Source organism: Chaetodon auriga, chromosome 5 (genome assembly GCF_051107435.1).
Source record: "Chaetodon auriga isolate fChaAug3 chromosome 5, fChaAug3.hap1, whole genome shotgun sequence".
Taxonomy (NCBI): domain Eukaryota; kingdom Metazoa; phylum Chordata; class Actinopteri; order Chaetodontiformes; family Chaetodontidae; genus Chaetodon; species Chaetodon auriga.
Window position 1 is genome coordinate 18,160,960 of NC_135078.1, and position 237,386 is coordinate 18,398,345.

Genomic DNA, 237,386 nt, shown 5'->3' on the forward strand with positions numbered 1-237,386 from the left:
GATCTGTAGTATAGAGATGGGTTAACAGCCGGCTCTGTCTCATAAATCGGTCAAACAAATGATGAAGTTATACGGTTGCAGGGCTTTGAACAGTGAGTTGTACTGAATATAATTTAATGGATACATGAGATGCATTATTTTACTTAACATACATACTGTATGAACTGTGTACTTTGCTGCATACTGAGGTCATCTGTTATGGAGTTATTGAAGTTTGTGCTGGAATGAGCTTTTGTGAAGTTTAGTGCTGTACACCGTTGCCTTGTTGACTAAATGCAGGGTAAACAGAGGGTTGTCTTTACATTACATGCACCAATTCCATAAAATAACTGAGGGGAATCAAGAGCTTGTGATGAATCTATTCAGCCCTAGTTAATAAGAAATGTGTTCTTTGGATGAACGAGTTGGGTAAGCATATCTGCTGAAAATCGTTGGTTTTATGGTTGTCTGGTATTACGTAAACAGCAGCCAGCTTTTCTCTGTGTTTTGATGCTGTTTCAAGCTGGCAAATCTGGCCCATCGCTGGGGTTCACTGGAGAAATGGGCCCTGCCCTCCTTGTATTTCTGCCACTGGAAATGTTTTTATAAAAATAAGATTACAGATATTTAATCAGCTTTCTGGCTCTCCTCATGTAATCCAAGGCCAAACTAAGCCTCAGAGGGTGGGTCTTCTTTACATAACATGATGAGAAATGAGAAACGACATATCACCTCAGAGCAGCAGAGTTTTGGCAGTCCTTTCCTCACTTGATTGCTTTGTCTGATTTGCTTACCTTAGACCTCTTTTTTAACTTAACCCTCTGTAACATTCACACAACCTGAACAGAGGAGGGAGCTCCTCCACTGGCAAAAGCATTCACTACATGCGCCAGCATTTCTTTCAACCATATGTTTCAGGACAGCTCGACTGATATCAGAGGAACAAGGCTTGGGTTGAATGGTTTCTGCACTGATTACAGTTTGGTGGTCAGAATCAGACACCTGGTTGAAAGTGAAACATCCCTGTATTATATAAATGAAAATACAAAAGGGCAGTTTATTGATGTTATATTTGAAGGATGACTGACACATGAGACGTTTGGCTTGAGGGGGTGATTATGAAAACGGATGAGATAGTATAAATGCAATCATTGGTGGAGCATGTTTCTGCGCCTCTTGGCCATGTTTGGTAGATTTGTCGCTTTTCTCTCTGTGTGGTACAGGAAAATATTTAAACGGGAGGACTGTGGGAGAGAAGGGTCAAATACGGGAGAATCCCGGGAAAAATGGGAGGGTTGACAGACATTATCATAATGGATGTAAATGACGGGAACAGCAAATTCCCCCAAAACACAGCAAACCAGATGATTAGCTGTCCAACAGAATGTAGCAGCCATGATGTCACTTTTCAGGCCCTTCAACTCCCTCAGTTCTCGCCATCATTGAAAAGTGTGACTGATGTTGACTGTGGTTTGACCCCTTTCTTTATCCAGCCTCTTTTTGGTCAGTGCTTTTTCTACACGTCTTTCTTTTCTTGCTTTGCGCAGCAGCACAAGCTTTGGTAGGCCAGTGGTAGTTAGTACTGAAAATCTTTACTCAAGTAAAAGTACATTTTCTCCCAAAAAGTAAAACTATCTTTGCTCTAGTAAAACTAAATGTGCATGTTACTTTATGTTTTCATGTGGCAAGAACACAGGAGCAGCCCATTGGTGAATGGTAGGGGAAGCCTGTATATAGACCTGTGCGTCGCATGTAAAGCCCAACAGGACTGTTTGATCCACCCATATTGTGCCTCTCAAAAATGATTGTTTTCTGAATAAATAACAACTGGAAGCCTACTGAGTGAATATCAAGATCAGTCTCACCAGTGACATTATATTTAATGAATTCACCATCGGGCATTGCAATAAAACAAGGAGCAACCAATGAGAATTAGAGAAACAAAATGGGTTAATTTCCATCAAAAGAAAGCCATGTTCTGCACAACAAGAGGATTCTGTGAATATATCAGAATCAATACAGTCATCATCTCACTTTGATGTTTGTACAGTGTGTAGCCTATGTTTGTTCTGCATAGACCAAATAGGCTTTTAATGCACCACCAGTGCAAAGTGAAAGTATTTCCACCAGCTTGTGACAGGATGGCAAGGGCTGTTTATGAACATGGCCACCAGCGGCATAGTGGGCAGTTGCTGGATTTTAGTTACCTCAGATGGTGTCAATATATGTCAATATTTGCTTGATAACAGCTCTGGCAAAATGTTGCATGTACACTATGCTAACAATATCGCTTAAACTGCTAATAAAGAACTGTGAACTTAAAACCAGTGGTTGAGGGCGGCAGAATACTTAAAATGGTTATAGTTATATACAGTACATTGTTTTCAATATTTAAAATGAATACATAATACTTTGTTTAAGTCTGGTTGCTCTACAATATTGTGTGCGTGTTTCATAGAAGAAATATTGTGAGTGGAAAAAGGTGCAACAGCGACAGAGCAGACACATTCGCAGGAGCTGAAGCTATTGTGCCAGGGGAAAAGTCGTGTTGTGCCTTGGGTAAAGATTTTTTAATGCGCCTGGGTGCAGCGTCAGGGTTTTTATTCAGTTTGTGTGTGCGTGTGCGTACAGCAAACCTCTGAGAGTAGGACTGTGTACTGTGAGCTTCACAATCAGCAAACAATAAACTGGAAAGTAAATCAAACTTTGATTATTATATGATGACACTGCAGTGCAATCATTACATTTTCATTTGAATTACAGCATATGAAATAAGCAAGCTTGATAAATAATGCCACCCCCCAACATGAATCTGTCTGCGTTAAGTTTGGTATACTTTCCCAATCCTATGTTAACGTATGGAACAGGACTGGCGAGGCACTCAGCATTAATTACACTGCCAGTCATTCTCTAACGAGCTGGGTCATTAGACAGGAAGAAACCGCTAAGAGTGGCTTTGCGACCTTGAGATTAAGAGGCATTGCTGTCTCCAGTCAGTCATCAGCGCCCGGCTCACCACTGCGTGCCTGCTGTTTTGTGCTGTGCTATATGGATAGGAGTGACTCATCCCCAGCTCTGCAGGGGCGACTTCTGCCTTGGGTCAGTGATGTCATTTGGCCGTAGTGGGCCATGTGCATGAGAGAAGAAGGATGGTAGACAAAGCCTTGTGTGTGTGTGAGAGGGACAGAAAAAGAGGCTCTCAGTTCACAATAAAGGGAGAAACACACCAGAAATGCTTAAAATTGTTCACTTTCTTATCAGCCGAGCTAGTGGATGTACAGCGTAGCGTCATCTGCTTTGTATGCACAGTATGGATTTAGATTTATTTAGGATTCACAAACAACTTCTTCTGCAGCGTGTTTTTGTTTTATCACAGTAGAGGACAGAAAGGGTATCTGGGAGAAAACTTGTGTGCGAGACAGACTGGCAACTATAGCTCTCTGGGGACCTCTGCTGGCAGGACAGAGCAGAGCAGCACACTGTTTTCATGTGTCCATATTAATCCTTGAATTTACTGTAATTGTAGGTATGTTTACAATGTAGAAAGATTTACATCTGCATTCTACCGTTTGCACACAACAAACCGATGTAGACTGTAGCTACTGCTGACTGTGACACATCAGTGCAGGCTTTTCACGACTCTTTCTTTGGTTTAACTGGCCCACAGTGCCCTATAAACTGGTGCTGACACAAAGGCTTCCTTAATCATCAGTCAGCCATAAGAAGAAAGAAGTTTTACAGAATACAGTTTGAAAGGCCACAAACAGCAGCCTCAGTTGAGGCATTTTGAACATGACAGAGCTTTCATCAGATGATAGGTAATGTTTTAACTGAAGTCTTTATTAAAATAATTTTTAAAAAGTGGAAAATTTCCCTCACAGCAGACATTAACCTGCGTAAATTGTATCTCAGTTTGAGGAGATAGAGAGCTTTCCTGTGTTGCGGCTCCCATCAGGCTAATGATGCAGACACATTTTTACATTAAATCCTCCCAGGTGCAGCATCACCGCATTTCCAAGGGTTGAGTTAAACAGCATGCGCAACAGACCTAGATGTAGTCAAACTTACCTGGCCGTTATTCTCTCTAGCAAAACAATCCTTTTTGTTTTTATGGCATTGGCTTCCTCATTGAATTATTTCTAGATTATTTTTAGTGCCATTAAAAAGATATTAGTAGTTCGAAAATGGAGGTTCAGGAGAACCAAGATGTGCTTATGGCAAAAAGAGTATATCCTTATGGGTTTTCAGCTTTTAGTGATTTTAGAGAGGCAATCCATCTTTAAGTGGTGAGTGATCCAGCAAATTGCCCAAGGAGCCTGGAATAGAAGTAATTTCAATCAGATTGAGCTTCATTGCCGATACACAGTTGAATATCAAGCTGTTTTTAAAAATACTCCCACATCTCATGACCCCAATTTCACTGCACAAAAAGCAAACAATAAAATGTGTGACTCATACTTGGGTCCGCAGGACCAATAGGTGGGATATAAGACAATTATTTTTGAGGAGCTTGAGGTGTGAGAGCTCATTTACATTTGAAGTAAATGTTATTGTATTTTCATCCCTGGTCCACTTGCTGTGAAATTGTTTCGAGCTGCTACAAAGGCCTCATCACTGTCAACAAAGTGCCGTGAGAATGAATGGAAAGGAAATTGAGCTGTTTTGCCAGATATGGCCTAATAACAGCCACTTTCAATTTGTCCATACTTGAGAGTGAATTGGAGCTTCTGCAGACAGTACATACGATCAAGTGGATGGTTTTGAAGTATAGAACGAGGACTGTCATAGACTCTGGAACTGAGATTCTGAACCAAATGACAGCACACATCAGTCACTTGCTTATGTTTCAAGGGTGTGTGTGTTTGTGTGTGTGCGCGCACACGTATGTTGGCATGCCTTTGAGTTTTAGTGCGTCAATATGTGTGAGTGTGATTGTATTACGGGAGGTGACAGGCCTCCAGTGGTTTGATCGTAGCTGATTTATGTGATGTGTGGATTGAAGGTTTGCTGTGGTAGTTAATGGTGGTCCTCAGTGTAAAGGACAGGACAAGGTGAGACAACAACGGCAGTGACTGCTGAGATGATCTGGTCCTCAGTAGTGTTTCTCCGCATGAGACAGTATCAAATAAAGCTGAGACTCATCTTTGCCATTATTAAGACCGTGTCTAGTAAGTGTGGCACCACTTGGAGGAGCCACTGCCATGTTTCAGCTCAGCCAGTCTGCTGCTCAGCACTGAGAGCTGAGGCTTCTTTTTTATTCATTTATTCTTCTCTACGAGAGCCCATCTTACTTCAAAAGTGGTTCAGCGGTCGTCTTAAAACTGCAATCAGTGCCCAAAATGCAATTACTAAATCAATAGGATGATAATTTTCGCTGCCATCCTTAGATAAGTGAAGGAACCTCGTGAGGTGGAAAAATCTACTTCAGCCAATGGTTGAGAAATGAGACTGATTGGATGGTACACGGGGAGCTTTTAGTGAGCATCAAACAAGTGTGACTGCTTGTTCACTCCGAAAGCACTGTGATGTGCAGCATAATGGGTTGTAATTCATTTCAATTGAAAGAGTCCAAGACGGACCTTTTCAACAGCTTTGACTGATTTGTTTATTGATTGCTTCATTTTAGTATTTACCATCAAACCTTGACTATTAATGTCAGTGATGTATAATCCCTTCCAGTGGCTTCTCTCCAAAATATTAGCTTGGCAAATTGAACGAAAAGCATACTTGATTAATACGGTCTATGCAGATCTGTCGACAGAGAGAATAAAAGTGACTGGCTATTTCACCAGAGCCACAGCGCCTGCTCATCTCGGCTGATTGAATGGCTACAATAAAAGGCTGAGAATACTTTTGAGCGATTATTCAATAAGCAGCTGTGGGAGCTCAACAAGAGAAAAGAGACGTTTCACACAGCAGCTGAAATTTAGAGCACATTAGACAGCCGTGACCTTCTGCTGCGGGGTGAGGAGAAGTCATAGCTCAGCTCCGTTTTTGCTCACTCGCTTAATGTGATCACACAGGATAAACTGTCATCGCTCTCCTAAAGATGGCAGGAAGTTAATTGAAAAAGCCAACAGGGGATGTATCAAAGAGACAGGGGAAGAAATAGCATCTGCAGAGGGAAGTTTTCATACATGCTGTATCTGGATCTCTCTGGTGGGGGGTTCTGGAGGTCTAATCGCACCTCACGCAACTAATGCTTAAACCCAGACAGAAATCATCCCCCCTGTGGTTGTACTGTTGGCACATGCCCTGCCACACTGATCCATCACACACACACCCCAGACACACAAACAATAAGAGCTTCCTGCCTGGAAAACATTAGAAAGACGAGATCTGTTTGTTTTAGAGCACAGACGCCGGTGCTGCTGACTGGCAGGTCTTGCAAGCAAAGACAAGTAAATTGCCACTGAAGTGTTGCTGTGTCTGAAAGAGAAGACTGTCATGTGACTGCTTATTCAGTCTAAAAATGTATTTGTGTCACAGAGAGTGCGCACACGCATGAGCAATCTTTACAACCCCGTTCAGATCACTGCGGTGGCGGAGATTTAGAAAGCTTGAGCAGTCATTGGCTTCAGTTTTAATTGAGAATTTGCACGTCAGAATACTTTTATGCAGTTTTCAGGAGCAACAACTTGTGTAACAAGGTGAATAATAATGGCTGTGCGAGATCAAGAGTGTGATGTTGTTTATCCCTCTATTTCTCCCTCTGTGTACTTTGTATCTGCGCCATGTCTCCTGCTGATTCAGTTTTTGCTAAATTAGCCTTGTGCTTTCAAGGCCGAAATCCACATTATTTTGGAGACTCATCATATTTGGGCTCCAGGCCCTCCCCGAAGAGAGAGCGAGCGATGGAAAGAGGGAGAGTTTATTTCAGTCATTTGAACAGCTCAGCTTCTGTTTAATTCAAGCCCTGATGGACCGTGAGCTGACTTTGAGGCTGACCAGGAATAATTTGAAGAGTTGATCATGACACTGTGCGTTTTTTGTAAGTGGCTGTTAATGACATAACAGTGTGTGGTAAGAAACTGAGCTCCTGACAGATGCAAAATGTCAACTGCACCGCCACGATTTGGAAAGTTTATATCACTCTGCCTGTTAATTAGAGTTTTCTCTGAATTGCCATGCTGTGCTGAGCACTGTATACAACCAGGGAAGAGCAGCATTGACCGAAATAGCTGTTTGCTGCTTTGAGACTGCAGTCTAGACAAATACAAAATAATTGACTGGGTTTTCCAAACAGACAGCAGTACAATAGAAGTGCAAATGTGTAGGATGTGTCAAGAACAACATAGCAGGAAGGCTTTGCAGACAGCACAATCACGAGGACTTGCTTTATTAAAACACTTAGTGACTGACTGCAGAGAGGTAGTGACATGTGAGACGAGTCATGTTTATGCCATGAAACATTAGATGTGTTAATTTTCTCAGATTACACTCCCGCTGCACCACCCAGCTGTAGTCCACTGCCAGTAGGAAAGGACCACATCTACATTTTCACATTATCTTGCTGCAATTATTTGGTGCACCTCACAGTCTGAATAGAACTGTTCTCACCAGCCCAAATAAACGAAACTCAGCAGCACCAGCGTCTGTGCTCTGAAACTACTTGTAAATACTTTCAAATAAACCGCTGCAAACATGATTGATATGCAAGAAGAAAAAAAAACCATTGTAAATTGTCTCTGTGGGATGCCACTCTCACAAACAGTGGGAAGGAGTTTATGATAAGTATGCTGAGAAACTCAACAACGAATGCAGGTGTTATTTATTGTGCATGTGCGTGCTTGGTGCACTGCATATGTTCTGGCCTCTTTAATACAAAATATTTTTTACGAACAGTTTATTTATCCCAAAGGCAACATCATGCAAAGCCTCCGCACCATGTCACGACCAATCCCTCTCCTCCCCTTCCCTCTCCTCTCCTTCCCTCTCCTCTCCTCTCCTTCCCTCTCCTCTCCTCTCCTCTCCTCTCCTCTCCTCTCCTCTCCTCTCCTCTCCTCTCCTCTCCTCAGAGTCCAATTGATGGAGACTGTCCAACCAGCTCTATCTGTTTTTCTGTCTGTGGTAATTACCTGGCCATCCTGTCACTCCACATCTATTTAGTGGAGATGGGCCTGAGCTAAAGGACCGGAGTGGAGGATAATGTGTGACCCGTTTGACTGATCTTTCATTCAAAGTGCATCCAGTGTTGTTGATGAGTCCTGGTAGACGGGGATTGAGTGGAGTTGGTGTTGTTTCTGAGCTCACGCACCATGAAAATGAAGGATTATGTAGAAAATGGCAAGTGACATGCAGGTTTCTGTGACGCTTTGCATGGGATAGGCTGATAAAAACGTATTTTTATTAGCTTGGATATCACTATTGTGGACCACAGTAACTTTTAAGAAAGCTACTGTTGTAGGCAAAATCTATTATTTAGGGACTGCATCTATGCATTCACGCAAAACTGGATGGAAATATACAGAGAGGACAGCGGGAGTTGTTATGAAAGAGCAGACCAAAATGGGGATTGCTGAATTGTCTGCTGGCTTTCTTGGTACTTCTAACATGTTGATCATAACAAGAGAGTCTTGGACGTGTCAGGAATGCTCAAACACAAGTAGACGGTCTGTATATGCTCCAATCAGACCACAACAAAATTAGATTTTTTTATTTCTTTGAAGTTTGACAGGATTTTCTGCATGTGTCACAACACTTTATACTGTGAGCGGTTGTGGGCATCTAGTTCAGCACAGCTGGTCTTGGCCAAGTGTGTGTGTGCGTGCGCGTGTGTGTCGGAGAGAGAGGGAAGGAGAGTGGAGAAGGAGAGACAGGTGTAGGCTCGGGGTTATTAGGCCAGGTAAACATAACAGGGTTGTGTAACTCTGGCTGATAATTCACTGACCTTTACTTTTTACACTCTAATGCATTCTAATAGGCTAGTGGATCCCAGCATGGCTCCTTTCTCATCAGCACACACACACATTATGTTCCCTGGTTAACACACACACACACATACACACATACGTACACACAAATACCTGGTTGTCCTGGAGATCAAAGCTTTTATATTCTGAAAAGCCCTGGGAGGTGGTGTAAACTTACCTCTGCCTGCCAAGATAGTGATCTCTGATTTGAAAATAATAAAATAAATTTCAAAAACTGCAAATACACAGATTAACACTATGTGTGTATGTGTTTTTTTTTTTTTTCATTTAAGTAACCTTAAGCTATTTTTTTTAATCCAGCCAAACTTTTGAATTACTTTTTGAAGTTAGGATGACTCATTTGAAAAGTGTTGAGATGGTCTGCCTCCTCACAAATGTTTTTCATGTTTTTTTTTTTCTAGCCCTATTTCTGATTTACTCTGCCTGAAGCCTGCCTGTTTTCAGAGGTGGCACGCACCATGCAAAAGAATGACCGGTCCGGGGACGACAACCAGCGGGAAGGTGTAAGTGAGCACCAGCTTTGTCTTTTGGCATTCGTAGCCTTTTTTACTTTACATTCTTTTATCTTTAGTCTCTACATCTGATAGTCTTCATCCTTCTGGAACAACCACTCTCACGGGGAAAATATTGGGTATCTGTAGATTAAAAAGTATGGTCTGACCTTATATCAATAAAATTGAGAAACGTATGGGCTCCATAAACATGTTAACATGCAACATGGTTAATTACAGAGCTATTTGAAGTTTACAACAGTTTTGTCCATTAGTGGTGATGCAGTATGGACAGTGTAGTATTCTTCTCAGCAAGAAATGCACACTTGGCAACAACCAATAATTTGAATGATTTATGTTTTATTTGGGTGCCCTTACTTAGAGTGTTCAACACTGTCAACTGTAGTATTCATAGCACTATTTTACACAAACTCCACACGAGTTCAAAGCTGATATGTTAATTTCATTGCATCTCTCCATCTTCACCCATCCCCCACAACAGCTACGCTACCATCAACATCTAATCCACTGTATCTGGGCTCTCACGTGGTGTCGTCACAGTTCTGTGCAAGCTGTCCGTCACCCACCACTATCCATCTGGGTTTGATAGGCAGGTTCCTGGAAATCCTAACAAACAACTAGAGAGGTCAGAGCTGCTGTGTTCAGCGGGAGATGGAGCTCGGATAGAGCAGCAGCAGACACTATCAGGCTTATCCTGCCCGGCATGAATAAGATATTCAATCACACTCTATGGCTGTTGACCTTGAGTTGAAGTTCAAACGTCGGGCCAAGTGTGCGAGTCTTTCAAATGGGCTGACATCAGGCAGGAAGTACACTGAGTATGCAGATGGAGAATTTCCCTTGAAAAGACACTTGTGGGAATATCTTCCGAAAAGAAAATCAATCTATTTCCATCTTGCTGTATGTTTGCCACATGGTCCACTTTTCTATGTGAGTCATAATGAAAGATGAGACAGAGATATGAAAATGGCCATAACAGCCTGATGCTTTCCACACATTTTCACTTGTGTATAGAAAAAATATTATCTGTTCTGCACTTCAAACACACTTTGCTGTAGCTGAATGGGATGTAAGCATACTGTACTCAATAGTGCTGTACTGTAAACTGTAATTTTTACTAAATTGGTGCTAATGCTGATGAGCTCCTGTGGGGAAACATTTAAGCCAGAGGTCACCATTGAAAAAACATCCAAAGACACGCCTGCCTGCAAGATAGGTCCCTGAAACTGATGCAAAACATTACATTAGAACAAAAGGCATGCAGTCCCACTGGCACAATATTAAAAAGAGCTGCATGAATGTAAATGGTTATTATAAAAACAGACAACGACAGGAACTAATGACCTTTAAAATGGAATAAAGCCACAACTAATGGAACAAAAAGTGATTGATGATTCACATTTTGTGTCTCTGAGGAGGCAATGGATTTTAAAATTACACACTGTACATTACTAAAAACATGTCCTGGGGAAAAATAATAATTTGTCATTTTTTTTCTTCCTTCATTAGTAGTGGGAAAAAGACTCCGAAGTGAGTGCTGCAATTGAATTTCCCTTGAAATCGTAACTGTAAAGTATGAGGAAGATTTGTAACCGAGCAGAGATTTGGCGAGATGAGAAAAAGTTCATGTCAGATGGGCCTGTGATTAATGCCTTCACCAATTAAGAAGAGAGCAGGTAAAGGGGCTAGGGAAGAGGGACAAGTGTGAAAGAAGCTAGTGGGACATCAAGAGAGGACAGGTAATTAGAGAGAAGAGAGGAGAGGTGGAGGGTGAGGTTAAGACAAGAAGTGAGTGTGAAAAACAAACTGAGAGCAGCAGAGATGCTCCCTCGTCATCCTGAAGGGCATATTGAGGTAGAGCAGGGACACAGGCTGCGCTGATGAATACGTTTCGCAAGGCTCTCGGGGGCTGTCCAATCAGGCAGCACCATTGATGAATAGTCATGAGTCACCTTATCAGCATCACCATGGTTACGCAGATGTGACTGTGGCCCTGTGAATGTGATGAGGGAATAGAAATGGGCCAAACGCTGCTCTGTCTTCTTCCCGCGCACATCTTGATCACCAATTAGAGCTCAGCGGGGGAGCGTCCAGGCCATGTGTTTGGGCCTCTGTGGCCTCGAGGATGAGCAGGAAGGTTTTGAGTCAGGTAAACAGACAAGGGGGTGTTGTGAAGATGATGGTAAGGGATTTAATTCATGGAAAGGGTGCAAAGGAGGATTCGAATTCATTCGAATCCTTGAGTTATTTGCCAAGTCAAAATCATATTCAGTAAAGCCAGTTGACACGCAGCTCATACAGGTGTGGGCTGGAGAGGGGAGGTGGAGGACAACATATCAAATGAAAAGAGCAGGGAAATTCAATTGAACAGGATCAGAGGAGGGGCAACATTATCAGAGAAACGGAAAAGTGACTGAAGGATGAGCAGGACAAGAGACAGCTGCAGGAGATGAAATACAGAAAATGGACATGGGATAATGGAATAAAGAGCATGCTACAACAAGTAATGATTTATGCAACTCCGTAACCTCTCAAACAGACATCTTCCAAAGACTAACAACACTCTGAAGTGCCATTTTATGATGATCAGTTCCCAAAAAGCCAGCGCTCTAGCTCTTAACACTTGTTGGAATCCCCTTTAGGATTTGAGAGACCCATTAAAGACGGGTACCACTTATATAAAACAAATTCGAAAAAATATATATCTTAATATCTTAGCTTGGGGAAGAAGGGCTCTTTATCTTTCCTCTTACTAATTTTTTATCCAAATTAACACATTACTGCATCATACACAACAGAGGCCATTGTTCCGATAAACCTGGGAACTGCAGCCTCCTTATCACTGATTTGACAGACCCAGTGCAAACAGTGTTAATTGTTTTGGAACCACTGCTTATCTACCTGCTTATGTATTTAGGAGAGAGCAGAGCAATCTACTACATATTTGAAACATGTAATTAAATTAGCACGCAGCTCCATGCAAAGAGGATATACTCCAGCACTCAGGGAAACAATGTGTTTTTCCCCCCTCAAGCGTGCTCTCTTGTCTGTGTGAAGCCTGCACTTACAGGCTGCCCTGTGCACAATCACCCATGCACATAGGTAGCGAGGTAGGCAGGCTTGATATTTGTTTATTTTTCTGCGCTTCGTGTAAAGAAACATTACCAGCCGCTCACTGTTCTCATTTCACAGCCTGCTGACTGCGTTTAAAGTGTGATTAATCTTGCATAAAGTGTTTGGCAGCATATCTCAGCACGGATGTGGAGCTGATGCATGAAGAATGGTGTGTGAACTCAGCCTGGGAAGGTCAACATGGAGGATTCATGGAGTCATTAATCTGCCACCCTGTTAGCGTCACACTTTACCCAGATTCAGTTCATAGATAGCACATGCAGAATGTTTCCTTCTCACTTTCCTATTACAAAACAATTCACACGCTAAGGCTTTATCTTTTCAGAGCAGGTCTATTGTATGTCGACAGAAAACCAAGCAAGTGGGCTCAGCTTTATCTTTCTATTACAGTGAAGTGACCTTGACCCTGTGCTTAGATGAGGAAAATCGAGAAAATGTGCAGTGAGTCTTAAGTAGCTTCAGCCTGTCAGACACCTGTCAGCGTTATCTAGCATTTCCTTCTGTATCTGCTGCAAAAGTTTTCCCCTCCCTGAATGTTTGAGGCACCTCAAGGGTGTTTCATCTTATTTCGTTGTGCACGGACCAATGCAACACAGAGCCATGCCTGAAGCAGAGGAAGACTCTGGGTCATGTCCCTGCCAGACGTTTCTTCTCCTGCCTACTAAGCTACTAGAGGGGGGCTCTTTGAAACAAACTGATTCATCTCCCTTGCCACCCCCAGAATGAAACTTCAGTAAACCACTGTTACTTCGTTGTCACCTGTCCTACTAGTTTCCTTGCACTTAATCTTTTTCTCATAGCTGATTTTTCTCACTTTTGCTGAGACAACCAGGAAACAAGGATGCAAGCAGCTATAGTGTCCTTTGGATGTGTTTTGCGTTGACAGCCTTTACTATATCCTAACACTTTTCATAGCCTCCTTAGAAGCGTAAATATTTTATTGAAGGCATTCTGTGTCGCATCAGAATGAAAGTAAATACAAATATGAATGAAAATGTAAGATACTGTTACTTGAGATAAAAAAAAGGGGGGGGGGGGGGGGAATTGCTTCATGTAAGCCATGAACGTCTAAGAATAGAAAGCCAATTTGCATACGACGGGAACAGTAACAGCGGATAACTAGCAGAGACAAGGAGGTGTTTGATATTCACACAACTGAAGGTAAATCACAGGAAGAATGTTTGAATTCACCATTACCGCCACATGTGGTGCAGCTGCATGCACGCTATATTTAACTCTGTATTTCACACAGTATGTGTTAAAACTGAGGTATTTTGATGATGAATGGAGAATTAAGTGAAAACCAGTAAAAACAACCCCAACTGGTTGGAACTGGTTGTAAGTATATTCTTATTCTGAATTTGATGCAACACTTTTTAAACAAGTTGGACAGGAGTAACAAAAGCAGGCATCCTGGAAAGTTTCAGTCGTTCACAAGCGAGGATGGAGTGAGGTTCACCACTTTGTGAATACATGATTGTATAAAGGATAGAACTGCATGGGCTCAGGAACACCTCAGAAAATTGTTGTTGGTACACACAGTGTCCCAGCATGGTATATAGACTTACAGGCATTAAAAATTAAGTTTATCTATACAGTATACTGTGCAGTATGTCTCTAATGCAAAACACTGTTCCCATGTAAGGACACCATGAACCATAATTTTAACTGCTGTTTGTGGAGTTTAAGTGTATCAGAGGAGTGAAACAGGAGAATATTCCCAGTCCCAACTCCACACCCCTCTTTTCTCCAGTGAAGCTGTGAGCATTATGTGCTGTAGGAGATGAGCTGAGTTAATTTTTATTACCACAGGAGACTGTGTTTTACAGCTATGTGATCTACCAGATCAATCAATAAAGAGCACACACCCTGGTTGTAAATACCAATTACTCTCACCATGAAGCGACCGATAAGCCAGTGTTGTTGAGGCAACCCTTTCACTGAGCCAGCATGCGCCAAGCGAAGCCATGACTGTTGGAGACGTTTAGCTTGTAGAGTAACATGAGCCATGAATATCAAGTTTGCCTAAATAAATTATCCTGCATACACTATGAGTTCTCTTCAGATCCCCAGGAAGCCATCAGTATCAGACCTCCTTCTCTCCTTTGTTCCAGATGTAGTGTTTCAAATGTAGTGTTGTAATGTTCCAGAAAGCCGAGAGCTGCCAATGTACCGGCAGATAAATGGAAGGACCAAATTGTTTTTTCGAACCGGTGATTTACTGCATCTCCTCCAATAGCAATCTTTCTTTTTCATCTCCTCTCTCTCTCCCTCTCCGTCCTGCTCCCTTTGTCTGTCTTAACTTCTTTCCCAGCCACTTCTCTTGTTGCTCCCGGGCTTTACCCAGAATCCATTTAAGATTCATTCTCTGATAAAAATCAATTGCTAAATTCAGAGCACAGACATGAATGATGCCGCTGACGGTGAAGGGTTACACATGCAGAGGACAGTGCAGGTTGCCCCCTGGCTTGAAGTGATGATGGTGCATTCCTGTCTTTTAATCTAACCCTTGAATCATTTCATGATCACAGCTGTTTTGTAAAGCAGTTCAGAGCAGAATACACCTTGAACATCTTACCAGTCTCTCTAGTCTGCCAGTGTAAAATAATGTAACATACACTGATATAAGGTCATCATGAACATAAACAGTGACATTTTTTTCTGAGAGAGGAAGTGCAGGAATGCCTTTCAGCGCACTCAGGTAATGCTCCGACACTCTCAGCAGATGGTGTCGGAAGGAGAAGCTGCAGAAAGATAAAGAAAGAGGCATCAAGGAAGAGCATTCTTCCAGACGACCACACATGTACCGCATACTGATTATTTCACACCATTATTTTTCCATCAAATTATTTCTACATGAGCATAATTATCATAAAACAAAAACAGCTGACAGGACTGAGGTCTTGTCCAGATGCTGTTTCCACTGTGAAATCGTACAAAAACTGAAAGGCCAAGCAACACCCAGGCGATGTTTGGTGCCATCTTAATCTCTCGAAAGGTCAACCGGGGAAAAAAGGTGCTAATGAAAAATTCAGTTTATGAAAAAGGGATGGCTTCCTCTTTGCTGACTAAATGGTCTAATTGATAGGAATTAATGCATAAATCATGCAGGGGGCAGCTTCAAACACCTTTAATAGCAGATCCCCATGTGATACAGTTTGATCCCTAGTAATGTAGATTGGAAATGGAGACGGATGGTAAACAGAGATGTCTGATGTGCAGCAGAGCCATTAGAAGGAGTCCACGTCGCTCGGCTTAATCACAAAGTCAGAGGTGAAGACGAGAGGAGGACTCAATTAGGATCAAGGGAATGTAATAAAAGGAAAGAAGATGTTGCCACCCTCAGTCTATATCAGTCTATCAGTGGATAAATGAGATTTGCGTGTATGAAAAATCTGAAGAGAATCCTCATCAAAGTGGACTTTTTTGTTGTTAAATTAATTACATTGACAGCTACATACATTGTTAACCATTTCCATAATAAATGCACAAATCAATGCAGAGTATACGTTGTACTGCTTGGCCCTCAAAACTGTTTTATTTTATAATGGGTGCAATCACTCGGTAATTCATATTGATGTGCTGTCATGGTCAAAGTATCCTCAGGCTGTTTAAACAAACTTTGTTTCTACATTGTTTTCTACCTCTCAGTCCTCATAGTAACTCTTTTCTCTCAGATTTTCTCTCAGGCCTTGCAAACACATGCAAGCTAAGGGCTTAAGCCAGGACAAGACCCATTTTGCATTGATTTATTCACGCCCTCACCCGCCCAAACCATATTAAATGCACATTGAAACCACTTATTTCTGAAGTGAATGGAGCATTTCTTCACCGCGGCATAAAAGGATGTCTCAAGGTGATTTACAGAAAGTGTTGCTTGATCTATGCGATAAACAGTTATAAATCCAGCTGCTCCAGCTGGAGTTAGGCCTCGTGCTCAAAGCCTTTTCTGCTGTAAAACTGGGACACACCGTTTGAAAACACAAACAGTAAAGCATAAATCTATATCCCCTGTGCTGTGCTGTTTCCAACCAACTCACAGAGCTAATGTTAATTAGCTCAATAGCAGCTACAGCTTGTAAAGTCTGCCATTGAAAGCTGTCATTTCAGCCAAAGGTGATGCCGCTTTTGTCAGTCTTTGATTTAAATCCCCCAAAATGCTATAAATGATGTGGAGCAAATCTTCCATCAGCGTTCTTTTAAACTGCATATGTGACAACTGAACGCTCGGCAGGCCAATCAAACGGAGACAGGGTGATGAAAAATATCTCTTTCAGTTTGTTCGGCTAACTACTGCACAAAACGATCTCCTGTCTTTATATCTTTCCACAAAACAGAACAGTATTTAAAAAGTTCACAACATGTTAATTGTTTAGCAGAGGGCTTTCTGCTGATTTAATGAATTTTGTCCCACGGCCCACCCTGCACGGACAGTTTGAACGGACCACCAATGGATTGGCACATGAAGTACACAGAGAGCACAGAAGAGTCACAGCAGACCAATTAACCTTTCACTGATCCCACTTATCATAAAGTGCCACTTCAGGCATTAGGAGAGACAGCACAAGTGTGTGAAAACGGACTCTACACACACACACACACACACACACACACACACACACACACACACACTCTCTCAGTTGGATGTCCTAACCTTTGTACTCTGCAGTCTCTTGTGTCATACTTCTCACCCCTGGTCTTTGACGTGACTAAAAGTATTTTCTTTTAGTTTTCTTTGGGAGATATGTTTATGATTTGTATATTATTCTTTTATTACATTTCACATTCCTCAGATGTCAAGGATGGGTTAAGGAAGAAACACCACGACACAAACTGACAAACTAAAGTCTGAAACCTTTATTTTTGAATCTGTCTGTGAAGAAGAACAGTAAGAAGAACAGTCATAAGTTTTAAAGTTCAAGATGAGGATGAACGCTCTTTTTGCTACTTCCTCTGAACATGCTGGTCTTTTCACTTTTACTGACAACTGCATGGAAGTAAAATACAGAAAGGCAAGCAGTAATGAAGTCCATAGATCATTCATAGTGTGATTTAATAGGCTAAAGTGTAGTGCATAAAAGCTGTACCCTGTATCATTGTAAGAGTGACATAAAGAGCAAGGGACTATTACATAAATTGTTTAGCAGTGGCTGAATACACTGTCAAAAGAGTTCATGAGTAATACTGCCTTAACTTCACTGAGTCATTAGATCCATCATCCATCTGCTTTACCTTGAGCCAGCTGAAAAGTGAGGGTTAACAATGTTGACTCCTTCGTTCCATTCTGTAAACCACCGTCTGTGGCAATGAGTCTTACGCAGGTAATTATGTAGGAATGAAAAGCTCAATTTCTTCCCGGATGAAGATTGGCATCTTGATGGATGCAGGGGTGGATGGGCAGGGGGGCTGGAGGTGCACTGAGGTATACAATGGAGGGGAGGGTGAGGCAGAACAGTCACGACAAAGAGGAGAGAGGAGAGACAAATGCACACGGATGCACATACACACAAGTCAGTGCTCTGGGACGCCCTTCCGGCCAAATAGAGACATATAATGCTGTATAGTGCTAACTGCCAGGATAATTCATTTATTTGCACTTGGAGGGTGAATAGGAGTTTTTACTCAGCAGGTTGCCCCAAGGCACACATGCGCCATTGAGCACCTCTGCTTGGCACAGCCAATCAGTCTTGTGTATGAAAACCTGCGACACACGAAACAGGCCAAAATAAGACAACCAGGGAATTAATTTCATCATCCTGTTGTTCCTGGGTTGCTGTAAGTAAGGCTAATTTAAAGGCTGGTGAAGTGAGCAACTGCCACAGGGCCTCACACCCCATGGACCCACAAAAAAGCTCCTGGTCAATTGCATGTTAAATGGTTTTGGTAATTTGACAAATTGAAAATGAACTTATTATTCATTTATTAAGATTATTATAAAATAGATTTATTTTTCACCATTTAGGTATTTAAGTAGCTAATGAGAGTCCTCCATTATTAGCTTTTTTGTGGACTTTTAGAGGAACCTTGTGACAAAACTTAATTTTAAGAGCTAACAAACTAACAACAAAATTAGTATTATTCCAGTTTAGGGGTGCTGTTTGCACTGGACTTGATGGGACCTTGCAGGCAACAGAGTATACATATAGTGCATGCATTGCTATAGGTGGGCGTCAATAAAAAAGGTCACAACAGCGATTTAAGAACTGTATGGAAGGGAAATGTTAATGGTTGACCCTTACTTAATGGGGAAGCCTTGTTATTCATGCAGAGCAAATGAAAACTCCTCATTGTTAGTGGCAAGATTAATGGCGCAGAATCTGCCGCAATTTATCATGTTGTTTCACCATCTTAGTCCATATGTGTGTTTGTGTATTCTAGTCCTGAAACAAAGATAGTCCTGGAACCACTCAATACACAAATAACTGATTACCTCTTTGCTGTCCATAAGGATAGTGTAAAAAAAAAACAACAACATAAAACTGAGCTTCTCCTATCCGAGTCTTGAGGTGCATTGTGTGTTTAATTAAAGGACTCTTGTGCTGGAGGCCAACACGAAGCAAACAAAATACCAATTTCCCTTTGTAAAAAAAAGAATTTGCATTAAGTAATTTGTTTGGTCTTAGTCAAAATGAGATTGATATCTGCTAATGGATTTCCAGGTGCATATATTCAGTGAAAAAGTGTGCCTGTAATGAAGGAGACCTTGCTTTGGAGCATACGTGTCTTTAAAGGAGAGCCACTGCTGCTGCCGTCAACCACTTAAGGACATATTGACCACCTGATGGCTTTCCTCCAGGTTAACGTGCCACTGTTGAATGAGTTTCTCTCCCGACACACTGGTCCTCAGATGTACACAGTCTGAGCTTTCAGATGGCTCTTGCCTCCCACTGAAATTCTTTTCATTTGATTTTTTTCCCCCCTCTCCTCTCTTGACCCAGTCTGATATGTAATTTTCACTTTGAGCTTCCAATTCTTTTCTGGGTTCCTTTATAGGACTTTCTGTTTGAACCTTTGTTAAGTCCTCAACAGTTACAGTAATGTCTAGTCATTGTATGTTTGTCTCTCTTGATTTGTTTTTATTTTGTTACCTCTGGACATCACTTTTAGATTCTCACCTGAGTCATCTCTAATTATTTTCTTATTATTAATCATTAATGTTGTTGTGCATGCTGAAATTTGAATTACATAAATTATTCATAGATCCAATAGGTAAACTATTTCTGTGCAAATATCTCCTCTTAAATGAACAAAGTACAAATAAAGTCTTTCTGTCGCGAAGGAATTGACCAAGGAGACAGAGAAATGGAAAAAGTGCTAAATTAAATGTCAGTATGAGAGCAACAGTAACCGAAGTATGTGAATAAGAAAACAAGCTGTGTTGTGAAATATGTGTGTTCTCTATGGAAATGTCATTAAGCACATTTGTGTGTAAGTGCTAATTGTGACTCATTGTAAAGTTATGCTACGAAGAAAAAAAACACTGATAGCTGCTTTTTGCAGAGGTTATAACAGTAACACCCAGTGCAAAGCGACGCACAGCACACTCCATGTTGTGTAAGTAGCACATGTACCTGCACCCATCTGTCTGCTCATGGCTGTGTTGCTCTTAAAATGAGGTGTGGTCAGGCGCATTGTTAGCGCTTTGCAGCTCGTCTTAAGGCAGCAGATGAATGATCAAGCTGTTGGCCACCAAAAATCTGATATAAAGTCAATGCAGTTTTTTCCTGCTATTTAAAGGGCAGAAATGCATGACAAGCTTAGATATTAAAGTAACCTGTGGTCCACCTATAGTACACAGGTGTTTCCTCATATTTGCTTGGTTAGACCTCTATGGACCTCTATGAATATGGACCACCTAGTCGCAGTTTGGTAGGAGTGAGAAGGGTATCGAAGTCTTCATAAACTGCTACTCTGAGTTTGGAGAATGTCATGTCCATAGACATAACTGTGCTTGATTAACATCAGTGTCGCTCTCTGATTAGTTTTGCTGCACCTGTTAGGGTGGAAGAGGTTACACCTTCATGGTCAAATCAGCAGAATAATTGAAAACATTTGTGGGTACGCAGGCCATTAAAGATGTTACTGTATGTATGTTAGCTAACAGCTAACTATTTACACATTGAGCAGACACAGAGTAACATTAGCAGTAATTTGGAGTCCTATTTCTGACCACTTAGCAAATGTTAGCCCACTATCCATTCTTCTTGCTATGTTTCAGTATCAAGCCTTGAGAAATACTATATATCAGGGTTTTTAGCTGCTAAATGCTCTGCTATGCTCACCAGCTGGCTGCCAACTTTGTCTGTGAGCCCTTTGGTGCTGCGAAGGTAAAGGTCTTCTGAAATTTTAATGGGCTTTTCATAATTAGAGAAACCTTTGATTTTTAGCAGATAGGTGCACAAAAGTGTGCATGAAGGTGCGTCGTGTAAGATATGGCCAGAATTTTAGTCTTAAATGTTCAACATGGGAAAAATGTGAAGAAGCAACAGTTCTGACCGTAAGGCGTCTTTGTATTGTGCTGCAGAAATATCTACTGAAGTTAGCATGCTAATGAGCTAGCCCTGGCCCATCCTGTCTCGCAATACCACTTTGAGGCGACAGTGTCATTTTGTATCTTCTGTGAAATCTCTGATAGGACAATTTCTGATGTCCGTGAAAAATTGCAACCTTCGTTATTCTGTCTTTTCCTTGAATTCACTGGATTCACCTATCCTTCTTTCCTCCTCATCCAGGTGTCCGATGATTCATCCGACTCCCCAGAGCCGGGGCCGGTCACTTGCATGGAGCCCTTCCTGGTGCGGAGGCTGTCTTGCCGGACGGTCCAGTTGCCCCCTTTGGCCTTTAGACAGGCAGAACAGTACTACTGTGATCGCAAGCCGGAGTCAGACACAGTCACAGTTCCTCCACGGCCCACAACACTGCCACTACGCACCCCACCACTCATCGCCATCACCTCCGCTGACGCTAGCAGGTAGGATGATGTGGGTGCTTGTGTGTCCTTTCACAAACAAAATGTCTTTCAGTAGAATGGCCATTAGAGTCGGGGGTGAATAGAGCGTAGTGGTTTGGTGGATCAATACAGAACCTGTTTGAAGTGATTGAACACATGTCACTCGCTAAGTGCCTGACACTGCTTTGAGGTTGAAATGCATTTCAGAAACATTTAGCGGTTTAAAGGACCCAGATCGTGTGCGGGTTACATGCTTACAATCTCCTCATAGCTGAATTCTTCCATAGGAGAAACATTTTCTGATGGAGTGAAGGTTGCTGAGTAGTTGTTTGTCGGTCATCCATTTTTCTAATTTGGAAAAGTTAATGTGATTTACCCAGAATTTGCAGCAATTTAGTCCCACTTAAGATAGTCAGTAACTAGACAGCTGGGTGCAAGGGATGAATTTAGACGTCTAAACCAGAGTTAAAGTCTGTCCCTGTGAAACTGGCCCTGTATGTTGTGCGAAGACAACAATGAGCAAACATGGCTCGCATCAGAAGTTGGAGCAGCTGTAGCTCAGAACGCAGAGAGGGTTCAGGATATTGGTAGTTCAATATGTTTGTAAAGTGAAATTCAAATGAATGTAATGTGAAAAAAGGTTGTTAATCAACAGCCAGAGTGTACTTAATGTAACACAAAGACAGCTTTTAAATCAGCCCTTGTTTTCAGCAACCATATGATCATAGCCTCACCGAAAAAAAATGAAAACACATACATAGCTGACAGGATGCTCATCGTGATGGATTACTTATCCCACACAGCTGTCGGGGCTCTGCAAATTGTGTTTCATCTGAAGTGAAATTAACAGAAACCAATGGCTGCCTGAAAGGTGGGATATGAGATGGCAGTAATACAATATATGCCTGAAAAACACGCAAACCACTGGTATTTAAAGTATCCAAGACTGACTACATGCTCCAAGGAGAATGACTCATCAAATAACTGGGCCTAATAGATTTATTTTTGTCACCGCTGTCACTTACTAATCTCAAAACAAGGAATGTAATTCACCATTTGAGACATAATAAACAAGATAAAAGCAACCTCTCACAGAATATTACAGTCAAGATCTGTCCCCTTTCTTGTTATGGTTTTGATTAATCTGCAACACAGTCCTCTGATACATGTCAGTTATTTATTTTCAACTAGAATTATCCACGATTTTGTGGGACATTTTGTGTAACATATCATACAGCCTGTTGACCTGAAAGTCTCAGAGGTTATGACAACTGGGTTTCATCAGTTGTACGACACAGAGTACAAACATATGTATGAGAAATGTTCGGCATTCCTTCTCTCACGCTTGGAAAACATGACCATACAACTACTGAGAGAAGAATCACACCCTCTGTGGAGAATGTATCAGAGTGGTTTTCGATGAAATGAGGCTTGGCAGAGAGAGACACCGAGTCTGCAACCAGATTGATTCTGAGGGAGGACAGAAAAACAAAACAAACATACAAACAGCATTCTTTATTAAAGACTGTTGTTGAGTGGGGACGCCATAATTTAACTTGGCGAACAGTCCAGAAATATATCCCTCACAGCTGGAAATGGCATATGAATTCAGTGGTCGAGCCTATCTGTCAGTGGAAAATCCCCTTTGTCCTGGGTTAGTGTTGTACATGGAAACAGGTGTCAGAGTCAACTTGTCAATCAAAGAGAAAGTGAAGCACTGCTGACTTGTCTTTGATCCTGATAACATGCTTCAAAGGGCTCTGCATCTCGCTCACTGGCATCGTGCTACCTGCATAACACTGTTCAGTGGCTCAACATGTGCCAGATGAGAAAGCTTACTCTTCTCCCAGTCTTGTCCTTCACTCCCTCTCTCTTTGTCAAGGATGATGGGAGCCGCAGTGTCTCAGAGCGAATAAACAATAGAGAAATGAGTAGCGAGGTACAGCTTATTAATAAGGCCTAAGCTTGTTAAAACGGCTTTAATTAGAGAATGTTGTTAGTAGACAAGCGCCAAACAAGAGGAAAGTGTTATTGACTTGTAGACTTCTTTATTGGGAAACAAGAAAAGCTGATGTCTCTTAGGTCTAAATTACATTTTCAGGCAGGAAGAGCAATTTGCGTGGCATCTCTGATGCACAGCAGTGGGGATAGTTTCCTCTGCTTGAAAATTGCTGCTTAGATATCAAGATCATGTTGATTACAGGAAATACTGTGTATTTCTGTCTGTAGCTTGGTGCATCACACATCCACAATACTGTATCACCAACACAAACTGTCTCTCATATTGAAGAATCATAGTCAATAATGAATAATTTACTTGCAGTCATTGTGACAGTGCCAAGAAAATGTCAGGTATTTGATGTAGAGGCAGTCCATCCTCTCTGAATAATTGTCAGCAAACTTTCATGTGAAGTTCAGAAAATGGCAAACTTTTCCCAAGTGGGTTCGACTGACCACTCTTTGAAAATCCTGTCACGTCGGCTGGATGAGGATTGGGTAATTTGAAAGGAGGTTCTGTGATTTTTTTTTGCAGGAAGACAAATGCAGGACAGGCCTGTCAGCGTCTCCTCCACTTCAGACGGTTGTATTGACTATTTTCAATTATGTCATTGCCTTTTCTTGTCTTCTCTTTTTCTTGGAGGAGGACTTCAGAAGTTTTGTTTTCTTTTGTCTTCTTATGTTTCAAAAGTATTGCCTGCACCCCCCAAAAAACAAACAAACAAAAAAAACCAATTTGACATGAAATCAACGTATTTTGTTGTGTAATATAGTCTATGCTTGAAACATGTTTGACTTTGAATGTATATCCGGTCTGATTTATCGTAATCAACCCTTTCTGACAGCGGAAGCAGACCTATTAAAGCATCAGTCATATCCCACCATGTTAGAACCACATGAAGCAAATGTGACTTCTTTCAAAACAGAACATGCTGAGTATGAGCAATTTAAGAAAAAGGGAGAAATATGGTTGATGGGGAGAATTTTAACAAAGGCCATACATCTTAACTTTGCTTCAAGCTTGATTCATCTATAATTCAGCACAGCGGTGAGGAAGAAATATACAGTTCTGAAGCATTAAGGATGGAAGACATGCCACGCTAAATGCCCCGACCGCAACTTTTGAGTGAATTTAGAGTCATTAACTTTGTATGCGGCTAAATGAGGCTGTCTGCACCATGAATGCACAGAGGTAGAACAAAACAGTACACTACATTTCCATTAGATGCGCATAATGTGAATGCAAAACAATGATTCCGTCCATTGAACAATACCAGTACAGCAGTGCTTGTCTCTGCTTTTCCTCGCTGACTAGCAAACATTTAACATCTACCTTGAATATGACAGCTTTTGTTTAATTTATTGCAAGAGCAGAGATTTTTTTTTACATAATTAATTCCCTCAGTGCCTCAAAATACTTAAACATACATTGATTTTGCTGGTCAATTCAAGTCCCAAGAGAGCCGAATTTGCTGGTACCAGAAATAATGTAACAGTGCTAAATAGATTGATGTCTATTAAGTACAAAGACTATAACTTTATAATTGTCTTGCAGACAAGGCTCACAGGTGACCATAACTCATTACCAGGAATACTAATGAACAGAAGTTCATTGTGTTGTGTGATGAAAGTGTTGCAATGTATAAATGTCTACTGAAGGCTGCACCAATAATCAGTAATAATATTAGATATTGGTTCAGTGCTGGATCAAAACAGGTTCACTGATTTCCCAAACACTAAAATGTCATCCCAGGAGTGATATGTATTATCTCCCAGACACACAGACACACACAGAGTACATGCAGATAATAGATTCAGATGCACAGATCCCACTTTTTCTCTCCTGATACTATTAACCAACTAAATTCAGTGTATTGGTAGATATTTACTGCTCTGATACCAGTGCTGTTTTTTTCTGTTTAATTAAAAGTCTGTACAGCTCATTGTGTGGAACTGATTGGGTTCATTCTTCTATGCGTAAGGTAGGATGAGGCTGCAACTAAACATTACTTCTTAACTATAAGTAGAGACATTTATACGGCAACATTTGTGATAACGATCGGATCTGGCTGATAACCAGCTAAATAACGTCAGATGTCAGATACAGATACCAATCAGATGGAATCACTGATTACCAGCTGTGCTAATATTTCTCTCTGTCATTTTCTCATTATCCCAAAATGACTAATTCAGCGTAAGCATAAAAGAAAACAAACAGCAGGATAAAATTAAGATGGCATATAAATTAAATTGAAGATAATGTATATTAGAACATATTAATGACACAGTATTTTAATCATGCGGACTGACAGCACATTATGGCTTGAAGAGCTCATGTTATATTTACTACTGGCAGATACAAATTAAAAGAGATGCTTGTTTATGTACTTATTAAATCCAAGTGACATTTATGCAAGCTGTGCCAGCATAAAAAGTTGCACATCCAGTATATTGCATGCTGCAATATGGTCTTCCCCATGACACAGTTGCATGTGCTGTATCAGTGCACCCCTGCAGGGAATATGGAAAACTTCAGTAGGCAAAGGGGGACCAACACAAGTCCACACCTGAGCTGCAATGCATGCATGTGCTCCTATTATCTCTCCTCTGCGTGCTGTCTCGCCACTATTAGACTGCCACTTCTGCTCTAAGTCATCTTGTTTTGGACAAGATTACATTTCTGCTGGTGCAGCAGGAGATTGCGTTCCCCACACTGCTGCAAGAGAAGTGCAAGGAGAGGAAAGAAAGAAAGAAAGCAGTCCTCCCTGAAAGCAACCTTTCCCTGGAAATGATGACAAACACAACAGTGGAGGAGAGATTTAACAAGGTGGCTGCATGTTTGCACTCCTCTGCACCCTGTAGACATCACAGTCAAGGACACACACATCCTCCTATAACCCACAGTTTAATGAATTACTGTGAAGGTGAGCTTATTGTACCTGCAGTGTGTTTTATTGCCTGCTGTTACAAATAAGTTCCTACTTTGGTCCACTTCCATAACACGACAAAAACTGACCAAAAAAAATAAATGTTTGTTATATGATTTGGCCACCTGGCCCTCTCTGCCCACTCCCACCTCCTGCTTTTCACTCGTGGAGGCTTTCAGGGGAGGTGCTTTGGGGTGGCTCCCTCATGTTTAATGTATTATCCTGTTCCCTATATCCCGTCGCCGCTTGTTCCTGCAGGGGACTTGAGAAGGGAAGAACAGTGTTGCCATGTCTGGCTGGTTTTGCGCATGCCGCACGTCAAGTGAACTACAGCCGCGGGGGTTCGCAGAAGTTTGCATGTTATTGTGGAGAGACCTTCCGCCCGTGTGGACCGTCCTGGACTGAACTACACATCTCGCACTGCCGCTGCAACAACAAGCACCTTGCTGAAATGGGCGTGTGCGGAGAAAGCGGGGAGCACTTGGACACCACAATCTGTTGAGAGTTTCTCCTCGTAGCCTCACTCAGCGTCACTTCCCCGCTTCCAAACCGCAGTTATCGAGGTTTACCTCGTGATGCGTAAATGGATTCATTTTTGGCTCTGCCCAATGTGTTTCTGCAGGGCAGTGTGGACAAAGTTGACAAGTCATTACGGGACCTCCAAAAAACAAAGTGGACGTGAAGCCCTGAGAGTAACTAAAAAGTTGTCTCAAATACTAAGAGATTTGTAATTTAGCCGTCTGGACGCCCCTTTTTTAAATCTCTAAAACACCTAAACAAGCAGTGTTATCAAGCCTCCCTCCTCCCATCACCTTCCCTCGGGCCATTCCATCTGAATGCTCCTGAAGTGTTTATTTCTTTAAAAAAGAACAACAACAAATAAATACCCAACTTGACGAGGAGGATGGACCCTGCCTGCGGGAAAGTGGGGACCTTGGTCACGGGCGGCGGAACCAGCGTGAGTGCGAAGGCGCCCAAACATCTGTGGAGGCAGCAGAACCAGGCTGCGCTCTCTCCGCTCCACCACGCGCTGGTAGTGCGCAAGAACGACCGCGTGAGACAAAGAGGCTTTTCGGACACCGAGAGATACCTCAACCCGAGGAACATGGACCGGACTTACGCAGTGGACACGGGGCACCGACCCGGGCTGAAGAAATCCAGGATGTCGTGGCCGTCGTCGTTTCAAGGTCTTCGACGGTAAGGGCAGAATGGAAACTGCTTTTCTTCCTCTTGTGTCTCTTTCTAATTTCCCTCGATGGAGATGGGCGTTGTGTGGCTGACTGACGCGCGAGAGCGGATAAGATAACTTTGAGGACGTTTATACTAAAATTTTGTTTGGGCTCAGCCTGCGTGCTCGACCTCTGTTTTCCATCACTTTTTGTGCCACGCTGTCGAAAGCATTCGCCACGAGCACTACTGTAACGGCGAAGAAAGGATGGATAAAGTAAAGGCTTGTTCGGTCGATAGCGAAAAGGTGAAAAAAGAGAAAGAAGTAGATTGAAAATGATCGTCAGAAGAGCATTGCGGTCATGAATCCAACCCCACAACTTATATGTGTTTCTTGTTAGAATAACAGATCTTACAGGCGCTGATAGGTGGCTGTTTAATTTAGGTCAGAAAGATGCGTGCGCCTCTACATGATGGGTTAATTTCTCGGTAAAGACAATGAAATGAGGAAAGTCAAAAGGGGTAAGTGAGTGGTAGCTGTATACACAGTCACCACAGGCTCTTATGTGTATTCCCCTATCTGTTAGTGAGGCTATATCTGGCACATTAGGCAGACAGAGATGCACTTAGTGTAGAATGAGAGAAGAGACAGATGGAAATGAAAGGTAGGCGTTGACCACAGGCAGGTCACAGGAAACACTCTGCCCTGAACACAACTCATACAGGCAGCCTCTTGTATCTTTAAGATGGTGTTTATCTCCAGGGATTCCAGATCACTGGGCAGCCTAATGTTCATGTTTGCAAGTGAAATTACACTCTGGTCTCAGTGAGAGGAAAGAGATACAGAAGGGGGGCTTCACATCATCACTAATACATGGTGACCACATTCTCTGAGATGACACTCACAATAATCTGACTCACTGCACATGACAACATGGATAATATTACTGCATGTATGATGAGTGGGTCGTTAGACGTCGCTTGCACCAGAAGTATTTAACCGGAGCAGCTACTGTAAAATGACGGCAGTGATGTTTGCAGTAACAGCAGTTTCAGTGAAGCCTGCCTGCGTGCAGACAGACACAAAAGCAGCTCTGCACTCAGACAGACCGGGTGTGTGGGGAAATGTTTCTGCTCTAATTACTCACTTGTTCTGGGAATGAGGGAGGAAAAAAAGAGCAACTGAAATGAAATCTGAGAAGGTCACCACAGCTCCCTGGCTTAAGTGACTGTGGCGGATCTAAGTTTCTCTCAAACAGATCACTCTTTTCCTTTCTTTCTTCCTTTATATTTATGTATATATATATATATGTACTCGTATAAATGTTTAGACATGAGTGATGCGTGCCTGCAGGCCCAGTCAGCAGTCAACTATAGGAAGCACACAGGCTTGTCTGGCCGACAGACAGAATGGTCCCTGTCACAGTGGCAGAACAGTCACATGGAGGAGAAGTCAGAGGGAGAGGGAGAGGGAGGGAGCGATGAGAGCACAGATGGAAGTGACATTGCGAAGTGGTGTGCTGGCCTGAAACACCCATGTGATGTTAAAACCTTGGCATTGAACTTAGACGTGATCCTAACAGTGAAATTTAACAGGAGATATTCATGCCATGCAGCTGCATGAGAGATCATTCAAGCACATGTCACATCTGCTTCAGGAGGGTAATTACACGTAGATTAACCCAAACTAATCAAATTTTAGACAGGAGGTGAATTACGCAAGAGGCACAGTGCGATCTATCACATATACAGGAACCCTAATGGCAGGCTAAATCAAAATTTGCCCCTTGTACACCACAGCCCAGCATGATCATTAGTTACTGGTCAATAAGGTCATTTGATTGGTTGTGTTTTTTATGTGCATCCATTAGGTTGCATGTCTTTCGTCATTATGTCTCACAAGGGCCTTCATCTGGTGTGGATGTCATAAAGTGAGCACATCTTGTGTTGGAGATGGGAATCATATCTTGACCCATTGATCACAATAACAATGTGATTATGTGCTGCACAGCATATTGCAAGCCAATCAGAGAAAAAACAGCAGCTGTTGCATGAAAGCAAAACAGCTGCAGTTAGTTTTTTCATTCTGTGTCAATTACAATTAACTGAAACCCCCAAATAGCACATTAGTGCCAAAAAAGAAACATCTGAATCAACATCTGATATTTAAAATTCATAATCCATTGTTTCATGAAAACAGCATTACTTGGCATATTGCCTTATTGATCGTATCATCCAAATACCAGAGAGTTTGCCCTCCTGGCATTTATTGGATTGTTTTCAAAGGCCTTTCGGCAGCCTTTGAGAACATGCAGCTAAGCTCCTCCTCCTGGCTGTAAAGCTTTTCAGCAGATATAGTCAGATACTCTTCAGCCTACACAGGTGGTGTGTGGTGTTGGGCTGCTTTGTTATGGCAAAAATCATACTCGCGGTCATTTTGAAACATCATGCATTAAATTGAAATGTAATACCTCTAAAATGTGTGGCGACACACTGTCAGCTCTGAGCATGTTACACATACACAGTCGATACCTGTGCTTCACGGTGTCATATGCACAGGGTTTTGGGACGACCACCGTGTGGAACGACCATCCCTGCCTGCTCTCCCAGCACAAGTTCACTGTGTATGAGTGTGCGTGTATGTGCTTGGTGTGCGCACCTGCACCGCATGTGATATGTTCCTGTCTAACAGCTGAATTGGTTTTACCTTTCTTGTTGACCAAAGGATGTCTTTCCGTCATCATGGCTTGAGCTGAGCTAAATGTGCCACAGCCTGGCTGAGAGAGAGAGTGGGCTGGACAGAACGACATCATCGTTACAAAATGGAATGCAGCACAATGATCGTTTTGTCTTGATCAGTTTTTTTTTTCATAATCAGTGGAAGCCAAAATCCTAATTGAAAATATAATTCAATTAATCGGCCAGCCCTAGCATGACGCATGTGTTATTTACATTTAAGCCATGTGCTTTATTGACTTTTCCAATTAACAAGGCAGCAGCAGGTCACATATCGTCAAATGAAAAACTCAGCAATCAAGTTGTTGCTTTAAGTCAGATAAACGACATATTTCCTGATTATAACAGACAGATATTAACGTCTGAGGAAGTGTCCCTGGAGACAACTAATAAGAAGAGCCAGCTACTTGCTCAACGCATACAGTTGATACCAATGTTGCATATGTAGAGAGACAGCAAATCTTTCCCTCAGATGACTGTGAATGTTGTTGTGTGTGTTCAAGCGGCTTGTTTGGTGCAAGGTCCAGCAGCCCCAAGGTAAAACACATCACCCGAATGTGTCACAATTTAGGCTGAGGCTGGACGCTGCTCAAGGCCTCTGCGAGAACTCAGAAAGAATCTGGAGCATCCTTTGATGAGGATGTGGCATTTCTCCCATTTCACCCCTACTGTTTGTCTCTGCGTGCCATGGGGATGTTGCGAGGGGGGGTTCATTTATTTGAGGAGATGTCAGTGAAGAGGAGCATCATGATTTCTCTTCTCTTTGTCAAATGGCAGTCAAAATTTGGTGATTCTGCGGGTGGAAAGGGAAATGTCAAAACAAAAAAGGGTGAAACATCTAAGGAGGGAAGGGATAGAGGGTGCTCCATCTGGACATTCTGTCCCTTCAGCGGCAGCAGATTGGAAAACGTACTCCCTGCCCTCTCACTCTACGCTGTATTTAACAGTCGTTGATTTTTCTCCAACCAGTCCTCTCCTCCTACTGTGACTGTCAGTGCCAGAGTGAGGTTTTTAGCCAGTATAAAGCATAACCCCCTGGCTATGTCATTAGATCCCAGGGGTGTTTGTGAGTGAGGCAGGAACTGCTATTGGCTACGTGGCTATATATAACCCGAGTCATGGCCATAATCATACTGCTTAGGCTGCTACAGAACTGGCAGAATACACATCTACTGTATGGCTGTACTCCAGGCGTGTGAAAGATGTGCCGGACGTGCTAATGAACATGCTGCAGACATGGTACTAAACTTTACATTAGCAGAGATCAGCATCAAACGTCATGTAGCTGGGGTAATGAAATGTGGTTACTGACAATTTTTAACCCTGAGATTTTCTAATGATAGCGTCACAGTATGAAAGGCAGGCAGGGCTGATAGTTACGTGAATGCCAGCCCCTTGTCTTATTGACCCGGTCATTCAGGCAGAAAAGGAAGGTGTATTGAGTATGTTCTCCAGACCAGTCGTGTGACTGACCCAGTGTTTGAAAGATGAGCATGTGCATTAGGAAATTGCTGGTGCAGACACATCGAGGTGGGCAGTCAATTTTATTCTGTCAAACGTGGAGTAAAGCCACAGTGTCTAAGGAGAAAGCCAAAAGCATCATGGTACAGTAAATTTCAATAATGAGGTACTTAAGACTTTAATTAATCCAGGAACTTTATTATCTTATAAAACAGCTGTAGTGTGACCCTGGTCATACAACATATGCATGCATAGAAGTGGGTGGAATATGGTTATATTCCATTCATTGAGAGGATGGACAATAACCAAAAACTCTAATGGGAAGCCATAAAAGTCCATGCCACTCTAAAGCTACCCAGAATCCATTAGCAAGCCTATAGTATTAACAGTCACCAGTCTGCCTGTCAGCCTTGTCTGTAATACAATTATGAGGTGACATTCTTCATCAGTAATTCATGTAGAAAGTTACCTAACCTCCATCTAAAACACCAGGGTACACTCCTCAAGAACACTGGCCTCTACACATGTCTATTGTTTAGCTTTGATTTTTTTTTTGTGTGTGTGTGTGAAATCGTTAATGTAGCCATTACCGATTTCACATTACCGCGTTAAATGAGGGTTTGGGATTATGAAAGGTTTCTGGAGTAGCTTTAACGTACTGTCCTATTTCAGAAGGACATCTTACAGTAATGTGAGGGGCAGTACAGTCTGTGAAGGTGGTTAGTGTTACCTTAACAAGTCCTCTAAATTCTCATACCATTTCCTGTTGGGACTGAAGTGTAAGGTACAAGTCTAGTGGCTATCAACAGGATATATACATATATATAGATTTTTTTTGAGCCAAAATATGTTGGTACATGTGATGATGAAGCATACTGTATATTGATGTATTGCAGTACAGCATGTACTGTAGGGTAGAGCTCATTTTCGAGCTGGCACATTTAGAAATATAAATGCAGTGACAGTTTAACAGTCTCTGCTGCTCTTTTGTGGAGCGTGAAGTGACAGAGCGAATCTATTTCATTGATTGCCATCAATTTTAGTGTCACAACAAAGAAAGTGGTAGCAGGAGAGGCTTTCTTGTTCACAGGTCAGGTAGTTCTCTGTGATCATTACATAATCCAGCTCCTTCCCATCAAAACTGCATAAAAAGGAGATAATGCAATTTTGTAGGACAGTGGAATTGTGCACAGATCAAGTCGTGTCCAATACCAAAGCAAATACACATTGAAAAGAAAGTTCTCAACTTGGAAAATTGTTCAGTGCACACATCTGTTGTCGTACAGCACGGCAGTTAGACAGGCGAAGTGGGATCCTGCTGAGGGAACATATCGTCCAATGTGAAAACTGGACAGTGTCCAGCAGGAACCACAGGCCAGTGTGTTCGACTGCCGGTAGGAAAACATTACTGCTTCATAAAAGAGAGGAGCTATGCTGAAATGGTGATATCCTCAATAGAAACGGAGCTCAGACGGCATATGTGAAGCGGAGAAGACTGGTCATCGAATTTTTTTACCAGCAGGAAGGCTCATTTATTTTTCGGAGCTCCCCACTGCTTCCCTTTTCCTAACTGGTCATCTGCTAGACTAATAAAATGCATGAAAACCACTTTTGAAGGACAGCCTTGTCACGGGCTCCAGGCCAAAACCTCTCTAGACTGCCTGCTTGATGCTGGGTGATTCCCTGAGCTCTTGGCTGGCTGTGCTGTACTGATCATATTACACTCCTCACAGGGTGATAAAGACACTAGCTGGTCTACCGACCGGTCTGGTCGATGGTCTGCGGTGCTGATAGCTTTGTACAGACGTACAGTATGAATTATTGATCATGGCTAATTTTCTGTTTTGTAGGGCCTCAACAACTAAATGATTAAATTGAATAAAGTCAATTAGAAAAATAGTTGGCAACAAATTTCATCATTGATTAGTTGGCAGTGTCTTATCAGGTGGGGATAGTAAGCCATCCAGTGCTGTGGCTTGTGTAGCTCACGTGATGAATTACAGGAAATGACACCGTCTGCTTTATCTCTGGGGAAAGCTTACGAAAACTGGTGGAGGCAGATACTACCGATACAGAGGAGCAAGACATCATTACAGGCTCTAGTTTAAAAACAAATGTAACTCACAGGCATACCTTTTGTGTGTTTTCTCTCCTTTCTCGGCCCCTGATATAGCTATTTTAGTTGATAAAGCTGACGCCCCTCTTCACAAGACCTGTGCAGGTTGCCTTTGCAGGTAGGTTAGTACGACCCATATTTCTTTTTATCGTTAGGTGGTGACCATTAGTGGCCATAGTAGGGAGGAGTAAAGGAGGAGGTCAGGTAACATAGCATAAAGAAGTCTGTATTTGAAGGAAGGTGGTGTGGATGGATTGGTCAACAAACATAGGGCTTTACTCAGGAGAGCGCTCTTCTTGTCCTTTGCGACAGTATCATGAAGGCCCACAAAGCACCAGCTTGCCACTGGTAATCGCCAACGGTGATATATCGCTTTGGAAGTCATTGGCAATTGACCTATTCAGTCACTTAGGTATGAGGATGCTGGGTGATCAGATTCTCTCTAAAAGTGGGCACTTGTGGGATGGCTTATCAGTGGGAGTGGTGAGGAATGAGTTTGAAAAAAACATGTGCAGACCTCTAATGTACACAACTCGCATCCAGTGATGTCACAATGGAAACATCTGATCTCACTCAGTGCCTTTGATAGAGCAGCGAGGTTGCAACAGATAGTAGGGCAGCAGCAGCAGCAGCTGGGAATGAAAAGCAATGAGCTTCTCAGGGCATGAAAACGCGCAATTGTGGATACTTTGGTACTTTGGAATATTTTGTACCACCTGCTGCAAGAAATGGACTAACAGTTAGCAACCTGACAGCTCGTTGCAAGGCTCCCTAAACATTATCAGGGGTCTTATACTGCATTTTAATGAAGGTAGCTGTTGTGGGAAGTGTCCGTCATGCTAGGCATTAATACGCCATGCATGTTTCTCAGATTGCTTCCCTTAAGATTATGATTATTGGGTTTTTTTTCCCCCTTTGCCATTTGTCTTTCTTTCTGTCAATCACTGTGTTGTTTTGACACACGTATCGTCTCCATCTCCCGATTCACTGACACAAACACAGGCATGCTCGTAAATAACATTGTCTGTGGGCATAGGCTCATATTGACATACATTTACAACCCCGTTTTTTTTTTTTTTTTTATGAAATCTTTCCTTTTGTCTCTTCTGTCTCTGTCTTGCTCTCACACTTGCTGTTTACATCTATTGATTTCCCTTTCCTCTTTCAGCTTCTTGGTGCTGAATGATTTGCCTCTAAGGCCCACATGTCTCCTGCCAAATGTGTCAGCTCTCATCTGAAGACCTGCCACACACACACACACACACACACGCACACACACACACACACACAGACAGACAGACAGACAGACAGACAGACATCTGAACCAGCCTGCTCTGGTCAAGAAACATGAAAGAAACCTTTTGGCTGGTTGAATCTCCACCACTTCACTCTAGCTCCATATCACTGTGAAAGGAAGCTAAATGAATAATTAGCTTGAGTAATTGTCCATACATATTACTGCAAACAAGTCCTATCTGCATTAAATCACTGAACCAAATTAATGGAAAGCTTTGAGGCTGCTTTCAGCTCATCTCTTTGGTTTGTTAGTACCATTAAGCAAAACAACATTTGTTCAGGCAGCCAGTCTCAGGCCATAAGCTTAGACAAGCCAATGATATATATGAGAGGCCCAGATGTTCAGCCAAAGCCAGAATTAAAAGGCCAGTGAATATTTGACTGACAATGAGTATTTTTGGGGTGTTTTTATTTTAGGGGAGAGAAAAATCAGAATGACAAAGGTCCCCTGCTGGACTCAAACTGGGAATATTCCAGTTCTTGGTTCATGCCTTAAGCCCTAAGCCCCTGGGATGCCCAGATATTACACTTATACTTATTGACAAGTAGAGTCAATGGGATACTCATGTTTCTACTATGTGTGTAAGTTGTTGTGTAAGCAGTTTGAGACGAACGCAGGCTCAGATAGTGATGTTTCTCACATGTTTCTTGGCAGAATATGATTGAATCATAAACGGACCACGTGGTCATAAATCTTAGGCTGCGTGCAGACTCTCATGGACATGAACAGATGACCACATTTACACATACTTTGATTTGTCTTGAAGTTTTTATACCCTTTTGTGGTTTACGTATGAGTGAAGTGTCTGTGTTATGATGGTCATAAAGCGAATTAAATCAAATTTGTAATTAAATGAAAACGGTTGAACTTGAAGGTGATTGTGGTGAGACAGCATTAACAAATTACTGAATGCTGAGGCTTGCCAGCAGTTATGCCATGACTTTTGTGGTGTACAGCACAGCTTCCCTGCAGAAACACAAGGTCATTTGTAATTTGCATTTTTGTTTCCTTGAGACAGATTGGAAAAAAAAAAAGAAGCAACCCATCTGAAAACACACATGAATAATTCATAGTTCATCAGTTCTGTTGTGGACTTACTGGGTGGGCTAGGACTGAATTCCCACACGCTTCATATTATCTAGTTATCAACCTGAAATGGCCATTTTTCTTGTTGTTGTTGATATCAGTCATGAAGAAATCAGCAGACCTTGCACTGAAATGCTCTATTGTTACACAAAAGTAATGTTTGCTTATTTACCTGCTTTGTTCCAAAATTGATGATTTCATCTTTTGACGTAGGCTTGAAAGGTTGAGAGCAGAAATAGTCTGTTCATCTCTATCGTCAGTACAGTCATTGTTTTGCCAAATCATGGCTAAATATACTGTGTCTATTTGTGGCTTGAATGGGGAACTGCTGTGACAAACATGCAAAAGTAGAACAACTGTAAACAACCTAGTATGCTGGCTACAAAGGAAAGCAGTTAGCATATTTTGGTAAAACTGTGTTGGAATATAGTGAGCACAGTGATGGACAGTTGTAAAGTAGAACGGGTTGCATTAGTTGTTTGGGAAGTTTTTATGGACATTGTGATCCTTTTTCTGCTCTAATCCACTGTAACTGACATGAATTCAAGATGACCACGGCGAGCGCTCTATGAAGGCTGCAGCCATCTTTTGAACTTATAAGCCGACAGGGTGTGTGTATTTGATATTGAAGAGTTTTTCGGTGGAGTAGCAGTTTTAGACTGTGACGTGTGTGTGTTGATTTCAATGAATCATCCCAGGACCATTTGCTAATTAACAGGAGATGGATTTCATGGCAGACCCGTGGAGAGGAATGGACAGGCGGGTCTTGATGGCTCCTATTACAGAGCCATTAGCAGAACTCTTCAGATTGCCTACCAATTTTGTAATTACATCATCACGAGAGACCGTTCTGTTGTACACAAGTTAGATCAGGCCCACTAGGATTATCCAGCTTTGCTTGGTTTAATACCTTTATAATGACAGGGAGCTTCCTGACAGGATTTTTATGAAACTATCTCTTGTTGATGAAGTTAATGTCATCTACAGTGATTTTCAGTTTATCACTTTCTTTGTCTTTGCAGATCCCAAATTTAAAGGGCATTTTTTTAAAATGTTTCCTAAATCTTGACCGTCACCTGAATTTATTGAGGCAAACCTGTTTCAAATACCCACTTTTTTTTCTTCACATTCGTTGCACAATGCATATTGAGATCAAGTCTGTCCTTCTGTGCTAACTGCCTGACAATACTCAACAACTGAAAAATCCAATCCCAAAAATTTTTTCTTCTTGTTCCTACAGTTGCATGTTCATCACTCAAACACAGTGATTTAAGTTCCAAAGATCATCCAAAAAAAAGGCAGCGTCACTCCCACTGAAAGTAGTGGCTAAAACCATAAAGCACAGACTATAGCTTTCACTTTTGACCAATAGTGACACCTGACAGCACACATTCAGCAGCTTTTCAGAGATGTACAAAAGACTTATCCCTATCTGTCAATCTTACAGACATTACATTAGAGATAATGTTGACAGTGGCTTCCCTTTAACAATCCCCCCCACACCTTGATTTGTACTGTAAATTTCCCTGGCTCAACATTATGGCCAGTTGTACGATAAATTCAATTTATTAAGTATGAAATAGATCCACCCCGTTTTAGGTGAATCATAATCCGCTTGCATTTTCCCTGAATGCATTTTGCAGAAGGTCACCTTGCTCATTTGGGAAATAGTCACCATGGCTACATTAGTTAGAGGGGTGCACTGATTTCATTAGTGATGAGATCTCATGAGGATGCTTTGAGGACAGTGAGCAGAGTGCAGGAAAGAGGAGTGTAGGGAGCTTATTTGTGGAAAGTAGGAGAAGATGGGAAGTTTTTGTCTAAAGCACTTTTCATCACACTGCTGTGTAGATGCTCACTTTAAACTTTGTGACCTAGTTGGAGATGTTGACGGCTGTCTTTACAATCTCGCTCTCTCTTTTTTCTTTTCTTTTTTTTTTTTAAATGTGTGACCTACTGGTGTCTGGTCTGCATTGGGTTTAATGATTTTTCTGATGCAACCTTGGTACTTCCACCATCAAAGGGTTTTATAATCATGGGATTTATATTTTTCTCCAACAGCAAGACCACACAGAAAAAAAGAGCCAAACCTGTCCAATGCAAAAAATGGCAAAATGTGGAGTCACACTGTGGAGATTTTGAGCACTAGTTGTGATATGGAGCAAGCTTTTTACCAGTGGGTCCTCATTTTGTTTGCACTGTGTATGCAAGTGCGTGCTTACAGAACCCTTTCCTGCCACGAGTTTCATGCTATTCCACTGATCAACAGTTGGTGCTGGTTAAGTGCAAAGAGGTGTAGTAATGCATCCACAAAGGCAAGGACTGCAAGCTGATGTAAACATTGCATGATTAGAAATATTGCGAAAATCATCTGTGCAAGTGTTATACTGAGGAAGAAGATACATTCCACATGTTTGTCAGGTCTCAAGGGTATGCACAATGCAGTCAGAAGAGAAACACTGAATGTAAACATAACTGTTTGTTTACAAGAAAACTCTTAAGGACACTTTTAATTTGCTGAGTGAATGCACAAAGTACATTCGTATAAAGGTGGAAAGAAGTGTTTGAAAATGTCTCCATTATGTTGCATCTAACTCAACTCAACTTCAGATGGAGCCATTTTTGTCACCAGCAGGCTGCAAAGAAAGGCTGCATGATTTCCAGTGTCTCTATTAGACAAACCAAGACTTAATCACCTCGTTAACTCATCATAAAACACTTCATTCAAACTTGATAAACAAAACAAAGCTTACCAAAACTGCCTTTGTCAGTCTTTCCATTGTTCCAGCAATCACCAACTAAACCCTTAATTTGCAGAGTTAGATGTGAAAATATTCTGGCTCTACAAGCTGTTTTTCCCCTGCTGCCTCTCTCTGCCTGGCCTCTTTGTGCTGCTGGGTTAGCTCACTGAACAGCAGTCTGTCGCTGAGCTGTGGCTCTCACACGTCAGTGGCAGACCATTAAATTAGCAACAAGAATCGTACAAAAAAACTCCAACTGGCAATGGACTCGATGTATTTGTCCAATTGCCCAATCCCACTAGAAGGATTGCAAATAAAGTTTTGCTGGAATGGCAGCTAATTTGATTGCAAAATGTTTCAAGCTCGGCGATCTTCCATGGCAGCATGCTGAGGAGGGCTGGCGTGTCACTGGAAATGAGGAGATGGAGGAAGTGACATGACCATTGCATCATGATGACAAAGCAACACTTCTGAAAAATTGTTGATAGTGTTCTCCTTCCACGTTAGGATCGCTGATAACACACTCGGTTGCCTGATATTTGCCACACTTGACATCTGTCCAGATCATATCAAGGAAAGTTTGCCTGGCACTGGGTTTTGGAGTCAAGGACACCGTTCACAGCTTCACGGTGCGCATACAGGAGTTGTAGAGGCCCTGCTGTTTCTGTGATACTTCTCATTTGGCTACATATGCACACAGTCAGGCAGGGCTAAGGAAAATGTGGTAGTCTGATACACTTGATCTGTTTTTTCTAGATGCAGGAGCGATAAAAAAAAAAGTCATGTGTCTGCAGGGCATGTTGGAGCGCTGAATGGCTGTGCCCTATTTCCATCCTTTCCCTCAGGAATGCCCTACCTGCCTGTGTTCATCTACATCATTTAGCCCAAGATGACTCAAGGCTCAGCTGTAACATATCAGAAAGTCATATTTCAAAGACTGCAGGGTTTGGGGATGAAAAAAAAAAAAAAACAAGTTGGAAACTCTAAGTGTATCTTGACTATTTGTGACACATTTTTTCCTGCTGCTTGTGTAGGTAATATGCTGTGAAGCCACACGTGAAAAAAGTCAAGATCAATGGAATATCTATCAGGAAGTCAGTAATGACAACATGCTTTTGCTTGTGGTCTTAGATGAGTTTTATAGAATTGCCAGTCTTCATTGTATTTGCTCTCAGGAAGGCTTCACAACCAGCGGACACTCTGAAACCATGCCACCCCATACAGTGTGTACACCATCAGCGACTGAAATCTCATCGGCATCTTAACCCATTTGTCTTCCGTTGTCTTGCTCCATTTATCATACACACCCACTGTCAGGACTTGCACTAGCTACAAATGGGCAGTGTTGATGTTAAAGTGGAAGCCTTGGAGAGAGAGAGAGAAAGGAAATTTGTATGATTTGGGTCTACTACTATCAAGTCTTTTTACATAATTCCTCAAATATATATCTAAGCCCAGGAGAGCTTGACTGTATTTGATATGTAATGTGGTGCACGTACCCACAACAGCTTTCAATGCTGCACGTACCCACTGTGCACTGTAATTTGAGTGAGTGGCTTTAAAGTTGTGAGCTGCACAGTACACAAATATGACACAGTGCGTGTGTGCCACAATAAGTCAGGTATGCCCTCTTGCATATTTCCCCTGAGTCAGTATGCAATGAGACTGCAGGTCTGTCCATCATATTGAATCATTGTTTGTCTTTTGGTCTTAAGCCAGTCCCATCTCTCATGCTCCATGCACTTCAAACTGGGTCATTCTCCTGTACCAAAGGACTTTCTTATTTTGTCTAGATTCCTAACAAATGTTAAAAACTGTACTGTGACTGAGACCAGCTCATCTTCAGTGTTTATATTGTGTGTAGGAACAAAAAGAAAGCTGATACTTTTCACAGAGAAAGAGTGGTCTTCTCTCCCAGTTTGTTCTTGCCTGCTTAAGGTTGGTGTCCTCATCACATGATTTTTTTTTTTTTTTTGTAAAGCATTGTAAACACTTCAGAAAAGTGCTACATAAATGGAGTTTTTAAGAGTGCACTCTGAGAATGTGTGTGCCATTTAACCAAGCGTACACAGACCTTTATGAGTCAGCTTGGCTGAAAGTGACATATAGAGAAGAGACTGGTAACATCACAGAAGGGATTTCATTTCATTACATGCTGTTCAGAGTGTAAATCTTTTCAGTGCACCATAGATGGTAACTCTAGTCTCTCTATTTACTACAGACTTTTTATTTATGGATATATGTGTGGGCAGTTAGACAGTGATTCATACACCTATAAATCACAATTATAAACATGAACTGTTAACCACCTTTATCAGAATGAGTAGCTATGACCATGAGAAGAACACCTCTTAATTTCTACCTGGATTTAAGGCTGTACATTGAGATGTAAGACATAACACTAATCGACTTACTTTGCTGCCAGGGGCATGCTACCCATTTATACTGTGGAGAAATCTGGTCTTATTATACTCCATGTTTGCTCATAGTAGTGGCTATGATAGTTACTAGTAGTTAATGAGCCAGAAGGTAATCATACTATAAAATGCTTGTTTGTTGTGTGTGTGTGTCTGTTTTTTTCTACAAATCTATTTTTTTACTGTTGCAGAAGTAAATGTTATTGTGATCCAAATCAAATGTTGACATGGCAGCAAAAATGATGTAATGTTTATTGTTAATTGCTGAACAATTACTGGACGTGAGGCTGTTGTGTACACAGTTTGATGATGACTGAGACTTATTGAGGTCGGCAAAGCGTGAATGTCACCTGAGAACGGTCTCATTAATGCGTGTTTGTCGAGCTTTAATCGTGACTTTGCGTTGGGATTAATGTCCAGATTTTGTCACGTTTGTATTTCCGTTGATCGTCTTTCTTTGTTCAGAAAGTGCAGCGTGCTCAGCGTCGTGCCTTTTTGGAATTGCATGCCAAGAGTTATTGCAAGCCAACGCAGTCTGGCAATGACAACCCTTTTCTTGCGCCCAAGCTAATTTAAGTGATTATAATGGTAGTGCATACCTCTTCTGCAGATCATACTCACTGTTTCACTCGCTGATATTTACTGACTCTTTAATGCTCTTGCCTTCTCACTAAGTGCCCGACTTCTCTTCCTCCACTTTCTCTCTCTTTCTTGCTCTGTCTGAGTGTCTCACATCCTCCCCATAGAGGAGTTGTATATACAGTACATAATTTTCCCCAGTATACTTGTGTCTCTGCTCCCTGGTGTATTCTCTGGTGATGAATAGAGCTCCATAGATCTGAAAGAAGTCAAGATTTAAACTGCACCAAATACACAGTGGCTATAAACCACTGTCCCTATGCTGCCACATAAACAAGATCCATTGTAGCTGAACTGAAGACAAGAATTTGTCTTCTGCTGCTGTATTGAATAGCAATGTGGGCCTGACTAAATGGGAAGAGTTTACTTGGCTTGGCTACACATATGGCATGAGTATGATGCTATACTTGATGCAGACTTTAAAGAAATAGATTAAACCTTTTGGCGGTTTGGTCATTTTTGCCTTCAAATGAATTTGCGTTGAGGTGGGTGGAGTCGCACAGTCGAGTTTGTGTTGATGCAAATCAGTCGATGCAGTGCAGTTTTGCCCGCTTCAGCTTGAAATTGTGTTTCCAAGAGCTTAATATTATACATCTGATTGCAAAACTAACTGCAAAGTGCTATTTTTTGTAGCTATTGTTATCAAAGGCATATACACAGACTTCACCCTAAACCCCCCAAAAGCCTTTCATGTTCATCTTTGATTTTGATGTACATTCTTTCATCTAGTTTTTCCAGTTAAGAATCTGAACAAATTCAGGTTAGAGCTGAAACAATAAGTCGATTAACTGTAATAATGCCCAACAGTCAATAATTTCCAGCTTCCAACTTGTCTTCGTCTTACGCTATAGTACAGTGAATCTCGAATTTTAGGGTTTTGGCTGCAATTTGAAGACATTATCTTGGGGTCCCAGAAATTGTGGTAGTTTTCACTATTTTCTGTCAGATCATAGACCACACAATTGATTGTCAGATTAATCAAACAATGAAAACAATCATTCGTTGCAGCCGTGGTTTAGATTAATGGGTGATTCTTTACAATAATATCCTTCACAGCTGCCTATAGGATGTGCAGTATGAGGTCTTCTGCAGTTTAGACTAAATCCTGTTCACATCACACAGCAGCAGGAGAGATACACGTGTCCCGTCTGCAGTCAGAATGTTCTGTGAATAATTCAACATTGGTCAACAGTGTGGGTATCGTAAGTAATTAAATCATCCCCAGTATCTCGTAAAGTACAACCTTTTGTGCTTTCCGACATTTCAGTTTGAGCAGAGGAGGCGTTTTTTTTTCCTTCAAGCAGAATTTCAAACAAACAAACTTTCCTGTGATCTATTCATCTTTATATCATTTAAACAGGATTAATATGTCAGCAATTCTTGCCACCGATTTTCTTACCTTATCTGCAGGATTGATGTTATTTTGCCAATGTAAACAATACGGTGCGATTAACTGAATGCAAACTCTTTAATCACTTTGGTAAACAACAAGAATAGTTGGAGTTCTGCTGTTGCTCTTTTATCCCACAGTGGGAACGACACAGAGAAGAACGAGGCAAAGCTGTCCAATGTCAAAAATCGTTAAATTAAACTTGCTGAGTAAATGCTCTCAATACAAACACAGGCAGAAAAAATGTGTGTACAAGACTCAGAGTCTGCAGCCCAGTCTGTCCTGAGAGTGATTGTCAATTAGCTTTCCAACCTCTGGCAACACGCCAAAAAGTCTGTTTCATTCAAAATTCATAAGTCACCGGTTATTCAGAATCGGATTATTCTCCAGCTCCGTCCTCTCCACCCCGTGGACCCAGCACCAGACCTCCCAGGCTGTCCATTCCCTGCAGCCAGCTGAGTGCACTGGCTGGACTATTGGAGGGAACCCCAGAGTTGTTTTTAGAATCACGAAGCTTGTCTGTTAGATGCAAGAGGCATCACTTGGGTTTATATTCGTTGTCCAACTGTTGTAGAGTCTCAAACTGTGTATTTTTGTTGGCCTCCTGGATCCTGAAGAGGATTTTTATGTCGCGATAAGGACTCATTCATTAAGTTATCATGGATTTTCCATGTTTTTTAGGAGTCTGTTCACACCTATGTACGTTAATAAAAATAACATTCATTTTTAGAAAGTGAAAATATTAAATAAATAAGTATTTGTTGATACTTTGAAAGTCTGCCCCCCACAGTGTCTGCTTAGAAAAATGGCTCTTGGTGTAGTTGAGAGCTCCTGTTCTACAGACATATTAGTGAATTTGTGAGTCTGTGAAGAGGCACAGCTGTGAGCTAGATGGTAACATAAGCATGCAATCTACCAAAAATGCAAGCATGTCGATTTTAAGAAAGGTAATATTTACCAGGTTTACCATCTTAGTTTAGTCTGCTGCAAGTGAACACTGAAGACAGAGTACAGCTGAGGCTGATGGGAATGTCATTAGTTTTACAGGTATTTTGTCATATACCAAAGTATTCGGATTGGGATTTCACTCAAAACCAAAAATGATTTGGTTTTGGTTTAGTGGTAATGCTGGAGGACAAGTCAGTAGGATTCATCCTCTGGTGACCACGAATACCTACACAAAATGTCGTGTCAGTCCATCAAATCGCTGTTTAAATTCAGCCTGGACCAAAGTAGTTGACCACAAACAACCAATCAAATGACAAATTCAAACACAGGAAGTTCTCTGTATAAAACAGATGGGATTATCTTGAAGGTTGAGGCCACAGAGGCTGTACAGTTTGATTGAATTTGTCAGAGAAAAGTTGAATGGCCGCATGTCTGAGCTGCAGTGGATGCTTTCAAGCTCAGAGAGCCAAACTATTCCAGAAATGAAGAAAGAGAAATGAAGTAGAGAAGAGGAGTTAAAGTTGACACCAATGAATGTCTTGCTGCATAGTGGCGAAGTGAAGGTGCCACTGGAGGGGTCCAGGGAACAGTGAAACTTGCTCCTCTTGATGAGTGTCTGGCTTCTATAATAGGAAACAGCCTTGTCAGTGGGAGTGTTGTTCCACAGAGGGAAACACACACAGACCTGGCAATAGATAAAGCTGCTGTAGGGGAATTGTTGCTTTCTTTTGCATTAATAGCTTTTTGAATTGCATACTTCATAATGCCAATGGTACATGGCTTCTGAGACAAAGGAAAGACGTTGATGTTTCTTATGACAAGGTATGTAAGATGATTAAACAGCAGGGGAATTACATGATTCTCCATTATCTTTATATGAATGACTCATTGTTTCTGTGGATGTGTAATCATTCTCTTCTTCTCAGTTTTGCTTTTAGTGGCACACACGTCTTCACGTCCCTTTTGTGTGTCACTCTCCTTTTGATGGAAGTAGTGTTGAAAACTAATACATGTATTAACTTGTGGTTCTGATTGTGTTTTGTCTGCCACACATTTGCTGTTGTTGTTTTGAGCTCTGTGTAACGCGGCCGCTAGCCTCACCTACACAGTCACAACTCAGTCCGCTGCTGTCCAGTGGAAATAGTGTATGCCTGAAATCACTCCAAATGCCATTTTAACAAGGAGGTACCAAGTTGAGATGAATTATAATGTTAGAACAATGAGACACAAAGGTTTTGGCATTTAGACAGCTTTAAAGTGTAACATCTTCCAGGTCCATGTAGATAGAAGTTAAATAGACAGCAGCAGTGAACCTGGTCTTGGCTGAATGGTGGGACAGTCTAAGGAAGATGATGGTGAGGGGAGGAGGTACAATATACCCTTTAATTGGCGTGGGTGGCATATTTAGGGCTAATGCCAAAGATCAGTCTGTCTTCCAATATCGATATAGATAAGATATTTGATTGCTCACAGGGGAAGGGGTATGGGGTTTGAGAAATGGAGGCAATTAGTTTTGACACTGTGGGAAAAAAAAGACCAAGGAGCTGGAGGTGCATGAATAGCATTTGACAGTGTTGGAAAAAAAAGTGCAGGATTTCTTAAGCAAGAGATTCTTTAAGCAAATCACTGTGTTCATATTTAAACTACTATGTTAAAATGGGAGGAACAGCAGCCAAAAGCTTATAATAAAACATACAACTACTAATAGAAAAAATAATTGGCACTTTGACAGAACTGCATGCGCACACACACACACACACACACACACACACACACACACACACACAGAACAGCAACAAGCAGCCTCTCGATATGAACTGCCTCTTCAAATACAGAAACAGAGAATGCTGAAGTCCAACTATCTCACCTCAGTGATCAAAGAGCCCCAGAAGTAGTCCAGCCTGATTGGTTGTTGCTAATATGCAGTTATTAAGACTGACAGAGGCCAGTGTGTGTCCATTCTCCACAGTCTTTGTGTTTCTGTTTGGATCAAACCACTGTTAGGATTTGTTTTCCTTACAAGGTTCATTTTAGATTCAGTCCCCGGACTAAAAGGCTGAAAACTATAAATTTACACTTGTCATTTTTAGGTGGATGCAAGGACGAACTGCTTCATGGCATTTAAAATGTCACAAAAACCTCCTGGCACATTATTCACAAATGTCCTCGTGGCTTTAAAATAGACTGTAGAGTACAGGGCAGAGAGCAGGGTGAAATTATTATTCTTTTATGTTTCCATGTAATTTAATGCTAATGTGTTTAGTTGAAAACCTTCTTAAATACATTTGGTATTCTAATGTAATTTACAGTTTCCTTTTTTTATTCGTACCTTCAGTTTTCCGCAGTGTGGTTTGTGTGGCAGGAGTGCCTTTTACTGTTCATATCATGAAAAAACACTTTTGGAATTTTGGATATTGTCCCGCTGAACACTTTTTTTTTGAAGCTCACCGTGGGACGAGTGAATCTTGACAGTTTTGTCTCTTAATGTGTGACACATTTTGATGTTTAAGTGGTCTCTGTGGGGTTCATCCTGTCTGAGCCATCTGGCTTGAGTAGTTGAAGTGTTACGAGGTTCACTCTTCTGCAGATGTCTGTCACCTGGTTTGTGCTGCACCAGAGAGAGAGACCTGCCTAAATTAGCAGCCTCTCTGGATCTTTTCAGACGTGGTTGACGAAAGCACCAAGGACCTACTTTGTCTTGTAACTACTAACGCCTGTGATACCCTGCCTACCTGAGCAGCGAGTGTGCATCACAGAACCTCTTGCTTTTCTTTTCGCCGCCCATGTTAAAGTGTGATTATCGTGGCTCAGGCGCTGCAGTGACGTGTTGTGTTTCTCAGTGAAAACAGACCGTGAAACTGATGTGTTGATCGTCAAATTGACATCGTACCAGCGACATCGCACCTTTCACTGCAGTTTCAATGTCTATGGACAGTTTAGAATTACACAGCGCTTGTGTAATGTTAGATGAATTTGTTTACAGTACAGCACAGATCCAAACGCAGTTCCTGATTTGATTGTAGGCCCACATAAACAGCCGGCCAATCACATGCCAGCTCTCTCTCGCCTGGTGTCTCAGCTGTCCGTCTTTGCTTTGTAACAGACTGTTATTGTTGATTTTGTTGTGAGCCTGATAGATACCTTGGGGGCTGCAGCTATAGATTCGATTCCCTATGGGTTAGAATTGTTAAATGCTGTCCTCAGAAGCAGCTGTGCAGCTGAAAGCTTGTCGGGTTGTCTGAAAGCCAGTATTTTACTAACAAACACAGCAGAGTAATTAGTCCTCTCCATTTCCATCGGCCACTATTGAGGAAAGAAGTGCATTAAAATCAGTAATTTAATTTGATGCATCCCAGTGAAAGATGTTACGCAACTGCATCAAACTTTCTTCTGAAAAGTTGATATTTTATCTGAATGACTAAGTGTTTAAAGAATGAAAACCTCTGCCAGCAATTACCCAATTTGCTGAGTCTCTCTTTGTTTTGTACACTGCGAAATGTTAATAGATGCTGTTCTGCTAAAGGGGCAAATCATATCAGGATCACTGCCACACTGTGATCAGCTTCTCCTTATACCTGGTTTATTTCACTTTGAATACTTCATATTTTTCAAATGTCCTGCTTATAGTCAGATCCACTCACAAACAGGGATGAAAATGAAGTCTCGTACTTGCGCATTCCAGCATGGCTTTACTTTGTATTAGCACTTATCTCGGGGACAAGGTGACATTCTCCAATGTGAAAAGAGGAATCAAGGGATGTAGACTAACATGGGGAGAGAATGGCATTGTCGAGGTTGTCCTATGAGGGTTGACTGAGAGGTGAAGCTGTGCATGTCATCTCTATACAAAGGAGATATTGAGTAGAGATGGCATGCGGCATTGAGGTCAGCTGAGGTCGTTTCATAGAGGTCATGCAGCTTTGTGCTTACAGATGATGTGTATCAAAGCTGTGTGAGATGTAAGAGTGTTTTTCTAACCAACACAGATCAATTGTAGCCAGTGATTGTGTGAGGCCTGCTTGGACACGTAGATTTCTCTGTTGATTACAGCTAAATTAATGGCTCTCTATCATGGCTGACCATGGCCAGATTGTTGTGTACGCAGGAACGTAAACACAAACATGTATCACACCTGTAGCATAGATTTAGATTGTTCTTCATCGGATATAATCAAAGCAAAAAATATCAGGGAAAGCGTTGACATTGGTGCATAAGCGTGTATGATCCTGTGAGTGCATGTATCTACTGCAAGATCTCTCTAGGGCACTCATTAATAACAACATCCTGGGGAGCTGATGTATACACAGAGTGTAGAAAAGGAGAGAGAAGGTTAAACGTGTACGTCACTGCATCTGTGTGTGTGTGTGTGTGTGTGTGTGTGTGTGTGAGAGAGAGAGTGTGTGTGTGTTCTGTGGCTCTGTCCTCTTGGAAACAGAAGGTGGGCCAGTCAGCCAGTCAGCCAGTCAGCCAGTCAGCCAGTCAGCCATACAATCAATTCCCCAGCCGAGAAGAGAGCAGAAGCAGCAGTCAGCCACCCAACCAAACATGCATTCAGTAAGCAAGCTGCAAGTCAGGTGATTCACCATCTGCCAAGCACCTAGACATTCAGTCAGTCAGCCCGCCAAGCGGTGTTCTTCCTCACCCTTTCAGTGGATAATGAAATAAACATTTCTTTCTGTCAATCTTGGGTTGGATACAGTAAACACCTCAAATGAGGAGCCGCTGTTGTGCTCTTTTCCTCAGCTCAGCAGCCCCTGCCATGTCCATGCATGCTAAAATCCTGTTTCCCTTCCTCTCAAGGCCACACACATATAGGTACTGCAGCTTTTGTGCTTCTGCTTCTGTTCTTGTTTTTATTGCTTTTGATGTCTTAGCATGACCGGGGGCACAGCCCAGGTTCTAGCCGTGAGATTGAACAAATATATGTGTGGGTGGATTAAATTCCAGACACGTCTGCGCAATCTGAATGGAGAACAATGAATGGACAGCGTCTTGTGTTTTCTCAACAGATATGGCTTTTGAGCAAGGCACTTTAGAGAGAAAGCAGAAAAGTTGCTCAGTGGCCAAGAAAAGGAGCCTTAGGCTGTTCAAGTCTATCCAGTGTGAAGCAAATTAGACAAATAATTATTGCAGATGCATTTGCTGAAATATGGAAATTGCCTTGCTGGAGCTTTTTCTGTGATCTGAAACTCAAGCAGCATTTTGTACTTTCACGTGAACCATGCAAATTTGATTTGCTGTGTTTAAAATTATCACCGAAGGCTAAAAGAAATTAAATTATGAAAGAATCAGTCAGAAACAACATTAGTATATGTGTGGGAGATGTCTGCTAGCGTAGAATATTCACAGAGGGGTCTAAGAGCAAATCAGATGAATAAGTTATGACCCAGCCAAAACTTGCATACTGTACATGGATGTACTAATAGGCCATACATCAGAGAGGCAGCGAGAGGCCCATTGAGAGACGCGGTTGTTATTTGAAGTGGTGAGAGACAGCTAAATGCCTGATACACCAGAAGAGATGAAAGTGGAGCAGAGCTCAGAGCCTTAAGTGACTCTTCAGTAACAAGCACAGAAAAAGAGCAGCGGGGTGAATTTGAGCACACAGAAAGGGGCTGTGGTGTTTCTCTATGCAACATGAGTGTGAGCACTCGACTTCCCCCGTCTGTGATCTTACAATATCTGACTTTCTTCCTTACTCTCACTGCTTTAATTTTGTTGGTAACTTCTAAAAGAGTTGGAGAAGTACTTTCTGTTTGAATCTCAAATGAAATCTGCAGTCATTCAGGGCATAGCTCCCAACATTTTTCTTTGGCATTTGTGTCTCTGGGTGACCACTTAAACTTCTCTAGAGAAGGAGTAGAGGGCTTTTCATACTAAGTAGTGCTATACAGCCACTCAGAGGTCAAATGAGACAGCTGTTATTAGTGTGTTTGGGAGTCCGTGAGAGGGTCCTTGGTTTGACAAGGGAGCCTCAGATCAACAGGGGCTATATGTATAGTAAAGACCCCTGCATGCTTCGGCTTGTGCCTTTGCAACAAGATAGCTGTGCCCACGGAGACTGTGCACATTTAAGTCCAACTGATGCTGGATAACCCAAATCAATATATGAGACCTTAAAGGAATAGTTTCATATTTTGGAATCAAGCTTATTTGCTCTCTCGTCTTGAAGATTGATACCACTCTCAATAAGTACAGACAGCAGTCAGTTAGCTTAGCCTTGTATAAAGATTAGACGCAGGGGAAACAGCTAGCCTGGTGTCATGCCCAGAAGAGAAAAAATTGCACATGCAGCAGCAACACGTAGTGGCGGAAGATTGACAGATTTTACACTGATTTTCCAGCTGTCAGTCATCGCACTGCCCTTTTCACAGATTACCAGATGCCCCTGAATAGTGAGCTTCACAGTCCCACCTGCGAAACAGCCTCCACGGCGCAGGAGTTCCCTTTGCTCCTTGGAGATGCTGTACAACAGCGTGGTGACAACACCAGGCTGCTGGGCGTTTAAAGGTGACGGTAGGATAAGTGAGGCTGATGAAGCGAAGGCTGTGGCAGGGGAGTCGCTGAGGTATCCACATTGATGGCTGGGCACAGACTGTGTAGCGATTGCTGTCTGGATGATGGACTCCTTGTGTTTAGAACGAAGGTGGTGAGAGCTAAAGAGGTCCACCAACTTTCAGTACCCTCCAATTCCTCCATGTTTAGTTCACAGGGCACAAAGCTCAGAGACAAGTAGGTGGCCTTTGACGCAGTCTTGTAGTTAGTGGGATCCACCCTTCTCATTGTTTGTTACAAATTGCTGGTATAGCAACAAAGCTCTCACCGTAGGCTTCGCCAGGGGAAGGGGTTTCTTTCCTTTCACAAATTACGTCAGTCTGAATACTTATGCAACAGGCAAGTTTAATTAGACTAATCTAACCTGACAATTTAATACCTGACTAAGGCCAAGACTAGTCTTTAACTAAGTTTATGCAACTGGCCCCAGGAGACTTGTCGAGTCTTGACAGGCAACCAGCAGAAACAGCAGGAAGTCAGTGCGCCCCGCCAAAACACAGTCAGCCACATAACTCTCTGTAAAACCATGACTTATCATTTTAACATTTGTACTTTAGTTTTAATGGAGCTCCCGGTTTAAAAATTAGTGCTCATGTGGTAGTTATTTGTACATAGGTCTTACCCCGTTGTTGTTTTTGCCAGAACCTTCCGAGCTTCTGTATCTGATGATGTTGTGGAGGAGTGTCCTCAGTCATTAACACAGTGGATCCATTTGAGATGACTTTATCCAAAAACATTCAGCCAAAAATAATACATCCATTTCATCAAATGTCTTTTTTTCCATCAGCAGCAGCAGCAGCACTCACAGGCTGCAGACTGGACTGTGCTATAAATCTACCTGTAGCTGTCATTAAGACCAGCACGCATCACATGCCTGGCACTTTCCCACCACCACAGTATGAAAGGATTGTGAACAGTGATGTCGACCCACTAATCTCCAGCGTGTTTTTATTTTCTGAATCCGGTTAATGCAATGTTATCTGCCTGCAGGCTTCTGGATAACGTCCCTGAAATGAACTGAAAGCTTTGCTGATGGTAAACAATAGTCAATAACAGACAATAGCAGTCCTCTTGCCTTACAGGTGGATCATAATCACTGTCCAAGGTGCTGATCCTGGGACCCCTTAGGGATGGGGAAATTGCTTGCCATTGAAATAACTTGAAATACAGCTCTAAATCATCTAATTGGTTTTAATTTATATGGCACATATCTGAGATTATCTGATCTTACATATTGTTATTGTTAGGCTATTATTTGTAATTGCAGGGGCAGTGAAAAATGTTGCTTTGGTGAAGCCCTTCAGCAGCCATGGAGCTGAAACACAGTGACAGTTTATTTAGAAGCCATATTAATGTTACAAAGCTTTATCGACATATAGCAGAGGTAGTCTAGTTAATGATACATTTTCATTAATAAGTAACTTTGTTTGGGTGGCGCGAGAGGGAGAGACAGCACACGTTGCCCTTGGGCCTCACGCCAAAAACATTAGGCTATTAAATCAAGAGCTTGAACTGAGTAATTAGAAAGCAACAGTAAGTAATTTGAGAACATGAATGTTTGATTATTATTATTTTTCTCCCTGAGAGCTCTTGAACTCTCGAAGTTTTTGAATGGATTGAACCAAGTAAAACATGTTTCTTACTGGTATTTTGAAGTGTTGGCATGTTTTTTTTTTTTTTTTGACCAAGACATGTACTGTGAGAGTACTTGTCATATACATACCTGCACAATTTGCTCATTGACTGACATATAAATACCGCTTTCTGTTTCAAGCTCAAAATCATTAAGGTCTTTGATACGCTGACCAGGTTCGAGAGCATGTTATCTCTGATAAGCTAATATTGACCGATATACCTGCCTGGCCGGTTTATCTGTCCGTCACACTCTAGTGCGCATGAGCTGTTGCTTACAACTTAAAACACTGCAGTCCACGTACATGCCAAACACATGCAGCAAACTGTTGGTAATTGTTTTAATTCCTTTTGTTAATAATGTTAATACTTTTAGCATTTATCTACGATGTGTGCAGTTTCTATTTATGTTCAGTATCTCTAAGGGAACACAAGGCAAAAAGAGGATTTTTCCAAATCATTGTTGCTTATCAACTGTGAAAAACATCACAGAACTGCAAACACTAGTCCAGCTCAAAAGCAAAAGGACAGGAGCCCGGCAGGTATGTACAGTAATTATCCGCTGCCCGCGGATGGCTCGTGAACATCTGAGAGAGGAGATAGCACATGCATGGAGGCACTGAACATGTGTCCTCCCAAAGGGAGCACAGGGGAGTGGACAGAGGAGAGGACAAAGAGCCCCACCCCCCAATCCCTCTCTTCCTCCACCACCATCAGGCTTAGACAGGGTCACACCAGCCATGTCCACTGGGGCCACAGAGATGACAGAGGGCATGATGGGAGGAAAACAAGGATGGAGGAACAGTGGGAGGCAGAGTGGATGATGCTGCTCTCTGAGGCTCCACAGAGTCAGGGGCGAGAGCAGATACTGTGGTGCTCTGTGGAAAAGCAAACAGCTGGATAGTTAGTGTCTAGAAAACTAACATGATGGTAAGAATAAATGATGCAGCGTTGTCACAGCAGTGAGCATGTGTGTGATTAGAATTAGATTAAAACGTCGACGCTGACTCTAAGATGTTATTATATATAGAATCCAGTTTGGCGTATCCGAGTGGAGTTGAGGATGTTTGATCTCGCAGTAGATAAACATTACGTACTTCCTCATATTTCTGCCTCAGGAGAAATATGAGCTTAAGTTGGTGGAAGAAAACTCGTTTTCTTCTTGGCATTCCAGCCAACCCATTCATTTCATGGATTATCTTCCAATGACAGCAGACATAACGCCCGCTCTCAGCTATCATGTAACCCCCTCATGGCTGAAATGATAATACCGAGCATAGGTAGTCTTGTGTTTATTCACAGATTCTAAAAATAAACACATTTCTTAGCATATGTCATAAACAAGTCAGAAATGTAATAAGCTGAAGATGTGATAATGGCTTTGAACTTTCAAACACATCACAAATTGCTCTCCATTAAATTGCACATTGCCATCCTGTTTACATCCAGACTCATCTGACGCCGAATCTTTCATTTTTGCAGTTTACCATTTTATGATACACAAATACACAATTCTAACAGTTCTTCATTGAAACACCTTTGCAGTGCTGTTCATTATGGTATGCTAGTGCCTCACCACCTCGACACACGTCTCTCTCTTCAAAAAACATATCAATTAATATGCAGCCACTAGACATGTGGACCGTTAATTACATAGCTGAAAACACTCTATGCCTAATTTTGTGCTTTTATCAGCACATGCCACCCGCATTAGCTCCCTCGTGGTTTTTAATAGTATATAAACTCCTGTCTCTACCAGACAACATACGTTACCATTCAAAAGTTTGCATTCATCACCCACAGAAGCCTCGTTCGGTACAATCAGATGGCTGAGAGGACTATTTTTGGATTGTTTTTCATGTTTTTAGGTTGTACAAAGTCTTTACAAATAGATAGTAATTTGTATGAAAGGTTTGCAAAAAAGTGACGTTTTGTACAAGGAGAACAAAACTCTGTATAATAGGCAGAGACAAAGAAAAAGACAAAGAAACCTCTGAGCAACAGTTAAGTCAGAATATAAGAAATCAGCAGTCATTGATAAAAGAAATTAGAAGCTTAGCATCAAACTCTGTGCTGATTTAAATGGGAGCAGGTTTCTCTTTCAATGTCAATTACACAATAATGCCTCTAACAAGCGGGAATTAGCAGGCATGTTGCTTTAGCGAAACTGTCAAAATAGAAATAGAGGGTTTGCCTTGAGCTGGAAAATAATGTCAAAATCAAAGGGCATATGATAAAAAAAAGGATACTATGATGAAATATAGTGTGTTTGTCACCACCCAAGACGAGACGACAACTGTGTCTGCACTAACGTGCAATATTGTTGATGAAAAAGACTAAAATGTAGTTTAAAAGAATTTCAACTTTACCAAAATCTCTCTTTATTTTCATTAACAAAAAAGAAGAGGCAAAGTCGCCTTGTGTGTACTGTTTTTTCTCGTCAGTGTGATAGCTCAGTGTCCTGAGCTGCGTGTACTGGTTTCATGTCCTGTGCTGACCAATCAACAGTGACCACCCATGACATGAAAATACTGTTTATTTGTCCTTAAGATTAGCATCAAATCTTATGTGAAATGATGTTTTTGACTAGACTAGATTGACTGAAATGTACAATCTAATGACTTAAAAAACCCTGAAATGTCAACAGTTTTCATTGACTAAAACTAGACTAAAATAATGAGGTTTTTCAATAGAACAGGTGATTCCAAACGGACAGTAATGTATATGTATATGTTGATATTTAAACGCTGATAATAAACATTAAATCGTGACAAGTGAATAGAATTTTTCCATAAATTGCTTGTCTCATGTATGTAATATCACCCCTCCAAGCATAGTTGTCTCTGTAGAAACACTTCAGCATCATACATGTTGCACTGCAGAAGTATTTGTATTTAATAACTTTTTTCATTTCTGTTATTGGGTTAGACCGTGTGCGCAGCGCCATACGTTGCCCTTGGGCTTAATATGATGCCAGATTTTGAAATCTACATGCTCTTAAGTGTTGCCAGAATACCACATCTGTGTGTCACTCGGGACCCCTAAGTACACTGTCTGCTGTTGAAATTTCAGTCCTGTTTTTCACAGCAGCTCCTCTCCAGGTGATTCGTTGTTTGCTGAGACGACGGTCCCATGTGAGACTTCTTGATCTCAGTGCAGTTTTTGTGGAAAATAATTAAAAGACAAAACAAAACAAAACAAAATACCACCGCAATGTTGCAAAAGTTTATTTTTATTTGCCCACTGAAGGTCTATTATGGGCTATTCCTGTCATTCGTATGCTATTTTTTAGCCCTTGAATGTGCTAATCGAGTCACGCCCGCATACCACGTCTAATCCGCAACCTCAGCCGTCCTATCTGTCTGTACATTCTGCATGGGTGATTTTCATACAGTAAGAGCTGGATCCCCCCTCCAGAAATATTCATATGGAGAAAAATATTTTTTTTAATATTTGGAACAAAAGAGAACAAAAGATGAAATTGTCAAGCGGCTAATCAACATTTTTGTTCCTCTCTTGTGCATTACTAGAAATATATGTTTCTGCATCTGACTTCCTCAATGGACCTCGCGTCATTACTTTGTAGAATTTAATTTGGTATAATTACAGTGCCAGAGGATTTACTCTCGCAAAAAGCCTTAATGAACATAATCTAAATTAAAATGGCTTAAACTTCCACCCAAACCAGTCAGTGACGACATACACTCTCACACAAATTCCCGTTCTTTGACAGGTCATGAAAGTAGTTAATTTTTACATTTTTATAGCTTAAAACACTGCAGGGTTTCAGTTTATTTCCGCTTCCCCAACAATCATGAGATGTTTCATCTTTCAAGTCTGTTGTCTGTTGCAGGAAATTAGTTCCATTAATAACAAATTATATGCAAAAAAAATAGAAACACTTCATGTTTTTCTCCACGTGATATTGTTGAATATCTTAAAAATATGAAGCGGTCTGAGAGGAAGTAAGAACTGATAACATTTTCATATCTGGTGATCATCATTTGATAATTATGTTCCCAATAAAAAAAAAAAATCAACATATTACAGAAATAGAGACTTGAATCCAAATCAAATGGGTGTCTTTGCATTTTTAAACAGACAGTCTGAACTCAAGATTTAAGCAATGAAAGTGGTGAATTCGAATAATAAGAAGAACGTCTCCTGGTGAATAACATTAAATTGGTGTTGGTCTCTTTGACTGCCTTCATTTTCTCCGCTGTGATGAGATCAGCAGAAATAAAATATCTTTGAACTTTCATTTTCCCGTTTGCCTCACTTTTATTCCCATCACTTAGCAGTTCCTGCGGTCTTCCACAGTGCTCTTTGTTATGCCAGTGTGGCTTGGAAACTGTTGATGGAAGTGCTTTGCTTTGGCTGGTGTCAAAACATGTGCCACACCATTGCGTGGGTGTGTGAAAGATTAATATGTTTGCTTGAGATTCAAGGCTTTCTCTCTGTCAGTGTACAGGAGAAGTAAGAGCCACTTAGGAGCTGAAGGCTGAACTGGGCAGTAAAACTGTGTGAGGTTTGAAACTGTACCAAGCCGGCCTGATGTCTCATCAGTTTAGCCTGACTGCAAACATGAATATTGTGAAAGTAATAGTCTACTTGTTGAGTCAGTGTACTTTATTTCCAGACCTGTAGTCCGTGGAAGGAAAAGATCAGATTGTCTGTAGATGATTGGGATTGTCCATTTAAGAATCTCCGATATATTGAATTCAGCACTGACTAATTTAGGCATCTGTTATTTTGAAAGGACTCATTTTATTAAAATAAGCTATGCTAGACTGTTTAGATTTGACTGTAGGCATTGTTTCGTTAAGCCTTCACTGTGGATAGTTAATGATATTCTTGTCTTGTGACATTTCTTGATAACCTCTTCCCCCATTGCTCCTTTCCTGTCTCAACTCCCTGCATTTCTGCTCCTTAGAAAACATGTTAATTGGTTAAAAAACCTAATTATCTTTTGTGGTGTGCCATGAGATATCACGTTTTTCAAGGTTGTTCATCTTCACCACTTTTTCTTCTTAGCAGTTTTGCATAAAATTGCTCATACTGTGAAATCACAGCATGGAAACAACCAATGTTCTTGGAAAATAGTAATACTACTCTGCATCTGTTGTTGTTACTGATGAATAATATTAATTCCTCTTTCTATTGTATGTGAAATTGCTGCGTGTGATTGTGCTGTGTCTGTGTCTCTGGGAAATGTCAGAGCTGTTCTCTCATAGTTCACTCCACAAGCTCAAACAGCAGACTTCTGTGGAAATTTTCATTTTAATTCATGGGATAATGAGACCGAACTCAACACTGATTGGCTTCGAGTTTGGAAACGGCACTTCTGGTTTATTTTCCTGCCTGGAACAAGTTTCCATTATTAGGTAGAAAACTCGCCAGTGGGATCGACAAAGTTTACTTCATAAATTAACTTAATATACACAAAGACATCCTGTTCAGTCGTTTAGGGAGAAAATGATTGCAGTTCTTAAACCAGGACATCGAGTTGATCCACTTTGTCTTACACTAGCTGCTTGTTCAAGACCCTGAATGTAACAGGCCTTTTTCACAGCAGTCATAAGAGGAAAAACGCAGGTGTTACAGTAATAACATTAATGATGGCGCTCCTGTTCAAGTGTCCCAGTAAGTTATGACAGTGTGACAATGAGCCAGCATGCACTATACCAGGACCCTGAAACCGAAGCAGCTAAGTGGATTTCATAAGTCAGAATATTCTGTGAAAAAGGCCTATTAGAAATTTTGATCAACTAATGACCAAGACAGTTCTGTTTGCAGGTCATGGGGAGTACAACTGCATGTCTAAAAAGAGTTGTGCAAAGCTTTTTGTAACTCCTTTAGCCGCTACTTACATAACACACCTGAACCTCTGACCAAGCTCTGCATTGTGGGTAGTGTAGGCACCAGGTGTTGTCAGAGAAGAAGAAGGCGTGGAATAAAAACAATATTTCTGATTCTGCTGCATCAATTTTGATGGTCCATCGTGTGTCTGACAATGTTTTCGAAGTGCAGTGCTAAATCGGTGGAGGTCCTGGTCCAGCAAAATGTTCATAGACTATGAAGGAATTGCGAGTTTTTTCTGCCTCTTGCACTGAGGTTTCTGAAGTGGATTCCATTGTTTCTAAGTTCCAGACAGTCGTGCCCATATCACTTAAAAAGTTTACTTTGAAGTCAACAACTTGAGAAAATCACCCAGGTGTTTTATTGAAAAGTGGAGCCTGTTTTTTCTTATGAATTATTCAGTGTCAATTTTGAGGAGTAATTCCCCTTCATCATGCATCAGTGGCCACCCCACACCCATGTCTGCAAATCCCAGCATCACCCTCCTATTATTCCCCTCCTAAATGAGCCATATTGTAATTCACCCTTACCTCACTGAACAGATTATTTGTAATGAGCATGGTCATTCCTTTGTGTTGACCTGTAATGCTTTCTCATGTATGTATGTGTGTGGGTTGGATATAAACAGTGTATAGCCTGTATACCATGAGCAGTACTTAAATCTTTTATGGAGTGCAGGAATGAGGTGTAAAACACATTATCATTTTATTCAATTGAGATCCACATCAGGTGTAAAAAAGCACTGTTAGTGTAGCCCACCATCCTGAAATCACTGATCTGAATTTATAATACATGATCTAAATCTCTGGAGAACCTTTGTCTCTTTGTCTGGCTCCCCCCCCCCCCCCACACACACACACAAACACACTAACAAAACCTCCAGTTCCCCATCCGCTGCATAAAACTATGAAACAAAGAAGCACACGAGCACTTAACCTGACCTGCACATTTAAACATGCACCATACACAGCCATGCTTAAATGGAAGTATGTCCCAACAGGAAACACATACAATTAGAGATGTGCACAAGCATACACACACAGAGACACACAAGACCGGGTTCAGCTTCCTGGGCCCACCATGTTCATAACCATGGGCTATTGCTTGAGCTACCCCGATCTTCGTGCCCCCCCCCCCATCATCCCCTCTCAACCCCTCTTCCTTATCCCTGTGGTCATTTGTATTCATCCACTTTCATTTACTGTCAACCTGCGTCAGTTGCAGCCTGCTCTGAGCTTCTCGCTCGTTGGCAAGCAGCTCCGTTCTCCTTCCTCGCTCGCTCTCCTCTGTCCCTCTGTTCTGCCTCTCCCCCGCCCATTTCCTCTCATCGTGCACACGCCAGAGTGCGGCTCAATAAATAACAACCATTGGCGTGCTCCGAAAGAAATGCAACCGTACATAAGGCAGATACACAAAAGCTGCCATTCAAGGGCGCGCACGTTCGCATGCAGGCATTTAATGAAACGTTCCAGCGGAGTATTGTAATGGATCCTGGCCACGCTCTATATTACTTCTTTCCTTGTAAGTGAGCACAGTAATAACTGAAGACTCCCTGAAGTTTTAGCTCGCTGGGTCATTCAGTCTTGATGCACATTGGCTTTGACTTATAATGCGGTGCTGCTCAGGACAGTGTTAAATTAATTGTAACAGCAATAGATGCTCTTTGATTTTTATTTCTTTATTTTTTTCGGTGCCATTATTTTCTCCTGACTCTCTTATGTGTAGGTCTTGAAGTGTGTTGTTGCTGCCTTTCAAAGCACCGATTTCTTTAATGATGAATATGAAACACAACCCATGTCTTATTTAATGCCCACAGGCAGAAGAAGTCTAATTAGTGGTCTGATTTTTAGATCCGCACATCTCAAACTGTAACACTGGCTGCCTATTATTTACTGCTCTACCGCAGCCACACTGTCAGCTGTGATTCATCTTTGTGTATGTGCCAGAATGTGCGAGCATGTGTGCATCCTTCTAAGCCAGGAGGAGAGAGGGTGTGACCTTTGACCATCAGTGGGAGGAAGGGAGGTAGACCTCAGTCCCTGTCAGGGTCACTGTGACAGCTGTGCTAGGCAACTAACTGTCCATGAGATAACCTCGCAGCGGCTGAGAGACAAGCCGTACGGGTCGGCAGGAAGATGTGCTTGGATAATGGGGAGAGGAGGCGTAGCAGGTAGAAATATGAGGAGTGAAATGAACAGGAAAAGTAGGTTAAAGAATCTGTGTTGTACTCGAGTAGAGGGAGAATCAGAAAGGGAGACAGGGGGATAGATGATGTGCTTGCGGTCCAGAGTTTCAGACTAAAGAAAACAAAACCAGATCCCTCAAGTTCATGAATAAAAATAAGAATAGAGCAGTTCACCGTATCTCCCAATTCAGCACTGTTCATGTGTTTTTCAAAGGGTTTTGTTTTGATGATATACTTACATGCAGGTTTTGTTTTGCTCCCGTCAGTATTCAGCTCTCTCTTGTGAGGCAGCGCTGGGATATTTGTGATGTTCACTGGAGTTGAGCACTGATGGAGAGCCAGTCTCACTTGAGGTCTGCTGCTACGTCTTGTCATTTTGTTGCACTGCCCCTTCTAAAAAAGCTGTGAGAGGCACAGATAATTCACACTCATTCTGCAGTTTGTTTCCCACTTTTTTTTTTTTTTTTTGTCAAAAGAGTGGACTGGCTCCATTTTGCATTCACAAGGCCGACTGCTTTCATCGCGGGCAGTGAGTCATCCGAAGCGAGAGCCTTAAATGTTAAAACTATAAAGAAAAATGTCACTGCTCTAAGGGAGGAAGACATGGCGCTTCTTAACAGCGCTGCGTGGTCATGTTGAAAATGACAGCTAATATAACTGAGACTGTCAGGAAATTATACTGTAGCCGCAGTGACCCCACATGGCCTGAGATGGAGATGAGCCCTGAACAAAGTGGATGCCATATAAAGACTTAAGAAAGGTGCAACTGCATAAGCAGTCACATCACTGTTGGCCCTTGCACTTTGGGGACACACTAACTTGCCTCTACATGATTTATATCAACCATAATGTAGTCATGGTTTGCATCTGTCTAATAACTTTTTTTTACCTCAATGTGTTTCTAGTCAAATGCTGCCATCTATTGGTCAACTGTATAAAATTAACTCATCAGGAAGGTGTTTTTTGTGTCTGACTTTTCTGATGTGTGTTTTTGCCTCATAGTCGCTGCAGCAGCTGTAGCAAAGATAATGTCTGCAGCAAATTTTGTTCTGTATGAGAGCTAATCAAATCTATGAAAAGGTGATTGCTAAGTTCATGAAAGAAACACAAATCTAAAAGATTCCCAGTTCTTTTAATATATATGTATGAATACTCTATTTGTACAGCACCTTTCATACAAGAAATGCATCTTGAGGTACTTTAGAGCAAACAAATAACGTGCTTCACTTAAAAAATGAACATGAAAACAAGGATAGAAAAATAATGGAAAATAAGATGGAAAATAAAACCACTTGATGATAATAATAGCAGTAAAGTTAAATGTGAGACTCAGCACAAACAGGAGTTTCAGGTCTGTATAGCCAGTTCAAGGCTAAATTGAAGAGATATGCTTTTTTTAAAAAAAAACAAAACAAAACAAAAAAACACTTATTGTTGCTCCCTTGATATCTCTAGGTAGTGAGTCTGAATATATTTTTGTGTTCACTTGCTAAATATAAGGCACAAAAAGTGCAGTGCAAGAACAAAATACTGGCATACTGGCTCACACTGCAGACTCCTGGCGACTGCTCATACTGGCAGAAGATGTCCACATGAGGGAGCCAGAGCTGCATTAAGGTTTTGAATGCATCGTGTCTGTTAGTAGTATTATTGGCTTTCGAAGGCTTGGGTGTACATTGACCTGAAGAGAAAGCCTTGTTTTAGTCACCCTTTCACCTCCTCTTCTTAGCTCTTTAACTGCTTTCCACCTCACCTCTTTCCTCTTAATACTATTTCAGCACTGTCCCATCACTATTCACCAACACCATTGAATTTATGTAAATGGTAACTATAGCAACAGGTACATACAATAAATCTTGGTCATCTTACTCACCTTTAGACATAATATGAAATTAAGTGCACGGGTTTGATAGTCAAGTGTCACACACAGAACCCTTTGCCAGTAACAACCCAGGCTCCAGACTGCGCTCTGCGAGGTGACGGCATGCTGCGTGCCTCCAGAAGAAAGGCACCCAATCTGTCAGGATTAAACGATATTTTGCCAGGATTTTGTGGGCAATGAGCTCAGATTTACACACAGATTTGGTGTATTGTTTGAGTGGACAGTGTGCCCCTCTCATTTCCCATTAAGGGTTTTGTTTTACAAAGAAGAGAAATGGGAAATTAAAGCGTTTAGACAAAACATTTGTCAAAACTGAGTCAGAGCTGAATTATGTATGAAGATGAATACAAACAAAGCTAAACACTGTGATATTCAGCTTCCTTCTGTGTATGGTGAAGTTACAGCATCTGCTCTATTATCTTACTGTCTGCTGATCTGGTATGAATCAGACAGCTATTATATATCCTGTAGGCTACTGCATAATGCACAAGCCTTGAGACTATATCATCAACACCTACACAAAATGCTACATTTGTGAAGCCTATAATCAGTTTTTGTTGAGACTCTCAGAGAGATGTCGTTTCACTTCTATGTTTCTATAATTTCACTTCTGTTTTTCTGAGGTCTTGGGGGGTTAGGGTGGGTGATATGGCCCTAAAACACTTAGCACAATATCTCAGTCTATTTCTGTGATAATGATATACTTGACAATATGACAAAATACTGAAAAACATTTTCTGGTTTAAAACTCACATCGTCTTTTGAGCTCTTCTCGTACTGAAACTGGTGCTTCTGCTTGAGGTGGTGAAATATGTTTGTTGTATTGCCCCCTTTTCTGTTTACAGTCTTATTGCACTTCTTATGTATTAATGTGTTCGAACTGTAATCTCCCATTTTTGGAACTAACTCCTCTACTGTGGAGCTAGTGGCAATGTTGCTTGCTGTTGCTGTGCGTCAAGAAGTCTGGATATTTTTTACATTATCAAGAAATTAATTTGAAATGATACCCATATTATCTTGAGCAATTTGATATAGCAGTATTGTTTGGAAGACCATTGGATTACATTTTCCTGTTCCAGTATTCATGCTTTTTTGTCCACTCCCTAAGCACGAAAGATAGTCAGGGAAGTCTGGGGATTGTTGCTTTGATTGTTTTTGATTGCAGTGATGAAGTATAGTGGTCAGGCCTTTTCTAGGTGCACATCGTGCCTTATTTTCACATCAGCCCATTGTGTTGTCAGTGCAGGCCAGCGTCGTGTGCCGGTATGTTTGTTCTGTAGGTGTTTGTGTGCTGTGGGTCTCTATCTGCATATACTACAGTTTTGCCCTGCAGATCTGCTTCCCTTTTCTTACTTTTGTTTCTCCAGGCTCTCGTTCTTGACAAATCCACTTGTCCCTCTCCATCCACGTTGCCCCTGGTAACCAGGGGAAAATGCGCGTCGTACGTCATGCACAGCAAAGGGGAGGGGTTAAGAAAAAAAATGCTTTACAAAGAAAAGGAGAAAAAGGGACAAGCAGTAAGACAGGTAAGAGAAGAAGAAACGATGAAGAGAAAAGGAGTGTGAGAGAGGCCAAGGAGTGAGAAAGAATGACATGTGAGAGAAAAACAAGCAAAGTGTTTGCTCAAAGAGTGGCATTCATCTCCTTTGACTATTGTAAGGTGATGATGAATTGCAAGCTGTCAAATGAAAACCAGCAGCTCCACACTGCTGTCATGGCTGAAAGATTCTGACTGACTGCCACAGCTTGTCTTTGACTGAGGGTTGCATTTTGATGATGCTGACACGCCCAAAGCACCGACCATTACAGCTTCAAAACGTGACAGATTTTTAGCAAGAGGTTTTCTAATTCATCAAAAATGATTTTATAAACTCAAGTTCAACAGAAATCTCGAGACTATAGAGGAACATGCAAGCATTCAGTGGAGATTAAGCACCAACATCGGCAAGACTGGAGAGCCAAGGGAGTGCACCGATATTCTGCTTCACTGTGAGGGGAAGGAGCCTCAATCAGCCACATAGTGTTTATTTGAAAGCACAACCAAACTGAACGTAGTGCTACCAGCATTTAAACCCTGTTTTTGCAGTTTTTGTGGTGGTGGAAAATAACTTTACCCAATACGCTGGTGTGCAACAGTGTTTACTGCCCATGATTTTCCTTTTGTTATCCTTTTCACCTATACTATTTTTGTCTAGCACACACAGTATGTGACTGGTGTATATGCCATTGGAACTGAATCATTTAAAGTGTGTAGGTCAGACACAATACAACCAGTAATAGTACAGTTTTGATGTGCATTCAGTGGAAATTTGTTGGTTAACAAACTCAGTCTGTCCTGAAGAAAATACATGTGCTTGTTGTAAGCTGTCATGCTTCTGAGCCCTAACTATATTACACTTATTATGAAGTTTTCAAAGTGGTGTGGTGGTTCATAGGTGCTACAGTGGATTTGAAAAGAAGTTTTTGTTGAGTGCTACCTGGCTGCTAACCTATGTGGTTGGTGTTTGTTGGGGTATTGGTGCATGGTTGCTCGGGTGTTACAAAGTGTTGCTCAGAGTTTGCGCTGGTGTTATGAGTGGTTGGAAGTGTGTTGCTTATGTGGCTGTCAGGGTGTTGTCATGTTATGAGGACGCATTCCATTTGGTTGGTATGTTTTGGAATGTGACTAAGTGGTTTTTAGGACATTGTAAGTGGTTTGTAGTTGGGCTGGTATAATCATGACATTTTAGTTGGATTGCCATACAAATAATTTTGATTAAAGATTTATCTTTTTCTTTCATTTCATGCCACCATTATAGTATAAGCCTAATAATAGTTTGATACACATACACCTTATGAAGAAGAAAAAACATTTATTGCCATTGAACATTGTAACAAAGAAAGTAAGATTATATTTCTGTTTGCCTGTTGGGCTTTGTGATGTTTGCTTGCCTCAACCAACTGTTGAAATTCACTTTCTACTTGTTGCAATATTTCTAACATTTGCCAGGTTTCTGTCCACATGGAAGTTAAAGAAAATTGGCAAATGAAATTTCAAATTTCCATCCACTACGGTTATGCGAATATTAGAAATTAAGCACCTTGAAATAAACAGTTGGTTGGAGCTAATTCTCCACTCAGGTGCCGTTAAACCACAGTAGAAGAAGGGGGTGCAACAAGATGACATCATCAAAACAGCGCCAGATGTTTTTGTTAGTTATCCAGCTGTTTTTATACAGGTGAATTGAAACGATTGTAATGATTGTGCAAAATGATTGTGATCAGCTCAGCAATCAGGCGATTGTGTTATAATTGTGACAGCCTTAGTTTCCAGGGCGTCAGTCGGTGATTGAGTTATGCAGTATGGCTACTAGTGTCGCCTGATGGTAAACAAAAATACTACGGTTGGTTTCTATTGTATTGGTGAGTAACTGCTATAATGGCTGATAATATTTTAGCATTTTCTTTTCAACATAACTTATTACTTGGATTGCCATAAACTGTTTTACAGACATTCATGGCCCCCAGAGGAAGAATCCTAATGATTCTGGTGATTGCAGAGCTTTTCATGTAGCGCTACCTACAGGTCAAAGTTCTGAGTTATCCAGTAAAATGTCTTCACATTGATGACATGAATTGGCACAAAGTTGGACCAAACTTTCATGGTTTCTAGACAGTGCATCATCATAACAGATTTTTCTTATTGTGCCACCAACAGGTTGATATTTTTTGTTGAGAGCGAATCGTTTCAAAACCCTCAAAGCTAAAGACATTCCCACCAGCCTCAGCTGCGTTTGCCAAGAACAAGTGTTAGCATTCTGCTGTAACATGCTAACCTAAAACGGTCGCCATAAACCTTATTACATATGTTTTTGTGAGGATGTTGCAATGCTGACGTTAGCATTTAGGTCACCACACCAACGTGCCACTGCTGTGTAGAGCAGTTAGCGTGGCAGTTAGTCTCATTTTCCTAAATCTCAGGAATGTGAACTGTAGCCAGAGAGGGATCCCCAGATTATGTTTTGATCTGTGTTTTCCCTTTTTTGTTCCTGCTTGTGTGGAATGCCTTGATGGGGAGCAGCTTACTGTATGTTAAGCTAGAGCTTAATAGGCAGCGCTAGTTTGAGTGTATGTTAAAGAACAGCTTAACACAAATAATTCATTTGATTGTGCATTTTTACATTTGTATTGGCATTATTAAGCCATCAGTAGTCTTGATAAGAAATGCTTGAAACATGACACTTGTGTGGCTTAAGGCCTGCTGCTGGGCCAGGTTAAAGCTACCCCTGTTGACGGCTGAAGAATTTGGTGATGTGTGTGCTGCGGGGCGCTTGTAGAAGCTGGATATATAAGAATAGAACAGTAAAATTGTTGACACCTAAAGGTACATTTTTGTGGTTGAAAGTAGAATGACTAAAAGCTGGTTGGAGGCAGGTGTGTGCTGGATTTCAGATAAGCTGATGGTCGGTAGGCTGAGGAGGGAAAAGACTAGGGGGTAGCGTGTTACGTGGAGCAGATGTGTTTTCAGCATATCTGCCCTCATTTGAAAAACTAATACAGCGAAAGGGAGTGGCAGAGGCTGGAGGCAAGATGATAGCATGCATCCCTCTCCTAGATTTTCTTGCATATATGCAAACGTTAGTAAAATGCACATGCTAATTTGTGCACATGCGCATATACAGGTGTACACATGGCATCATTTGCTGTTCCTAGGGACATCCTCTCAAGCTGAGTGCGGATTGAGGGTTACTCAGTAACTAACGGGTGCTTTTAGTGCGGTCTGCTGCATCGAGAAATGCACCCTCACAGATGCATGTGCTGCCACTGTCAGGCTCATGCATGCACACAACATTTTTGGGCATTGTTACTCAAGCTTACCATATCTCTCTTCATACCTCCCTGTTTTTATCCTCTCTATTGTGTGTACACACACACACACACACACACACACACACACACACACACACACACACACTCTCCCCCTCTCTCTCTCTCTATCTCTCTCGCTCTCTCTCTCTCACACATGCTCACGCTCTACTCAGCTCCAAAGGATCAGTAGCTTATAAACTGGCTGCAGTCAGCAGTCAGTCTCGCTGTGTAGGGAGAGGAGGGAAGGATAAATTGCTTCGACTGGATAGAACAGAACTCAACCAAGCCTTACTGGATTGAGTCATACTGGTCTATGGCTTTTTACTGGTGAACCAACACGCTTTTTGTGTTGGATTTTACCAGACAGAGCTGGGCTGTTCTGGGCTCAAATAGACTGAATTAGTTCAGCTAAACTCTTGCTGGGTTTGCTTTCACTGGACTGTGTTGCATTTGCCTGCAGGCCTGGCGGAGAAAGGGCAGGAATAGACGGAATTCCCTCTTTTTTATTTTTTTGCAACCCACCCTCCCTCTCTCCCTCCATCCTCCCCTCATCCTCTCTCTTGCACTTTCACAGCAGACATCCAGTGTTGCAGAGCAGACAAAGGCAGCAGCCCTCAGTGCTTCTGTTCATCTGCTGGCTCCTTTAAAGACGGAAAAGGATTTTTCTTCTTTTTTATATCCCCTGCTTTTGTACAAAGGGAGCTGCTGGTGTGAGGAATTACAAGCACAGCTCTTCAGTTGATCATCCAGAGGATTTTTAGATGTCTTTTTTTCTTTTTTTCCTGCGGATTCCTAAATTTTGAGGAAATCCTTGGACTCTGAGGACGAAGACTACATTTAGTGCGTGCATTGCTTTGTCTCTTGTATAATTTTGCTGCCTTTACTGTTAATTCATTTGGCTGGTGCTGGTGGTGGTGGCGGTGAAGCCGGGGGCAGGCATGGCCCAGCAGGCAGGCATGGGGGTGACCCACCAGGACACCCTGGCAGTGCCCCCCATGCCCAAACACTCCGGCCTGAATGAAGACCTGGTGAAGATCCTGCGGGAGAACCTGCTGCAGCCAGAGAGGCCAAGAGGACACCGGCGGTCTCCCTCCTCCATCTCTCCCCGCCTTTCTCCACGCAACTCGCCACGACTGCTTCGCCGCATGCTGCTCAACAACAACATCCACAAACAGAGGCGCTTCACTGTGGCCCACACATGGTGAGACTCAGATGGACAGATAGCACCTAGAAAATTGATAGCTTGTGTCACTGTTGTGTGATGGTGGATGGGGAGCTGCATAGGCGTATAAAGTGCATATGTGTGTTTTTCTTCTGTCAAGACAGCATGTGGTCTAAACCGCACCCATGGCAAACTTTCAAGGTCGGCACTGTGTTTGTTGAAGCGTGTGCGAAGAGGGTGGTATTTGTGATAAGCCATTTGAGATATTAAACTTTGTTTGCGGTTCAACTTGAACGCTTTCCTCTCAGAGAAATGGCAGGAGCGTGCGTGAGCAAATCTCTCTCAAGGGTTTTTCATATGAAGTCTCCTAGGAAACCCCCTTCTCACCTTAGATAACGAGTTTCTCCCTCGCTCTTCCTCTCTGGCCAGCTTAATCTCTTTCTATCTCTCTCCCCCCATGTGTCAGTTACCCATTCTTACGCCTCTCACTCCCCCAATCTTCATCTGCCCCCTCCCTTCCCATGCCGCCTCTGCTTTTACCTCTGTGTGATATACAGTTGTTCAAAATGTGAAGAGATAAACCCCAAAGCTGTCTGTCTTTTTAGGTAGGAAGAGTCATCCATCACTACATTTCTTCCCTCCTGCTGTGGTTTTCTCTCCACACCTGCCTGCCTGCAGTTTTTGACTATTAATTAGTCTTCTATTCCTGGCTGTCTATCAGCCTCTGTTGCACTCGCCCACGCCTCATCCCCTCCCTTTGTCTCATATCTATTCTCCATTTGATTTCTCCCCCTGTACCTCTCACCTCCTCCCCACTCTCATTTTTTCAGTCTCTTCCATTAGACACCTCCCTTCTGGCATCTGGATCGGGCTTGTGACGTAATTCAAAAATTCACATATTCTCACACATGAATTCGCATGTCGGAAATTCTTGACTCTGCTGCTTCCCTGTTCTCGCCCTTATTTCCCTTTTTGCTTCAGTCCTGAGCTCTGTTGTATGTTTTTATGTGCTTCACTTACTCTTACTCTCACTTTCTCCATTTTTAATCCCCCCATTTTGCTTTTTTATTTCATCTGTCATTCCTCCACTCTTTCGCATTTATCACATCTCCTCCCTGCTTCTTTCATCCTTCCCTCTTGCTGTTAATAGCTCAGGGAGATATACAGTATTACATGGCCCCTATAGCTTTTTCTATTCTAGAAGCACACTGCTTCCTGTGTCTGTATAATTTAAGTTTTATGAATTAATTATATGTGTGCAAAATTAAACTGTGCCTGTGTGTGTACGTGCAAATGTGGTATGAACATGGTTGTTAATTCAGATTATGTAATTTTAAACACCACCACCATTGCCCTCCCATGTGCCGCTTTAAGAAGAAAGCTATTTCTCACAGTTCCTTATTAAGATGCAGAAACTCTTTCATTCTTGCAATGGATTTTCCCTCTTCTGTTATGACGCTCAGCTCTGTCATCAGCGTGACAGTGAGGCTATAGTGAGCTTGATTGTTAAATATCTGCAACTGATAAAAGACCAGATAGCTTACATGTTTGAAATGCTGCTTGGAGTATGTGCGTGAAGGGAACATCTCTGTTTTATGGGGCAATCAATTTTGAATTGTTTCTCCAACTGCGGAGTTAGATTACAGTTAAATCGAAGATTCACACCTGCTCCCTTTTTGAGATCTGTCAATGTGCATTTAAGACCACAGGCTAAGCAGTAGTTTCAATGATTTCTAAGCACCTTCCAAGTATGTCTGAGTTCCCTATCCCTTCATACATTCCTGCAGACCTTTTCTGGATAGGGTGTTGCCAGATTGGACTGACAAAAAGTAGCCCAAAATATCTCAGAGGAACAGATTTATTGGAATAATCACTGGGATATTGGAATATGTCTTTCCGGTTGTGGAAACCACCCAAATAGTACAAAAAGTAGTCCAAATTACCAAAACCCAAAAACATTTTTACCCCCCCAACTGAGGAAAAAAATAGTCCATTTGGGCAGAAAACCACCCAGCCTGGCAAGATTGGCTGTTTATAAGACACATGCAAGGAAGAACTGTTTGTTATAAAAGAGAAGTGTTGGCATTATTCATCTTTTCATCAAAAAATTCATATGAAACCTAACACTGAATTTATTCTAGTAAGTATTGTTTGTACAGCCAAGTCCTGATGGAGACTATGTCTCTAGGCTGTAGAACACTACTGCAGTCCAATAGATGCTAGAAAAAAAAAAAAAAAAAAAAAAAAAAAAAGCCATACTGGAACTGCATCCTGAAGCACGATCAGTGACATCTTGACACGGAGCGACTCCCAGGAGATCGAAATTGCAGTTGTACAAATTGTTTCAGAATAAACTACACCAGCAGTACTTTTTAAATGTGTTTTTATTAGTTTTGGAGTAAAGATGAAGTTTGTGGCACCAAGCTTGCAGGTTGGCACAAGAAGTACTCACATCTTTTTTACTGAAGTAGAAGTAGCAATGCCACAGTTTAATAATACACTGTTACAGGTCATGCATTTGAACGGATTCATGTCAAAATATACTTGTACTGCAGTACCAAAGTACTGCACGGAAAGGTACTCGGCAAGCAGAGTGGTCTATTTCAGAATATCATGATTGGATAATAACTATGGATGAGTTGATATGTAAGCACATCAGTTTTAAATGTTTAAATTTGCTTAATCTGTTGTGATGCATCATGATGTATTAATTGATTATGTTTTGTATTAGTAATTTGAATTTGCAAAGTAACCAGTAGATAAAGGTAACCGAGTGGTTGGAGTAGTAGTAACAAATATTATAAAATGCTTCAAAATTGTATTTAAATACAGAGTATAGGTAAATGTACTTTACTTCACACCAATTTGAGGTTGCGGCTGGATGCCAGTATTTGTTTGCAAGACAATTTCATTGTTTTTTTTTTTTCTTGATCGAAATCTTCATCTGAAAGAGAGTCACCATTAGACTTTAAGAGTCTTTTTGAAATGTCAGTCTTCAGTTTCTTAAAAATCTCCCAGCTCACACTCATTCTGATGTTTATCCTTGGCTAAAGAATTTGATTAAAAGACTGTTCTGGTTTCCACTCACACGTTCTTCACAGTCAGTGTTTGATGCTGTTTGGCCTTCACCTGAGCGTGCTGCAGAAATCATCCACGTACATGAGATGGAGAGAAGGAATGTGTTTGCTTCCATGTTTCTACATGAATCTGGATGGAAAATGTGTATTTGTTGGTCCAGAGCTTGAGAAATTTTTTCACCACCATCCTAAAAAATTTTTTTAACTGTCCCAAAATGATTGTAGACAACCTGAGGGTCAAAATGTTGTTTCTTTAATTTATTATCATCTACAGTTGTGAGTTGTTGGTAACATAGTTTATGTACAGGACTTTGTAATCAAAGTATAACATTAACTGCAAACTCAAAGTACTTTTACCTCCAAACTGTACTCAGCAGATGTTCCTCAGTACATTTATTTACTGAAAACTTGTTGTGTCGTCACGTTAAAGTACAGTTCACTTAATGTCTCTGAGCAGAAACTGTGTTTTTAGCTCTGTTAGCTATTAACTCTGTTAGCTCTATTAGCTCCATTAGCTTAAGCTCTATTACAGTAGCTCCATTAGCTGTTAGCTCTGTTATTTGTATTAGCTCTGTTAGCAGTTAGCTTCATTAGCCAAACACACTGCACAGTATTGTTCACAATGTAGCATTATCAGGAAAAACAGTAGGTTGCATCCCCCATTAATAGTGAGATTACTGCGTCCTTTTGGATTTTAACGTGCAGGATGTGTGCCTAGCAACATCACTGCAAATCAAAACATCCCATAGTAACTATAGTAACTATAGCTGTTAGTCGTGAGTGCTGCCCTGCTCTTTGCATCATGACTGCCGGGGTGACATCAGAGCAAGAGCAGGAAAAGACAGTTAGAAGAAAGACTAACGATCACTTAATCACTGTGTAACTTGCTGGTCATGTACCTGTATTGTGTCTTGACATTTGAAAAAACAAGTGGGAGACAGAACATCAGACAGAGATAAAGAGAGTGTGGGAGGTTAGAAGAGAAATTGCTGTATTTGTGTGTACATGTGCGAGCAAGGGCACAGGAGAGAGACAGTTTGTTTGTAAGAGAGAGACACCATCAAATGGCTGTAAGCAGTCGGGAGGTTGACAACTGCAGTGCAATTTACTCCAATCACCTCCTCATTGTTTTACAGCTGCAGGGAATCACAGGGCCACTGCGCTGTAAATCTGGTGACATACACAGCCCTCAGTGGCTCCACTCCACACTTCATTAACAAGACAATCCTTCTCAATCGACCGATTGGCCTGATGTACTACGTTGCTGTTCTTATGGGCACAACAGTGTGAAAACCGTACTTAAATTGTTTTACAGTCACATTGAGAGTACTTGCATACTGCATTGCTGATTGGCTTCTCTGCTCTGGATGAGGTTGATCGGCTGTAATTAGATGCAAAGACATAGGATAAGGTGCTTTTTGGGATTTAGCTAATGGAATGGAACGATTTGAAGTCAGTGCAAAAGGATTTGGTCTCATTTTGCAGCAAAATTCTAACTCCAGACAATCCAAATTGTTGACAAAATGTGATGATGGTATAATGGAATTTTGAAAGATGTAAATATTTGAGCAGGGCTTAATTTGGCTGAGGGGATTTTAAGTAGAGTGTGGTAGTTCTTATTCAATTGTTGCCGGTATTATTCCAACCTAAGCTTCAGCACTGCGTCCAACAGCAGCAGAAGCATTAGGGTGGCTTTCTGTATGGAATTAAAGAGAGTATCTGCAAAACTGGGTGTGTTGACAACAGACTTAAGACTCAGTATTGCATTGTGCCTTGCTATGAGGGGATCTGTTTGGGATTTGAGTTGCTTTTAACAATAGCAAAGCCACACTAGCACTGCAGTCGTTGGAAATATGCACTCATTCGTTTGAGTGGGATGGAAGTTGATGGTAGTGATATGTGCAAACTGGTGACACTGTCTAAAATTTTCTTCACCGTAAATATATGGATGTTTGTATACAGTACGAGCAGCTGTCTTTCAGATACATTCATTACCAACAGACAGCACTTTCTCTAACATGCTCACGTGCTTGGTCTACAATACATGTATGGATACAGTATGACAGGAGGTTAATGGCTTTCAAGAGTCATGTCTGCTTCATAAAGATAAGACAACTATTGTTGGAAAAATGCCCCTGCATGTGCACATAGGAGAAGACACGATTGAAAATCGATTGCTCTCAGCTTTACAAAGGCACAATACATATAAACCAAGGGCTGAATGGCGTCCTCTCACCTTCAGGTGACAGGCTGGCACTCACGACTCAGTTTTTTCATTCTGTTCATCTGAATAACTCTGTCGATATCCTGTTTTCAACTTTCCTCCTCACTGACCCTGAGGTATTTTTAATGCTGTTGCACAACAACGTCTGATGCTGCATTGCAACAGTGCAAGTGTCTCTTTATGTAACAGGAGAGGGGGATTTCAGTGAGGGGAGAACAGGTGGCTCCGACCAGCGGTGCTGATGCCAGTGCTTCTCCTCTGGCTGAGTGGTCCGACTGGGGAGGATTGCTGGGGATGGCTGGAGGCTTAGACAGATGAATGATGGATTGATGGATAGCTGGATGAATGATTGATGATTGATGGGTGGATGAATGCAGGATGGGTGGGATGGAGGGGAAGAGGCAGAGCAGAAGAGAGAGATGGAGAGTGTGGGAGTAGAGGACCTCAAGCTAAACACAGTGGTGCTAATCTAGGCAGTGCATGACTCTCTGCTTCTCACTGGGTTATATCATCTCTCTCTGCATGTCTTTCCCGCTTTCTCTCTCACTTCTCTTTACCATTTCTTTCCTTAAGGCAGCTAGTGGAGTTCCTACAGTAATTGCTGGTCAAGGTCTCGCAATTTTGTTTTTGACTTATGGTTTGAGTCTGACAAAACATTCATTTTTTGAAAGAATTAGCTTGACAGCGATTAGAGGAAGTCACTGCTCCTAGCCAAGAAATCGTACAGAAAACCACAACTTTCACTTTGCTATTTTTCTGTGGATTAAACATACAAGATAGAAAGTGCCAGTGAGTTTTAGAGGTGCTGGTAGGCAGATTTTGTTTTTGAGAGTGGCAGGCTAGCTGGTTCCCGCTTAATGCTACTCTGAGCTATTTGGCTGCTGACGATAGCTTCATGCTTACGTATATTTCCCAAAACTATTCCTTTGAGCTGCCAAAGTTGTAGACTATACAGTGTGTGGAAGGTTTTATTATTTTGTTGGATGTTGATTAACAAATTTGAATTTTTTCAAGCAAACATGCCAAAATATTCAGATTTTTTGCTTCTTTTCTTTGTCGTACATGATAGTATTCTGCAGTGTTTTTGTCACATTAGTGCTCTTGGACATTATATTGGTCTTTTTTTTTTTTTTTTTCCCCTTGTTAGTGTAAATGTTTTTAGGGTAACAACGTGCCTTCAGCAAAGCCCTGAAATCCCAGCTGCCCTGGTGGCCCAAATACAAGATGTTCTTGTCCTCAACCTTCCTGGTAAATACAAATTAAATATGAGGTGGTTCACATTAAATCCAGCAGTGGCTTTTAGAAGCACGTTTCTGTTCCTCAGAACCTCGATATGGAGGTGGTTTTCACCCCTTACAACTGAACTGATGTGTTTGCCACTTACGACTGAAGCCCTCTTACTGCCCCCTCAGTGAGAGTGACTGCAGTTTTCAGAGTTTTCAGCCATTGCCAAGTGGGTATTCCATGTGAAATAGGACTCTATAGCTACCTCTGGTAGAGGCTTTAGAAGACATATCTATTAATACTCAGCACCATGTTGCCTGTTGTTCTTTCATATTGCCAGTCCATGGTCCATACCCTCTTAACATGTATTGTTTTCAGGCTGTAGCTTTGCTCAAGTAATTACCTTCCATTCCTTTGAGGTGGCTTTGGATTGCAGCTGCCATCCTGCTGTGCAGCAAGCAGGATTCTCCAGGTTTTATCAGCCCAAACACTGCTCACCACCCGGGAGAATAGAGCGCCTGTGATTTGCATACATATGAGCATTTGAGCAGTGTTGCTGCTGATGCTACTGTGTTAACAGTGCTGCTGGCTGCATGACACATCAGCACAGTGCAGGCTTTTCATTTGCAAAGACGGGCACATTTGGACTAATCACTGAGCTCACACACACACGGTTTTGCATACATGCGCATGACACGAACGTGCACTAATAGAGACATACTCGCTCTCTCTCTGCGATTCTCTCACTATTAGAGATTAGACAGGACCCTGGTTATATGACTCAGCTTTGACTTAGTATTCTGAGCTAGTGGCCGAGTCAGTGTTGGCTGAGATGAATAAGAAAACTAAGATTATATAACTGTGTGACTGGAAGAGACTGTGAAAGAGAGAAGAAGCATGAGCGAGAGAGAAGAGGATAGGGGAAGATTTTTTTTTTTTTTTTTTTTGATTTTTATATGCTGCAAGTGTATTTCAGATCCCACCAACTGTAATATATCACTTGTAAAAATGAAGAAGCCCCTTGGAATTACTGCTGCCCCATCATCCCATTTAATATGGAGTTAGAGAACAGAACTGAATTGATTTGGAAATTATTCAGCCATCAGTACCACGCTGCCCCATTCTAACTAGAATCTGTGAGTGTAGTGGCCACTGGCTGACCTCAAATGACAGAACAGTCATACATTATCAGAAAAAAAGAGCTCCGTTTCTATAGAGTTTTATGTCCAGTAGAACCGCATACTTCAAAGGAAGCTTTTACTGCTGAAAAGTTTCTACAAACCCTTTTATTGTAAAGAACGTTTGGAAAGAAAGTCTCTCCTTTGAAATTTTGAAAGGTCGCAATGAACAGACTCCCATACACTGTATTTGCTAGCATGTCCTGGAGTTTTATTTCAGTCATAGAACATTAGTTATACAATAATCAAACCCAAAATAAAAGCACAGCTTTTGTGAATCTAAAAAACAAGTCTGTGGTTTCCATGGAAATACATTTGTGCAGTTTTTCAGCTCACCTTTACAGTACAGCAACTTTCATTTCCTAACAAGTATCCAGGTAACACCACATCATCAGTGACACTTGGATAATGTGATCAGCCAACCAGATTTAGGCCTTACACCTTAACATTTTTCATCATTGGGCCAATCCATCAGTCTTTACACAATAGGAACTCTCTAACACTGTTGACTAATCTAAGTATCCTGACTGTTGGTCAACCTGATCTCAGGTCAGGATACGCATTTAACTTTTTAGAATCGAGCAACACATTTTGGTTTTATCATCATTAAACATGCATGACTGAGAGGATGTGTTAAAGCAGTGGGTTATATGTTGAAACTTGATATACACATAATGCGTACACTGTGAATGCTGATTGTGTTGTCAAACAGAAATGGAAATAGCCAGAAAGCAGCCCCTGCACTCTCTGTTGTAAGTGGATGTTTCCACATTTGTACGTCTGTGTCTGTCCAAGCTCCTGTGAATGTCTGTGGCCTTTCAGGTCAGTCTCCTTCCTCCGCTCTTCGTTTTCTTCACATCGTGATCATCAAGCCCAGCGCAATGCCAGAAGTAGTCAGGCTCACATCCATTACTTGTCAAATTCTGTAATCCTTTTGAAAACCAGTGGGGACACTAACAGCGCCTCCAGATCTGCTGGCAGATCTGCTTTTCTTTTTTTACCTGTTAAAAGTTCTGATATCACCCAGTCTAAATGAGACTGTCATTTTCCTGAAGCATGTTGATCCTTGTGACATTCAGCTCAGTTCAGCTCAGCAGGTCTTCACTGAACTGAAATAAGGGATAATGTGTATATTGATTATCATTTGCATCTGGATACATGAAAGCGTGTCAGCGGTGACGACTGTTCTACCAGATTTAATTAAATGATGACCAGAATGAATCGTGAGTTGAAGAGGCCACAGCTGCAGGCCTTCATCAAAGGCCTTTTGATATGTTGATATCTTTTTGATTCAACAAAATGACTGAAAGATTCTATCAGTGCTTGCTCTAACATGTCAGGCATTGATGTATTTCTGTTTTCATTCTGATTTGTATTTATTTATTTATTAGTGTATTAGAAAATGAATAGACCTACTGAATAAAGGAAAGGGAGTAAAACAGGATTTTTTTTCAGTAGTTAACCATTAGTTTATTTATTCAGTTAGGGGAAAAAAGTAGTGTGATCTCATGCCGTTTCACCTCATACCTTCACAGGTTTCAGAGGTCTATCTAATTAGTGGAGTGTTTCTGCTCTGCCTCCCTCCTTCCTGGCCTCTTTCCATCACACTCTCATCTATAATTCTCTTGCTCGCACCTTCATGATCTTCAGCTGTGTTTTATTTCCGCTGATTTCACCACCAGAACTTTGACTTGATTGCTAAGGGAGAATTCAGTTGCTGATTAGTGGGCTGCTCTGATAAATGCAGCTGCATCAGAGCCTCGAAAGAGTAGCCTGAGGAGGGAGAGAGTTGAGAAGATGATTGCCAAAGTTTTTTTTTTCTATATCTATGAATATCTTTGTAATGGACTGCAGATGGCCATGTACTCTTCTGTGCATATCTGATGCAGAGGTTGAGAGGTAGTGTGGATATATTTCCTTCCCTACAGCTCCATTCTCACCGCAGTTCTCCTAATCACAGAAAGACTCAAATGATGGTTGGGTGTGGCCTTAAGCCTTCGCTGTCATCCTCTCTGTGAGAGCCTAATTAGTCTGAGGTGAGATCCATTAATGATGCATGGCTGTGGTAAATCCATTTGTCATATCTGATTATAGTTGCCAAGCTCAATAACTGAAAGTATAACCCTCTCACGTCATAATGCCCATTACTCAGATGCCATTGGTTTAAGGTCTTTGTAGGTCCATGTCGATTCACATCTAGAAAAAACATGAATCCTGCACCACTGCTGCATTATTGGCTTCTTAAAACAGCATATACACTGTATATTTATAAAATCTGGTTTAGAATGCTAAGATGAACACACTGAAACGCTCTTATTTTGAAAATGTAGTCATTGCTAATCTCCAAATAAGAAAAAAGAAAAAACGTGATCTATGAAAATTACATGTTTGGTGTTGATACCTTATGTTCCAGTGATCGCTGCAGAGAAGACTCAGACTCGTCTTTATCACAAAGATGAGAAACGTGTTTCAGAGATATCTGGCCAAGGATGTACAGTAGATTTCTGGATAAGAAATAATGCCCTGAAGAAACTTGTCATCCTTCTCTGTAGAAAAAATGAAAAAGTCTGTCCTTGCTCAGAAAGTCGTGAGAATGTTTGACCTTTTCTCCACATTCTTCTCCAAACCTCTCTTTCCCTCTTTATCCTCCTCTGGCTACTACTCACACAATACCAATTCTGTCTGCATCCTATATAGCCTTTCAAGGCTTGTTCTGATTGAAGAACCACATACAAGGGCATTGTACAGTGTATTGCTCCTCTGAGGTGGGGTCATCTTCCATCATCTAATAAGATCCCCTGCCATGTTTCATCTCTTTGAACTTCGCTCTCGTTTTAAGTTGTTGTAAGCCGGATATGTAATGACATGGCAAGCTGCATCTTGTCGTCCATGCAGCAATTGCGGAGGCGATGTGGAACAGGAAGAGGCAGGAGTGGTACAAAGGACTCATAGACTCCTGTGACTCCTCGAACGGTCACATGGGGTAGGAAGCACGTGCCCTGGCTCCTTTTTGTCATTGCACAATTTCAAAAAAAATGTTGAAAAGTGGTTTAACTCTTGAGATGAAATGCAGATCACCTGTCAAACTGCAACAGGAGGAGTGATAAGGGAAATTCAATCTGCATTCCTGCCTACATTTTCAGGGTGGTCGGTAGCAATTTGTCAGTTTCTTTTCCGTTTTAGAGACCAACCCAGCTTCTTCAGTCCACCTTGCGTTTTTGCAAGTGGGGCCTCAGTGCACAGAGATAGAGTGTCCACCTCTGGCAGTTCTAATGAGTTGCATGTCCAATTAAGATGCAGCTGCCTCCTGTGTTGTGAGAGCCGTCCTGTTATTGATGTCATCCCTTGATCATTTTTCACAGCTGCTTCCAATATCCTGCTCTTTATGAGGGTGTGTTTTCATCTTTTATGTGCTTGCGCTTGTATGTGTGTGCAAATATAGACTGTGCAAATACATCTGCACCTTAATATGTGTGTGCATGTCTGTGTGTGTGTTCCCCTTTACAAGTCTGTGTGTTCTTGTTTGTGTAAGTACCTATCCTGATTACCAGTCTTCTGATGTCTGCCTGTCTGACCACTGGGGCTGTCTCCTCTGATTGCATTGATTCAGTGCCTCCACATGCAGTATTAAAAGACGAAAAACGAACAGCGTGCTCTGAGTATGAGGCAATTGGTCTGCACCTAGTTTCTCATGTTCCTCACGAGGCAGAGGGTGAGAGAGACGGAGGGAGAAACTCTGCACGTGCACGGCTCTATGTGTGTATAAGCGCGTGTGCATGCATGGATGATATGCTTCTCAGCATTCAGAGCTTCAGTGTAATGTTCATACTTGTAGTATGCCAAAATCATCTTGTGGCTCATGCAATATTATAACTGATTTCCCATCTACAGCCCTCTGCAGTACAGCTATATATTCAGATTATATCAAGGAGAAAACATGGAACACGCCTTAGGCGACCCGTGCGTTAGCACTGCATTAGTAATAGTTTTATTGTGATTAAACTGCAAATCAATTCATCACAACTTATACCATCAAGAAGCTGATATTCGGTTTTTGCAGAGCCACATTGCTGTTCAGGCCAGATGCTTGAGTGGCAGGTTTATCTGTGAGAGAGCAGATGGTTTGGAGGGATGAACGTAAGGCCTATACAGTAGGTGTCATGGAGGAGGAAAAGTTGAGTTGATGAGGAGAGCTGGGATGGATGGCGTAATTTTCTGTCAGGCTGCCCACCACTAAGAAAATTAGGAGTGACAGAGTGGATTTGTTTTTGGAAGAATCCCTAACAACTGTGACAGACCAGCTATGGAGGAACACCTCAGTTCTATCCCAGTTCCACTCTAAATACTATACATGTGTATACTTACACATGTTTTGAGTGGGGCTGCTGCTAATGATTACTTTCAATATCAGTTAATTTGTCCATTGATCAATTGATTCATAGTTTAGTTTATAAAATGACAGAAAGTAGTTAAAAAAAACGCTAAAAATCCATATGAAATGGATTGATGGTGGTCTGGTTTGACCTCCTCCTGCATTCATCTCGTTTCCCATCATATTACCATGACAAACAGTATGCATGTTAACATGTATGTTATGTGTATATGTAACACTGCTGTACATTTAAGGCTCCCATAGGGTTTATGCAGTATGCAGTCAACAGCTTCACTGTAGTCCTAGCATCTCATAAAGGAGCCTGTTTCCTGTTATCATGCCCCAGACGGTACATATTTCAATTCTCACATGCAATAACAGCACATCGTTGATATTAATATAACATAAATTCCAGCATGTTATTTGGTCTAATAGTGTTGTAATTGTCTGTATAAAATCCTGAGTGCTCAGCGGAGGAACATTAGCCTTAATGAACGGCGGTTCTCTATGTAGTACATGTTCTTTTGTATTCTGTATTGATAGTTTCCAGTGGCTCTCCCAACACCTCTCAAGACTTCTATTTATAGAAATAGATTTGTGATTGTGTTGCAGTAGCAGCTATGTGTGCTGTCTCTGGCTGCACTAACAAGGCCTTTTTGCTAGCTTTCAGGGAGTGTCTGGATATTGACCTGGAGTGGAAGGATTAGTGCAGGTACTTCAAACAGATCGCCGCCTCAGACCACCTCTCATGGCTTTAAACGGATGCTCTTGGCCAGAGCAGCTGTCAAACCACAGAAGAATGAAAAGATAGGGTTTGGGTTCAGGAGATGAGTAAGCCATGATCTGCTGGGCGGTTTTGACAACACCAATCATAGATATTTTCTCCCTATTTTCCAAAATATTTATCTTCTTCAAAGCCAACTGTATACACCTATTTTACCCTGGATACTGGCTTTTATCTCGACCGAAAGCACCCATCAGAGTTGGCTTTGATTGCTTTAACCTCACTCACATAATGCTACGTTTTCCGAGCTGTGAACATATAAATATCCTTTTTTTTTTTTTTTTTTGGCTTAATAAACTTGGATTCAGTTGTTGCTTTTTGACATCTCTTGATACCCGGTGAGGTTTTCAGCAAACTGAACAATGTCTGCTCTTAAATCCCAAAAGGCTCAGTAGCTTGGCAACATGCACTGCAGTGATGCCCACACAGAGTGTAAACAGGGAAACAGGAAACACACAGGAAGACGGTTACATCACGCTTCCCCTCACAAGACGCATAGACACGCACATGTATGCACACGCTCGTAATCATAATAACATGTTTCATTGAAGAAAATACATGTTAAGTGTCTCACACTAGGAAGAGATGTATATTTGTGACGTAAGCTGTGACGCTGCCCGAAACTAAGAAATATGGTCTTACTTATGGCTTGATGTCAGTTTGTCCTGTGGCATTTTGAAAGGGTTTCATTAGTGCAGTGGTGTTTGTAGGTGGAAAATGGTGGTGCAACAACCACTTTGGACAGAAGAATGACAAGAGAATTACAGATTACAGTTTTTGAAATGACCAGTGTAATTACAATGGCCAGTGTGTTGAGTTGTCTGCTGTCTCAGAGTGTAGATAAAGGCTTTTTTTCACTCTCTGACTCGGAAGCTTTGAATATCAGCACAGTGTGGTCATCACAGTCCGAGCCAGAGAAGGCTAAAAAGCAATGTTGGCTTTATCGGTATACTGTAGAATAATCAGATTTAGTAGTACAAGCTGCAGCTGCATCAGTGGAACAGGGAACCGGTCAACACACCCACCTCTGACATGAGCAAGAGATGGGGTGGTCCTAAAGTGTTTTGAAAAGCTCTGATGTTGGTGCCGTCCCCTTCTTGCTGCACGTTTCTCCCAGACTGCACTGCAACCGTTTTGTTTTCAAACTCCCATCACCTTTGTGTCGCCTCTGTGAGAGCTGCAGCTCATTTTGCAGACCCCAGGAGGGAGGTGACAAAGGCCGTTAGGCTGGTGAAAAACACCGTCCAGATGCTCACCTTGGCAGAGCTCAACTGCTCTAAAGTGAGATTTAGCTGCTGTGCATGGCCGTGCGCAAACGAGGCATCAAAATCTGCACTCAAAAGGTTAAGGCATGATAATCAGACTGAGCACAGGGGTGTACTATTAACTGAGAGTAAGACAGTTTTCAATGTCACAAAGGTGGCTCTCCTTTAACCTGGCTGGATCGCCATGATAACATGCACTCCTGACCTGCTCTGGAGGAGGTTATGTTCAGAGTTTCTGATTTAAAGTGGTGATACAAAATGCCATATTTTCACACATTCTTTTCCTGACTATATCCTTATATGAGCGATGTAAATCCTCAGCTGAGGGAGTGCGTTACATATGCAGACCTGCTGAGCTGTGCCCCAGTAAATGTCACTGAACAAAGCCGTGTGATTACAGCAGCATAAACTGTATGCATCACGTACGTGCATGCATTCAGTTGGTGATGCAGAAAATCATTTTTTCCTGTTTGCTTCAGGTAACGCTTTTACACAGCATATCATCTATTCACTAAAAGAATGATGAAGGCACTGAAACTATGGACTGCTATTATGTTTTTTTATGCTTGATCCTGATTTGGTGCCAGGTCTGTTTTACACTGTTAGTATCGCAGCTCATTGAACACCAATTAGAAAATTGATTCATCTTTTGGTATTTATCATCCTTCATAAGGGGACAGTGTGTGTATAATGTTTAAATGCTTTGAATGAGTATCTTAATTTGGAACACTGCTTGGCATTGGTGGCAGTTAGCCTGTTTTCAGTCTTTATGCTAAGCTACTTTAAGCTAACAGACTGCTGGCTGTAGCTTCATATTTCGTGTTCGTGTATCGAGCCCCACGTCTGCCCAAGAAAGCAAATAATCCAAAACGTCGACTGTGTTTTTGAAGGGGTCCTGAGTCAGTTTCAGGATGAAACTGTTCTGTGAAGCCACTGACCTCAAACATTTAAATAATGCCAGAGTAGCACAGCATTAATTAGGGAAATGTTTGTCATGTGTTTACTGTACCACTAAAATCCCACTTGACCTTTTGCAACTGACAAATGAAAATAACCTCTAAAATTGTCTTTTCTGATTTTTTTTTTTTTTTTTTGTCGTAATGTCTTACCCCTCACAGTTTGATTTAACCTCTCTTGTTTTTACTTTGTTGAGCAACATGACAACAATCACAACAAAACAGATGACATATGTGCCATTTTTCATACAATGCCAACGCTTACTGGTGAAGTGAAGTAGTCACACTCGTGTCCAGACCTGCAGAATTAATTGCTGCTAATACAAAACATGTCAGTGATGGATGGATGATGTTCTCATAATTTGAATCGTCTTTCTGGTGACATTGTCATGTTATTATTGTCACAATTAATCAATGTGACAGTACTCTTTTGTAAAGAGAATATCAGTATTTTGCCACAGGTTGAGAAAGAGGTGAGGAAGAGTGATTCATGAACTCTGAGTGACCTGGTCTGGCACAAAATCCCCTGCACTTCTCGCAGCCTGCTTTCAGAGTGTTTATGGCAATTTATATCCAGTAAATTGTATGGTCCTGATTTAGTGTTTTCTCTTAAGGTTCGTGGTATTACAGAGATCTCACACACCTATGTATATACCTCAAGATGCAGCAAACCTGTCAGTGAACAGAAGCAGTCAGAGGACCTTGGACATGTGCATCGCTCATTGATTTTCAAGGAGATTTGCGTCAATCCACAAGCCCTCTTAAAACTTACTCATTGGTCTGTGTGACAAGAGGCAGCTAACCTGGATATGAACTCAGACAGCATTAGGGGAGTGCTGTGTGTCTAAGCATGTTGGAAGGCTGTGTTCAAACCCCCTCTGCTTTTTATTTTTATCACTTGTGGAGAGATGACCTTTCTGCATCACTGTGTGCCTTCTCTGCTCCTAGCATGAGGTTTGATTGCATGCCTTGTCAACAGTATCTAATCCAGGGTGCTCACGCCTTAATTTCAGTGCTTACTCAGACTTTCTGTGGACCTTAAGTGCATCTGTTTTGTAAAGGTGTTATTTTAGGCACTACTTAGTTTGTTTTTGGACCTGTTAGAGGGATTTCCTGATAATTGGTTTCACCTATGCTCAAATTTCCAATGTTGCACAACTTCCAACACCAGCTAAGTTAGCACAGAGGGAGAGAGGGCCACTGTGCTAGACTCCAACCTTTCTGTGTTGTAATATTGATAACAAGCTTGAAGTAAGGAGCTAATTTTAGAATCTAATCTACCTTGATATTTGACTAAGGTAATAATGGCTATCATGCCACAGCTTCTCTTAATTACCTCTGGTGTGAGTTAGATTAAGGCACTGCGATGCCATGTCTTCCCCGTGGCATGAAATGTGCGTTGATGTCTGTGTGTGCGGGCACTTGTGTGTATGTGTATGCACTTGTCTTCATGTTGCCGGGGAATTGATTTGAGAACCAGAACTGCTTTATCGTCCTTTAAAATTGGTATTCGACAGAAAGCTTATCTTAGAAGCCAGAGAGGAGGAGGTGGAGGAGGTGGAAAAAGGGAGAGGAGGAAAGAAATGAAAGTGGGATCTGTGTCTTTTGCGTCACTGGCTTGATTCTGCATTGACTTCTTTGTTTATACTTAACTTGTTTCCGCTGGATGAAGCATGAGACTTGCATCCAGGGAATGGTAATCTGTGTTTCTGGAGAAGAGCCAGCCAAGAAGCCATTTTCAACACTGTACTCACTGTAAGGCAGCTGGTCTTCGTTTTATTCCACTGTTAAAGAAGACTGTACTGTATATTGGCGCACAATCTCTTGAATTAAACTGATTTGCAATATTTAAAGAAACAGGAGTAGTTTTTGTTATCATAGTAAAAGAGGTATACTGTTGCTTTTGAGCGTAAAACTAATTTGTGCTGGCTAACCCTCTTTTCAGTCAGGAACACAAATTTTAACCGTTTAGAGCAAATAATGGAATACATTGATGCTTGATGCCGATGGCGCTGCTCTAAAGATTCTCCCTGGATTATCTAAGCGGCTTGCTAAGCCAAAACAGGGAGCACAGTGCAAGAGCAAGAGCAATTGACAGCCTTGTTGTGAAAATGGTTGTGATTGCTGTGTGACTGATTAGAAACTACGACTCAGTCCGTGGCTGTCAGCTGATTGCAGCTGGGACGTTCGACCTCCATGTCCTGCGTGAAATAGCGCCATGGTTCATGATGTGAACCCACAACTGCACAGAGAAATGTCTTGGTTTGATCTTTGAGTAGAACTACTGTGGTCCTGGTTGATTTCCTTCTGAGGTTTTTGGGGCACATCCAATTGGGAGAACAGCACGCAGGTGGGATTACATGTTCTATCTGGCCTTGTGGTCCCCCCGGATGAGCTGGTGGACGTGGCTGGGAAGAAAGGTGTCTATCTTACCTTGCTTAGCCTGTTACCACTGCGATCAGGACCCAGATAAACAAGCGAGAATGGATGGATGGATGGATGGATGGATGGATGGATGGATGGATGGATGGACTGTGAGTGCCCTGACCTCAACACGATACACTGAACAGAATGCTCCTTCTCATACTGATTACAATCCAAACTACTTACTGCTGGAACATGCAAAGCAGACATTTCTTCCGAACAAAAAAAACCAACTCTGGGCTCCTTTTTGCTTAAATAATTGCTGACATATTTCTAAGCTGATTTCGAAATGTCTTTTACTGTGTTTTCTTTCTCTTTCTATCACAGAGAACAGCAGCATTTAATTTTTCCTCACATCACCATTCCCCTTGTTGCTATGTGGTTGGCGTAGACCAGACAGTTTATCTACAGGATGTCTTTCCTCTTTTTATCCCTCTTATCTTCTGCTGTTGATGCAATTGGTGATATACTGTACTGTAAGGTCTCTCAGAGCAGAATGGAATGATGTGGCCGTTTCCTGAGTCTACCAGTCAACATAATGTCAGAAATACTGATATTATGCAAAGCGCCATAAACTGCTCCATCTTAAGTGGACACATAAACAAGATAAACATGCCCATTTATCTTTAAGAGCTGAGGCAGCAAGTGATGGAGGATCTGCCATAAATCAGACAGTTGATTATAGCATGCATCAGCAAGTGAAACTGCATTTTCTTAAGTTGCTGACCAGTGTCTTTAGGTATGATGCAGCAAAAAGCATTTTACCATGAGCCGTGTGATGTACAAGGTGCAGCAGTTCTGTCATACCCCGGTTCCCTCATCCCAAACGCCATGAAATGCCATCCATGAAATCTTAAAGTGATGCAGAGCTTGTTTAAAATTTAACATTTGCTAATCATTACGGATGACATATAGACATATAGACATTCACAGACTGACTCTACATGAAGAGGCCTGTATTATTCATGTGGATGGAAAATGCTGTAACAAGCTGTGAGAGTAATTTGAAGATGATGATGATGATGATGATGATGATGATGATGATACCTTTATTGTCCTGGGAGAAATGATTGTGTGACAGGTTGTCAGTAGAAAAGAGTATGGCAGTAGTCTGTAAAACAACTGAGTAAAACAGGGGGATTTGAATGCAAGAAAGGAGGAGACAGCAGCATTCACTTTAAGAGCTGAAACGACCTCCATTAATCAGTTATTTGATTTAGCTGAAAAGTAATTGGCAGCTATTTGGATCTTTGATTCAGTGTTTCAGTAATTTTCAGGCCAAAATGCCAAAAATTCCCTGCTTCCAGCTGCTCAAATTTGAGGATTTGCTGCTATTTTGTGTCGCGTACATGTAGTAGTTAATTGAATGTTGGACCATTTGTCAGACAAAACAAACAATTTGAGGGTGTCACCTTAAACACTGGAATATTTTAATGGGCATTTTCACTGATTTCTGACATGTTGTTAAGAAAATGATACACTGATATAAAATAATTCCTAATTGTAGGACTAGCACAGGATTCCAGCACTGCATCAGAACAGTCCCTTTAATCCCACTGGGACTGGCCGTTCATCCCTTTAAAAGATTGGGTTACCTAATCCAAATGCTCAGTGATGATCAGGAGCAAGTGACAGAACATCGTTTGATTTGGGTCAGTATTATTGGAAGCAAATATGATACTGTGTGTGTGTGTGTGTGTGTGTGTGTGTGTGTGTGTTGGGGGGTATCACGTGAAAGAGTGACATCAATGCATACTTTCTATACATTTCCTTTCACCACTTTATTCTGTATAATTGCACTTATGTTCTGCATTACCAAGAGAAAAAATGACAAAGAGCTTGGTGAGTAAACTGCGTTGAAAGAGCAGTGATTAGCAGCTAATATCAGGTGTTCATCATTCTTGTTAGTCATGAGAGCTCCACTTGAGCTGTAAGCCTGTGTGTGGATCACTAAATTACTCAGATCTCACGCAATCATTTAGATATTTAGCAACCCTGACTTGAACTGAGTCAAATGTGTGTTTGTTACAGGCAGCACTTGTACATACGGTATGTGATCATTCGGGGTGGCGGGGTGCCAGACTTGGGTGCGCTGACATGTTTTTGCAGGTTGTCGTTTGACGTAGATAGACGAAAACATAATTGTGTGCCCCTACATGAGCATGTACGTACATGTTCTTCTACATATATTTGAGTGCACATGTTTAGCTGCAAATCTTTGCAGCTCATCCGGCCTATGTGTTCATATACATGTATGTCTGCATCTGCTTGTATGTGTGCAAGGCGGTAAAGGGGTGAAGCTATCAGCAATGTCTGCTAATGGTGGGAAAACAGTTATTGGTGGGTTCCCAATTGTAGAGACAGAGTCATGGAGAATAAGCTGCTACGATTAGGTAGAGCTCCGGTCTGGTATCTTTGTTTGTTGTGGAGCTTAAGTTCTTAAGCGAGTACTGCTTAGAGGTGAGGTCTCAGACTTGCATTCCTTCCTCTCCCTTTTTTTATGCCATCCTCCCCCTCCATCGAATTTTCCATTTTTCTTCCGCTGATGCGGCAGTGTGAAAAGACATGATAAGAGGGTTCTAATCCATGCCAGGAAACAAAGATGATGTTTTTTTAGTTTGTGGTAAAGTGGGATGCAGCACTAGAACCCTTTGCGTCACTGCTTTCTTGTTTGATGCATTCATTGTGGAATTGCCTATAAAACACAAGTGTGTTTACTGGGGAGAGGGTGCTTGTACACACACCCCATGTCCCTGTTGATTTCTCTGTCTCTCATTATGCATTCACTCTCACACAAGCATCACACACGCGCACGCAAATGCATGCAGAAATACACTCACAAAGACATGCAAGCATGCAAATCTCCTGCATACAAATCAATCATGAAAAGAGTGCACATGTAGACTACATGCATGGACAAAACCAAGAATCCTCACACTCTCGAGCACGCTCTCCTATCTGGGGCTTGTGATTAAAAGCCATCATTATCTTGCTATGGCCTTAATGAGAAGCACACACCTGTTTTCCACAGCTGGTCCCGATCACAAGCTGTCGTCCTTCACTCTGGTGCCAGACGGTTTGGAGGTGATAACTATGCGATGCTATAAATCACCAGCCGAGAGTCTAGTCACCACGGAAACAGGCCTTATTAGAACCATCTAGCCGAAGAGACTTGTCCTTTACCCCTGTGCTCAAAGTCCTGGAGCAGAATGGGCCTTAGTCACTGTCGCTTTCAGCCTAGCCTTTGGCTCTGAATGCATGTCGGAGAAGTATAGCATGAGCTCATCATGTGTGCAATCAAAGGCCCAGTGGTGTCCGGCTTCATGAGTCATGGAGCTTTTGCAGAGGTCACAAATGGGCTTAACCATGGCAGACATAAGAGAACATAATATTCTCCCTATTCTCCCAGTGCAGTCAGGCACATGCATTCATATGAAGACTTCAGTGTGTAATAAAAGGTTCTGGATTGGTTTCGTAAAGGAGCTATTTTTAGTAATACACAGGACAGTTTTGCCACATTAAGAAATGGGTCTGAGAGTATGAGAGTCCTAAGTGTCTTAAAAGCTGATGTCTTTGCTGCTCGTAAACCTACTACGTCTAGATAAATGTCACCACTGACAATTTGCGGATGGATGATGTGACATCTCCACCAGTGTCTGTCTTTGAAAGGCTTTTTGCCCCTCGAACGAGGCAGCTGAAAGACACTCCTGAATAATGACTGACAGACTGAGTGGACTCTGCTGCTTATGAAAGAGGCATTGGTGTTCCAGTTATGTCTTTCTTTTTGACTCGTTTGTCACCAGAATCAGTCATGCAGGATTTTAAGACCCATCAACTGTGATTAATTATAGTGCAATAAGAAAAGAAAAAGATATATGTGGTTCTACCCTGGAATCCGAGTAAAAATCATTGAGTCTGTGTTAAAAAAGTGAAACCAAATGTATATGCTTTGATAGCAAAGCCTTGGATATATATTCTATTACAGTGTGTAAATCCCTTGTTTTAATGTGTGACAGTCCTCCTCCCATGCTTCAGTAGTGACATAGTACAGTAGGTGTTAAGGAGTAGTTTTGAGTGTAAATTTAATGGCCAAATGTGGTTGCTCCTGGCTGCAAGCCAGTCAAGCAAGGGAGTCATTTTCCATAAGCCTGTCTGCCTGTGTGTCTGCCCTTTTTATTAAGGCACTGCTTATCATCATATCTGTGTGCCTGGCTTCCCTTCTCTCTCCGTGTCACTGATCGTCTTTCTCTCTATTTGGGTTCGTAAAAGTAACTGTGCAGGATACATTTCAACTGCATTTTCTTAAGAGTCTGCCTTCTTGATTGTCACTCCATGCTTTACCTCGGTTGGTCTGGCTGCTTGACATTTAGTCTGAACGTGTTGTCAACCTGTCTGAACCAAAGAGAACAGAGGGAAAAAGGTGCAGGAAATGCAGGCAGGTGGGGGATGGACAGAGAGTTGATGGATGGGGAGGAATTGTGAGAGGTAAAGGGATGTGTTGTGGCATTGTTACTGTGACAGAGTTGAGACTTTGAGACCAATATTAGCTTTATATTAAACCATAGGTGTGGGCAATAAGGATAAAATCCCCTATCATGGTAGGTGTATATTAGATTTTCTGCACGTTCATTGGAAAAATTGTAATGGATGATATGACCAGACAGAACCCTCACACCTGGTTTTGTTTAATTTGGCAAATGAAATACCTGACAAATTAAAGTACTTCATCAAATTGATGCAAAAATCTGATTAAAATCCAATATGAAGCTTAACCATCATTTCCCACAGTGGCCTAACACGTCCACAGACACTGATTAGTTAATGGTATGGCAAAATCTCTGAGAGCTAGCAAATGTATATAATTTCACAGTATATATTGTCATGTCACCCATCTCTTTCCCAAACTCTGAAAATCCTCTCATACTTCAGCAGAAATGAGAAACTTTTTGACTGTCTTTCAGCAGTGGTCAGTGAGATGCTTCGCTAAGAGAAAAGCGTGTCACTGTGGTCATATTTGTCATGTTCTCAATCTCCCCTCATCAGTTCTTTCGACATTATCGTTGTAATTTTGCAGGCCTTTTTGTGAAGGAGGAGGACTCTGCATGTAGATAACAAAGGATGAAAGGTGCGGGGAGAGATGAGAAGGGATCTGAATATGGGAGGCTTGACTCAGATCAATAGGCTTGCATTGGGATGGAGAGAGTGAGATAAAGAGAGAGCAGTTTTCTCACCACTGCGGTGTATTGATATACACTCCCAGCCTTTCTCATTACTCTGGTGTGTGTATGTATATACTGTATATATGTGTGTATGTGTGTGTCTCCACTAAGCAGCGGGGGGGGAGAAGGGCTTTCAGGAGTCATACACAATGTGCCCCGATGCTTGTTTAAGCACAAATTACATCTCACTGCAGTCAATAGATTGTCCTGATAACTTCTGTCTCTCTCTGTCTCCCCCCTTCACCCCCTCCATCCCTCTGCCTCCCTCCATCTCCTTTCTCTTTCTAGGTAAGTAACAAAACAGCCGAGATTTTATCTGAACACGAGATTCCTCGAAAGGTAACGCAATCATTGATTCTTTGGTTTTGTGGGCCTGAAGTGAATACTTTCAATATTGTGAACGTACTTAATAACTTCGTCTTCCATAGCTCTGAGCAGGAATCCTTTAGACATGATAGTGATGAATGATAGTAAAAACACATAGTGAATTATCTGTCTGCACGTAGCAGCAGCCACATCATAAAATCTCATCTTATTTTTATCACCAACTGCAAGGTTGCCAGTCTGTATGATGGGACTGGCATGAGCAGTATGTGTCTGCACTGCTTTCACCTAATGGTGGTGTTGTGTTTTGCTGCTAATCTGTTTATCTAATCAGATGCTGAGGTTAGGGGGTCTATCTCATTAACTTGCAGGATATTGATTTCCTGTGTTTAGTGCAAAGCGCTGTGCAGCAGCCCGCTTCTACACTCCCAGATGGGAGGAATGCAAGTTGCTTTCCTCGTAGCTCATCAATTGATTCTGCCTCAGCTCAGGGTTGTGTGTGTGTGTGTGTGTGTGTGTGTGTGTGTGTGTGTGTGTGTGTGTGTGTGTGTCTTGGTGTAAAAATAGCTTCCAAAGTAGATTGATTGCTAGAGAGCCATGTTTTATGTTTAGTGACAACTCGAGAGAAAGCCAGAGAGATGGCGTTGTAAAAGATTTGGCTATTAGTATCATTTTAGCACTCTTCCTTTAGATAGACTATAAAAAACATAACATTATATCTGCTCTGATGCATTTCTGATTGATGGAAAATTGCACTGCTGTTGTTCCAAACCCTCGTGTTACTGCTGCAATCCATAGCCTTCCATAAATTCTAGTAAGGAGGAGCGTCGCATACCAATTCTTTACAAATGCATCAGTGCTTGGAACTAACTTTTTTTTTTTTTAAATGTGTGTTACCACGGGTAAATGTGGAAGCTGATATGGACTTTCTTCGCTGATAGTGAAATTTACAACTAAATATTCACAAAAAAGGTCCAAGTTTGTCCCAGCAGCCACTCATCTCTGCAGCACCGGACACCCAACACTGCATACAGACGCATAAAGAAAAAGCTTTCTTGTTTTTGTCGGTAGGGAACACCAAAAATCAGTTCTCATCATTTCACCAGACTCTTAAAATAGTTTGTGGATTAAATTGATGGTACATATTGCATTTCTGCTCTGCTGCTGCTCGGGAGTGTTGTTGTGAATGTATCGTCACTTCTGCTGTCGTTGGCTAGAATATGATGAATGTGTGGGAGTGGCCTATCTTGTATGGAGCACATCAATGTGAATGTGTGCCATTTGCTGCATTGAGGGTGGTGTGTGTGTGTGTGTGAATCTGTGTGAGTGTGTGTGTAAGGGCAATGCGTCATTCTGCGACTTGCAGAAGCCCAGGAGCTCCCCTTTGGTAGCTCCCATGCTGCTTCTATCCGTTATGTAACTATGCTGTTCTCACACTATTGCCCTTTCTCTCACTCTCTCTCTCTCTCTCTTTCTCTCCTCATCCTTCTCTACTTTTTTTGTTTTTGTGTATCTATGCAGAGCGGAGCAATTTCTGGAGCCGTGGTGTTGTTTTTGGGTGGGATTTAGGGGATTTTTTGTGCTGATGCTGGGCTTGAATCCGTGTGTCACAATGCAGCGGACAGCAACTTGTAGAGGTCCAATCAGTATTCTGTTTGTTCTCTCATTTTGGTTTTTGTCTCTGCTTTGCTCACTTTGTCTCTTTCTGTCTGTGCCTTGCTTGTAGTGTAGCTGTATTCTCTCCGTCTATGCATCCGTGCACCCATCCCCACCCACTCATTCTCTGCAGCACACCTCCATGTGACACAGCTGGAGTCACAGTTGGAGGAAACAAGATTTTTTTATGAGTACTCCCTTTATACCAGTCACTTGTAAGAGAATTCAGTTATATACACCGGGGAGTTATTACCTGTCTTATAAAGAAAACAGAGAGGGTTATGTAGAGGAGGTACTAGGGAGAGAGTGAATTTGCAATATTTAGGGAAAAAAGAGTATAATAATGTATCCCTGCAATAATTTTTATAGATTTCTGTAATCTGCACTCTACAAATCTACTTAACACCTTATCACCTCATTTTTTTTTTTGATATGACTGGATTTAGATTTGATTAATTAATCCTCCCCAAAAAAGATTAAAATGCATCAGCCTCATCAATTCTCTCCTTTCACACAATGATCACAAAACGGCTGACTAATGATGTCTGCACCAGGCTTGGACAAAAGATGCACTGCACATGACGCGAGACATGAGACATGAGAAGCAGCTGCTTTACAGTCAGTGGCAGCAGGTGCTTGTGAGCCTGGTACACCCATTACCTTTGTGGACAATTTTAAATAGCAGTAACGTGATACTTTGCTGATCTCTGTGGGGAAACTGAATATTTGTATGGCTTTTTGACAGTACAGGTCACTGTGTAGGGTCACGTAGAGGACAGCACACCTGCAGCTGGCAGTATCCTCATGTAGTGGAAAAATCCACCCTGAAACCTTCTGGTCTTGTTGTTGGAGATGCACAGTAGACAATGCACAGCGCTTATTTCTTGTGCACCTACAGGACTGTCATATTGTGTGCCATGGTCCCAGGTTTTTATTGATTAAAACCCCTGATAAACATCTTTAGTTATTACTAATTAACGTTTAAAAACCCATCTGCTTCATCAGGACTATGTGGGTGTGGTTTGATCACATTTGATTGACAGCAGCCACTGTAGCTCATCTTCCATCTAGATGTATTACAAATTTTTAATCGAATTTCGGCAAAGAGGAAAGTTTTCTCCAAATTTCCGTTTTCCATCAATCTTTTCTTGTGAGATACTACAAAATGTGCTCAAATACGCGTTTTGAAGTATTGTGGAAATGTGGCTAGTGTCACCAAAAGCAAACGATCCCACTGTCATCACATTTTGACTCCCCTAAATCCTACCCGGTGCTCTTAAGTATGTGAACCCTGCCCCATTCTCATGAAATAACCAAAACTATTCAAAATGTAGTGTTCATGTACAGCTCAGACCCCATCACTCACAGTCAAAAACGATCATCTACTGCAGCTGATGATGGAGGTTGTGAGAGAGTGGGTACATTACTTCATTATGAAATAATTCCTCAAATGCACTGAACATGAGGGGGCTTTATATAACATATCTGAGGGCGGAATTTCCCTCAGCAGTCTCTTCAGTCGGGTGAATACCTGCTAGTGACGAGGATCCTCAGTTGAATGGTGGATATTTTTGCTCAGTGTTCCTCCCCGCTGTTCAAGTTTCCTCAGAAGTCAAATTTCTGTGACTGTTTTCAACAAATACGATCCCCAGATGGTTTATAGTTTCCAGTAAAGCAGTAGGGTTCTTCCTTTGATCTCATGTCTAAAAGAGTTGCAGGTAATGGTTCTGGACTTGCCGGACTGTTGGAACCTGGGCTGTATCAAACACACAGAGATGTATAGGAAGGCATGTCCTGATACAAACATGCGAGCACAACAAACGCACACACAGTCATTCATATTTGCATCTTTTCCGCCACAAGTTCACATATGCAAAACTGAAAGCTCACGGCTGTGTCTGCTGGACTGTACATCTGTTTGCATTTGAGAACCATTAAGCAGCATAGACAGACTGTGGAGAGTGTGTGAAGCTGAATGAGCTGCTTTCAGTTCAGCGGAGGATGTCGTAATTGTTCATCCTGTTAACCTAAACCTGCACCAACCTCAAACAGATTTCACACAAATGTAACAAGGTGTAGATCAGGTCTCACGTCAAACCCCACGCTGACTTTCACAGAATCTTCACACATCTTAAAACTCCATTTCTCCTCCCATCTCACCTGCAGTTGTACAACACTGCATTTTGTAAAACATTTACTGGAATAGTCTCCACTTAATGTTCCTTCTTTTTTTTTATAAGGGCTTAGTGTACAATAACAATATATGATGTTTTCTCTGGTTCTTTGTCTCTTCCTCTCCTCGGCTGTGTCTAACTTGAAGCCATGAAGCCAGCACCCTCCTGCCCGGGGTTTCGAGGAGGCTGACAGGTTTCATTTGGTGATGGTGAGGTGTGGATGAAAGCAGGGAGGGGTTGGGTGAAAGTTTGACTTTTAAATGTCATGAGAGCCATGACAGCAGACAAGGGTGGCGAGACCTGGTCCTCAGCCTCTCCGTCACATCTAGCCAAGAAGCAAACACAGAAGGCTGTTATCACCATGTTATTCAGAGAGAAATAAAACCCTGAGTCCAAAGAAGTTGGGACACTGTAAAATGTGAATAAAAACAGAATACAGTCATGTGCAAATGGACTACGCTTCGCTTTTACAAAGTGTTCCTGAGCCTGTGTACTTTTCACAACGTGGTGAACCTCGCTCCATCCTCGCTCGTGATCGACTGAGCCTTTCCAGGATGTCCCTTTCATACACAGTCATGATCCTATCACCTGTTACCAATGAACCTGTTTACCTGTGGAATGATCCAAACAGGTGTTTTTGAGGCATTCCACAACTTTCCTTGTGTTTTGCTGCTCCTGTCCCAACTTGTGTGAAACGTGTTGCTGCACCAAATTCAGAATAAGCAGATATTTACAAACAATCTGTGAAGCTGATGAGGTCAAAAAGGATCAGATCGCATTCTGTTTTATTCATATTTTACACAGCGTCTCAACTTTTTTGGAGTTGGGGTTGTACATGACAGGTCACACAGGTAACAGTAATCTGAATACCATCAAAAAAGGTCATGTGATCGTAATTAACTTTTTGACTTGACAGTCAGTTTATAAGTGATATTCACAAATGGTCACTTTGAGCCACCAAGTAAGAAAATTGTCAACATTTTGTTCCCAAGCTTTGTGACCACAAACTGCCAGTGGTTAACCGTCCTGCGGAAAGTTCTTTAAACCTTTCATTATGTTTCACTTTTCATTATCTTAAAGTAGCATTACCTGCATTTTAAAATCGTCTTTTAGGTTGAATATGTCCACAGTGGACTATTACTGGAAAATAACACTATCTAATGGTACCAGCATCAATTTATTTACTAACTTAAAAAGGCTTTTTTGGACTTAAAAAAAAAAACCAAAACAGTTCAGTATGTTTGAGGGAAGCACAAGATATTTGAGCAAATTTATTATTGTTGAAGATGAAGGAATTCATCTTCTTTCTTTTTCTCAGCACTGTCAACATGTGAGCTCTGGGAAATCAGTTTGTCCCACAGGTTGAGAATTTATTCATAATTAAACGTTCCAAGCTCCAAAATGTGTTATCTGAATATCAGATCTGCAGAACAGTATTGTAATGACAAGCTCACTTCTGATAAGGAAAGTCATTTTTCAAGTCCAATTACACAATAACTCATCAGTTTTGCAGGCTTTCAGATGAATCACACTTTAAACTGCATTATTGTACAGCTTTTTAAATGGAAGCCAGAAATACAAAGACATCCATGACAAATTTGTTTAGGTCGGCTGCCCACATGCTGTATTCTGTTTATGAATCTGCTGTGTGTACAAATGAGGAAGTATAAGAGGAGAAACTGAAAATAACTCAGTGTAACCCGTCGTTTCTGTGTTATAAGAGCTTGTTATTCACGTAATGGAGATGCAGCACATTTGTATTGCACGTTTTATCCTCCATTTATTCTGCTGCTGGAAAGTTTTTTTTACTTTGTGCTTTGATGAATGTGCACCCTTGTGGTTTTGTTGCACACTTTTTGATGTGTCTGCGCTCACACTGGCCATATTGTGTATCACTTTGAATCACGTTAAATTTGTAAAAACAGCTGCTCTTCCCCTTAGATTCTCTCTCAAGCCTTGTAACCCAGCAGTTGACGCCTAATAAACGTGGCATTTTTTTATTGTGCATTTTTACTAGTTTTGTTTCACATTGCCCCTTTGCTTGTGTTTTATCACTGTGCATGTAAACTAAAATATGAGCCCGTTGTGCAAGTATTTGGAAGGGCGTGTGCTGTTCTGTGTGACAGTTTGGTGGTTTCCTCCACAGTTTGCAGTCAGAATGTTACAGACTGAGCCATTTTCAGAGTAAGATAATTTTACAGCCTGCAACCCTGCTCCTAACCTGTCATTACTTTAACAGTTTAATGTCACACAAGTCCCCCACAATGCTCTTTCCTGCATACTGCTCCTTCATAATTCATGCTCTTTAATGGAATTTAGGGCAGTTGCAGGAAAACATGAGCGAGAAAAGCCTTGCAAAGAATTTTCCTCAAAGTAGCTCTTCCTCTCATTCACATTCCTTGTTCATTCAAAGCCCGAATATTTTGTTTTGTTTTGTTCCCCTCCTTCTTCTCTCTAACTTGTTTTAGCCAATGCTAGCAGCGTGGCTCCTGGGGTCAGTCTGTCGGTTGGTCCAGACTGAAATATCTCGACAGCAATTGGATGTATTGACACAAAATTTTGTACGGACATTTATGGTTTCAAGATGATAAAAGCTAATGACTTTGGTGGTCCTCTGACTTCTCTTCTAGCGCCTTCATGAGGTTGATATTTGTGGCTTTTAGTGAAATTAAAAATTGTGATGATGTGATTTGATACAGGCACTCACATCCTCTCACATGCCTGCTAAGCATCAACATGTTTGCACCATCATTGTGAGCATGTTAGCATGCTGATGTTAGCATTTAGCTCAAAGCACTGCAGTGGCAAAGTGCAGCCTCACAGAGCCACTCAAATGACTGTTGACTCACAGTCTTGTTTAGTTATCCTTGATCGCTTGTAGATACCAAAGTGAATGCAAGCGTGGAGGATCAGGAGCCTCCAGTTATGTAAATTTCAGGTAATTCCACAGACTGTTTACTGCATCTCTTTTTCTCTTTAAAAGCTTTTTTTTTTTTTTTTAAATCAGCAGGCATGTAGCATAATATCAGGAGCATGTTATCTCATTGATTAAAGATATTTTCTATTCAACACATAATCTATACAATTCTTACTGACATGCATAAAATAGCCCCACATATTCAGCATTTTTTTCACATGCCATGACAAAGTGTCTGACAGTTTGTCTCATAATTATGCTTTATACATAATAAAACAAAGACTGGCTCCTCTTGTGAGGGCTGTCTGTCAAAATCCATTTTTGAGTGCCTGTCTTGTACATTTAAAGCAGTAAAAAAAAAAAAAAACATTCTGAATACACTTTCACTGTTATGGGAAATCAAATGTGTTTAAGTTATAACATGATAGATAAATGAAACACAGCAGGGAAGGTGGGAGATTACTGTGAGCCTCAGTTTCACATTAAACAAGCTAAAACCTACAATAGATGGCTGGATGCAACCTGAAATAGTGTTTAGCATTTCAATGAGAGGATCCGTTTATGGATTTTTCTCAACTGCTGATAATAAAGTACATGCACCGCCTAAAAACAAACCACACTGAACAGGATCTAAGTTAAATTCTTATTCATTCATTCAGTGTAACAGCGGACATGTGTTTTTCCCTGAGCCTACAGTAATTAGCATATCACCGGAGGTCATCATTGGGTCATATCATCCCTCTGAGGAATTGCTAATCACACCCAGATACACACTTAGCCCATCCAGTGCTGTGATTAAGGCTCAGACTAGTCAGCCAGTGCAGGGGGAGCCAGTGGAGCGCCTTGGCTGCAACAGTGACACAACGTTGGTGCAATGCAGGAAAAGTCTATTTTTGGAGGGGTTGAGCAACAGAGCCGACACCATGGCTGGGAATGGAGGTGTGGAGAGTGTTGGATGGGATAGATACAAACATTTAGGGTGTAAGAGTGGGAGTAAACTGTAGATCTACACCGCAGGGTTACAGAGATTGAGAAACAGGTAGCTGCGATGGTGAGACTGAGTATGACACCAGTTTTCACTATTAGAAAGCATGTACCTGTGAGTGTTCACCAGAGACCAAAATCATGTCCTCTAGCTTTTAATGGCCTTTTTCATAGCAGACAGCAGTGGAAGCACAACAGTAATGATGGCAGCATGAAAAGCAGTATTTATTGCAAAGGGACAGGTAAAGCAAGATGGATTGCAGCTTTTACTCAAGCTATGGTGTCCCTGATATGATGTGTCAGAATGTCATCTAGTCACCAACCTCTCAGGTCTTGCAGACTCTTAATTTGTGTTTTATTAAAAACTAGTGGATTAGAAAAGGTCAACAAGCTACGTGCATTAAAAGCATATATACAGTGCTAATATCATTTTTGTAAAGCAAATATACACCATGTCTTCAAAAATGTTTGCAATGCAACTGTCCAACAATGGTGAAATTATTAAAAGAAGAAATCTCATAGCAGTTAGTTCCCATGAGCTGGCTACATCTGTCACTGAGCAACAGAAATAAAGAGCTGCCACCTTTGAGCATATTTGTCACTATGGCAGCAGTGCAGAAAGGTGATTGCTGGTGACGTTAATGAGCCTTGGATTTTAAAGCTGGTGCAATACCACCAACTGACTGGTCGGTACTAAAATATTACAACAACGAGCGTGCCAGTGTGCACTGCTGCATCTGATCAGTCCTATTTTTGCTCTGATGGTAACAGATCAGATCAAAAGCACAAAGTTCAAAACAAAGAATCTGTAATATGTGGTTTCTCCATGTTTGTCACTTCTGCAGACACACCTCTGTATTTTGAGACGTCAAGTGGCAAATACCAAAACCTGCAATAAATCTTGCAGCTCTGCAAGTCTTAATTAGTGCTTTGCTGGAAGCAGATGCATTGAAAAGGTCAACCTGCAGCATATGTAAAAAAACACAGAGACAGCTGTGTTGTCTGCTATAGGTACCTAATTAGAGTGATGAATATTGTTAAATACAGCTAATTGTAAAAGCATGAATATTATTAATAATTAAGATGTTTTGTCTTCCATTTGACTGCCAGTTTCTGTGGTTTCTCAATAGTCTTTAAATCACTTGTGTGAACACGCCTCTGCAATTTGTGACGTCAAAGGGGAAATACCAGAGTCAACAATAAATTCCTACATATCTTACTCACATGTACAACAAGGAGGTTGATGTTTTTCGTGATCCACAGTTCACCTTTTACCGGAGTTTATGCCGTTTAAAAATCTACAGGTACACAGGTTTACTTTTACGTTTTAGTGACTTCTGTAGCAAGTAGTAAATGATAATGTCCCCTGTAAAAGGCTCCTGAAAATGCTATACTGTAAAGTGTACATTTGTCTTTAAACTCTTGTTTCCAGTAACAAATTACAGTATGTGTTTATAATAGTGTACACAACATGGCATTTGCAATGCATCCTGGTGATTTCAGTATTGGCATTTGAAGATAGTGAAAGTGATGTTTTCTCTGTCAACGTAATGGGATAATGAAGGTATCAGAGGGAAGAGCAAAGTTGATTGCACCAACTGTTAGTGAGACCCATCCTCACCAGATGGTGTTGTAGTAGAGATTGCCTCAGGTTATGGACCACTGATATTTCAGTGCGCTCCCATCTGTACCTGCTCTCGGAAAAACAGCCTCATAATGCAGTCAAAATACATATCACCATTTACAATGTTTTTTAACCAGAGATTGATGATGCTTTTAACCATCTGATTGAACAGATTTATAAATGAGGAATGATTTAGTCTCCTGTCTGCTCGCTGCTGAGCATCTCATGGACGGGCCTTCAACAAGGAACAACAGGGAAACACCACTGTTTGGGCCCACAGGGGTAGGCATTGGGGTCGGGTTCATTGTTGCCTAGGAACTCCTGAGCTAGTCATGGATTGAACATAACAAACTCTGTGTTTGAGTATGGGGTGATTCAAAAGTGTCCTTGGTGACCAACGATTGATAATTGACTTAATGCTCATATCATCAGATCTGTGGCCTTGCAGGTTTCGGACACTCGGGTGAAGAGAGGAGCAGAGCTCTCAGATCACTGCCTGTTGGTGAGTTGGATCAGATGGTGGTGGAGGCTGTCACACAGACCTGGTAAACCCAAACATGTAGTACTGGGTGAAATGGAAACATCTGACTGAGGCCCATGTCTGGGAGGTGTTAAATGCCCGGCTCTGCAATAATTTCTCATGTATCAGGGGAGATTGGGGACATGATGCCTGTCAACATGGCAGCGTAAGGAAGGAAGAAGAACGAGATTAAGGATTCAGAGAGGCTATGGAGAAGGACTTTCGATTGGTCTCGATGAAGCTCAGGAAGGGAAAGCAGGCCTTGGCTCAGGCTGTTCAGCAGGGTAGGAGAACTGCTGGCCCCCAGTCGAATTGTGAAGCAGTTGGGTCAGTACCTCCAAGTGTGGGGTCATGGTTCCCTGCTGGAAAACGGTTGGAATACAGCCCCTGGATAAGTGGCAGAAAATGGATGGATGTATATTTTACAGCATTTCAGTGTGTTATATGCCTAATTAGATCACTAAGGTGTACAGAGGAATGTTTCATTTTCAACTCTCTTGTTTTAATACTTACTATCACATACAGTGTACTTACACTGTGAGTGAAGCCAAGAAACCGGAGCACAGCCATAATATTGGGTGCTCCTGTGGTAAATAGTGAGCTACAATACGTAAAGCTAGGCTGTAGATAAATGCATAAAACATATTCAAGAGCTTAAATCAAACACATTCAAGGATAATCTTTGCTGATGAATGCAAAATACAATATATACATTCTAGTTTTCATCCTCTTAAAAGTGAAATAACTGAGTAGTGAGACGTGCCATGGACAGAACATTACACAGTATTACTGTACTGTACTCTTTCACCACTCACCACAGCTTCTGCTTTGTTGTTATCCTGCACATTTTTCTAATAAATCAAGCCCCTCCCTTCTGTCTTTTGGTCTGCCTTACAATCAAAGAGTCGAAAAACGCTCTCCACTCCACAAGTGAGCAATTTTTTGGGCACTTAAACATTCTTCACATTCTACAAATGGCCCTTGAAGCCTCCATGTCCCCATTAGATGTGGGAATCTAATTACAAATATCTGATTCGAAGGGGGAATGAGTTAACCTTTGCTCAAATGCCACTGCATAACCATCTGCGAATGGCAAGGAGGAGGACCGGGCCCAAGGCATTTCCACAGCGACACACAGAGTGATGGACAGCTGGCCTACCTCAAAGGAGCACAACGTGCATGAGGGCCCCGTTTTCTCTCAATCTCTAGAGGGATTTGCCTTCTGATTTAAATATAAAGTATGTCAGATTTTTATATCAATATGATGATTGAGTGGCTTCACCACCAAATGCCTGATGTTCCTTTTAATTTGCTAAATGCCAAATGTTGCATAGAAATGTCATTTGGCTACACAGCAATTCCATTATGTGATTAAGCGTTAAAATACAAAACAGTTCTAAGATTGATTTTCTCGTTGCAAAGCTTACCTTACATTCCTGTTCAGTTTGTATGACCTGAAGAATTACAACATGTCTGTTTTGTTTTGTTAAACACCTGGAGCTAAAGCAGTCATGCCGCTGGCAGGCCATGCTGTTGGACCAGCTATACGGTGTGCTTGTAGAGGTTGTTCAGCTCGCCTTCTCTGGATATTGATCTGCAGATAAATGAAGAAAAGTACTTTGCCAAACGTCAGTACACGTGAAATCAATATGTACTTGTTCCACTTTGTAATCCAGCCGCTTTCCCCCTGATGCCAGTTACAGAGAGCCATGTCGTACCACTAATGTAATGGAAACGGCCTGCTGACTCAAATATGATGTGATATTTCGTAGATGGAAAATGCATTGCTCTGCTTAGAAGCAGGGGTCACAGATGATGATGGGTTAATACTGTGCCAATTCTTTATGGCTGTAATGTGTTATTGTGTCAGCTTTCTGTCAAGCACATATTGTTGTTTCAAGGTTCTGTCACTGCTGCAAAATGATGAGAAAAGCCGCACCGTTTCCCTTGTTGTTCTAAAGATGCTGACGTGTACGTTCACCTCAAGCCTCTACCCTACCTCCTCTCTACATCTGTGACTCTCTCTTTAGCTGTCACCCCCGCTCCTGCTTTTCATATTTATTTTTTCTGCCTTTACACTCTTTATTTTTTCCTCCAGTCTCTCTCTTTCAGGTTGCAGGATGAGTCGTGACAGCTCACTAGTGTTGAGTAGCGCAGGGGCCAACAGCCCCCAAAGCAGGGGCTAAGATTATGCAATACCATGCAGACACATACGGACAGGGACATACAGAGTATATTCTATTATTAGAGTGCTGGCCCCAGTTTCCATTTGTACACGAGATGTCTGTCTTGTTTTAAGAGTGAATCTGAGAGACAGATGGAGAGGGGGTTTTTTTATTCTTATATGTGTACATAATGAATAACAGGTGCTTCGGTGCTTTTCTAGCTGCTCCCTTGTTTAACCTTTAAAGCCCCTTAAATTGAATTTTTGTTTCCCTGTCGTTGCCTAAACTGTCAACCTCGCCCATCTACACGCAAGCTACAATTGTACCCACATCTCCCCAGAGAGCTAGATTTCTGTCTTCATTTTCCTGCAAGCAGATTCCTCAACATTCAGCGCTCCTCCGCCCTATTCAAGAGTGGCTGTTGTGGCTGAAGGTGCAGGCTTACAGAGGCTGTGAGGTGGTTTGACTTTTGGCAGGAGTTGAGAGGGTGCTGACGTGTGTGTTGGGCAGGATGTGTGTAAGAAGCAGTGCTGGATCCTGTTTTTCAGACCGCAGCAACTGGAGCTTAGCCACAGCTATGGCATTTAATGCAAAACACACACACAGACGCAACCTGAGTGTGCTAACCCCAACCTCGACTCGTAACTTCCGTGCCAACACCACATATGCGCAAATTCATATGAACACGCAAAGTAACTCACACAAATGCAGACTCTGCAGATGACTTGCTCCGTGAATAGCAATGAATTTGACGAATTTGTAGATTAGCCGTGATTTATCTTGTTATCTTAATAATTGAATAGATATAAAAGCCAGTATAACATTTACTCTTTTAGATTGTTGTTTGGCTTATAGGCGGGATTACAGACTCCATCTGGAGCCCAAAGCCGCTGGTGTAAGAGCAGAGGAATGCATTATACTGCAGTAAGGGCAATGACATCCTGTATAACAAGTTTCTTGAAACAAACATGTCTTGAAATGCCCCCTGCGTGCTTTCACGGCAACACACGCACACAAACTGCATGTCACACATACACACACACACGCACAAAGCACACACGTGCAGAGAAAAATAAGATGGCATTTGTTGTGTGGTTTGAAATTTCATGGTTCAGTGGCATGCATGCAGACACGAGAGACAGACGGAGGGTGTGCTTAGAGTTGCAAAAACAAAAAACAAGCTGACAGGACTTGCGTTGTTGTGACGAAGGAGGGCTATAATAGAGACAAACACACATTACTCAAGAAAAGAAAAGCACAGCGGAAGATGGATTTAAGGGGAGGAAATGAGGGGAATTACTTCTGTCAACACGTTGGCCATATTACTTTGTACAGTAGAGGCTTTCTGTGTGAATAGGTGCACTCCTGTGTGTATGCAAATTGCACATGTGCAGACTTGTTCCTCTCTGAATGAAGTGGAGCAGCATGTGGTAAGAGGATCAATAGGTTTAGCTGACTGGATACTGAAGGAGCAGGCACACCTCTTACACAGGGTCAGGACATCCCACTGACTGGAGCAAGGAGGGAGGAGGAGGGAGAGTGAGACGAGCGAGAGCGAGGCTGAGAGAAGGGGAGATTCTGGAGAGACGCTTCAGTGTTGTTGTTTTCTTTTTTTTCTCTCTCTCTCTCTCTCTCCCCATTTCCTCACTTCCCTCCCTGGGAGGTTGTGAAAGAGCAGAATAGAGAGGGAGACGCAAAGTAAGAGAGACAAAGGGGGCAAAGCTGAGAGGATGAAAGCGAATGTTAGTGTGTGAGTGACTCTGTGTGTAACATGCTCTGTCATGCTGGTGTGACTACCGCTGCCTCTCTAACCGGCGTCGGTGACTGTCAGGAAAAGGAATGTTTTCCGGAGGAATGAGTCCCTGAACCGGTTCACCATGTGGATGTGGGACAGTAATTTCCAAACCTTTGCCGGAAGAATCCCACGGAAAAAAGAGCAGCGGCCGGAGAGCGTAGCTGGTCCTGCCGGGTGGCCGTCTGCGAGCTTGTACTGCCGAGACTCTCTTGCTTAAAGACACTTCACACTGGGCTTAAGCCTGCTTCCAGTTTCTTTTTTCATTATTTCATTTATTGGGATTTTTATTTCTCTTCTGGAACTCAGTGGATTTTATGGTGCTGTGTAGTTTGATTTTTAAGATTGCTTTGTTGGATGTAATCCAGCACTTTTTTGCAGTGATGCATTAGGACCAAAGCAGAGAAGTTGGAAGTTCAGAAAGGACTTTTTACTGGAAGACCAGTCTGAATGGGCGCATCTCAACAGTGGACAGCAGAATGGGACAGTACATGTTGTGCTGGGGCCTGCGGATACTGTGGGACAGTGTCTGTAGATAGATAGCTAGTCAGATAGAAAAGGTGAAAGGTTAACAGGCAGGGGATCAGTCCTGACAAAGCTTCGTTATGAAGCCTGGACAGTGTCCAGGTGTTCCCAGTGACAGGTCCATGATGCACCTCAGCCATTTTCCTTTTCGAAGGCACTCCTGGATATGGTGAGTATTGGTGGTGGTGATGGTTTAAAGATACGAGTGCATTTGTTTACTTTTTGTGTTTTTGTTTTTTTTTTGTTTTTTGTATTTTCATTTCTTTACATATACACATAAACACACACACACGTGCTTACACACACAATGTGCATGAGTTCATTTAAAATGCATAAAATGTGACGTGGTGTGCAGATGCATTGGTTGGTGTGCGTGTTGTTTTTGTGGTTCGTTAGAAGTCCCTTAAGATTAGCCCAGCCCAGCCCAGCCCAGTGTAGTTTTTTCCCAGCTCAGCTCACATGTATTCAGGGAAATTTATTGTTAACCGGGCCTGACATTTCCTGTCATTTTCTCCCACACTAAATGCTCGACTTGATCCACAAACGGGAGGGCTAGTCAAAAATAGCAAGCACACAGAGGTATTAGAGCGCTGAGATGGAGACTGCAGAACTAGCTGGAAAAACATCTTGATAAAAGTGCTGCGTTGTTGGGTTTCTCTGCTGTCTTCTTTTGATTAGTCATACTTAGGTTGGGTATCTTATGGGAATTATTGTCTCACAGCTACGTTATAAACTGGGAAGGACACTGAGGAGTCAGTGATGTCATCACAGTGGGCTGTTGGGATATGAACAATGCTCATATTTCCAACGCTTTTTTTTTTCCAGTGGTTTGAGTTGTTCATGCTAATCAGGCAAACATACAAACGGTAAGGCTTAGTTATATTGCCATCTATGAGACCTGTTTGTCAGTTGTTTTTCTTTGCTTTTATTCTCCTCTGTGCTGTGACAGTTCACATGCACGTACATGCTACATTTCACCACAGTCTTAACCGCATTTTTTTGTATTCTTTTCTGTCACAAACAGCTTTGGGCCTCTGGGTATTCTCTATGTTTTGTTTTACAGCTCAGCACAGACATGCACACTGTATTTCATCCTTCCCTCTGTTGTTTCTCCCTCTCTTTACACTGGTGGGTGACGCATGGCAGGAGGATGTGGAAAGATGAGCTGTAGATCGGATGTCAGTGCCATCTACAGTACAGCCACTGATTGGACTGATGCATCTGCTCGTATTACAGAGGTTGAGATGCAGTTTAATAGGTTTTAGTGTTGAGTTCAGCATCCCATAATGAATTGAGCAGACTTGTGTCTGGACTAAACAGGGACGTTAACTTTCTTCCCAGCAGAGATTGTGAAAGAGAGCTGTGGAGAAGTAAAGGCAGCAAAGAAGAATAAATGCGTAGAAACAGATGAACTCCATGCAGACGTCAGTGCACACATGAAAAACGCACATAAGCGTGTCCACCCAGCAACTAAGACTTACTCATGTACACACACATACACAAAAGAGGGCAGGCCTTTCAGTCACACGCAGGCAGACTGTATAAACATAAACTCAGATGCAGGCGTGGGTGACCTTAGTGGAAAGTTTGGATGTGTGAGCTTGTAATTGGTCCCTGTTTTAATCAATAATCAACAATAAAAAGCTGCATAAAATATCTTTTTTAGTGTTTTATGGTGTGTTCAACCCACACTCAATTTATTTTCCTGTTGCTATAACCGAAATTCTTAAGCTCTGAGTAATGAAAGATAAATAATAGCAAATGCTGCCACATATGTCAAAGGAGCAGTGAGGAGAAAGCGAGAGAAACCGTGTTCCTTTTAAAACACGCAGGCTCGATACAGTCTTCCCTTGTCGCTGAAATTCCTTTATTAATTTGAAATAATCTGACTAACATGTGATCCGCAGTCTGCTGGAGTGGTTTGTGATGCTGAATGGGATGGATGTAGTAAATCTAGTGACAGTGTTGCAGCAACAATTCAGGGCTGTCATGGTTGTCAGAGTTGAGCATTAGTCTCTGAAAATGGGAGATGAGCCTGTCAGACTCCATTTAAACCTCAGGCAGGGATCCCCCCCCCCCCCCCCGCTCTACACAGTAAAGCTATGCGTAGTGCATGTGAGTGTGTACGAGTCCAGGGGAGCTTTCAGGAGGATCTGTATAATTCGCTGTACCTTGATAATGGAGCTGTCCCCTTCTTTCTGTGTCAGACCTGTGACGTACAAGCAGAGAAGCACTGAGAGAATAGAGTTTATAAAGATTAGACAATGATATGGATCTGAGTGCATGCATTTACATACATATGTTACAGGATTGTATCACAGCATCAGAGAAATAAAAAGCAAAATTAATGGTAAAGCAACATAAAAATGTCAAAACTTACAGGTTGACATCAATATCGATCCATCCCTGAGCTTCAGTTTTGAAGTGAATCCTGCTTTGTACTGACCTTCAAAGCAGTCCAAAGTGAAATGATTAGCACTCACATATCAATATAACTGTTAGCCTAAGAGTTTCCCAGTTGTTGTGGGGACGTTTCTATCAAGTTAATCCACTGGGTTTTCACTTCCTCAGATGGTCAGAGCAGATGAAGACTTTGGTGTTGGTTCTTGCAGCCAATAACAGAGCGATTGGCGTGCATGCTCATAATGTTATAGGGAGGAAAATAGAAGTTAGTGGATGAAAGTCCAGTTCTATGCGTGCGTGCATAGCCTTGTATACATATATATGTGCATGCATTCACATTTGAGCTTACTCAGACATGAACACATGAATGTATTTGTCGTATTTATTTGGCCTTGTGAACTTGCTCCATCTCACTCCATGGTGTATTGAGGCCATTGAGGATCACTTTTGGCAAATGCTCTCTTTCTCTCTCTCAGCAGGCCACGCTGCATTATTGGGTTATTGTTACAGTCGGCATCGTTATCGATCACTCCGCTTCTAGTCCGCCTACAAAATCAATGTATAGAAACTCAATGCAATAACGACGCTCCAGTTTCATCCTGCATTTTTAAATGTGCAGGGTGTTGCCTTCAGCACCACAATGAATAAACCGATATCTATGATTGTCTAAACTTCATTTAACACTAACCAGAAAGGAAATGAAAAGTGTGTGTAGTAATCCAATTAAGCGAATCCAGTGCCTCAGAGACCGGGGGAGAGGAAAGACAAGGCTATATTTAGAAAACGAGGATTGGAAATGCATCGCTGCATCACTTCTCTCTCCCTCCCTCTCCTAAATGTTGGAGGGTGTTACTGTGTATAGCCAATGGATAATAAATTGTTCATGTCATTCTGCTGTTCTTTTCTCAGCCTTTTTTTTTTTGAGGCAAAGGACGTGAAGTTTCACTCTCACAGCTGCCCTTCTCTTCCTCTCTCTCAATGGCCCCGGAGGTGGCTACCTCAGATGTAGCACATTTTGTCAGTAAGATAACAAGACACAAGGCATTGTTATCTCATTTCTTTGAGGTTTTCTCCCACTGCACATTGTCATTGATTCCAGTGCTGCCGGGTCAATCTCAGCCAAACTTTAGATTACTTTCTATCACTCCAAGTTGTTGGGACTGAGGCAAGGCTTTTGAAATGGGCTTTTTGGCGACAGCAGAGACCTGCTGTCAGTTTTGAGGAGACAAAGTCATCACTCATTGTTGCCCCAAAGGACCACCAGTGCCGAGTGTGTGTATGCATTTGTACGTGTGTATATGGAATACAGAGCCGCTGCTCACATGCAGCATCAATCTCTGACAGTCTACTGTGCAGGGCTATGCTGTTGTACCCAGCCTTATTCGGGGTGCTCTGCACTCACTCCCCCTGTTTGGACCACACAGTCTAACACTCCTCTCGTCATCACACCTTTTCTTCCACTGCATTCTACCTCAGACACCAGGCTGTTTTCTGTGAAAGCAGACTTGTGAGTGGGAATAAAAAGTATTTTGAGGACACGGTGTGCTCCTCCAGTCACAACAGCATCTTGTCAGTTTCACTTCTTTTTACTGTTACTTGAAAAGTAACAAACAAATATCTTTCACTTCTAAGTGAGACCTGGATAAAATTATGTTGTCTCGCTTTGCGAGGACACAATCCTTGCATGTGTTTTGATTGCCATTATGTGTTAAGACCTGTAACTGCATTTACTGCATTATGTCTGTTAAAAACACTTTTCATTAAATTTACATTTTTATATTATTCATATTTACTCATTAAAGCAGTATTAATTGATTTTAGCCCACTCTGGGGCATTGGAACAAGCTGTAAACTCAGCAGAGAGGGATATTATCATGTGGCCACCTGGCTAATACACAGTAAGTCCAGTACAATTAGTGTTTTTGTCTGACTTTTTTCACTAAAAAAACAGCTGGCTTGAAATGAAGTTGGTAAGAGTGGTGAAATCAGTGAAGTTGAGAACCATCAAGACAATACAATTAACTGAAAGATATAAAAATTTTGGTAACACTTTATATTAAGGTACACATGTTCATTATTAACTACCTACTCACATGCATATTAGTAGCATACTGACTTTTCATTAGTCATTATAAAGCACTCATTAATTCCTTATTCTGCATATTCTATAACTACTCTGCCATGAACTGAGAGTTTTCCCTCAATAACCTCCTAAATTACTGCCTATCGATAGTGATGAAGTTGTTGTGCAGCTGATCCTAACCCTTAGCCTCCAGAATAAACCATTAATAAGTGTTTTAGAAATGACCAATAAAGAGCCAATGTGCTACAAATCTGCAAGCTAATAAGCAAATAGTTCATGGTGAATATGTGCATCTAATACAAATTTTGTATGGACTTGAGAGGAACAGCAGAGTCATGACATCACCCATTACTTGACCCCTTGCTGATCTAAAAATACTGATTAGTGCAACTCTAAAAAACAGCAGTGTGTAGTACTTTCAGTCATACCAGTCAAACATCTGTACATGGTGTGACAACCCAGTCTGACCACAAGATCTGTGACTAATGATGAATCCAGAGCAGTTCTAGCAGGTCCTGTGACACACCTGAAAGAAGCGTGACTTATGGCATTACCGTCTCTTCACTAGTTTTAGCTTCAGTGATATTACGGTCGGGTCTGCTGCAGTGTGAATCAGCGCTGCGATGGTGAGAGTTAACTGGAATCTGTTGTAACCCAGCTTTCCCACGAGGCAGTGCAGTTTTAAATTGATTATGAAGTTACTTGAAGCATGACAGACATGTTCTTACTGATATGTTTTGAGACTCTCAAGTTTAATCCGCGTAGACGGTATATCGCACTGCTGTTGCTCACAAAGACTCCACTGTTTCAACTTCTCTCTGTTACAGGAATTTCAATTAGCCCCTCTTTTGAATTGCTAAGTGATCAGTTGATCACTTCACACCTCTTCTGCAGGACATCTTGCTGTTAAGACTCTTTGTGCCCAAGCTGGGCTGTTCTCTTTTTCCCAGCCCTCCTCTTGCTTCATCGTCCAAATTGTTGTTCGCACATTGCCGCTCTTTTTTCTTTTTTTATTGTGTTATTCTGCCACTTACTTACAGTTGATCCTTTTCTCCCCCCTCTTACTTTCTTCTATGCATTATGCAGAAACACCTCGTGTGTTTTTGAACACACGGACATGGACACACACCTTCCAGAACACCAAGCACAGCCCTGAGGTCAGATGAGATGCAGTGCAGACTGAGCAATAACTCGAGACAGTGTTGTCATTAGTCATTACTGCATTTCAAAGCCAAAAACACACTTTCACACTGGCAGACAACAATAGGCTAACACATTTTAGATCTATTAGCATCATTAAAATAATTTACCATAGCAGATATTCTTCTCACCCAGACAAATAAAATGAGTCAGCCTTGGTGCATATTTGCCTCAAGTCTTTTTGTGCCTTTGCATTGATGTTTTGGCTTGTAAAGAACAAAAATCGCTGACTGTCTTTTTCAAATGGTCTAATTTGGTGCTTTCAGCTGTCAGCTATAGCCCCCCGCCAAGCCTTTATTAATTGCAAGGATTAATAGATAAAAAGCAATAACACAGAGACAAAATGTGCTCTTTACAGCGAGCCGCTGACTTCAACAGGTGTGGCAATATGACGCCACAGTTACATAACTTACTCACAAGCACACATGCGAAAGACATACAAGGGCCGTAGTGCTGAAAAGCCTGGAGGCAGCTTTGACATCACATTCATTTGAAATATCCATTTCATTTCACTTTTATTCATCTTGGCCTGCAGCGTCTCTCGCCGCCGTCCACACAGCAGCTGCTGTATGGGGCATTCAATCTCGCCTTCATCTCTGTGACAGGGGCAAGAAGATGGGCAGATCAATAAGAATAGAGCATGGCAGACAGACATATCGGAGGCCGGGGATAGCTACAGGTGCTTACATGAGCTCAGCATAAATCAAAAATAGAAACATTACAAGCTGAAGCTGGGGCCGTGGGAGCTGGGACTGCCAATGCAAATGGCAGACAGTCCCTGTTGTCAGCGATCTGGCTGTTTTTGAATGACTGGTAGCCCAGTTTGATGGATTTCTATTTTTGTAAATTGATTATCTTTGGTTTTGGACTGGCACAATGCAATCTGATCATAATAATCTGTGTGTTCAACTGCTTAGTACATAAGATTGTCGATACAAACTGGGATCAAGGTTTCTTTCTTATTTTCCTGACATTCAAATGTCACTGCTGATTCAGTGGCAAAAAAACAAAGAAATTAGGAAATATCATTACTCAGTCCATGGTGAGTTGGAGTGTCGCTGTGCTGCCGCGTACGTCACTGTTTGACCCAAACAAAACCTGCAGTCCGCCAACAGATGTTATCATGCTCAGGCCCTTTCCTGCAGGAACAAAGCAGCTCTCTGAGAGCAGCTTGTTATATGCTCCCACCAAAGCTAAAAAACAAACAGTTGTAATGAAACAGAAAAAAAAATGTGGAGAATAGCGTTTCAAGGAAAACAGCGTGGAGGCCTAGCCCTGGGGTTTTCTTCAAGATACAAGAAGACTGCGTCACTGCTTGCTCTCTGTCTGGGTGTGTGTGTGTTTTGGGGGGGGGGGGGTTCATCTGTCTTTGATTTCTCAACTGTTGCCTTTGTGAGAAGCTGCAACTTAATGGGTCACCCCTGTGTGTGTGTGTGTGTGTGTCTGTGTTACACACACACACAGGGGTGTGTTGACTTATCCAAGAAAATTACGCTCACTCTCAGTAGGTCTGAGACTCTGTCAGCTGTTTTTAGTTCAACCACCTCCCTTGTGGTCTGCGGCACAGACATAAGACACGGAACATCTCAAACGTTATGGGAATTACTTCTTATTAGCGGGAAAGCATGATGATGACCGTGTTCATCTCGGCAGGGAATTGCTTGTGACGATGATGGTGATTAGGATTGCCACGATGACGACCGTGTTTATGAGGAGGCATACAAACAGATTAGAAAGGCTTAGGCTCGGGAGAGGGAGTCCCCACACACACCCACACACACACACATATGTGTGTGTGTGCACATACCTGGCTGGATTTAGAAATATTACAGACTCATACAGTATTATAAATCCAGCTAATGCTTACTAGGAAACCTGTGAGGGTAAAGGAAGGTGAATGACTTGTCGAGGTGTGTTTGTTTACAGTGTTGTGGTAAAGACGATGCGACATTGGAGATGAGCTGTCGAGTTCAAGCTCACACAAAAGTCTGTTGGTATAACTTGAACAGTTTCTTTGATCATAGTTTCTGCTTTTCTCTTTTGTCCGGTTTTATTTGTGCGTTGTGTCAGACTTCCTTTCCAAACTGCATATCCAAGCTCTTTATGTTTAGTCTACATATTTCACCTTCCTGTGTGTTTTTGCATGCACTGGCCTATTATGAATGCAATTGTGCCCTGCTTCCTTTGAGGAAATACACTCCCACTTGCACAACCCTAACTGTTACACTTCTCATCCATCCGGTAAGACAGACTCTCACGTTGCAGGGTGTAGAATAACACTCTCTCAGCAGGACAGGAATGAACACAGGCAATGACAGAACATTTGTGACAACACTGAATATCTACACTCACTTTATTCAGTAGACATAGTCAGTACTGACCCCGTTTTACTGACTGTTCCAAAGGGATTCTGCTCTTTCCCGCTGTACATCCATGCTGCAAATTTCATGCCCTCCCAAATGTGCTATTATTAAGTTGAGATTAAGGGACGTGGTGGGTTGATCTGCAGGGGTGCTGCAGTAAGCTTAAGTCAACCTCGTTTCCCCGCAACATCTTGACAGTATAAACATAAGGAGTATGAAGCAGCCCTACGCATTTACCTCTGTCATTTTGACACCCGACAGGTTAGATTCTTTGCTGTCACCACTAAATGGCAACCACATCCACGTCATCCATGTCAGACTAGGTGATTAACTATTCATTTGTTCCACTTTAGCCACTTCCTTAATAGGTCTGCTTTATCATCTTTGTCTTCACTGAACTATGAAAAGTTGCTCTGAAATGATCTCCTGCACGTCACTGTTCTACGAGTCGGACTCACAGGAAGTAGGCTGTCGGTATAAGCCTACCATTTCATTCTCCTCCACATCTGCTGTGTGTGTATTACCATTTTAAGTCCTCATCGCTACGTGAAAAAACAACATCCAAGCTTGCAACCTACACAGTGAAAAGATTGCAAGTTTCGATGTATATTTAGGCAGTATAAGGCAGGCAGGCTTGGTTCTTCTGCAGGGATTTAGCCATTTTAATGCCACGGCTCGCCTCCCCGTGTGCAAATGTTCCACCAAAACAACCACCTCCCAAGACAATTGTGGCTGGTTTAAAGAAATACCAACAAGTCAGAATGTTATTTTCCTCAATAGCAGGTTCAGCCAGACCTTTCCACAGCACTGGCACAGGACATAGATCTGGCTATGCAAGACCACTGTTCCACTGTGTTATTTGCACACTTTATCTAGATATTTGTGGCTCATCTATCAGCTTGGATGTGCCATTTCTCCTCAGACCCCTTTCCAACAAAGTTGTTTGTTTTTAGAGCCACACTCTTTGCTCTTTTTGGCATCATATAGACACAGTAGTGCAGCAAAATCCCAGGAGTGCAGATGTTTCTGGAATGAAGAACATGGAACACCGTTGTGGAAAAATCAGTCAGCTCAGTTGTTCAGAGACTGGCGACTGTCTTTGACTTTCATGTAAATTGCTCACACAACTGAAAGCAGCTGAGCTTTTTAAGACAAAGCTGAGTTCCAGGTGTGGTATTTATGGATTTGAACTGGAAGTCAATAACAGTTGACACTTTGAATTATAGTCTGCAGTCTGTTTCAGCCTGCAAACGTCTTCACGTAGGGTCAGCAGGGTTCTAACAGCCCTTTTTTTGCAGTCTTCTTGCTAATCTGTCTGGAGGTTAAGTTGTTGTGTGAATGGGGAGGTGTACTTGATAAACTGCATATGAGGACACAGTATGATTAAGGTAGCCAATGTGACAGGAGCGTTCCCCTGTGGGAGTTGAGGAACAGCTTAACTCTCTCTTTCTCACACACACACATTGCACAGACGTAGACACACACTCTCTGAACTTCTCCATAAGCATGTGGCCTCAGCTCTCACACACTCTCACCAGTGTGGTGATGTCATCAGGGTTTTAATGAGGGATTACTCTGACATCACTGGGACTGCTGCCAAGTTAAACCTATTAGCTTCACCATGTGCTTGCGGTGCACTCCAGCTACGACTGTGTGTGTGTTTATGTGTGATATGCAAGAGCCTATTGAGGATAGTGCGTCCATGACTGTCTGCATCCATCCATTCATCTCTCCATTAATGTGTCCATCAAAAAACTGTTTGCTGGCCAAGGCTCTGATGTCCATAACTGAGAGTGTACTGCGTGATGCTGCGATACCGTATGATGTGATCATGATATTATTACTCAACATGTGCCGCAGGTGCACACACAAACGTGCACTCTTCATGGCCTCACGATCAGACACAGGCACATGCAGAGATACCAAAGAAGACTTTTCATGTGAGGGTTTTGTTGTGCTGTTCAGTGCCCATCTTGGCACAACAATTTCAGTTACAGCATTGCTTCTGTCTAATGCTGTGATCACAATTGCTTTTGTGGTGTTTGAGCCAGTGGGCTGGTGACTGTAGGTGTACAAAAGCCCTGCTTACACATTGACAACAGCCACAGTTTTGCTTTTCACTGTGGGTATGCTATGCTGAACATGGATAAGAATTATTAGTTTATTAAAATATGCTTTGCCTTTTCAATAATCTGACATTTTGAGAATGAACAGAAGTATTTTTTTATTTCGATTTGTAATACTGAGAAAATTAAATGAATCAATTAGTTGACAGAAAGTTAATAAGTTTAAAATTAATTAATTGCTTAAGCGATGTATGGGGGGGTGATGTGCTGCTTTTCTCAGTCTCTTGGTGTCTTTGTGATTTATGTAAATGTTTGAACATCCTGTGTTTTTGGACATGAACAAATATGATTTTATTGTACCCAAAAGGTCAGTTTTTAGACCGTTGGTCAGATAAAACAAGTAGAAGACATCACCTTGGGAACATTTTTCACATTTTTCTGACATTTTATAGACTTAGCCGTCAATAGATTAGTAAAAGAAAACGGCTGATAGACTAATCAGTGATGAAAACAGCTGTGAGACTCAGCCCTTTATAATACTGGTCAGCTGTCTTGCCAGGTTTGAGATGGGACTGTGCTGACACCAGTGTTTCTTTGCCTCGGAGTCAGATTTTTTCATGCTGGCCTCAGTATATGCTTCTCACATTCATACTGTCCAGCATCACTTCAGAGTTAAAGCATCACGATTCACAACACACTCATGTTGTCAGTGTACACAGCGAGATGCACACACACAGGACACACACAAGCGCAGCACAAGCAGGAGCTTTTGTTGGTCTTATCTTCAGCAGTCACGCTTCTCCAGATTTTTTTATTTATTTAATTTTTGCAGTGGCTTTGGAGGGATAATATTATTTCTTTGCGTGAACCACGGTCACATTCTACAAATGAAGTGTTTGGGTTGATTGTTGTGGGGGAATGTTTATGTTAAATCAGCGTCGGTCGTATGGCTCCATCCTTCCATCCTTGATCCTCACAGAAGCCCACTGTCATCCTCATTTTCTCATTGCATAATCTGCCGTTGTGTCCTCAGCAACTGAAGGCTGATTGGCTGTCAGAACCTACCTGTCCCTTTTGAATTCTGCCGGGTCACCATGGCAACCACATTATAAACAGGAGTCTTGCGGGGGGACTGTAAAGGCAGGCAGGAAGTGCTGAGCTGAGCTGAGGTGAAAGAATTGGTCCTTGACACACATCACAGCTGCGTTCAAGCAGCGTGACTGGCTCAGAGACGTTCCATTTGTGCAGACGCAGTGCTGCATGAATCTCTATTACCACTCCATTGTTGTGTCCTAATCACATTACCTGTGCTGATTTACATACTTGAAAACAAATATACAGTTGTCGTAATCACACTCAGTAGTGTTGCAGTAGCGGTGGGGGTGCAGTTGCCATGGCACTAAGTAGCTTTAAGCCCCAGTTTTACTTTATTTTTCTTCGTGCTGTGTCACATGGTTCCCTGTTGCTTTCTTATACAATTCAGTTAGCTGACATGGAGCTGCTTTCTTGATGGACAAATCAGCAGTTGAAACTGACAGACGTGTGTTCAGGGTGGAGAGCAAATCCCCCCTCCCCCCAGAATCAATCTTCTGGTCAGATTTATGCTTGTCTTTAATTATTCTTTGATCAAATAGATCCTAATGCAAATCAGATCCTATTTTTTTTTATTTTTGGGGTGTAGTTTTTATACAGCGTCTTGTCTTAAGACAATGGATGCACCAATCCAGCTTTATTTCTCCCAATATGTATTTTAATACCTCAACTTTGGTGATAGGAGTATTGACTCCATACCAGCGCTCTGCATGGAATTTTCTAAGATTTTATCTTGGCTGCGTGAAACTCATTGGAATGATTTTTATCTAAGTCATAATGAAGCCAGGGATTTCTCTGTTCCTAATAGACTGTGACCCACCATGACTGAACGGACGTGACTGATAGAAGAACCAGTAAATTTGATAATGACATTGACAGAGTAACAGTATTTTATGTGGGTTGCTCACATCATGGCCATTATCCAATCCAGTCAACTGAATTAAAGCATTCCCAGCTCAGACAGTGTCAGTACCAAAACCCAGGTTGCTAGTTGTTGCTAGTATTGGAAAATTTAAAAGACGACACCCGGGGCTACCAACGCCACATCTGATGAGCATCTCTTCTGTTTCTGTTTCAGTCTTCGACCTCCAACCTTTCTCTTTCACAAGTCCTCTTTTACTGTCTTAACTTGCCCATTCAGCTGGTCTCTCATATGTCTTCATTGCAAGTTACCTCATGCTCCTGCTTCCACCCTCCCTCTGCCTCTGTCCTAGTCCCCGTCGGTCAGGCTACATCATCCCTAAGCCCCTAGCCAGGTCGCCGACCCTGCCAGTCATGAAAGGAGCAGAGCGCTTCACAAAGCCCTCCCCATCTCCTTCGGGCACGCAGACAGTCAATTAGCTGTTTATGCACTTTGGTGCTTAACGTGTAGAGTCCACGTCCCTGCCGGCTCATTTGTACAACTGATTACTCCATAAAAATGTGATTTCTGTCTTGTCTTTCTGATTGCTCTGTCAAGTAAAAATACTCAAAGTGCGTGAATGTTTTTGTGCAACAATGAAATATGCTTTGCGATATATCAAAATAAGAACATGCTTGAACTGTATTAGTTGTATCTGAAACAGTAAGCTTGTTCGTACACGTCGCGACGCTCAGATACAGTGGTTCTGGTATTATGGCTTTGAGCCTCAGGGACACTCAGTGACGACAGTCGCACCATCACCTGGCGCTCTGTCACAGCCTGTCGCTGCCACTGACAGCGTGTCACTGCCGAGGCAGCCAGGCAAACGTGTGCTCGTGTTACAGGTTGTGTGTTTGCGAGAAGAGAGCAAGTGAAGTAGAGGGTCTGCATTGCATTGTTGCATTGATCTGTGTGCATTTCATCTGTCGGTCCATGTTGTAGTGTGTGTGTGTGCTTATGATACTCAGTCAGCACTTGTGAATGTGTGTGTGTGTGTGTCTGTGTGGGTGTGGGTGTCTGATGTTCAGATGTTCAGTACGAGTGTGGAAGCCTGTTGTGTCTGTCGTTGCGTCTGTGACTTTGACAGCCTCCCCGTCCACCCAGGAGCTGTTGTCACATGCTGGCTGCTTCTGTCAGTGCTGAGCAGAAGCCGTAACTCCGCAGAGATTCACGGCTCTGTGTGTTTGCACTGCTGATGGTTGGTGCTTTTTTTTTTTTTTTTGAACCTGCTTTTTCGCTGCAGAGCAGACTGCCCCCTGCTGGCTGCTGACGACAGTGAAGAGATTTATCAGAGCGATTTAGATTTTATCTTCAGTGTTGAAGTGTCTGGAAATTGTGTGAAACAATAAGAAACGACAGTAATCACATTTGAGAGAGCGTAAATCTTCATGCTTAGTTGATTCTGTCACCATGACACCACGTCTACCAGCTGTATGCTTCATTTCCAAAAACTGATATAATGCATATATCTGCTCTACTAATTCCAGCAGATGTATTAGTGACAAATGACAGTTACTGCTGTTAATTCGACATGTATTTGTGATGATACAACATTTTGCTGGTTCTAGGTTGTTTCTTGTGGTACTTTGCTTCCCCCTAGTGGTAGAAATGAGCTAAAACCAAGGTTTGGAATTGAGATGGCGCTCGCAAGTTGGCTTCGTTCAGTTTCATTAAATAGAATTGGACTTTTTTGTCAGAATAATACCCTGATATGGTCTCTTGTTCTTGATTTTAGCAGCTTTTCATATTTATTTATTTATTTAGTCTGCAATAGTGTGTGCAAATGGGGATCAATAAAGGTTTATCTTATCTTTTCTTACATGGAGCAAATTTCTTCATCCATGGGTTTTGTATGTCCTGCTCATGTTAGATCTGTGTGAGCCCTGAAACCACAACGGGATGACAGCCCATGAGTCAAAGATGCTCCGTACTATTTTGAAAAAAGGATAAAGAACAAAGATAAAGATATATTAAGTATATGGAACGGCTTATTTGGTAGTCTGTGTTTACATCAGTATTTTGTGTCAGCAACAGAATAAATGCCACACAAACACATGTCACTAACAATCTTGGGGATCACCCATAAAAAGGTGATGTTACCTCCTCTGAAATTGCTCCTTCTTGTTGCACTGTAGCATCTCTTGTACTTGTCGGGGACTACAGAATAGGCCATCCAAAAATAGACCTTTTTGAGCCAGCCAGTGTACAATAATCGAGTTGGGGTTCTCAAACAATTTCACCTGCTGGCAGTGTTATAGAGAAGGAGGCAGTATCAAGGATAAAAGCCAGCATTACCTCCAGTGTGAGTGTGTTTCAGTTCAGATCTGGACTTCTGATGGCCATCATGTCATTATCATAGTTTTCATCTTGACTGTGCAGTAATCATCATACCCCTCTTATCCACCACAAAGCTGAAGTAGATTGGCAACATACATACAACATGATTATGTCATTTTGCACCATATCTACATATGATTTGTGTGGCTGTCAATACTGACTGTTTATGATTATCTGAGAGAAACGATAAAGTAGTTTGCTCTACCTCTGCACTTTGCTCCTCCCTCTCCTGCATCTCTCGCTCTCTCACTCTCCATCTCTCTCCAGCTTTTTCCCTTTCAAGTCACACCCATGCTGAGCCCTCTCCTCTCCTGTCCTCTCCCATGGACCTCTTCTCACACACTCCATTTATCCTTCTCCCTCTTTCTCTCTCTTGACACAAGAGTGTGTCTCAGTGTGTGGCAGTGGTTAAGAGCTCCACCAAAATGAGTTTACCTGTGAACTCAGATTATCTTTCTTTGGAGAGGATCGCCCGCTACCGTCACGCCTGCACCAACGGCTCACCCTACGCCACGAACAAGCCCATCGACATCAAACCTCGTGGCAGGAGAGGGTATGATTGCTGTCTGGGACTGAAACTGTTGGTGGGAGGGAAGATGATGGGACCTTAACCTGAATTTCTGTTTTATACTGAAGATTCGTGTGATTTGTTTTCATGTGGAACTATTTTATATTATATTTGCGTTCTTTGAATAGCTACATGTCAGTGTTGTTACTTCATGTCAGCTTCTGCATGTGTTGCTCCCTCTTTATAGTTAAAATCTTGCATGCGAAAAGTTGCGATGGATTAAATTAGAGAGTGAGAAGTAGAAATAAAAGTCAGGAGGAAAACTTGTTGAAACTGAATATCAGGAAAGTTCATCTGTGTTATTGCTCTTTGTGTGGAAACTGTCACCATGTAATGTGTACATGTGTGGATTTATGTGTTTGTATGACTTTCACAAATGTACACAAAGCGTGTGTGTTCTCTCTTATCAGAACATTAGCTGATGAATAGCTCCACCTGGGCAACACAGAGCTGGAACTGTGTTCACAACCCAGCGTTGTGTAAATGCTGGTTGCTTGGTGGCTGGTCGCGTTGTTAGAGCTCTGTCGAAGATGTAGTTCTGCTGTTTACTCTGTTAAGCCTGTAGTGTCGGCCTGAAGTGTGTGTATTTTGTGTGCATGCGCCTGTCTGTCTGTGTTCCATGAAAAGCGGCTATTCTGCTTTTAGAGCTTAAGAGCAAGGCAAATGATAAATAAGCAGGTTTCATCCAGCCATCGTCTAAAGCATCAAGGTGTTCAGGAGCACAGGTCCGTTCACTAACCAGAGCGGAGGGTAAGCTAATCATCAGAGCACTCTCTGTCCATTAAAGCTCACACAGAAGATTTGAAGACCTTATTAGGCTGATTTTCATGCTGCATTTCTCTGACTAATATGTACTCAGCGACCCCAGCCAAAACTGAGACGTGCTATCATCTGATGTACATCTGAGTGCACCTGTCAGTTTTTTGTGTGTTTGAGCGGTTTGTGTGTGTGTGTGTGTGTGTGTGTGTGTGTGTGTGTGTGTGTGTGTGTGTGTGTGTGTGTGTGTGTGCATAAACATAAAGTTGTGAATGTGTGTTTGTCCCTCTGTAGTAATTGAATATGAAGCAATGGTAATGGCTGGTGGCGTTTGCAGACATAGATATGGTCGGAGCCTTGTCAATAATGTGGATCTGCCATCTGTGCTCACTGCCTGCTCCTTAGTTAAGTGCTAGTTATATCAGCAATTGTGAGTGTGTTTATCTGCACCATATACTGAAGCGGGTTCATGGAAGAGGTCTTTTTTGAAGCAAAATCAATTTTTACGTCAATTTCTGCAGTCACTTAATCCATGCAACTGTTTTTTATGAGATGAATTATACTGGTTTTGCCACTAGGTGGCAGTGGTGTCTCTTTGAGTTGCATAGAACAATTTTCTAATGGGTTTTACACTTGAAGTAGTGCTTATTAGATGGCGCTAGGCAAGTTTTAATAAGCCGTTATTAACCTACAATTAATGTGATTGAAGTTATCTGCTGTTACATGAATGCAGTCTCTGTTTTGTCTAAAAACAGAGACAAAATATCTATTCAGTCACTCAGTTCATTCATTCCTTTTGTTATTTATTTGGTATTATTGGACTCCCACTGAATGTTGAGTTTTACTCTCCCTGAAAATTTAAACTGAACTGATTCAACAGAAACAGAAAATTAACTGGAAATACTTTGATGGTAGAAGACGGTATCACACTGTGGATTCGTAGCACCCTTACTGTCATTTTGACAGTAAGGGTGCAGTGTTTCCCTCTGCACTGTATGTAAATACTGTATATAAAATGCAGAAATTATTGGGAGGATATGTAAGATTGATGGGATGCAATTTTTCCTGCTATATAATAGTGATATGTACAAAGAAGTATAAAGAAGATGTTTGCAACTTTGGCATCAGCCTCTTTTATGGCATATAGGAAATTACATATTGTTGAGCTCCTCAGCTGAGACTGATTTCATGCTTATGTATAATTTGAGTCAAAGCACCAGTCTTGCTTCTTGAACCCCTGTGGCGCAGGACTAGCTTCATTCTTTTGGTTTGTCTCTTGCACCTCTGGTTCCTGAGGATGGCAGCAGTGTAGCCTGAGAGGAAAGACTCATTATTCACCTTTCAGAAGAGACAGTAGAGAGAGTGAAACAAGAACTAATAGTGTGACTGAAGTTAAGTTATATACTGGTTATGCTCAAGAGGGACAGTTTCACAATTCTGAAGAGCTGATTGCTTCGATGGAAGCACATTTGTGCTATAGAATGAGGTACAGATTGTTCAGTTTCTTAATCACTGAACTCAGTAGGGTGACATGAGGTGTGTTGTTTCCAAAGTTCCTGTCATCATGTTGTCTGTTGTGTTTTCATTTGGGTTTCATGTGGTTTCAAGGCAGAGGAAAGACTGCCGGACTCCCCAGTTTTCTTAAGAAAACTGTTCTCTTTTGTTGTTCTTTCCTTGACCACATGGAATGTGCAGACTGTGGTAATAGGATTAGTTTCACCACTTTGACCAAGCTCTAAACTACATCATCCTGCCATGCTACACTGAAAGCATTAGATGTGCCTATTCTACTTATTGTAACTCACTTCGTGCTCCGTACATGGCCACATATTAGCTGTATAACAATGTAAAAACATACCAGCCAGCTTACCTGCCAGCTGCTCTGTCCTGAGAGAGATATTAAATCAATACATGGTTACACAGCAATCTGATTTCTCAGGCACTTTTAGATGAGTCGTGCAGGGCCTCGTTACTGTGCACACTGAAATGTTTATTTGCGTTTACCTTGTTGCGCTCTCATTTGCTCGGTGTCCACACGTATGGCGAGTGAGCGTGCGTTCGCTCATGTGTCATTTGTGCATGTAAGCTCATCTGCATGTGCGTATACAGCGCAAGAAATTAGCATATGACATCCATCTTGCTCTGCCTTCAAATCTGCCTCCTTTCTTCCGCGACATAAAAGAATATCTACGTAATTTACCCTGAAGCATCACTAGCCGTGAAGTGGACATATTGTCTCTCTTATCAGTATATGAGTGCAATTAAGTCTTCCCTCATGAGAGCTGGAGGTGGATGCAGTTCCCATTCTGCTGCTTTCTGTCGTACCTCTTGAGCTAAAGAGAAACGTCTACTGGCTGATGTCACTCTCGCATTGCTTACGTCCACGGCCAGCTGCACTATTGATGACGTGGAAATATTCTCAGGGCTGGAATAATGTGTCTGCTGTTTCTTCTGTGTTTCTGGTTCCACGTGGTTTGTCTTCTTCCCTTTGTTTGTTGCTCCTGGTTTGAAGTTTTTATTTCTTGGAGCTACAACTTGGGACGACGCAGCAATTGTTGTGTCCTACTTTTTAAGTGTGTTTGCTGATTTTGTGCTGTGTTTTCTGCTTATCCCCCAGTAGATAACTGCGACAGAGATGATGACATAAAATGTAAAAGTAATGGGTTACAGTGCTAGTGCAGGATATGGAGATGCTGGATAATGGTTGAAAGCCGGCAGTAATGGCTCTGCTTTAATTAAGCATCATGTGAATGTATACTAGGCTAAAAACAGTGTCTGCATACTATCTGGACTTTTAAATGGCACCATACTTGTCTCTATTTGTGTTTTACTTGATTAATTGATTGGTTGATTTATGCTCATTTCCACTGTGATCCTTCAACATATTACAAGTTACACATAGAGAGTGTATACAAAGGTGGAGTCGCAGCCTTGACTTTACTCATTCATGTGTGACTGACATGCCAGACAGCTGACGCACCTGTCTGCCTTGGTGGAGTGCAAACGTTGGCTCCTTGGCCTGCAACTGTGACGTCACACGATGCCATCTGAGCTCCACACTCGATCCTATTTCATAGATGGCAACACACTGATGATTCCATTTTATAGCCAGCAAAGCACGGCTGATGTCTTTCTCTGTTTTTTTTTACGTGAAAATAAGCACATTAAAATCAAAATACTCTGTCTTGGGTATAGTAAAAGGTAAAACCATTCTGCTAAGGTGGAATATGATAATAGGTCTTTGAAGAGAGTGTTGAAATAGGTTTAGTTGCTTCATGGAGCTCAGGACTGGATGCAATGAATAAATGTTTGAAGCTGCTGAGATAAAATATGCACTGACCCTGAATACTGTGTTACTGGAACCTCTTCTCTGTTCTTAAGACTGTTTGTGCAGACGGTGAAAAATGTAGGGCTGGCCTTAAAAACCATGTCAGACTTCCCAACCTCCCAAGTGCTTCTGCTGATGTGCAGAAATTAGAAATTGAAAGCTTATTTATACCTGAATTATGCAAATTATGAGCAAATTAGAAATTAAAAGCTAACCTGTGTAAAGTAAGGTGACCAGTAAGCTTATTGATCAGTCGACCATGGATAAATGAGGAGATATCTCGTGTAGTCATAAGAATAGCTTGTTACGATTAGTAGTAAATTAATTTTGTCCTTTTTTTCCTTTCACACATTTTCACTCCCACACGCCGTCTACTCAATTTTGATTGTGCTCCCATGTGCCAATACATTCCTAACCCTTGTTTTGTCTGCCAGAAAAAGCACAAGCTTTTCTGTAAATCCCCTGCTTTCTCAATATATTGCGTCTCTCATTGTATAATGAAACTCAGCCAACACTGTCTTTGTATGTACGCTCTCTCCAGATCATTGGCATGCTTTAGCTAGTAGTTTTAGGTTACTGTGGCTACCGAATGATTGACACCTGAGACAATTGTTAGGATTGCTTTGGGTTACAAGTCCCGCCCTTGAAGGAATTACTACTACCAAAACAACCCCTCCCACTCCAGACATACCCAAGCTGCAGCTCCGGGAAACAGAGAGCGAGAATAGGAGAGTCATGTAACTCAAAGACAGGGACACAGACGTCAAAAGAGAGGAAGAGAAACGGAGGTAAGGAGGGAGGGAAAAAGCACAGTGGGAGGAAGAGGAGATCTTATTTCCAGCAGTCAGGAAAAAAAGAAAAACACAGGGACCTGAAAGTAAGAGGCAGAATGAGAAGGAGTAACAGAGTGAGTGCACGGCTGTATTAGGAAAGAGGGAGCTCACGCGCTGATCCAGCAAGATAGATAAGTGCAAGTGAGTGACAGAGAGGGAGGGAGGCAGAGCGGGCTGACAACCACCTACTTTCCAATGATCAGAGCTTGAGGAGCAGCAGCAGCGGCGTGGAATAATCTTGAACGGATTGTTTGATCTGACTGAACTCAGGTTTGGTCTCAAGCAGCTCAGCACACTTGACAACTCCACCGACTGAAGGAAGGAAGCTCCCACTGGATCACTTCAGACCAGTGAGGGCTGTGGTCTGACCACAGCAGACGGCTGGTCAGAGTGCTCCAGGTGGCCCAGGAGAGCGTGTGTGTGTGTGGGTTTATGTGTGCGAGTTTGCAGATGTGATGTGTGTGGCTGTGGAAGGACAAGCCAGACCATGAGTATCATTCTGAAGCCACGGTCGCGCTCTACCAGCTCGTTGAAGAACACGGAGGGAATATGGTAAATACACCAGGAACTGTTGGCAACATTTTCATGTTAATCCAGTTTTGTGTGTTGCTCTATTGTTCTCCATCTCCCTGTTAATAGCTCTCTGAAATACTTCTCTGCCTCACAGGCTTCGTCCTGCCTTTGCATCTTTTTGTCCCTGTTGATTTGCTGTGCTTTTTGTTTGTGTATCTTTCAGTGCCATCACTCTTCCTCTCAATCAAAACTTCTCTGAATCTTCCTGTGTTTGCTGGAAAAACCCTCTGCACCTTGTAGAGATGTCAGTTAGAGTTTTTCTGCACAAGGCACGCGTTCTGTGGTCAGATTAGATTAGTTCTGTTCTTCATTCCAGTCAGTGTGTTTTGTGCTTTCTCAGACTCAATGAAGACACAACACTTTCTGTAGTTTTCATGACCCTGGTGTCTTCGCCTCAGTGTGCTTTTATTAGAACTCACTGTCCATTCAGCCGGTGAAATCGAATAAAGCACAAGGCTTTAAAACAGCAAAGGCATCATTTGTTGAGGAATGTGTTGTGTCACTGCATACATTCTCCTGTCTGCACATGGCTCCAGATAAATGCAGGATGCAGAGCACAATGCCAGAGGCACAAATTGCCCTCCTGTTCCTGTCTCCTTCCCCCTCTTGTCTCAACTTGTCCTTGCCTGTTAGCACTGATTTCCAACTAAGAAACTGCCCTGTAGCTCTAACACTGGAAGTTAATATTCACAGTTTTTTCCCACTGTGATACTCCAAGGCAGAGCTGTCAATGGATCAGAGCAACCCTGAACAAATGCACATTGTTGGTGGGGTGGCGATTGCCTCGCGGCATGTGTTTGAACCCCGTCGGACCTTCCTGCAGGCTTCGCAGCGTTCTCACGTTGTCAGTTTATTAATCTGCTCTCCATTCTCCCCAGCAGGAAATGACGCTCGTGTGAAATGAAGACATATTAATTAGGTCTTTGAGGGCAGTAGTTCTCTGAGCAGTGCACATCACAGACTGCATGTGACGTGCTTTGATGCAGAGAGGGTGTCAAAGCCATTGCGTAGCTACACATGAACCTGATATAGGTGTTGGAGCTGACTGCAGAAATGTAGCTTTGCTTTTTTCTCATGTTAAAAGCTGACAATCTGGCAGTGTGAGGTTTGCATGAGCCATCTTCTTGAATGGCTACCAAAAGCAGTACTCAGCTGGACAAAGCATACCGCCTCCTCCATCTGTCCTGCCCTCCTCTCTTCTGTTTTATCAAAGCTTCTTTCAGTAATTCTCCTCATTGCTTTGTCTTTCATAATTTTTCACTCCGCTGACAAGATTTACAGTAGACTTGTGACTATCACTTAAAAACACCTGAATTGTAGCCGGTAATTCAGCTGTTTGTCTTAGGGTGGGTATGTTTGTGCAATGTATGCATGTGTAATGCAGAAGGATGTGTGTTATGTCCCTAAATCCACTAATCCTCATTAAGATAAACACACAAGTTAAAGATCTGTGTGTGTTTCTTAGCTCCATGTTTCCGGCAGTCTGTGTGTTTTTGCGAGCTTGCATGAGTGCTTGTGTGCTCATGTATTTACATGCGCAATTCCCTGCGTGTCTACTTGTGCGTAGTGAAGACAGTGACATGGTGTTTGACGTGCCTCCTGGTTAGACCAAACTCAAACAGGCCCCACTCCACCCAACCGTGCAAATGCAGGTTTGTGTGACTTTTGAGTACCCATCAGCGTGTCAGCTTGGGTTTGCCAGAGGTGAAAGATGAGGGTTAGGGGAAGGAGCTCCACGCCTGTTGCAGCACCTCTTTCGCACTTTCAAAGCCAGAATGATGTTAGTGTGCTGAGATTAAGTGTGGAGAAGTGGGGAACATGTGAGTTTGGACTTAAGTGTTTGCATCTGGCCTTTGTCAGTCCCTGGTTGGGCATCTCAGGCAGGCTGGAAATGTTGAAGGTTATCTGGCCTCTTATAGGGCCTGACAACTTGCAAGTTATCTAACATGTTTTCCAGTTTTGACCTTTAGTAATCCAGACCTGAGACGATGAATAGGACTGAAAATAGGTTCATAGTTAAGTGGACCTCTACGTACCGTAGAGAGGAGCAGAACTGGTTTGCTTTCAACCATGTGACCTTTTAGATGACGCTGCATTGCCATGGTGATTTCTTTATGTGTCTTATGATTGACTGAGTTTTCTGAATGACGCAGTGACAGAGAGGACTAAAGCAGTGCAACGACAAAAGAGCAGGATTCACTTTGCTTATACCTGACAGGGCAAGAAAAACCAGAAGGAGAGAGAGAGACAGACAGAAAGCACGGGAACATGTAAACTAAAGATCCAGTGTGTAGGATGTAGTGAGATCTATTGGCAGAAATGGAAAATAATATTCATAACTATATTTTCATCAGTGCATAATCACCTGGAAATGAGAGTTGTTTTGTTTTCATTACCTTAGAATGAGCTCTTTATATCTACAGAGGGAGCAGGTCCTCTTCCACAGAGGCCAGAGGCCAGAACAGACAAACCAAACACTGGATCTAAGGGGCTCTTTGTTTTGCATTAGTTTTGTGCCCATTGTTGGTTCTCCTAGTCGTAAAATAGGGTGAAGTAAGGCAAGGGGTTTGGTTGATTTGATTTCGATCTGCAACCTCATTATTACAGATGCCTCTAAATCCCACACACTGGACTTACGGATCGTTTTTGACAGCAGAAAACGTTGTCGTATTTTTTAACTTTTGTGTGAAAAAGACTTTTTCATTGCAGTCAAGCCCTGTACTGTGTGTTAATTCAGATAAAGAAATGTTATCAGTGGAAAAATTCACAAGCCAACATGGTATAACCATCATAGATTTATCTGCCAGTGAACAAATTTGCCTGCATTTGCTGCCTGGTGGATGATAATGTTACTTATTGCGTGTGTTTGTGTTTGCATGGATTCTTCGAGTCATGGGCGACTATGAAGGGGTGTATGTGTATGAGTATGGGCCAATTGCTTATCAGCGAGTGGTCAGTCACTTATCTGCTTGGCCTGAATGCCCCGTGGGCGCTTGCCTCCTCAGAATGTGTTTTTCTGTTGACTGACTGACTCGTGTTTTCTGGTTTTAAGGAGCTGTCTGGTTCCGCTCAGGCCACTGCTGATTTTCTAAGCACAACAGCGAAGACAGTGCTGAGGTTTCTGAACGCTTAAGTGTTGCCTCATGGAAACAATTTTTGGCTGGGATGTTAAAGAGAGCATTTAAAGGTGGAATTGAATTAGCTGCCTTGCCAACATGTGCTGCAACAGTAGGTTCACTATTGTATATATGAGGTTAGGGATAGAGAAAGGTGATGGTCGTGTTCTCACATGTACTGTACAGGATGTTTTTAGGGTCTCTTCACTGTCCCCTTACTCATTCTAAGCACACTTCAGTTACTGTACCCATCCATACTTATAGTACTGTGTATTTGACAAAATTAAAACATGTATTTCTTAAAGGAAAGTCGGTAGTGTTAACTCATTTTTTTCACTTGCTAACTGTTAGCATGTGTCAGCAGTGGATTCATACACGACGCGGTCCCATTCATGTATTCTTCATTTTCCAAATCCATAAAAAGTCATTTCATATGACCAACCATAGCATTAAAACTGCAGCTACTACAAGCACATACCGTGTCTTTTAAAATGTGCATCTGTAATGACATGTTTAATATCTTAATATGCTACAAGTACAATATTTGTACAGTACAGATACTCAAGTAAATGTGCTTTGTTACTGTCCACCCCTGCATGTCTGAATCTTAGGTGTCATTTGTGCCACCTCTCGTCTGCGTGTGTCACCTTTGGTCTCTATTTTGTTTTCCCCGGTCATGAGTTGCTGTTTTGCAAGAACATAGTCAAGGTTACAAGACACAAGTTCAGGATCATGTACCGACACCTGCATACATGCAGGGGATCACGCTCCTCACAATCCTCAGAAATACAAACACATGAATACACTCACACACACACACGCACTCACACTCACAGCTCTGGCATTTCTCTCCTTGTCCTTCCTCCACTGCCTGGTCTCCTCTTTGTCCTCTCGGCTTTCTAAAATAAATCGAGTGTCGTCTTCCCTCTGCCGCCCTCTTCAACACACAGCTCTGTTATGATCAGCACTGCCCCACACTTGCCAAACACATCTCTAACTGCAGTTTTTGCCCATTTTTTTGGTGGACTTCTTTCAAGGTTTGTGTCCTTGATTCCATGAAAGGGAAAGTTCTAGTTTTTTTGTTTTGTTTTTCAGATCTTCTGTAGAAACATTTCTTGTGGCTTGTGCTTGTTTGCACTTTGGGAAGAGACAAAAATATCAAGTTTGTGTTGCAAATTGTCAAAACAGAGCCTCGCTAACCTCCCCTCAGTTGATTATTTATCAGAAGCACTTGTGCCCTGACCTCTTTCTCCACTCAGTCTCCTCACAGCGCTGTCACGTCAGCTCCTGTGGTGTTTATAATTGCTCAAGTGACCCAGGGCTGCAAATGAATGAGTCATTGATCTATGCCATTTTGTGTGTGTGTGTGTGTGTGTGTGTGTGTATTACTCTTGTTGTGGGAACATAAATCTGTTTACACAGTCACACTGTGGGGACTCGCCTTCCTTAAGGGCACAAAAAACAAGTCCCAGTAATGAAACTCATTAAATTTTGCGGTCAAGGCTTGGGTTAAAGTCAGAATAAGGTCACGTTTAGAGTAAGATTAGGATAAGGAGTAGGGTTAGGGTTATGGTTAGGGTTAGGGTAAGTCTCCAAGAAATTAATGCAAGTCAGTGTACTGTCTTCTGAGCTGATAGAAGCATGACTGTGAGTGTGTGTGAGAGACAGATGGAGGAGAGAGAAGATGGAGACAGAAGTGATGGAGAGCCAAAGACAGAGAGAGCGAGCGAGAGTGAGAGAGAGAGACAATAAAAGAGCTGTGCAGTGTCCTTTGGCATGTGTGTGACCCAGCAGTGTCCTACAGAATGAAGTCACAGCAGCCGCTGCTCAGCTGTCTCAGTGCCCTTACAGCTACTGTACATTTCTTCTACTTTAACCTCTGTGAGAGTGCAGCTGAAAGGTTTTCTAGCAACAAACAATCCCTCTTTATTCCTCCTTTTTCACATGAAAGTCTAAACTCAAGCATGAAACTCAAGTGGGAAACACTGTCCCTACAGGGAGTCTGTGGGCTATTGTTGCAATTATCTTAGTTGTTCTGTCTTGTTTTCATTTTCCAACGAACACTCTGTAGACAGCAGACAGATATTGGGCTTTGCTTTGAACGAAGATTAGTTATCAGCCCCTCCAGTCCTGCAGCATGCCGTCTGCCAAGTCTTTGTTTGGCTTGTTGCTTAGCTTATTCAAGATAAACTATAAATTTATGCTGTGAACACTGAATACTTGTCATTTTCAGGAATTAAAATAGTTGAATGCAACTCAAGGTTTTTTTTTTTTCTTTGTTCTTTTTTAAGTTCACAGCCCAAAATCATGTTTGTCTCAGAGGGTTTTACAGTCTGTACGGAAAACAACACCACAATGACTTTTCACTGTCAGGTTAACATCAGCATAGCGGGAGCTAGATACATTTATGCAGAATAGAATATTGTAATAAATCTTACTGTATGTACAATTTCATAGTTTAGTCCAGGGGAGCCTTTTTCCTATCAAGGGTCATTTCAGTTTTTTATAACAGGGTCAAAACATACTCAGTGGCACCCAGTTGTAGGTTGTTACTTTGCAGCTCAATGACTTACCATGTAGCAAATATGTTCAGTTCCTTGTATTTACTTTTCACATCCTGAAACCTCTCATCAAATAAATGATGGAGTTTACACACTCACCAGCATATTCAGATGTCATAGCAGGCTTTTGTTCTTGCCGCATGTGGCCCAGAGGCCGGAGGCTCCCCACCCATGTTTTAGTGTTTCTCTTCAATAGCTGATGTTATTATTATTGATAGCAGTGTATTTGGCTTGTTAAAATGTTTGTTGAAGTAATTTGTAAATTAAAAATATGTCAGCTATTTCAGTTAGGGATCTAATAGAAATCTAAATTAGAAAATATCAGTGCAAAATATGCACCATGATTGATCAGTATACACAATGCTGTATAAATTTCAGGTACCCATAGGGAAGCATGTCTTTCTTTCTTTCTTTGCCTCCCTCCTTCCTGGCCAATAATATCTTAGTTCTGGATCACTCCCTTTTTTTTTGTGTCAGCCTCTTAACCAATGCTGGATTTACTTCCCATCACTACAATAATCCCCCTGTGAGTTGTACTCGTGGTTTTTGTTGATTCTCGCAACACAGTCATAGGGGTGTTCACATTTTTTCCTTTCCTTTTTTTTTCCAACTCATGCTTGCTCATTAAAGGCTGCGTCTTTGTGTCGGAGCAGGGAAAAAATTCCAGACGTTCCCTCTATGATGTCAATGCTAGTGCAATACCTGAGAAAACTATTTGCGTAGATCATTTCTGTGAGTCCCAATGAGGGCATGTCCACACACACACACACACACACACACACACACACACACACACACACCCTGAGAGTGGAGTTACGTGTCAAAGGTTTGGCTGAGAATCTGCGAAGGCCAAGACGTCAGAGTAAGTGTGTTAATGAATCGGTTGTTAAACATATGCTGGGTGTTATGTTTCAGCACGCTCACTATCTCTCAGTTATCTTTGTTTGTCTTGTTCGCAAACACGATACACACACTGACCCACACACACGTATCACACAGGACAGCTGGAGAACGGCCTGACCTGTGCCTGGAGTGACAATGTATAAGTCACTTGTATAAGTCTTCAGTTTCACACCTACAGTAAAGAAAACAGATGGATCACTTGATGCGATATGGCTGCGTGGATTGGGGGTTGTGTATGAGTGTGTGAATGTGTGTGTAGACAGCACTGGTTTAGACTGACATGCTTCTGATCAAATACTAAATATAGAAAGACAGAGTGAGAGGACTCAGGGACAGAGATTCGGGTGATGTGTGTAAGATAAGACACATACAACTGTGGGAAAAAGTTGCTGGAGTCATTGCAGCTCACGTATTGCTTCTTCTGTGTGTGTGTGTGCGTGTGTGTGCATGTTTAGGAGAGCTAGTTAGAGACAGGGACAATACATTTGCCCTTTCCTCTGTCATCAGGCAAACGTCCAGACTATCCCATTCCACAACCGAAGCTCACACTCACTTTGCTTCTGCTACTCACAGAGATCACAGAGAGAGATAGCACAGCGTTTAGCCACTTAGTTGTTGTGAAAATATGCCTGGCATGTCCTGTGTTTCGCTGTGGCCAAGTCTCACAGGAATACGCAGGGATAACCTGATGTTTCTGATGTGAGAAGCATAATGACTTTCTTCCTCCTAAAATCTCAGTGTGCAATCTCCTATTTTCACAACCTACCAACCAAACTTGCACTACACAGTTTGAAGTGACAGTAACTTTCACCTGTTTGGTCAGTGATTCATCTGATGAGAGTTGAGGGTGTGACATACTAATACCAATAGAAATGTTAGTTATTTCTCATGGTTGTGTCATGACAAGGAGTGTTTTAGTTGTTGTTACACGTTTTAGTTCAGGGCCTTCTTTACCATGCAAACATAAATGTACACTCACATGGTTCTTTCTGTCATTACGGCATCTTTTACTCCTCCACACATGTCCTGCATGAACATGAAAAAGCTAACATGAGCGGGTTGCCCCTTCCTTGCTAAGTCAAGAGCGTACTGGATTAAATATGTGGCTGTTTCCATGGTGAGGATGGTGATGGTGACAAAGAGGACGTCATCCCCATGCGTATTATGTGTCGCGCCAAAGGGAATCCCCCCGTGACCTTAGCTTTCACAACAGATGGGATTATGGCATTGCTTGATAGCCTTAGCGACGAGGCAGATATCCCTGGTGACAGGCGTTAGTCATCACCTGGGCGAACAATCACATAGGAGACTAAGGAGCTCATTGTGACATCCCAGCGAGAAACGGTGTCACTGGTTTAGAAACGCCTTTCAACGGTGAGTCAGTGGCATTGTCAGAGCAGAGGTATTCCCTGTGGCCCTGCGAAGTGCAGAGTTTAAAAAGGGCAATATTGTTTGTGGTTGTGTGAAGACGACTTTGAATATTGCTGCATTAGTCCTAACTGTCGGTAATGTGCCCATTAGTCTGCCACCAATCACAATTGTCCAATAATTAGCCAGATAATGGGGGCCTGGCTGCTTATTATTTGAAATGGTGAAGCTCATGAGCAAATTTCCATCAGCCAGCAGTAGTGGAGGGTCTGCACGGTATGCACGTCATGCACACTGTGTTTCATGTCATGATTTGCTTTGAATTTTACAGTTTATGACTATAGAGCCAATTTTCAACTTATGGAAATGCACGGCAGAGCATGTGCTGCTGCAATGGAAAAAAATATTCATTTAGGTTCAGTCAGTATACGAGTAAGTTCTGAAGCCATCAAGACCTCATGCATCACGCAGCCGTAAGAATTGATTAATTAATTCATGCATGGTGTGCTCTTTTATAAGAACTTGTATGTAAAAAGACTGGAGACGTTTCAGGTGGCTAAATTTTCACTGGTAAAAACTGACAGTTGAAATTGATTCTGAGGAAACTTGATCGCTGCATCCTTCCCATCATCTTTTGACCATTGAAAGAACATCGGATATGAATGGATCTTGGCTGTTTAGCCTTTTAGCATGAATGCATTTCACAGTTGATTTGTGGTTCACGTGTGATCACGGATCAACTGCGTTCCTTTACAACACTGCTTTATAGTACTGTTTATACTGCTGGAGTGTCTTTGAGGAGTTCAATATGATCACAGATGTTGCTTGACCGGTCATATATCATCAAAATAATCATACCACATTAGTTAATATCAAGTGTACATTGTCAGATTCTGATCTTTGTGTCTTTCTCCCTCTCTTTTTCTCTCCATACGCAGTTTTGATGTGGACAATGGCACATCATCAGGTCGCAGCCCCCTGGACCCAATGGCCAGCCCGGGCTCAGGCCTCATCCTGCAGGCCAATTTTGTCCACAGCCAACGGAGAGAGTCGTTCCTCTACCGCTCCGACAGTGAATACGACCTCTCACCCAAGTCTATGTCCCGAAACTCCTCCATTGCCAGTGACATGTAAGTGTCTTAATGCCTTAATGCTTGAAATTGTCCTGAATGTGGTTAGTTCTACTGTTTTCAGCCTCTCTGTCTCTGTGTCATGGGTGGATGCTTATTAGACCAGGTCATTAAAAGCTGCTAGCTTTGGCCCTGGTGGGAAGTTTGCATGCAACAGCTGACAAATGGCTGATTGTGTGGTGCAACATCTTAGACAAATCCAGTAGTATAAACAAGGTAATCAGTCACAAGTGACAGGTTCTGTGACTCTGATATTTTGCCTGGACAATGGGATGGACTTGTGCACTGCATTTAATCTCTCTCTGTTGTGTGTTTGTGTGATCATTTGTCTTTTTTAATACGAACTCCTCATTGCCTTATAAGTGTAGTAGAACACACTCTACACACACCAGCTGCTGTCTTGCTGTCTTCTGGGTCAGTGTATATGTTGATAGTGCATTCCTCATTTCCCACACAGTGGTGGCTATCCAGTTGCATGTGCTGTACACTTAGTGCTACAGGGAATAGAGATATTGAGTGGAAACGTAGCATTTCGATCCAGCCTGAAGGAAAGACAAATAGACAAAAGGATGAGAAGTAATGTCCTGCAGTAACCTTAGACTTCCTCCTTACTGCTGCTTTTTGCTCTGGAGTATTAAACCGATGACCCTTCCTTGACCTACGCCCACTATCCAGTTACCCCGTTAAAAACCAGTATTACAAGTTTTCATTCATCTTTTATGCCTCATTCTTTCACATCTTTTTTTTTTCCTTTTGATTTGCATGTACAAGGAAACTCGACAGCAGGAGGTAACTTGCCTTAACAGCTCTCTTTATGAAATTTTTAACAATGCAGCTCCACAATCAAGTTAAAGTTGTGAAACATTAAATTGCACAAGTACTTACATTCTCTATGAAAAAACATCAAAGCAGAGCTAGAACAGCCTATTTGCACCCCGAAAAGACTCCTGTCCCTCTCTTATCTGTCTGCAAAGGTTCTTTCTGTCACTCTCAGAGAGTATACAGCCTGTCACCTTTACTCTGGCTACCTTTCATTTGTCTTGTGATAGCCTGCATGACAAGCCTGTGTCTCTTTTGACTTTCACGCCAGGCCGGTGGGTGTGTGCACTACGTGGCTGTGACTCTTGTAGAACTGAGCGACAGACCGACAGCTCTGTGACACTAAGGCACTCCTGTCACCTGCACAAATGTTGACCGTGTTCACAATCATAGCGTAGCTCGAAGGAAGTTTACAGGTTAAAACTGCTTTAGCTGTAACTGAATGAGTAAATGCTCTCCACTCCCTTAACAATGCCCACTGAGGTGCCCTTGAGCAAGCCTACACCTACTCCAGAAGCCATGTGCTCAGCTGACTGTTCCCCAGGTAATTAAAAGTCAATAGGCATTTGAAATACTGATTGCCTGACGGATATATACTGTATAGTTAAGAGGAGAAGACATGGTGACTGTGTGAGAGTCACATCTACACAGCAAGTACAGTAACAGCTTGCACGTCTTACAATGTCCTGAGGATATACACATTTACTAAACTACCTTATGTGTGCAGAGACATGTCCACCAACAAATCCCTTTGCTTCTCTCACTGAAACGTTGAACACTTGTGAAACTATTACACTTTGTGAATTAGGGCCTCAGCTGGTGGCTGATGGGATGAGTAAACATGTCACTGTGATGGAGCGCATCAGAGACACTGAAACTAATCTAATGTGATGACCCACACTCCTCCCCCTCCCCCCCCCCTTGACACTCCTCTGTTGTTGGATGTCAATACAATACAATACACTGTAGATCTAACATTGAAGCTGCTGTCTTTGTGTCTTTCAGTCATGGTGACGATATGATTGTAACGCCATTTGCACAGGTGAGTGCTTGTGCCATTTTTTTTGTTTGTTTGTTTGTATTGTCTTCATATTTTACATGCTAATCTGTCATGTTTCCCTTCAGGTTCTTGCGAGCTTGAGAACTGTACGAAACAACTTTGGTGCATTAACTAATCTACAGCAAGACAGAGCATCCAATAAGTAAGTCGCCAAGCTCTATCTTTTTTTTTTTTTTTTTCAAACAGAAATTAAATCTGTCATAGTGGGAGGAGTGACTGTATTACAGACAACAATGATGAACGTGCCAGCGTATCACAATATATGATGACAGTCGTTAATGATTGACGTGTTCCTCTAAGTAAGTGGCAGTGATCTGAAGTCACCTGTCTGCATTGTTAGTCTGGCTTTGCTTGCCCTCTGCTGTTTTTATTGGGTACTACAACAACAGTGGTTAGTCAGCGCTCCTCACAAGAGTTGTAATGAGTGAAGGGGAATGATGCTTCCTTACTGCTAAGAATCATCTCCAAATAAAATATTTTAAGGTAAACTACAGCCTGTATTGTTTTGGGAAAGAAATGTCTCAGTGTGTGTGTGTTTGTGTCCTCCATGACAGGAGATCACCCATGTGTAACCCACCACCTATCACCAAGACCACCTTTACAGGTATGTTGACAGTAAGAGCAGCATAATGGCTTGTGTCCTCAATGTGTGTGTGTGTGTGTTTGTGCGTAATCAGATGTGTGGTCTGGGAATATTGGTAGTATTGCTAATACTACAGGAGGCCAGATAGATTAAAACTGCTAAAAAGGATGCTGGTGCAGTAATAGTGATGTTTTTGTCTGTTTTAAGTTATCGGCATGGTGGTGATGAGGGGCTGGTGAACGCAGACATGCTGTGCAGGGAGCCAAAGAACATGAACGTAATATCCAACATGGGCAGAATACAGATATGGATGATGTATTTAGCAGAGAATTGGTTCTCTGGAGTAAAAGAATGGATGAGAGAATAAAGGTTTAAACCAAATATTTGAGTCAGTAGCTGCTGTTTTAGTATTTTCTGCAAAGTTTGGATAGGTGTGGCCTTCCATGCAGATATGTTTGTATAGCCAAGAAGCTGTCAAACGCGTCACAAACCTAACAACAGTTACAACAAGTTTTAGCAGGACAGGTGGTTCAGCTGTTCAGTGTCTGCTTTTATTTGACGCTTCGTAAGCTGACATGTCACATCAATCCAATGTCTGCGGACCATTACAGACAGTTTGCAAACCCTGTCTGCAGTATATTCCACGAAGCAGTTTTCATCAGGTCCACATTCATGTTTTTAATCAACTTGTTCTTCATATAAAGCTTAAAGGAAATTGATTTCAAGGTAGACCACTGTCTTTCATCAATATTGCCAACTAACTGTAGATAAATACATTGCTGCTGTGTGTGTTTTTCCCTTTGGTTTATACAATACCAGCACCAGTTCTGTGCTGTGACGTGATATTTCATGAATGGACTTCCAGGGCTTGTACATAGTTCTTCCTGACTTGTACAGTCTGATGTGCTGTAACCACTAGGCAGACAGTGTCTATTGCACAGCCTCTCTGGCCTACTTCAAGAGATTTTGTTGTGAGGAGGGCATGGCACAGACAGTCTTAGGTGGCTAGAATAGACTTGTCCTTGACAGTCACTTTGCTTTTGAGCAGTATCGATGGCCGTAACTGAACTGGTGTTTGTAGAAGAGACCATATATCCTCCGCTATGAATAAATAATTTCATTGTGTTTTGTTCAGGGGAATTATCCCCAAGATTCACATAAACACAATATGGCCAAGGGGGTTAAAATATTTATTTTATCATTATTATTACAAGTGCAAAAAAGATAATATACCACATTTGTGGGAGATCTGTCTAGACATTTCAACCAAGAATCACATTCCTGATACATAACCTGCTTATATATGAGGAACTTGTGCTATATTTAGAACACAATCATACTGGTGCACAGCCATTATGGGCTCTGCCGTAAACTGGTGACAGCTGTGAGTCATGAGCATGATTGTTAAAGACTACTTGCAATGCAAAGGCTCGCTGAGGCGGAGACGAAGTCATCCTGCAGATAAAGAATAAATAAAGGATGTCTAATTGATAGCAACTCAATAAATCAGTGATAGAATACCAGTGAATTAATGAAGGGTTACTCATCTAAGATTTAAAAGACTTCCCGGTAGTTCTGTGGCTTCTCACCTTTTGTGGATGAGAATAGATGCTGGTTAAAGCTAAAGAGTAGGATTCATAATCATCAATGTGAGACTTGCAGAGCAAACAGGGTAACGCATCATGCTCCAGAGTTTCCCCTTTAACATTTAACATCCCATATACTCAATCAAAATGTTGTTTAAAGCACATAGGGATAATATGTAAAGTGAGTGTCCCATGATACAATCATAAAGTACAACTTAAAACTGCTGAACATCCAAGCATTTGAGCTGATGCATGATAAAACTGCATCATAAAGTACATACATTTTCTAAACAATTCACAACACATCAGTATTACAACCCTGATTCCAAAAAAGTTGGGATGCTGTGTAAAACATAAATATAATTTAAAAAGCAACATATTTATATAACATATAGATGACATATTTGATATGCTTATTCTGAATTTGATGGAGCAACATGTTTCAAACAAGTTGGGACAGGAGGAACAAAAGACTGGGAAAGCTGTGGAAAAACACCTGTTTGGAACGATCCACAGGTAATCAGGTTCGTTGGTAACAGGTGATAGTATCATGATTGGGTATGAAAGGGGCATCCTGGAAAGGCTCAGTCATTCACAAGCAAGGATGGAGCAGGGTTCACCACATTGTGAACACATGATTGTATAGAAGATATTACTACATGGGCTCAGGAACACTTTGTACAACTGTTGTCAGTAAACACAGTTTGTCTGCAAATGATTGCATTTTCTTTCATTTATGTTTTACACAGAGTCCCAACTGTTTTGGAATCAAGGTTGTATTTCTTAGTAGTTCAGTCTCTCCTCTTTCCTTGTCTCCTTGTTTCTGCATTTTCCCCTTCCTCCTCCTCCTCTCTTATCTTCTCCCTCGCACAGTCCGACTTCACTGTCGAGCTGTTCTGGTACGTAGTTTGGCTGCAGCCCTGCGTCTGTGCAGCAGAGTGGCCTCTCCGAGCGCCGGTGTCTGATGTCGCACTAAGCATGAGAAGAATGTCATTGACGTCAGTGCAGTTGCTGTCAGAAAGAGTAGCACCCCAGCCACTGACACCACACCAGGGAGAGCGAAAGGGAGACTGAGAGAAAGAGGAGAGAGACAGAAAGGAGACAAAAGAGGGAGGAGGAAGGATGTTCAGAGATCATTGGAGGAAACGAAGAGTGTGGGAGAGGAAGGGGACTAATGGAAGGAGGGAGGAAGAGATTTGTCAAAGACAATGAAGCAGGAGAGGGGGGAAATTGTTGAGGATAGTAGGTGACAAAAGAGGTTTAGAGATGGTCAGTGATCCTGCATGGAAACAAGGAGTGGTGTGCATTTTTCCAAGCACAGTATACAACAGAATATTATAAGTCATCACTCTAAATTGTGATAGTCCTGAAATATTCAGGAGCTGAAAAACAGCACATGCAAACCTGAGCTGCAAACTTTGCATCATTTACTTTTAAATTAAATTGCCCCAGAATGAAAGATAAGTGAAAAATTCATTTAAGCCTAAATAAAGATATCAAAGTATTTTTCCCACAGGCTTTAATGCAGTGTAAATGCTAACTGAAATGTTAAGCTGATATGGCATCATGTGATTAAATTTGGTCCTCGTGTATTTTAATCTGCCACTGTTTTCTCCGTCTGTGTAATTGAATTACAGCTAAAGTGACCCTCCCCTTCCCAGATCACAGATCACATAGCATTTAAAGCCTGTGCTTTCCCAAATTAGTCAAGGCATCAATATTAATTGGCTTCTGACAAGGTGACATTTTCTGTTAACATAGGCTGACTTTGAGAGGGGCATGTCTTCAATTTCAAATTAAAAGACGCCGAATGCTACTTTGATGCAGGGCTTGTGACGCCAACGCTAACATCTTTATCATATCGTCAGTCACCTATTTGTTAGCCTGTCTGTTTTGGTGTATTTGTATGCTGAACACATATTAGCATGCATGCACACACAGTATAGGGAGCTCCCAGCTCTGGCTCTAATCCTCTATGGCTCCAGTCCATGTTTTGTACCTCTCCCTTCCCCATCCACAGTGCAGTCCTCTCAGGCTTTAGGTACAGCTTGGGGAGAGCAGCACGTTTGGCTACCAGGGACGCCGAAGCAACAGCAGCCCACCCCCTATACACACAGCGTCTATAGGAAACACTGTCCAGCTCACACACAGCACCGGATTATACCCTTTGCTTCCCGGATACCATGGATGTTTTTATTGGCAGGAAGGCTAAGGAGACAAAATCATGATGTGTTATGGTTAGCATTTCGTCTGGTCTGAGTGTGTGTGTATGCATGTGTGTGTCTGTTTGCATCCGTGTGTGTGTGAGATGTCTTTGTATTTGTTAACCATGTCAGGATGCTGTGAACAATCTCGAGCTTGTGCTGTGCTGGGCAGCGTTGACATGGATCTTGACTGCTTCTGAGCCTCTCACTGGATCCTCTTTTCCACCGTCCCTGTCTTCCCTCCATCCCTCCTATGGCAGACATGGGCCTGCTAAGCAGACTGCTGTTCATCCTGCTACATGACTGGAATTACATCTCTCTTATGAATGACAGAGTAACCCTCATACACTTAGATCGCTGACTGCGATATGTGTGCTGTGTATGGGAGATAGTGAGTCTGTCTGTTTTGGTTTTTTTTTTGGCTGTTGCTCTTTTTGCTCTGTGGGTTCCCTCTGTATTCTCTGCTGTGATTTTCTTACTGTTAACATTCATATGGACACCCAGAACTGAGTCTGGGTGGCTGTGTGCCATCCATCACCTGCAACTGTACTCCCTGGGATTGTATCTGATTTACTCTAAAAAAGGAAGAATCCAGGATTTGAACTGTAGTGCAGTGCAATCCACTGGAGTTTATCGTTTCTTCAAGGGAATCTGTGAGCTTTGCTACATCTGACCTGTGACTGCTCATCTGTGGGTTAGGATACAGGACAACAAGGCCCAGCTCCCAGACCCGCACAGCTGGCTCATCTGTCCAGCATGAAGAGTCACCCATGTGTCTACTCGGGGTATCCCAGCTTAGCTGTATGTGGGGTGGGAGACCCCGGGCCTGGACCGTCCACTAGCCCTCTGAAGCGGGCCCTTACTGACCCCTTGCCCTCCTGTCTTGCCCCTGCAGAGGAGGCCTACCAGAAACTGGCCACTGAGACCCTGGAGGAGTTGGACTGGTGTCTGGACCAGCTGGAGACGCTGCAGACAAGACACTCAGTCAGCGAGATGGCCTCCAACAAGGTAAGAAAACAAACAAAGTTTACACCAACTTGTTCAGGCAAAGCTTTCATCGTACAGTAGTTTAATCCTGCAGGCCGACATCTGTAGCGTCTGTTGGAAGTATTGATGTAGCGTTTGGGTTTTTCTCTCAGCGTTCAAGCGCCTAATCTTATGAATGCTTTGTGTTATTTACTGAAACATGGTCAGGAGCTGCTACCCAGTATTCACCATGGTGTTTTATTTGTGGGTGATGTGTGCAGGATGAGCTTTCGTTTGAGTGTGACATTTGTAGTGTGTATACAGTATACTGGTAGAGGTCAGTGCACACTTACTGTACATCTGCATTTCCAAAAACGAATGAAGAAATGTAAAATTACAAAGAAAGCTTTTGGGTGTGAGTACATTGTACAGTTTTCACAGCCACTATACATACTGTATGATCATTCAGCAGCAGTATTTCTCAATGACAGGCCAAGCTCATATGTTGCACAATTTTATAAAAATTCCCAGGAGCATGTAGATCAAATACATAGTTGCAGTGGTACAATATTAAATAACCATTACTTCCCCTATGTGTGACCTGCTCCTTTGTCATCAAGTCCCCGTTCATTTGTCAAGTGTTTATCAACCCATAGTAGTTACTATTTGAGCATGAGGAGCTGTGTATAGCCGTTTAAGATGCATATATTGTGTGCTTTGATGCCTTTTTCAGTTATCACAGCACACATTGGACTGTTTGTGTTGTATTGTCTATGCATGTTAGTGATAGCATCGTCATGCAGGCAGGGAGTTGTGCTGTGAGCATGCTCAGTCGCCTCCAGTGTAAGTGTATGTGTGTGCATGTGTGCCTGTGTGTGTGTGTGTAGAGGGAGGCTGCTATGCCGCTCTGAATGCTGATCAGCTCTGGGCTCTGGTGATGTCACAGACTGTGATGTCACACAAGGGGGGGATGGACCAAGAGGAGAGGCGGGGAGGACGGACAGACAAAGGAATTACACAAACGCACACGCTCACCGCTCGTGTTACCACGATCACCTGCATGAGCGGAACATTGGCCTCACTGAAAAGTGAAAAAGATTGAAGAAGAAAAACAAAGAACTGTAACACGCACTGAGCACTCACCACTGCTCACCAGCACAGCTATCTCTGGTTGTCATGGCAACAGCCACAGGCCCAACCAGCCACACTCCAGCAAAACACACATCATAGTTAATACAGTCACTACATCTCCCACACACAGCCATTACTTTATGTCTGTATCCTGCAGACTTTCATTTATCAACACTCAACAAAAGCTTTACATCATCAATGAAGGAAAGTCTGAGATGAAAAAGAAATAATACAGTGGATTGAATTACGTTACAGCTAAATCTGCACTTCATGTCCTCTAAATGTGATGTCTGGGGACATTCCTGTGAAAGCTCACCAACCATCGTGATGATGAAGTAGTGTCGTTGTGTAGCTGCTGTTGTTTTGCGTTTGCTTTGTGGAAGCAGTTTAGTTCTTTTGGCTTAGGGTTACATCCCCCAGTAGTGTCCCCAGTCACATTTTGACATAACCTGGGAAATAACGCACGTCACCTTTGAATATCAGCATTCTCTGTCAAAGGTTGGATGAGTCTTTCTGGAGAAAGGTGTTAATATTTGCTGAATTTCAAAGTCAGCGAATTTCGCTAGCAAGCCGTTGTGCGTGTGCTGAGAAAAAAAATCAGATTTTTGTACACAGTCCTGGCTCTGTAAACGGGAAACAAAGTGGATTATACCGAGCCACGCAACACTATTCCAGCCAATCAGCAACAGGTGGCGTTTGTGCTTGTGCACAGGACAAAGGGAAGGGGAGTTGAGATGCAGGAGTGAGAGGGACGGTAAACCTGGCATGCTAATGTGTAATCGCATTATGAGGAAGGATAGATGGCAATATCAGCAATCTTCCTCCAGAATGACTCATCCCACCTTTAAGGCCAGGGGCTGCTGCAACAGTAGGTCAAACAAGGTGACATACCTGTTTGCCCAAAATGATCTTACACCAGCTGAAATACAAACAATGTTTGTTTTCAATCCACTGTGCTACATTTCTAATATGTAACACACTATGTGGAGTGTAACAGTGATCCAAAACTAGCAAAACCCATTCTATTTAACATAATCTTTAAGATGAACACTTCATTGCACTTGTGGCTTTATGTGCTGGTCCCAGTTGAGGATGCTCCTGAGGTTCCACCCTTCATGTTTCTGGAACCAGCAGCTGGTCTTTCTCTGGCTTTGCCTCAGGAACAGTGTGTGTCGGTCAAGTCTGATCAGCATACTGTACCTCTTCGTGGTTTGATCATTTCCCTGCTTGAACCCACCTTGGGGTCGAAAGAATATTTGAAGATAGTAGTGATGATAAGACCTCGTGGGCCAAAACTTCTCAGTGTTTTGATTGTATCATGATGCAGATTGTTGGCAGCCTCTGTTGAACATTGGCTCTGGCTGTAGGTCACATGACGACCTTCTTGGCACCATCTTTTCATCAGGATTGATACTTGTTGTACAAGGAGTGATGTGATAGCTGAACAGGAATCTGGAATCTGTTTCCCTGTGTGGTGTTAGCTCTATCTGTGTGTATTTAAAGAGGGGTCAAAGGGTGCACCCCAAACAGAGAACATAATTTATTTTTATTTATTTTCAGTGCTTGTTGTGAAACATAGTCCATCTTCCTACAGACATATAGTGCAAACATACTAAAATTTTGAAATAGAGTAGTGGCGCCAGTGTCGCACCCTTGTTAAGCTAAATGTCTAGCTATGTAGAGTGACATCTGCCATAACTCAAAACATGAGAAAGGTCTGTCAGTCAACATGGATCCTTGACCCCAGGCCGTCTCTGGTGTTGAGGGGAGTATTAAGTTGAGCTCTTGCAGTATTTTCTAAACTCAACACATGCCTGGATCCTCTCCTCTGGCCCCCACACACACTGCACAACCTGGCTAAAACCTTAATGCTAGATATGCCCGAGAGTGTCTCTTGCAGCATTTTAAATATGCTGTTGGTACCCAGAACACAGAGGCATCTCTCACACCATTTCCATCATTCGCTGATAGAGAAACTTTTCTGAGACCGTATTTTTAGCAGTCCAGTGTCTGATGTGTGTTCTGTCCCACTGCTGAGTCACAGAGGACATCCATTATCAATACTTGTTCATTTCCTTTTCTTTGACTTTTTCAGGTACACAAGTCTGCTCAATACATCTGCCTTTGCAAGCTGTTTTCCTGGCTGTACACAATGTTGTATTTGTACTTGCACACAGCATGCACTGGGGCAATCTGCTTCTGAGAGCTGAGAAGAGATACAGTATGAACAGCTCATGATCAGTATGGATAATGGATGGATAATACTTGTGGAGTTTCTTAATCCCAAACACACCAATGAAACCTTTTTAAGATGCAGCTCTCAGGAGGTCATGGACCACAAACTGTCTAAGCAGGTCATTGCAAGAGGAGCAACAGGTTTGCAAGACTGCCTGGGAGTTTGTTGTTGTAGTCTGCACAGTATGTGCAACTTGAGCTACTGTATCTGTTGAAGGGGCTTCCGCCATTCCTTTCAGCTTTTCTAACTTGGGTGTGGCATCCCAACATTCAATTCTTTATCCAAATATTTCATTTCGTCCTGCAGAAAGGTGCACTTTTCATTCTTTTGAGCCGTAACCTCATCTCTGCTCGTCTTATCGCCTACTTACTAATATATCATCCAGATAAAATGCTAATGTTGGATCGCATTTCAGTTGTAATCTGTTGAAATATCAGCACTCCAGAAAGCAGTGCATTTTGTAGTTGTATTCAGGTTGTGCAGGGTGTTTTTGTGCTTTGGGTTTGTGGCTGCTTTTTGTTGTATTTACTGTACTCTCCGCTGCTATGTCCTAAAAAGTTAGGTCTACTTCGACCACGGGACATTTCTGAATTTGGACATCATTCTGATCGTAACATGTTAGTATTAAACATGCAGGTCAAAGTCAATCTTGAGTAACTGAAAAAAATTTCATATTCTGAATTGAGAAGGTTAGGTTTATTAGAATGGTTCTTTGACTATGTCCAGCCTCATCAGTTTAGTCTACTTATCTTTGCTTATCTGTATTTCTATTATTTCCTCTATACATATATATAGCATTAATGTTTAGCTGTTTAGAATGATACCTTCCTACATACTGTATAGATTTCCTTGTCCACATTTTCTTTAGATGATGAATGGACCACAGACTGACTTCTCACAGTCAGTGGTATATTCATTGAAAACAACAGCAGCAATTAGAGTGTTCCTGCTCTCTTTCCCTGTATTTTGTGCGGAGGGGGGCTCTGTCACAAGAATAAATGTGCAATGTGAGAAAAGAAACAAATGCAACAGAGATCTGGAGGTGTCGGGGGCTATATACAGCAGGGAATAGATATTTTTGGTCACTCCGCTGAAGAACAAATGACACACAAGTCACAGCTAAGCTTGGTGTGACACTTTCCAATTTTTACCCAATAGTTTGTGTTCACACCTCTTGGCTAAGCTATCAATATGTGTGTGTACTATATTTGTCTGTCGCAGAGAGGGAGTTTGTGTGGGTAGGAGCGATGCCTGTGGGCATTATATTTGTGTATATGCTTCTGCAGGGAGTAATCTGTGTGTGTGTGTGTGTGTGTGTGTGTGTGTGTGTGTGTGTGTGTGTGTGTGTGTGTGTGGTGGGCCTGTGCTGGCCTGCTTGGCTGGGAGTCAATCAAAGCTGCTGGATCTCAGTTAGCCAGTTGTCTCATCTGCTCCAGCGTAGCTGTAAATTACTCACAGTGCCAGGCTGGCTGTAGAGGTGGGGTGTAAAGTAAGCAGAGACAGGTTTGGTCCCTTTTCAATCCATGTAGTCACTGGACCATCAACGACACAGGACACCTGCATGTGCACATGTGTGCTCACACACACCCAGAGAAAGAAGACCTCCTCCTCTCAGAATCACAGGCTCATATGCAGAAGATTCATGATTCGAGATTAAACTGTGTTTTCTTGATAAAATCAAAAGTCTTTTCTAAATCATAAATGTTTTCAGTCAACTTTTACACCTGTAGTAATTCTGCATAATCTATTTCATTGAAGTGGCATGAAAATGGTGAACCTACAGATAATTATCACCTTATTATTATTATTATTATTATTAAGACAAAAAGACAAAACCCTGTCAAAACAGCATAAGGAAGATCAGAACAGTAAATAGAGTAAATGCCATACATGCAGGCCAGTTAATTGAATTTCACAGACTATAACAGAACAGGGTAATCTTAGCTGTGTGGTGTGGTGTTAGTGTATACAAGTGTACGTAGGTGTCTGTCTGTGTTCTGAATAGTCGGACTGTGGGAGGGGTGGGTGAAAGAAGGAGAACTAAAGGAAAGTATAGCAAGGGAAAAGGGAATTAATAATAATAATAATAATAATAATAATAATAATAATAATAATAATAATAATAATAATCATCATCATCATCATCATCATAATCATAATCATAATCATAATCATAATAATGCACATAAAAATATTTTTTTAGGTTGGTGATTGATTGGTCTGGCTTTAAATCCTTTTTTTTTTTCTCTTAAAAAAGAAGTTTCTATGAGATCACCTGTTCAAATGAAATAGCATTAAAATGGCAGATAATTGAAAGCTATTGGTAATAGAAATGGCCCAAATGTGAAATGCGTTCATGACGTATTACTCCTACTTTCACGCAGTTTATTTTATAAGGGGCGCATTCATACTGTTACTGATGGGAAAATTCCATTAAAACTCTTCCCTCAATAAGGTGTGACCCTTGTTTCCAACTAAAGCAACAACCTCTTGAGCTCAGTGATACACACTGCTTTCAGTTTCTGTCCCACTGAACCCACTTCAAACAACCGTGACGCTCATTCTTTTTGCAGTATTAATTGGTTTTCGTGTGTGTACATCATCTCGTCAGTGATGTTGCTGTGACTCACCTGGCATGAATACTGGCATGAAAGCTGACCTCAGTTTTTCAGTATTGAATCATGTTGGATGAGGTAACCTATGCTTGTGTATAATGCACAGAAAAGCGGGTCAATCAACACGTAAACGCCTACACGCACTAATAACGCTGCATGGAATGTAAATATGTCTCGCCTACACGCAAACATGTGCTGCATGTACACACACACACACACACACACACACACACACACACACACACACACACACACACACACACACACACACATCCCGCTGCACTGCAGGAATGGAAGAAAAGGGAAGGGTAGATTTTCCTCTGACTTCAGTCGCAGCCAATCACACAGCAGGTGACCTCAACTCTGTTCCAGCCCAAGCCAATCAGAGGTGATGATGAGCTCACACTTCTTCCATATCTGGGCCCTGATTTGCTGCTGTTGTGTGACACAGCAAGAGAAGCAGCCTGTGCTCATCACATGGAGGCTTGTGTCACACACACACACACACACACACACACACACACACACACACACACACACACACACACAGAAGCCATCAAGGCAGTCAGGCAGCCAGCCCTGTTTGGAAGCTGTTGACAGAAACATTTTTGCTGTCCTGGTGCTTTGGCATCCGCACCATCATCAATTATTCACAACCTCAGCAGTGTGTCCCTGTATCCGAGTGTGTGTCAGTGTGTGAGTGCGCGCACATGTCAGTGTGTATCAGAGTGTGTGTGGTCACGATATGCTCTCATCGGATCTTTAGGGAGCCACGTTCCCACTGCTCCTCTCTCAGAATCTGCTTTTCCTCTCTGCTTCCTGGAACATGGGCTCGTTTCTGTGGATGCTCGCAGGGCAGGAACACAATGCTTCATTTATGGACTCTGCACAGCAGATTCACACTGAACCTCTTCAGGTTGAGGTCTTTTCCCGGCAAGAGCTGCGACTCTTTTTGTTTCGCTAGCTGCCGAGCGCTTTCATCGTCCGAACTGTGGGCTTGACTTGACTTGAACTTGGGCTGTAAATCTGTACCTTTCTACTTCTGGATCTATTTTGCTGATTTGTCAAAATGCCTGAAGCCAATTATCTGCTCTCCGTGTCCTGGGGCTATATAAAGGTAAGATGTGGTCTCTGATGAGCGTCTTTTAATTCATTATTCTGGTGTTTTTTTTCTACACCCATCTTTAATGTGATTTTTAAATTCATTTCCAGAGAGTGGATGTTCTTTTGTAACTGAGGTTGATCCTCATTTCAGATCTGGACACAGGCTTATGAAAGCAATGAAATAAAAAGCACATGCTGTATATAGCTCCTCGCCAACATGTCGCCCGTGGAACAATGCTTCATAGGTGTGTCATTTGTGGATCCATCATCCATTTTGATGTATCTGTGAGGAGGAAAGCTGATGGTGCTTGTACTGTCCAGACATGGCTGGATGTACAGAACGTTTTTAATTGAGTGTGGATTTAAAACCACTGACATTTTTATTACACTCGTAAATTGTTCATACTTATTGGTCTTCTCAATTTTTTTAAATGCCCCAAAGAAAAGCAAATATTTATATCATCTTATCTCACTGTTTGTTTAAATGATTATGTTTAATGTAAATACAACTACACCAGACATGTATTTTTTTACTGTACTGGCTCTTATTATGTGACCAAAGCACACTACAGATGGTTCTTTGCCTCTTCTGTCTCCATTTTAAAAAGCCACCCCACCAATACCCGTGGGTGTTATTCAATAGGATGTCAATACACAATTGCGCAATAAGCACTCTGCACTGTTGTAATGGTCTATTTTAAGTGATCAGTATTGATTTATATAATTAATCAATACACATACATTATGCATCTGGACCGAAGCCGGAGTGAATCAGACAATGCAGCGGCTTTGTTCCAGACGTTTTTGTTTTGCTGAGCATTTTGTAACTCTGTTGTTTTGCAACCACCATGGAAAAGACCTGATTTCAAGCATTCTCCTCCACATCAATCAGTTTGGTCTTCAAATCAAAAGCCACAGCTAAATTTGGGTCCACCACTCCAATTAGGCGCAGGAGAGAGAGAGAGAGAGGATTGAATGAGGCGAGGGAGAGGCAGAGAGGAGCAGGTCAACTGAAACTGAAAGAAAGAAACTGGAAAAATGGGTTGCTGATTACATACAGCCCTGACAGTGGCTCTCTGACCCGCTGTGCTCGCGCGTGTGTTTGTGTGTGTGTGTTTGTGTGTATGTGTCTTAATGCCAAAAATGGTGACATTCCTGGGTGCAGCTCCTGTCATGTAACTGGAAAGAATCTGTGAGTCAAGGGCCTCGGCCAGCAGGAGGGTCTGTGATGATAAAGTCATTGACATCATTAAAAAGTGTTCTTAGTGAAATGTAGTTTTATATCAGTGGCCTCGTTTTTTTTTATAACATGTTTTGAGAATACTCATAGCAAATGAGATTATTCAACTTGTGAATTGTGTTTGCAGTTTTTGTGCATTAACTCAAATATCTGTATGGTTCCTCTGTGCACCAGGGAAAAAAAAAAAAAAAGAAAAAAAAAGAAATCGTGATTTTCAGCCCTGTATTACACACTGTGAAAGCCCTCATTTGTGTGTGTGTGTGTGTGTGTGTGTCCCTCTTTCAGTTCAAGAGGATGCTGAACAGGGAGCTGACTCACCTATCAGAGATGAGCCGCTCTGGGAACCAGGTGTCTGAGTTCATCTCCAGCACTTTCCTGGGTGAGTGATGACACGGGAAGATAGACTCACTGGAATAAAAAAAAAAAAAAATCTCTATCCTGCCTTAAATGTAAACCCAAATCAAAGTGTGCAACCAAAGGCTTCATCAGCCTCATACTCACCTTCCACTTGTGTTTCACTGCGTGTCTCCAGACAAACAACATGAAGTGGAGATGCCGTCCCCTCAGACGCAGAAGGAGAAGGAGAAGAAGAACAAGCCCATGTCTCAGATCAGCGGGGTGAAAAAGCTGCAACACTCCTCCAGCCTCACAAACTCCAACATCCCTCGCTTCGGCGTCAAGACCGAGACCGAGGATGAACTCGCGAAGGTGTGTTTGTGTGTTTCCTGACAAACTGTGAACACACAGACTGTTCTGTGACTAAAGTACATCACACATTCATATAAACACCTTGCAGAGTGTCTGCATTGTGCTTTGTGGTAGGGCTTCAGGTAATAATGGAGAAAAATAAGGATGATTTTTTTCCTAATTGTGTCTCTGATTTGTTTTTCAGGAGCTGGAGCATGTGAATAAATGGGGCCTTAATGTTTTTAAGATCTCAGAGTTCTCTGGGAATCGGCCGCTGACAGTCATGATGTACACGATATTCCAGGTAACGTCTTTTTTAGTCTTTCAAATTCAGTTCTTGTTGGATCCTGAAGTTGTTGTGGTCATTAACTCCCTCCTCTGTTTTCTGGTTCACAGGAGAGAGACTTGTTAAAAACTTTTAAAATTCCACTTGACACCTTTATAACATACCTGATGACCTTAGAAGACCATTATCATGGCGATGTGGCCTACCATAACAACATCCATGCTGCTGACGTCACCCAGTCAACTCACGTGCTGCTATCCACCCCCGCCCTTGAGGTGTGTGTGTGCACACCCACACACACGTGCATAGACACAAACGCACAAACACGCAGGCCACGCTTCCACAATCAGCTTCAATCAAACTCTTGCTCAAAGTTCAATCAATGGCTCTTACTTCCGAGGATATTTTTGTCCAACGGTCTGATTCTTTCATCAATGCCCTCCCTCCTCCCCCCTGTGCTTGCTTCTTTTCTTCCAGGCTGTGTTCACAGACCTCGAGATCCTAGCTGCCATCTTTGCCAGTGCAATTCACGATGTGGACCATCCTGGAGTCTCCAACCAGTTCCTCATCAACACCAGTGAGTCTAAATACGGCGCAGTCTTAGCAGCTACGTCAGTGCCTCCACAGTGTCATCCGTGCACATTCACAAACACGAGCACACGCGCACAGGCTGATACCCAGGGGGGAACATGCGCACCAACTCAGCCTCGCACACACACACACTAGCATACTGCAGACAATTAAGTGTTCTCACATAAATGAAGACGCACACGTGCATGTCTTCACCAGCATGTGTTTCTCCAGTCAGGCGTGAAGGCTTTGACATGTGATTCCAAGGCAGAGGAGTTCAAAGAGGAGATCAATGTTGTCCTCAATAGTACCCTTTCCCGGTAACACATCCATCATTCATGTTCTCAGAAAAAGGAGGAAAAAAAAAGTCCTCCCAGTGATGTGGTAGTCCACGCTGCACAGGGAAGGGTTTGTTTCACAGCTTAGGTGGTATAAATTCTATTGTAGTGGTATCACGATGGGAATTACAAGATTTCTAAATGAATAAGTCGAGGACCTCTTGTGATATCTAGAGATAGCTTTCCTTGTGCGATATCCATCGATGTAATTTCTGCCTCCACCCAACTACGATGATCTTGCTAATCAGATTGAATTTGTTTTTACTTAACTTTTCACATTTTAGCAATCTCCTGTTTTTTCAGTAGACACCGGGTAGCGAATGCTACGAGCAGCTTTTTAAAATGTGTCCCTTTAAGAGTTTCTGCAGTTGACCAACAACAGCCTGTATAGCTTTGTTAATCTTATCCACACTTACTGCCATTTTTGTGGCAAACTTTGTGAAGTCGTCTGTCTTCCTCGATGATGTCTTCATTCTTTATTTCGCCCACTAAACTCTGAATGGCTCAGATGTTTTTCCATTTGGGAAATAGCTGACAATGAGCAAAACACTCAACCTATTTGGATTTCCAGAGTAATGGGGGCATTCCATGAAAAAATGCTGCTGTTGATAAAATGTTTTTTTCTTTTTATTGCTGTGAGCAAAAATGACGGCAGAAATCACAAAGACAGACGTCTCAAAATCTGGAAAAATAGAAGCACAACTATCTGCATAACTAGATACCACTGAGGTTAGTGTATTTGTGGTGTTGTGCTGCTAAATGAAGTGTCCTCAAGCAAGGGACTGAACCTCTGCTATCTCTCTCTGCTCTAACTGACTCACTCATGGCTGGAGGTGCCACAGATATTGCCTTGATTTGGCAATTTAGAGGAAAACACAAACAAATAAAGTTTACGTCCACTGGGTATCGCTTTAAACAGCCGTTCAGGGGACCATTACAAATGTGCGGGTTGCATAAGAGCATTAGTAATACCTTATCAGAACAGAAAAACACTACTCACTCTCACACACAATGTGTTGTGCTTCCCATAAGCCCAAATGGGGAATCCCTGCAGTAAAGGCAGTGTGAGTCATCCTAGTTAGGAGCCACCAGAATGATCTTCTGTCAGCCACAGAGCAACAGAGCAGGATCCCCTTTCTCCCCTCTGCTGCTCTGTTCCACTGTGGCCACGACTAATGCATCTTAATGGAAAATCTAAATACAGATAGAGGACCTTCAGATGACCCAGAGTGGGGAAACCTCTCAGTGGAAAACATGCTGGCGCTTTCCTCTGCTGCTCACTGAGCAAGGGATGCATGATACATGTGGAACCTCACATTTGCACATATCAAACCTGGACAGGCCTGTTAGCGGTGAAATGTGTTGGTCTAATCAGCACCTCATTCTGCTGGAAATGTTTTTGATGCATACATTTTCTTGGACTTTTTATTCATTTCAACTTCAGCTTTCTTAATATCTGTCATGATATACGTTTGATCCACTGATTTCAAGCCTGAATAACCACAATTGTCCTCCGTGCAGATTCAGAGCTAGCGTTGATGTACAATGACTCGTCGGTGTTGGAGAACCACCATCTAGCAGTTGGTTTCAAGCTTCTACAGGAGGAGAACTGTGACATCTTCCAAAACCTGACCAAAAAACAAAGACAATCACTGCGAAAGATGGTCATTGACATCGTAAGTGAACAGATTTTGCATCTCTTCTATAAAGCAGCTTGTTCAGTGGGAAGGGTGCGCTACATTATACGTTCATTCACTGTTTTCTGTACTGAATGCTTTGTTCAGGTGTTAGCAACAGACATGTCCAAGCACATGAATCTACTTGCTGATCTGAAAACTATGGTGGAAACCAAGAAGGTGACCAGCTCTGGTGTCCTGCTGCTGGACAACTACTCTGACAGGATACAGGTCAGAATAAAGCGACCAGTACACCACGAATCCACCAACCACAGCTGTGTCATTAAAATGACATGACATGAGCGCCTCAGCCTGGGCACCGTGTTTCACACCTTGTTAACTGTTACACTCAGGTCCTCCAGAACATGGTGCACTGTGCAGACCTGAGCAACCCCACGAAGCCTCTCCAGCTGTACCGGCAGTGGACGGACCGCATCATGGAGGAGTTCTTCAGCCAGGGGGACCGAGAGAGAGAGAGGGGCATGGAGATCAGCCCCATGTGTGACAAACACAACGCTTCAGTAGAAAAGAACCAGGTAGTATGCAAACACACATGCACAGATACAAATGTGCGTGCATGCTGTGCATAGACACACAGTGAACGACCTGTTTTTCCCTCCCCTGTAGGTTGGTTTCATCGACTATATCGTTCACCCGTTGTGGGAGACGTGGGCTGACCTTGTCCACCCAGACGCCCAGGACATCCTGGACACGTTGGAGGACAACAGGGAGTGGTACCAAAGCACCATCCCCCAAAGCCCCTCTCCTGCCTTGGACGAGCCCGAAGACGGCACTCGACCCCCAGGAGGGGACAAGTTCCAATTTGAGCTCACCCTGGAGGAGGATGGGGAGTCGGACACTGAGAAAGACAGCGGCAGCCAGCCGGAGGAGGAGGAAGAAGAGGAGGAGGAAGAGGAGGAAGAGGAGGAAAACAGCTGTACTGACTCTAAAACACTCTGCACGCAGGACTCTGAATCAACAGAGATTCCTTTGGACGAACAGGTGGGGGAGGACGAAGAGGAGGAGGAGGAGGAGGAGGTGGCGGAAGAGGGGGAGACACCTTGCTCGCAGCCGTGTGTCGTGGAGGAAGAGGTAGCAGAGGAGGAGGAGGAGGAGGAGAAGGAGGAAGAGGAGAAACCCCCACACACATAGCAGTTTATGGACAGCACCTGATTAACTGTTCTTCTTAGTAATGACAGATGATTATTTATAGAATATTTTTGGGTTTTGTGGAGTCTGTCTGTGTTTTTTATACATCTATGTTTCTGGTTCCAAAGCGTGCGCTGCTCTCCACCTTGGCCACTCCTCCTGTCAGCTTCGTTCAGACACGCCCACCGGTACTTCTCCAAGTTTTTTTGCACTCAGGAAAACTCCTTTCCATTCCCGTTTGTACTGAAGTGGTGTGTGTTTATTTGGCTTTTCCACCTCCTCCTTTACCAGCTTTAGTTCAGGCCATGGACGAGCAGCTCTCCATCTGCTCTCTGCTGTTCACACCATACGTCACATTTTCCTTCCCTCCGCTTCGTCTCAGCCTTGCCTGAAAGTTTAGCAGTGTTTCTGTGTTTTATCAAGTGCCCATACTCTACAGAGACGGTCATCGGTGTGTTCAAGGAGAATCTCCCTCTCGGTTAGGTCACTTCCTCCCCACTGCGAATTAGGAGGCATTTCGCGCCGCCGTTCTGCTGAAAACCCGACGGGACGGCGCAGAGATGAAAGCTGCAGCACACTGGGGAGCTTTTCGAGACACATTTCTGATGTCGGAAGTCTTCCTTGAAAACCTGACTGATACAAAGCTCAAATCTAAACAGCCATGATGCTGTCCTAGACCTCTTTAATTTTTGTATTGTACTGTATGTAAGATTCAGATATTTTCTAGAATTTACTTTTGCAATCCTAGGCTTTCTTTTGTTAGCGAAGAAGATTAGAGAACTTTTGGAAACCAATGGCGAGAAATGTGTCACAGTGTTTGGAAGGGGTGTCTTCACGGCTGGATTACATTAGGAGTGTTCTGAGGTGTTTGCACTTGCTCCAATAGCATTTATACTACTATCCCCATGCCACTATACTCATGTTTGGTTAGTCCTGTGAGTTGAAATTTGGAATTCATACCAACTCTTATTTTGGTGAGAGTTTTCACTGAGAAGGAAGCAGGAACCCAAAGTCTTGTGCTTTACTCTCACTGAAACAGTTTGTGATGTGGATGAAGCCTTTGAATTTTATTATTGTTGCCTGCAGTTCTTTTGAACACATCCTGAGACAATGCAATGCTTTGTAGTAGATACAAAAAGCACCTTTTTTTAGACGCTTATTAGTGCTCCGACTATACAGAAATAGTAATGGTGTTAAAAACTACTGGGGTGATTTTATACCGATGTTCTGAAAGCTTTTATTCTGCTTCTTTTTTTTTGTTTTTCTTGCCCATTTCGTTTGACGTACGCTTCACCAACAGCTGCATGCCTGCTTGTTTTCAGCCGCTTCCTCTTCTGTTAAGCTGTAGGAGTTTGTTTCTCATCACAGGAATGTTTCGTTTTGCCATTACGACATGAAACCCAGTTGCTGTCTTTGTTTTCGACAAGACAATCAGCTCCGTTACGTAGACACCAGAGAAGACTATCCTCTCCTTAGATACTCTAATGCACTGATATATTCATATATCACCACTTTAATATTTTTAGTGTGTTTCAACTCGCCAAAACACTCACTCATGAATACTTCGGCTTGAACAGTGCTGTCTTACACTTCGGCCAAGAGTCTCTTCCTCATTTTTCACTTTACACCTGATGCTATTATTTATTGGTATATTTTTCTATTTGTTGAGTCGTTTTTGCAATATAAAGGTGGTACAGTAAATATTTCACTGTAGCATAGACCACAGTACAGGCTTGCCAGTTACAATACCCAAATATACTTTTTTTTTCTCTCTCTCTCTCTCTCTCTGTGTACATAAAATATAGAAAATCAACAAATGTTAAAAAAACAAAAAAACAAAAAGAGAAAAAACACTTGAAATACTGCACACTGCTTTTTTAAGAGTGCTTCTTTTAATTATGTGACATTTCCAAACTTTTTATTTAATCTTTCATTTTGTGCCAAGATTTATTTCTTCTTCTTTTTTTTTTTTTCTCTTGCTCTTTTTCCATCCTCACCCAATGCCCTTACCTGTAATAAAAAAATTCTGGTTTTATTGCTGTTTACAAACATATATTTATTGTGCTGTATATAATATATAATTATTAATGTTATTACTATCATAATGCCGTTTGTCGTAAATGGTTGATTCTTATCATCCCTTTTGGTGATGGTGTGGCTGTATTACGTACCTCTTGTTGAGAGAATGTTTATTACACATGAGCTTCAGTGTAAAAATGATCCATCGACATGTTGCTTATCTGAGAACTAGCTCAGTGAAGAGAGGGGGAAAGCCAAATTGTTTTTTAAAAAGAAACTGTTCCTTGGCCCATGGGCTGTGCCTTAAATTCAACACATGTCATTTACTTTAGCCTCTTTGTTTTCTAGTTTACTTTCTAGTTCTCTTTTGCTGCATTAGTGAATCTTTCGGCTGGGTTGGCCTGATGTCCTGTTGTGAATTTGAAAATGTTGCCTTTTTACTATCACAGCCAAACACAAATTGCTCTATCAGAAACACGGCACAGGAAAACATGTTGGTGCAGAGACTCGGGTCAACCACAAGTCGTAGATTTGCTACTTGAGTGATGTGTGGCCTCTAGCCGGATGTCCAAGAGTCATATTTTGCTGTAGACCTGGTCTGAACAACTCGCACCTTCCTTACGCCCTGCCACTACACTCAAAGATGTGACACAGCCGGCCGGACGTAGACGATATGGAAGTAACTTTACTCTAAGTTACTGCAGTGTCGTCTACGCGTCCATGTGGTTGCGTCACAGCTACAAACACTGAATGGGGCGCAACAGGAGTGTGTGGTCGCTGCTCGACCACAGCCTACAAAGCACAGAGGCTTTGAGACACATCTGCATGTTCAGCCACTGCTGCATTAATTATGGCTGAAACACTGACGGTGTGTTGCTTATCTATGCTCGGCCCACACTTCCACTCACATGACTTGCAATATCCAAAAACCACTGACATTTTTCTGCCTGGACAGGAGAAGGGTTTAGTGTATCTCTGTAGTGGAAGGGGTGTTGGAGGGGTGGGACTTGGGTTTGGGTGAGTGCATCATTGTCCCGAGAATGGGACTCTTCTTTTGACACACATACTGTAGATTCTTAACAGCCCTGGACCAATGGAAACAGTGGGTTCTTTTCTCATTATGTGTTCTATTTTTTATGGTATGAAAGGAAAACACAAACTGTAACTTAAAAAAAGGTCTTCAGGACAATTATTTTTTGGGTTATGTCTTTAGAATGCCAACTTGTCTGGAAGTTTCACAAGACAATTAAAATGTTATTTTAATGGATTCCTTGTTAATTGCAGTTTATTGGATAGCACTGTAGATCATACAACTTTATGTAAAAAACAAGTAAAAAAAGAATGAAAAAAAAAGTTTTTATATGCAATGGATTAAATAAAAGCATGGGTTGATTCTGCCTACTCACTGGTTCTTTGTAGTCATTGTTTCAGATGGTGATATACAGTTTTTATAGTTTCTACAATCCCCTGCAGATTGTTTCGTCTCACACCCACACTCTTTTGTGTCCCACCTTGCTTGAAGCGTGTTGCTGCCATCAGATCATCATCATCAAATGAGGTAAAACATTAAATATATCGTCTTTGTGCTGTTTTCATTGTCAAAAGAATTAGCAAATTCAAATCTGTTTTATTTAGCTTTTACACAACATCCCAGCTTTTTTAGAATCGGGGTTGTAGAAGATAAGCTCCTTTTTGCTTCTTCATTTTACTTGTAAAATCTATCAGCAGTTACAGGCTTTCCGTACTGCTTATCTCTGGGTGCTTATCACGATGGCTGAAAGACACGAGCAGTACATTCAGCTCTGTCATTCACTCGAACTGAACAGCATTATCTGCTCTTCATCTCAGTGAGCAGATATCACTGCAGCCCTGATAAAGGACGAAAAGGCTGCAATCAGCATTTATTGTCACAGAGCTTTCATATCTGTGAAGCTGTTGTACACTAGTATTTTTTAAACTTGTCACCAGCAGTGGATATCCTAGGAAGTGCAATAGAAACGTAGAGGAATATGTTGTATATAATACTGTAATACTACCAGTTATGAAGTGATCAATAAATCCTTTGACATGCTGTTAGTTTCAGAACAATAGTTTGTACAGGATTAAACACTTAGATAAGCACAGTAGTCATGCCACATCGTAACAGTACTGCAATAAGGAACATAACAGAAGTATTAGCAGTTAAAAAAAAAAAAAAAAAAAAAGTGCCTCTGCAGCAGAATGGCTCCTGTCAGTGTAACATTATCATTGGATTATTGTGTCTATACAGTATTTTCATGTTGTAGCCTGTGAGGGTGTAGTTACTGTTAACATAATTGAATATTGGATTGTTATTACTGACAAATAAACATGTACGTAGCATTTAATCTGCAAACTTGTCAACTGTAGCTGTCAAATAAATGTTGACAGTCTAATATTTGCCTCTTCAAATATTCGGCTGCAACATCTCGGCGAAGCCCTCCAACACTAGGTGGTGCACATTGTCTAGAAATGAAACAAGGCGTCTGCGCCGCATCAACAGAAGAGAGCGCAGAGACAGCAGGTCTGGGTTGGAGGGCTGCAGCCAGCGAATCCCTCCTGCCTGTGTCCATACAATCAGCAGAGAGCAAGAGAGAACACAGACACCCACTGATAGAATTTGATTTATTTCCTATAATCTCAAAAACATATTTCTTACTTTGCTTGCACTCCAAGAAACAAATATATTCAGTTATGTGTAAAGTCGTACAGTTCTAAAATGAGATTCGACCAGAGTGACTGTTTGGGCATCTGGACTGCCACATATCTATTCCTCTATTAAATGAATCTTGACTGGAGATCAATACAATAATTTATTTCATGGCTATTAGCATAAAATTATAATATCACACACATACACAGATGCACACGCACAAAGCACGTGTACACACATATGCGCAGGGTCTTTGAACTAGTTCATGTGTATCCCTTCTCTTGGAATTACAACAGTATGGCATATGGCATAGACTAAGTTATCCCCCTGACTATCTTTCACAATAACACTGCATTTTGACATGATAACACAAGTTCAATCAACAGCCAACAGTTAGCAGGAACAGCATATAGTACGTGAATACATTTGTACAAAAGGTATACACAAACAATACACTATATTACGTAATTTGTCTGTTCAATATGGCAGGTACACACACACACACACACGCACACACACACTTACACGCACACATACCAAGTCACACATTCAGTGGCTGCAGTTACTGAACGAAGCACGCGCTCTTTTTTCAGAGATTGTACGTCAGCTTCAGAGCCGTCCTGACCGAACTGTCACTCACACACTGCAGATGGAGTCACTGCACTCCAGGACAGGAGGAACTATGTACAGGGTTTCATTCATAAAATATTGCACTTATTGGCCCATTGCATCTCACAGCGAGTGCTATGACAATGCTCCTAAATCTGTAACACAGAGTGATATATACACTATCTTATTATATAAATCTACATAGATAAGTCAGGACTGACTTCATGCAATTTTTTGGAGCTTTTATTCAACTATGCAACAAACAACTGACGATGCTAAAGGAATAGTGATGTTTTGGCACTTTTTTTTTCTTCTTCTTCTATGAATTGCAGAACTGAAAGGCTTTCTGGATTTTAAAATAAGCTACAACCTTTGCACTATATGGACTTAAGTTATCATTAAGACCTCTGCTGCACTGTATATGCCTGCTAGGGGAAGCTTCCCATTTTAAACTACTGCATGTTTCCTATGAGATTTTTCTTTCACAAGGGATTTAATTTTATAGCACAAACTTAAAATTTTAGCATGCTGACTCAAAAGTTAAAATACATCTTTTTAATATATGGCTGTTTATTCCATGCCAGAGCTGATCAGTTGTTTTGTATCATACACTGAGCCTTGTCAGTGTGAGATTTCTATTCAGTGAAATGCTGGATCATTGCCGTCATGTGGAATTTAGAGGATGGTTAGGTTTTATCTTTAGATAAAACAGTACATATGATTGACTTTTTTGGCAGCATGCTCATCGCATCAAATTATAAAGGGGTCATCTTAGAGGCTAAGCACACAGAAATAGTTGCTTTTAAGATTTACAGATATACTTATCAGAGAAATCACACATCTACAGACAGCAAAACGGGGAGTAGTACTCACATCAACATTATAGGTACTGGACTCATTCCAAAAGTAAGGATGACAGAGGAAACTTACAGAGGCCGTGTTGGAGATGCTAAAAGGCCACTTTTTTATCCAAGGTAGATGATTTTCAGATGACTAAGTTGCACTCATTTGCGAATCAGACGCAAAACTCACACTCGTGCAAACCCCCACTCACTCACAGTCACACGACGTCCACACACTCCTTACACAAAAGAAAGCTACGTCCTATAGTGCACTAAATCATAGATTTGGCAGCTTTAGGAGACAAAATAATCCTATAAAAGAAAAATACACACATTGTACAAAAAATGAAAGTAAAAGAATCATTAAAGCACTCACTGACTCTATCCCTCATTTTATAATTATTCTAGGTCTTAGAGATTTTAAAGGTCTTGAGGATTAACTGTACATCATATCTATGGTCTATTTCCAGCCTTATCAAACATACTTGGTTTATAACCATACTAACTAGCTAAAGAATGAGAATATGGCGTCTCTATAGTCTAGCTATCCTGTAATGTTACACATTTTGCAGTAGCCATGTCTCTTTGTCTGGTTATTTGCTCTTGATATAAGGTGATAAAGTTGAGAGCTAATACGACTGGATATTGTAATTCTACGACTAAAAGGGGTTTGAACTGTAGTCCAGAGAAAGCAGCACTAGCGGGAGTGATAACGCTGAGGGAGAACAAAACTCTGCACACTCTACCACCTTACAGGACCTGCGCTGCCCTCCCTTTGCCTCCTGACGCCAGTCACTAACAGTTGCATCCAGGCTGCTGCAGGGGCGGAGCACTGTCTGTGAGTTTGGCAGTGGGAGCTCCTGTGGTGACGGCCGGATCAGTGTCCAAGCTCTCGGACATCTTGTCGCAAATTAGGTCAACGAGGCGTTCAAAGGTCTGCTTCACGTTGATGTTGTCCTTGGCACTGGTCTCAAAGAACTCAAAGCCTTGGCAAGAGGAAGAGTAACATGAGAACATAAAGAGACGGCGCCAATGAAGATAATGACCACATGATAGATATTTATGACTTAATCTTTAGGAAAAGCTTTGACATTTATTGTCGCTGAAGATGGAAAATAAAGCTGCTTCTTCTATTTCTGATAATATCCTGAAAGGGAACAGAAGCACCAGTGATTGAAAAACACAATTCCACTAACATAAAGGAGTGAATGTTGCTCCAACACTTACCCAACTGTTCTGCCAGCAGTCTGCCACTATCCACCGAGACCACCCTCTCCTCTTCCATATCACATTTATTTCCAGCAAGCACCACCTGAGCATTATCCCACGAGTAGGTTTTTATCTGGGTTGACCTGCATGTCATAAAAAGGCAAGAAAAAAAAAAATCAATCACAGTCAAATAAATGCTGCTGCTGCGTATTGTCAGGATTGTTTTTGTGCCACTTTTTATTGGACAGGAAATTAATGGGAAATATGGCAGAGCAAAAAGGACACCATGTAAAGTTTGTTCACCATTTGGACCGGTTATGAACAGTGATTACATCACCTTGTGTTTGGCATCATGTAATATTTGAGTCACTGAAGGCAGCAGTGGAGAAGTGGGTCAAGTGCTGCCCTGTTCTGGAAACATGGAATCACTATTACTCACATAGCTCATTATTTGCTATTTTCTAGCTAGTTGATATTGATATTTAGAATTTGTCAAACTTTTCATGCTTTCCTCTCCTGCTAACGTCTACAGACTGCTAGATATTATAGCCACACAGGGTATTAATTATGGTCACTGACAGGACGGGAAACACTCGTCAGCTAATACTAAATAATGGCTAAATGCACAGAAGATGCACGCACCTTGCAAATGTGGACCAGACTGCTGTGTGAGCTCTTTGTCTTTTGCATTTAAGTCACCCATGAAGCTAGCTTGTGTTGGTCATTAATGTTATAATGTCATAATATTATGTAATGTGGGTTGCAATGCACGGCATTTAAATGACATTTGGTGATAAATGATATCTGATTTGATTGTCATCAACTAGATGTTGCATATAAAATGAGGCATCATCTGCACCATATATTCTGTAAAATAATTAGGATTAAATAAATTGCATTGTGTGCTAACGCTAAAACAGTTTCAACACAGCTGAGAGGTGCTTGTGCTGCTCTAACCTCCAAACACATTTTGAGAAGGAATTTAGGGAACAAATATCTACTGTGGTGTTGCTGTTTGACAAAAAGTAGGGCAGCGAACATACCACAGGCTGAAAGCAGTAGAGAGGGAGTCAGTAAGAAAGAGAGGAAGAAACAACGACTCAGAGAGAGGGAGAGAGAGAGCGAGAGAGCAGCATGATGCTGGCGCTCAGCCTCTGTCTGTCCAGCTCTGACTTGATATAGCGGTTCAGATGTGGGTCACTTTGAATCCAACTGCTGATAATGTTCCCTGACAGAAAAACAATCATGTTTGTAGCCTACCAGAGCGACATATGCAGGCTATAAAGAGGCTGTATTTACCAGTGATTTTTGAACAATCTGCCCTCTGGAGAAGCGACGGGCAGGTGAAAAATTGGATATAAATACTTTGAGATTGCTACTGTAATAAAATTGCTTGTGTATACTTTATAACTCATTTTCATGGTTTGTTAAGAATCCTACATTTTATGTGAGCGTTACAATATTTCCCTGTTTCGTCTCTGTCACGGGCAGGAAATGAACGCGTCACAAGCTTAATTCAGCCACAGACGGGGAAGGAGCGGTTGCCATGGTAACCTCTCTCTCTTTTTTTTTTTTTACAACCTTGTCACAAGGAACAAGGGAAAGAGAAAGTGGAATTAAAGCCTGTGGCAAAGGCAGAAAGGAAGAGCTGTGGTTATATGACGGGTAGAAAAAGAGCCTCTTCACTTGTATACAGTTGATTTGTGCGCTGTCTGGTAAATGAGCTCACAGGTGACTCTCCAGGATTGTCGCTGCCAGTGACACACTTGGCTCCATTAATTAAGATACCCATCACAGACAGTGCTCAGACTGCAGTATTCCATCAAAGTGTCAGACAGGCCTTAAAAGAATAATAGGTACGTCTGGCTCCGACCTCTCTTTACAAGAAGCTTTTTTTTCCCCTCATGTACAATGACGGGAAGTGTATTAATACGGAGCATTTTAACACAATGCATGCTAATAATTTACATACTAAGCAAGCTCATAACTTTAAAGACTTAAGTTTGTCCATGGGATGTGATGTACGTGCTATACAACATATCAGGAGTGAAATAAGCCAGGAACACCACTGCTGAGCAGTCTGAACTGCTGTGACAGTCTCAGAAACACAGAGTCAGACAGCCCGGGCTTCATATCTAAGGAACCAATCATCATGCAGGGTTGGTCTGTCCATATCATGATAACATAGCCAAAAAGAAGGCTCGTGTTATCTAATTGTGCAACCCTGCACAATTCCCTCTTCTTCTTCAGCATTCGGGTTCTGGTTTGAACATGTTTGCCTGAATTACTCCTATATTAGCATGTGCCTTTGTGTAGTGCACTGTAGCTAACAACAACAGAAAACCAGCAGAGGCCGAGCAGCTGTGCTCAAGCTGCAGGCAGTGGTGGAGGGGTGGGTGGAGATGGAGGTTGGGACTATTGACATGTTCATAGACCTGTCATACTAAATGAAGGCAAGAGTCGCGTTACATCCAGGCCATTTTAAGGCATGATGTGATTTTGATTTTGATGAACGGATATGAGTTTTTGGAGGTTTAATTAATGCCAGGATAGGAACTGTGAGTATGCGGTCACTAAATGCAGCTGCTTTAGCCATGACGTGTGCTTCCTGAAGCAGTTGTCAAGTGCTGCTAGCTAAGTGATGAGGCCCAAGCAGACAATGGCCTTAATAGTGATTGTCATAGCCCTACAATGGATGCAAGTGTCGGCTGCAAAATTATACCACCATCTATATCAAGTTCGTGTGAGTCAAATCATCATTTCCTTGTAGCTGATGCAACGGTAACATCATGAGAATATTGCCATGATGATTCAGGAACCTTTCCTCTCAAAAATGCTCATTCTGTGCACCGGTAATCTCTTTGGGCTGGCAGAGGGAGATAAGTGTGTGGGACAGCGGGGTGTAAATAAAATGGAAGATGACTTTCTCATCACAACACCTGTGGAGAGTCAGGGTGTTAGGAGAAAGATCAGCAAAATGTAAAACAAAACACACTTCTATCTCCAGAGCTGAAATTCTTCTGTTTCCCCAAAGCTTCCTGGCTGTTGTGGTGAACCGTTCATACCGATGAGAACGCGCTTGTTTCTAGAGCAAGAATTCTAACCCAGAAACCTGCTTTCTGCAGCCAATTGAACTCCCCAGTCCTGTTTTAGACATGAATGCATCATCATAAATCACCGACATTTGGGCTTGGCTGACTTTCTGTTCAGCCTGCAGATGCTTGTGTGACTCATGAATGGACCAGAGCCATGACCTTGACAAGCTTTCCTTAGATCTCCAAGCCTGACAAAGATGCACGCATACAAACTACATAACAAGCCTGTCAAATGTAAGAGACGGAGAAATGCACTGTTGCTGTTAGGAGATAGCAAAACTAAACTGGTTAGGCTTGTAGATTTGTCTCATAAGAAGGGCAAAGCATGTACAGTATCAAGTGTGCAGGATATCAACTGATTGCATTATAATGACAGACAGGAAGCCCTTTTGATATGTTGATCAGATGCTCACAACAATATAATAGAATCCACAGAGAAAAACAGGATAAGAGATGACATCCACATCCAAAAATGATCAAAAACAGGCCAACAAGACTCACCAGTCCTGCACGGCGCCGAAGGACTCTTCATTGGTGATGTCGTACATTAGGATGAAGCCCATGGCCCCGCGGTAGTACGCAGTGGTGATGGTCCTGTAGCGCTCCTGGCCTGCTGTGTCCTACACACAGACAACATGATTTAGCATTGCTGCTAACCGCCTGACTGATAATCATGCTCAGCAACACTGACATGACCCTGCACAGCACATATATGCATGTCTATAAGGGTGAATGTGCAGATGTACATTATTAACCTGCAGCTATTTATGCAAATGACAGATTCTTTCAGTCAAGTTGGAGCATCGGTTTAGGATGTTATCTACATTTCTATATCTACATTTCTTATAGGTACATTTGCTGTGTTCACGATGTGGAAACAATCATTATGCTAATCGCCTCGCTGGATTTTGCATTGATTAGATGCCAAAAACAGCCATTCAGTTTTGGCTGAAGTGATTGATTCTTTCCTCTCCTCAATAAAACAATCGCTCAGCTGTGTTAAACACTCGATGCAGTGCAGTATTCAGAGCTCAGCTTATGGCACGCGTTCTTAGAAAAAAATTGAGGTTAAACGATTTCAACATTGAGAAACTGCTCGCTGTTTCACGATGAGGCTGAACAAATTGCTCAAAGGCAAAGCAGGCGAGTGATTACGCAACACTGGAGGAGTAGTACATTGTACACAGATTGCCCTGGAAACAAGCGGCCGCTGCAGCCTTTGCTACGAGATGTCAATGGAAATGCTAATAGATTTCCCAATTCAGAAAGATCAACCTTTTATACAGTGAGGCTGCCCGGGAGAAGGGAAGAGAAATGACTGTTTTTATTTGTTTGATCGTTTTCCTCGAAGTACCTACATGCAGTTGCTCACAGATGTGTAGATTTATTGTTTTATGATAAGTTGGATAATAATATATCCCAACGATGTCCCTCCTGTTTATACTGTATGTTTACTGTGCTGTGGTTCCACCCACAACAAGTGTGTTTGCAGGCTTCTGTGAATCATGATGGAGGACTTCTGGCTGCTCCACTTGGCTCTGGTTAAACAGAAGCCCGACAGGCGGCACTGGATTGTATTTGCCACATTGGGTTTGCTCTCTATCAGTCTGCACATGGCTACAACAGAGTGCCTGTAATAGCCAGAGGACAGCTCTGACCTTCACTCCACGGAGACAGAGCTCACATTCTGCCGAGCGCACACACACACACACACACACACACACACACACACACACACACACACACACACACACACACACACACCAGAGCTTGGACCTTTTGTCAGTTTACAATGACTCCAAAATTGCTTGTGTGCATTTCTAATGTCAGCAGCTAGTGTTTGTTGTAAGTTACATATATATTATAAATAGCATCTTTTGTGGTGGGACATTGTGAACAACATGAAAGAGGATGACGTGATGTGGATGATAGTGTTAATGTGAATGTACCAAGTGATGATGCGGTGTGCACAAGTCCTCTGAATGTTGTTTTAACCTCACTCTTTTCTTTCATTTGGATTGTAAGTCTTAGACATTTAAGCATCCTATTGATTCTTGTTCGAGTGCTTGACAATGGCCTTTGCATTTCCAGGCTATTTCAGTGAATAGGTTTGCTTATTCTCAGTGAAAAAGACAGAGCGGGATGGGGAAAAAAAATGCTGAGTCCCGCGAATTGGAGCTCCTTGAAAAGCTTCGCTTGTACTCTGCAGCTCACCAGAAATCAATCCAAGAAGCTGACGACTTCAAGTGGAGAGGTAGTGAGCGGAGGCTGGCACTCGCCTCAACTCCTCCTCATTCAGTAAAGTGAGTTTCGGTTTTTCACGAGGGCCATCTTGGCAGTGCTCAGCGTTGTGTTTCATTCACTTCAGCCAAATACGACAACAGGGACAACTCTATGATGCATTTGGACACTTTTATCTCTCAGCAGATTAATGGTGCGAGTGCCACAATGACATTAGCCAATAGCCATCACCTTAAATGGGCGCTTACTATACAGTAAGTATCAGCTCTCTCTGGGCCCAATTAAAAAAGACAGGCCAATTACGTGGATGCAAGAGCAATCCTTTTTCGCCCTGAATATGCTTGTCTTTGCTAATGATGAAAACACATTATCCCGATTAGCCAGTCGTTTGACTGTTCAAATCCAGTTTTCACATCCTGCAGGGGCGCTTCTTCTGTGTCTCTTTAAGTGATTAGCAAACACCAAATGTCTGGGGGTGGCTAATTGCTGCAAAAGAAAACTATTATGACAAGAGAGAGCAAAACCTCTGGAGGACATTGGCATTTAGTACAGTGTAGCAAAGAAAGAAACAAAGAGTGCGACAGGAAAGACAGCGGGAGAAATGAAGGGTGAGGGGAACTTTTACATATCTATCCCCTCAAAGACAATCAGCTTCAGCAGCTCCGATGAACTCCTAATTAAACAGCCTCAGACATTCTTCAGTTTTCCCACACGTTCTGAGGAAGGTGTTGCTTCTGTGTTCTTCCCCCGCTGCGTGCCAAACTAACGCTTAGTCGTCAGTAACGTTGAGACTTCCATCTGTCTCCGTACTTACATCGTAGAGTGTCAAACCAAGGCAACACAACACAGCCTTTCCTGAAGCTTTCTTCAATTAATTAAGGAGACAGCTAATTTGCCACATGTTTCTGAGTCCAAGGAACAAAGCATGAGCATCATTGTTTTTTTGGTGGGAATTGAGACACTGAAATTGAAACACTAATATTGTAACTTGGCTTCGTTAGGATGCTGAAAATTGTCCTTTTAGTTTGAACTGCAGTTGCCAAGTCTTTTATTATTCTTTATGTACCTATTTACATACCTATAATGCTGAAATAGTGCGTTTTAGCTTTAAATATACCTTCTATACTTTGACTGAAGTACACGTAACATAATGCAACAAGATGAAAAGTGAAGCACGTCCAAGCATACTTAGCTACATGAGCCAAAACCATGACTAAAATTGAATCAATGCCTGGGGGATCCCGTGAGTGCAGGACTTGGATCAGCATACAGCCATTAAGTCACAACCTGTCACGGTCCTTGAAACGTATTGATCAACGGAGAAGCATGTGGGCAGAGGTCAGGAGAAAGTGGGCTCTGGGCATAGATTGACAGCCTTTTACAGACAAGAGTCACTCTGCAGGAACACGAAAACAAAGAGAACAAGAGAAACGAGGGGGCAGGGCATCTCTCAAGAGCCCCTTCCCCCTTAAAGCTTAGGTAGTCCTCCAGGAGACCTTGGAGGACGACAGAAAACTCATTTCTTCCCGACGTTCTCTGTGTTTGGACATGTGTTTTCCTTCTACTATAAATTACCACCATTAGATCAGAAACAAATTTAGAGTCTGACTTCCTAATCAGAAGGATTTATAGGAAAAAACAGCTTCTTCAAGCAGATAAGTCAGTTATTATGAGCTGTTGATCAGATAGCTTCCACTTCTGGTTTGATCAGGAATCAAACACTCAGGGGCTCTCTTCTAAATGTTTAATGCCTGGATGTTAATATTTCATACCCAGATCTGCAGTTTGATCCTCTTGTCATTCTTGTACACAGTCTTCACTTTGAAGTCGATGCCCACTGTGCTGACGAAGGCCGAAGTGAAGGCGTCATCGGCGTAGCGGAACAGGAAAGACGTCTTGCCCACGCTGCTGTTGCCGATGATCAGCAGCTTGAACATGTAGTCAAAGTTTTGGTCCCCTCCCTCTCCCTTCCCTTTCACATCCTGAGTGGCAGCCATCTGCAACGACAGATACAGACACTGAAAAGATTGCATTAAGAAGCTTCACCTTGAATTAATGTGAAGCTTTTTGGAGCTGTGACACACACAAATGTGAACCTGTCTCTTGTGGAATGAGTTGTTTCAGTGGACTCTCAGCTGTTTGGCAAAACAACTTCTAGTTGGACCAGGAAGTGAAAGAGAGGGAAAGGGCTGGATCTGGAGTAGAAGCTTGTTGAGCAGGCCACAGATCAGAGGTGACAGAAGGCTGTGTCAGGCAAACCAGCATGACCAACACAGCAAGCTGTTGTATTGATGAGTATTAGATAACCAGGATTTTAAAGAGCTGAGTTTGTCCTCTTCAAAGCCTTTAAATGACTCCTTTAATGAACAGAAAGGATTATTAATCAGATTTTCTTTTGCACTGGGTCAAACTTAGCTCTTTTGTTTAAATTGTGCTGCAACAATTTCAATTTACAATTTGAATTTTACTATGAACAGTTCTGAGTGTGATGTTTTGCTTTTGTGTTTCTACCAGAAAACACAAATTCCCTCAGACATTTAACCTCCTTCCACGTTACAAAGGGTACAATAAAAACCAATCTTTCACCTTAACACTGAGCATTTCCTGCAAGCTGTCAGCAGTCAACGACCTACGAGGACACGAGTACTACGAGCAAGATGACAAGAGCACAGTCATCTTTGCTCCAAGGTGAATGTTTTGACAAAGCCACTGCGCTTCCATGCCAAACAGGGCAGCCGAGCTCTGCCTCCAGCGTCTCCAATGATAAAAGATGCCGGACCTCGATCCTGCACCGGGTGTCTGTTCGCTTCCGTGTGAGGGAAAAAAAAAACATCACTGAGGCAGCATTTGCAAGGACACCGCTTTCAAAATATCAGTGCAATGCTGGCATTGACACACCACGATAAATGCAGTCGATCTAACACGAAATTACACGATGTAGATGAGCAGGGAGCCGCATGCCAGCTAATGTCAGACGAGCAATTCTGGGCAGGAGGTCATTTTATCTATACGTGAAATTCTTCCGTCTAACTATTAAGAAATGAAACTACCACAAAACGCGTTGAGGACATTGTGCGAACAAACCTGTTTTGGAGGCCTCGGCTCTATCTGTTTCTGGCCCTGTTTTGCAGAATACGGGTTTTATATTTGTGTGTAACGCAGGCGTTGCTTTTCTTCCCCCCTCTGTGTCTCTTTCTCTTTGGAGCGCCGACCGATTTCAGCACCTGGGAGCTGTCCCCTCCGCTTCGGCTGTGGCACGCGCCCCTGAGCTGACGAGGCTGGCTCGCGTGAGGTGAGCACGAGCAAAGGGAAAGTGCGTTTCGTGCGTGTGTCTGACGTCACGGAAAAGCTCGTGGTGTGTGGAGGCAATTGAGAAGATGGGGGTTGTAGTTCTCGGCCGGTGTCGACGCGGAGGCGGCGGGCGGCATCAGAAGAAGAGATTCGACTACATTACTCAGCATGCAGCGCGTCACAGCTGCCAACAGCTGTACGATTTACTGTGGAAGCGCAGGAAAAACCTTTGTAGTTCGTTTTTAATTAGCAGCGGACATCTAACGCCCCTCATCATGAAAGAGCGACACTAAAATTGCAATTACACTGAAAACCTTTGTTCAGTCTCAGCACACAGAACAGTTTGATGCTCTCTGTCTCTCCGTAACCGTATGATAAAACCATGCAGCTTACCTTCCCATACAAGTCCATTTTTGGCCTCAGTAATAGCTCTCTGCTTTAACATTCACTCCTGTGCCTATAATAAACTCCCAACTGTTCTTTTTTTTTTTTCTTTTTTTTTTTTCTTTCAGGAAGCAATATAATGGCCTCTCCTTTTGCGTCACTGTCGGTGGGTCTTGCTGCCGTCCCCCGCCCATGCAGCCAGCTCCGCTTCACAGAACAAGCGGCTGAGCAAATAAGAGAGGCCTGAGTGCTGATGAATATCATTATTATGGGCCTTTCAATGGGAGCAAGTGCGGAATGAGACCGCGGCGGAAGTGCGAGAGTGGGAGAGAGAGAGAAAACGGGCATGTTTTTGCAATTGTAATCGCCACAGCCCTCTTTTTAGGCGGATTATAAAACCTGCATAATTAATGTGAGAGGTGCAAATGCAGACTGCACTGTTGGAATAAATAAGTGGGGACCGGTAGGCTCATATCAGCTATCAATCTGAGCATTTTCTAAGCCACTAGCCGTAACTATCTCCCATTACTCATCTCACACCTGAAGCCGACGTTACTTATAATACACCACCATGCGCTCAGAATCAGCACAGTGCCAGACACAACAGAGATTATATAAACATGCACTGATCCTGGATACAAGCGCTGTCTTTGGCTGTCAGGTGTTTCGTGGTATCAACCAGTTAGCAGACATTTGATAGGGCGCGTATGACGCTGTGGGGCGGGATATGGCTCTTTGACTGGAGGCTGAGCGTCTGCAGGCGGCTCCGTGCGCAGCAGACGAGGGGCGGTTCAGGTAGGCCGCACAAACATGTCCGTCTCCACAAAGTTAGAGTTTGTGTTAGATACATACACCAAATCTGGACCCTGCTTGTGTGCATTTGCTCATAAGTAGGTTAATCATTCATTTATTAGTTTGCTTCTAAATATTTTTGCACCGATTTCATCTAGAAATCCTAAAAATGTGTCGTTTGAATGCCGTTTAGGAGTCATGGGTAGTGGTGGAGCGCCTGTTTTCGAGGCTGAGAGCAGAATCGTTTGGTTCGTTTAATAAAAGAGCTTTCGTTGCAGATAGTTTCAGTACATGGCCTAAGCGTGGTAAACAAAACTTTTCTAGAGGTTTCTGAAGGGAGAAAAGGCCGCTGTGGCACCATCTGCTGTTGGAAGAGGTGCTCTGGTGATATCTCTCAAAGGCTGCCATGTGGTCAATGATTAACAAAGCAATATTGGCAGAAATCTAATTACTGTGGCTACAGAAGCCTGCTGACCTCTTGATACGGGAGCTATTCTGAGCAAGCTCATCCTATTTTAATTTCACTTTTCCAAATGAAATTCAGCATTTTGAGATTCTCAGATGACAAATGTTTTACAGAGTTATTTCTGGCATAAAGCTGATGCAGATTATGGCCTTTAAAAATGTGGAACTGCGACCTCAAGTTTACAAAAATGAAATTACTTTGGCAGATTAGATTCTCTGAATGTGTACTCCACATGACATGAAGAACAACCATGTTCAAACTGGATGGTGACTGGTTTTTATATAAAACTTCCACATCTATTTTGTGCATCCTGCGAACACTTTAGAGCTCTACTGATAAACTGAAATTTACTTTGTCCTCATTACACAGTTTGTCCCCCACAGAGCACTGACACGTTTCTTTATCCACTGTAAAATGTCTCACCTGATGATCAGACTGAATTGATGTTTTGTTTCACTTCATTCAGCCTGACATTGAGTTCATGACAGCTGACTTGTGGGAGCTCAGTCATTTCTAGTGAGTGTGTATTTTCACCTACATCATGTTTGCTCACAGCATTTAACATTATTTCTAGTTTACCAAAGAAAAAAAGTTGATTTAAGAGCTTTTATGTCACTCAGCCGACCTACAACAAAGTGTACAGTTTGTACAGTCTCATCCATGCTTTCATGAATGTAGCTAGGTCGGTAGCTTGCTTGCTAGCTGTGTAAGCTGTTATGAATCCCACCTATTGAGCTCTGATTGGTGGCTGCTATCAATGAGTGCAACACAGTTATCACAAACATAAATGATCCTCATCAGAAATGTTCATGTTTTTTTTTTATATCTGCTGCTCTATCATTATCTGATTTTCAAAAAAATCATCAAATATCATTCTCGGTCATGACCTCAATAATCCACCGTTGGTCGGCTGGAGAGTTCAGAAATATTTCATCACAGAATAGAAACATTTTTTACAGACTGCAGTAATATCTTCCCTCACTTGCTGTGTTTTAACCATATTGGTGACAGTTTGCAATGGAGGACACCATTGAGGTGATTCTGCAAGACCATGCCAGGGTCCTCCCTACCAGCAGACCCCACCCCGTCCTGTCGGCCTGTGTGGGCGCTCTGCTCACTGGCCTGTATGGAGTATGGAGCATGTTTGTCATGCCTGGTTTTCGCAAAATCCCGTTCAACCTCAAGGTGCTTGAGATTTCCTTTCTCTGTTTTTACCTGCCGGCTTTGCATTCGTTCCACCCTTCAAATCTCAAATGCTGCATGTTCGAGTGAAATCAAAGAAGAGAAGCCAAGATGTAATTTGACTTGCACATTAACATCAATTTGCTTACTTTGGAGCATAGTGCTCCGTGCTTAACAACAAATGTGAGAAAAGAAGAAAATGGTAAGTCTATAACCGTGATTATGTGTTATGGAGAACTGCACCATCTTGTACAGTGCGCTAATCTGAAGTGCATATTGTGCAGAGATCCATTTTTGTAACATAATATCGCATGCGCTATTTTCCTCACTGTCAGAACAAGATGAACAAGACAACACGATGATCAGGAGCAGATTATCAGAGGTCAGGCAACGATGAGGATGTTTGTCGCTGCATGAAGAATCTGACTTTGTTCTGACATTTGAAAGCAAAAAGTTTCCGTTTTAAAGCTAATGCTAATACTTGTTAAATATATTCAGAATAGTTGCTTTTGCGCACATGAATAATACACCTCTGACCTGTGTTTTTTTTTTGATAAATGACATGATGCTTTGTTTATCCTTCACATAAAACATGTGCAGATAAAGTGGAGTCAGGCAGGTATTGTGGAAAAGGCTCCACTGACAGTGAGTAGGTGATCAGATTCAAGGTTACAGACACAGCACGCCGATGACTTGACTGGCGCCAGCGGAGGTGGATTTAATATGAAGCATATTCAGAGATGTTTTCACATGAAAAGGAAGAAATTTGTGTTACTGTAGCGTCTGGTTGGAGTGCCATGTGAGTTAGACTGACGGCAAATGTATTTTGGGTTGTAATTCTCCCTTTCAGTAGAGCTAAATTATGACTTAAAAACAATAGGGGAGCTGTGAAAGAGATTTAGGAGCTCTACCATCTCAGTAGCAAGGAAGTCATTTAATAATAATGATAACTGCTGCACAGCCTGTCACATGTATTGACTTACTGTATGTTTGCACTGTGGCGCAGGTTCCTTATTTACCCTCCAGTAAAGATCAAACACTGAACATTATGAAGCTGCTTGAGGGCCGAACAGGTCGCTTAGCAGATCTGGGATCAGGAGATGGAAGAGTGGTAAGTGGGCTGCACATTTGATTGTGGAAGTGGGTGTTTTTATCTTTTAAATTCCTGTTGAAATTTAAATCAAAGTGTATGTATGTAGACTCAAGTATGTTACTTTAGTTGTATTTCACATCATCAGTTTTGATTTTCGCAGGTGTTTGCCGCCTCTTCTGTTGGTTTTCAGTGCACAGGCTTTGAGATTAATGGTGTTTTGGTGGCCTATGCCAGGAGCAAGGCCCGCTGGAAAGGAGTGCCCTCTGGCCAGGTGACTTTTGTTAAAAAAGACTTCTGGAAGGTAAGACCTTGACAAAACAACTTCTTTACTTAAGCCTGGTCAAAGTAGCTATATGACCATGTTTGTGTCTTTCTTCTGTCATAGACTGATCTGTCTGTGTACAACAATGTGACAGCTTTCCTTGCTCCAGGAGTGGTGGGTATTTCTTTCATGTACATCCTTTGATGCTGTACAACTCGGATAGCATGCATGACATGTGAAGTGACTGGTTTAGCCTCCTCTGATTGGTTCACAGATGGGGGTTCTGGGTGAGAAGCTGCTGAAAGAGCTTCCCGATGGTGCGCGTGTCATCGCTTGTCGTTTTCCTTTCCCCAGCTGGCCACAGCAGTCGACTGTCGGCTCCGGTCTTGACCAGACTTTTGCTTATGACATTAGCAGTGTGCGCTCACACCTGAGAAAAGTACCCAATGCAGAGGTGTAAGAGGTTACAGCCGCAAGGTTATTTTATTTCCCAGCACTGTCATTCTCTACAGCGCTAACCCCTCCAGACGCTTTTCTGATTTCTTAGAGCAGGAATGAACAAAAATGTGATACTTGAAAGAATACCATACAAAACAACATGTAGAGCAGGTTATCATAAAACCTCTGGGGGGTGAGTTTGTGATATCTGATCAGGAGTGATCCTTTTGAAAGACGTCTTTGAACATTGAAAGGATGAGAGGGAATGTGACTCAGCAAGGTGTCAGGATGACTTTGACATCACGTAGCCCTGCAGCATGTGTCCAATCTTTTCACTGCCAGAACAGGCTGAACCTTTGCCATATTGCCTTCAGTCATGTTCATACCATCATGCCCTCATATATAGACTATCTGTGGCTGTAGCTCTCCATCTAAGGGCTCTTCCACTACAAATAATTTTACTTCCACATCAACACTTCTAAACCTCTTCACCGGCATGGAACAGGAGGCATTGCAAGGTCAGTGTTCTTCTTTCCGGCGTGTTATTCAATAATTCTGTCCCACTTTCCTTTTGTGTGGTTGAAATTAGATTCGTATGTTGTGTTTATTTGTGTTTATTAAAAAAAAAAAAAGAAAAAGAAAGAAAGCCTACGTCTCCAAAGCCATTCAGAGATTTGTTCTGGCAGTCTCTCAGGCAGCCACTGAGGGTTAGGCACACAGGCGGTTGACAGTAATTTTCAGTGTCACCTGACCTTTTAGGGTCATATGGACTGTGTATCTGGTGAGAGAAATGAGCACTTTAGTGTGAGGATCATGTTTAAATTATGTGTAACCCTCCGTCTGTGTGTTTGTTAAAGAGATTTCAATAAAATTTGCCTGAAACTGAGGACATTTTGCCAATGAACAGATGATTTGTTTTTGGTTTCATGTCAAAATTAAGATTCTATCAGCATTGCGAGATGCAGCATTTTCATGCACACTGATGAACTATGTGATGTATGCCTGATTTTATTTTGATACAGACGAGGATTAAATTTGCTTTAGTTAAAGCAAGGTTGAGGGGTTGTGCAGCGAACAGAAGGACGATACTGTCATTTTTCTAGTAGTTCATTTATGCATACTGCCTCTGCAAACTAGAACAACACAAATCCTCCAATGTATTATCACCTCTACATCCTTTCTACTCACACCTCTGCTCACACTCCAATACACAGTGCGATAACGTCTCACACGTCTGTGACGAATTGCAGCACAGTTGTGTCCAAAGTCTCCACCTGAGGGTGCTAGTGCTTCAAGCTGAGTTCGGTGCGAAAACACAGGCGATGAGCCTGACTGGAATACAGATAATGCTTGTCCTCTGCATAGCGGATACCTGATCGAAAAAATGTCTCAGAATTCCAACACCTTGAATAATGTTTTGCACCTGAAATGTAAAAGTTCCTGTTCCCTCCCCAGGTTTTATGAGCAAAACCTAAACTGCGGAACATGTCTGCCTTCGCTGTCGTTGTGGACGGCGGCTGGTGATGCAGTTGATCGTGAATTCTTAGATAACAGAGTCCACGCGCTGTTTTATTCCCTTTGATTTCATGTCTGTGCCGTCAGCGACACCCATGTACATGCAAGGTAATCGATATCAAGCAGACCTCATGCTCTCATTTCACACCGTGACGTCAGGGAGAGGGCGGCAGACTCGGGGTGGGGTGGGTGCCAGAGTATAAAGTCTCAGAGACGGACTCTCCGGGCTGCATTCTGAGTGTGGGACGGTAAACCGCTTCTGATGGAAGTACGGAGAAACAGCGGGCCCCAACAGACAAACAGCAGCAGCAGCAGCATGTGTGAACCGTCGCAGAGGTCCTGTGAACCTCGCCGAAAGAGAATGGATGAACGCAGTGGCCCCTCAGAGATGGCCCGGATAATCACCGATCCTGTAACGGGGAAGTGCTACTGCCGTGGAAAAGTTTTGGGAAAGGTAGCGCAAGCATAGAGTCTGTTCTCGACTTTGTGGATCTACCACCTAACCCGAAGAGCCAGCACAGTTAACAGTGTGTTTTTCCTCTTTCCAGGGAGGGTTTGCTAAATGCTATGAGATGACCGACTTGTCCACCAGCAAAGTTTATGCAGCCAAAATCATCCCACATGCGCGCGTGTCCAAACCTCACCAACGGGAGAAGGTAAGCGCGCAGCTCCGGTGCCTGTGCGCACTGACATGACTGGACAGTTGTCACAAAAATGCCTTCAGTTACACCTGTAATCATTTTTGTTTCTTCCCCCTTCGTTAGATTGACAGAGAAATTGAGCTGCACAGATTACTGCACCACAAACACATCGTGCACTTTTATCACCATTTTGAGGACAAGGAGAACATCTACATCCTGTTGGAATACTGCAGCAGAAAAGTAAGTGCTACTCCTTCAAGCATTGCTCTTTATCCCGTTTTATCGCTGTGTTTCAAACACCTGCATTGCACCTAAAGTCAATGAGGCAGGACATAGGCAGTGTTCAGATTCTGCCCCCACTTTATGAAAATCAGCTTACATTAAATGTAAGATAGAGCACATTTCTATAACTCCTGGCACTTTTGTGAGATTAAAGAAAATCAAGTCGAATGAGGTTTTTGTCACAGAGAGAGAATACGTGTTTCTGTGCAATAGTTAGACTTCAGGAAACAGCCCTATAACCGTTTTCTTCTCTCTATTCTGTCTTTTTGCAGTCGTTAGCCCATATCCTGAAGGCTCGCAAGGTGCTCACTGAGCCAGAGGTGCGCTATTATCTAAGACAGATTGTCTCTGGGCTGAGATATCTGCATGAACAAGAGATCCTTCACAGAGACCTGAAACTTGGTAAGGAATCTTTACGCGACAGCGACACTACAGTGCTCAGATGCTTTGTGCACAGTTGTTAAGATGCAGCTGTCTTCTTTAAATCAGTCCGTGCAGTGTTCAGCCTTTGATCCTGGGTTGAATATCAAGTGCTCATCATCTCGTTCCCCTTTCCTCCCTACAGGTAACTTCTTTGTGAGTGAGTCGATGGAGCTGAAGGTCGGGGACTTTGGTCTGGCTGCCAAGTTGGAGCCAGCAGGAAACAGGAGGAAGACGATCTGTGGAACTCCCAACTATCTGTCCCCTGAGGTGCTCAACAAGCAGGGCCACGGCTGTGAATCAGACATCTGGGCCCTGGGCTGTGTAATGTGAGTAGGCAAACTGTAAATTCACCATTAGCTGCTTAAAAGGTTTAGTAATTAGTATTGATTATTATTTGCTGCAGATAATCAGTTCAAAAAGACACATTAGCGTCATATTTCATGGACTAGTGCATTCCTTTTTTTCCTGTAATTGCTAGTCTGATGAAGCATTAGGAGATTTTTAGTGATGGAAATCTGCTCACTTTGGTGCTCTGTCCTGCTCCAGGTACACCATGCTGCTGGGCAGGCCACCGTTTGAAACCACCAACCTGAAGGAGACATACAGGTGTATTAGAGAGGCGCGCTACTCCCTGCCCTCCTCCTTGTCGCCACAGGCCAAGCAGTTAATTGCCAGCCTGCTCGCGAAGATCCCAGAGGACAGACCCAACCTGGAACACATTCTGAGGCATGACTTCTTCACACAGGTTAGACCCCATTTTCGCCTCTCTATCTGCCTGTTCACTCTGGCAGCCTGTCTCTCTCTAAATGTCACTTTGTAGGCGGAGGCCAGTGACCCCCTTCCCACCAGCCGCACACTGACCCACTTTCGTTCTCCACAGGGCTTCAGTCCAGAGCGTCTGCCGGCTAGCTGTTGCCATTCAGCACCAGATTTCCACGTCTCTAGTCCCGCCAAGAGCTTCTTCAAGAAAGCTGCCGCTGCGCTCTTTGGTGGGAGGAGAGACAAGGTCAAATACTACGAGACTCTGAGTGAGTGTTACAGCAACCACTAAGCCACTTATGTGCCACTTCAAGCGCTACTTGTCACATCAGCCAGTTATCTTTGGCTTTGTAAAATTAGGGCTGCTACAAGAGGCATTGTTAAATCTCCTTTATGAGACGACTGCAGGCACATTTCACCTCCCGTACTGCTCTGGTGTCAGTTTATGTTGGTGCCGGCTAAAAAGATCACCCTCTAATTTGTCTGTGTTCTCATTATTGCCTTTGATAGATAAGTTAACCAAAGAGGAAGAGGAGATCTACAAACTGCAGCACGACCTGGAGAGAACTGTCATCAGCCAACAACAGAGCAAAAAGATTTCTGAGGTAAGCGGCCATTTATTCAACACAAAGCAGGATATCTAGTGTCGGTGATGTTGCAGCTACGTTATTCACAGAGCCATTAAATGAACGGGCAGATTTGAGTTACCCTGTTGAGGAGAATCCAGTGACTCACTCTGATGCTGCACTAAACTTCATCACAAGCGCCGTTCCAGAGCAAACTAAAAGCACTTATTTTCAACCTTTCAAGCCAACCACTTTGAATCTGTGGGTGACTGCTGAGTCATAGTAGGAAGAGATGATCTAAACTCGCACATTCTGACCCCTGTCGTCACCGATTCCCACCTCAGAATGGAAGTCTACTTCCGCCATCTGCCGAGAGCCCCGTTGCCCCGGCAACAGAGAGCCAGTCCCAGACGACGCGAGACACCATCCGTCTGATCGTCAGAGGGAGTCTGGGGAGCTGCAGCAGCAGCAGCGAATGTGAGTTAGCTCACCTCGTTTCACACACACAGTGATCTCAGAGACACATGAATGGATTTTATTTCATACGATGAATAAGTGCATTGATAGAGACGATAGAGAAATCTGACCAGTGCAGAGGGTTTTCTTGTTCCGTACCGTTGTGACAGCATACCAAATGACCACCTGTTGTTCCTTATAAAGGCCTGGAAGACAGCACAACAGGGAGCGTGGCCGAGACTGTTGCAAGTGTGTTGAGGGGATGTCTGGAGAACATGCCTAAAGGTGAGTCGATTTCCAAAGTCATGAGCTATACAGTAAATGGAGTAATTCATTAGATGATTCCACACTGAGAGGTCTCATGATACAGCTAAAGCTCATTATCTGTATTTGACCTTGAAATGTCCAGAGAGAGCTAATCAAAGCACAATGACTAAGGAGTATGTGTAGATTCATGTTCCACGTCTTAGTTCTCAAAGATGCACACCCAAATTTCCCCCCGGCTCATAGCTGATGTTTAAAACCTTAATACGATTTACGGTTAAGTTTCAAAGTTTAGCTTAGCTCTTGGGTGCTTTAGCAAAGTCACGGATTGGACGCGGTTGCACAGTTAAGGTTGTCGTGCCTTTAAATCTTCCCTGTAACTGCGGTCTAATCCTCCTCCTCTGTGTTCTCACCCTGCAGCAGACAACATTCCTCAGGGCTCAAACACCTGCAATCTTCAATGGGTGACTAAATGGGTGGACTACTCCAACAAGTACGGCTTTGGCTACCAATTGTCTGATCACACCGTGGGAGTTCTCTTCAACAACGGCACTCACATGAGCCTCTTGCCAGACAGAAAGTATGCATTATTCTGTGCTTTCACAACACTCCACCCTCCTTCACTTTGAAAGTTATTAGTCACTACATATAATGAGGTGGCTTGTTAAAGCATGCTGCAGTACATAGAACTACTTTGAAAAACCTGTTAGTGGTTTGAGATAAGTACCCAAGTGAAGGGATGGCTCGACTCGTTAACGTTGATTCCATTACTGTTCTTCTTTACCAGAAAGTGAGGAAAACACATGAATGTTACTTGCTAATGTTCCCGCTGTCACCTTCACTGTTTTCAAGCTAGAGCAACATTTTCTGTCAGGAGTGGATTTTAAATGTCAAGGCAGTAAATGTTTATCTGAGAGGTTGCGTGACACTTTATCTAACGTTTATCTCCTTTATTTCCTTCCATCCCTTCAGGAACATCCATTACTATGCAGAGCTGGGTCAGCGCTCTGTCTTCCCCACGTGCGAGGTTCCTGAACACTTTGTGGGCCAGGTGACTGTGCTCAAGTACTTCTCCCACTACATGGAGGAGAACCTCATGGATGTAAGAAAATACCTTTATTCCCCCTCTCTTGTGCTTTTATGTGTCTCTCCACCCCCTGAAGCATTAGAAATGGTATCCTTCATGTTCCAGCCTGTCTAATCCTGATGTGTTACTTTTTCTCAGGGCGGGGACCTGGGTAGTATGACGGATGCACACATGCCCAGACTCTACCTGCTGCAGTGGCTCAAGTCCGACCGCGCCCTCATGATGCTCTTTAACGATGGCACTTTCCAGGTAAATACACAGACAGGAAACACTGCTGGGCATGCTCGGAGGCGGGGTAGCCCACAAATCAAATAAGAAAAATGATAACTTGCAATGGTCTTTTGTGTTGGAGAATAAATTAATAATTATTTTTTTTATCTCCAAAGATCAACTTCTACCACGACCACACCAAGATCATCCTGTGTTGCCAGAGGGATGAGTACATGCTGACGTACATCAACGAGGACCGCGTCTCCAAAACCTTCAAACTCAGCTCCCTGCTGACGTCTGGCTGTCCCACCGACCTCCGCGAACGCATGGTGTACTCCCTCAACATGCTTCTGCAGAGATGCAGCTAAACCTACACCAATTTTGGACAGAGTTGAACAGATAAACCTACCCATTGTGCTACTGCAGTGCTGCAGTGGAACCAGGATTCGGAAGGATCTGTGCAGGAAGGACGAGTTTGAGGACAGACCTGTGAAAAGTAAATTAACATTCCTACACTGTCGCACCTTCGTGACTCAGCAGAGGTGCAGATGAAAAAATAATACAGACGGACTCTGCGGATGGGGGAATGATATGTAGCACAATTGACAGTGGATGGTAAAGGGCTGATTTGTATGTTGATTGCTGGCAGAGAGGAAAAGACTGAGCTTGTTGGAACGAGTATGTTGGTACGAATGTGAACCCCAGATGTTTTTGGGAGGGGGGAAGAGGGATGTTTGGGAAGTAAAGACAAAAGCTGGGCTGGCACCAGCTGAAACGTGTACAGTATAGATGATGTTGTTTTATAGAGATGATGCATAAACTGGTGCTCTGAATGTAACCAGAGCGAGACTGTGGAATATTGTAAATGATGTACAGCGTGTGTCACAGCCAGCTCAGCAGTGCAGAGAAATGATTTGCTAATGTGTGTGGATGCTGCAGAGTTAGGCTGTTTATGTACGTGTGTGTGCGTGTGAGTGTGTGTGTGTGTGAGTGGGAGGGATGTGACATCACACAAACTTTAAAAACTGTGATTTGTTCTCTTTACTGACAGATGGACTCAGCACATTGAGCTGGGAACTGAAGGGGGAGATGAGGGAGGAGATGAGGGAGGCAGGAGGAGAGAATGATATTAAAAAAAAAAAAAAAAAAAAAAACAGTACCAGGGATCCTTTAAGGATCTCTTAAGAGCCATTATCACCTTGGTAGAAAATGTCCAGAATAACTTATTGTGTAAGAAAAGTGCAGTATTTATTTATTTAATAATAAAGAGCATTTTCTAAAAAAAAAAAAAAAACCTTGTCCTTCTCATTGTTTTTACCCATTTTAATTTTCAGTGTTGTCTGTCTGCCCAAGGATGTTCTGAGATTTTTACTGCAATTTATGTAGAACAAGTTTTAAATGCATTTAGACAAACCTGAAAATGAACTTTGTGCTCATTTCATGTGTAATGAGCATGAGTCGAGTTCATGCACTGTACAGTGTGGCGAGGGTTGGATTAAACTTAATTACACTCGTATCTGTGCACTGGTCCAAGTCAAAGCAAGTATTTTATCTTTAAGCTTGTGTTTGCAGCAGGAAATGGGCACATAGAGAGATACGGATACACGATAGAGGGCATGTTTACAGTCTAGTTGTTTATGCTCTGCTTCAAGGCCCCCCCCCAATGGCACCGCCTTTGCTGAGTTTTCTCCTGCAGTGATAAATGAATGATAGCAAAGATGACTGACTGTGCAGTGTGGCTGACCTTGTCTCACACAAGCGCACACACAGGCACACATTACCTCGCATACAAACGAGGGCCCTGATCAGGAGATAGGCCAGCTGGGCGGTAAGGTAACACGGGAGGAAACACTGCCGAACAGTGACATGCAGCTAGAGGGAGAGACAGGCTGATGAAGTGGCAGAGTTGGTCATACTATGTCAGCGATTGCATCAGAGCTTTTGAGGCAAAGTAACTACAATCGTTCTTGGACATCCTTTCACATTCGCTGACTGTAACCATGGAAACAAGCAACCGCTGACCAATTTGGTGAGAGTCGGAAATCAATGAAGGCTGCGTGAAAGACATCTGGCACAGCCTCTCCTTGCTGAAAATCAGAACACGTGTCGTGACATACTTCTGCTTTTGCTACTGATTGGCTTTTGTTTCGGCTGCACCCTCTCTGCTCTGCACATGAGCGTTTGAGCCGGAACACCGAACATCTCCTCACCTCCTGAGCTTACGTAACGATGGAAGTTGAACGTGGATGTTTTGAGTCATCCCTTTAGATGTTCACTCAGAATATCCGTGCTCTTCAGAGTTCAATAATGAATGCCTCATGCATAAACATATCCACACAGACAGAAGCAGAGCAGGAAGTAGCCAACAAGAGGAGGGAGCAGGAATTATTCATGATGACACCTCCAGGTCTGAGTGCGCGTGTTTTGACAGTAATGGCCCCTGGAATGGATGCTTCAGTCAGACAGAAATAGATTTCCTTGTTGATGTGAAGTTTTCTGGCCTTCGAGGGCATTTTTACCCCTGGTCCTAACATCTGAACAGAAGTGCAGCATCTCCGTCTGATGGATGCAGTGAGTTGAACCAAATTAATAACAGACTGCTGGCTCTTTGCAAGCAAGCAATAGGAAGTGACAGATTCTCTGAGTTTCCCTGAAAACATTTCCTGATCTGATATAGTTTCGTCTCTTACCGCGATCAGAGTGAGTGAAAATTCAGCTGAGGTCAGGATCTCGTCTGTGAGTCAGCAAACGTTCGCTGATCACCTTTATTGGCCTCATGGGAACTTTCTACACTTCTGTGAGCAAAGCACCTACGTAGATGAGCTAATTAGAAAACCTTGTGGAGTTCATAAAGCTAAGAGTGCAAGTTCACTTGATGTTCTTAGTGTCACTGCCGTGTGAAAAAAATGTTTATGACACTGCTGGTTTTCAGTATCACCCACACAAAGCTGCTCGTCTGTAATGCCACGTTGACAGTGGGAAAAGTCTTGTGTGCGTGGACGGACTTAGCTCTGGAATAAGTCTAAGCTGGAGTGACATCGGGGATCTTTAAACCTCGGCTTCTCTCATAAAGTTCTCTGCAGGCAGAAGAGTGACTCAGTTTGGCTTTAAAAGTGATAGTAGGCACATTCTGCCAGAAAAAAAACACATGCTTTGATATGTGCGCACACTGGGATGCACTTGGGGGATTAGAAGGCCTTTGCATATCAAATGTGAGCACTCCTCCTCCTACTATGTGGACGAAAACAGAAACAGATGCACTGAAGAAGACGCCAGGATGACTATAGCTTTGTCCATTCTCTGCTGTAACCAACAGTATCGACTATAGAGATGAGTAATGCACAGCAGCTTGTAAAGTTGCCAGTTCAAACTTGGTCAAACGCTGTAGTCTTACCTTGAAAAAGTGTGTCCTGAGTGTGTTCCAGCATGCAAAAAGGGTTAGTGTGTGTGTGTGTGTGTGTGTGTGTGTGTGTGTGTGTGTGTGTGTGTGTGTGTGTGTGTGTGTTTACTTCTCAACGTACTTTGGTTTCCTTCCAGGTGTTCAACTACGTTGGATGTTGATGAGTCACTGTGTAAGATGCAGAGGCCACTTATACTCAATAGTGTGTCGTTTGTGCTCCTTTGTCTGATTCCTATAATTTCCTACAATCAGCCCTTTTAAGAGGTCTTTTTCCTGGCTGAAAATAGAAGCTTTTACATTTCTATGGTAACTTTTGGTTTACTCCTGGATCAAAGTGTGCTGGCTATGTCTATGTTGAACTCAGCAGCAATAAGTAGGAATAAAGACAGAGAGGGACCTCAAAGTTAAGCCAAAGGCCTTCCCCAAAAGAAGTCTCATAGCTTTTGTTAATCACTACATCTATATTCTTTTTGTCCATTTAGGATATCAGCAATATGGAGCCTGGCTGTATTGCAGACAGGAAGTGAAGTACAGTACAATAACATCCAATCATATGCTGTGTGTCCGCAATCTTTAACATCAAATGGCCCATATGAAGCTATTCTATCTGCATGCAACAATGCTGAGCAGTGCATCCTTGCTGTTGTGCAACTTCCTGTTTAACACCCTCTATCTCTCTAGTTTCCACCTGCATTTAGATGGAAAAATGTTGAAGTTTGAGTATTTCCTTTAATGTATGTTCATGCTGTTCAAACATGTATCTCAGGCCCTGTCAGCAGGGTTTTTGAGCTCAGTGACAGTCTGTGTCGCGCTAGCTCAGACTCATTTTTGAGCATCAGCCAAATTAATACAGCCAAATTTTACTGTTGCAATAAATGGTTAAAGAGTGCGCAAAGCTCCAACCATTACTTAAATGTTCAGGCTTCATGTTTTATTAAATGCATTACCACGTAATTGTGTGGCGGTTTTCTGTATTCAGACATTAATCACACGTGTCAGACTCACCCAGCTGGAGAGACCTGAGATAAACCGTCGCATTACAGCCTACGTCACATTGCCGTTGGACTGTCGTAAAAGGTTGTCATGTGCAGTGGATGAGGCTCAGAGCCTGATCACTACGGCTGAGGGACTGATTTTTTTCAATTATTCAGTTTCTATAATAACGACTGCACCAGCACCCTCCTCCGTGATGTCAGCAGAGAATGTGATTTCCTCGAAAAAACTGACGACCTGCTGACTTCTTTAATAAAAACATCACATGGTTGTGCGTGGGCAGCTTTCTGACAAAGGGTGAATATAAGACTGAAGAGGAGAAACTGAGAAAAACTCTGAAGGAGCTTCCACAGCAATGAAAAATGCAAATAATTTGAGTTTTTTTATGAGCTGTTTCTCATGAATAGAAAATGTAACACCATTATACAATATAATGGCTGTTGCCAGAATGTAAAACTCCAGTATTCACAGATATTCCAGATTTAGTGCTTGTTCATCAAATTAACAGAACCCCTGCAGCTCCTCTATACCCAATGTGAAATCCCTTTCCCATGATATTGTTAAAGGTCTCTCAGTCAGTCCGGTATTTAGGCCAGATCTGACTCTCAGTGATGTAATAACCACAGATAAAAAAAAACAAAACTAATAGTTTAGTTCATAAATCCATAGTTCAGTACAGTAGCAAAAAAAACAGCAAAACATGTCTCTGTACTGGGAATTTTAGCTTTTTGGTTACAATTCCTGTGGGAACCAAAGCTTGTCCAAAAGTCCTGCAGCATCAACCTCCTCATCCTGTCATTATAGCATAGTAGGTTTACAGATGATCATTGAAATGCACTGGGTTGGGAGATAATTACTATTTAAGCTCCTCTTTGGAATAGCTGCAACAAAGTAGAAATTGCATTCCATCCATACCAGCAAATGAGAGGGTGTGCTGCAGTGACTTTCTAAAGTTCGGTTCTCATACTCAAATTCCTTTTCGCAAAGTTTCAACTTGTTTGAGTTAGCTGCTCAGCACGGACGGAGTCAGTCATGTTTTATTTGTCCTAAAAGTCACATGAAGATGCAATTTTTTGTTTTAAAGCTGCTCTGTGGAATCTGTACAACCCGTGAGGTAATGCCTATATGTTAGTTTAGCATAAGAACATAGCATGAAATATATGTTGGTTACATCAAAGAATACTTGAGACATAGAGTTCATGCCAGAGTCATCAGCATATTAAAACCTATCATCCCATCACACTAATTATTGTCAGCACGTGGCTCAAAGGCTGTTTAAGCCGAGCAGTATGGGTATTGCTAAATGTGGAAAGCAAGGCATTTAGCAAAGGTCCGTGAAGTGTGGCAAGTGTTTAAATACAGCCCTGCCTTGTGGTGGGAGGAAACTCCAGAGGCTTCAAAGCAGCATTTCAATCCTGTGACTCACAGTAGAGATAGAGGGACAAAGCAAATCCTACATACACACACACACACATGCACACACACAAATACCATCTCCCTTTGGATATAGGTGGGGTTACGTTGCTTAACAAGTTAAAAGTTGAATATTAATGATCCTGTCTGGGTTCTTGATGGAGCCACATTCTGTTGTCAGTACAAGATACAGAAGTGTTTGAATTATGTATTTTCATATAAATATGTGTCAAATTCACTGCTAGCAGCTGCAAAATTGTCAATACAAGGTTAAGGTTTGATTCAGTGTTACAGCTTCTACACTGTCATAATTTGCCTGCAAACTTTAGTACCAATAAAACTGCAAACAGCATATTATCAACCCTCCTGAGGCAACACTATTAATTACAAGATATCGCTTACTTCGTCTGCACCCTCACACAGTTTGAGAAGTTTGGATTACTGACTATGCTAAAGTTTCTTCAGAGACTGTCACACAAAGGTCTGTGATATAACCAATACACCTTTGGCATTTCTCCGTGCGCACAGCAACAAGCCTTTGTCTGATAAATGCCAAAGGTAATGCTATCCAAATTGCTGCTCTCCCAGCATGCATGGGACAGATGCAGGGGTGGACAAATGGACTGCGGTGCCGGATGGAGGAGGACCGGCTGCATGATGTCAGCTCATGGACGATGAATCTCCACGCTTGGATTACTCTGAAACTTTGATGACGCTGCAGAGCGCTGACATTTCTTGACACACACACATTTTCAAAGCAGCTACAGCTGAATAGGAAAAAAAGAGACATGACAATGTGTTTTTTTTTTTTCCCTAGGAGAGTGATTTATGTTAAGCTGAAGGTTTTGTATGGCAGACAAACCACACAGGGGGAACATGAACTACTATTCACATGTTGTTACAAGCTGGGTAACAGCTGAAGAATGACCAAATGAAAGAAAAGTCCTTTCATTTTAATGCAGATGGCAGTTTCACTGCAGTCATGTCTGTCTCTTGTGTGCCGATAGGTGCTCTCATTCATGAAAATCTCTGCCTGCTTCAGCATGAAAAAAAGAAAAGCTAAAATGCCAGGAGACTGGCATGAGGTCACCATGGCAGGGCAACATTTCCGGGATTCGTCTGACAGCCCCATCGAAGAGCCAATCAATGCATCATCTCTGATAATAGATTGGCGGTCTCCACTTGCTCTCCCATTGAGCTGAGTGGGAGACACACACTACTGTTTCCATGGCAACTGGTATTCTCATCCTCTCCTGCACGTAAACATCCAGCTGCATTTCATTTGGCTGCTCTCTGTTAGTCATCCTGTACTGCGTGCACATTTCCTCGGTTAAACGTTTCGATCATGTTATTTCATCAAATTGGTGAAAAAGTCGCACACTGTGCGTTTGTAACACTGGATATTTTGTTCAGGACTGAATGATCTACCTTGTTACGCACACATCATTTGAATTATTCAGCACCTGATATTGCAAAATGTTTGTGGCAGGCCAGAAAAAAGACCTTTTTAAATCTAAGCTGTAGCATTAGCCTAAATCCATTCACAGAATAGCTTGATTTTAGAGGAACTGAACATACAGATTTCTGCTCTCCTTGACATGACTTCAGGTCGCTTTTTGAACATAGCTTTGGGTGTCATTTCCCACCTTCATGTAAGGCCATTTGCTGCCATAACTTATCAGATTTGCTTTATCTCCATTTCCTGAACCAAAGTTTATCTGTTGTATCGCTGTCGTTTCATACCAACATTGAACTCCCCCTTGTTGTTGCTCTCCAGATACCCACAGGAAGTGTCCACCCAGATTAAACATTTGCAAAAATATGTCGCTTTACAAACATCCATATTACTTTCATTTTCTTTTATTTCATCCATTTCTTTTTGGCCTCAGTATCACTTCACTTCAAGAACCTTAAAAACAACCAAAGATAGACAAAGACAATCTAATGTGCTAAAAATAGAAAAGCCACCTCGTCAGTGGAGAGCTGTGATTCTGATATCATCTGTTTACAAGATTCAAGTTTTGTATTTTTTTAGCTGCTAGAGTTTTGAGGGTATACAGTGGAAACAAGCTGTTTGAGATGTAGAAACTTTGTACTGCAGAATCATAGTTATACTGGTTGTTATAGAAATAACTGGCAGCAGCAGCTACCACAGCACTAATAAATGATTGAGAATGACTGAATAAACCTTCAACTAGCCAAATATCACACAAAAACTGTTGACAAACTGTCATGCCATTTACTGTTAACCATGCAGCAGGACAATAGCTGCTGTCACTGTTTGTATTCCTTTCAGGGGAAGTGAACAGGAACACATCCTACTGGATATCCTCTGTTTGGCACGACGGATGAGATGGGAACAATAAGCCAGATGAGTTTAGGGCTGGAAGGATAAGAAGGAGGTGGACCAAAATCTCTGAAAGAACCCTTGGGTGATAATAGACCTAATAATACAAGGGTTTGAAAGCACAAGAAAAGACAAGCGAATAAGCAGCCATAAAAATCCCTGAAGTTAAATATGGCCTGTTGCTCAAACTAAAATATCTATTTAAATCCAATGCTGCTAATGTTTTACAGCACGTCATGCAAGACAGTGGTTCCCTGAAGGGGGGCCCAAGATAAATTAAGAGCCTAGAAGGTAAAGGGGAAAAAAATCTCATCCTTTCATTTAAATCTTTATTCCCTTCAACGAGAAATTTGGTTTGCAGCCATGGTAACTAAAAAGGATGATGCTTTTAAGATTTTTTTTTCTTGTGAAATACTTCATCCAAATACATAAATACTTCCTACCTGTGACGAAGCGCAGCTGTGGCTCAGGAGGCAGAGTGAATCACCGACTGATCGCAGGGTTGGTGGTTTGATCTCGATGGCCAGGCCAGCACCCTGCGTGGCAGCACGCTGCCATTTATGTGCAAGTGTGTGTATGAATGGGTTAACGAGCAGCAAAAACCTTGTGAAGTGCTTTGGGCATAACAGTAATGTAATTATAGTCATTTAGGAGAGGTCACAGTAGTAGAGTAGTTTGATTTGAAAGTCTGGGAATCACTGGTGTTGGGCAGCTATCAGGGAACTACATCCCACTCCTGTCATGTTTCAAAAAGTGGTAACTCTTTATATTAAGGTGCATATATTCACCATTAACTAGTTGCTTACTGGTCTGCATATTGGCTCTTTATTAGTCAATATAAAGCACTTATTAATGCCTTATTCTGCATGATTACATTCTACAATTACTGCGCCATTAGCTAACCTCAGAATTACTGCTTATTGATAGTAAAAAAGGAAGTTGTCCATGAATGACAATCTTAATAACCTGATCCTAGCCCTTAATAACCTTAATCCTAATGACTAATTCTAATAATGATTAATAAAGAGTCAATATGCTACTAATATTCATGCTATTCACAAGTAGTTAATGGTGAATATGTGCGAATGATATAAAATGTTACCAAAACGTATGCGATGCATTAGAGTGTAAGATACTTAAAATTAAACTGAAAATGATGACAACTACTATTTACATTAAGATTTTAAAATGACAAAACAAGGTCAATCACAAATGAGTTACAAAAATAAAAGTTCTGTATGCACAGAGCAGTTTGTTTTGGTTTCGCTCAGCCTATTCTAACATCCATATTAGGACTCGCTGTGCGCCTTCAGATGAGTTTACGTTCCGTGCCAAGGAGCAGGTGTCATCATGCACTGTGAGGCCTCCTGAGCTCACCTGTCTGACTGCACCAGCTAAGTGCAGCAACACAGACAAACAGCTTTACTCACCCTCGGTTCAGAGTGATACGATGACTGCCTGTTATTGTAAGTTATGTCTATGCATGTGTGTGTCTGCTAAAAGCCCACCTGTAGACCCAAGCGAGGCTTGACTAATACCTTTTAAATGTATCTGCAGTGTCATTTGCATTGGCAGGGATTTGCACAAACAGGTTCACCGCAGCTCAGTGGATTTAAATCGCAGCCCTGTCACTGTGAAGTGTCCATGTTTTCCCGTATGCGTGTGGGTTTTCCCCACAGGTTTCTTCTCCAGGTTCAAAGACTACAAAGCAACTCCTGCCAACAAAAGACTCTTAACTATAGATGTGAGAGTAGACACCCTGTAATGGTCTGCTGACCTCTCTGAAGGATGATTCTTTTTGCATAAGCAGTTAGGAAAAGTATCAAAGTACATTTAATCAAGTGCACTTTCGCACTACTTGAATTTCTTGGTACTTTATCCTTCCTCTCCTCTATATTTCAGAGGAAATATTTTACTTTTAATCCACAAGCTGCTGTTGCTTGATACTCTACAAGTAATGATTTCCTTTCATATAAGGTGAGCAGTCTATGAAGTACTTCCCATTACTTCTACCATCGCCAGCTACAACATTTGAACCCTGCCTGCATTTTAGTGAATAATGAACATGTTGAATTTTAATACTTAATTAGGCTAGTAAGTTAAATTCTGCCGCTGTATTTGTGCTTGTCTACGGAAGTGCAGTCAAAAGGTTTACCGCATGACTGTTACCTGTAAGGGAGTTTATAGTGTGGGATTGTTTCTTTTGTCTGAGTAAAGGAGCTGAATACTTCATCCACCACTGATTATGGCCATAATAACTACTGTGTATCCACACAGGAATGACTGTGCTGAGAGAGGCCGCTGTTTCTGGACAGCTGATTGTGTTGAGAGATAGTTTCAGATGGACAACTCATCTCTCGGTCTTCCTTCACCATGCTGTGGTGGACCCCTCTGTGGCACTAAATAGGAATGTAAGATACAGGCTATGGTACCTTACATGAACGGTTCCAGCTCTGTCAGCAATCAACAATCAGATAAGAGTGGTAGAAAACAGTCCTCTTGACTATCCCTCCAAAGCACAAATGTGTTCTGCGTAGGAAATCATTGCAATAAGCATGCCTTACAACAGTTTTAACAAGTTCAGACACGTCTCAAGGTCCAACCCTCAAACCACCCCTATCGAGAATGAGGAAGATACTTTATATGTAGTTGAGCAATCCCTGTGCCTTGCAGTGTTTTTATCTGCCATCTCTGAGCAGAAGAAGCTGTTGTTCATTGTTCCTTATGTTTCTTAATGTGAAGGTCCATTGTCCAAAACCACAGGAAGATAATGATACCCAGATACCATGTGCAGATGCGTGTGTCTGAAGTCATGAGGTGGGCGCCAGCTATCTTCCTTCAGACAAAGGGGATTAGATATCTATCAGCCTAATGCATTTGTCTCAACATCCAGAGATCTCAATGGGAATGCACACAGTGAGGGAAAGATATACACAGAGAAACGCACATATGTCAAGGCTTTTTCAGACTCCATGGAACTATTTTCAGCATCCAGGAAGCGCTGCAAAAAGCGATGGAATGAACACCGTAATTATCGCCTGCTTATTTTTGCCGCTGTCACTGAAAATTCAAGCAGAATACCAAGAATAGAGGGAAATTCAGGTAGAGGATTCTCAGTGATGTTGCCTCTCATTCAACACCTGGGAGTTAAAGCTGTCACCGTGCATATTTCCGTTCAGTTCACTAAAAGATACTGTCATGTATTTTCATCTCTTTATCTTTTCCTGGGTTTTGAGTCAGCTGTTACGTCTCAGAATGTTTGATGCCACGATAAAGTGTCTGTCATCTGTAATTCTCCATAAATACTCAGCAGTCGCAGGACACACGTAAAAACAGATCACATGTTTGTACATTCACTCATAGGAGGCAGACTTTTTTCCAGCTGGCTGGCAGAAAAACTCAAACTTGAAACTGTGGGTGTATGACAGTTTGCTCTAACGTATGTCTCTCTCTTTTAACTCTCTCACTCTTACTCAAAATACATGAAATCCCCCCTCTGACGCATTGGCTAGACATCGTTATACGACTAAGACTGACTTCAGCGTCAGCATTTGTGTCACAGCTTCGGCCGGAGACATTTTTCTGCCAGGGGCCTCAGGGGACTGATGTCTTTAAAAGTACATCAGGCTTTCACTTTCACGCAAAGATTATGTAACATAGAGGAGACGTGTTGTGTTCAGTAACTGTATGGTGCTGTATCATTGCAGCCCACAAGCTGTAATACTACACCACCTGAGCCGCTCTCACAGAAAGCGAGATGGACAGTACATTACCTCAGCGTGTGTTTGATTGTACACATGCGTCCAATCACAATAAGCGTAGAAATATTTATATAACATAACAGGTGAAAGCTGTTAACCACAGCTGTAGGTTTAGTTTTTCACTTCACTTTGTTAGATTTACCTTGTCGAAAGATCTTCTGCTCCAGTTCATTAATCAATAGAATTTGGGCCTATGCAGTGTCATAAAAACAAGACCAGAAATGTAACATGTAGACACAGACTTTCCACATGTTTCAAAGTAAATATATACGGAATTGAAGGGATAACTCATAAATGGTATAACTACTTTATTTAGTGATTAATCTAGAGTCCCACAAGGCTCAGTACTGGGAACCTATACTTTATGCTTTTGCAAATACACTGCAATTTGCTCTCTTTGCAGATGACACAAACTTCTTTTGTTCTATATCTGACTTCAAATATTAATTATAAATGTAAGAAGATTTGTTTGTAAATCAAACATTACTTAAGCAAAAAGAAAATAGGACTATTGCTCATTAAAAAAAGATCAAGTCATAATATCAGCTAATGAAGTTAAATTAAAAGAGACTTTGAAACCACATTTCTGGGTGTATGTCCCGTGAACATTCTTTGAAATCATGTAAAATGTGGGTCACATGAAGATAAAACCAGACAAAAACATTATAGTTTGGAGCAAAGCAAAGAACTTGGGAAGTGGCGTAGGAAAAAATGTACATGAGGAATATAAAACCACTGTTTACAACCCAGTTCCAGAAAAGTTGGGATTAGATATTAGCATTAGATATGTTGTCTTTGTATAGTTTTCAATTGAGTAAATGTCAAAAAGGATGAGCAAGTTATCGCATTGTTTTATTTATGTTGTACATGGCATCCGTACTTTTGGATCCTGGTTGTACATTATAGAAAGAAAACATCTTTTAAGTATCACTTAGTTTAAGAGGATGTATATAAAAAGAATAATTGGATGATGTGAACACGATCAATGTGAACTTAACAATTTATTTTTAAAGGAGAGAACTGTCACTATGATACATTTATTAAGGGAAAGTTATGAGTGCCCCCTGCTTCATATTTGTTTTGAAACGTGAAGTGATGACATCACGTTTCCTGCAGGGTGAAGTAGCCACGATTTCATTTTGTCAGACTGTGGTCATTGTGCTACAGAAGCTGTGAGTGTGCCAGTGAGAAGGAAGAAAATTAAATTTCGGCATGATAGAGGGCTGAGTTCATTGTAATGTTTTGCTCACTGTGAGCAACTAGAACAATGTGTGTGACTATTGTGGAACTAGGAGACGAAAGACTGGTGGAGGAGGGGAGTGATTGTTACGACTGGGTAGGGGACCGGAATGACGATGAGATGACGCAGGATCCTCACAGCAGGACCCGTGGTTTCAGTCTATTAGCAATCAACTGTCAGAGCACTGGGGAAAACTGCAAGCTATATAGAAGCCAATTAGGGCAAAGTGTGTGTATGGTGGTGTGTATGTGTGTGTTCATGTGTGTAGCTCTGTTAGTGACTGTGTTTTTCTCAGGACAGGAGAGAGAAGTCCAAACAGGTTGTTGCCAAAATTGTCAGTATTCAGTAAATGCAATGATTTCATGTGACATTTGGAACTGTAACACTGTGACACTAACTTTTTTTAACCCCGAAACCAAACTACACAATTACAGAGAAAAGGTAATAATAGTCCTAAGAAATACATTGCACTTGACCTCACAAATGGCAGCTTGAGATGCCCAGTGCTGATAGGTAAATACAACCAAATGACAAGAGTGGTGCCATTTGCTTGCCAAATTTTCAGTGTTTCTATGTACATGATGAAGTTTTTAAATCAGAGGAGAGCTTGTGGACATTAACTAAGGGTGCCAAGAGTGTTCCTTGTGTCTCCTTGAATAGACTGTGGAGATATAGGTTCACACAAAGTGCAGCTCTGAGCAGCGTTTTCAAGCCTCTGACAGACGTCAGCAGAAATGGCAGCTTGTTATTCAGCTGTGGGACCACTGTTAAACTCTTCTTCACGGCTGCAACAGCTTTTTCTCATGTTTACACTGAATCAATTAGACTGCCAAGGAAAAGGATCAGGGCTGAATAGACAACCAAGTGATTAGTACAATTTAAGCATCACTATCAAAAGCATGTGTGCAGAACACCACTTAACAGCATTCTAGATATTCTTACAGACTATTATGTCAGTAATTACTTCATTGTGGTTAATACATTACCGATCGATGCTTTATGAATAAATAATGAATGAAATAACTCTTGGGTTGCCAGGTGGTAATTAAGTTGAAACATCTCTTTGGCAGAATCAAGGACAAGAAGCATTAATGGGTGACTTGCAAACACCACACACTGACTAGACAGGATAATTGTCATGCCCCACATGCTTCTGGGTGTCTGGACAGGCTGCTTCCTCAAACATGCTTGATATTTGCTTATTGTCTTCTGCTGTGAATGAGCTATTAAATTGTCACTCTGACCAACATCAATATAGTAAGGTGTTACCAACATGTTTTCCAACAGTAGGCATCTGGCCTAACATCGCTGAGGTGAATGCCTTGTCTCTAATCTTTGAAGCACTGATTCTATAAAGTCTTAACTGATGGACAATGTACATGTTATGTAAAGTGACACTCTAAAAGGTAGTAAAGGCTAATAGCAAAAGCCCTGACACTAATATCTGTGGGTTGTTGATGGTGCATAAATGGGTCTGCAGCTGCAGATTAGTGAGTGCGTAAGCGATCACACCTTTCCTTCCAGCAGGAAAGAGTTGGCTGTCTAAGCACAAGGTTTCCTGCAGCCGAAATTAACCCAACAGTTCTTTTCCTGCCAGAATGTTTCCTGAGTTAATGAGCCATTGCTTGCCTCTTACAATAGAAATGCGCAGCTGCAGAGACCTTGCTTTGTGTGCTAGAGTTCACCAAAGCTCTTTGTTTTTTGATGCGCTGATTTTTTTTTTTTTTTTTTTTTTAAATTTCACCTTTGTTTCATAAATCAGCTTTGGCTTTAGCTCATCTGTTCAATGAGCCCTGCTTTGCGGTAATTAGTCTTGGTTATTTATCAACAACGCACTCGCTCACTCGCCCTTGTTCTCTATCTCTTTGTCCCACGCAGTGTTTACCCTTCGACCAGTGGGTGGAGCGGATTTAGCCACGCTTCCTGCACAACAGGAAACAGAGAGCAGGGCAAGAGAGATGGGAAGGGCTCAGAGGAGTTGATGGATGAACTCATTTTACCCCATTGTCTCTGCTTTCCTCGACAGGTGCACTTGAGCCTTTAGCAGGATAACAAAAACAGCACAATGACTTTTCAGCTTGTTTTCCAAAGATTAGACATTATTTTGACCTGCAAGGGTTTTGTTGGTTGGACTGTACAGGCGTATACTGCAGCTATTTACATACAATTTTGCATCCGAAAGTTTCTCTGCCACAAAACAGCAATGTTCCCACTGCTGTTAAATATGCTGCCATGACGCTACTGCAAATATGATTTCCAAGAGATTAGAGTGGATTCTTCCCACAGCAGAAAACAAACAGTTGCTCTCTGCTGAGATGTTCACACGTCACAGGAGCAAATCAGGAAAAAATTGTCCTAAAAAACACCAACAAGGTTACCAGTGAATTGTTTTGCACTTGCAATTGTGAAGAAAGTATCATGAAATCTCAGTATTGAAATGTGAAAAATAATCCATCCATATTATTCAGAATGCTTCCACTGCTGTCAACTATACCTCAACTGCAGCACAATTTCTACAGACGCCATCCCCAGTGTAGTAAGTAATTGTAGTAGTTTATTTATAGGACACCTTTCAAGAACAGACGTCAGAGAGTGATTCACAATAGAAAAAGACATGAAATAATGCAGAGGATGAGTACAAAATAAAAGTAATAAAAGACAGCGGCTTTTAAGATTTTATATTAAAAGCGCAGTCTCAACTGGAAGATGCACTGACACTGACAGTGTCATTTTAAGATATTTCACATGTTGGGCTCCTTGCGCACTGCGAAAGAGAGACTTCTATTTGATGATGCAGTTGTAGTTATTGACAGGTTTATATGACAGAAGGTTGATATTTTGAGTGGTGTACTACTGTTTGTGTTTTGAACAGGAGCTGCAGGAGTGGCTGTTGAGGGTACACATCTGCACGATGACGTATTTCAGTGATTCACTGTAGTTCTGTGTTTTGTACAACCTCAATTCCAAAAGTTGGCATGCTGAGTGAAATATAAATAAAAACAGAATGCATCATTTGCAAATGAACTGTGCACCAGCATTGGTTTTACATGTAGTAACATCCTTCATACAGTCATGTGAACCTCGCTCCATCCTTGCTTGTGAATGACTGAGTCTTTCCACGATGCCCCTTTCATATCTCATTCATGATACTATCACCTGTTACCAATCAACCTGCTTACCTGTGGAATGTTCCAAACAGGTGTTTTTGGAGCATTCCACAACTTTCCCAGTTTGTTTAAAATGTGCTGCTGGCATCAAATTCTGAATAAGCAGATATTTACAAAAATCTATGAAGCTGATGAGGTCAAACATTAAATATTTTGTCTTTGTACAGTTTATAATTGAGTATATGTCAAAAAGGATGAACAAGTTATCACATTCTGTTTAATTTATGTTTTACATGGCCTCCCAACTTATTTGGAACTGGGGTTGTAGATTAAAGAGTGAATAATTTGTGTTAATTTAAACTTCTTTCAATTAAGCAGCCTTTGGCTATAACGCAAGGCAGATAGAATATTAAGTCCCTTTAGGAACTGTTGACTTAAAATATGAATAAGACAAACAGTAAACAAGTTGTAAAATGTTGATGTTATGGCATTAAAAAACAGATCATCAGTCTAGAGGTTGTTTATCTCAATTATGAGGGTGTCTATTACTCTAAGTTCTGTTCCAACACATCAGGAGCCATCTGGTTGTGCATGATATGATAGTTCATGTGTAAAGCTCTGTGTTAGTTCCTGTGTTGTAACAGGATCAGTTGACTTCCCTGTCAAGGCTTAATTTTGAGCTGCAGCGACAGAAAATGTCTGGGCATGTCTGGCATGCCATGCAAGAATAAAAACCAGAAATAAAGCAAGAATGAATTCCTGAACTGTTTGTCAGACGACTCAGAAGTTTTACATGTTGTCTTGGTGAGACCGTTTCCTTTATATGGTCAGAGTTAAAATACAGCAGGTTGAAATTGAAAATGCAGAAAACAGAACTTTAAATGTGATTTATTAACAAACTGCGGTTATTCCCAAACTCAGAATACAATTGCTTCAAATAGAAATAACAGCAACAATTTATTGTATTTTTGAATCTGATTTTAAAGTGATTTTGAGACAAGCTGCAGATTTATTAGTGAAGCAAAAGAGACACATCTACACGCAGAACATTTTTGTCTTCTGTGGCATCATTATTGCTTTGAATGCCTTTAGCTTGTTCATACCAGTCATCAGTTGCTCAATGGCATACCAACAATACCAAGGTTGACTCACTTCTTTCTAGCAGGCGGATAAATGAGAATTAAGGTGAGGCTGCACCAACCTTTACTTGTAGTATGTTAGCATTTGTTGCTTTTATAGACAATAAAAATTCAAACCCTCTAACGACCTGCTGTACAGTACACTCTGCATTTTTCCTATAAACGACAAGTTAATTCGACATGCCAGGAGTGCTGCTTACAACCCAGGCTTCATGCAGTCGACAGTTTGGTTGTCTGAATTGTCCTAGAACGTCACTGCGCTCTCACAGGACCGCAGCTTGAAATGACTTTGTCACGGTGCTTGGGAGGCTTTGTGGGAATATAATGACATTTGAGAGGGTAAGAAAATGACACAGGGAAAGAAAGGTCTCCATCTAAAGATGCATTTGCTTTAGCAAATAAGCTGATGCACAGGCCTTAAAAGAAAATCTCAAATGGGAAATGTTGGGGTCATTCAGTTCATGGAGAAAGCCAGTTTGATTCTGCTGATGATATAAGTGTTCCTATCGTCTTTTGTTTGTGTGTAGAATGGAACAACCTTTCCAACTAGACAGCTTGATAACCAAGCACATGTACATACGGACACAGAAGCACCACTTGCAGGGAGCATTAGTGGGTCGCTCAGCAGTTTACTGGGTTCATGGTATTGATTCACCTGGGCAGCACAGAGGGATGTTCAGCAAGTAAAGGGCAAGCGATGTGATCGGTCTAATAATGGCTGAAGGATACGTGATGTGATGGGTCTGATTACGGTGAAATAAGCCAAAGAAAACAATTCACATTAAACACATTCAAGTGTTGTGACTTTAGTTGGGAAGCAGGCACAGGATCGTACAGCATTGTTCAATAAAAATGTGGCATTTTTGATAGCGGAACAGTTTTAGGCATTGCAGACAGTAATGAAACAAGACGGAGCAGGGATTCAGACTTGCAAACAGCTCTGCAGACTGGCTCTATACAAATGAATGAGAGGGCTGCATTTTATATGCAGGGCTAGTGTTGATCTCAATACAGCCTTAGATGAGTTACAGGCAACAGGCTACACACTTCCAATTTCTCAGCAACGTGAACAACTTTTTTTGTGACCCGGTCATGTGTGGAAAACTTGGCATGTGGAGCATAAAAGCGGATTGTGGTTGAAATCTTACGGATAAGATCTTTAATGCCTTTCTAGACCACTGTTCCAAAGTTAAAATGATTCAATTGATGATAGCAGCAGGCAACTTGCAAGTTACGTATGAGGACTGTACTGAAAGTGATATGTATGTGACTGAGATCACACAGTTTATGTGGTGACAGATCTGACATCTGAAAAAAAGGAGCCTTGGGCTGTGAACTGGTGCCTCATGGGACCAGACGAACAGAATAGTGTATGTGTGTGTGTCCATGTTTGTATTGCATGTCCACACATTGTCAAGACCTACCACAGATCTCAGTGACAGCATCAAACCTTTGATACTCTTCACAGCAGTGGCCTGAGGGTCAGACCTCTGCTTTCTTTTCTCAGAGCTGCACTTGTTTGCTGTGGATGGCCTGACTGCAAGAGAGGAGGAAAACATGGAGGCTGGGCTCCTGCAGCAGCACTGAAATTATCACGTTTCCCAAGCAGGAGCTCAAGCATCCTGCTTTGCTTGAGTTGGCATTGAAGTGAGAATTAGCATATTCTGATCCACTGAACATTTGAATGTCTTTACAAATACCATCTGGGTTACCAAGATACAGCAGATATTCAGGGTGAGAAAACAATGTTACAGTGCACCACGGTCCTCCAGGATGCAGTGTTTATAGTACATGTGGATTTCACATGAAAATCACACTGGAGCACTTTGGTTGGAGTACTTGCATGACATACATTCAACACTTATTTCCAGTGAATGAAGTTGCTGTGCTTTGTAATTTCAAGGTGATTATCAAGATGATTTGTCATACTGTGTTTTCCCTTTTATCCTTCTTTTTTTTTTGCCTCGTCATGCTGGGTTGTGTCGTGATGTTGGACGCTGTCTAGTGTGTTGTGCTGTGTCGTGATGTCTTGGGTCTGTATTGTCCTGCAGGACTTATCAAGGCAGACAGTGAGACAGGCTGCATTACAGCTCTAATGAAATCTGTCAGTGCCGGCTGCACTCAGGGGCGGCTCGCAGTGCAGCAGCACCACTTACCACCGCACAGCAGAAGGAGACAGATAGTGGATTTGAGGGGGGGTGCAGATGAGAAACACAGATAGGTAGAGATTTAGCAGTGAGTGTATGTGTGAAGTTGACTGTGTGTGTGTCTGTGTCTGTTTGAGTAATTACACACTGATGAATAAAGCGCTGTGCCATGCTGGGGTGCCTCACTCCAGTGGGTTCAAACCAGAGGAGCAGACAGCCACAGCATCCCTGCTTAGACCGACTGGGACTGAACAGAATACTAATGTGTGCACAGGAGGCAGAGGGAGATAGAAGAGGCATAGTGCTGGAGGAAGAGGAGAGGGGGGAAGAGGAAGCTAGCTTGAGAGGAAAAATACAGGGAGGGGCAGCAAAGACTGGGTACAAAAAGAAACACTTAAAAGCTGAAAAGACTATGAAGGGCTTGAGGAAGGGAAGTGTGTAGGGGTCATGGAGGTGACACATGAGTCATAAAAGAGATGGAACACCAAATATGAATGAGCAGAGGAATTATCACAGCATCTTGTAGGGATGTAATGGATAGTTGTGAGACGTGCAGTAAGTCATAAAACACAGTACAGTATTAAAGTCAGCTCATGTAACCATTATGGAGCAAGGTACTACATCAAACAGAATCAGAGAGTTCATGCGGTTTTTTAATGGCTCTCTGTGAAGCCAGCATGGCTTTCTTCGTTTTCAATAAGATTCCTTATTCAGTTTGCACCTGCGGGTTTACAGCATATGTTCAAGATAAATTTAACTAAATCCTTTAATTTGCTTCCTCTAGAAAAGCTGCCATGGCAAATGAAAAGATGGAGGAGGATGTAGAATATCTGGGTATGAATCATGATGATAGCTGAAAATTTACAAAAACATTTGACAGTGAAAGATAGTCTGTGAGAGGGGGAGAAAAAAAAGCAGCCTCGGGTAATGTGTTGAATACAAATCCTGATGCCATCTCCTTTTCACCATGTCTCCCCCATTTACTCTCCACGGGTGACTGCTGAATGTAATTCCAGTTAACAATTCAATAATAAAACAAAATGACTGATTGTTCACGTCATTTCCAAATGAGTAAAGAGCAAGAACGGCTGCTTAGTAAAGGAGAGACTATGACATCATGCTCACTGCTCTTGTCACATGGAGCATTAGTATGCCATTCATTTTCAGGATGTCACGTAAACAGTGATCACTGCAGTGTGAAGTTGTTGAATTGCATTCCCTGAATACCAAAGCAGGTGCTTTCTATTGCTCACTAATTCCAGACATTACCACCATTCTCATGCGGGGAGTTTGCGCGGTGTGACATTTTCACGTCAGGGATGAGTACATTACATTTCTTGGTGATTCACTCTGTGGCTGCCCTGACATTTTATGCTCTATTACCAAATACAGCCTTTCCGTTTTCAATTAAAATGTCTGTGATTGGATTTGTGCTGATAGATACACCTTTCATCCCTGCTTTCTGGCCTTTGTCTGAGTTGCATAGCAACTCCTGCGGCAATCAGTGCCCCGTAGGTTAATGTGTGCTGTGGCACACATTACGCAACCCAAAAGGAACACTGTAAAAAAAAACAAAAAAAAACGAAAAAGAAAAAAAGCCTCCCTCTTCCTCTTGATCTGTTTGTTGAGGTCTTTCCCAACGTCCAGGTGAAGCTTTGAAATTCAAATTCATATTAACCACTGACACCCTTGAACTACAAGTGTTTCATGTGTGGTGATTCATCATTATTGGATCACTGTAGTTCTCTCTGTTCTCTTTTAAATGGTGATACCACCAGAGACTCAATCAAAATGATGGTGTTTGGTGAAAATGTTCATCAGGTGCTTCCGGTTTATGTTTGCTCAAACACAGCTGAAGCTAATACATCAAGGTATGCTAAAAGGCATGGCTGTGTTATGAGACAATGGCTCCCTGGGCCAAGGCATGCACAGCACTCCCCAGAGCTATTCTGCTGTCAAACATATCTGAGTTACTTTTCTGGTTTTACTGTAGGGTTGCTGGAGTACAAGTGTATGCTGTGCAGCTGCAGGGGGAAATGGGCAAAAATATGAAACAACTAGTATGAAAAACAATTAGATCAGTATTTAAAGGGAAAAAAGTTTTCAGCTGTTACCCCCAAGCATGTCCAAGTGGTATTATACTTGGTGTTGCTGCATCATCGCCTTCAGTTTCCAGGAGGTTGTACCTGGTGGCAGACAAAACAGCATAGTGAAAGGATGCTTATGGGGAACCATTTTTAAGACTGATGGTGTCAATCCATAATGATAAGTTGAAGCAAAAAGTCAGTCCTGAAAGGTGAGCTGCTGCAGTGAGCTCATTCCCATCACGATGGAACTGACTGGTCTGTGAGAATCACATCCTTTGATTTCTCCAGCGCATTCAGCACCATCCTCCCATTGCTACTGTGGGAGAAGCTGCAAGCGATGATGGTAGACATGTCCACTATCTCCTCAATTACTGACTACCTGACAGGCAGACCTCCTTTATCTGAATGGACAGTGTGCTGTGCTGTGCTGTGCTGTGCTGTGCTGTGCTGTCTCCCCTCCTTTTCACCTTGTACACCACAGACATACAGTACAACTTCAGGTCACACCACTTGCAGAAGTCTTCTGATGTCTCTGCAGTGGTTGGATGTGTAATTGATGGGTGGAAGGAGGAGTACAGACCACTGTAGAGGATTTTGTGGAGTGGGCTGACCAAGACCGGAGAGATGGTGATCCACTTCAGAGGCAAAAGACTCACAACCCCTGTGTATTCTGGGGAGGATGTTGACGTGGTGGAGGACTACGTGTACCTTTGAAGGCATCCACAGTGCCAGTAGACTAACACAGAGGGTGTACATAAGAAGGGATTGAACAGGCTCTGTTTGCAGAGGAAGCTGAGATCCTTCAACATGTGCAGCAAGATGCTGGAAATCTATCTGTCTGTTGTAGTAGTCTGCTTGGGTGGCAGCACTGGAGCTGGTGACATCAACAAACTTCTTAAACTGATTGAGAAGAGTGGCTTCATTATTGGCTACAAACCACACACTTTTGAAGCTGTGGTGGAGAGGAGGACACTGAACAAACTGTTATCCATTTTGGATAGTCCTGACCACCTGGACAGATAGCCGAGCACCTTCTCGAAGGGACTGGTTCAGCTTAGCTGTCACAAGGGCAAATACAGGAAATCTTTGCTGTCTATAGCAACAACAACTCTCCATGACACCTTATCTCTGTATGACAGAGAACTCTCACAACTCTCAGCTTTATAGTTTCTGTCTCAACCAAACTCCACTCTGTTTTACTCCTTCAAAAATGTTACTCTTGGCGAATTTGCAGAGCTTTGTACTCCTAGTCTACCTCACTACCTTCGTAACAAAACGTCAACACCTTTCTATCCATCTATTATGGTTGATTGAGGCTAACGTCAATGGAGAAACTGGTATCTCCCTTTGTGCTATAATGGGTTTCTTCTCATATGGTTGCTGAATATTTAAAAAAAAAAAAAAACCTTTGCGCTTTGATTCTAATGGGCTGCGGTTTATAATGGTCATCCTACATCCTACCTTACTTGCCACAGATGCCTCATCCACATTGTTATAAGGCTAAAAGTTTCCACAGTCACACATCTCTCATTTAAAACTTTGTCAAATGTCGTCCTATCTCACCATGCATTCCTGCGAAACTTGTTACCATGACAAACTTCATCAATGTAAGTCTCACCACAGTGTGTTTGCTTTAGATCATCATAACTCAGGTTTGGCTTCATTCCTGTCACCGCATCCATGGTGACACACACACACACACACACACACACACACACACACACACACACACACACACACACAGATAACGTATCAAGGAGCCGTTTATTCTTAAGGTCATCTCAGTCAGCTGCAGCCTCCCTTACTTACATGAGTCACTGCTGGTGCTGGCACTGCAGCACTGTGACACTGAAATTAAATTAAATAAAAGAGAGTCCTTGCTCAAAATTAGAACAATGATGTAATAATGTAAGTGGAAATGTAATATGATAAAGACAGTCAATAACAGACTGCAAATGAGGAAGACTGTTCAGACTGTGCTGTGATGAAGATGATCATGGTTAAATTAGGTCATGTAATTCGAATAAAAATGTTGGGAATAATGATATGAAAATTATGTCAGGAATAATATCCACAGTAATGCTAATATATATAATAAATATATATATATAACAATATATCTTTGTTTGCACAAAGATAATATTATGTATGTATGTAGTTTATGTAATGATATAAATGATACCAAGAATAATAAAAGTTATAAAACCAACGATGAATGATGATGATTATAAAGCTTATTATATTATACATATGGAAGCTATTATACGCCAAACAGTGTTTGTTTGTGTTCAAAATGAGAAACACATGATCAAATAATGCATTTATGTCCTGTTACTTGATAATGTAAACATGTCACAGTATTATTCTGTCTCACCTGCTTTCATGCTGCACAGAAAGTGAACATTTTCTTCTGAAAACGGTTTCCAGTGTTTACATGTTTGTGCAAAGCCTCTATTAATGCTGGGGGTCAAGTTCAGTGTAAGAAGCTAGCAATTATTGTCCACTCCACTGAAGCCTTGGTCTCTGTAGCTACACACACACACACACACACACACACACACACACACTTCAAATGTCAAAAATCATCATGTTCAACCACCAAGCAACACTAGCCAACCTTGCCCCATGTGGCCATTATTTAACACTTTTGACTGACACACACACACAAACACACACACACACACACACACACACACACACACACACACACACACACACACACGCACAGATACATGGTGACATGTGCATGCACAAACAGCCTGCAAGTCCACAGATGCATGCTACACACATCCACAGTACTGTATGAACTTCTCCTTCACGCTTGTTCTCATGCACCCACACACACACGTTCACACACACTTATACATCCACACAGATGTGAAAAGAAACTGAGTACATTAACTGAAGTACTGTGTTTCAGGTCCTTGCACTTTCACTGAGTTACAGTACAGGTTGAACTCCTGTAAAACTGTCATTATATTCATCCGATGGTTAGTTCACAAGAAGAAAGTTTTACCTTGAAATCATAGGACTGGTTCATGAAATATGACACATTGATAAAACTTATCCTTGACTGAAATTCAACTGTGCTATGATCCTGGGAGAAACTTGGTCACAGAAATGAATCGATGACATCAAACAAAATGCTTCAACATTCTCAAAATGAGCATTTGTCATTTGATTTGAGCGCATTTCTTCTGCTATACTGAATTTACACAAACACACAGTGCCAGTTGCTCCCACCCCCTGCCCTTGCTGATGGCTCTGTCCTCTCATCCAGATGGAGTAACATGTAATTACAACCAGTTAAGCTGCCCAGAATCCTCTCTGACTCTTCAGAGAGCTTGAAAAGATTGTGCTGCTCTTTCCAATCTACAGTCTGTCTACCAAAGGTCACCCACTCTGTTCTTAGTCTTCTCTGTCTTCTCCATCTTTGTTCTTTTTCTGTCTTCTGGAAACCTTTCTGCAGCAGCTGCACACTCCCTGCACTGTAACAACACAGGAGGCTTTTTGAAGACTGACCTTTTTGTAGGTAGAATCAAATAACCTTTTTTTCCCAATACATCCAAGTGGACTTTTTCCAACTTCTTGAGTACCACTGTCTGATGGTTATTGTTTAAGAGATAACTTCCTACAACTTGTGTAACGTGTCTTTGCCGGCAAACTGCTGTGCGGCTGACCGTCAGTGGTCCTTATCTGAACCAGGGACTTTCTGATGTGGTGGACTTTCCTCCACTAACCACAGGGTTCAGGACAACATGGCCCATTGTGTTGTCTAGCTAACTGCACTCTGCTTTTTAATGAGGGCATGTGTAGCTCTGTAAACACAGGTGGGAGCCACATGATATGTTGAGGGTACAAAGGCAGCTCTTTCTGTCCAGCGGTGTGTAAACACGATGGGGAGCAGGCCTGGATAACATTGGCTACATCTGGTATAGTAGGAGACAAATATTTACAAAACCAACCAGCTGACTCATTAATCAAAGAAATGATCTTACAATAGCACGGTAATATTATGTGTACTCCATTGTGGGGATATCTAGCAAAAAGAGTCAAGTACTTCTGTGTTCTGTCTGTGAGGCATTATGTCAGCAGATGTTCAGATGCTGGCATGCTGAGGATTCGGCATGCAAATTAGAGGCATCTGAATAGATGATGCAACATGTGTTGAGATTTTTGCAATTATTTCAAGAAACCTGCATGCATGAGTATCCTGATACAGCAAGGTTTATATAGATCTTTTCTCCATGCCTAAAAAAAACCTCACTTCATCCTCTCCCGCTGGCTCTTCATACACCACAAAGGTGATTCCATGTTTCATCTCAGTGTGGAAGTCCAGCATTACTTCACAATTCGATTTTTGCATTCTGTGACGAAATGAAATTAATCTGCAAATTTAAAATACATTTTGAACCAGCTGCAGCCTATGACTAAGCACTATAGACTGTAGAGAATAGAACAATAACAGGTTGTGACAAAGTGAAAATGACCACACTTCAGTGCTGGACGCCAAGAACATTACACCTCCTCTCTCTCTCCCTCGGTCTCTCTCTCTCTCCTGCTCCCTCCCTCTCTCTCTCTCTACGATAGTTGCCACTGATGACTCAGAGCCCGCCGGAAGCTCAACTGGATACTGAGGGATAATTATGAGAACAATGACTGTTAATAAGCTTTACCTCAGCTGCTGGTGATTTCACTGACACGTATGGTTGACGGCGTCACTGAAAGGACTTCAAAGAAGTATGTGGGAATACCTAGATTGGTGCATCATTATTGCACATAAGTAAGCATATTCATTATGTTTAAACAAACAGAAAGGGTAGATATATTGTGTAGAGAATAGCAGATATGCAGCACACTGTAGCATTTACCCTGTCTGACAATTCATACAATAGAATGTGTTGTTAATATCTGAAAGGCCAAGAGTCTGTCAGTGTCATGCTGATGGTTTTGTGATAATGTACTTACTGTAAACGCAGTGGTCCTTTGAACTAAATGCTAACAGGTTAGCATGCTCTTAATGGCAATACTACCATGTTGATGTTCACCAACGTAGTTAAGTGTGTTAGCATGCTAACATTTGCTAGTTAGCACTAAACACAAGCTGAGGATGTTCATCAAGTTTGTGAGTATTTTGGTGAAAAAAAAAAAGTATTTCATCCTCTGAGGACCATGAAAGTCTCTACAAAATTCCATGGCAATCCATCTAATAGTTAAAATGGTCTTCAGCCTTCCAGTAACTTGTGATCATGAAACAGAAATGTTGACTTTGAAGTTCATCATTTTCTGATGTCCTGACAGTTTCTGTCACGGTTCAGTTGAAACACAGGCTGTCATGTTATCCTGCAGGTACCACAGGGACTTTCCTGAGGGAGTGGTCATGTTTATTCCTTTCACTGTTTGTTTCACATATTGTTTTACTCCTCCAGCTGCACACAGTCAGTGGGAACCAAGGCCTGAAAGCTCCTCCCCATCCTCTCTTCCCACTCCACTTTTTACCACCCCCAACCCCCTTCCTCTGTGTTCAAAACATCCCTAGAAGAAAGCCATTTTTTCTGACTTCGAGAGTTACCTCATCCATTGTTTTCTAGGCTTAACGCTGCAACACCGTTGAACATTGACACATTGGATGACGTGTACCTTAGACTGTATCTTGTAAACAGCCAGAGAAAACACTACACTGAATCACAGTATACCCCAAACCTATGAGTTAATACCACTTAAGCTCTGGACACTGCTGTATGTTTAGTTGTATGTTGTGAATCTAAAAAATGGACAGAGATTATCCAGAGTGAAAAACAGGCGAACATCTGGGTTATAGCTGTGGGCAGTTTTATTTTCCAAAACAGCTTTCATGAGAAAAACAGAAAGTCAATTCAACAAATCCTCATCCTGTTTTGTCTCAGAACTGCTTGACCTCAGTTGTTGCAGAGATACATGAATCAGACCTTGGCAAGCCTGAGAGGCATGACTCTCAAAGAGGAGTTCTAATTTCAGCAACTGTCCTGACATGCCACCATCTTAAATGTTGTGACTAGAGGGATATTTAGGGTTTGACGGACAGTTTGTGAAATTATTAGTCTTTGCAGACTTGCCCAAAGGTGTAAATGTGAATCTGACTGAGATTTGCACTTACTATATGATACACTGTACATGTATACAGGATGCATCCAAGCCCTCCATCCAATGCATGTTGGCTTGGATTTAAGCCTCTCAACCCTGAACAACTGAATATCATGAATTGAACAATGAATTTCTCCCATCTAACCTGCCATCCAGGAGTCAACCACTTCTTGTTTTTTCTCAGGCAGTGCTTCCTGTGGCCGACCACACTGGGGTTCAAAGAATGGTTACACAAAGATGGGAACCTCACAGTTAAGACAGGAACTTTAAGATGCTGTGTTCAGTCAGGATATGCACTACAATGCATTAGCTATAAATGCTCCTTGAACCAGAATGTGCAATTCTTTACTTCTACTACACGTTGCAACTGCACAAGATTCAACCTATAAATAAGAGTTAGGAGTTATGAGAAGGATAGTTTTTTTTCACTTATAAAAGAGGCTAACTGTTGCTTTGAGATAGGCTAATCACTCCCCAGACCAATCTCCGTGCTGCAAGATGACACTGATATCTTATCTGATTGTGTTTGATGACCAAAACAGTGTATTTCCTTTAACCACACAAAATATCAGGACTGCCCTACCTTGATCTACTTAAAGATTATTCTCACTAACTGGCAGATGCCCTCAAATGCTCCTATCCTTCTCGCACACCCTGAATGGTAACCGTGCCTTGCAGAGGAAATGCAGGAATAACAAAGACACAGCAGACATTTAGTAAGCAGTCTCTGTTGTAATGCAGAGCAATCTCTGAGCAATGGCAAAAAAAGAAAACATCTTTAAATTGCTGGATAGAATGTGCTCCTGTAAGAAAGCCTCCTGTACCGTGTCTCATCCTTTTTAACCCTACCGTAAGCTCTGATGGAAACTGTGAAGCTGTGCTTGTGCTTTAGTGGGTGGGTGCACACTTCCTGTTAAAAAAAGGCAGTTCAACATTCTGCAGCCTTAAGAATGTGACACCACACAGCTTGTTCCCTGCCAATAGAGTGACACAATCATCACGCAATTCAAACATGACTCTACCTCCTCTCATTCAGTGAAATGCAATTCTGGTTAACTTGTAACACCTGAGGCTCATTCAAAAAGCAGACTTGTGTTTTTTTTTTTTAGTTTGGAGGCAAAATTCGCCCGCACAAGCCTACCAGCCACATTAATGCATCATATTTTCGTCAGTACGTTTAACGTGTTTACCTCTGTGTTGGTGTTTGCTGCTACATGTTCCTGTTGAATGATCTATTCATAAGTCCTTGATGTTCTAAGATGGCTTCCCTCTCCCACTGATATCCTCTGCTGTCATTTAGCTGAAACTGGTAATGACATAAAAGGGCTTTACAAATCCTGGCTTGCTATATAGATAGACACAGGTGTGTGAAAACTACGCATTCACACATACGGCGGTTATGCAAACCGAGGCACATTTTCAGGGACATTCCCACACAAGTGTGAAAAATCAGCATAAGCCTCGCATAGAATATGGTGTAATGTTTCAAATATGCCAGAAATGTAGTCACGCAGCTCTTGAAAAAAATGGGGAAAATGTGCGTGCTTTGGTTCTCTTTACAGAAGGCAGCACATGCTTACAGACAGGACTTAAGACCAGTATTTTTCCACTAAAATTCAAATGCCTTAGCACCGGCCAGCCAGTGGTAGTCTGAGCAGACAAAGCTCCCTGCTTTAATTTTTAATGTCTCTGAACTGGCAGTGGGCCACAGCCTTTAGGTGATTTACAACAATTAGTGATTCCAGTGCTGCTTGACATGAATGACCCCCAACTTTGTCCACACCTTTTCAAATCCAGATTACCTGATTTTGTACAGCAGAGGTGAATGTTCCCCCCGCAGGAGGAAGTTCCCTGGCTCTCCTCACCTATTCACCCTGTGGGAGAGGCTTCCTCTGGAGCTGTTAGGGGGGAGGTTCACCACCTTGTGTGTTCATGGTATCCCAGTGATGATTCACTGAGCTTGCTTGCTCTCGAGCAAGTTATCTTCTCCTCTCTCTGCCAGAGCCGACCAACATTTCACACTCTTCCTCCTCTTCCCCCCTTAGTCAGAAAGCCTGCGCTTTTTTCTTAGTGAGTCACAAACAAAACCACAGATATAGATGTCCTGTGTGGGTGGATGGTGCCCCCCGTGCTCAACGGCTGTTATTGCAACTATGAGGCTCATCCAGCCTCCTTCAGAGACTATGAAGAAAGACAGCTTACCCACATTGTGCTCATTTTAACTGAAATACGTTTACTATGAATTCTCTGCAATATGAAGTTTTGATTTTCTCCACAAGCTCCTTGTCTGTCAATAAACAAGTTATTGTTTTACGGGTGGAATTACGACACACCAATGCACAAATTCAGTCTCTTAAACAACACATCCTGGTCTCACGACTATTACAGCTTAGTGATACGACATAAAAAGCAGGCAGTGTTGCATGAGATGAGCTTATGGGAGAATTTGATGCAGCTCATGGCAATATTGAAACGCTGCATTTTCTCAGAGGTAATTTCTTTTTACAATAGTAATTCTGAGGTTCCTCTACACAGTCCACACTCCCTTGCACACACAAAGGACATATAATATCCATGAACAGAAAAAATGTACAGGTGCACACCCAAAATGTACACATATATGCCCTTTTGTACTCCACTTGAGATGTGACCAGGACTTGATGTACGGAACAATGCATTAATACTGCACACCCTCTCTGGACTTCACGGTTGAACTTGACTGGGCCATGGGTTTAAAGTGAGGAAAGGGTGGAACCTTCAGGGTGGAGGAGGTGTGATGGCATCCTTCCTTAAAGGAAGCATATGGATGGATGTAGAGAGGAAACCAGCTCCTCCAGAGGGTAAAGCAAAGGATATGGGGAGGAAGTCTAATTAATTGCAGGAATGTGAGAGATTTAGTTGCATTCTTCGGGTAAGTGACTATCATAAAGGCACTGCATTTCTGTGTCTTTGTGGAAGGTGTGTAACAGCAATTTCAGTCCCTTTAGGTAAGTGTTCTCTCAGATATGAAGCAGAAAAGAACACTTAAAGAGTCATTTAATTACATTAGTCACTGGTATTGGTCATCATCTAATATTTGCCAGTGAGGGCTGGTTAATTTGGAAAATGTACTGAACCACTGTGTTCTCTGCTTGAGGAAAGAACATCTTTGTTGCAGTTTAAATATTTCATCTGAGCGTTTTTTTTGTTTTTTTTTTCAGTCATGGGAGTGTCTGTTTAATTAGGGTGATTGTATTTTGTCAGTCTTTGGAAATGCTAATACAGGCAGAGGAGAACAGGAAGTGAATGATAATTGTTATATTTAGTAATCAATCCTACAGACCAACGTTCAGTTCATTGTAATGGTTCTTTAAATATCCATTACATCATACCATCATCCAATTACCAACATAGAAAAATGTATTTTCAACAGCTTTTTCTTAGTCCATGAGTAATCAAACATGTGCTTCGAGGACAGAATAATGCCAGTGTTAATCAACATCAGAACTCCTACTGAAATTTCCAACGGGGATCATTAAAATTATGTAAAAAATAAATGTAAAATATCTCATGCTTCTCCTCATGTTTCCATGGGTTCCCTCCAAATCTTTCGGTTTCCTCCCACACTCCAAATCAGATGGACTGCAGTCTAAATTGCCCATAGGTAAATGAGAGGGTGTATGTTCGGCGTGATGAACTGGCAAGATGTCCAGGGTATTTTCCTGCCTCCCACCCAGTGCATTCAGGAATAAGCTCCAATCACTTGCAACCTTGGGAAAAGTGGGCCAAATCAGGACCAATTACAGTGAAATTATCAATATGACGTTCAATCATGGAAATTAATTCCACTAGGCTCCAGCAAACTGTAAGCATTTCCGACTGATTTGCTGCTGGAGTTTTTGTTATATGAGTGATAAAATGCAGCAGATTGGGAACAGGGTGGCGTATCAAGCATTCAGTCTGCTCAAGTGTCCGGAAACTATTTCAATTCGAGCTCTTCTGCCCCTGGCCTTTTGCTGAGACCTTCTCAAATGCAAAAAAGATGCATTTATCCTCTGTGATACTGAGTAGGACTGAGTCATTTTATGAATGTGTCTTTCTTCACTTTAGAGACCTTTTTAGCTTATATAAAGTGTAATTCTCAGAACTGTGAGAAGCATAGGCTCTGATGCAAGTGGTGGGCAAGGCTTTGCTGCTGAGTTGCAGAGTCTGGCAGTGAGAATACGGTGGAAGTATTTGCATTTCCAAAAGAAGATGAGGTGCAATACTTGTCCTAGTCACAATATATGGATGTAAACATTGTCACTACAAGCATAGCTACAAAACTTAAACTACTTTATAAAGAACTAAACAAGACTTGTGCATCTGTGTGTTTTGGTTAATATAACAACCAAAGTTACTTTAAAGTGTTTCTGACTTTTGTGTGTGTCTGCAATCTAATACCTTGATATTTGTTTTGGTTTTTTGTCAAATTCTTAAAGGACCAAAATAATTGAGACCATATTTGATACTTTGCATCCCATTCCATCAGCAGCACCCCATGCTGGCCACTACCATACACCAAAACACAACAAATACAGGTCTTGCTAGTAGCACCAGCATGCATTATGCTGGTCATGCTGGTAGTCAGCCACTGTATGCTGGTCTATGCTATTTTTTTCTAGCAGGGCAAGTCAACAACTATGCCTGTGAGCATAGTCATTACATCCAGAGAAGGAGTGAAATATTTCACACTGATTCATTTCACTGTTCCACTTTTTGGTGAGACCACACTTTAAGTGTGACCCACAGATAAGTCCTGTGAAACACAAATACAACCACACATATTAAACAAGCTTGTATTCTGTCACTTGATAAATTAATAGATTACTGGAGGCAAACTGTGTGTGCTGTTGCATTTCTTCACAACCCTGTAAGTGCTTGCAGACTGCACGGTTATTAAGTTGACTTCAGATCTGGTAAAAGGCCCAGGGATTATCAGGATCACTGCACAGAAACAATAACCGGCAACGATAAGATGTCTCACCAATTGTATTATCTGTGATGTAATTGTTGATGGACAAATACTATAAACATCCATTATCAAGACCCCTTTCAATACGTAGACATTAGGGCATCGGGCACTCAATAGGAGCGGGGTCATTGGGTATTTTCCCACTGTTGAATGACCGTCATATGAGGATCTGTCCTCCATGCTATGGATGAGAATCATGGACTCACTGACATTCCCACATGATGAGCATGGAAACAAACAGACAAGGCCACCTGCAAAACAAAGAATAAAAGTGATTTTGAGAACAAGGTGCTGGATAACTTAAGGGTTGATGGGACATAAAAAAAACTCACACAATCCTCAAAAGACATCCGATGACTCAGTCTGAGAATGTGTTTTATGTTGCACTTATTCTGTTGTATTACTTTAACTGCAATTTCTCGTGTTGGAGCCTGTACAATATTCCCTGAATGTTGCAATATCCTTTCAAGGATACTTTTGCACACGTGAATCTTGCATACAGGCAGAGGTTTTGTCTTGAAAAGGAAAGCAGACATGCTTTTGGCTTCATCCCATCATCCCTGGGGTCATCTTCACATCAGAGAGGGGCATCCTGAACTCAGGCTGAGGGGAAAGACGAAGGAAGAGGATATGTGTATACTGTATACTTTGTGTGTGTGTGTGTGTGTGGTTGTGTGTGCCTGCAAAAGCTCTTTAGTTCACAGTGCTGGGAACAGCTGCAGGCAGGACTTCCTGTTCTTCCACAGGAAACAAGATGGCGGAGTATGGGAGGCCTGGAACAATGCTGTGAAAGTCAGCACCACCCAGGTTAGGGAGCGAGGTGCTTGTGAATCATAGAGCAGAGAGGTGAGCAGAGCACGTCCCATTACTGCTGCAGGAACCACGTGCTGGAACACCTTCCCTCCTATGGCCTTTGTGTCGAATTCAAAGCAGACAGAGCAGTTTCCATGGCAGGTATATGTGTTTAACCATGGGTTAAACTCTTTCACACCAGTTTCAAGACATATGTTCGCTTAATGACTGAGAAGATGTAAATGTAATTGATGCTTGATTATATAGAATTATTTAGATCCTCATCTGCCATTGCTAAGGCAACAGCTACTATTCCTGAGAATCAACAAATGTAAAAATCAATCAGAACTGCAGTGTACATGTCTGCAGATAAGCTCATTTTCAAGCCAAACAATGCATAAAAAACACAAACTAATTGCAACCAACAAAATAAAGCAGCGAATGGAAGACAATCGCCTACGTTTGTTGACGGAGTCTTCTCAGAGTCACTTTTTGTCACAGAGAATTCAGGCACTGTGCCAACAGGACTTTAGTCATGAGCATTCTCACGTTTCAAAACTGATCAGAATAGCAATGAGGGTGGAAGTTTACAGCTACGTCTTTGTTTTCAGGATGTTACACAGGCACTATATTTAGTTTCTGAGAGATATAATAATCTGCTCTGTGCCTGTTTTGTGTCCTTTGTGGATAAGGAACTGTTTTTCCTATCTGCCACTCTTGTGAGACCAAAGCCTTGTTCTCAAATAATGGACTTTAATAGTAACTGGAAAAGAGTTCAAACATTTGAATGGCTAATTTTAAGCATAATTATACCTCTTTATTTCCAGTGGTGCATTAGTGATGGAGTAGAGGAAGAGATGGAGGCAGTGAGGAATTTCAGACAATGGAAATATGTAGGCCAAGTGACTGCACAGCTTAGAAAACTGAGATATTACGTAACGTAACACTAAACACTACTCCACCAGAGATTTCCGTATGCTTTTTTTCCTTTCCAACCAAACCACCTACAGTCTCCTGATAATGCCCTCAAAAATAGGGGTGTGATAAAGGCAGGATTAAAAAGCTCAGGGGGAGGGCACACACTTTGAACACTGCGTCTAACTTCAAACGCTCCATTCTTGAGCGTTATCGACGAGTTGCCACTGATGAAAACGGAATTACAATGCTGGGTATATTTCCTGATAGGCGGCTTGCAGGTTCTTCTGGTTAATGTAGTTTCACACATTTGGAGCCAATGTCCTGGGAGTCACTGTTGTGAGTCTTCCTCTTCACGGTTTTGCTAAATTTAAAACACAATCTCAAACTTTTTTTTAAAGATTGACAGGGGAGCAGAGATATTTTGCAGTATAAAAATCTGATATCTGCACAGCAGACCCATCCCCCGTCAGACATCTCTGTGAGTGAAATAATGAAACACCACAAACCACAGCTGCACTACTTCAGCCGAGGGGATACAATTTTCCAGGTGAGGAAATAGTTATGGACACTTTTTGGTCCCCTTATCGCAGTTCACAGATGGCTTTCACTTCCAGACACACACCTGTGAATACATCTGAACTTTCTCTTTACATAACGGGCCTCCTATTCAGCCCAGAAAAGATAATGATGAAAGGCAGCCCCCTCACTATAGATAAGTGTGATTTGAATGTAGAATGTAATGGAATGTGTCACTGTGAAGATAGGAAAATTATTTCTGCTCCCTTTAAAGTCAAAGTCATATTTTTTTCAAATTCATCAAGCATCCATCCGTATCAGCTCAACTGCCAGCAATGTAGGCAATTATTAGTTTTAGTGAACTATAATGACAATCATCTAAGTTTATTTTGAAGTAAAGGTCCTCTAACAGCTTGGCTTTCATCCTTTAATCATAACTTAACTTACACAGAGAACCAGATCCAGATGGCCAGAACATCAAAAGTTACACTCAGCCAGAACTAATTGTCCGGCTAAAATTAGATCCTAATGTTCTCTTCCACTGTTCAACTTGCGTAACCTAAATCCTAAATCCATTTCATGGTGTTTTTAACCAGAATTATAGAACATCACAGTAGTTTTATATCATTATCTAATTCCTGAGTGTGCTGATATTCTGACTTTGAAATGTTATGTTAAGCGTGTAAAAGCCATAAACGAACCTAAAGCAGCATGATGTGGAAAGGTTTTTTTTACTTCTTGCACAGTTATGGCATTATGTTTCTCACAGTCATGAACATTACTTGCAGTTATATGTTTATTTATCTATCCTCCCTTTTTCATTTTTGTGCTTTATGCTGCTGATGAGCAACACTCTGCATGAACACACATTGATTGAATAGAACGGCAAACTGGTGAAAACATTTGATGACCCTGAATGCCAATATTTGTGTTTGCTGAAGCGACATGCACAGCAAACTTTTTTGAGCTGAGGAAAATAGTGATAAAAGAACATGAGGGCAAAGGGTTGAGGGCCTGCGCAGCATTGGCCCTGTCCTTTCACCGTCATGACATATTATGTCACGCATACATAAATTCTCTTCACAGACTTCCAACAGAAGTTCTTTGATCACAGCCTCTCTTTCTTGGAAAGGAAACATCAGGCACTGAACATGAATGTACAGCAAGCATGATATAACCCACTTATGGATTCACATATCAGAACAGAATGTACAAACCGTGCTGCTTGCAGCAAAGATAAAAACCTATAGATGATGAGGATTTTTCTATAGGATCAATCTTAATTTGCCATTTTCACCATGTTTGACTGTTAAATCTGCACTGAAGGTTTTTGGCTGGTTCAGCAGAAGCTGTAAACACAACACTGGCATTTGGAAAATGTGCAATTTATTTACACATCCAGCAGATGCGCAGCTACATTTGTATTCATTTGGAGTTGTGTTTGTGTCCAAATGTAAGTCCAGAATTCAGTATTTTTGTTCTTCACCAACTCCTGGGGGAAATATCTGGCTCTTTAGCTTCCTAATCGCTTCACTGTGATCACAGTTTGTGCCTGACATTTAGTACCGGGGTGGAAATGTACAGTGGGTTTTCCAGAGTTTTTCCTGCTGAAAACAACTTCCTGATGAGGCTGGAAAAACACCTCATTATCTTGGGCAGATCCAGAGGTGGGGTCATTATTTCGTTGTTTTCACCTGTGAAATCCACTTCAAACACATCTTCTACCTACAAACCACTGCACCAGAGGCCTGACTAAACACACAAATGGAGAACCTCGTAACATTAATATAGCTAATAACACCAAGCAAGCTTCGTGGTGAGTTATGATTCAACACGTTTGCCAACATTTAAATGAGAATTTGCTGCCACTGAACTTGTCTAACAGGCTAATTATGGGTTAGCTAGCACTTGCTGGCAACGCTAAGTGTAATGTTATATAATGTATGTAGATAAAGCCTAGGATCTTAAGGGTTGGAGAGACCTGTCCTCCCCAATAAATAACACTGTTGTCTGGTGCCTGAGTTTTGTGTTCACAGTTTCTGCCCAAAGTTGATTTGCTATCAGGATGTTTTGAGGTTATTTACATGCCTAAAAAGTCACCAGAAGTGAAGTGTCTAATGCTCATATTTTCCTGAGGAGGACCCCCAGACATCCCCAACATTATGGCGCCCCACTTTACAGCTTTTGATTTAATAAAAATTCTGGAGCTCCCCCTGCTCATTAGTTGTGAGATTGAATCTAACAGTAAAGCCGTAAAAACAAAATGATGATTGGAAAGATGATGGAAAGCTCCACAGAGCTGAACTGCAGGCCAGGATGGTAATTCTCTGGGTTTATCAATATTATCAACCCCGTTCTCATTACACGGTCATTTTTTACTTTGTTAATATAAAAAATTCTGCTTCATGCAGCTTTGAGTGTGTAAGAAAGGAGTGCATTGAGTCCTCCTTATCTTCACAAGTTTCAGGCTCAATCTGAGGACTTGGAGCAAACAGGAATAAAAATGTGCTCAACAACATTTCTTTATAGACGTGTACCTGCATGGCTTTTACATTTTAATCACTCCAAACAAAGTGACATTATTAGCTTTGTAGATGGTTATGACAAAAGTAAAAAAAAACGAAAGAGGCCAGCAAAGACAAAGGTTTTGTTCAAACAATGCTCTATAGTGCCATTACAGTTAATAATTCAACTTATTTAACTCGAAACATGAGATGATTGTTTAATTTTTAGTTGTTGTTTAAGATTGTTCAACTATCTTATGAACTCATTAAGAACAACTGCAGTCTCTTTTTCTTTAGTGGTTTAGGGGATGAGCGTGTAGGTGGCGAAGAGCGACAGCAATCCTTTGTAATCTGGCAACTGCATGAATGTCTCTGTAGGAACGAGAGTTGGATGTGTGACATCTGAATGCATGTGTACTCAAAGAAGTGCGATTTTCCCAAGTTTTCAGCCTCGACATCTTCTGTCCTCTTCACAAACTGTTCTTGCGGTCGAATCTTAGGTTACCATGGAGACAGAATCACCCACATGTCTCGTCATGAGGAGCCTCTTATCCATGACAACACAGCTGTTTCCTCCATCCTTCACATTTGGTACAGTACGCTGCTCATCACTTTGCATATTCTGCACAATGCTTGAATCAAAGGAGCTTTAGAGAACATCCTGCCTAAACTGCTGAAGACCTTCACCACTGCTGCCGTGATAAGTGGTTCTGAAAATTGTTATCGGTGTTAAGTACTTTTTGACTGATACGACTACATGCTCAAAGGCTTTTGCTGGTAGCCTCTCATGTGATTGAGTTTTGGGAGAGATGCATCTGAAAAGTCTGACATAGGTCTGTTGCTACTGGGAATAACACTCTGGATCTTAATTTTCTACCATGTTGGAGACTGAATAGATGTTTAAGCTCATATCTATACAGTACAAAGCTAGTTGGTGGGGACAAATTAATGGGAGTTTTCTTTTTTTTGGATTGGAAATTCTTCAAAAACTGTGCTCTGCGTCATCTCCACGAATATGGGCATTTCCACAGCTGCTGATGAAAACAAGTCATTCTAAGAGCTAATCTCATATAAAATATGTGAGCATGCAGCGTGACGCAAGTTACGGATATATACAAACACCTACACAAGTAGATACTGCGTCTGACTACAGAAAGAGAGGAAATTGCAGTGCCCACTCGCTGTTATTCCGCCTTGAAGTGAGCTCTCGCTGCACAGTCTTCCAAGCGTTTCGAAAAATGAGCAGAGCATAGGCTGAACTGCCAAGTTTTTACTACAGGATTTATGTGACAATTCCTACACTGATAAACAGTGTAGTAGGATTTAGGGCTTTTAGATCGGACAAATAAATGCTGTTTCTCTCTCCCTCTCTCTTGCTCTCTTGCTCTCTGTGGGGTGCCGGGGAGAGAAGGAGCACTGCTAATACCCAGACTCTTGGTTATTGCATGCCCTCAAACTCACCAACCCCAGCACCACCTGAGGAGACATGACAGATCTCCATCAGACCGGAGAAGTGTACCAGCTCATAATAGCTGCATTATAGTAATTGACATGGATGCTTTATGGGCTGATTTAATGAAGCACCTCTCAACCATGCTACACTCTGGGTTAGTGTACTTAATGTTGAATGAAAGGTCCCTATTTTCACAACTTTTCTGTGATTGATTGAGTCAATGTAAATAATAATAATCTGATCTGCAAGCTGCCAACAGCAAGATCCATAATCATAATTACACAATTTCTGAACTCTAAAGAGAGTTAAAGTAGAAGCAACATAGATCCATTTAAAAAATATCAGGCCCAAGAACTAATGCTATTTATAACACCATTTCCAACTAACCATGTCCATATGCTCTCTTACACTTCAGAAAACAGTAACATAGGCTCACTTATAGTGAAAACATGTGACATGCCATGGGTACCAGACAGGTGCCCATGGCATGTCATTCAATATCATTCAATTTCAAGATAAGTTTTAAAATCATTTAGGGAGCCTTTTTCTACACCTTGTGCTTTTTTTTTTTCAAGCTATGCACTGAAACACTCCATGCAGCAGCAGATGAGTTCTCCAAACAATTAAAGTTCTCGCAGGTGTTCATGCATTGAAAAGTAAAAACTGAATTAAGGTCCAATTTGAATAATTTGAGATGAGGTGTTTTGCAAGGGCGAGGCAGAATTGGAGGAAGAATGCATTGTGCTGTTTCTGGGAACACCATGATCACCAGTCCCTCTGAAGCAGAATGATCAGGGTCACACATGAGCACTTTATGCAAATTTTTTATGTTTCAGGGGTTTCACTGTTCGACTTGAAAATTTCCATCAATATAAAAGCATTTCTGCAGCTGTATTATTTGATGGCATGAGAAATTGTAGCATCTCTGATGCACAATTTTAGCGATGGGCTGTTAAAAACACTTCAAAATATAATTTTGTCTCTGTAAAATTCTTTTCACAGAGAATTATACTTTCACTGCAGCCGTTACACTAATAGCCTCTATCTATGTACCTGCTGTTACTAATGCGCCCTTAATACACCAAAAAAACTTCTTCAGGGTCTGAGTGGGAGCATTTGAAGTAAGACAAATAGACCTTTTTGAGATTTCACCTAGAGATTTTTATACAAAACCATCCTGTATTTATGTTTCTTTTGAAGCAAATCTGCCATTAAGGGAAAATGGCAAATTAAACAGTACATTTTTGCACTGCATATCGTATTTTTAAATATGTTAGATGGTTGAGGTTGCAGACTGAACTATTGAAGGCTGGAAGAACTGTGACAATGGCTGGTCAACATTACTCTGTAATAAACGTCTTCAAATCTCTGAGAGATAAGTGTTATTGCAGTATATTGCAGCACTGACTCTGTTTTACGTCAAAGAATAAATCACCAAACTCTAGGAAGGACCCAAAAGACAAGCAAGAAATGTTTGAAATGCTGAAGACGCCCCTGGTCTCACAGTCAGTGCCTTTTTTCTGACTATAGCACGCTTACAGATGTTATGAGCAATGTACAGATTAGCAGGGCTGCACTGCACAAATGAATCAATATGTGCAACACAGTGAATTTTCCTCTGGATTACAGTGTGTCAGGTATGTTATGAAACACCATAATTCATGCCTCTCTCCTTATTGACCATGGAAGGATTTCGAGGATACATATCAGTAAACATGTTAATGTCGGAGTTGAATGTGAGGAGTGTGTGCAGATGTTTTTTTGCTGCATTATCAAAGATCTGTCAATGATTTGATGATGTGATTTAATGCTTTATCCTTTCATGAAAAATACCCCAACCTTCTATCTTCCTTATATAAGCTTGAAATTTGTAGATGCACTGGCACAACAGTTGAGCATTTACTGATTTATTGCTCATCAGTAATGTAAACTAAAACCTGCATTCATTCTCACAGGAAAGGATTGTTGATAGAGCTGAATATACTTTACAGCTGTCTGTTGATTACTTGCGTCTTTAGCTACTACATTCATTGTGTAATATAAATGTAGAGTGCAAACATTTTTTCTATGATTTCATGGAAACTGCATCAAGCGCAGCAGCTTGTTTATTACTCATCAGTAACATAAACTTCACACTGACTAAGTCCTTCAGGAAGGTTTGTTGACACCACATGACTTGCTCCACATCTGCTGACTGTTGAGAGATCCGTGCGTGGGGATAAATGCTGGACTTGTAAACACAGCAAAATGTGGGGCATTGCACATGTTGGAGTTTTACATTATTCACCCCAAAACATCAACACAACAGGCAATGTGTGTTCACACAGTCATTGTTGCAGCCTGACTGAGGGTGGTGTTTGGAGCTCAGAGGAAATGGAAAATGTTAAAGCTGAGTCATGAAGAAGTCAAAGCTGTCACACATTGCCACCTGGTGGCTTGTATACTCAACAAAGGAACTGTCTCAATGATCTATGTGATGTTCACAGTCAATTATTTCTTAGTTCACTATACGGACTTGACTCCATAATTTCCCATTATACGGGAAGAATCGGGAATGTGATGCATGTGGTTTAATCTTTAATTCCTTAATGGCATGATAATTTGCAATAAATCCATTTTTAAATGCTTGGAAAAGCTCTGTGATGTCTCTTTGATGTATACATTCATTCAATACAGCAACATAAACACTGCCATGCAAGTGGGCGTTGAATTCAATATATTTGTATTTAAAAAATGATAACGTGATTGTTATTATAAACCTGATATTTGGGCTTTTATATTAGATGTCATCTTGAAGTATTATCTAACACACAGCGTCATTGGGTGCATTTGATTTATTATTCCATCCAGTCTTAGTGTGCATAAAGACACTGAATACCTTTATATGGACACATGTTTTTCAGCAAGGGCATTTATTCCAATGTGACTCCGTTTCCTTCTCCTTCTATGTGCAGGGAGGCAGGATAAATAATGTTTTACTGTTTTATGTATCCACAAGAAATATCAGCAGCATTTAATGTTTTCAAGACTTGCAGTTCGGTCAGTGTCATATCCTCCAGTGACAGATCACACATTATACACACAATTAGAATCAAGAAATGGGCAGCTGATGTGTCCATTTGGCCTGAAATACAACTGATAATTATGAGGAAATTATTAGTATGACAAAGGGACAAAGAGTTTCCAGCCCCTCAGTCCCTCTAATGGCACATCAGCTGAGTGGGTAGTTTCTGGACAATCACAAAACCAGTGTAGGTGTGGGCCAGTGTTAATCAGCCACATCCTTTTAACACTGCAACAATGGATTGTGACCCTGTGTCACCCATCTCTCCATAATCTACGTCAGAGGATAACTTGTTGACCTGACAATTTCACTCATTAGGTGAGGGCCCACGTCTTCCTGACCACATTGTCTTGTTAAAGTAGGCTTCAAATGGTTGCGTTGACCATAAATTAGCCACAGAGAGAAGAGGGACGAAAGACAGATCGTAAGAGCTCTTACTTCACTACTTGTAAATGCAAACATGGCCACTTGTGGACAGGGAAACACACACAGCGAAGCGGCACCGCTGCTACTACTGACCTGGGGAAGCACATGAAGAATAACCAATAGTTTTGTTGGGGCAGATGTTCAACTTTGATATTAAAAGTTTAACTTTATCTGGTCTGGTAACTTAGAGTCCTTATTATGGTCCAACTTAGCTCAGATAAGAAGTAAACAGATGTGGCCTGTAGAGGGATGTGCTGCTGAACTGTCTGAGTACAGTGACTCATTTGTTTGCAGAGTCATCCAAACAAAGCCCACGCTGCCCTTCCTACACCTTATGGGGGATTCTGTTTTCCAAACACACAAGTGTTTACTTGCTGCAACAAGTTTTTTTTTTTTTTCTAAAGTTCCCAGTGACAAATTAAATATGAACAGTAGGCCCATGTAAACAATAATAGCCTGTGACTCTATGCCGTAGTTTAATTTAAGAGTTTAACACCTGTGACTTGCAGCCCATGAGTCAGTATGGCTGATAGTTATTCTGTATATTTTGCCTGGTGCATATCACAAATCAAGGTGTGTTTATGCAAGGAGAGTGTACAGATTCAGCAGTACCGCCTGCAATGTTTCTGCATGTGTATGTTAATATATGCATTGACGTGGCTGAATGTGGATATGACCTAAATATGTGAGTATGAGGATTTTACTCAGACAGAAAAAAGGTAACTTAAAACACAACTAGCATCCAATACAACGCTGGTAGCATGCACAAGCACAAGCAGACCCTCTCCCACTGCTAATGGCAATACCTCACATCATGGTCCTATATAATTTCATGTTAGCTGAATGCCCAAACAGCAGATGTAGCTGCATATGCAGAATACTGCCTTCTTAAAAACAAACCAGAATGATGCTTCTTACCCAAAAACAGCCCTCATGTGCTTTTCACACATACAACTTCAGTTCATAACAAATGTAATCAGTCACACACAGCAAAAACACACTTTCTGTCGTGCTGCAGGAAGGACATCCACCTCCCGTCCTGGATCTGGATGAGCCAGGAAGCAGTTTATCTTCAGCGCTCTGTGTATGAACATCTGCAGGGCCCCTGACAGCAGCAGCTGGTGTGGGAATCACCTTGAACTGGAAGTAACTTGCATGTGTTTTCACTTTACCAAGAGTGTAAATACACAATTAAACAACAGACAGTTGTAAAAGTAAATGGTCATTATCAATTAAGAGTGCAGAATCTTTCCACCTTTACCCCTGCCTGTTTTACATGTTACTATGTGATCATATATGATGAGATTTCACAGTCAGCCAAGACAGCAAGGGAGAGAGGAGGGGGGAGGTGGAGTGGATCTCTATGGTTTGAACAGAGCAGCAGTGCTTTTAAAGGGTACTTTTGCCCTCTGCTGGCCTGAACAGAAAAAAGAAATCAATCTGTTTCAAATGTATTCCCAAAAAATATTACTGTACTTGAAGTTATTATTTGGTAGGTCCTACCCTTGTTTTGAAGAGATAGTTTTTATTTTATTTTATTGTATGCTAAGATTATTCAACAATCATATGATGGATGGGAATTAGATTGGGCCAAAAATAGAGACAGTTCAGTAAGGCAACATCCTTTCAAGCAGAAATGATCCACAGCAAAGGGCGTTAATCAGCCAAAGTTTAAGAAAAGGCTTTACAGTAAGCTCCCACAACAGAATATAATACATTCCCATGCTAGTCATCAAACTAATCCTTCATTCAGTATTTGAATAACCAGTTCTTTTTGAACTTCAGGTCAACCGCTGTCTACTAAGTTTTAAAAAATGTGATGCCGTTTGAGTTACAATAGAAAAGCCATGGTTATAAAAACATGAGAAAACCAAAGAGTGATAGGCTGTGTGCAGTTGTCTGAGGTCTAAATTTTTGATTTGTGTCAGGTGTGAATAATTCAATATTAAATAGCCTGCATTATCAATTGAGTGAAATAAAATGTAAGAGAATGGAATGGAAAAGAAATGAAAAAGAAATATAGGTCTTGGTGTCATTTTGACTACACTATATTGATGATTTGTCATTTTAATTACTTTTCTTAAAGCACACTGGATTGTTAAATGTCATGGTGGTATATATATTTAGTTTTATATTGGTATAGGCATACACTAAAATGACAGCTAATAAACGACAGGATACAACAAATTGCTGTGTTTACCTGTTTACCCTGTGCAATGATATGCCTGAAAACCTCACTAGTTTCATTTTAAGGCATCGTCCCCTCATCAAAATTTCTTGCATGAATATGTAGTGACAAAAATGTAAATGATAATAACGCAGAGCTTTTATTAAGATGCCAGAGCTGCCAGCTTAAAAAAAAAAAAAAAAGGAAATCAGCTGGGATGTTTCGACACCATTCTAGGAATGTTCTGGTAAAATGTCATTATGTGCGGTATTTACATGCTCAATGCCGTGTTATTGATGGATGTTGGATTTGCATTGGTGATTTTGGTTCTAGATTTGTGTTTGTTATATTTTCATATCGTAGATTTAGCGTGTATAAATTATTACCGTTAGTCTAATCAGTGGTTGGTTTGAACGGCGTCACGACTACAACGGTCACCTGGATCTCTGATTGGTCCAGAGCGGTGATCCGGGTACTGCGCTAGAACGAGCCCATTAGCTAAAGGTACCAATATGGCGGAGGTAAGAGGGAAAACAGGGGAGAAGCAATCGATCTTAAATCGATATTTTTAAATTTTGTGTGTGGTATTTTTCATTTGTATGCTATCGATTGAAGAAACAATGTTTTTTTCCTTCTGTATAGCGTGTTTCGTGTCATAATTGTCATTTTAAATCCTCTAAAATATGCTTGAATGTCTGGACTGATCCTTCACTACAAGGCCGCTGCGCCTTCGCTCTCTCAGCTGCTTTGGTGTAGCGGCTGTGTAAATTGATACGTAAATTTAACGTTAGCCTGCTGGATAAAGGAAATAACAGATTATGTCGTGTTTGTTATGAATGGAAATGTATCTTTTGTATGTATTCTAAATTAGCGGCACCTATACGGTAAAGATCATCCAGCTCTGTCGATTGCAGTACCGCGCAAACGAAATTAGTGTTTACATTTTTCGATGCATAACGTTAACATCAGGCTTTGGGGTTAGCTTGCTGGTTAGCTAACTGTTACAAGAGCCGACACTGCGTAAGTCGTGCTGTTTCCCTCAATATATTCCTGTATTTTACTTCGGTCGTCCCCTACGAAAGGAATCATTTTAATTCCAGGGTTTTGAAAGTGCTTTTGGCTCCCAGTTGTCCACAGTGTAAAGCGTTGAGCCGCGGCTAACGTTGTATTAGCCACCTATCTCAGGTGAGGTTAGCGGTAAATGCAGCTCTTCTACCTAACTATGTTCAGTGGTCATGAGACAGACCACAAAGGCTTTTTTTTCTTACTCCGCTTGACTGAATGTTTTAGGTTAAATCGCTAGCATAATAGTTGAACCCATGTGTCCGGCATTGTACTTATTTATGCTCTGGTTTTCTTCTTTTGCAGGCTTCCCTAGGGGGTTCAAGTCCAGGTAAGAATACCTTTTGCCATAGACTTAAGTTTTAGTATCAACAGTTTCTGATGTACTGATTTAAAATGTAACTATACTTTAATCAAACAATTTTGCATCACAGAAATATGAAGATAATGATGAAAAGGATTGAAATTGACTAAATGAAGTTTTTTTTTTTTTTTGTCTAATTCTAACATAGTAACTGTGTGTATTTCATTTTCAGAGAAGACTGGCACATGTCTGATTCTTCTTCTCCTTTCTCTCACTCAGGTGGCTCTTTATCATCAGAAGACCATGACTTTGACCCAACGGCAGAAATGTTAGTTCATGAGTATGATGACGAGAGGACTCTGGAGGAGGAAGAGTCTTTGGAGGGAGGGAGGAATTTCAGTTCTGAGATTGCGGATCTGGAAAAGGTAAACTAATTAATGCACAGAATGCCTTAAAATGGGATTTACATGTGTAAACTTCTAGTCTGATCTGCATCTAAAAGATTTGTATGTATGGTAAATGCAGAAATCAGAGGGCAGTGTCTGCTAAAGCAGTAGGGCTGCAAATATTGACACTGTGTTGTCAGTGGAAAAAATGCTTAGCTTGTAACACCAGGATGGCTTCACCTTATCATCTTAAAGGCCACATGCTGGTGTGACCTTTATGACGATAAGAGGAAGCCCTCTGATTTATAGCTGGAGATGCTACAATTAATTAAGGTCAGCTAAGTTTAAGTACTTACGTTCTCTTAATGTCGTTCATAAATCGTCTCTTGCTGTGACAGACAGTTAGTGTGTCATTACTAGGTTCAGTCACTGGTTTTAGCCGCGTTTTCATTTTGACAAAGAATTGGCTGTTTTGCAGATACAGGTCTACAGTTAAGTGGTAGGCACAAGATTTTCCAGTCTGAATGTTTTATTGTAACTTGGATCATACATAGAAAATGTATAATAGCCTCATTTAATTCTTGATATGCTAAGTTTCCTCTCCTCTTTTTTTCTGCCAGGAGGGAAACATGCCTTTGGAGGAACTATTGGCCATCTATCGCTATGAGGCCTCAGCAGGCTCAAGTATAGACAGCTCCTCTGGAGACCTGACTGATGAGCTGCCTGACATGACTTTGGACAAGGTAAATAATTACTGTTAGCTGGTGGTGTTATGTAGTCAGTAAATACATTTGGGGAAAATAATATGATGTAAATGTATCCATCCTCAGTCTGGAATGCAGTTGTTCTGTTGATCACCCTTTGTCTGCCCCAGTATACAATGAATATTATTCTGTCCCCCCAGGAGGAAATAGCGAAAGACCTGCTGTCTGGGGACTATGAGGAGGAGACCCAGTCCTCAGCTGATGATCTGACCCCCTCTGTCACCTCCCATGAGGCTACTGATTTCTTCCCAAGAACACTTCGATGTAAGTGACAGGTTACATGTACTAAAAAGTGCTTTTTGTCTGTAGCTTTGCAGGATTAAAGCTTGTCATGTAATGCAACAAAATGTCATGCACTGATTTAAACAAACAAAAAAAGCTGGGTGGATAATAATTTCTTTCATTACTGATTAATCTGCTGATTATTCTCTCTGTTAACCCATTAATGGTTTGGTCTGTCAGAATATAGTTTCCCCTCACAATTCAGAAGCTCTAACTACTGAATGTTTGCCATTTTTACCTGAAAAGTTACTTACAATTAATTCTGAAATTATAGTTGCAGTTTTTCTGTCAATTTACTGACTGTTTCAGCTCTAAAGTCATTAATACAAATAATAAAATGTAAAAAAAAACTGTATAGGTACCCACTTTTCTAAACTTAAAACAAAAACATGTCAACCGCTCTCATTTTGAACATTCCCAAACATTTGCATTAGGTTAAACATATTTGCCAGTAAATGTTTTATTTGTTTTTTATTTATTGATAGATTGATGACATTTTTGATTAAATCATTTGTCTATAAAATATCAATCAGTACACTAAATGCACATGAAAACTTCCCAGGACCCCGTACAATGTTTAACATGCTTTATTTTGTCTTACCTGCAGTCTAAAACCCATATAACAAATTAATAATGATACATAAAATTAAGAGAGCCAGCAAATTGAGGAGCCGTAACCACAGAATATTTGCCTTTTTGCTTAATGACATTTGTCATTGTACAATATGGACAGGTCTTGAACCGGTTCTGTGTGCATGCTTAGAGAGATTACAGAGATTTAGTTGAAGTATTAAGTATTGTGGAGGAGATTCAATTAGCTGTTCTAGTCCCAAGACACCAGCTTTGGTAGGTTAAACATTCGTCCTTCACACCCAGGAGGTGCCACTGGAATTCAGTGCATGTCAAGGTATTTATTTGTTGTTTTTTTCTTCATCAGCCAATGCTATCTCCGATGGCGATAAGGAGTCAGAGTGTGATGAAGATGGTCCGAGCCCAGAGGACTCCAGAAAGGTAAATGACGCATTCCATTTTGAAACACGTTGAGAGAGAGATGAAGAAAGTTGAAAAAGTTGAATCAACACTGGTTTGCTGTACATGCTCTATACCAACCTTTGATTTTTATCGTAGGAGATAATGGTGGGAACACAGTACCAAGCAGAGGTTCCTTCTTGCCTCTGTCACTACAAAGATGGGGAGAAAGGTGAATGCTGCTTTTTTTCTCTCAGCCTGAATGCCTGACGTCTTCTATAATGTGATGTCGTACGTATAAGAAAGACGAGATCACATACACATGGTGACTAATCTTCCTGTAATGTACTTCTACAGTTTATGAAGATGAAGACGAGTTATTATGGAGCCCAGGTACACTGCCAGAAAACAAGGTTAGGAGTTTCCTGTCTGAAGTGTTGTCGCGGACAACAGATGAAAAGACAGGATGTGACAAACCAGGGATGCATGTTCGAGACAATGAACAGGTCAGTCATGTCTTTTATGTATCAGTCCTTTCATGTTGTAACACAATGATGAACGTAGTGTTAGAAATGACGTCATTTTTCATTGACTTTTAATCACCGTGTCCGACAGCAATCGTGTTTTGAATTCTTCAGATAATTTTTTTTTTTTTTTTGACGGTATGTGTGATTCATTTGGCCTGTTTCCCACTCTTTCCACGTAGGCTTTGCGTGAGCTCGTCAAGTGCAACTACAACACCCGTGAAGCACTAGAGAGATACTGCATCCGTGTTAAGTCCTCAAAAGGTAAGCAGAGGAAACCTTTTGTGCTCCCAACCTTGTCAAAAAAAATGGGTGAAATTAATGTTTGTTTTTCCAGAATCAATAGTTTCCTTCTGTCAGAGCATGAATGTCCACAGCAAACATTATGCCCATCCAGTTATTAGTATTCAAGACTTGTTAGTTGCACATGAGCGGGCAGTTGGAGGAAGTCAGATACGCTTTTTGGTTGAAGCATAAAGCGTCTTTATTACACATTCTGAATTAAAAACCATCTTATTTAAAGGGGGTGCTTACACGTGACTCCTATATAATACCACCCTCATTTAATAATGCAGTGTGACATGTACTAATGTTTTCATGTTAGATTACATCTATTCTTACTTGGATCACATTAATATGCATTTATTGGTCTGTGGCAAAGTGAATGCAAGCTGAATTCTACAATCAGAACTGGTGGAGTTTTTACATCAATAAGAATATCCCACCCACTGGAAGCCAATATAGTCCCTCTGTTAACAGTCCCACAGTAACATGTGATAGTCTGAACACGTCTGTCACTCATTCTTTCACACATTTCACTTTGATGTGGGAAAGAGTTCCTCTGTCTCACCTCACATGACAACCATATTCTGCTCAGCGCTTGACTTTTTGCCACCTAGCGTATCGGTGAATCATCTATACATTGTGGTGTACAGATGTGCCAATGTATGTCCATCCATTTGACCCAGGGAGGAGCAAAAATGTACACATTCCAACAAAAAACAAAGCATCCAACACCACAAACTATAAAAAAACGGTTGCCTCAAAATTCATGTGGAAATGTGTAATTCTAGCTTTCACAAAGATTCATTCCTGTGTGTTGGTTTCTGGTGGGTCTACCTGTTCGTTCACAGATGTGTATATAAATGTGTTTCTGGTTTTATTTCAGAAAAAACACCTCCTTGGTCAGAAGAGGAGTGCAAGAACTTTGAACACGCACTACAGATGTATGACAAGAACTTTCACCTCATACAGAAACATAAAGTGAGTCTCATTTCACCATTTGATGCGATTCCCCCATCGACACAAGCATGAAAAGGTACACATGTCAGTGTTTCCCACCAATTAAAGAGACTGTGGCGGCCCTCCACAGTCTCGTTTGGGCCCGCCACAGTCTCGTCCCCACCCCGCCCCCCCACCCCCCCGCTTTCCACCCTCCTCCCCACCTAAAAAATAATAATAATAATAACCAGATCCGTCAGTCAGCCGATTACACAGCTGTAGCCTACTCTACTCTATAGCCCGCGAGCGAGAGCGCGCGCGTGAACACACACGCACGCGCCAACAGGTCGCGTTCATAGACGGTCCTACTGTCTGCTGCATTTGGCGCGATCCGGCGACACCGCATCCATACAGTCGGTGATCCATACATGACAGCAGGCCGGGACGGCATTTCAAGATTGTGTGAGTGCTTGGTTTACGCTTCTGCGTCGCGGCGACGGCGTACCTACGGCGTACACCCTACGCCGTTACTGAGCATTCATAGTTCTGCGTCGAGGGAACGCGTTGCTCCGCAATTCACCTCCAAGCCGCTAGGGGGGTGTTGCTGTGTCTTTGTATGGTTTCGCGGGGCTCTTGCTGCCGCGAAGAGGAGTTGTAGAGGTGGTCGTACTTGCGTACCTCCTTGATAATTCTTTCTTCGGCTTGGTCCAGTTTTTCTTGTAGCTCTCACCACAGAAACTTTGAAAATGGCGGTGTTGTTGTGCTGCGACCATAGGGCTGCGACTGAACCGAAAATTACGTTCTGAACGGACCAATCACAGTCCTCGACGTTCACGTCAGGATTTTTTGGAGGTGCGCGTCAGGCTACGGCGTAGGGTCCGCGTAGGGGTCTGCGTCGACGGCGTAGGTACGGCGTTGACGCGACGCAGAAGCGTAAACTACTAATAATAGAAGTGGCAGGTATCAAGTTCGATAACGGAGCAGTGTCGGCCATGTTGCTGATCTCATTGCACCAGTCAACTTCTAAACAGAGTCTAACTTTCCGCTATCCCTGGTGCTGATTTCCCGGTAGCTAGCTACTTGTCCGCTATTTCTCCCTCTCCCGCTCCCGCTATTTCTTTCTCTCATCCCTCTGTCGTTTGTGCTCTCTCTCTACCCGTTTATAAAAATTAACATGAAATTAATTATTTAATATCTCTCGTCGGCGAGAAAGAAAAAGAAAAGAGGGATCCGACAGCACTGAGTGACTCTGCCACAGCCATCGGTGAAGAGGGGTGAGGTTATGGCTTAAAAGTTGTAGCGGAGCCGGCGGGGGGGCAGAGGGTGCGGCTGCCCCGGGCCCACGGTTATGAGGGGGCCCATCGCAAGGCTGATGCCGAAAAAACAAAAAGGGAAAGTCGGTCTCTTACTGCTGTATTTGTAAAGATATAAGTGTAAAAAAAAAAAACAAAAAAAAAAAACGGGGAGAAAACAGTCTGAATCAGAGCGTTTCTGAAGATTAAGAGGACATGCCACCTCTCTTGCACTCTCTCTCTCTCTCTCTCTCTCTCGTATGTTCTTAAGGATGATACCAACCTGTTATGTTCATATACAGCAATTTATATTACATTCAGTGGTCTCAAAATGCCCTAAAGAGATACATCAGGCTTGAAAACGTACACACACACCCAACCCCGAGGGTCAGAGACCCTCCCACCACAGTCTCCTAAAATCCTGTGGGAAACACTGCATGTAAAGCTGTGAATTTGTCTCACCCCCTGTCATGGCTCTTCCACCTCCCCTCAGGTAACAACACGAACTGTCGCAGAATGTGTGGCGTTTTACTACATGTGGAAAAAGTCCGAGCGCTTTGACATCTTTGTGCAGCAGAATCGGTTTGGGAAGAAAAAGTACAGCAGCTATCCTGGTGTGACGTAAGTAGAGAAGAAGGTTCAGTACACGTGTTAGCATTATGTTTAATACAGTGGGCTCTGAACAGGAAATGCCCTTTATTTGGATGAAACGTTAAGATGAAAGGTGTTTCTTTGTGTCCAGTGACCTGATGGACAGGCTGGTGGATGAAGCGGAGGGACTGGCGGTGGACAGTTCCTCCTCTGTGTGCTCAGGAGCAGGTGGAGGAGGAAGGCTGGAGACCACCACAGACCAGCAGCTCAGCCTGCTGAACTCCATCACTGCCAGCGACCTCACAGGTCAGTAATGCGAGTTAGTTCTGCAGTTATGGATAAAAACTAAGATGATTATAAATGATTTTACTCATTTGTTGATGCCGTGTCAGCCAGCGTGTCTTTTGTCTCGTTGCTTTCAGTCATTCAGTGTTAATTGATTGTCCTGTCTTGTTGCAGCTTTGAGTAACAGTGTAGCCACAGTGTGCAGCCCTGCGGAGGTTAGTTGCCTGGACTCCTACAGCTTTCCCCCACTGGACAGTCTCCATCGTGGGTCCCTTAACCACGACGAATCCCTTGGATTCCCTTCGAATGGCGCAGACCCCGACTGCCTCAACATGCTGGACGCCGGCTTCTACCACTCTGACCTGGGCCAGCTAGGAGGAGTATGCGTCAACAAGGACTGCGAGCGGCCCTCCAAGAGACTCAAGATGGCCCTGCCTGACTCCTTTATCAATGACGTGTCTGTGGGTAACCTCGGAGTGGACTTTGAAGCGCGACGGACAGCAGCGCACCACCACAGAATCACCGGCGCCAAAATGGCAGTGTCTGTCACAGACTTTGGGAGCTTGGCTGGCAGCGGTGAGCCCAACGGGTTTCTGGGAGCACATGCACGGCACCACACACAGCACACTGCGGCACTTCAGTCAGAGTGATCTTCCTCGTTTTCTTCCCTTGATCTTCCCTTTTGAAAGCCCTTATCCCGCTTGTACATAAGACTGACCTCACTGGAGAATCTGATTTGTTTAAATTCTATTATATATATATATATATATATCTATATATATGTATATGAATATACTTTTTTGTTTTCATTTTTTGTGTAATATGACATCAGTGATGTCTATCATATAGAACTAAAATCTTGATTTCTCTCAAGAGTTTATATAGCCATTTATTTTATTTTTGTTTTGCGGTCTTGAGATGTGTAACGTCCATGTACAGTGGGGCCCAGAGGCTGCAGTAGGAGAGTTGTGTATCTTCCTCCCTCACATCTACACACAACATCTTCAGAGCTACACTATGTTATCCTGCCATTCTTTCCAGCTGCCAAAACAAAATGGCTTAGTTTTCTGCCTCTAGTGTTAGTATTTAGTTGCTTGTCTTCGTTGTTTGAAGTGGTACTTAATATTATTATTTTTTAAAGTAGTGTTTGGTTTACAGGTACTTTTCAGTAACCAGGCTGGTGCAGATGGGTTTTATTTGCCCCCAAATAAACCTGGCTAGACATTGTATGAAGAGCAACACTAGCGTGGAGATTAGCGTGGAGATGGGGAAGCGTCGCGGCTTCAGCTGCGACGGCCTTCCGCTTTGGTTTTCTTTTCTCCTTTTCTCCTGTGGAAGCTTGTCTGTAGTTTTTCTGCTCGTTTACTTTTAAACTGTTCAGAGTTGCCAAACTGGAACATGCGAATGTTTGCAACACTTCTTTTTATTTTTAATCCCATGTAGGCAAACCCAAATTGTAGTCCTGGATTCATAGTTACTCAAATACATTTTTTAAACACGTGACATAACGGAAGTCACTTTGTTTTACACTTGGATATTGGACTTATTATTTTAGAAATCCTGCTTTCTTGGAGGGTATCAGTCAGACAAGAAAACCATAACCGCAATATTGCAATGCAAAGATACTGGTTGGGTTAATAGTCCTTTAAACAGACCTCTTCAGGCACCGTAATGTATTTATTGCATATACTTTTACCTTTGTGACATTTTGTTTAATCCTTTGAAATAATGCTTTCATTCATGCTACTATTAGGCAAGCTAAGCTATATGTCCTTTAGTTGTAGTAAAAAAAAAAAATTCAAAAAAAGAACATGCTCTTAAATTAAGTAACGCCATTTTCAGACCACTTAGCAAGCTTGGGCAAACCTGCTAGCAGTATTAGCTTTTTTATTTAAAGCCACCCTGTTTTTGTATTTAACCTCTGCCTAACCTGTACTGTTAGAGAATGCCTTGTATAATCTGGTTGACGATTTCTTGGAGTCTAGTAGCAGAAATGGAGCTGTTTTCTCTTGACTGAAGTCCATAATTGTGAATTGTAAAGTGTTTAGCGGGTCATCGTCAGTTGATTGGATGCAGTAGTAGTGTTTACTTAATTTATCTATGCATTGTGCTATGAATAATTAGTTTGTTTCAGGGGTACACCATGTTCGTCATGTCCATAGGTCTTGTAATTCACCATGATGTGTGTACAGACAGGATTCATGCCTCTAAACCATCGTTAAGTTTGATCAAGTAATTCAGTTTCCAAGCCCAGCATCAGACGATATTCACTTTGCGTTTCATGTAAATAATTAGCAAATAGCCTTTAAAAAGTCTATTAACTGACCTCTTACACTTGTGAATCTGTGTTAATACAAAGGTTTTAATTTGATTCCTTGTCAGAAGGCAATAATTTGTAGATATGTACAGATATTTTGGGTTTTACATTTTACTGGTTGACTTGGTGTTTCAATTTCTTTTCTCTCTTTGGAAAGTCACGATACCCAGACCCCCCCCTCCCCCCCAGGACCCGGCTGAAACCACGCATGCCAG

At 41.9% G+C, this 237,386-nt stretch overlaps 5 protein-coding genes across 15 annotated transcripts; 4 read left to right on the forward strand and 1 right to left on the reverse strand.

Moving 5' to 3' along the window:
• Positions 1-9,313: 9,313 nt before the first annotated feature.
• On the forward strand, positions 9,314-157,608 carry pde4d (phosphodiesterase 4D, cAMP-specific). Of its 6 annotated transcripts, XM_076731919.1 has the most exons (16): positions 9,314-9,415; positions 21,289-21,527; positions 135,346-135,537; positions 137,362-137,398; positions 137,482-137,558; positions 137,971-138,020; positions 142,685-142,797; positions 151,367-151,460; positions 151,614-151,789; positions 151,974-152,072; positions 152,165-152,329; positions 152,532-152,631; positions 154,484-154,638; positions 154,747-154,869; positions 154,992-155,174; positions 155,266-157,608. In XM_076731919.1, the coding sequence occupies exons 1-16, from the start codon at positions 9,371-9,373 to the stop codon at positions 155,788-155,790; spliced, it is 2,373 nt and encodes a 790-aa protein (XP_076588034.1). In that variant the 5' UTR covers positions 9,314-9,370; the 3' UTR covers positions 155,791-157,608. The 6 variants fall into 6 exon arrangements, with proteins under 6 accessions (XP_076588034.1, XP_076588033.1, XP_076588035.1 ...); XM_076731918.1 differs by lacking the exons at positions 9,314-9,415; positions 21,289-21,527 and adding an exon at positions 27,204-27,628; XM_076731920.1 differs by lacking the exons at positions 9,314-9,415; positions 21,289-21,527 and adding an exon at positions 67,576-68,591.
• Positions 157,609-160,435: 2,827 nt separating this feature from the next.
• Positions 160,436-172,418, reverse strand: rab3c (RAB3C, member RAS oncogene family). 2 transcript variants are annotated; one of them, XM_076729819.1, is made up of 5 exons: positions 172,158-172,418; positions 170,246-170,470; positions 166,734-166,852; positions 163,156-163,280; positions 160,436-162,914 (listed from the first exon to the last, which is right to left on the reverse strand). In XM_076729819.1, exons 1-5 carry the CDS (start codon positions 172,173-172,175, stop codon positions 162,724-162,726), a joined length of 678 nt encoding a protein of 225 aa, XP_076585934.1. In that variant the 5' UTR covers positions 172,176-172,418; the 3' UTR covers positions 160,436-162,723. The 2 variants fall into 2 exon arrangements, with proteins under 2 accessions (XP_076585934.1, XP_076585935.1); XM_076729820.1 differs by lacking the exon at positions 172,158-172,418 and adding an exon at positions 171,558-171,790.
• Positions 172,419-172,906: 488 nt separating this feature from the next.
• LOC143320307 (ATP synthase subunit C lysine N-methyltransferase) lies at positions 172,907-177,268 on the forward strand. 4 transcript variants are annotated; one of them, XM_076729814.1, is made up of 8 exons: positions 172,907-172,943; positions 174,418-174,591; positions 174,750-174,790; positions 174,924-174,970; positions 175,595-175,699; positions 175,842-175,982; positions 176,067-176,117; positions 176,218-177,268. In XM_076729814.1, exons 2-8 carry the CDS (start codon positions 174,458-174,460, stop codon positions 176,401-176,403), a joined length of 705 nt encoding a protein of 234 aa, XP_076585929.1. In that variant the 5' UTR covers positions 172,907-172,943; positions 174,418-174,457; the 3' UTR covers positions 176,404-177,268. The 4 variants fall into 4 exon arrangements, with proteins under 4 accessions (XP_076585929.1, XP_076585931.1, XP_076585930.1 ...); XM_076729816.1 differs by lacking the exons at positions 174,750-174,790; positions 174,924-174,970 and having other exon boundaries at positions 172,924-172,943; positions 176,218-176,999; XM_076729817.1 differs by lacking the exons at positions 172,907-172,943; positions 174,418-174,591 and having other exon boundaries at positions 174,673-174,790; positions 176,197-176,533.
• Positions 177,269-178,047: 779 nt separating this feature from the next.
• plk2b (polo-like kinase 2b (Drosophila)) lies at positions 178,048-183,804 on the forward strand. 2 transcript variants are annotated; one of them, XM_076729812.1, is made up of 14 exons: positions 178,048-178,350; positions 178,445-178,552; positions 178,661-178,777; positions 179,092-179,221; positions 179,385-179,568; positions 179,789-179,987; positions 180,123-180,270; positions 180,512-180,606; positions 180,912-181,044; positions 181,228-181,308; positions 181,711-181,867; positions 182,260-182,389; positions 182,513-182,623; positions 182,761-183,804. In XM_076729812.1, exons 1-14 carry the CDS (start codon positions 178,159-178,161, stop codon positions 182,950-182,952), a joined length of 1,977 nt encoding a protein of 658 aa, XP_076585927.1. In that variant the 5' UTR covers positions 178,048-178,158; the 3' UTR covers positions 182,953-183,804. The 2 variants fall into 2 exon arrangements, with proteins under 2 accessions (XP_076585927.1, XP_076585926.1); XM_076729811.1 differs by having other exon boundaries at positions 178,049-178,350; positions 181,708-181,867.
• A 43,881-nt stretch (positions 183,805-227,685) lies between these two features.
• On the forward strand, positions 227,686-235,635 carry mier3b (mesoderm induction early response 1, family member 3 b). The gene is made up of 13 exons (XM_076731135.1): positions 227,686-227,695; positions 228,543-228,567; positions 228,820-228,965; positions 229,547-229,669; positions 229,831-229,954; positions 230,910-230,983; positions 231,101-231,173; positions 231,299-231,447; positions 231,648-231,729; positions 232,634-232,728; positions 234,472-234,599; positions 234,721-234,875; positions 235,029-235,635. The coding sequence occupies exons 1-13, from the start codon at positions 227,687-227,689 to the stop codon at positions 235,502-235,504; spliced, it is 1,659 nt and encodes a 552-aa protein (XP_076587250.1). The 5' UTR covers position 227,686; the 3' UTR covers positions 235,505-235,635.
• Positions 235,636-237,386: the final 1,751 nt, after the last annotated feature.

Coding starts and splice junctions, on each gene's coding strand:
- pde4d (XM_076731918.1), top strand. CDS start 27,336: ATGGACCCTGCCTGCGGGAAAGTGGGGACCTTGGTCACGGGCGGCGGA. Junction 152,073..152,164: donor TGATGTACACGATATTCCAG/GTAACGTCTTTT, acceptor TCTGGTTCACAG/GAGAGAGACTTGTTAAAAAC. Junction 152,330..152,531: donor TATCCACCCCCGCCCTTGAG/GTGTGTGTGTGC, acceptor CTTTTCTTCCAG/GCTGTGTTCACAGACCTCGA.
- rab3c (XM_076729819.1), bottom strand. Junction 163,281..166,733: donor TTCGGCGCCGTGCAGGACTG/GTGAGTCTTGTT, acceptor TATGACATGCAG/GTCAACCCAGATAAAAACCT. Junction 162,915..163,155: donor ACTGCTGGCAGAACAGTTGG/GTAAGTGTTGGA, acceptor CCTCTTGCCAAG/GCTTTGAGTTCTTTGAGACC.
- LOC143320307 (XM_076729814.1), top strand. CDS start 174,458: ATGCCAGGGTCCTCCCTACCAGCAGACCCCACCCCGTCCTGTCGGCCT. Junction 175,700..175,841: donor GATCAGGAGATGGAAGAGTG/GTAAGTGGGCTG, acceptor TGATTTTCGCAG/GTGTTTGCCGCCTCTTCTGT. Junction 176,118..176,217: donor CTTTCCTTGCTCCAGGAGTG/GTGGGTATTTCT, acceptor ATTGGTTCACAG/ATGGGGGTTCTGGGTGAGAA.
- plk2b (XM_076729811.1), top strand. CDS start 178,159: ATGGAAGTACGGAGAAACAGCGGGCCCCAACAGACAAACAGCAGCAGC. Junction 178,553..178,660: donor AACCTCACCAACGGGAGAAG/GTAAGCGCGCAG, acceptor CCCCTTCGTTAG/ATTGACAGAGAAATTGAGCT. Junction 180,271..180,511: donor CAAATACTACGAGACTCTGA/GTGAGTGTTACA, acceptor TGCCTTTGATAG/ATAAGTTAACCAAAGAGGAA.
- mier3b (XM_076731135.1), top strand. Junction 229,955..230,909: donor CTTCCCAAGAACACTTCGAT/GTAAGTGACAGG, acceptor TTTCTTCATCAG/CCAATGCTATCTCCGATGGC. Junction 231,730..232,633: donor CCGTGTTAAGTCCTCAAAAG/GTAAGCAGAGGA, acceptor GTTTTATTTCAG/AAAAAACACCTCCTTGGTCA.